A 288,358-nucleotide genomic window follows, 5' to 3' on the forward strand; every position below is an offset into this window, starting at 1 on the left:
TAATACTTTGCAGAAACCCATTTGCCAATGATCTACTGAGGCTTTGGACGACTCGGCAGCAGGAAGGCTCAGACTGAATTGTTATATTTAATTAAAATACAAGGAGGCCTGACATTCAGAGCAAACCAGCTAAACACGAGGATGCTGTTTAGGAAATGAACACAAAGACATAACACGAGTGATTATTTTATCAAATTTAAAAATAATTCAGATATTTTTTTTTGCAGTTTTCCAACCCAATTCATGGTACAATTTCCCTGCTAATTTCTCCAGATGCATCTTTCTGACATATATTACCTTCCCTTTTTGTTTTCCTCTTTCTAAATGGCTAGAATGGCATCATGCAACATCTTTCTTGCATCTTTCTCCATCCCCCCTTCTGATCTGGGATGTAAATAAACATCTAGCTCAAAGTATTTCTTCCTGTTCAGCTAGTTTTAACAGACAAAAAAGAAACACTACGCTATGAGATGTATTGAAAGTTGTGATCCAAACGAGAATTAATGTTCCACTTATTAGTCAAGGCAACTCTAAGCAATTTGGCTGTTAGCCTTGGTTTGAAGGAACTTTGTGTTTCAGACGATGAAAGGATAGACGGAGAAGAACCACTTCAGGACACTTTCAGAGATTTCAATCTGTCTGAGCTGGTCTGGTGGGATGATGTGGTCAAGGTCTACTAATACCTGTACTGAAGGTCTGTTCTGATCCATTTTACCTGAGGTTATTTGAAATCCTTAGCAGTGTAGTCTTTATGCAATGATTAGGAGTAAAACCAGACTTGTGTTTTTCTTGAAGCATGTCAGAGTTTAAATTAGAGTTTAGTTGATCAAGAACAAGATTCTGATAAACTATTACAAAAAAAAAAAGTCTAGAAACTGGGTTAAAATTTTTAGACCTGGGCACATCTGAAAAGAGAATAGTTTACAATCATTTTGAAAAAGACCAAATACATTTTTGAAATAGGATGTGAAAGTGCAGCTTTTGCTCTAAGTCAGTCTCTGATTAGTTCCCCATTCTAAGGGGTACAAGGACATTTCCTCACCCTTACCCTGCTCCAGAAAAACTGATGCGACACATTTCCCCTCAGAAACAGGGTTAAGATTGAAGAGTGAGGGGTAAGACATGCAGCATGTGACTCCTCAAAACATCCTAGTATGTAGAGTTTAGCAAATTTCACATGATTAAATACTTTAGGGTTGAACAAAATACTTTCCCATCCTCCTAAATGACAAGTTGGCATTTAGGCAGGATCTAAAGATTTGTTTGGGCACGTAGTAACCTCAAGATGCTGCTCTCCACCTCAGCTCTCTAATAGTGAAACCTGTTGCCATCCTCATTACTCACCTTTACCTTTTATTCTTATACTTTTATACCGCTTTGATGATTAAAATACATCAGTGTCTGAGCTTTGATGACATGTTCTCTTGTCTTTCTCATTATGAAAAGCGGCTAAAAGAAATTTGCCTGTGAGCAACAGAATATTTATGCAACAAAAAAAACAGAAAACAATGGTTCATTAAGTAGAAGTTAATTTATTCTCTTATCTATATGAAAATGCCAAGTAAAGTATAAGCGTAAAAAAGCCCCCATCATTTTAACTTCAGGATTACTAGTTTTGGAACTACTGATTTTTATAAAAACCATTACTTCATAAACTCATTGAATAAAGGTGTTCAAATTAGAGATTAGATTTTTGTTCTGTTTGAAATCTACTGCAATAAAAAAGGGCTTTTTACACATTTTCAACAAAAGCAACTATAAATCTGGAGGGTCCTGTAGGTCATCCCATGATGGAAATTTGGTCAGCAGATGTTTTGAAATGTGGTTTTGTAGTTAAAAAAAAAAAAGGTTGGAAGTGTTTGCATTCTTGTGCATTTTACTAGTCTCATAAATTCATTACAAAAGGCCCAAAGTATGAATGAGAGACGCGTCGGAGGTAAATGACACATTTTACAGTAAAATGTCTGAAGTGCCTGGATAAACTCTACGATTACATCGTTGCTGTTTCCCCCGAAGGAAAAACCTGTTCTCACCTGGTTACCTGGAAGCGACACCAGAAAGTTTGAAAAGGAGCGGAGTGAAGCAGATGACGATACTTTTCATGCTAAAAATTATACCCAAATCAAACAGAAAGCCTTTTTGTTAAATAAGGAATATCTGCAAAAAGAACACAAAAAGTTTGCCATTGGCTCAAAGCGGCAGATCAGTGCAGTGAGCCACTTTTAGCACAATGGAAATTCAACACGATTATTAAACAGTTTTCCACCAAATAGGCGTGGAGGCACATGTGTTGAAGCAGAGGATTTCTGGGTGCAGCTCCCCCGTGCAGGCTCATGCATTACTTTTCATCCATCCATCTAATTATTCCCTTAGAAACCTGAAATTTGAAGATACAAAAGACCGTCCCTATCTGTCACCGAGCTGCATTGATCTCGTCGAAAGAAAATGTGGGCGTAGAGGAAACTCAATATAACTCATGCCATTAAATTCCACACAGCATTATTCACATACAGAATTGACAGATTTCTGTGAGAAGTTTCTTTTAATCTTCAACTGTTGTTGGAGGAAAAACGGGAGTGGGAGGGTGGGGTGTACCACACTCCAGGCATCTCTCCCTTTTCCATATTTGCAGTAAGGTTAACAAAAACGGCTACTGAAGTGGGGAAGATAAAAAAAAGAAAGAAAACACAAGCTCGCATAACTTGTTGATTATTAACAACGGGGAATGAGAAGAAGAAAGAGGTGTTTCCGGTGTTTAGATTGTCACTCTGAAATCAGCATCTAAGCTTTTTTCAAAGCAAAAGGAGCCATTTGGAAACAGCTGCTGCACTTCCTGTCCATGCAAACAAACCTGAAAAAGCACTTCTGCCAAAAATGTGACTCTCAAAATCTCAAATTAGAAGCTGCACCTCATGCTCATCATGTGTGTCAAAACTATAAAATAAAACAGTTTTTATAATATGCCTCCTCTCTTGTAAACATGTTTTCTCCTCATATACAGTTTATGACGAAGGTTAGAATATAAAACTTTTCAGTTCAATTTAAAGAGACAGAAGAGGGTAGAAACCACACTGCCCATCTCTGTTGCACCGTATTAGATGTACCTGTCTCTCTGTTTTCAGCCAGGCTGCCCTCTTTGTGATTCTCAACAGTTTCATTTTCTCCTGGCAAGTAATCTTGTACGATTTCCATCCTCTTCTTTCCAAAAGGGTCATAAAATCAGGCTGCGTTTATCTGTCAATAGAGGAAAAGCTGTGAAAAATATTATCTAATTCAAGCGGTGAATTATATCCTGCAGATTATGGTAACAGCCTGAAGTTGTCTTCACTGCACAAAACATCAAATGTATGTTTGTTAAACTGCAGAAATCAAATCAAAGTAAATATGAACAGCATGCACCTCGAGCACACATTTAAGTTTGCCGCCAGACATGCAGCAAACACATCAGACATGTTGAAGAAGGTGCTATGTTCTGATGAGATCTAAATACAACTTTTGACTTTGTGCTAAATTGTGGATGTTGGAAAACTAAAACTGCACATCATCCTGATCAACACATTTCCACTGTGAGACATGGTGGTGGCAGCATGATGCTGTGGGATGCTTGGCTTCATCATGGATAGAGAAGCTGGTCATGGATGATGAGAACAGAAGGACATGCAGAACAATCCTGGAATAAAACGTTTTTGACCAGCAACAAACCTGAACATTCAGCCACAGCTACAGTAATATGGCTTAGATCAAAGCTGGTTTATGTGATAGACTGGACCAATAAAAGTTTAGGTTTTAATCTAATCATTTTCAGTGGAACTAAAAAATGTATGTTTGTTGATTTTTTTTTCTCCCAATCTGACTAAACCTGATCTGATTTACAAAGAATTAAATCCAATTCCAAAACACTCCACTGATCCCCAGGGAGAATAAAATGTTGTAGTATATTGTATAATTTTCTTCAAAACGTTGTTGGACAGCTCACTTTATGCAAGCCACACTTTTCAGATTTCTGCTTGTAAATGATTTTGAATGCAAACTATCCTTTTGCTTTAAAATTATACTTCTAGTTTGTGTTGGTCATGTAAAATACCATAAAATATTTTGAGGTTTGTATTTGTAAAGTGAAAAAATGTGAATGACTTAAATAATTGTAAAGGCTATTTCAAGTCATTGCATTAACATAGCAAAAGATTGTTTTTGTTTGTTTTATCTATTTATTTAGTTTTTATTCTGTGAAATGCTTTATTGTAAAGATGATATTATTTCATTGTAAACTTCATAATCAAATGGACATAAAATGATCTGATTTTGATTTGTTTGATTGTTGTAATAAAGTATTTCCAAACTATATGTTTCTTTTTGGGAATTTTTATTATGGTTTACTTCAACAAGAAAAACTTTAAGATCATCTTCTAGTATTTGGTCCAATCTCAAAATGAAATTCAGATTTGACAGTCTGGCAGTGGTGTCCAAACATTTCACCACATGAGCCAAAAAATGTTAAATCTTTTTTATTTAACCAGCACAGCTTAAAAATACACATGTAATATTATAATGAAATAAATAAAGTGGTATTTTTTAGGAAAAGGATCAATAAATTAAAGTGGACAAATCTTAAGTGGGTTAGATTTGTCTTCTTAAAAGAAACATTACAATTCCCACATATTTGTGGGGGTTGACTGCTTTTTATTTTCCAGTCTATTCTCAGCAGAAAAAAGCAAAATTTAAAAATAAATTTGGGTCCTATTTAATATGGAATAATAATAATAATAATAATAATAATAATAATAATAACAATAAAAATACATTGTTATTAAAAGATAAATACTTTGTGTTGAGCCAAACATTTTCCATTTTAAGATTTCAGTTAGTCAGTAAAAAAATAGCTCGAATTAAAAAAAAGAAAGAAAAAGTTTCCATCTGTATCAGCTGCCTATGCTGGCAGACCAGATGTGTACTATTCCTGAATTGTGTTTTGGAGGCACACAAAATAAGTCCATGGGCCGCAGAAGGCCCCCGGACCGCATTTTGGACACTCCCGAGTTAGAGTATCTGTGTTGAATCTCGCGGTATTTGACAGCTGCCTTGCGGGAATGCCGCGTTGTTTACATTAGCGGCTGACGGAGCAGCAGTGAGCTGATGAGGGGGGCCTTCTGGCTGAAAACACGTTTCCACTGACTCCACGGCACAGCCAGTCTCTGTGGGGGGAAGAAAAAACTTTTTGTAGGACAGACAAAGTGCCACGCAAGAACAGAGGCCCACCGAGTTCACTGGTTTGTTGCGACCTTGGACAGAAACGGGGAAAGTCACAACAAAGACGAGCGCCATAATAACCATCGGAGGAAACTTAACGTGAAGGAGGAATAGCTTAGCAACAGAGTCCCACTTCCTGGTGAGTACTGACACCGTCCACTTCTGGAGCGCAACCACCGCTATTTAACATGTTAGGAACTGTTGTCACTTGTTTAGCGGGGATGTTGGGGATCTTTAACAGTTACTAATATTAAACTACCCGTAGTTTGTTTGCTTTAACTCGAGTTTGAAGCTTGAGAAAAAAGTTCTACGAAGTTCGCTAGTTAGCTTTGCCTGTTAGCCAACTAGCATGCTACTTCGTAAACTTTCCCTGTTATTTACACAGCTGACACGCTCAGTGAAGGTTAACAACAACCCTATAAAGACACAAATTACAGTGTTATAGGTGACTTTTACAAAACTTTTGGTCTCTGCTCATCACAAGAAAGCAGTGTAGGCAAACATGTGATGTACGCATGACAGCGGCTGCTCCTTTGCCGTGCCTCACCGTTACTGTCATTTTACTATCAAGTAAAATGTGACAAAAACGACATAAAGTAGTTTTACTTTTTAAATACTATGTGGATTTGGATATATATTACCACATTTTACTTTCTTGAAAGCGTGACTGTGTTGTTTTTATTGTTTTTATAACTTCAAAGTAAAGTCACCATGCCTGGTTTAAGGTTTCTTAGCAATATTTTTGACAGTTATATTTCTAAACACATTGACATCAAGCTAATGTGTATTGTTCAAAACGAAAAAAAAAAAAAAATAGCGGCGCAGTTCCCCAATTTACATCGAAATTTGCGAGAAGTTGAGACTAATAATAATACTGATGATGATAATAATAGCGGCTGCACAGTTGCGTAGTTGGTACAACTGTTCCCTTGCAGCAAAAAGGTTCTGCATCCTGAAGTTTGCATGTTCTGTGTGTGTGTGTGTGTGTGTGTGTGTGCTTTCTCTGGGTGCTCTGACTGTCTGAACTGTCAGACTGGTTGTTTAAATGTTGGAACTGCTAGCTTGTTTTTTCTAGGTACCAATATGTGATCCCATATTAGGTGAGCAATAATTCAATTCAGAGCAGTAAAAGAAGAAAGGAGCAGAGTGAGGAAGAGTTGTCAGTGTGTTCTCTAGCAGCCTAAACCCATAACTACAGAGATAGCCCAAGATATAATAGAATAAGGCATGAGAGCGGTAGGAAGAGCAATAAAGTTTATTGCTCTCGAACAATCCCAACATTGTCCTTCTGTTTGATTGACCTTTCTTTCTTCATCATCTATGAAGTTGACAGAGAAACTGTAATTTTTCATAACTGCAAACTGTGACGATAAAGAGCAGCATCCTAATCTCTAGTTTGTCTTAAGTTTTGCACGCTCTTTGATTGTGGTGTTGCTTCATGTGCCTCTTTTCCAACGCTGCCTGGAAGAACATGGAGGTTTGCATTTAAGTTCTGGACCGGGAGGCTCATACAGAAAATATACACGCAGGTCAAACTCATGAGATGATAAATGTTTTGTTCCACAGCAGTTACGCTGACTAAGCGTTCACTTTACGTGTATCTATAAATATTTTATTAATAGAGTCGATAGATGATGTTAGAAAGTGTGAGATGTTATCCCCAGTTAACCAGCAAACCTGATATGTGAGCAAAACATAAAGTATGGCTTCTGTTGTTGAGACGTTTTACTACTGTAGTTTTACTGTAAGAATCTTTTCCCATATCTTTAAAGCCAGGCTGCATGTATACTTTGTAATAACTTATCGCTTAAATTAACTTAAGCTAACAAAAAACATCAGTTATTTTCCATCTTCCGGCTCTATCTCTATTAGGCCTAAAGTTTAGCTGAAAATTAACAGACGCCAATTAAATGTCGCTGTCGCTGCACATCACAGTAAAAAGATTGAAGGCGTCGCACGTTTTTCTGCAGCTACAGAAGGGATGATTCAAACGGGAGTTAGTGGGAGCTGACATACCTTGTTGACCCAATTATTACTCACTCCTCTGTTGCCACATTTGATCATCGTCAGAAACAACAGGCTGGAGTCTGCCGGCATCGTCAGGTGATTGAGATGAACGCCGGCTGCCTCTGTGAAGTCGGATCATCAAGGAATGTGTCATAAACCGGATGATCAGAAAAATGGCTGACAAATGTTTGCATCAGTCTCTGTGGTGAAAGGATTTCTGTCACCATGTCTCCCTTTGAGTTTTAGCTAATGGCAGGTGGATTACATCTGACAGGCTTTTGCAACACAAGATGATTATCCATGCTCTGCTGTTTGGATGTGTAAGCTGGATGTATGATAATAAATTAAGTCGGATCTGTTTGAATTAAAACAAAAATAAAATGAGTTACTTGGGGTACACTCTAAGTAACTTATTTTATTGATCTGCAGTTTTAATTATACAAGTTACCCATTTTCTCTGCAAAATAATACAAATTCTTGATAAGGTTTCACCTCTATTGTATATGATTAAATAAGATAAATGCATAAAGTCTCTTTTCTGGTGTAACATAAATAAAATGTAGCTGTTTTTATCTGTGTATTTACTCTAATTTTCATATCACCGATAATTTGGCAGTGAAGAGGAGTTTTGTTTTGAAACTCAATTTGAAGCTCAAATTAAATATATCAATGTTTATGGATTATTATAGTCATCATCTTAGATTATGTGGACAAGTCATGATATCAATCCCTTATGCAGACACTTAAATTCAGTTTAAGTATAGTTGATGATTCGTTTTAAACACATTGGAAGAATTTACTAAAATTGTCAAATAACGTCTGTTATGTTTTGGTGATTGTGTATTGAAAGACATATTTACAAATCTGAGTGTCCGAAACAGAAGGTTTGTGGTTGATTTTTGATTTGGTATCAAATTCTGAAATTTCTCTACTAAAATGTAAAACTCTATGCTTTCATGCATAGATATTGTATTTAGTCAGAGTAGTGATTTAGCACAGAGGAATTTACCAAATCACTCAGTCTTGTGAAAGTTTCCTGTTTTAGCCCTGAAGCTGGCCCTTTGACGGGATTAAAGATCAGATGAGACATTTGTCATCTGACCACATTTAACAGTCATCTTGCCTTTGGGTTTTCACGGAGCACAACAACAAAAAAATGTTGCTCTCTTTTTCTTTTTGCAAAGCGTATTTGAAGGAAGATGCTTCCTGAGGCCTTTTTTAGCTACATTAAACACTGTCGTTTGCATGATGTGAAAGACCTCGGTAAAGCTTTTTCATACCAGGAAAAAATGTAGTTGAGATCACTACTCGGATTGATTTAAGATGCAGGGTTTATGGTTGTTTGGTACATTTGAAGCAAGTGAATAATTGCAGACATATGAGAAAAGATGTGGACAAAATAAAACGGACACTAATAAGTGGGAAAAAAAAAATTCTTTCCATCACCAACTCTGTTTGGTTAGAGTTTACAGGAAGGTCTTTGGCAAAGAATGTGGGTTGTCTTAGCAGCTTCTTGCACTCCTTTCAAACAGCCAGCCTGTCAATATTTTTCATATCCATCTCCCTTTATTATATGCAGGGTCACTGATGGTTCAAGCATCCAAATATCCTAGGACGATGCCTCGGAGCTCCTCGTGTCACGTGAATGGTGCTAACTTAAGTCTGGCATTGCTGCTTCTTCTCATCAAGCCCTCAGGAAAACAAACTACAAAGACATGCAAACACAAAAATTACTGACCTCAAAGTCGAACGAAACGCTTTCAGTGCCCCTTGTTCTGCTTCTGTTATGACCGCACGGTGTCAGCGCTTTATTCTACAGCAAAGGACTTGGGTTTTGTTTGTTTTGTTCACACCTTTTTGACAAGATTGGCCTTGTTTTTGGCTCGTAAGTCCTACTTTTTTTAAAGTATCTATTTGTATTTGTAGAGTTACCTGCAAACTACAAAGTGAGAGATGCGTTAAGACGCAAATAGCACCTTTTAGTTTACAGGAAATGACAGATAAATAAATGGTTTCATTACTGATTTTTCCTGCGAATTAAAGAACAATAGTACTGCTAATTTCATTCCACAATTAGCATTTATAGTATTAAATGTGTTCCTCACTTCAGCAAGAGATAACGTGGCATATTTGATGAGAATTTAAAATTTTATTTATGTAAATAAAATATCGGCGTCAGTTGGTTTGATAATCTGTCAGAAATAATTTAACAATTTTACCCTTGCACCTTTCTGGGGAATGTTTCATTCACATTTAAATAAAAGTGGTTCTGGATTTTTATCAAATCATATTGCTCCATTTAGTACTGATTTATGGAAGCAAAAGCAGCCTGAAACAATTGGGCAAGGTTATAAACAGACACTATACTTGCTATTAAGACTTCCTAAGAACTTAAAAGTTCTATTATATTTTAAACTGAGCAAAGTTTTGCTCCTCTCCTCCTAGGGCTTTTTTCTGGATAGATGAGTTTCTCAGACCATAACACCAGCAGAAGAAGCAGAACCTTTTACTTTGAAGGCCAGAATGTTCTAGTTTTACATTTCAGTAAACCGTTCTGGACTTCTTCACCTGTGGTTTTCATTGTCCCATCTCCCAGCCTGTCTTATGAGGGAGTCTTAGCACAACAGCAGATGTCCTATTCTGAATGTTGAGAGTATTGGGAGCCACATCCGCCTGCAAATAGCTAAAATTTTGCAAATACTTGAGACTCTTTCTAAAAATGCTACTGTTTTAATAGTTTAAACACCAAATATGCATTAATTCACACAATATAATCCAGCTTGGCACTACCTCAGAAGCTAACATCCGTTGTCGTTCTTATTTCTCCTCTTCAGGCTGTAGCCAATCAGCACCATCTAAGCTGAATGGCTCTCCTGGATCCAGATCCCTGTTTTTTTTTTAACCCGCTATCTTTCTTTCCATCACTTTTCATTATACCCAATGCAAAATATCCAAATGCCTCAGGATCAGTTCACTTTCACTGAATAATTGCAAGATGCTATATGCCACTGTAAACACCACATCAGTGACGGCACACATTTGTCATGAAATGAGACAGAAGGCAAATGATTTTGCACTCGTGAGCAGAAAGAATCTGCTTTTCTGTGTCTGTGTTTCTTGCTGATTGTGCTATGGGCATTTGTTTCAGGCTCACCACAAATGAGACTAAATGTCTCACACAGGATTTATTGCAGAAGAACAAAAATTTGCATGTTTTGACAGATTGTCTGTTTTAGCTGCCCTGTTTTCAGTGTAAAACGCTGGGAACGTTTTTTTTCCCCCTTTCTATTCTTGTACTATTTATAATAAATAAAACCAAAGATGTCATGAATCATAAGGACAGAAAAATGTTTTAATATACAGCAAATTTTCTAAAGTAATATTAGTGTTACTGAAAACTTAGTTTTTATTATTTAAAAATAACATTTACTCTTGTATTTCCACATTAACATTCAGGATTTGATGCAACTGAATATCTTGAGGTTTCTCAATGTACTTTGGTTCAAAGCGGCAACAGGAAGAAACACAAAGTTGGACAAATCCAAGTTCCCTTTTTAATCAAGAGTTTCCTTATTCATTAAATTCTATGACGATCAAAGCAATTTCCTAAGTCTATGAGCGAGAAACATTTCCGGTAAGTGTTGTTTAACTGTAGCAACAAAATTAGCAGAAAAGTTAGAATTAACGCATCCAAACTGAGGAGCAGGATGCTACCTTTAGTCTTAGCATTGTGAAACGATTGTCAAAATATGTTGCATTCAAGTAAAAAAGCAACTGCAGTGTCCTGAAAAATTCTGTTTAGTGAACTAAATGGCAAACAGTCACAATGGTAACAAAGACCATGTAATATGAATGAAATGTAATATGTAATTTTGCTGCAATTTCTAGTATTTGCAGGGAAACATTTTAATTCCCTATAAAGTAATATTAGATTCGGATTTTACCTATAAATAACCAATTTTAAATGGTTTGGATCAGAATAGGGTGCAAAAGATTTGTACTAATGAATCCTAGTTATTCACATTGAAACATTTTGTGGATTTGTTTTATTAGCGTCTGCATTAGAAATAAATCCCTGAATTTGTTGATCAATGCCAGACCATGGACATTCAGACAAAGTTGTTTTTTCAAACTGTCTGTGGGGTTTCATCCATTTCATAGTGAAAGTCTGACTCTTTTGGCTTCTGCTGGTGCAGTTCTGATAATGTGACCCCCTCAACCAACAGGAAAGACCTGGTCACAGTGTTGTCTGCTGCTGTGACATTTGGACATAGTTATTATGACGTTAAAAGCAACATTAGTAGTTTGTAAAGCGGAAGAACGCTTCCTGTCTGCATTTCAGTTTACAGTTATTTGGAGCTGGCAGGAAAACTCAATGAGATTTACGATGAAAACTCAAACACAAATGTCAACAGGATTGATTTAGACATCGGTTATCAGCCCAGTTTTACTAAAAAAAAAAAAATCATCCAGCACTGATATTAATAATGATCTATTGTGTTTTCATTATACAACATGTTTCTTGGTTCAAGTCAGACGTTTGCCAATCAGATTTGGCTTTAATTTGTGGTTGCCATTAAACTCTGGATACAGCGATGCAGTGGCCGGCCACCCCATGATTCATCTCAGCAAAATTTCCACTCGCCCTTCTGAACTCTGTTAAATTTTAAAAAGTGTGTTTTTATACCATTATTGGATCTTAAATTGTGACATAGAAACACTTTATCAGTTTCAGCGACAGTTTTATGAATCTTAAATGGTGTTTTGGTGCTTATAAATCACTTTGAAATACATTTTTACGAAATCCACTCTGTCGTTTTCATTTTCGTTTCACTTGGTCTCGTTTATAACCAGGACATGCAAGATGTCCCTTTAGTCTTTCCTCTGCCTCCCTCGCTGTTTGTACCCTGACTCACAGCGGTTTCCCGTGGTCTCCCTGGTCTCTGAGTTTGGCCTAGGGCTTTGAGGTTGTGCTGAATGCTTGGGGGCATTAAAAAAAAGCAAAAAGAGTCATAACAAGACGCTTCTGTCATCTCCTGCTGCCCGGCTTGCCCTCAAGCCTCTTTGTCTCGCTCTCTCTCCATTTTCATGCCACTCATCTCTGCTTTTCCCTTCTTTACTGCTTTTTCATCTCTGGATCTTCCCTCTTGTTGCTTACCAGTCCCTGACCCCTCTCCACCACTTTCCCTCACTTCTTCTTCTTAAGTTTATCCTTGGTGTGTTGTAATGCTCAAAGTCTGTCTCCCCTGTTTCTTGGCTCCCCACTCTTGGAGGTCCTGCCTACCTGGGGCTTCCTCCCCAGCCTCCTGGCCCACTGTCAGGGAGGCAGGCAGCCCGACTCCCCCAGCGCAGCAGGAAGCTGCAGCAGCAGGGGTCAGGCCTGCATGGCGCTGCCGGCTGGCGCCGTCAGAAGTCCTGCCAAGCCAAGGATGAAGGACCTTTGCCAGTGTGGTATTGGCGCTCTAAAAAAAAAATAAAATACAGATGTGGATAGCAACAGAGATGGGTGACGTTAATGAATGTCTTATAAGTAGAATCAATGTATTGATTGGTATTTCTGTCAATTATTATTTAAATTTTGCTTAAAGTATGATTGGAAAACGCCCCAAACTGTTGCTGCTCTGGATTTGTTGCTTGAGGATGTAAGCTGGTTGGTCCGCCTCTGGACCGGCTGGGAAAAAAAAGAAAAAAAGATTGATTTATGGGTTTGTGTTTTCAGAGGGGGGAAATCCTGGCTGGGTTCCCAACTGGTCCTGGCTTGTCAGTTTAACGGTGAATATTCAACATTGCGCCACACTGCGAGGCTTGGCTGTAAACGGCAGTCGGCAAGAAGCTTAGCAGCTAAAGCTTGCACAATGCTGGGCTTTGCTTGTGAAGCCCACCTAAAAACAGCGCACAAGCAGGAAGGCACATCTTGAAGTTCAGATTTCTCCAAAGAGGCAGATGGCATGGGCTGGTGGTGTCATACTGTAGTAAAAAAATAAAAAACACAAAAAACACCAGGATCCCGTGATGAAAGAAGCTCCCGCCTGCTTTGAACAGCGAGTCTGTCATGGCTGGTGTCTGCTGTGTGGCTCCAGGTCAAACTGTGATACGCAACTCCTGGAATTTACGCTTTTCAAGTTTTTCATGTTCAAATCGTCTGAGGGAAAAACAGGGGGGGGGGGGTTGGGGACAGGAAGTCTCATAAATATTAATATTCTAATGTGTGAAAGTGGCAGGGAAGACCTCTCTGGTTTAGTCGCTTTCAAGCCCTGTTGGGGAGCTTTTCTCTCCTGTCTGTGGATCGTACTCGCATTCCTTGCTTCTGTATTTCTCTGCAATTTTGGTAACTGATGATTTTATTTTCTGAACTCCGTTCTGATATAAATAAACTCAACCTGAGTTCTCCGTAGGATAAATTAGATCAGAAAGTTGCGGGTGAGCTGTGGGATTGTGTTTATTATTGAAAATAGTCTGTTTGAACTAAATCTGCTGTCACCTTTTGGATTTTCAATTAGCAAGAACATTCTGCGTAAATGCTCAAACATGCCAAAAGAGTTTTTTGTTCCAAAGTTTTATTTCAGTGAAGCTGTGCTGAGTCAAAAAGGCATTTCATCAAGTTAAAACTGCAGTCAGAAGTGATTTTTACAGTCTGTATTTAAAAGCCCTTTGCAAAGCAAAAACTTGCTTTCTACCAACTACGTACTTTCCGTCCAGCGTAGATGTATTTTTGAGGAATCTCAAATGTAGTATTTTTGTAGTATTTCTTGTTTAATTTTTGAAATATGTGAAGGTGAGGTAATATGTTGGGTTATTTTCTGTTGAAGATTAACTAGTTTTGCAGTCAGTTTTGGTATATTCAGGTCACACCTTTCTGTGGCTCATACCGTTTATCTTTTATCGTGAAAAATTTCTAGTAAAACCAAAATGGGCAGTACGTTTGGAAATGTTATTTTTATATTTCCACGAAGCATCAATAAATACCTGTATATTCAAAGATCTGATTAAATGCAGCTAGTGGGCCGTAGTAGTGATATAAATAACACTTTTTAAGTATGCAGTGTCCTGACGAGATATGAATGCTGTGCCATGCAGTCACAGACATACAGTTACCTAAAAAATAAGACATAATTTTTTTTAATCATGATTTTTATTGTTATCGGGAAAGTACTACAAAATACTGCGGTAAAATTCTAAGTCCATTTTGCCCACATCTCTATCATTTCAGACGGCGGCATGAAAATTCCTCTGCAAGCGTTTCACTCATCACGTGTCTCTGTTTTTGGTCCAGATCGGTCAGAGGCATGTGATTTGTAAAATTACAGACTGAGAGGGAGCTTTCTCATCACCACATGCTTTAATTCATATTCTGATTTGGAAACTTTATTAAACGTTGAACTGAAATGAACCACAACTGTAGGTGAACTTTGAGTCCAACTGAACTTTACTGCTTTCTATTTGTGGTTGAGCAGCTAAAACACAGACCCCTGCGTGAAAGCCTTAACTTTATGCTCAGCTCTCCGCTGCTGACCAGGATAAAAATATTAATATTCAAGTTTAAGATATTTTGATCAGATGTTCCCCCACTAAACCCCACATGACCCTGACATCTTAAAATGAGGTTGATGCGGTGAGTTTCCCAGATGTTCAGTGAATGTAGGGCAGAGTCCGGCCTCTGCTAGGGATGGTGGAACAGGTCTGACATCTCTTCTGAACTGAAAAAGGAAATCCCTGCAGGCGCAGAGCAGAGAGGAGTGTATAAGGGAGGAGGGCAAGAACGGAGAGAGGTGCGACCCCTTAGGGGTAACGTTATTCTCTGATCGTCAGATACACACATACTCGCTCACACGCTGGCATGCTGTGACGGTGTGCCGGGTAATGCACTCATGCAAAGAGAGATGAGTGCCTGAGGAATAAAAATAAACACAGAACTTTTTATTTTTTTGTGTGTGTGTATATGCTGCGCTCACGTTGGTTTTTGTTTCCATTTTAATTTGGCTCCAATTTGTGCTTTTTTGTTTGAAATTCGACATAAGGTCCTGTGGTTTATTAGCATCATGGTAACAGATTTTTGGAAGTTTTTCTTTAAAGATACTGTGAAGTTCGTTGGTTTTCCATCGGTTTTATTGATGGGAGTCGTCTTTCTGGACTGCGTAACAAAATCCTGGATGTGTGTATGAAACAGTGCTGCCATGTTGGACATTTTCTCTGAGCTGGACTGCTTTAGATCTGGTTGGAAGGCTGTATGTGCAGCAGCCAGCAGAATCCTCCACAGAAGCCACAGCAGGCTGAAGCTGAGCAACAGCCAGCCCAAAGCTTGATTTTTTTTTATGTTTCATTTCTTTTTGGTTGAGCCTTGTTCCCATGGCTCCACGGTTAACATATGCACTCAATGTAGACGTCTCGTTTTACAATAACTTCGCCATTTAATGTTTGTGTGTCTTTTTCTCCTTGTTCAGTGGCTGGCTGTGGCCGAGGTTGTTTTGGGTTCAGGGTCTTAGATTTTGCCTGTGCTAACTGACTCTGAAGGAGATCGGGGGGTTGTGGTCCTTCTCCGTAACCCTCACAGACCTTACAGTAAGACGTGTTCCATGAAAAACCCAAACCATAGACCTTACTTTAGCAGCTAACTATGTAACGAGACATGCCTGGGAACTGCTGCTCTCACATTACTAATGATTTGGACATCTTGTGCTTGTCACTTCCTTTGAGACAAATTTTTGCGCTAACACAGTCTAACTGCATCAAGCAACTCGAGGAGAGGAGGAAAACCGTAGATCAAGAGAACGTAAGAAACATTTAAGTTTTCCTGTTTTTTTTTTTGTTGTTTTTTTTGAAAATGGGCTGAAAAGGAAACGGTTGCTTTTGTTGAAATTAATTTCATACGGGTGGAATATTAACGAAAAGCCTTTCTACCCAGAAACATGATGTGTTTAATCTACATTTTCCAAATGGCCTTCTTCAAAAATGACTTACAAACTTTTCCATTAATCTAAATAATAAATAGTCCTCTATAAAAGGCTATTGTATTAAATACATAAGCGACAGTATTCATGAAACAACAGATTTGTTTTGAGAATGTCACAATTTTTAGATTAAACTGGAACAAAATAAGGAAAATAACCTTTGGTTCAGTCATGAGCACTACTATATAACCTGTTTCTACTTAATCCTTTTTAATAATGTGTAAAAATAAAGACTGAAATATTATATTTTTATATCTGTGACCATTGAGTTTGTCTAGTTTAAATTTGATTCATGTAGATATCAGAGTTTATTTACTGTTAAATGAACATCGACACACAGGCTCAGCATTAATCAAACAAGAGCAAAACTTTCCTCCAACCTTTGTTTTGGATAAAATCGTAGACACTCATGAGCGTCTACTGAGTGTTTTCTGTCGGCTCATCAGTTGTGGCTGGGTGTTGTCAAATTCTTCTTTTACTGTCACATAACGTGAAGTACTCCTTTACTTTTCTCCACTTGGAGGACACTCATTTCACAATAAAACGGATTGTTTACCCTCCATGTTTATCTTAATCTTTAACCCAAGTGGAGCCAATTTCCTGGAAAAAATGTTAGGCTATAAAGATAAAGTCAACAAGTTTTCATTGTCAGTCATTTGTGTCTGTAGTTATCCATCAACTACCTGATTCAGATAAATAACTGACTTGTCTTTGGTTCTGTTATTTACAGTAAACAAAGATGCAATAAAACGCATCTTAATTGGAATTTTTAGATTTACAATTAATAATTTTAGTGAGCTAAAGACATGCCTCGCGATGCAGAACCTCCACATGTTGGGTTACTGAATAAATCCATCAGTAGGTGGACTCCATTAGTATTCCTCGCCATGCTGTCAGTGGCCCATGTGAGCAGAGCTCCCACATAATATCTGCAGCCTATCAGCTGCTGCATATATTACAACCATTGTTGCTTTTCAGCAATGCTGATGTAAGGCAAATTCAGCAACAACCACTGCTGATGCTGCTTATTATGCACTACTAACTATGTGGAAAGATCAAGTCTTTTGTATTTTTAACAAATTTGTGTAAATTTGACAGTGCACTGTTGCAGGACATGTTGAATAACTTGATAGAATTGAAGTTTTCTAAATATTGAGTTAATGAGTTTTAAAATGTGTGTTGCAGCTAAGCAGAGTGAGACAAACAAACTATTATTCTGTTTTGCCATAGGGAGCTGAAACATATTTATGTGCATAGTTGACAATATTGGTTCAGTAAAAGCCAATCATAACTACATTATTATTAAATGTAATTTTTTTATGTAACTACTGTTGAAATATTTCACAAATCACAAAGTTCATTCATTCTGTATAATACCAGAACATTATAATGCTCTAGGTATCCAGATTAATATTCAGTTGTTGTTGTTTTTTAAAGCTACACATGCCTTTGTAATTCTTTTTCCTCATTTGTTCCCTTTTTATTTAATAAATATTTTTTACATATTAGCCCTCTAGCCATGCAGAAAAACAGAGCCACAGCCCGCGGTACCGGATGTCACATCTAATATCCCGGTGCCAGAGGTGATGAAGCTAATTTGGTGGTCAGTCTGTGACATGGCTAACAAACAAAGCTCTGGTTGGTCCTGGAGGGCTGGCATCTCTGCTCTGCTGTGCTCTGCTTATGTTCTGCATTGTGAAAAACTGAGTTGTTGCCACAGGCCACAATGGCAGCCCAAAGCCCTGGGATCTTCATCATTCTGGGGTGCTTAACTCTGGGTTATTGTGGGTCTTTGATTCTAATATAAATTAATTTAGGTTTGCTCGACCCTAAATATTGAGAATATATGCTAGAAAACACTCTCAGGCAAAGACTGGTATGAAATTTCCATTAGTAAAAATGTCATTGTTTTACAGAATGACTGTATTTACACAAAGATGTTAAAACTGTTTAACAGGATCTTGTTTTTATTTCTAACAGAAGCCATTTATTTCTAGTTTTGCTAAAATAACACTGATTATTATTGCAATTATCATGATGTATAGAACATTTATTGTTTCTGATTTGGAGACATAGACTAGAACAAAAAAGTAAAAATTTTGCCTTTAGAGAAAAACTGCAACAATTGAGTTTGTAATAAAATGTTTGACATCAGCAATTTGGAAACTATCACCGTTTAAACTATAAATATAACTTCACACTAGTTCTCAGCTCATGCTTGCTAAATATATAGTTGTGACAGAGCAAGAAAACTACATACACAAAGACTTTTGCCACAGTTTTGTAAAAGTCGGTAAGTGAAAGAGCGTAAAACACCAAAAACCCCTTTAAACCATCAGAGCCGAACAGTTTTAGACCCTCCCACGTCAACATTAATCTAAACAGTTTAACGCCTGAATATTAAATAATGCAGATTAATAGCATTACCTATTTAAACTTAAAAGCCTTTCTCCAGTGGAGGGTTACTTGGTTCACAGCAGTGAGTTACGTGGTCTTGTACTGCGGTCAATGATGAATTATTACGCTGCAGCAAAAGGAATTCATAGTTAACATTTCTAAAATAACGTTTGAAACAAAAATTACTTCTTTTAAACCATCCTAAATATAAAATATGTTTGTATATTTGCACGTTTGTAAGCATCTTCTTTGCATGTTTTTGAAAACATTTCAAGCTTCAGAAGTTGAACATACTGAACAGTGGTAGTGATTAATAGGTTGACAGCATTACTTCAAACATAAAGAACTGATAGACTAACATCTTTGATTAATCAGTAAATGTTAAAAACTACCTGTCCCCCACTAGGAAAGCTGTACGTCTTGGCGTCCAATATTAAACCTCTGATTATAAATGTTCAAATTTATTATGTTTAGTAGTAACCTTTAAGGATTAAATCTACTTCAGTTCATGTGGCACGGTAAAAGTTGTAATCTTTAACTGTTTCTGTCCTCTGGTTATAAACAGTCATCGCGTATTCAGAGATGAAGAGGGACGGTTCTGAGTGCTCACTTGCTTAAAGTCATGCCTATTCAGTCAGTTTCCTCTGAGATCCTGAGAACTTGTGGCGTCTCTTACAGTTTGATAAACCAGCCTAAATTAGAAGCCACTGATTTGCTGTTTCCTCAACATATTATGCATTCAGCTTCTATTTTAACTGAGCAGTGTTGGTGATGTGGCATTTTGAAAGGCTGCGAAAGTAGCGAGGGTGTGCACGCACGGCATAAACCCCCAGGGTCCCTTCTCCTTAATGCCTGGGGGGGGCTCTCTGCTTCACACAGCCTGCTCATTGACACACTAAGCTTGTTCCTCAGGGATAACACAGCTGTCTTAAATGCAGCTCTATTTTTGCATACTTTGCCCACATAATTTTCTCTCCCCGTACACAGTCAGCAGTTTGTCGGTATACCTTGTTTATTCCCCGTGATTGACAGGATGGATTATTTTCACCTTGTAATCGAAGTGAGGAGAATAAAAAAGTCTGAAGTGGTGTGGCTGGCGGTCTTCTTTCCACTGGTACCATGGCTGCCTGTCACTCGGCTTTTATCATTGAAATTGGAGTTTATCTTTTACAAGCTTAAGTGGAATGTTTTTGTTTTTCAAGCGATTATTAGCATCCTCCTTAGCAGCCATCTCTGGCTGATGAAACGAGCACATCAAACGGCGTTTCACGCTAACGAAGCAGCGCAGGCTGCCTGGCTCCTGCCTTTACCGCGAGGCACCTGCTTAAGTGACAGAACGGCAACAAAGGGCCCCCCCGCCTCAAGGGGCCCGTCAGTACCCCGGTGGAGTGGGTAGCACAATGGAGCAGGGAAGTGGCCCGGGCTTTTAGCCACGTGCCAGCTTGTGTTGAATGACAGACAGGAGCAACAGAGCCCAGTGGAGCAGGAAGGGGAGGACATGGGAAGGACAAGAGAAGGGAGGAGCGGGGGGTCGTGGTTGACACCTGTTTGTGCTTGAGCTCTTTTCTCTATATTAGTCACCCTTTGCCGCTATAGACGTCAGGAGAGGATGTAAAGTGAAAACTGGCATGCATGGGACACAAACGTGCAGGTGTGCAGACACAGGGAGGGAGATGCAGATGAGGATTCAGGGTTTTTTTGTTTATGGGACTCGCCCAGGAAAGGTCAGCTGGAAATTGAGTTTTCTACTCGCTCCAGAAGGTGAAATGTACTCACACAGACTGTATTGGCTTAGTTGGTTGATGAGAATCAAACGAGCTCCTGATAGCTTATTGTGCTGGGATTGTATATAATTTATTCCTGCAATGAAAAACAAAACAAAAAAACAAAAAAAACAAAAAAAAAACCAAACAAAAAAACAAAACAAAACTGCCTATGAGGTTCTGAAAATTAAAAAGAGCAAAAAAAGTGTTTATAGCACAAAGCTGTTATGGGCAACATAGTTCTGTTGTCTTGAAAATGAATTAAATGTGATAAGAACTAGCCATCCTGCAAAAGAATAGTAAACTCATAAAAAAGGATATGCTTTATTTTTAGATACATTTATACTCCTGACGGCTGCTGAATCTTTACTTTTTACCATCTTTACATACCACAAAATATTGTTTCTTAAGGTAGATATTGCCATTTAAATGTGATATGATAGTTTAGGTTTTATTTCTAAGAGCTTTAAAAGGTATAAAACTATATACAGTGTATATTTTATTTTAACTGTTAAAGAAAATAAAGTGCTACAAATGTGTGTTGGGTATAGGTCTTTTGGCTCCAGTGGTAAATTTAAACAGTTACTGGTACTGTATTGTCTTTTTCAGAAGCAAAGCACCTCTGACTTCCATCCAATTTTTTTTTCTTTTGCTAAAGTCAGAACATATGTTTGAAAGAACAAGTTGTTTATGCAGATTTAAAAGCACCCAAAGAAAAAGTTAAAGAAAGTGACAAGGTTTCACTAAATGACTTAAGTTGTTTCTTCCAATTTTGCCTTTTTGCAGATTTTTTGGTAGAATGCATCTAAAGTATTAGAGATAACATATAATGCAGTTTGGAAAGCTGAAGTACCGAGATTCAATGCTGCTCGAGCCGCTATTGGCTGGTGTTTGTGAACCAGCCAATCATTCCTCTTGCAGAAAGTGAATGCTACCTTCTGTGGTGGTGCCACGACGGTTTCCACCATGGATACTACAGCCACAATCCACTAATACATGAGACCCCCTCAAGCAATTCTTATAACTGCCTATTTTAATAGTTCAAACACACAATATACCTCAATATGCATTAACATGTACAGAAGAAACCGCCTGAAGCTAACATCTACAGACTTCTGTATTTCTGCTCTTGGCGGTGCAGCCAATCAACGGTAAGGAAGATGAATGTTTCTGCTGCTTGACAAACTAGCCAATAGCACGTTAAGTTGCATTGCACTGAAATATCTCAACTTTCCAAGCTGCATTTTCTTTCACATATTTTAGATATGCTCTACGCAAAAAAAGTCCTCAAATATTGAACCACAAACAGGGGTGAGTGTATTGTACTGTTCAAAAGAAATCTTCTAAAATCGGCATCGGAGATTGAAAAAAGGTCACAAATTTCTGATCAGCAATCTCCTGTTTTCTAGTTGGGACTTGGATTACTTACTAATGTTGTGTGGATCCTTTGACTGTTTAAGATTCTTTAATACTTGTAAAAGTTTTGCAGATTTTAGGATTTAAAGGAGTGGTTGAACTTGGTTTTCAGTGCCTTTTTCAGAACTTCTTCTTTCATCACTCGCTGTTTTCTCTGTTTCCCCCACCCCCCCAGTCCTCATAGATTGAAAGACAGTGAAAAATATCCTGTCTTCATTTTCTATTCTGTCAATTCTTGGACCATCCTACTAAAAGACCTCAAAAAGTGCCTTGCATGCTGAGGTGTAATTGGTCCTCTCCCCCTCTCTGTCTCTCTCAGCTCATGGCCCAATGAACACGAGTGCTTGCACATTTGGGCTAATGATTTTGAATAGTGATTAAAATGAATTGAAAAGTGTGCCGCTTCTGTAGTATCCGGACCCCTCCATCATTAGAGGCTTTCTTCCTCTCTCTCCGTCTCTTTTTCTCTTTGTGTATCATCAGCGTTCGTCAGGCAGGGGTTTGAGAGGAGGCCTGGGGTAGGCTTTTATGAGCGCAGACTCAAAGGTTTCTCCATTTCTTGTAATCATGGACACCACACTTCCAGCACTTTCACTGTCGTCTTCTGGCTCCTCAAAGGTGGCTTTGATTCTTCCCCATCCTACACCCGGGCCAGATAGTGTCACATTGCATTTTTCCTCTCTCTTGTTCACCCCCGTACTTGCCCTTCACTCTTTCTCTTCCTCAAAGCCAGACTAGTTGGTTTATCTTCATATTGTCTCCCAGATTGCGAGCTGATTTAGCACTGTTCTCTTTAGAGCGTCCCGATGCCAGGACCCTGCTACTTCCCCACTCTCTCCCAGTTAGCCTCAATCCACCTATTTTATCATCATCACCCTCATTTTGTGTTTTTTCCTGTTCTCCAGTTTTAAATGAATAATGCAGGAGGCAGGAAATGGGGATTAAAACGGAGCTAAAGCCAGTGCCAACTTCTGTGGTGCACAGCTCCGCGCGCTCTCTCTCAGGACCACAAACTCATCAGGGTTACCAGTGAACCCTTTTCCCTCTTCCAGCATTTTTTCCTCAGTTGTGCATCTGTTGCACTCTGTCCTTCGTCATCCCTGCTGTGGCCTGCTCTTTTTTTGTTTTTTGTTTGTTCTCGTATTTAATTTTTCCATCACTCAATATGAAAAATCTTTTTATAGAAATAAGAGAAACTTTGGACACAGTGAAATGGCCAGGGCTGCAGTAATTATTCTAATGATTAATCGATTAATCGGATAAAAGAAATTGCACATTTTACAGATTTTTCATTTAACCACTTAAGCCATTTTTAAATTAAATACATTAAAATATGAAATTAAATAATTCAGTTCCTTTTTTAATAAGAAAATTCTGTTCATTTTTGTGTTAATTACTGCTCTGAATAAGTTTTCTTTCAGCAAATGACGTTCTTTTGAGTCTGCCTACTCCAGTTAACGATTACTCAAATAGTCAATGATTATTTCAATAATTGATTCCTCAATCCGATTAATCGTTCCAGCCCCGTTTCACTTCGAAATCTTTTTTACAGCATTTAATGTCTGGCCTGCATATTTTATTATTATGATATTGGTAATTGGGACAATATTGATTATAATTAACACACATTTTCTTCCTTCTTCTTTTTCTTTTTCCATCATTGCAACATTCTCAACACTTTCAATGAGATTTAGTTTCTCAGCCAGTGAAATATACATCAGATTTTGGCATTAGGGGCAGTAAAAGTCAACTGGCCAGATATTCTGCTAGCATGCAGCATGTGAAGTAACTGCACCTGAAATATAATTTCCTACCAAATATTACATTCAAGCCATGTCCAGTGCAGTTGCTACTTTGGACTGAATAAGGATGAGAAGTGAATCTGCAATCTTTACAGTCCAAAGAGACATTTTTACCCTCAGTCCAGCTAAATAAAACTTGTTTACAGACGCAAATGTAACACAACTTTTCAAAAGAACTTATAATTTTTGATAAATTCTATGACATTTATTTTTAAAGAACCACCATTTGTTTTGGTGCTCATGTTTTAGAATAAATAAAATCCTATGGGGGGAAAAAATGTTTTTCTGCATGAATTTGATGTTTGTGGAAAATGAGGAAAGAGAAATGGTCTTAAAAAATGTTCACTGCTTCTTTTAGTGTCACTTCCTTGTGAAAAATTCAAAAACTGCACTACTTTATATTTAAAAACATTAGTTGGTTCCTTATTAACCAACAAGCTGGTATTTGTTTCTTATTTAGTTTGTGTCGGGAGAGAGCCTGGAGTTTGTTTTAGTGGGTTTTGGTTTAAAATTTGTAATTGCTTTAGTAAGATGATGGGTCTTGCTTCTTTGGTTTCTACACCATGACTGTTTGTGTTTCTTGGTCTGAAATATTTTAAAGTAGGCATGTTTGTGCTCTCCCCCTCCCCCACCAGTTGCTGCACTATCCCAGTCACATTACCGCTGCCTTACTCTATAAATTCCAATCAATTTGCTGCTTTTGTGGTTTTGTAACCGTAAAAAAACCTTGGTATACCTTGATGCGGCGCTTGTTACAACTTGTCTACAACTGTAGTCGTGAGAGAAGCGTTTTAAAAGCGCCAATTATCTTTAATGGAGTGCACATTTTGAAACATTTTGTTTGTTGGGACATGAGGAAGTATGAAATAAAAAAATAGACACGATTTGAGAAAATGTTTAAGCAAAACCACGTCCTAAGAGTTAGAGAAGTTTGGGAAATGAAATGCAATGTGCATCAAAAAGGTGGATGAATTAAAATATATCTAGAAGGAGATAAATATGTGTTCTCAGTTTTTGCCTCATTCTGTTTCCTTGTTTTTGTCCTCTGCCATTTGCTTCCTAATTTGAATTTGGGACTAATGTGAGGAAACATAGCTTGAATCTTGCATTAGGTTATGTAACGTGAGAAAATAGTTAGTCTACAGGTGGCATGGAAAGAAATGCATTTTCCCTCCCTCTGCTCACTTCCTCAACCTGAATTTGTTTAGATAAAAATAAAAGTGTAACGGAAACCTCATCCATTTTTTTATTAAAGAAAGGATGCACTAAAGAAATGGATACCAGCTTATAGCTGTCAGTCTTTTAAGTTTTTGTTGATCCTGTTAAAAAAATCTTGACGTGATAAATAAAAAGGAAACAGGTCATGCTTATCACATATTATAACAGACTGAGTTTGTATTTCTTCTGCACACCAAACTATTTTTAACAAAGTTTTAAGGCCACAGTTGATCCTTTTGTATGAGTAATTGACGATAAAACCTTTATCATTTCTCACTATTTGCTACCCACATTGCTGAAATACCACTGAACTCACTTTACACTCTTGACACCAATGTTTTAGAAAGTATAGTTTATGTATGTCTCATTCTTTTTTATTGCTTTTTGGCAAAAGGAAAGCTGAATTTTAGGAATTTCGACAGTAGCTGCACCTTAAGCAGAATTTGCTCTGTTTTGGGTCAGATTCACTTGTAAATCAGTTGCTGATTTTCATGTTTTTTTTTTTCTTCCATTTGTTGACTGTAAATTGGGGTCCTCAGAACACAGCAGCTGTAATCGATCTCATTAACGTGAGATACAAAACTCACACTGCTTATTTTGTCACTCAGCCAGAAACAGAGAGAGGTTTGAGAAAAGAGTAATGATGCCAGTCTCAGCCTATCAAAACACAAAGCTTAGAAAAATTACAACAAGAGGCTTGAAGGTCAGTTGAGTTGTAAAATAACATGGCGTTTGTGTGTGTGTGTGTGTGTGTTTTATTCTACATTAATTATATCAGCAAACATCTTAAACTGATGTCAGTTGATATAATTGTGGACAGACACGTATTCTCTGTAATTACACTGAATTACTAAAACTAAGAAAATGTACTTTGTGAAATTTAGAACTACGTCAGATTACATGAATTTTCAAAGAAATTTATCAATGTCATAGAGCTGCACTATGCATTGCAAATTTATTGTCATCACAATATCACTGTGTGCAATATCCATATTGCAAAGGACTGTAGAGAGATTTGATCAGTCAGGTTAATTATCAGCAAGGTGGTAAGAGTGCAGCATAACTTAAACTGTGATGTTTCTGTTCCCATTTCTCTGTGTGTTTTGAGTGTGTGTGTGTGTGTGTGTGTGTGTGTGTGTGTGTGTGTTTCCTGGTTCTAATTGCTTCTATTGAAAACCAATAGACACAACACCTCATAGGTGTTTATTTGCAGGTGATGTGTAAGTGCTGCATCCTGTGTTTTTTTTATCTGTGTTAATTTTATTCTGTGTAATCGTTGCATTTATTACAGTGACTATGCTAGGATGTTAACTAAGTTAACATTTTCATGCTGTTTTTTTCTTTTTTTAAACCTGCCAGTTATTTAAAGTGTCATTTCAAGATGAGCGCTTTTCTTTCGCAGCTTGCTTCCTTATCGGTCACATGCCTAAACATGCACTTAAACAGAACAATGACATACACCTATGTGCTCTTAAGTCTCTGACCTGCATTTCCTCAGAACAAAAAACAAACAACAATTGCAGAATGTGCTTAAACCAGTTACTGATAAAACAAATCATTTCCAAAGAAGATATCTTCAAAGCAGGCTGAAAGCGGTGAAGCATTACGATGCTCCCTTCAGGTTGCTTTTACTGGCTGTTGCAGCTTGTCCATGTTGCAACTTGAGGAGAGTCGGGACAAAGAGTGTCAAATCAACGGCAGTGACGTGGGCTCCAGTTCCTCTGAAACCAAACCCCATGGCAGGAATCATTAACTAGCCTGCCTGTGATCGGCAGTGGAGATTGACTGGAATTGCTGTAGGAGTTTTGTGGCGTTTTTAAAGGAACTGTTTGTTTGTGTTTTCTTCCAGAGGTGTACAGGATCAAGCTCCTAACACCATGGATATGGATATGCACCCACAAGGACAGCAAGCAGGCGTGCCAGTATTTCAACCTCAGGTAACACTTCACACAGACTCGCACCAACACAAGCCAAGCTGCATAGTTATAAAGTGAGATGAGGAAAACACCAAGTTCTCAGATCATTTTTAATCCACCGCTGGCTCATTTGTTGGCCTGGATTGTTGCCATACATGATTCACACTATTATAAAGCGGAAAAGATTTTCAGCTTATACGCATATTGTTACAAGTTTTTTTACATTTCATATAAAGCCATACATTTTCTACATTTTTTTGTGGTTAGATATGAATGTTTGTGGCTCAGAAATCTAGGCCTAAGTTAGAGGCACTGTCCTCTTTCTCTGAGACCTGGGATTACATTCAAAGTTTTGAATTATTAAACAAGTTCTGGGGTTCAACAGGATCATGAGTTCATAGAAAACAACAGAATAGATACTTAAAGGTCTGAGCTGGAAGAAAACAACATGCTTCAGTTGCTAGTTAAAAGACGTTTAGTTGACTGCAACTACAAGAATAATAATAAGTGAATAATAAGTGGTGTGTCCATAAGAGATTACAGTCGTCTATTTTTGGTGTTTTGCACACCTGCAGTTTGTTTACTTTGGTCCGAATCAGTGGATTAGGTTAACTTGTAAGTTTTCTGTCTCATGCAACAAAGACGCCTCAATTTAGTCCAAGGTTTGATTGAACTGAATATATTTTGATTAATTTGAAATCTAAGCTTTTCGCCTTGTCATGTGACCGTCGGTACATGTGGCAAAACTAAAAACTCCTGACATTTTCAGGCTACGTCATTGTTAATAAACATGTAAAAAAATCAATCATAGCTTCTCCCTCAGTCAAAGAAGAAAACATACGTTTGTCCTTTAGAGGTCAAAGCTATAAGTGATGCAGATATTGGTTTTGTTGAGGGAAAAACAATTGATTGGTGCGTCTCTAATTTTAAGCTTTCTCCACTTGTAATGAGTCAGAATTATTTTTGCACAGTTTATCATTTCTTATTTTACACCGAGGTGCTTCTCCCTCCATTTGAAGAGTTTTTAAACGCTAAATAAGCCGGTTTCTTTTCCTGCGGATCAGTGAAGATGCACCCTTCAGTCTCATCTTGCCACGCACCACTGTAGCCTGCTTGTGAGACAGACGGCGGCGGATGAATGTTGAGTTGTTGGTATTGATCAGAGCTCAGGAGGTTGGCAGAGTCTGGCCTTCCTGCGTGCCTCTTTCTGTTCAATACAACTCAAGCTCGCTCTGTGCAGATGTGGTCATTGTTGGGTTTTAATACCGCCCTCGAACATCAGGCACATTGATTTCTTTACAGGAGGATGTTTTTGCCTCCATAAGTATTGAATAGACTTTAAACAAAGAGGTTCATCCATATGCCCCAGAGTAAACGCCGGCTCTTTTTGGGAAAACACAGCAGCTCACTAAAAATAGGCCAGTACTGGTTGTTGTTTTTCCTGCGTATGCAAGGGCATGGCAACATTAACACTCAAATTGCCAAAGGGGTTCATTTATTTTAAGATTTCTAATTGCAAAATTAAGGATAATTGGGCTGCACACAGAAGAACTGCAGATAAAAGCTCTAATAATTAATTTGACTTTGGCAACACTCCCCCTACGCAAACACAAAAACAGAGGATTTCTTTTTTCTTACTGATCTCCCAGCAGTTGATTATGGTTTATTGTTCTGGCTTAATGATTTCTCTCCCTGGTTTTCAATCTATTTCTAGCAGTTTACATCAGTGTTAATTCTAGGCTGACTTGTTTTTATGCTCTGGGTTGGAGATGCACAGTGAACTTTCTCTGTTGCATCATGGTTTTTTTTTTTTTTTCTCACTCACACAGAGCATGTTTGAACCGATTTCACATTTAATGGGAGATGGCGAGGGGGGAGAGAAAGGAAAAAGTTAGATTATGTAGATGATTGTCTAAGCAGCATCCAGATGGGTGCCTTTCAACAAGTCCTGTATCTGTTTCTCACTTTCCTAAGGTTCAGTTTTCTTGGCAGCCAGGGGGGAAAAAAAGGGAGGAAAAAAAAAAAATCCTGCCAGCCTCCTCCTGAAGAAATCTGAATTGTATATGTGATAAAGGATACTCTATATCGCTTGCAATATAATTTCTCTTGGTCCCGGAGGTATGATGCATATGCATTAGTTAAACGGGATGAGCCGCTAAGATGTGCATTTTTAATGGTGCATTTGCTCTTGAGTGAGTGGGAGGGTTTCTGAGAAGGCCCCCTCAGATCAGATTTCAGCCGTCACTGCACAGTTTGACAGGCGCAGATCTGACTGGAAGGAAGCGCCGAGACGAGGCGCTGTGGTTGTGGAAGCCGATTGGAGGGGAGAAGAATGAGAAGCACCTTTGGGGTGATTCCTGCTGGTTTCGCTGCCTGGCTCACTGGCTGACTGGCTGAGGATGAATATTGCATGGTGCCCGCTCAAGGGGGCTGGTGACTGGTGAGGGTGGGAGCCGTCCCCTCCCTTGCTGCCAGTTGCTGTACACATCTCTTCCTCTTTGCTCCCCCTCTTTGTCACTTGCATTAAATCCAAACTAGTTTGCTGGATGGTACGTTCTGTGAAGATGAATGCAATGTCTATTTTGAAATATTTGTTTTGTAGTTTGTAAATGCATCGTCCACAAGCATGGAGGTTTAAACATACAGTAGGCTGAAACACATCTAGTGATGCCATACGTTGTCTGTTAAATTCAAATTTGCTTCCTCTATAAAATAACCTGTAGCACATTTCTTTTTTTCAGCTTTACAGTCCCAAGAATGAAAATCTGATCCTCTACCCAAACCTGATATGAAAATCTTGATCTTACTTTTTGCTTTTGCTTCTCATCCAGCAGACAGAAATATTGGTTGATTATGAACTATTAATTAATAAAATGGTGAATATGAACTGTCCCTGTTTTGTCATAGTAAACTTCTCCAACAATTTATAGAGTCAGTAATGATATTAAAAAAACAACAAGTGAGCAAAACACTTGGCTGCCAAGTAAAATAAACTGGTGCTGCATAGTTAGGATGTGGGATTTTTTTTTTTTTTTTTTTTGCAATATAGCAATGTGGTAAACAAAGAATAAACATTTATTTATGTTTCCAAGAAAAGCATTTTAACGCCATTATTTGATTTCAATGTAAACCAGGGTTGGGAACTTTTTTTTTTAAATACATATGAAAGGATATTCAAGCTTTAATGTATTATAATAATTCTCTAACCACCCTGGAAATGTCGTCTCATGGGTGTATTTAGGATTGCTGTTATTTTTTTGACATAATCTTTAGAAAAGACGTCGCGGCACGAGATATATTACATAACGTCCTTTATCAAACTGAAGTAATTCTTAAAACTATTAGGAGCATCACTGAAAGGACTAAGTTTTCATTCCCACATGGTCTGTTGATCCAGTAATGAAAAAAAATAAATGTGAGGCCATTGAAAATAATGTACCAGGTCATAATGCAGCTGAACGCTGTGAATTACACACCAAGTGGTCAGTATACACACGATGAATGATGGTCGACAAGATCACCTCCATCTCCTCAGGTTTAGACCCACCCTCAGCATGTTTCTCAACAACAACCTGCACAAGTGATGCCATAAGCTGTCGATGAGGTTAAAGTTTATATCTGCTTTGTAGTTTTCTGCCGGCACCAAACTAAACAGCAACTTTAGCGTTTTTTGCGTCCCCCTTCTGCAGTGGTAGTAGTTCAAAGTAATAAATACTACTTGAGTGGTCAACCAAGCAGAGAGATTCGTTAAAGCAAGGTTTGAGATTTATGAAACCTTTCTTATTCTTTGTCAGAAATGCAGAACAGCACTGTTAGGTGTTAGGACAACCTTAGATCGAGACGAGCATGAGAGCCTGACTTTCTACCTGTTGAACCTAGATTAACGAATTCCACACACAGATTCTTTAAAAAGTAGATTGCAACCCATAAAAAGGTAAATAAATGATTTCTAGTTTTCCCAAACACATTGTAAAAATCTTGTCTCTTGAGCTGGAGTTTTTTCCTTTTATCTATAGTGTTACATTTACAGTATATTGTGAGTAAAAAAAGCCCACAAACAAACTTTGCTGATTCGACTGCTTCTCCGTCTGCCCATGCAAGGCGGCGCCTCTCTGCTGCTGCTGGACTTGGTGTGGCAGCTACTGGCACTGCTGGGCTGTCACATCAGACCCTCTCCCCTCTGGTGCTTGTCCCCCACCACACCCACCATATTTCAGTCTTGAGCATCCCCTCTTCCACTCTCCATGCGTCTTGTCAGTTGTGTTTGGCAATGGTGTCATTATTGGGCAGCTCGTATCGCACTTCAACAATGAGCTGTCTGTCTGCTCCCTCTCCGTCTCGCTCTCTCGCTGTGTTGTCCCCCGTCTCCGTCAGTTTCTCTGCCTCCGACTTACCCATGGCGGTTTTGTGTACTCTGTCCCTCACAGACGTTACCCACAATGCCTAGCCCGATCTGCCACTAACTCGTCATCCACGACTGTTTGTCCCCTTCTCAAAACAGAACAATGTGAGCAGACTGAGTACATCTCAAGGTACAAACCAGAGATTTAACAAAAAGTTTTAGAGAAATTGTAGTTCTACACATCTGGGGTCCTGCTCTGTCCTAAGCACCAGCTTCAAAAAACAACTTTTTTCTCCTTCAGTCCAAGTTTCATAAAGTCACTCCACCCTCTTGGCTGGACAGCACTGGTTTATATTAGAGTTACCACTAACGATTATTATTTCTGATTAAGTTGAGGACTAATTTTAGATTGACATTGATTATAAACAATTATTTTTTCCTCCAAATAAACTCTTATTTATTTTTTTGCAAAAATATATATTTTTTTGTGTCCTATTGATGGAGAATGACCAAAATTTTGCTTTTTGAAATATGAATTTTATGGATCAAATCTCACCTCCAGCATGACAGAATGAAATAAAATTAAATGTTTTTTATCCACGTGTTTACAAATGATAATGTTCAGAATATAAGATGTGATGCAAATGGACTAGAAATGAAAATAGATCTCAGTTCAATCACATCCAAAGTCAAATTTATTTGTATATCATATTTCAAAAGTGCTTTAAGTTCTTTACACCATACAAACATAATACAGTAATATCACTCGACCTACAAAGGAACAGTAATCTTTTTGTTATACAATTCAGTTAAAATGAAGACCAACAACTCCTCTGTTGAATACTCTTCTTCCTTTTCTCTTCTTTGGGCTTTCCTGCAGTGATGCATTTGGTTGCACCTGCTTGAAAGAAGCCCTTAACTTCAAATCTACCCTGTTTTCAACCGCTTATTCAAGATTAAGTCGTAATAACAGACATACTAAGTGTTTTTGAAGTGGTGTTTAATTCAGTGTTCAGTTCCTGAGGCGTCTCTGTGGTCGTTTTTTTATGAAACCACCACTAACATGCACAACTTTTTAAAGTAAATTTGGCAAGCTTCCCTGCACCTTTTCACAGGCTCACTGCACGTCCCTGGCATGGCTGTGGTCTGTGGCTTTCTGCTGCTTTATCTGCACACATGAATACGTGAGATAAGGATCGGTCATGTGACACGAGTCCCAGGCAAGAGTGCTTCAAGTTTTGAGTTTTTCTTTGTTTCCATCTCTGGTTGCCACTCATAAATTTTTAAGGAGTGAATTGTTACGAAAATGTCAGTAATTCTTTACTGTTGATGAATTTTTAGACTTTAAGTTAAATTTAATCCATAAATTCTGTTAATTATCCTCAAAAGTGTGGTTGGGTGTTCCTGCTTTCAAAATGCTGTAGCTTATCGTGCGTTAAGCTACAACATGTAACTTTATAAGTAGAAATATGCTTTTTTAAATTATTATTTAGCCAGGAGAAATGTCTTAATGCTGTCAATCACACTCGTGCATGAACTGCTCAGTGTGCTAATGGCTGAGAAACTTGCCGTTACCGGAAAGCTGTTTATCATGGCAAGCTCTACTGTCAGGTAGAAGCTGCAGTTTAGCAGAGAGCAAGGGGGAGAAAAGGAGTGACGCGTACACAGGCTTGATGGACAGCAGCAAGAACCTCATTCTAGCTCTGATTGGTTGTTTCTGACTGAGCGATGCATTTCTGCAGCTAGCATTGAGAGAAGGCAGAGAAGCTCGATTTTGATGTATTTATTTTTCCACAGATTATCTGTGAAACGTCCAAGACAAGGTGATGGTTTTCACAAACATGTAAAAAACATACTTTTTATGAAGGTTGTGCTTGTGCTCACGGTTACAAGCACACTTTACTCTTACAGTTTTCTGATTCCTAAAACACGACTCTTACTGTAAACTCTCATATCCAGTTCATGTGTTTGGTTTCACATGACTAAGTTCCACATGCATGACTTTTTTTGAGCAAATTGTACCAAGAAATGTCTGCAAAAACAGCTTGCAAACTTTGACTGTTGCCTTCAAAAACCCTCATTTGTGCTTGGTGGGTATTATTAGACCTGTACGCGACCATTCATCCTTTATCTCCACCAACACGTCAAACACACAGACTGAAATCCTTAAAAAGAACGCTCTGTGTGACCCTCTGCAACTGATTCATCCAGACTCTGACCCCTGCCTCGGTCAGGGTCATTACTGTGTTTCCCTTTTTGTATGTCTGTAAACGCGTGAGTGTGAGTGTGTGTGAGTGTGTGTGCGCTGTGGCCTTGTCTTTCAGCTCGAAGCTTCTGATTGTGCGACAGATGAGACGGCCCGTCACTCAGGCCCGGCCTGGCTGCCCTTTGAAGGCCAGGCCAGGGGGCGAAGAGGTGCCGTAAATGGCCTGTGAAGTTTACATACACTGCCCACTGCTAAACAGATTAGCTCTAATGAAGTGTCTAATGTCGGGGCCGCTGGCTGACATAATCCTGCCTGGCAGCTCGGCCCCTTGGCTGCCAGAAAAGCCGCCCTCCCTCCAGCCCTCTCTTCCGCCCTCGCATGGCCTCTGCTGCCACCCAGGGCGACTCCACGCGGGGAGGTGCCCACTGTTAATCAGGCTGGACAGTGTGCGATCTGACATGCAAATGTAGGTCATTGCATATGTAAATGTGTGATTACGAAGCTGGCATGCCAAGACACATTAGCGAGACTGTGCTCTCAGCAGGCGGTTGTCACAGCGCTTTAGAGGCTCATGCTAACATTTGTCAAGCTACCACGCAGCGAATGAAAGCAATGCCCTCTTGTCCTCTCTTTCCTGTTCTTGCCTTCTCCGTTCTTTCTTTGAACCTATAAATCTGGACTTCTGTCCTGTTTAAAGGCCTTTTTATACTATTGAAACTTCCTGTCGAGTAGGGCTGCTTTTTGTGAATATTATGAATCTATACGGATTTGTTTTCCATCTCTTGTACATCTGAATTTAAACTTTCTGAGTTTTTGTTGAGTAAAGGTGATGAATTGTTTTGTAGACGTAACGTTGAGTTCAGCAGAGACTTGTGAAGCGGCGTCTGATGGCGGCTGTCAGTGACTCTTACACAGCGTGGCATGATGGTGATGTCGTGCCGGAAAAGGCACACACCTCGGCGGTGTTAATTGGACACGGCATCTGATTGGTTCACGCCTCCTGATTTGGCTGTCAACTTAAGAAAAAACAGTAAAATGCTGAAATGATCACCCTCACCCCGCCCCTCCCCAGACTGTCTGCCAGCACATTACAAGATATCCTGTTTGGAGACGCACTTTCTCTCACATCCAGCATTTTCATGACAAATGTTATTACATTCGAAGCATTCATTTTAAGTTTTTCCTTTATGCCAAACATTAATTACTCTGCTTAATTGTTGCCTATGTGCTTTTATAAATTTCTGTTGTTGAATTCGAATTTTTAAAGAATTGCTTTTACAAAAATTAAGGCATTTTCTGTGTCGAGTGGCTTGAAATATATTTAAATTGTATATTTTGAACATTTGTAACTTTTAGGTGACTGTTTTTTTCCCCTTTTTCTGTTCATCTTGTTACCATTATGTCTGATGCTTTTGGACTATTTGTATTTACATGTTTGTATTGTTGCATCCCTAATCTGAATTCATGGTAAATTTGTCATAACCCCTAAACACCAGAAAATGATTGTAACGACTCTCATCTTGTTTGTTTGGGTTAAATTTTGACCTGGTTCCCCGTCTCCCCAGTCTGTTGCCCCTGAGCTGCTCCCACGGCCACGCTGGCAGAAGAGGTGGTGACATGTGGCATTCTGATATCTGTCACCTTGTGTTTGCTCCCGCCGACGCCTTTTTACGAGTTAACCAAAAGGCTGGAAAGGTCACACTGTGTACTCAGTGCGGTTTTCACACGTTTCATCTCGGGGCTTATTCTCGTTTATTTCTGAGTGTTTTTTTTTAATTGGGATAGGTGAGTGTCTTTCTAAACAGCAGCTCATGTTGTTAGAGCAAGATGAAGAGTTGTTTGGTGTGAGACTGTTGGGGATGTAATTAGTGGAATAGAAATCCTCAGAAATGAAAACCTGCTCTTTGAATTAGAGATGCATCTTATATCGGTATTAACTTTAATATCGGCCGATGTTACTCCCATGAGGAAAAGCTGTGCTGATATTAACAACTGATGTTTATTTCCATCTTGTTGCCAGTTGTGTGTCGTTTGGGAGGGGCTTGACCTTCTGGTGTTTGTTTGGTCATTTGACAGTAATGGCAATGCAGCGCAGGATTGAGGGGTGTTCACCTAAAGCACAGAAGTAATATTTACAGTGTAATCATTATTTATTTTAAATGTAATATCGGTAAGTGTATATGCCATCAGCCATAATGGCAATATTAATATTGGATATTGGATACCGGTTCAGATTTTCATATCAGCTCATCCTACAACCGAATGGTTAATAAATAAACGATTATTTTTCACACGTCTTTGAAACACGTGATTGTTGACAACAAACCCTGAGGTGTGACTCCAGTGTCTGGTCCAGTGAGTGACTGCAAAGTCCTGAATACAGAAAAGATAACAGAGAAATATTAGAGTTAAATTCAGCCTGTAACAAGTAAAAGCTGTTCTATTATGGCAGCTATGGCATCTGGTCATATGTAAACTGAATAGGCGACCAGGTGGTTTTACCGAAGGCCTGGAAATAAACCTTCCCATAATTCACCCGAGAACTCGGATCATGTGAATGTGGGAATAAAACCATGTCTGCCAATTCTGCTGCCTGTTTAAAGTTAGGGTTGGAGAGTGAAGCTGCTTTTGCACTTGATTTGTGCATCACCTGATTAAATATTAAGCTGCAGTTAAAGGTTTGCATGTTCCAGTGTAAACGTCTTCATCAAACAACCCAGAGAAACCAGGTTTCACCACAGTTTCACCCTCACCCCGCAGCCCTCATCTTCTCTTCTTCCAGAAACGCGAGCATAGCTGCGCTTTTAAGAGCAACACGTGGTTCTTTGCACGATATCTACGATGATTTGCTGTACATGTTGGTTGGAAAGTTCATGTAATGGTAATACATGAATCTGCATGTGCACTTAAAAGCTGAGAGTTCTTTCCTGTGTCACAGAAACCGCTGCAGCCAGATATGGGCTATAACTCATTGGCCAACTTCCAGATTGAGAAGAAGATCGGACGCGGTCAGTTCAGCGAGGTGTACCGAGCGAGGTACCTGTTGGACAACACGTCGGTGGCCTTAAAGAAAATCCAGGTAAGCTGCAATAAATATGATTTTCAGCATCAGGTGGAGAGAGAATATATTTAGCCAAAGTTCACTTTGTTTAAAGGTCACTATTCATTTGCTCTGTCAACACCTTATGAGACACTCTGGAGTTGTAGAAAATAACAAATCCACCTGCTGCAATTGTTTCTCCACACAGGAAGGGCTTCATATTGGCAATAGTAGTGAAATATGTGAAACTCTAACTTGCCAAGATTCAGTGAATGCATAGTCTTGTGCTGACAGCTCTGAGGAGGTTTTAACTGCAGTGACAGTTTACAGAAGTTGTTTTTTCTAAAAAAAAAAAAAAAAAAAAAGTTGCCGTAGATGAGAAATCTGGAGAGCTTTGCGTCATTCAAAGAGGGACAAAAACATATTCAATGTTTTCCTCCATTACAAAGGTAATTTGGAAGTCAGAAAATTGACCCGTCGCTGAACTAAAATATACATTTTAATGAACCTCTTTGGTCTTTTCTACCTCAATTAGGTGCAACTGCCATCTCTATGTAGACTGGCTTAAGTTATTTGTGAGAAAAGCAGTAGAACGTGAATCTGCAGTTAGATTCGTGCATGGCCTTGTAGTTTTCTTGTACACTCATACAAGCGCTAAGACACCATGTTGCTCTGATGGAGCACACATGCAGACAAACCCCTTACACAGGGATATGCGCATGTTACTCAGATGTGAAACACCTGTAGTCGCTCCAGTGCCGCCCTCCAGATAACAGCAACCATGTTCTGTTTTTATTTTTTACTTATTTATATATTTTAACCAGTTTATCTGCATCTCTCAATCTTACATTTTTTGAATACGTCAAAACACCCTTCTGTCCTCTCTCCCCTTTTGATCTCTTGATAGATATTCGAGTTGATGGATGCCAAAGCTCGGCAAGATTGCATCAAAGAGATAGATCTCCTTAAGGTAAAGAACCAGAGAAAAGGGAGACGGCACCATGCGCTGTGCTCTGTTCTCTTAAGGTGCCTCAGCTGAGACCCACCACCACAGGAAAACAATTGATCTGCTCCAGACGCCGTGGATTTGTGTGTGTGTGTTTGTGTGTGTGTGTGTGCGTGTACGTGTATGTTCTCCCTTGGATGGTTACAAATGCAGGGGGCTGTTGTGCACACAAATGGGAATATAAATGAGTATGCATGTGTGACTGTACAGTTTATTACTTTCTGTGTGTGTGTTTGTTAGTGTGTGTGTGTGTGTGGAAACAGAAGTATTACATCCCTCCAGGCTCCTATTGGCTCTTTTTTGAATGCCAGAACAATTGCCTTTTTTTCCTCAAATCTTTTTGAAATGTTTAAAGCCAAACAACAGCGCAGCAGCATGGAAATTTAACAGCGTCTCTCATGTGTCTCCCCCTTTCTTCCTCCTTGCTTTGCCTTTTCTTATTTTCCAGTGAAGTGGTTTTATTTGTTGAACTACTTTTAACACGTGTCAACTGGGCTGCTCTTAAATACTAATGAATAATCTAATGACAGTTTTAATATCTCTGCCTGTCTAAAAGATCCTACATGTCTGTCAGAAGTGCTGTTTTCCCCTAACAGCCTTTTAGTTGTGACACATGTTAGCGTTCACATTATAATTCCTAAACTAGCAATTCATTCTAATAGTTGTATTTATTAGAATGAATTGAATTGATTTAGTTGACCAGACTGTGCTTTTCCTATGACTTCCAGCTTGCAGGAAACAGCAAGTTTCCTGCAAACGGCAAACTTGAGAAAACTTGAGCTAACAAGTTTTGATTTTCCCCGAGAGGAAAGGGATTTTTTAAACCTTTAAAAGAACATGAACAATTAGAGGACAGTGAAGGACAGAAAGTATTTGTTGCTTCTATCTGACCTGCTAGAGCTGGGTTCCAGTGAAGTCACACAAAGTCTTAAACTATAAAATTAGCTTTTTTTTTTTAAATATATATTTTCTTGATAAACCAACAAACAATGCAACGTTCTGTAGCCCAACTTTAAAAAGTTTCACCAAAACGAAACAGAAATCACTCCCATCTCTCATTCATCATTATCATTCTATCTATCATTGCATCTAAAGTGTATTATTAATAAATCTGTCGACTTGAACTTCACACATCCTTAGAATTAAAAAATCTAAGGAAAAAAACAAAGCTATTAAAGAGCAATAAATACTCAGTAAGCACTCATGACAAAACCTCATTCGAATATTTACTAAAATAATAATTTTTCCAGAATCTGGCAGCACTACATTATGTGTAAAAGGCAAAAAGCAACACATTTGTGTCATTGAAACATTAGATTGACGCTCCAGGAGGTGATGTGGACCAGTAAAATGAGAAGCAGCAGACAGAACCCTTTTCAGAGCTTTAGTCTGAGCCACAGATAACTGAAATGATTCTACTGGACAGCAGATCCATATTTCTGACCTCATAATAGGGGTCAGGGTTAAATGTGGCCCTTCCAGATGGCATTTCTTCATAATACATCTGCTGCATTTCTGTTTATTCCTCCCCATTATAAGATTTCTCTTCCTCTGTGCTCTTCTATACAGTTTTCCTCCCTGCTTGTTCCTGCCTCCTCTGTCTCTGCTGTTTTGGCCAGTTGCTCTGTTTTTGTATCCATCTCTCTCCGCTGTCTTTTCCCCTTGCCTCATTTCCTCTATTCAGAGCTTTTCATTCGCCTTTTTCATCCTGCAAGCTGATTGCTAGTGAATGTGGAAGTTATGCCTGGCCCCGCGTGCTGCCTAGCCAGCCTGATAAAAAACGAGTGAATGTGAAAGAGACAGTCCTTCTGCCTTATCCTCCAGTAGACAGGCCAACAGCAGACACAGCTAAATCAGAATAATGAGAAGCGCACTGGCATGGGCCGACTGAATTGACACACACACAGTCGCCTGTGATCGCATACACACACTTACACAGACATACTCAGTCATGGCCATCCAACAGTATGCCTATTTGTTTGTTTGTCTGTCTGTGTTTATGTCTGCTCATTCATCTGTGTTTTCTTGCCTTGGCATGGGGATTTCAACTTGAGAATCTCACTTCTCACTTTTCTCCTTTTGTCTAAATTCTCTCTGAGAGGGATGTTGCTTGCAAAAAAAACAAAACAAAAAAAAACAGGGCTCCCCCTATTCAACACTGCTAATTTTTCTTACCCTGTTTGAAATCCCACAGCTGCACAGTCCTCTCTCACTTGTGATTATTGTGATGCCTGAATTGTCTCCTGACTAATGATCTCCACTAATCAGCAGTGGAAGATTTAATAATGTTACAGACTATAAGTATGTGTTTGTGAATGCGCATGCCTGGGGTTTGCATCTGATTAGATTATAGCAGGGGTTTACTGGAAAGACAGGAAACTGACATGAAGCAGCTACTTTAAGTCTTACTCAAACACAGCACTTTAGAAACCTCTTCCGTTTGCTTTTTATAGAATTATTCATCTTACTGACTTTTATTATATGTTGAACTACAACATATAATTCTTCTTTGTCATTTTTTATAAGGCACATATCAAATGTTAGGGCCATGGATCCCATAAATATTGATCATAAAGAAACATATTAATCAGAATCGGCCTTTACATTATTTCTGTCTCAACTGCTTTTCTAAAAACAGCAGGGGCTTTCCATTAATTTTCACACTGTCTGATGGGTAATTTGTATGTAGGACAGGACAGAGTTGCTAATTTAAATAAAAAACCAAACTTGTTTCAGCAGAAATGCAGAAAAGGAGAGTTTATTATGAAATATGTTTGCTGTAGGACAAATACCTTGAGGAGGGAGTGAATAGCTGCATCACTAAGACAACAGCAGCTATAGCTTGTAAGCGCACAGTGTGTGTTTTTAATTTTTTGTTTGGACAAAATGATCTGCTAACAGCCACACTACCTGCTCTCATTTCATTCAACTACTTAGCCTCTGCTGTGACACGTTCTTTCTTGGTGTCTGAGCCAAGTGACTTGGAGCAAATTTTTTAAAACTAAAACTGTGGTGAATTACAGGCACCATGGGTTGACCATATAGCACTTTTAAATCATTGAGTAGGGTCCCGTTTTGTTAGATCTCCAAACTTTTGCTCCTAGAGAACATCCTCCTCCTTAGGTAAATCACAGTTTAAAGTTATTATTTATGTAATTTCAACCTGAAGAATTATTTATTGTGTCTTTTGTCCTGAGTGGACTTTGTGTTCTGCTTCAATGCCCAGGTTTTGCGTTAAAATCATTGTCACCATCAGTCTTCTGCTGCTGTTCCCTGCTGCCCTCTGCATGCTGGTTTCCTTCACATTTTCTTCTGTTATTTTCATAGAAATTAATATTATTATTCTGAGCTACAAGCTTGGATTCACTTGAAATGGAATAGTTGTAAAATGTTACATACGGTTGTTGCATGCATTCATTGAATTAAATTCCTGCATTACATTTGTAATCCAACCTGTTTTTGCTTTACTTTATTGACCTCTTTTATCTCCAAATGCAACTGAAACCAGCGTGGTTCATATTTGCAACCATGTACCAATTACAGTACAATTGAATTTACTGGCACTTCTAGTTTTGTACCATCAGTTTGCATTAGTCTGTATTGTCTTCTTCTTTGAAACACATCACCAGCTCAACAAACGTATCACACAGTCTTGCATGATTAAGTAATTACACACGCTGTTGGGTCTCAGCCAGCATGTGTAATTACATAATCATGCAAGGCTCTATGTGATATTTCCCTATGAATGATTGTTGTATTGCAGTTGCGTCCCATCCATCATTTACATAAACATCTGCATGTTAACATATCTTTTCATTTCTCTGTATCTTTCTCCTGAGGTCTAAGTTGTGGAGGAGCAGTGGGTTGGGTGAGGAGGAGGAGGAGGAGGAGTGGGGTCGATGGGGGGGGGCTTGTCATCACTCTCTGGCTGTGCTACATTATGGAGCCGTGCAGAACTGCCACTCTGAGCCAAAAATACATCTGGCAAGAAAGGACAAGGGAGGGAGAAAGGGAAGATGGAGACGTGAGGAAGAGACAGAGAGCGAATGAGGAAGAGGGTTGCAGAATGATGCAGAGATGGAGTCTGAGAGTGTAGTGTAGCGTAGTGTACTCCACTGTGCTCTCCTTTTCCCCTCTTCTCGGCATCATCCAGAGCATGAACATTTCTTTAATCACAGCAGAGGAGGCTTAGCAGAGCCGAGCGGAGGACGCGTGTCACACCCCTCCGTCTGCTCACATCACGGCTCCAACTATCCACATATCAGCATCTCTCTGCTTTTCCCTTCCCCCTATCTCCAACTCAGCTTACCTTATCCCTCTCCCATTCTGTTTTCCATCCACGCCTTTGTTCTTCCTCCCTAGCTCTTCAACCTTGCCCTGTCTGCATTCCTTCTCCTCCTCCTTGTCACTGTGTCATTCGTGTCTTTTCCGTCAACGTTCCTCTTTTCCCCTCACGTGTCTCTTGCTCAGGATAGAAAGAAAGTTTTTGTTTACTACAGGGAATGCTGTTCCTGCCTTATTGACCAACCAGCAGGAAAGAATCTCCGCTAGAGATGAGCCAGGGACGCTAGCTTTTTCTTTTTCTTTTTTTTCTTTAAGACTGCCAGCCATGTCAGCCTGTCACGCTTGTGTGTGTTTTTGTGTGTCTATATGTCTCACACACATTGGTTGTTGTCATCATAGACAGGGGTTTGTTGTGACATGTCATCCAGCTTTGTCACACTTGAGGACAAAACCTTCTCATTAGGTCCCCATGTACCAAATGTATTTTGTTTGCATGGTTTCAGCCATTTTTATTTTAATTGGTGGTGAGAGTACAGCGAGTTGCACAAAACACACACCTTTGCTGTGCATAACCTTGTTTTGAAGATTTTGTACCAGCTGAAGGAAGCTGGTGAAAGTGACCATAGATGCCCACATGACAAATGTCACCATCATTTCTTCTGTCTGCTCTGACATGCTGACTTTTTTTCCCCTTTCCCCTCCAACAGCAATTGAATCATCCCAATGTGATAAAGTATCACGCATCTTTTATTGAGGACAATGAGCTGAACATAGTTCTGGAGCTAGCTGATGCCGGGGATCTCTCTCGTATGATCAAGGTAAGCAGCTCCAATAACAGTTTGAAACACTGTGAACTTCCATCCAGTATTTTATACTGTACTTTTGGAAAGGTTTTCTTAACCGTACAGTTTCTCTTTTTTACACCAACAAAGGTCAGTGTGTTAAATTTACAGATAAAACTTTGGAAATTGTGGCTTTCCTTTTTTTCAGTACCCCTTCCCTGACACCCCTAAATAAAATCAAGTGTTTACTGATCACCTTCAGAAATGGTCGAAGTAGTAAGATGAGTCAAACTGTGTGTATTTTAAATAGATCTGCCTTAGAGGTTTATTGGAGAACATTAGTGAGGAAATGGCATCTGGAAGAACAAGATACCCAGCAGACATTCAGAGGTGAAGTTGTGTGGATGTTTAGCACATATTCCAAGCTTTGGAAGTCTAACTATTCACTCCTTCATCTGAAAATCTAAACAATATGGCAGAACTGAAAACCTACAAAGACATGGTTGTCTTTGATCGGCATGCTGGGCAGGGAGATTATTTATCAGGGAAGCATCCAAGAGATCCCTGGTTACTCTGGAGGAGCTGCAGAGATTCACAGTTGAGCTGTGTGAGTTTATTGACAGGACAGATAATCGTTGTGCTAAATTTGGCCTCATGGTGGAGAGTTGAGAGTAAAACCATTGTTGAACCAGGAAAAGGCTGATTATTAGAAATTTAACAATGCATGGACTGTGCACATGCGTACCAAACAAAATGTGTTTTATGTTTTACTTGTAAAAGACAGTTGTTGAATCATTGACATTTTATTATTCATGTCAATTTGTAAAACTAGATTTTAATCATGTTTTGCTATGGAACCATGTTAGCTTTCCTTAATGAAGTGAACTGACTCTACTAAATAATTTTTGCTTGTGTAAATAACAAGTGGACACCCCAACCCAACTATGTTTAGCACAAACTGAGTTTGTGTTAAAACTTGGAATATTGATGTTCACAGGTTCTCTCCATCCGATCTTACTGAACTTGAGCGACATTGCATTGAATAAATTCTGCCTTTGAATAAGTGAAGCTGGTAGAAATGCATGTATAAAGACCTGGAGATGTAATTTTAATGAAAGGTACTTCTACAAAGTATTGAATTAAGGTGCTGAATGCAAATGCACTTCACAGATCTTTATTTTTTTTATAAAACTAAAACTGTGCAGTAGTTTCTCAATTTTCACTATTTTGCTCTACTTTGCGTTGGTCTATCACATAATAGCCCAACAAAATAATTAAAGCTGTGGTTGTAATTATGGGAAAATGTCAAAAGGTTTAAGGAGTTTAAATACTTTAGCAAGACACTGTATATTCATCACTGTTATTAATCTTGGCGCTACATTAAGACAGAGAGAAATCAAAACAATTACCACAATGAGTACAACTTGCAATGCTGCTACTGACCGCTTTCTTACACTGTTATGTATGTATATATAATTTTTTTCTTTAAATCTAAATTCTGAGGGTTGAGGCCCGATTTAAATTATACCCTGTTCGTCTCTTTATGACGCTCTTGTACAGCCTTGTGCACACACAAGCAGAAAGTGCCAGTGAATCGTTTGATAAATGAAGGCCTGACTGCAGAAGGCTTGTGGTTTGTGGTTATTTTATAGGGGTTTGACATCCTGGACACCTAGTCTTAATCATCCCTTCATACTGGAACAAACTAATATATAAGGCCTCCTGCAAGCTTCTTTCATCTCTCTAGAACGTGTTTACATCTGCCAAGACCGTGAAAGAGACATTGTTAGAAATCTTGAGCTGTTAGTGGTAATAAAATTCAAGCCTCAGAGTGTAGGGGGTACTTGGATGAATTTAAACTGAAATAATTGCTGTTAGGGCTGTATGTTGAAGTAGTAGCAATGTTTGTTTTAGTATCAAACCTTTAAAAAAACTCTTTTTTTTTATTTAGGCTGGAGCTTCTTCTAATTCTTATCTGTACAATCAGGTTTAAGTAAAATAAAATTTGACCCCAAATCTCAGTGTGCTTGTTTTTATTCAAGGAACTGTCTTAATTTTTTAAGCAGAAGAAAATCTCGGGGTTATCCAGCATTAAGTAGTGTTTTTTTTATTTTTTTTAAATCCACGGCTCATACTTTTCTTTTTCTTCTTCTTTTTTTTCTTTTTTGAGTACGAGTTAGACCGACACCCCAGTTATCATAAAAATCTGCCAGTAAAGCAAATTAGGAGTGCGTATGTAAAAAAGCCTGGTCTTCTGCTATGCATAAATGATGCTGCAGCGTTGTATCAGCACAGCTCGACAAGCTGTTTGCAGTCATACTCAGCAGATCCACATCTGCACAGTTCAACGTAGCAAATTAGGAGAGGCGAGGATTAGTGGTACAAGAGAGTGAACATGGCAGGCTTGGCACACACACACACCTTACACATACGTATAGTCTACTTTGTAAGCAGAGAAGATGCAGACACAAACATGGAGGCACACATTCAAGCAAATGTTCTGAGTTGCATTTTACAAAGATGTTACATGGCAGATAACATGGTGGTAGGATAACAAACCACTAAGTGTCACTGCTATCTTAGCTAAGCGTTCTCGGATGCTCAGAGCATTGGGGTTGTGTCATCAGCCTTATGTCTGCTGACAACACAAACTCTTAATATATATATATATGCTACTTCTCTGCACCATTTGTCTTCTGCACCATTTTAATTGATTGTTTATTCCAGTCCAACAGTGGCAGGCCAGATGTTTTTGCCAGATTTCAGTTTCCCATCCTTGGGCTGTGCAGTAAACACGTTCCTACAACATCCCATATTTAAAAAAAAAAAACAAAAAAAAAAAAAACATTGCAAAAATGTTTTTAATTATGATGATTCTTTTTGATGTATTTTCCTCCAGACTACTTTTCTGTTTCTCTCGGACCATCTCAGGATTCGAATGATATCAGATGGTCCCTGATTTGCATGCACTTACAGAATATTGCATGTGCAGTGTTTGCTGTTAAAGGCATAGAAAAGAGGGTGTTGGTGGGTGTCTATGTGCTCCCCCATTGACATCAAACGGTCCTCTGATATGGAAATGGGGGGCAAAGAAAGAATGGCTCCTTACTGAGGCTTTGTTTGGATGTAGGCCAAGGTCTATTCCTCCCTTTCTTTATCCATCCGTCTATCTCTATTCTTCTCTTTATCACACCTTTGTCCATTTTTAGTTATCTCTCACCTTTTTATATTTCTGCTACTTCAATTTTTGAAATCTTTGTTGCCTCTCTGTTCTCGTTATAAACAGCGTCCAGCAAATCATCACCCAAATAATCGGGTACTTGAGCCTCTCACTGGAAGAGTGCTGCAGTGACAAATATATATTTCCAGCTTGTGTTGGGTCCAGGAATATTGTAATATCTTAACGGATGCAGTGAGTTGCATCTCATCCCTTAAACATCCTCTTGCAGGGTTATTTAAGGAAACAAGTCACAGGAGGTGCCAATGCAAGGATTGTTTGGGCTCAAATGGTGAACAAGAGATTTGGGGAATATGTTACATATTTTTACCTCACAGTCCAAATTTAGCCACTCTGTTGCTTCTGGGTCCAAGTCCCCCATCAGCAGTACAAGATCATGACTAAAACATCTACTTTAGAGAGCAATAAAGGTTGCTGTATTTATTTTATCCCTTAGACATTTTTGTTTTCTTTTCTTACCTCTGCAGATTTGGATGTTTTATACCTGAAATAGCCTCAACGTTTCAAGCAGAAGTAGTTTTTTTGATCAGGGATCTTAATTTATATGAGTTACATCTAAAACGAGACAACTGGCTTAGTCGGGGATAAAAACACAAATAAATAGAATTTTAAATGGAATGGGGTGATAAAAATTTACCATTTTTGAGAGCTAATTTATGAATTCTTATGACTGTAATTCATGTGAATCCAGCAAAAATGAACTGTCACGGTTTACATACAAATAAAATGGTTTGTTTACAGCTATTAAATGAAGGATAACGTTTCAATTCCAGGGATGATTTGAAATCTGGAAATGAATGTTACGAGATTAAATACTAAAACTGAGCCTTGGTCTAAATTTATAGAAATTCCAAAAAAATGTAGTTGAGATGCATGACTTTCTTTTCACAAGAAATTAAAAGATTATTTTAAACCTAAACCTGTCAGGTGTATGAATAATTTTGGGCCTGACTATGTAGGTGGCTGGTCTGTTGCGTCATTTCAGTTTATTTATAGTCCAGGTGAGGCTAAAAACCTAAGGACACTATACCAGCTGTCAGGCATGGGGGTGGTAACATCATGCTGAGGGTCTGTTTCACTCGTGTTACTGGTCATTGCACAAAGTGCAGTAATGAAAAACCTTCCGGATCAGCAATAATTTGGTTGAAATTTAAAACCATGTGTGTGTCCCACAAAGATATTGACCGCAAACACACATTGAAAAACAGTTTTCAGCTCGTGGGACGGCTCTGACCCTCAGCCCTATTGAAACTACATGGGTTATGCTTTTAAACTGGGTCTGTTCCAGAAAAGCAGCCACTTTAAATGAACTCTACCGATTATTATGTGGAGAGGAATCAAGGCACTTGCTTGTCAGAAGCCAGAAGCTTGTGGTGGCTTCAAAACATGTGAACTTTTACGTGTACATTTTTAGTTTTATGCATCTTTGAATTAGATCCACAAATCGTTTTTGCACCAAATGTCTAATTTTTAATACTAATTGGTTGACATTCATTACACCCATAATTGGATATGTATAAAATATAATAAATTAAAAAAAAATTAAAATAAGCAGTAATTTGGCTCTTACCAGGACATGTTGGTCTTTTTCAGCTAATTCTGAAATCGATTCCTGCATTTGAACAGGTGTATACAGCTTTACTGATTTGCAATGTAAGCATAATGTGTATCAGAGAAACAAACTGAATGGCTCATAAATTACTTTAGGAATACATCTTCCTGTATTACCAAGACATAAAAAAAACACACAGAAGCAACTTTTCTGCCTGTGATTGATTATGCTGTGATCTATTCTTCTTGCATGCAGCTCCCTTATTTGGAGCCTTGATTTAGTGTGCCATGCAACTCTTCTCATTATAAATGCAAACGTTGCATTATTTATGATTTGGTGAGGTGGACATCATTGACCACTTGCAGACAAAAGCTGTGGTATATTTTTGCCTGTAAAGCAGTCCTGGGTAAACTCCCAGCTTGCCTCTGTTTCCCCCTCCGTCTCAGGTCGGATTTTTAGCAGCCACGCTTTTCAAAGTAGTTGCCTCTTTTTAACGTACCAAGGGTATTGATTGATCTCAGGGAAGGCTGCTTTTTCATTCTGTGCACCTTGAACATGGAATAATTTGCTCAGAGATCCCAAATTATGCACCTTTATGTGCTTTGAGAATTTTTTTGTATAAAAAGGACAGTTGTTAATGATAAAAGGAAATTTAATAAAGTATTTTTATAGCACATGGAAAATCCTGCCTTCGTTGCATTTTAATGTGCTTGGAGATTTAAGATTTTTTTGCTTTAGGTCTGCATTGTGCAACAAAATTCTTCATGCAAGTTGGACTTCCTGGTGAAATGTATCCTGTCCAGAGTTTTAAGACATTTTTTTTTTCTGTTTTGGTAAAAGTTAGCTAAATACTCCAAGTGCATTCCTCATGTGCACAGCTCTCATCTAACCTGGTCTACTTCCAGGCTTTTCTTTCCTGGAGCCTGAAGGACACCCCATTAAATTGTGATCATAGAACCTGATACATTTTTATGGCCTGCATTGCTGCACAGCTGCCCAAGTAGGAGTTCCAAGAACCAGTTAATTCATATAGTCATAGTTGATCAGTTTGCCTTCGTGTCATCACTTTTCTTTTGTTTTTCAGCTGAACCACAGTGTTGATAATCAAGAACAACTCCTAGCCTTCCAAATAGTAGTACGTGCATAAACTCTGAAAACAGGAGGAACCGTTCTGCCACTGTGGGCTGAGCACAACAAGAGTCCTGTGTGCCAGATGGTGGAGTTTAAGAAGGCACCACAAATTTCTTTTTCTTTGCTCCGGAGAATGCATGTGCTTTCCATTGTACGCTGCAGAGAAAATGAGACAGAACTTGGATATGCAAGGGACAGACGATAGCCTGGTCTGGCTTGCATTAGGAGTGGAGTCAGTGTGTGGGGAAGGATACTCTACAAACACATAAAATCTTACATGCCAACCTAGTAACTCTATCCTTTGTACTTTTTTCCGATTTGTAGTAAAATCTTTTGTTTGTCTGTTGCCCCTGCTACATTTTAATGTAACCTTGGCTCTTTGTTTTTGTTTTCCTGCTGCAGCACTTTAAGAAGCAGAGGAGGCTCATCCCAGAGAGAACGGTGTGGAAGTACTTCGTCCAGCTCTGCAGTGCGCTTGAACACATGCACTCCCGAAGAGTCATGCACAGAGGTAGCGTTCCTCTACACATACATGCTTCAGTTCTTCTTAATAGTGAATTTTCTGATGGGTCAGGGTGTTGTTCTGTACTTCCACCATGGTAATAAAACAGTTTGTGTTTGTCTTTTATAAATGCTACTCATTTGGCACCATCACCGTTTAATATTCTTACATATTTTCTTATTTCATAGTCAGTATATGTTTTGTACCATAAATTATACATGCGTCAAATGAATCTATATAGAATAATAATGCCTATATCGAATAATGTCAAAAAAAAAAAAAAAAGGAAACTGAGTGAAAACTTCCTGAGCGCAAGGCTAGCTGATTAATGCTGGCTCTGATTGGTTGATTCTGAATGAGCAGAGTAATTCTGCAGAACACAGAGAGGAGGCAGAGGAGATTGATTATCTGTCTTATGTCAGGACATAGCAAAGGTTTTTATACATATGTAAAATCGTGTGTTTAAGTTGCATGCTGCAGCTTTAAGCAGACATTTGGTGTGAGAGTTCACTGCTGGGTGGAGGTTGAACGGCGCTACATCTGTGACGTATTACTACCAGTAGTGGCGGCTCAACAACGAGAGCAGAACCAGTGTCTTCTACCACCAGCCCATTGACTTAAATTATTTTTCTGGTTATTTGTTTAGCTTTCTGGCCATCATGCTAATCTGGGTGAGTGTTGGTAGTTGTGCTCAGCTTTACCTGCTTTACCTGCTATCTGGACGCTCCGGATGTCCTTTAGTTCCTGCATTGAGCCTCGATGTAGCCAAACTCCGAAAAGTGCTTGTTTTTTAAATGCCATATTACATGCTGATGCATTTTGACGTTCTTTACCCCTGAAGTAATTTTTCATTGCAACATACAAACTTCCCCATTCACTCTGAGTGTTGAAGTTCTACATGGCATCGATTAGGATTTGTTGCTGCATGCTTGCGCAGTGTGAAGGAAAGAGATCATCAGCTGCACATGCAGGCTGCAAAGTGAGATACAGGTGATCGGTTTGGCAACAAGTAACAGTGATCGGCGATCACCGATCATACATTTTTTTGTGGTCATCGGCCAATTATGATCAGTTGCCGATCGATTGGCACACCTCTAATGTAAATCGTTATCTGACAGTCGGAGCTCCTCAGGGTCTGAAGTGGAAATGTGGTAACTGGACGGCAATAAATATCGGCAAGCTTGATCTCATTCAGAGGTATTATGGTTTTATCAGGCATCGTAATCTCCAGTTTCACATGCCGACTGGGTCAAGTGGAGTTAGGAGGCATTGTCAGTGAAAACAGAATGTTTTCTACACTTTGTTCCTCAACAGACAGAGGCTGAAATCTCCAAAAGATAAAGGAGAGGAATCTATTATTTTTCCATCCTTCCAAAGTTCATTTGTTTTTTTGAGTTTTCAACCAGTCGGTCATTGTTCAGGACCACTCAAGTTGATAATTATTCTGGTCACAGGTCGATTTTATTTTTTATCCTAATCTCCCCCCCGAGTACCATGATGATAAGAAAACCACTTAAGCAAACTGTTGCCAGAAAGTGAAACAATTGTTTACCCGATCTTTTAACTTGGCGAAAAGTGAATCTGAAAGTCAAACAATAATAATAATAAATCTCTGTTATCTGCTCCAGCACCTTGACAGGCCTAAAGTCTAGCTGTTAACAAGCACATCATCTAAAGAAAGTGCTCTGTTTATGAGGTCTCATTCTGGATTCATGTGCACAGATTGCTGCTCGTTCAGAGACCCTCTCAGTTACAGGTGATGTATTTCCATTAATGCTGACTTTGATTAGGACACAGGGACACAAATGAACCCTGAGCTCTGAGCTCTAACAGCCACTTAGCAGAGACGGCCTATTCAAAAGCTGCTTACAATTATACAGGAGCTGTAAATTTCAAAGGCTTCGGCAGGTCACATTACCATTACTTCAGAAAACAGCTTGCTAACGCCCACATTAACTGAAATGATATTTTAATGTCTCTTATTCAGGTGCCTGTTTTGTGTGCTGACCAAAAAATAAAAAATAAAAAAACGGTTGCCAAATTAAATTGGGCTATTTTTCTGAATTTATTTTCTTTGTGATTTCCTTTTCTCAGACATCAAGCCAGCCAATGTGTTCATCACAGCTACTGGTGTGGTTAAACTGGGAGACTTGGGACTGGGAAGATTCTTCAGCTCCAAAACAACTGCTGCTCACTCTCTTGGTAAGTCACAACAATCTACACATAAATATACATGCCGAGCTCCCAATCCACCAGCGTTTCATTAGGCGTGGTGCGTCTGGTGTCATGTAGTCGTCGAGCCTGCTCCGCCATAGGCTACTTAGCTGCTTCCTGTTGGCTTGACCTTTAACCCTGACGCCGTTAAGGACTGAGGCTGGAGTCACACAGGTCTTACTTAAACCGGGTGCAATAAAACAAGCTAGCCTGCTCTACAATCATGGCTATTGTTCATGTTGATGGACCGGTTAGTCACAGGTAGGAAATAACATCATGCAGCACCCTATTTTCCCTTCAAGGAAGTGAAAGTTGCTGCACAAAATCCCCAAATAAATTAGGGTGCGGACACAGTTAAAAGTGGGCAAAATATTTTACCATTTTCTCACATTTCGCTTTTAATCTGGGACTGAGAACTGGTTACAGTTAACAGATTTTGTAGACTATTTAATTTTGGTCTAGTTTTGTTTTTTCTTTGTGTGCTTGGTTTTAATACAGCTGCATTTCAGTTAATTAAACATATCAACAATTTATGAAGAAATAAAACTGTTTACAGGACGGCAATGTATTTCCTATGTTTGTTTTTGTTAATACTGATGACTGTGGATTGCAGCGAATAAAACCCCAAATTTTATTTCTCCAAAAATGTAAATTTTGCATCAGACCAATAGAAATGTTTTTGGTGAGTCAACGGCAGTCACTGAATTAGTTCCAGCTACGGCTGCAAAATAAAATCAGCATCTTCATAAAGTTTGTCAGCAGAAGGAAACAGGAATCGCTATAGAATTTTCTGGTAGATTTCTGCTCTGGATTTGGACTTAAGGTCATCCAAACTCAACCAAAATCACCTTCGTTAGTCAGCGTGCTTCATCAGGACGCGACAGTCCTTTGACCAGGTAAATAAGGAAGACCTAAGACAAAGACTGCAGAAGTTGCAGTCGTTGTCCTGAGGTCTCTGACTTACTGTTGGAGCTCGGACTCTTCTGCATTGAGTGTTGTATTGATCTACTAAAGTCCAGGGTCAAACCCAGTTATATTCGCTTTGTCTTGGATTTAAAAGCCAAAATCTGGGAACAACAGTACAACTCAATTGAACTCATTCTAGTTCCGAGGTGAAAAACCAGCGGGATTTACAGTATCCATCAACCATCCATCTATTGTCTTCACACATTTATCCTTGCAGGGTCATGGGAGTCCATCTCCAGTGGACTATCAATGTTTTTCTAATTACTAACGGCAGTACAAGCCACTGATGCCTAGGCAAGGTGGCAAACTGAACTGATCAAACAAAAGACTCTTAAATTTGAAGCTGCTAAAATTAGTTCCACAACCTGTAGATTTATGGTGTGTACTTGACTTTTTACACAGTGTTCAAGCCTTATGACTTGGCTTTCTTTACCAAATAAGAACGTGGAGTAACATGCCGTAAATTGTTTATCTCTGCCTGTATTAACCAGATTTTAACATCTGGAAGGAAGCAAATGTTTTGCTTGTGCAGAAAGAAACTCCATCCATCATTAAAATTCATTTGATATTTGTAGGACAGCATGATCTTAAATGGGACATGACGATGGCATGTATGGTTTTATAGGCTTGTGGTGCCAACGGTTGCAGAATGTGGTCTTGATGGTCTGGGCTTGTTCTTGTCTGTCTCAGAGATGTCCTGTTGGGATCTGGGAAGTCAGAGGTTGGCCCAAGTCAACACCTTAAGCTCTGTCATGTTTCTCCAGCTCATACTGAGGATGTTTTTTTTTTCCTCAGTGCTGTCAGAAACTTCTTTAACCATGACAAGGTGTGCTGGTTCTGCTGCACTGTTTAGTTAGAACAAAAAAGTCTTATGGATGTTAAAACCCAAGGTTCCCAGAAGAGCATTGCATTGCAAAAGTAGATGTTGTTGCCACATATTTGAACATAATGGTTTCTACAGTTTAAACTTGAAAATGCTTCCCTCAGAATACGGAAGTTGTGTGGTGAAATACGTACGTTTGCAAACATTACTTTCAGCAAATTCCAGTGTTAAAAATGTGACTGCCTCATGACAATCTTTCTAAGAATATAATGTATTTGTGATAACGACAAGACGTAAGAAATATTCTGTAATATACACTTTAATCATTGCTCCTGCAGAGTCGGGGAAGATATGAAGTATTTTCTAGATTTGGAGAAGCATCAAAGAGACAAAAAAAGAAGAACTACTATTCTCTACCTCTCTGTCTGAAATACCCACATCTTAAATTTAGTTGTGAAACCGATATTTACTGACATTATGTACATAAGTACTTTTTCGGTTCATCATACACACACCTGAAAAAGCAGATGATTATTGAGATTCACATATAATTTCCAGCCTCGGCTCCAAAGTGCCAGACTTCAGACTGTATTAAGATGTCAGAAAACAATGTAAAATCTGGTAGATATCAGTGTCGACACTTGGAGTTCTATCAGCTGTGCTGTTACCCAGCATCCCTCTGGACATTTCTGCAACTTCATACACTGGAAAACTCAGTAAAACAAATTCCACAGACAACTGGGATGCCATTCACACCATGTCTCCTCCCGTGTCGAACTGTTATTACCTCAAACTGTGTGCTATTCTCAGCCCCCAGTGCTACCGCAGCTCAGACTTTGAGAACGTGTTAGTCACATGACCAGCTAAAACAGAAGCTCCATCAACCAAACATCCTGCAGTGCCAGAAGAGAAGATTGAAAATGTGTGTGATTGCTCATTAAAAGCTGAGTCCACAGCACCCTCTTTAGGCTGATGGAGGACAGGCAGCCCCACCTGGTCAAGGTGATCGTTCAGTCTGACTCAGTCTAGATTGATTTCTTTTTTCGTGCAGGTTTTTGCACTCAACATAGTAAATGTTAATGCTTATGTATTATTTTTTTGTATAGAATCAAAAAAGCATTGCTTTTTAATACTTAAACCACCTAAAAATCAACAAACCGTCGATTTCCCCCCCTCCCCCCAGTAACAACAGTTTTGATACTGTTGGGTTCATTTGCATGTTGTTTCCCACAGACAATGCTTGAAGCATCAGGAGGAGCTTGTCAGTTTTTCCCGCTGATTTTCACTGTCTCTCTGTTTTAGACCAATACGCAAAAAAAAAATAAAAAAATACATTCAATTTATGTGCAAATGTATTTACCAAATCCAGATATCTGTGGACGTTCTTGGACTGGAAAAAGCTGATAATGTCTGTAGGTTACCATGACCTATCGACACAAGAGACTCAGGGAGCTTCATCCCCCCCCCACCTCCTCCTCCGCCTGGCTTTCCCCTTGACATTTCTCACTGTGTGTTTCAAACAGCAGATCTTCTCTGTCTCTTTCTGTCACCTCACCTTCTCTCCTGCTGCTGTTTCTGTGCCTTGCTTGTTGTCACTTCTCCTTCCCGCTGTCCCTCCCTCTGGTGCTTTGACTTTTAGTCAGGGAAAGATGACGGCGTAGGTGAAGGAGAGGGAGAGAGCGAGACAGAGAGAGAGGGAGAAGGTGTGAGAAAACTAGAATTGGGAGAATGGAAGCGAGTGAAAAGAGAGAGCAAAGCGAGGAAGAAAGGGAGAGAGGCAATATGGTACAAAAAAATGAAATGAGCGTAAGAAACACAGGAACGGGTGACAGAGAGAGAAAGTTGAAAAAATGTACAGTGTCTCAGGTAGGAGAAAAGAGTGTGACAAAGTGACAAAAAAAGGAGAAAAAAGAAGTTGGCAGAAACAGAGTAAAATGAGAGAATGGCAGGAAACATGGGAGGAAGAAAGGGTAGAAAAGCTGTGGGGTGGAGTGGTGAGAGATATGTATTTATATCTGTGTCTGACTGCTTTTGTGGGAACCAGATTCTAGTTTTTGATCATTCCAGTGTGCCCATTTTTAAAAAAGTGAGGACGTTCTGTCTCTTCCTCTTCCTGTGAAAAACATAAGGTGGCTGTTTGCAAATGAAGCCCTGGCTTTAGTGCGACGGGTGGAAGAAATGTCAGGATGAAGGTTGAAGTCATCTGCTGAAGTTGAGGGGAAAGGAGCAGGGGATTGCGTGATGTCTTTAAATGACCTCACAGAGATGGCCACAGAAGCGCAGTGTGTACGCAGGCCGTTGCGTGGGTTTGTAATGAGCCCAGCCACCCAGCCGAACAGAGGAGTTGGGTGGTGGAGCCGAGATGGAGGTCCAGGCTTACAGGCTGTCAGCTGCAAGGCTTTCAACTCAGCTGCTTCTCAGTACACACACCAACACACATGCACACTTCTTTTCCCCCTGTCTAAAACACTGCACACACTGAGAGAGACAGAGAAGATACCCTTTTTGTCTTCTGTACAGGTACGGACTTGTGCTGATGTACACCCTCAGTTCAGTTTGAACACACACCAGAGGACTTATGGTAGATTAAATCACAGTTTGCTAAATACGTTCGATGAGGGTACAGTAATTCACTGTCGAACATTATCATTGTTGATAAGAAAATGGAACAAAATAGAAGTTTAAATTGTGTGTCTTTAAATTCATAAGGCCTTCACCTAGTTGAGTATCTTCTTACAACGTGAAAGTACAAAGTAAACATATTAAATACTCAGTGTACCACAGTTTTAACATGGTGTAATTAATTTAGTGTCTAATCGTCCCTCGTGGGGAATTTAACTGTTTCTTAAAATGTATCAGTCCTGGCAAAGTGCTAATCTTAGTCTGAGATTAGCACTTTGCCAATGCTAATTTCTTACTTTTTGTAAAAGAAAAGTAAGAAATATTTTCTATCTTTTCCTAAAAGATAGAAATGTTACTTTTTAAGAATAAATGCACAACAAATTGCAAAAAGCTTGAATTGTGTACTATCCACAGCTCCCCTCTACAATGCTACCATATCACTGGAAACCTAAAGCCCTTCTGATTGAAAAACAAGCATGTGTGTCCTTTTGCATACATTTGGTGTGGAGTGCTTTAAGTTGTAGCAAACAAAATGCACTAAAAACACGCCCATGTCCTCTAATAAAAAAGCATGGTGATTGACTGACATATTCTTCATCTGACTGTATTTGTAGGTGACATCTATTCCAAGGTGCTTTGTTATAAACCTTATCTTACTTTGTAATATGCACATACATTCACTAATGGTTTTCAGCCAGTGCTGCAACAAATATTCTCTGTTATGAGACTGGCAAACGGCATAATTGTAAACCTTAATAGAAAAACACTTTCCTTTAAATTTATGTGGAGGATGCACAGATTTCACTCAAACTCAGTTCTGTGGGCTAAATTTGGTCGATAGTGTAATTATGTTTGATCTGCAAGGTATTTCCAGATATCTATAAGCCTTGGCTTAACTGTAGACAGTTGATGAAGTGCTAATATAAATCCTAGTGGGTTCTCTGAGCACCAGAGCTGCTCCAGTCACATCGGACCATTTCTCCCAAAAATGGCCAAATGAAATGTGGAAAACAGAAGCTTCCTGGACACGTATGAAGCAGAATATCTGATGGGAAAGTTCTGCGTATGGTTCCAACAAGAATATATTGTTGGAAGGTTTGATAACCTGAATAAGTACAAAATGTGATTTATAAATCATTTTAACAAGTTGGGGAAGAAATCTATCCAGACCAACCAAACTCTCTGAAAAAGTCCCCTAAACCAAACTGGTTGTTGCAAGAACTTCCCTCAAGTTTTGTGATAAGTGGCAATTAGTCTTTTGCATCATTGTGAAAGAGATTTGGTCACTTTTGCTTTCTAAACTTGTTTACATTAGATGGTTTTCAAGCATAAACTGCCTGGTTATGGTCATACCACAGCATTTCAGTCAGATTGAAGTCCAGACTTTAACTAGGCCACTTGCTTATTTTAGGCATTTAGTGGTGGAGTTGCTGGTCTGCTGAGGATCATTCTGCTAAATTCACAATCTGATGGTCGGATTACACCAACATTAACGTTTTGTGTAATGTCCTCTTTCTGAAATATATGGATTTTATATTATGTGTACTTTTTTTTTTATAACTCTAATTTACCCTGAGTTCATCTTGTATTTTAAAGTATGTGTTGTTGGAAGGTTTAGAGGCATGCAATCAAGAAAGAAGAGGTTGGTAGGGAGTTGATTTGGGGTGATGGCTCAGATAGATGTGTAGAAAGAATAAACAACAACAACAACAAAAGAGCTGCAGCCAGAAAACATCTCAAGATTTTTTTCTCCATTTCAGTCTGACTGTGTGTTGCTGCGCAAACAGAGAAGTCTGAATGGAAATTAATTCATCGCCTTCGACTGTGATTCAAAATTCTGCGAAGTGAAAGCTGTAATGGAGCGCAGATAAAAGCAGGTTTATTAATGGAAACTCCGTCTGGAACATTGAAGTAGTCTTGTTGGAGCTTTAGGTTTAAAGTTTATAAGGAAATGGCATCAAATCAATGAGTGCATGTCAGATGAGACAAGTTTTTGTTCATTTCACTGTACGCTCAGCAGGGGTTCAGAAGTGCTGTGTTCTTTATACTCGATGGCATCTCACCTCCCATTCAACAACACTTAAGCCGTTATGCAGAGAAAACAGTGTTGTCATTGCTATTCACTATAATGGAAATCAATCCCTACATGACTTTCAATTTATTTGCATGAATAAATAATGTGTCCTTAATTCGGCTCACTAAAGGAGCCGGAGCCCGACGCTGCAGCCCTTTTTATGCAACTATTAGCATAAGGGAGGCTGATTCTTTTAATCAACTAATAATGGATGTTAGGGGAGCCTGTTCAGACCGCACCGGGAGGCCTCACAGAGCTGGGTGTTAATACACACACACACACACACACGCACACACACACACACACACACACACACACACACACACACACACACACACACACACACACACACACACAGCCAGAGAGCCAATAATGTACCTAAACTACAATGAAAACCTGATAACCAATTAAAGCAGCAATCCCTGTATTCTTCCACTTTCCCCCTTTCTTCCTCTATATGCCGCTGTGGATACTGATTATTTTCAGAATGACATATAACGCTTTTTTTATTCAGATTCCCTCATCTAAGATTAAAGCTGATTTTCTCCACCCAATTAGATCTTCACCAAATTTAAAAGTGCTAGCTTTTGAGGTCAGTAGACGTCAAGTCTAATGCCTCTCCCTTTAACTTTTATTAATTACAGTTTATAATTTGACCTCCGTTAGACCATTTAATGTGCTGAATGGCCTGGAGAGTTTCTGTGCTTATACAAGTTTCAGTCCCGTTTTCGACCGTTTTTCTGTTAATATTTTTATCCAAGCTGACTTTTCTCTTGAGTTGCTTCAACATGAGGGATGCTCACACACACCCAGCTCTCTTCAGCTGTAAACTAAATGCACATTTATCTAAATCCAGATAAAACCAGTGAGACGAAATGTACAGAAATGTTCTTCTGGATTCTGAACATCTTTGAATCAAAAACATGTCACTCAGTAACTCATACCTTTTAATAAATACAGAAAAACAACATTTATTCCTAATGACACATTTTGGTGACCAGATCATGTCCTAATATTTATATGCAATAAACACCAGGTAAATTTCTACTGTTTGTTTTATAGATTAATATGATTTTATCAAGCTGATACCAGCTGGTTAATTGTTCAGCCTATTTATTTGTTTCATTGCTGCCTAGCATACGCACAGCTATGTAAATCATTGTAGATTTGAAACATGAAATGGGTTGTATACCTTTACCTTGTTTGAGTTGGGTTGACTGTTTTTTAATCTAGGTTTGTTTTTCTATTCTGAGCAACAAGATAAGGATATGGTTCACTCTGTGCCAAACTTTGCCGTGATAAAAGCAACATGTGTAGCTAATTAAGACAAAAACTTTGTGTCAATATAAAATTTTCCATTTTACACGGATATGAAATCTGGCCCCAAATTAAAAAGAAAAAAAAAAATCTTTCCATCCATATCAACTCTCTGTGGTTTTAGGCCCTGTTGTGCTACTTTTCAGTCTGAGGTCAGGAGCTGCACAAAATCATTCCAAGGGCTTAGGTGTCCCACAGACCGCACTTTGGCCATCACTAGTCTAAATGCTTCACCACGAGGAAAATATGGAAGAGAAATAATTTGTGTTCAACAGCATAAAAACATACATATACTGCCTTTATTGTCAGGATTGTTTTGTCTCTTTGGATACTCCGTCTGCACAGCGACTGTTTTACTATAATCTATAACAAACTTTATACAAAGTCTAAATTTTCCTAGTTTATCATCCCCTGACTTAAAGTATTTGGTATTTTATGGACCACTTTAGCTTTTGAGAAAAAATGTTACAGTAACACATCTCATTTAACATGGACTCAGATGCTTTTTCCACCATGTTTGTTTTGAAATTGCATCTCAAACACAGTTTAAGATGATTTCCTGCAGAGACACCTACACACACACACACACACACTCTTGCAGTCTACAGACAGGAGACACTGCTCACACACAGCAGAGGAGAGAAACTGCAACTTTTGTTAAGTTTAAATAAAAGATAAGTGCATGAGCATGATACGTCGAGTAAAAACATTGATTTAGACATTTTGCATATAACAGTCGTCATTGGTTACGTTGACTATGTGAGTGCTACAGATTAAGTTTATATTTTAGTGAGCCACCCTTCATGCTGCTGTTTGAGTGGATGTAAAAGAAGTCTAAGTGAAGTTTCCATCTTCTAACCATATGTGATCAATAAAATGCCCCCGCTGGATTTGCTTGATAGACTTTTACGTGGGAATTCACAGTAAACGGAAAGCAGATGATAAAAGCAGCCAGTCAAAGTCTGCTAAGAAAACAGCAAATTTCCAAAGCCTCCTGCAGTGCGTCATGGATGTGAAGCGGAGCTGTGCCTCCTCTTTGGGTCCAGTTGGGTGATGGTCTGATTTCCTGGAGCTTTGCCATCCGCCTTGGCAGTTGGGGATTCTTGAGTTTCAAAACCAGAACTGGAAACGGGCCAGCTTTGACTACTGTTTCAGATCATTATGGAGTCTCACTAATGGGAACTGATTTATGTGTACTTTCTGTGTGTGGGTATACTTTCTGTACATGTGCATGTATTTACACATATGTGTGTGTATATATGGCTTTATGTTTGGTTTGGGTCTGTGTAATTCCACTGAGGTATGCAATGGAACAAAAGTGATAAATTGTAAAGGCAAATGTTTTTATATAATCTTTTTTGTCTTGTTTGCTGCAACATATTAATACCATCTTCTTTTTTTTATCCCTCTGCCTGCTTCTTTCTGTTTGTCTTCGTCTCCTCTTCGCCCCATCCCTCCTCCCTCTCGCTGCCTTTGTGTTCCAGTGGGTACCCCTTACTACATGTCACCAGAGAGGATACATGAAAACGGCTACAACTTCAAATCTGACATCTGGTCGCTAGGATGCCTCCTCTACGAGGTAAGCTGTTGGAATATGTGCACACTCTGTCACCTTACAGTCGGAGGAGGGAGTGACAGAGGAACACACACATTCAAACATGCACATCAACAGACAGGCCATTTTAAACTCTGAATGCTTGGGGCATACACTATAATAAGAAAATCAGAACTTTCTTACATTATTATGACCAACTTCTATTAATTTTATTGGGGTTTCATTTGTATAAACCAACATAAAGTAGTGCATGAATTTTTTTTTTGTTGAATTTGTTGTATGTTTTAAATGACTGCAAGAGTGTTTTTAAAAACAGATGACACTGTTGTAGTCAGTCTGCTGCAGGATGGAGAGGTCCAGTATGGAACTGTTCTTTACTACTTTATGAAGTAGTGTGATGAGCGTTGCCTCAAGTTGAATATCAGTAAATCAAACGAGATGAGGAAAAAAAACATCCGACTGTACCAATAATATTCATGGAATCTCCTGTGGAAACTTTGGACAGTTTTAGGTACCTGGGAACAATTTTTAACATTTTTCTAAAGTTTGAACAGCACTCTGCAGAGATTTGCAAGAAAAGTCTGCACAGACAGTGTTTTCTAAGATGGTAGCATCTTTTTGGCTGATTAGTTATTTTGTCTATTGCTTATTTTAGCAACGTATTCTTAAAAGATAAGAACAAAATAACTGGCAGTGCTCTCTCTCTGATATCTAGAACAGACAAATTATGAAAAAATCTGCAAGCATCCCAGCCAGCAGAGACCATCCTCTTTTAGAGAAATGTGTTCTCTTCCCTTCAAGTCAAAGGTGCAGGTTGCCATCTATAGGATGCACTTGGCTGAAATATTCTTTTGTCCCAAGAGCTTTTAAAGCTCCTAATTAATTTTGACTAAGCTTGGCAGATTTTAGAACATTTTGGAACATTTCAGTTTTATTCCTTGTTATTTAGTGTGGTATTTGTGTTGACGTGTGTGGTTTATGCCTCGACTGTCTTTGACTGCTGCTGTGAACCAAATTTCCCCATGTGGGACAATAAAGAGCCAAGCTGCAGTGAAGCGCTAGTTTACCACCACATGTAGCGCTTTGCTCGTAGGCCAAAAACAATGCAATTTCAATCTCATCTGGCCAGAGCAACTTCCACCTGTTGGCTGTTCCCTATATGGCTTGTGGTAAACTGCAAACAGAGCTGCTGATGGATTTCTTCCAACAATGACTTTCTTCATGCCTCGCCTCCATAAATGCCAGATTTGCTGAGTGCATGAATAACAGTTGTCCTGCAGCTCCCCCAGAGTTACCATAATCTCTGGTTATTGTCTCCTTACCTTTTCTGTCATTTTGTTGGACGATGGATTGATGGTTTTCTGATAGATATTCAAAGCTTGGGATATTGTTTTATAGCCCAAACGTCTCATTTTAAAAAAATATCTCCTCTACTTCTTTCCTGATCTGTTTGCTGTGTTCTTTGGTCTTCATGATGCTGTTTGTTCACTTTGCAGCCTTCACAGAACAGCTGGATTTATACTGAGATTAAATTACACAAGTCAGAGGAAAGGGGGTATAGGCTTGTTTTTGTTTGTTCTATAACCAGAAATCCCAATAAAACAATAATTGTAGATTTTGAGGGGTATGCATACCTTCGTGTGACGCTGTACTTAACAGTCATGTATGTTCCTACACCATAGTATTCTTATTTACATTTGTTATCAACAGTAACGTTACAGATTTCTTCACTTGTGAGTGTATAAAATATTATTTTTGTATTTTTTTCTGTGCCGTCTCGGAGGCCCTGAAGCTGTGTTTACGTTTGTTTAAATCGTAGAACCTGCTGAACATTGAAAAGCTTTCGAATGAAGGGAACTGACATGGCCATGTGTTTTAGATAAGGCTGCACGGTGACACTGACTAGTTTGATTAGTCAGGAGCAAAACGCTGCGGGGCTTTTTTTCTGAACCACACGGAGTCGAGACAAGCAGAGCTGAAGACCACACAGCAGAGCGAACAAAGGGGGGAAGAGAAAGAGGCAGAATAATGTTGGACGTGGACGACAACAGTCAGTCCGACCTTGCTGTTTAACAACGTCTCTGTGCCCTCACTACTCACAGATGAGCCCAAATTCAGAGACAGATTGTTGACTTAGGACCTGCCCACATTTTCCTCTCCTCGTCTCCCAACTCCCATGAGTTTGTGATGGTTTGAGCTGCATCTCAACGCATCGCTCACTGCACCTTCTCCACAATGCCTCAGGCATAGAGGTGGAGAACGAGCGAGGAAGAAGTTTGAGCTCAGCTTGCAGGGCATAAGTTCACAGGTGCTTCATGGTGAAAATTGTGGTGTTGAAACATCAGCAGCCGAACAAAGCAGGAAGTCCAACAACTGCTCTCCTGGTTAAAAAATACAGACAGAAACAAGTGTTTTGGCTAGCCCATGTTTTAACTCAGAAAAATCAGATCACATTGAAATCAAACTTAAGTTTTATTTTACTCACAAACTAAAAATGTAATACTGGAAATTAGGAGTCTGCGCTATTATTTTGAGTCTTTGATATGAAGGTGAGAGCTTTTAACTTGACACTTAGAATAAGAAAGGAAGTGGTGCTTGACTATTAAAAACTGATCACTGACTGCTTTTTATTATCTGTAGCTCAAGATCTAAAATACTGGATTGGTCAGACTTGAACTGGAGAAATCTACACTGAACAGAGATTATCTTTTAGATTCGTGAAAACTGACCAAAATTTAAAAAAAAAAAAAGAAAAAAAAAATAGTTTTTTTTTTTTTTTGAATCACAAAAAACAAGACTTTTAAGTGCTATTTTTGGGCATTAGAACCACCTTACAACTAGACTTCCAACAAAAAGTCAGCATGTGGGCTGGTCAAACCTGGATTTAAATATTTTACATCAGTTACAGACCATTTAAAGCAAATTGTGTGAGTTGATAAATCCTTTTTTTAACAGGAACAAAAAATGGGAATTCTTAGTTATCTCACAAATGCATATTTAGTAATCAGGATGTTTCCCCATGTCCTTCTTGCATCAAGTTCCACCTTCCTGTTCCTCTGTGTTGGTTCATTCTGTCTCCTCCTCTATTCCATACTGTGCTTTTACTATTGAATAGAATAGAAATATTCTTTGTTGTCCCACAGTGGAGAAGTTCTGGTGCAATAGCAGCGAGTTAAATGCAACATGCACATTTAACTAGGATAAAAATATAAAGAATAAGAAACTGTACAGCAAGTACTCTCTTTTTCTTTATAGGAATAGGGTCTTGATGGGGAAATAGAAAGAAATGTACTAGATCTGAATATTTGTGCTGAAAAAAAGCCTCATCAGACATTTTACAAGAAATTGAAAATTCTTTAACATGGAATAATAGCAGGGATGTTATTTGAAATTAGGAAAAACTTCAAATAACAGCAGAGTTGTAAATGCTTGTTGACTTTTTTTTGACTGATTGTTATAGAGTCTTAATAGTTTGCTAGGAGGAAGGATCTGCGATCTTACGGTGCTTTGTGCGCCAAGGATGCAGCAGTCTGCCACTGAAGGAGCTTTCCATTTCACTAACATCTCTACTGGATAAACTGTCCAATTATTTTAACCAGATCTCTTCTGTCTCTCACCATCTGCGCTTGGTTGAGGGGGCATCCAAGGACCCAGCTGGCCTTTATCACTACCTTGTCTAACAGCTTCCTCTCAGCTGTGGAGAAGCTGCTGCTCCAACATAATACGCCGTACAAGGTGGCTGATGTCACCACAGGGTAGAAAAAAGCCTTCAGGGGCGCCTCTGCACTCCAAAAGACCCCTGTCTCCTCAGCAGATAGTTTGCTCTGACCCTTCCTGTAATTAGCATCAGGGTTGTGATGAGCATCTTCATTTTAACGTACGCTCAGTGGTCCAACATTATAATGTAGCAAAACCGAAACCCAGTCAATCGATTTCAGGGTTATATCAGTGCTGCATCTCTCTACAGCCGGGTTGAGATTATCGGTCGTCTTTGCAAAATCTTTTCCATGTAAAGGAGTCCTGAGAACGCGTTGGGCCTTTGAACTTTAAAGCCTTCCTGTAACTTTCAGTCAGGTCTAGTTTTTAGGCTGACATTGGTAAAAGAAACAAAACAAAAGTTTAAAAAGTTGCAGGTTTCAAACGACAACTTCTTATGTAATGTTTTGAGGTGGGATTTTTGTCCTGAAACAATATTTAGCCACTCTGAGATCATAGTGCTGCAATGAATAAAGGAAAAGCTTGGTTTCCCTTTACTGTATATTTTTGAAGTCTCACAATGCATATCTTAAGCGTAATTTCATAGCAAAATCAAATTATATAAAATTTTTTTTGATTATGCAATTGTAAACGTGATATAAGTAGTTTATTTTCAGTTTGGAGGTTTTCCTTTCAGAATCTGGAGTAAACCACGAGAAATGAGACCAAGAGATGAGAGGAAAAAAGAAAGAAGTGATCTGGAGAGCAGAATTGAAAAACTACTCGAGACTTGTTGCTCCCAGAGGAGGTTCAGAGACAAAAATGGAGATGTAGGGTGAAAAAGTATGGGAATCTATAAAGAAAAGTAGAAAAGGTTAAGGGCATTAAGGTAGAAAAAGTCATGAGAGTGAAACGAAACGAGACAGAAGAGTAGAAAAGTAGAAAGAGAGAATAACAAATGGCGAGAGTTGAGTTATGGATTGCTGTAGCAAAGAGAATGATGGGGCGGTTTCATTCAGAGAGAAATTGTTACAGGTACAAGAGCAGACACAGAACTCCCCCCATCAGGTCAAGGTGAGTCATGCACGAAGCCTGTGGAGATAAAGATTTTACAATCGTATTGTTACCAGAGCAGTACTCACCACACCATGCATATTCTCTTTGAAGAACAGGCTCGTGCTCCGCTCTTTTCTTAGGAAGACGGCTCCACAGTACGTAGTATCTCTTTCTCAGAACTTGAGCCTTCATTCCTCTCTGCTCTACTCTAACTTCTGCAAAGTTCCCTTCCACATGCCTTCTTTTCCTCACTTAACCTCCAGGCAATTCACATAGAAATCCACTTCTGATTCCTTTGTTCCTCATTGATTTCACTACGAAAGCACAGTTGGGAATGAAGATTGCGCTGTTTTTTTTTTTCGGTGCGTTTTCTCATCTATGAATGAGTGCAGGGATTTTCGTTCCTTGTGTGTGAAGCGGCTCCGTTTGAGGGAGCCTGCATTTTTCATTCCTGCGCCCGGGGGTTGAGTTGAGGTCCGAAGGGTCTGCCCGTCAATACCTCACCATTGTATCTGCGTCCATCTTCATCTTCCATTCTGTTTGATCCCTTTCTCTTCATGTCCAACCTTATTACATCCCCTGACCCTGCACTCTGCCCTTCACCCAAACCTACTATGGCGTGCTAAACAGGGGTGCTTGTTCGGATGTCTCCCATGGAGCGCCAGGAAGTAAATCACAAGGTTGGTCACATGGCACCGAGCAAAGCTGGAGACACCTGGTCCTGGTCAATACCTCCATGCAATTCGATCAGTCAGTCTTGAACGCTGAATGTGTTTTCTGTAAAGACAGATGCATTTTACGCTCCTGTTCGTAGAGATGCATTACGGTTTATAGCTGAATAATATCTTCAATAGATTTACGGGAATGTGTCTCCTTCCTGTATGAAACCAAAGCATCCATACCTCTGACTGTGCCCATGTCTCATACTTCCTGCACACCGCCTTTCCCTCCCGCCTTGTTTTTGGTGTTGGTTTTACGAGACCCCAAAATACTGGGTTCTCAGCATCTGGCGTTCGCATGTGATGAGCTGCCTCTGTGGTTTCCCTTTGTTTAGCTCTTATAACGTTTTTTTCTGTTCTCTAAAACATGTCAGTAGTCTGCTACATACAAGGCTTGAGGCCCTGTTTTTTTCACAGTCTTAGCATGTTTTTCCTCTAGTCTGGAGATTCTAATGTAATCTAATGTATGGTTAATCTTATAATTATTCAAATCCCTGCTAGGTTCAGATTTAAAATGATCAACTAAGAAGTTTAATTTTTATAGGATATGACACGTGGGCTGGCCCTTTATCATTTTGTTAATCACTTATTGTGATAAATGTCTTATAACATTTTTTATTTATTGCCGTCACAATAAATCCTAATTAATGATGTTTAATAAACTACCCTTATTGTCATAAACACCAATAAACTTGGAAATAAAGTTACTGTGTTCAGACTTCTAAATCTCCTAAAGAAGCAAATTACAAATGGGAATGTTTGTGTTAGTGGAACTATAATAGTTGCGACACACAGACTCGTATAATTACCTAAAGCAGATGTTATAAATAGTTCCCATCATTATGTTTATCTTTATTACTACAATACCACAAAAATATTGTAATAAAACTTTAGGTCCATATAGCTCACCCCTATCTGAGACAGGCATCTCTCAAAAAAGTGGAAAATTATTTTTGCTGTTTCTTTTTGGGTTTTTTACATTAGAAATTGGCTTGTCGAAAATTATCCCCTTCACGTTGGAAAACATAATCTTTAGCTTTTTGCACATCTTCACTTATGTCTTAAAGGTGGAGAGTCCTCCTTTCCATCACCCTAATCTTTAGGTCCACCACATATTCTACAAAGTCCACTTCAAATCCAACAGCGGTTCTTTTGCCTTAAAGAAAAAGAGTCGTCACGTGACCCTGATCGGCCAATCAGAAGAGGACTTCTGGGATATGAGTTGCTACATCATGTTAATCAGCAAATAAGAAAATATGTTTTACTTTTTTTTTCTACCAAATTAAACTAGAGAGAGACAAAAAAAAATGCCCTTGACGATAAAACTATCCCCAAGCTAAAATGTTTCATATTCAGGGTTACAATAAGTATTAGTTTGATTGAATAAAAGAGAGTTCCCTTTCAGACTTTAATCACTACTAAAGTTAACCCAAACTTGATTGTTTTAAAATAGTTTCAGGATTTTCAAATTTCCCTTCAGGGTCTAAAAAGCATTCATATGTTGAAGATTCAGAATGCCATCAGTGTGGGATAAAGTCATAGTTTTATGTTATCTAAGACGTCCATCAATGATATTTTCAAAGTGCTTGAGGAACGCAAGTCTTAGGGGTGAAAGGTTAGAGCTGGCGTTTTCCTAAAGGAACTGTAGTTTTGCTTTTAACATTTGCTACTTTCGTCTTAACAGAAGTTTTTTTTTTTTTTCCTTTTCTCAAAAGATGTTAAACTATGTTTAATTTTCAGAATTAAAATATTTCCACTCAATACGGCTGCAGTGAGTTTGGCTCTGGTGAACATATTCTTAAAAAGATTTTCTTCAAAGATTCAGTCCACTTTAACATTTCTATGCTTTCAACTCACTCATCCCTTTCTTCCTCCCTTTCTTCCCCTTTTTAGTGTGTTAAAGTAGGGCACTGATGGCTCCGCTGGGTGTAGGTATATGCCTAATGACTGTCCCAACATTGTAACTTGTTACTTTGATTAATATGTCATCATAAAGACTCATGAAGGACCAGCACCATCTAAGAAGTCATGGGTTTCACTTGTATAGTAGTATTTCACTTTTTAAGTGTCTAAAAAACATTCTGTATGCTGATATATGTTTGTCATGAAAGCATGTTAACATTTAGGTGTTTATTTTGCCATTACGGTAATGTGAGTGTTCATAAATGAGTGAAAAGTTGTGAGAAGCCCTTTAGTCCCAGGATGTGAAGACTCCGGGGATGATGGGGGCTGGGGAAGAGGAGGAAGATGGCTGCCTCTCGTAGCTCTTCCTAATTGGTGTACAGGGAGAGAAGCTGGAGCCTGAAACTCGGATCAATGTAATTAAAATGGAAAGCCCCCATCCAGGCATTTAAAACGCAGCCATGCCAGTTTTACATGCATGAGCTGCGGAGAGCACAACATGGCCAGTTAGCAGAAAAAGACAGATAGTTTTCTTGGTTCTCTCTTTGATTGTGTTTTTATGATTAACTTTATTAGAGTATTTTTGAGAGATAAATCAAATGTTCAAACCTCAGTTTAGAGATGTACTGTTTAAGGTATTAATAATAAAAGGTTAAACACTCTGTTCTGAAACTTGTGCCCTCTGGGTTTCAACCAGGTTTATGGTCATGTATATCTTAAAATAAAAAGACAAATGAGAATGGGAACATTTTTCTAACATATTTTCTATGCAGTATGAACAAATAAGGTCCATAGATTGGTTCAAGGATGGTGTATTATTTTCAACAGTTGCTTTCATTAAGTGGCTGCCCGTCAGTAATCGTACTTAACTCATTTCAACTAGTTAAGTACGATTTATAGATCCAGAACGTTGTTTCTACCACGAGTTGAGAGCAGCACCTCTTAAAATACAATGAAAGTAAATTTTGAAAATAAAAATTATTTTATAAATTTTTATTGAAAATCTTATTGGCATTCCAACAATCAAACTATTTCATATTTGCTGACCAGCTTTTTACCTCTTGAAATCCTTGAGATTGGAAGGTCTCATTGTCATCACCCTCATCTTTAGCTTCCTCATCAGATTATCTGTCTGATTTCCGTTAGTGTTCATACTGTTTCTGATCAGACGAAGTACGCTGGCAAATTTAAATCCAAACCTGCCAAATCTGAATAATTTATGCCTAACTGTATATTGCCTATTGATTCAATAAATCAATAACCCTTGTAACCATTGTTTTTTTTTTTTTTTTTTTTTTTTTTTTAATACACAGTGTTTGTAAAGGTTGAATAAAAATGAAATGTGTTGAAATCCTGTTGGCAATTGTTAATCTTAGAAAAAATATATATTTTGCATAAAATAAAACTGGAAGTTGGCATCAGTCAGTAAAAGCCTCATTGGTGCAAATCTAGTTTTTGTTGTGCTCTTTGAAAATAGTGATAGAAAATGTATACATTGTTTTTTTTGTTTGTTTGTTTGTTTTTTCGTCAGTTCCAACTGAGTAGAAATTGTTTAATAGAAAATAACTTTTTGTCATTATCTTTTTTACAATCCATTGAAGACAACACCATGTCAGTGGGGTCTAAACTCCAGCCTACATATTTGAAATTCTGCTCTTTATGAGCTTTGGACTTATGCTATCCTGACTTGTATGGAGAGATTTAGCATTTTATGTTTCCAGAAATAAAGGAGCGATTGTTCTTTCTTTTTATTGGCAATAATTGGCACACATTTAGGTCCATAATGAAATCATCTGGGTGTAATAATTTATTCTTTCTTTTGCTACCTGACCAACTTAGTAGTTTCTTTTGTTAAATTGGATACAAATGATTGCATTGGTAACATTAGGTAGAAAGAGCCCATAATAATAACTTATTATATTAATTCAAGGGGATCTTTGAGGATTAAGATTATTGTTCATTGGTTTTGTCTTGAGTAATGGTTATAGATTATTGTGACAGCTGAGGGAAACTAGTAATGCGCTGTGTCAGGGGGAGTTCTCTGAAATACAGCTGTGTGTGTGTGTGTGGTTTTTAAGATGCGTGTCTGTGTGTGTGTTCTGCCACCAGCAGCTCACTCCCCTTAGACAGACAGCAGGCATGCGTGTGCAGTGTGTCTTTCCCGAATATCAATGAACCGTGTACACACACATGCACAGAGGTGCGCACACGCAGGCTCACACTCACACACCAAGGCCTCAGAGGTCAGAGAGTGAGTCAATCATCTAAACCGTTGCGACGACACAGTCTGAAAAAGGAGCAAGTGTGTATTTTCCTGTTTTTGTGTGGGTATGTATCTTTATGCTCGTGTGTGTGTGTGTGTGTGTGTGTGTACTCACTCCGAGAGCAGGGGGCCGGCAGCTGTCAGGGGCTAGGAGCAGCAGGCACTAATGAAGCAGATGAATAGTGCAAAAACTCGCAAATACAAACAGGACAGTTGACATTTTTCATCTGTCAAAAGCAGAAGATGCATGAAAATACGAGGGGGTCTTGTTTAACCCTTTGCCTCCTGGTGTCTGCAGTTGCCTGCTTCCCCCCCTTCCTCCATGTTTCTGTCTCAGCCTTTTTTTTTCTCCATGCTTTCCGAGAAATTTGGGCATAAAGGCTCTTGGTTAATTTAAAAAATACACACAGGGTGTATTTTTTTTGCAAAGCAATTAGGAGTGCTTTCCACATGGACCGCTCTAAAACAACTGAAATTGACTTTTATAGCAAAATGTCTTTTGTTGAAGGATGCCAACTCGGTGAGGGATCATTTAGATCTCTTCTTTGATCTTAGACATTTTAAAGCTTCAACGTTAGTTGTTGGAAAGAGATGCAGTAGTAAACTAGTCATGAAAAATACCTTAGCTTTCTAGTCCTGCATCACATGTGACATGTTTATATCCTGCTGCAGCTGGAAGTTCTTATTAATGAGATAATATGTTCATTTAAACATGACATAACCACAACGCTCAGGATGTAACCTTTCACCCACATTTCACTCTTTGACTAGACTGACGTAAATTTAACTTTCATCCTACAAACAATGTTGGTCTCCAACAGTATGACTAGAGAACAGGGCCATATGGTATATCGTGAAAGTATCGTCATCGCATCATCAGTGAGTGCAACATTCATATCGCAAAGGACTGTTTGCAGTCCAGTAGTTGTTTACTAATATATTTCAGCCATTATAAACTTGCATTTTTCATGTTAATTTAACATTTAGACAGTTGGACAAAATCTCATGGCAGAAGATGCTCACACTAGACACCAATGACGACATTGTCCAAAACACCAAAGATCACAGAATGTAGGAAGTACAGATGAAAGGGCTTACAGGCCACAAATACTTGAGAATATCCTGTATGTGTTTATAGATAAAATGATTATTACTTTCTAAAAAAGTCACCTACTCTGCAGAGAATAAATCTGGTGTAGATTTTGAAGGGTTGCCTCACTATCATTATCAAACAGTACATTGTGCTCAGTTAGTCAGTCAGAGTAGATTAAAAAGTTTCTGTCTAAGGAAACCCAGCAGATTGACTTGCAGATATCGTAAACTGAAACCATAGAATCAGTTTGGAAACTTTAAGACATCGACTTTAGTGGAGTTTTTAAATCCTCACCTAACTTTCTGCTTCCTGCTGTGCCAGCCTCAGTAGGCTTTTCCTCATCCTGCTGCATATCTTTCTAAGGTTGTAGTTCAGATATGTGTGTTTGAGTAATTGTGTCCAGACGAGAGAAGGCCCACTGAGACTCTGTGGCTGTCTTCTTCACTTCCTGCTGGAAGCTTCAAGTCAAAAATCTGTCAGTCTGCTCAGTAGAACCCAGGTTGTTTTTGGTTTCTGTGGCATCAGTGTTGACATGTCAGCCACTGAAAACTGAAGTATCAAAGCTCCATTCAAGTTGGAGACAGAGGACTGTTTGAGCAGTGGCAATACATTACTTAAATAAAATAAAAAAGTATTTTTATTTGAGTTTTTCTTTTCTCTCCAAACTACAACCTTTACCTTTGAAGGAGTGCTAATGCAGATCGGTGCACCAAGTCTTTAGTGTAATGACAAAAACTGTTGTTCCCATAGAAAGTACTCCTTGTACAGTACAGTTTTTTACACATCTGTCAATGATAAATAAAACCTTCATTTAAGTTGGAGATATGATGTGTTCGTTGTGCTCTTTCTTTTCTTTTTATATATAAACTACACCGTCCCAATGTCTTTGTTTAGCTATGTTTTTCTTTTGACACACAAAATAGTCATATACTTTTTACATATTTTTGTTTTGAAATAGCAATCTAAAATATTACAGATACTTTAATCCATATATTATTTTATTAATGCACCATTTAAGTTTTCTTCTGTTTTCTCATAAAAAGTACTCCTGACTCAGTTCTTCTGGGGTTTAGTTACGAGTTTGTCATGGACACATCCATCAACGAATCCACCACAACCAAGTACATTTTAGTTCTCAGTTTTTCTTTTATACGAAAGTACTCCTGTGGTTAGTTGTCGGTTTTCTTGACCAAGCTCTTTGGCAGAGACACTGCCAACATTAGCTGTGTCACTAGTTTTATTTTTTATGGAAAGTTGACCTGGACAAGTCCTTCTGTGGTTGTTCTTGGTCTCTTCCTGTCCTTTCAGCTCTCTGGTCTCATCAAATGTCCAGTCATCCCGAGGTTGGTTATGCTGGAGCTTTCTTCCTGTTAAAAATGGAAAGTATATATCGCATCAGGTTGAAAGAAAATTTCATCTGATTATAGAAATGTATTTAGTGTGAATAAATGTAATTGATTTTAGACTTTGGACTGAATGCTATTTAACTTTTTTATTATGTATACTTGTGTTTAAAGTACATTTTTTGTGGTCTTGGGCTACAAAAATAAACTAAATTGAAAAGTTACAGATCTGTGTTGTGATTGTGGTTGGAAATCTTTACATTTATTACCCAGAATCTTTTTTTTTTATTTTGTCATCTATCCTGCAGCCACTTTTCTTCACTGGTCCAACTCACACAAATATTTTCTCTCCGTGGTGCCAAGCATTTTATAATATGGCACCTTCACACCGAGCTGATGTATTCTGTATGGAAGTACTCCTTTTTGATTCACATGTGAAAATTTCCTCTTTGTCAGCTTTCACACTCCAAATTAGCAGCCTGTCAAACACATACTTTTGTCTCCAAAACAATACACGGACAGCTGAAAAATAGTTGAGAAAATATTGTGTTAAAACTCCCTCTGCCCGCTGATGAACCTGTGAAGTTTATTCTGAAAATCTTTTCCTTTTTATAGCTCCTCTTTGCAGGTTTGGCTCTTCACAATGAGCTCATCCAAAGGTCAGAAGCAACCATCAAGATTGCTTTCAGAGGGAAATTTTATACTCAATTTGGATCTTGAGAATTGGGCGAAGCAGTAAGGCTTTAGATAGAAGCAGAAACATAAGACAAGCAGACAACTAGATAGAATAATGCTGGCCAAAAAGGAAGGCAGCATAATACACAATATTAATATGAAGCTGGGCGGTATGACGAAAATTTTATGTTGCTGTATTTTCAAAAATGATCATGCATACCTGTTTGTATCAGCCATATTATCTACTGAGAAGAGAATTACTCCAGTAAAGCAGGTCACATCCATACAAAATTTATATCACTATTTCCCAATACTGTCGCAGTGTACCATGATGTCTGCACTAAAGATTTGCTCATCTCAGCATGCTGGATGCTTAAAACTGAAAGTGAAACTGACAGCCATCCTCTTTGAAATCTTCACTATTGAAAATCTATAGATTTAAACCAGTAAACATGAATTTGGAGAATTGCTGTTGTGTATTTTTATATTTTTATGGCTTGCTGTTATAAAGTCAGCAAAGTGGAAATAATCAGAACATGAATTTCACAGTAATGCTGTACATACATCATTAGAATATATCAGATGATGAGATAAATTTAAGCAATGTCACAATCCCGGTTGGAAAAGCTTCTAAGAATCTACTGTAAACATAAGAATTTAATTTGAGTGCCTTTAAATAGTGAGTCAGTTGTAAGAGAAAATGTCATTTTGGGAGTACATTCTTGGAGGCAGAAAGGATTTTTGACCTGTTCCCATTTATTTCTGTTTTCCAACCCATCCTAGTTTTATCTGCTCTGAATATTGACATTCATTTGTCCAGAAGTTGCACATTTCGTGCTGCTCCTAAAAAGTGAAATATTCTTTGGTCTTGTGTCCATCCACCTCTACATTTAAAGCTACATCTCACATGTTCATCCACAGCCTTGTGATGTAGCGCCAAGGAAAAAGACCAGCAGGCGGGATGAAAAAATGCATCTGCTGGGAACAATTTTTAAGAGATTCTTCCTTTTTGATTCACATAAACATTGATGGTTCGCTCATCTGCCATGCACAAAAAAACTTTAGACTGATCAACTTGTTGTCTTTCACACTCCCACGGTCCTTTAAACCTCTCGCCCTGAGAGCAGTTAACTGTACAGAGACTGATTCCAACACCCGGTGCAGCCTGTGCCACCTGTTGAGAGTTTGAGTGTTTTACTTCCTTTTTGTCTTTGTAGTCTCACCAGCTCTCCTCTTGTCTCTGTCCCCTTTCTCTCTATACGTCTCCTCTCTATTTCTTTACATCTCTGTGCTTTAGATGGCAGCCTTACAGAGTCCTTTCTATGGGGATAAGATGAACCTCTACTCGCTTTGCAAGAAGATAGAACAGTGTGACTACCCGCCTCTTCCTGCAGATCACTACTCAGAAGAGGTAAGTACTTCTACTGTTATCTGTTGCCTTTTTCTGCTTTGTCATGAAATGTATGTGGACTTGTTCTGTGTTTTTACAAGACGACTCAACAATATTGGTTTCTTAGTGCTTGAAACAAGCACAACAAACACTTTACTGCCCTGTTTTTCATTTCTTTTTGCAACTTTTCTCTTCTGAAAATCCACCCGTCTGTCTGACCCAGTGAACAGTGTATAATTGATCAAAAGGCTGGCAGTGATTTTATCCATTTGGGAATTAAATTCACATATAAAAAACATATGGACATGCTTTAGAGGAGAGTCAGACTAAGTGGGCTAGAGTTTCCCAAAAATCATCGTTTAATCATGTACTTTACTTCTGTGAAGACTTCCTCGTGCATAAAAATGTAACATAGTCAGACTTCTGGTTGCATTTTGCCCTTTTGCTGATTACCAATGACAAGCATGAGAATCTGCGTGGCTTTTTGTTTGCATGTCGTCTTCATGTGGGTGGAAGTTCCTTTTCTTCTAAATGTATTCAGACAAATGCTTCAGAACACTGATGAGACATATCCACAGATGTATGGTAGGTGTTTACCATACATCCATTACAGATTTTTGTTATCAAATTTGCTTGATTGCTGAAATTTTAGTACAAAAGACTTCTTTGTTCCCAATTATAATCCATGTTTCTGCAGTACTACGCTAAGGATGGTGTTTTATGTCCAGTTTTTATCTCAGCAGGAATTATTTTTCTTCAAATTACATGGGTGAAAACATAGTGCGTTCACATTTTGAAGTGTTAAGAGTAAAAACACTTCAAGTGAACATTTGGTGAACTCATAGTTCAAAAATAAAATAAAAAAACAACAAAGTGTTTTTTTACAGTGAAAGTTTTGTTGATAATCCATCCTTAAAGAAAAAATATTTACTATTACTTGTTGATAGTTCATCTTTTAAAACAAGTCTTTAAAAATGTATGTGCTAGAGGTCGGTCTGCTAATAAATTTAAAAAATGTCACTAGTTCATTAGTAAAATAATAATTTTTTTTTTTTTTTTTGATAATTAGGTTCCAGAAATACTCTTTTGGATTGTTAGTCTGTCAATAAAAGCAAAAAACTGAACATGTTTTTGTGTTAAAAATTCACAATTAAATTATGTGTTATAATTTTCTCGGTTGTCACTTCACCTATAAAAAGAAAAACATGAAGAAAACAAAATAACTGTGTTTTTGGTTAATTCAATGCTAAATACACCAAAAAACATGTTTGTGTTCATAGTGGATCAGCAAATGGAAATCTGATATTCTTTTCAATCATTCGCTGAGACTCTTTCTGAGCTTCTCCAAAACATTCATCCCACATCAGTCAGAAGAATTTAAAGATCGCTTTAAACTTGAATTTGCCAGCAGTATGAATTATTTTGAACTGAAGCTGATGGAGGTAAAGAGAAGGATGTGCGGCGCTGTGTTAGCCTCTGACTGTTAATGTCCTGCAGGTTGGGCAAAGCAGTTCTTTCTGTCCCTTTTGAGGACCAGTAGCTCCTGCCTTGTGCAGTTTCCCATTTAGATGTTGATGCCCCCAAACAAGATGCTCTAATGACGTTTTTCTATTATTTGAACCTCGTGGATTCACTAAAGTTTACTGTCAGACTTTAAGTATTTAATGTTCTTAGTCACGTTTCTGTAGTCTAATAATAAATCCTGAAGAGAATAAGCTTCTATTATGCCTCAGTAATTACTTCATTAGGGGAATAAGAGCTATTACTGAGGTATTTTGAGCCTTTGTGGCATCTCCATGTGTGTTTTTGTTCTTGCCAAAAAAAAAAAAATGTGCAAGTGTATATTTGTAACAGCTACTCTCTCTGCGCACACACACACACTCACACACACACTCACACACACCACGCTGAGCTTAAGCGTTACCCCACATGTCACCCCCATCCTGGAGAAAGGAAGACAAAGCGAAAGAGAGCGGGAATGATAGAGCGGGAGACAGGGCGATGGAGAGATGGAGATGAGGGGGGTGCCTGCAGCGCCTGTCTGGATGTAAACAATGCTCCTGAAGGATCGGCAGCAAACTGTCAGCTGCTCATCTTTGTTGTGTCATTTAACCATCTCCGTCTCCGCTCCCCGCTCCACCACCACCACCTTCCTTCGCTCGCTCTCCCCCCTCCACTCTCCACCTGACACTCCTCCCACCCCCCCACCCCACTCGCCATGCAAAGAAGCGCATGAATATTTTACATATCTGCCTCTCTGCACGCCCTCCGTCTCCACTCCATGCGACTAATTCTCAGACCGTCTGAATTTGCATCTTCCTCTCACTTTTTTTTTTTTTTAACCCTCCCTTTTACGCGCACACACATGCACAACTACACGCAACGGCTGATGAAAAGCCGGTGCCACGCAACAGCAGCCAGGAAGTCGACAGACGGTTACCATAGCGACCTTGTATAGATGTGTTTTTTTTGTTGTTGTTTTTTTCCCATTGCATCTTTTATTACCTTTTTTTTTAATGATGCCATTGACGGTCCCAGCTGCAGTAGTCCTGTCTGTCTGCTCCAATCAGCTGCTGCGTTTTGCTTCGGGTGTAGCTGATGTCCCTGGGTGTCGGTGGAGCGGCACCGGGGTTTGTGTGTGTGTGTGTGTGTGTGTGTGTGTGTGTGTGTGTGTGTGTGTGTGTGTGTGTGTGTGTGTGTGTGTGAACTCGGGTTAACGTGGATTCATCTGACCAAAACCCGATTTCAGTTCCATTGCCTCCTGGTTTTGCTGCTGTGTTGGAACAACCTGCAGGATGTTTCTTCCTTTTAAAATCCACATGTTGGTAGTAAAGCGTCACTAACCGTTTCATCATTTCTCTCCTTACCTTCCCACCCTCTGTCCCCCGCCCCTTTCACCAGCTGAGGAACCTGGTAGATATGTGCATCAACCCCGACCCAGAGAAGAGGCCGGACATCGCTTACGTGTACGGCATCGCCAAACACATGCAGAGTGTCACACAGGGCTGCTAAGCCCGGAGTCGCACACTACACCCTGCAGAACTCCTCCACTCATCCACTCCTGCCTCTCATGTTGGACTCCTAACACCACTTTTGCCCTTTACAAAAACAAAAAAAAACTTTCCTCCAGAGTTTAGCTCCTGGTGATACCTGGTACATGAAGCAGATTTTTTTTACCGCCAGGGTAAAGTTTATGAAACAGACCAGAGTCAGTGATCTAGATGTTCTTCTCTCAGTAGGTAGATTTTCAATTTTAGGATTTGAATTTCAACTTTTCTTTTGTTAAGGTTGAACAATTGTCTCAGCTTGTGTTTGCTGGCATCCATCCTGCAGCTGTGACTATCATTTACCTCAGTCAGTGACATTAGTTGGTAGAAATAGTGACTTTTCAGACCCTTTCAACAACTTCTCATGTGTTTTCAGTGGTTTGCAATGTTCTGAACAGTATTGCATCGCGAAACAAAAATGATATTCTTCTATGCAGGCTGTACATATCGGTGCCCCCAGATCATAATTTGTGCCATGCACACGTTCCCAAACTCCTTTCCACTTGTCACATTATAACCACAAACTTTAGAGTATTTTACTGTAACTTTATGTGATAAAGAAACAAAACTAGAGTAAGGAAACAGATGAACAGTTAATTTAGCAATTATGTCTTTACGTTGGTCAGTTGCATAAAATCCCAATAAGATGCACGAAAGCAGGGGTGTCCAAGGCGACACAGAGTCATTTTGTGCGACCATAATACAAAAAATGGCACAAATTAGATTTTTCTACATGAGGTTGGACAAAATCGTAAAGTTTGCAATTATGTGATGCCGTTAAAAAACATTCAGATGAATTCAATATTTTTTTATGGAATGTATAACAACCATGTCTTTCTCTTTTATTTAAACTTTATAGTAAACAGCACAGCAGACATCCAGTGACTTTTACTTGAGCTAGTAAACTCGGATAAATAAAGCAGTTCGTTCTGAACCCGTATGTTGTTATTGTTGGTGCTCAACATAAATCCAAAGATATTAGAGATAAACATTAGTTTTATTAGTACCGATAAAAAGGAAACATTTAGCAAAAAAAAGGCCCTGAAGTAAAACAACAGACAAATTTTGTGGCCCTCAGTTACGTTTAAACTGACCGTTTGGACCCACAGTGAAACGTTTGGACACCTCTGCACTAAAGTTTGTATTTATAATACAAAGTTCAAATGAATGAATACTTTTGAAAGGCCCAATAAATATTATAAGCCCAGAAAGATGAGAGTTAGGACAGGCCCAACTAAAGGTCATTATGTTCTCTGCAAGAACAAGTATCAAGTAAAAGGTTCTGCCCAGCTGTCAAAAACATCCATCTGTTGTCTGTACACACCTTTCCGTGCAAAATGGTGGGACTCCGCTGCCTAGCTCCAGAGGTCACATCCTGGAAAGGATGCAGGGCAACACAGACACACACCGGACAAAAGACCACACACACACACACACACACACTCATCCCTAGGAACAATTTAGAGAGACCAATTAGCCTAACAGTGACGTTTCTGGACTGTGGGAGAATCCCAGAAAACCCTGAGAACCCAGACATGCCTGGGGAGAACAATTGATGCATAAAGACAGCAGACTGGGATTCAAACCCAGAACCTCCTTTCTGCAAGGTAGTGGAGCCACGTGTCCAAAAAACCCCCAAAAAGCTGCAAAAACTCCCAAACCATGTCTCTGTTCTTGCAGAGTGTGAGGCCTGAGCACCGAACCCTTTCTGCTCACAAATACAATTATGGAAAATATATTTATCTATTTTTTATTTTTTTATTTTTTAGAAAATTTGTTAAGTGGAGAAGGTCGACAGTTAGAAAATAGTTGGGAAAAAAAGCCATATTAGCTTTAAATATGTAAAAAAAAATTCAGACAACGCTTTCCTGCACGGTGTAAAAAGCTGAGAAACTCTTAAAATTCTGGTGGAGATTTGTTTTCACTGAGTGACAGCAGCAAATCTGAAACAAAGCAGAGCAACTGATGGTTGATATGTTGTTGTGTTGCACTTTTTTACCCTGGCAAAGCAAGGCTGGCAGGGTTATGTCAAATGAATGTATTAGAAAAGGAAGAATCATTTACAGGATAGACTAGAGACGCGCTTGGGGGAGAACACGGGCAAATGTCTCCACAACACTTTGAATGTTAGTCATTTTGACACCTTTGTGTTGTCTGAAAACTTCACAATGTCTCTTTTGACAGCCCCCATAGTCGCTGGAGCTGTAACAAAAGCAGTTTTATATCTGCTGTTTACCCTTCCCGTGACACCATGTTTTCTTCTTAGCTCAGCTCCAGCGAGGTACAAAGTGTCACGTTGCTCTGGGTCTGTAAAAGTCACAAAGAAAACATTCAGAACATGAAATAAAGCGTCGTCCTTCATCCAGGGTCCAGCAGACACATCTGACCCTCCGTACAGGTGGTCAAGTTCAAGGCAGCCTCCTTAGTATTGCAGCGTTTTTCTCTCTTATGCTACAAATAAGAGATGTCTGTCAAGCCGTCCGTGTTGGGAAGACACCGCAGCGTGCCTAAATTGAGTTCTCAGTCAGAGTATCAGAGGAAACGCAAACATTATCATCGATCTATGTGAAAGTATATTTTATTGACCATATATAGACCCCTGTTTAAAGGAAAAAGCCATTATGGGATGTTTACTCTTCATACCAAAGACGAACTGGGTTCTTGGGATGGATTACTGGTTAGTACGTGTCTTTTGTTCCAGTTTCATGGTTTACACCAGTGTTTCATAAAAAACTAGCACTGACTGTAACTGGTTTACATTTCAATAATGAAACCGTTCTGAAGGTAAATCTATAGTGATTAATAACACTATTGTAGTGTGTAATAAACCCCCCAGTAACACTGTTAATCCCCTGTTTCCTTAACATCTAATGCATCATATGTGTGTTATATACAGAATCGAAACTTACATGTGCAAGAAGAGAAAGGTTGGAAAACAAGTATGTTAATAATGTGTTTATAGTTACAGAAAGAGATTTACAGCAAATACAGTGTTTGCTAGTTGTGTTTTGAATATATATATATATATATATATATATATATATATATATATATATATATATATATATATATATATATATATATATATATATATATATATATATATATATATGGATTTAGGCTCTTTTCTATGACTTTTTTATTATAAAACCGTTTCTTCCCCTCAGCTACAGTCTTGATAATGTTCTATTAATGAGTATCCAGATAGCACCAAAATGTTTCAGTATTCTCTAGTATTTGTCTGGGACTTGTTGCTTTGATGTTCGTCTTTGACATTTTGGTTTTGGTGGGTTGTTTTGTTTTAATTTGGCAAATCAACATTGAAACTAAAGTCCTAAAGCTGACTCTGCAGCGCCTTCAGGAGGCAGGCTTTGATATTTCCTGGATGCATAATTAATTAAGGCCTTTTACTGTATGTAAATTCACATAAAGTGCATTTACTTTGAAATATGAAGCATTTTATATATAGGAAATTGAGCTCTATCTGTGCAGATTTTACCTACAAAGGTGGAGTTTTCTTTTGTGTTTCCAAAGAAGATGAAATTCTGAGTTGCTTTATGGATTTTGGTTTTTTTTTTGTAACTGTTGCCAGACTGTGCCTTTTTAGCTTTCGTCCGTTTTCTTCTGCATGCCCACTGAAGTTGTTTTTGAAGAGTCCAGAAAGTAAAAATAAAAACATTGGCGATATTTATTGTCTTGGTAGCTTTAGTTGCTTTGTCAGCATTTCATGACAAATGAAATTCACATATCACAAATGCAATGTATGCAAATTAAAAATGAATAAAGCTTTAACATTTTTGTGGACATTGGGCTGAGACTTGTTTTCTTTGTTGGTGTGATAATCCATAATGTGGCTGAATAAAGCAATAAAACAATGTTTAAGGACAGAACATGTCATATTTTCTATCAGCTGATGGATATTCAGGGTTACTGTCAGGTTCTGTTAAGTAGTGACTTTCATGATTCTACAAATCCAACTTTTCATTTGTCTGCTGTTCTGTGGAGACAGTTATGTTCCTGTATTAAAGTTCATCATATTATCTAGAAACGTTTAGATATATCAGCACTACTTCCTGTTTCCCTTCGGTGTAAATATGTTAGACGCTCATTTCACCCCAGCAGCTCAGATTTTAAAGTCACATGCTTGTAAATCACATCTAAAATGTTATGTCAACAGTTTAGCTTTGAATTTAGCATTTGTTTTGTTAAAGGACTGAGATGAATGTACACCTGCCTCTACTGTTCCCTCACCGAATCAACAGGAAGCTGTATTTCTACTCCATTTGTTGAAGAAACCACAGGTAGTTTAATTGTCTGTAGTTTTACATTCATTCCTTTGTTGGTGTTTTGTGTTTGTGCAGGTGCATAATGTGCTCAGTTAGACTGCACTGTGTATTTCACAAAGGTGGGATTACTGTTTAAATATTCACTGATGTTTTCATTTAAATACCTTTCTACATCATTTGTCATCCACCAAATGGTTTTAAACAACTATTGTACCATCCATCCATCCATCCATCCATCCAAACACTCTTCTCCCTAGTGGGGTCAGGAGGGTTGCTGGTGCCCATCTCCAGCGAACGTTTCGGGCGAGAGGCGAGGTCACCCTGGACAGGTCGCAGCAACTATAGTACATCGAATCTAATTCAAATGCTGTTGAGGCATCTTTGAATCAGCTTCAGTCCTATTGAGTTCATTCCTGCCATCAAATATAGTGAATCTGATAAACCAGAAATCAAATTCAGCTTTTGGTAGAACTTTCCTCGTTTACATCCTTTAGATCAGTGGTCCCCAACCCCCGGTCCGTGGACCGGTACCGGTCCGTGGACCAATTGGTACCGGGCCGCGCAAGAAATAATTAAATATTTCTGTTTTATGTATTATTTGAGTCTGGAAGATCTTTTATTTTGAAAATCCTTTAACCGGATTCTCTCAGTTACTTGCGCGCCAACACTGAGCCCACAAGTAGCAAAATGAGTGAGAAACAGATCAGATGTCTTTGGAAAGTTTCTTTGCAAAGGGGAAAAGGCCCAGAGAAGAGACAGGAGGATGGATTTATCCCGGACTGGTAGGTGAGTCAAACATTACAAGCCGCTCTGAGTAACATGCGGCGACCGGCTGCTAATGAGGCAATGAAGCTTCAAGCTGCTTCGCCACGTAGAGACCCAGCAGGCTGTGGATATAAGCAACACTTTGGGTGTCATTGTCTCCCATCACTCCCAGATGGGACCGTCTCGTTGCAGAGAAACAAGCTCAGGGCTCCGTTATTCTTTATCGTGAGTTAAAATTTTCACAAAAGTAAAATGTTCGTCTTTGTGGCGCATCTGTATCTTATTTTGAAGGGATATGTAAACGTTACCATAGCGACCAGAGTCAGAGCGTTTGGGCAGTGGTCGAGAGGAGATGAGTAGAGCTTGTGAGTCTTAAGTCTGGTTTAGACGGCAAGATTTAAGAACTGTCGGCCGATTCTCCAAACCTCTGTGATCACAGAGCTGATAAAAGTCCAACAGGTTCGATCGGTTCGTGTTCAGCCTCAAGGCAGGAGCAACAAACCACACGAACCAATTCCAGTCACGAACATCCCGATTGCAGAGGATAATCCAGAAAAAACCACAACATAGTGGGAATTTAAAATAACCAAACATGGATGACGATGTAGAAGCAATAGTGACAGTTTGTGGAGACAAGAGATAAAAGACTAAAAAAGAAAAGGCGGTGGATAAAAGACAGCGGGAGCAGCAGCTCTATCTGCTGCACTATGATTTGGAGGCGACTATGTTTTTTCATAGTTAACATTTTTAACTGAATAAACATAAACATATATAATAATGATCTTTACATATAATAATAAACATTTCCACATATCATCTCGATATCCACCGGACTCTCAGTTGCGCGATATATCAGCTGTTTGGGATTCCCCTCTGTTCTTACGTCACCGCGCTTTCTGATTGGCTACCTGTCACATTCAGCAGGTTGTATTCTCGTTCCCAGTCAGGGTAAACCCCACAGGCTGCGATAAAAGTGCCAAGACAACCAAATTGGGTATATTCAGGATTTAACGGAAAAACCAACATGCAGCAGCTTTATCTGACGGTTCACCACCCCTTCCTCCCCCCCCACCCCCGGTCTGCAGCAAAATTTTCCAAGTCTTGACCGGTCCGTGGTAATAAAAAGGTTGGGGACCACTGCTTTAGATATATCCAGCACTATAAAAAGGTATCAGTCAGAAGAAGAGTACAAAACAATTATCCTGGAGCATTAGATACAAAAACTGGATGTTTCTCCAAAACTGACTAGATATGAAACAGCAACTCTGAGGGATGGGCAAGAATTTCAGACTGTTTGTGTTCAACATGAAATCTTGTTTTCTCTAAATATCTGCACTAAGGAATAGGAGTGGGGTTTTTTGTTTATTGTTTTATAGAAAACATGAAGGTTTTGGTAAAATCCCCCAAAGCAGTGTGCCAGAATGTGTTCTGGTCAGATGAAGTTGAATGTTTGGGTCACAGAAAGCATCATATATCCACAGTAAAACATGGTAGAGGCAGGATCGTACTGTGGGGGAAACCTGAGAAGCACCGTGGATGAGAAACTTTTACAAGGTAGAGTTAGCAAACACACCCAAGTAACTCCTCACTGAAAGCTGAATTTTGATAACTCCTCATTGTAAAGTTTATTTGGCTAAAGATATGTAGGTTGCATGCAAAATGCGACCACTTAACAACAGGAAGCAGACGTGTTTTCTCGCTGTTCTGTTTCATACAGGAAATATTTTCGTAGCGTCTTCTGAAGTTTCTGATGAAGAATCTGCTGCCATGTTCTGTGGGTTATCACAATCAGTCAGTGAAGTTTACTGATAAGCAGGTGTTGCTGAGTTAAACATTTAATTAAAGCCGAATAAAGTTATGGATAAAGAAAAACATTTACAGGGCCAGATGTTCAGCATGTTGGTGTTATAATGATTGGGGCAGCTTCTAAACCACAGGAGCTGCTGCCCTCCATCCTGTAAACTTCTTTAGAATATTTTAAATGCATCCTTAAATAAATGAACAAATAGGTTAATTTTATGCAAAATATTATTAGATATGTTCCACCAAAATAATCTGCTTTTGTGCCAAAGTTTTTTTTGTTTTGTTTTTATTTCCTCATTATGATTGAAGTGGAATATTTACAGGTTGAAACAGTGAAAGAATTTGATTCAAAGAAAACCCACTAAATGAAGAGCACATTGTTTTATTTGATATTTTTAAGAAATAAAATTTGTACATATTCCTAAAGTCACACATGTAATATAAATCTGAAAACAAACGCCAAATGTAATGCATACATTGTTCTTAGATAAAGAGAATATAAAAGACACCCGAGGATTTGATTTTACACCTGCAGAAAGAGAGAAACAAAGAGAAACCACAGCGATAAGCAACATATGCATCTAACAGCAGATGGATGCATTTAGTAACAACCGCAGCTGTAGACACCTGTAAACATCTGAATAAAAAAAATACATGTATTACAAAACATTAAAATCAAAATCCAAGAAATTTTGCCGTGAATGTTTTGAATTTCTTCAAAATCGTCTCCAACTGAACTTGAGATTCAAGCTCAGACAGTAAACGATGCGTCGGTCTTCAGCGCCACGGTGTCTTCATATGTAAGCCTCTACATAATGTTTAGACAGATATGTATTTATTAACACAGAGCACAACAAACAGGAAATATGACACTACAGTATGAGAGAATTTCCTCAGTTAAAAATCTGGTTAATTAGAAAGTACCGTATCTGCATCACAACAGGAAATTATTAAAATTTAAAATTATTTCTTAGTAAAATCAAAACTCTACTTTTATTTTCTAATAAAATAAAATATAAATTATATTGCCCCAAGTCATAACAACTTGAGTGAAATACATTGTCATCGTTGTTTTGACGATGTAGTTATAAAATAAAATCTTTCTTTTTTTAGAGGATTTGTTGCTGAAGAAAACTTACTCGCTGTTGATGTGAGCTTAACTTCTTCTCTAGTAACACTGTGGAGAAAAACAGTTTAGATTATTTTTTGATAAATGATTAATATGTAACCATCAGTGTTATAATGTAAAATGTGCATAAGTAAATTGTTACTGTTTTGATTTCTTTTGCTTTTTGATGAAGACTGCCAGACGCAGCGCTACGAGTATGATGATGAGACTGATGAGGATGAAGATCAAAATGCCATTAAGAGCTTTGTTGTTGTCTGCATGAAGCAAATAAAACATGAGTTACGCTACGCAGTGATTTGTTTTTATCAGTGTGTGAAGATCTTCACACTTTGTTGTAGTTATAGAGCAACACGTACAGCGAGTGGAAACCTTTGCTGTTTCAGCTTCACTCTCAAACTCCCCATTGAAGGCAACCACCTATAAACAGAGAAATACTCTTCAAGGGTCAGATAGTTCAGAGAAAATGAGAATTATCCTGAGAATGTAAAAAGGTTGAACACAAACCTGGACTGTGTAGGACGTCAGGTAACTCAGATCCCCGATTTCAAAAAGACACTCATCAGTTTCCGCAACTTCTCTGTCGCCACTGAGACGAACGATGTAAACTTTCCTCGGTCCTTTAAATCCACCGACTGGCGGGGAGCAACTTACTCTGATCACATTATTCTTTATGAGACGGACTTTCAGTTGCTGAACTTTATCTGGTACTGATGCAAGAAAAAAGAGGAAACTTTTTTAAATCATGGATACATTTAAGACTTATTTTAAGAATCAGTAAAAGCATAGAAAAAATTCTGTCATTTTAAAAAAACTCAAGAATAATTTTAATAATTAATTTGACACTTGATTAAAAAATGTCTTTGCGTCTGTCAATATATTCCTAAATGTTTACCCTGCGTTTCAGAACAACCACAGAACCAAAATATAGTAAGAGAAATAAATGGTTAAATACATTAAAATCTATGAAAAAAATTTAATGTATATATATATATATATATATATATATATATATATATATATATATATATATATATATATATATATATATATATATATATATATATATATATATACATATATATATATATATATATATATATATATATATATATATATATATATATATATATATATAAACATCCAAGATCCATAAATACATCAAGGACAAAGCCTCAACGGACGATGTGCTCAACGAATGTCTCAGACAATGGGGAACAGAGGACAAGGTGCTGGAGGAACCATCATGGGAGGACAAGCCCCTACATGGGATGTACCACCGACAAATAACTGAAGTGGCTGATATCAGGAAATCCTACCAATGGCTGGAGAAAGCTGGACTCAAGGACAGCACAGAGGCCCTCATCCTGGCCGCCCAGGAACAGGCCCTAAACACCAGAGCAATAGAAGCTCAGATCTACCACACCAGACAAGACCCAAGGTGTAGGTTGTGCAAGGAGGCCTCTGAGACAGTCCAGCACATAACAGCAGGATGCAAGATGCTGGCAGGGAAAGCGTACATGGAACGACATAACCAAGTGGCGGGCATAGTGTACAGGAACATCTGTGCAGAATATGGACTGGAAGCCCCGAGATCAAAGTGGGGAACACCCCCAAAGGTGGTGGAGAATGACCGAGCTAAGATCCTGTGGGACTTCCAGATCCAGACAGACAAGATGGTAATGGAGAACCAACCGGACATTGTGGTGGTGGACAAAGAACAGAGGAAAGCCGTTGTGGTGGATGTAGCAATACCAAGTGACCACAACATCAGGAAAAAGGAGAAACTGGAGAAATACCAGGGCCTCAGAGAGGAACTGGAGAAGGCCTGGAAGGTGAAGACCACAGTGGTGCCTGTGGTCATCGGGGCCCTCGGGGCAGTCACCCCCAAACTGGAGCAGTGGCTCAAACAGATCCCAGGAACAACATCAGACATCTCAGTCCAGAAATGTGCAGTTCTAGGCACAGCCAAGATACTGGAGGAGAACCCTCAAGCTCCCAGGCCTCTGGTAGAGGACCCGAGCTCAGAGGATGAAAGAGAGAGAGAGAGAGAGAGAGAGAGAGAGAGAGAGAGAGAGAGACCACCCACGGAGGGTGAGAGGGGAATTTTTTTTATTGACAATGACATTAAATAAAGAATGGGCATTAAAACTGGAAGTCTATAAACACAGAAAATCCAAAGTTTAGATTTTTTAAATTCAATTAGATAAATTGTATTTTTGTTAGGGGATATCTGTACGATTATCCATTATTTTATTTTATTAAGCCAAATAAACTGAAATAAGAAAGTTTTAGTTGTAAAAACAATTTAACCATAATTACACAAAATGTTTTCTTAAGGGACGTGAAACAACAGAAAATGTCATTTATTTTTTGTTGAGCATTGAAGAAAGAAAAACTACTTTATTGATTTTATAGAAAGTCATAAACATCTTTATATACACATGGTAAATGTTCATCTGACGTCTTCAGTGAAGCTGAGATTTGTTTATCAAGACATAAATACTGTTTCTTTCGTTCTTACCTCCGACATTTGTTCGTGTTCTGTATGTTAGTCCTTGGGAAACTTTCTTGTTGTTATAGATGGGGTAGATTTCAATAGCATAGTTGGTGAATCTTTTAAGTTCATAAAATGCACATATTCCTCCACGAGGCAGTCGGACTGTCTGACCATGGATCTTTGCATCTGGTTGAGTAACAGCAGGTCAGAGAAAGACATTTTATTTGACTAAATACAAGTACATTTAAAAAAATATTAGGGTGCATACATACATTTGTCCTATGGAAAATTAAAACTAAATTGTTATTAGACGTTGGCTCAGTTGATTTGTCTTACAGAGAATGAAAGATCTAACTTAACTATTGACTACATTTTTATTTGTTTCTCCAAGTGTATAACAAAGAGTTAGCAGTAAAAATGTTTTTGAGAAACAAAATTATAAGAAAGTTTTACTCACATCTATCAATATCCTGAGTGCTGCAGGTGTAGGAAAGCTTCTCTAGATTAGGAAGAACGGCTCCACAGTTCTCACTGGTTGTTTTCCACCATTTGACAGAAAAGCTTTCATTGTCATATCCATTAGTGGGAATAATTTTAAAATCTGTTGGAAAACAGCAAAAACTGCTGTATCTGTTAATGTTCTTCAACCCAAAACTATGTTTGGATTAAAGTTATTTTATTTCAAAGACAGTAATCAGCAGCTCACCACAGGCGATGTTGACCTGAACAGCTGGAGTTTTCTTGTTGATGGACACGTTGTTGTTCTTGATCAGACCAGTGCAGCTGTAATCTGTAAACGGCTCCAAATTAGAGAGCAGAATGGAGTCTCCAACCTTTCCACTTTCTGAGGAAACAGAGAATTTAATATCAGCTATTAGTACATTTGCTTTTTGCTCCAAATTTAGAGACATTCAGAAGAGATTTACAGATAACATAAGTGCTATTATAATCATCTTTATGCACATATTTCTATGTTTCTAATCACATCTCTTCTTCTGGTTGTTTCACTCACCTGAGCAGGTGTACTCAATGCTGAGATTCTTACAGTTTGGAGGCAGTTTTGTTTCTATCTCTGCAGGAAGGTGGTTGTGTTGAGTCTGATTCATCTCATTTGGGTTTATGTAATCTAGAAAAAGAAATAAATATTTTAATCCAAGCATTTTGGTTTTAAGAAAGGGTTTCCAAACTGCAGTCCGGGGGCCATTTGTGGACTCTGGATTGCTTGTGTGCGGCCCTTGCCTGATACAAGTTTGGCCCGAAAGCAGAGATGATTGATGTAGATGCAGGATTCTGTTTAATTAAATTAGAATTTACTTATAATATCCTTATAAAGTATTCATCTTTGAAATTAAATGAAATGCTTTTTGCTTTTTATTTAATTTCAAAATAAATAAAACCACATTTTTCCACTGACCTTCACACACCGAAATCTGCTTTTTTATTTATTTGATTAAAATTCTTAAAATGTAAGATAACATTAGCCCAAACATTGTTTTTATTGCAGATCACAGGCTAATTTTTTAATTTATTTTATCAATTGATTGAAGAGTAATTTGCATGACCAAACACAGATCATGCAAAACAGTTTTTAAGTTTTGGATCTAATAATAATTGTTACAAAATATTAGATTTTTTTTTCTCCTTCCTACAAAAATACACATTTTCTTGGCTCATGTAACAACAAAGTTACCTAATTCTAAAGCTGGGTCTGATCTTTCGTACGTACCAGCAGGAATGTATCGGGTCAGGTTAAAGGAGGAGTCGTTGCAGTTATCTTGATAAAAACTGACAGTGAAGTTTGAGCAGATGTCGTCTTCAGCCAGTTTGAAACCAAAGGTCCCGTTTCTGAACTGTTGGGTTTGGTTTGGTGCAGAAACCGAGGAGTTGATGTTCCAGCCGCTGTGGTAGCAGACGTGTCCCGGGATGCAGGGGCTGTTTGTGACGTCTTGTTCATCTGAGGCACGTCAGTCATGTTTCTCAGAGTTGTGCACCAAATAAAGTAAAGTAACATTATAGGAGTTGCAGAAGTTTTTGTACTTACTCATGTTGAGTGTTTTTGCTTTTCCTCCAGAGCCGCTGCAGGATATTTCTGTACCGTTATTGTCAAGCATCGTGACCTTATGCTCATATTCAGTGCAGGGCTTCAGATGTTGGATTTCATGCGTTGGGTTTTTACTAGATGAAGAAACGTTGACGATCTTCTCAGTTGTTGGACTTCCTTCCTCACCAACGCTTATCGTGTAGCGACCAGTGGGGAAACTGGTCATTTTAAACTGGAAGCCAAACCGGATCGCCCTGACACTGTAGGAACCTGCTCAGCAAATCATAAAGAAATTCAGTTTAGTTTAAAGAGGAAGATACAAAAATGTCTCCTTCCTATTAGATGTATTTTAAAATTAATAGAGAAAAAATTGTAAAATTGGTTTAAAAACTCAACCTTTTTGGTGTTTTAGTCAAATACTCACACTGTGGAGACGCGGCGCTTGGCTCAGCTGTGAGAAGAGGAGGAAAAAATGTAACGGCATTAAAATGTTTTAAAATAACTTTGTCATATTTTCTTGGGTCATTTCTCTGTAACATTTATCACCTAAACTCAACACTAAGTTAATTTTTATTTGCCTGAACCTGAATATGTTAGTCACAATTTAAAATAAAAGAAGAATTTAATTTAATTAGATTTAATTGGAATATCCTGAAGATAAAACCTGTTTTTGAGGAGACCTGGTGCTCAATATATAGAACATTAACTAAATACAGACAATTAAAACAATATTAAATTCACCTACAAATTAAATAAAAACCTACTGGAATAGAGCATAAGATTAAGATTTAAGAAAGTAATTTAAGAGGGATTTAAGAAAAACTCCTGAACTTCATTTTAACAGTTTTAGAAAATAAAATCTGGTTCAAAATGAAAACCTTTTAATACAACAAGAAAATATATTTTAGAAAATTTTATAATTATTTTTAAATCATATGCTCTCAATTGATTATTTTGCTTATTGTGATACATTTATTTCTGATTTAAACAGATTTATTAAATGTAAAATAATAATTTACTGTTATTAGTAACTATTAGTATTATTAGAAAACGTTTTAGCGAAAATACATTTTAGTTTGTTTTTACAACTTTATCTGTTCAGTAGTAGAAAACTAAAACTTTGGTCGCCGTTATTGTGCCAGGTGTGTGCGGTTATACGGGTGTATTTAGAGAAAAAAAAATGTTAGAAAAAAAATTACATTTATTTTATATTCAAGTTATTTTTGCATGTATTCTAATAATATGGGAGCCTTTGCAAAAATTTGTTTTAATTTAAATTCCTTTAGTTATGATGGTCTTAAGTGTTATAATTAATTCAAGTTGTTAAATAATATAAATAATTCTGAATCACTTTGAGAAAAAGGATCATACTTACATTTGGCTAAACAGATAATCGTGGTTAAGACCAGCAGAAGGCGGGAAGCAGCGAAATCAGCCATGTCCAGAAACAACCTGCATATGAAACAATAAGAGGAGCTGCAGCTTCTTAATGCAGTAGAAGAGAAGAGACCTCCACCCCCATTGACAGGAAGAGATTGTTTTTTTTTTTTTTTGTTCTTTTCTTTGCAAGAAACTTCAAGTTGATGGAGACAAAAGCAGCTTTTAATCAGATCAGATAACGAATCAACAGATGAAGAAGGAAGATCTGATAGTTTCTCTACGCTTGGTTTTCTGATAAATCATTGTGTCTGTTCACCCTGTGAGGTTTACATCTGCAGACTCTGACGAGCCAAAAGTCAAAATGAGATGATTTTGAACAAGAATTATAATCTATCAATAATGATTTACAGTATTTACTTTTCTGCTCTCAGACACTGCAGAAAGATGAAGGAACAAAGAGTGATATCTGGTATCACAGAACTCAAAGGTCTTTACATTTCTCTAGAAAAAACCAGATGTAATTAATGAACGGTTGATCTGGTTCCAAAATTTAATTTTCACTTTGTTGAGCTTGTAGGTTTGTAACTTAACCTACATAATCTGGAAAAATAACCTGTCAGTATCAGAAAGTTTGTGTTAGATTATAGAAAGATTCAGTAAATCTGATCTGAATGAGTCACATTTTTTAGATCCCTAAAATGTGACTTAAAGCTGCAATTTGACTTGAAATTGAACCTTTTTAGATCTTACAAGTTAAATGAAAAGGTTTTCAGTCATGGTCAAATTAAAAGAAAAAAATTTTCCAAGACAAAAATTTATATTTTTCTAGTGCAGAGAGAAGTAACCTGCCAATACGCAACTTTGTGTTCATATCTCATTTAATATGTCATAAATGAATGAGACAAAGATTTGACCTCAGAAAATCCCCAAACTCTCAAAGATCTCTTATAAAAAGAAAAAGGCTGACTACTCGGTTTATTTTTGATCAGAGTAAAAATCCCATCTCTCAACAGCAGGATATTAAGACCTGCCTCATCCAGGGGATTATTATTATTATTATTATTATTATTAATTAACTCACAGCATAAATTACAGTGTTTTTCTCATTGGATGCTACATTAAAGTGCATGTCAGAGTTCCTGTCATCTAAACTGACAGGCTGGAGAAGGAAGAGTTAATCAGAGAAGCAGAAAGGATGTTTATGTTTATATTTAAATACTTTTATTTATTATGTCTTCATGCCTGGCTTTGTAATTGGTAAGAAGAAAATAGTATATATATATATATATATATATATATATATATATATATATAATAAAAAAATAAATTCCCCTCTCACCCTCCGTGGGTGGTCTCTTTCATCCTCTGAGCTCGGGTCCTCTACCAGAGGCCTGGGAGCTTGAGGGTTCTCCTCCAGTATCTTGGCTGTGCCTAGAACTGCACATTTCTGGACTGAGATGTCTGATGTTGTTCCTGGGATCTGTTTGAGCCACTGCTCCAGTTTGGGGGTGACTGCCCCGAGGGCCCCGATGACCACAGGCACCACTGTGGTCTTCACCTTCCAGGCCTTTTCCAGTTCCTCTCTGAGGCCCTGGTATTTCTCCAGTTTCTCATGCTCCTTTTTCCTGATGTTGTGGTCACTTGGTATTGCTACATCCACCACAACGGCTTTCCTCTGTTCTTTGTCCACCACCACAATGTCCGGTTGGTTCGCCATTACCATCTTGTCTGTCTGGATCTGGAAGTCCCACAGGATCTTAGCTCGGTCATTCTCCACCACCTTTGGGGGTGTCCCCCATTTTGACCTCGGGGCTTCCAGTCCATATTCGGCACAGATGTTCCTGTACACTATGCCCGCCACTTGGTTATGTCGTTCCATGTACGCTTTCCCTGCCAGCATCTTGCACCCTGCTGTTATGTGCTGGACTGTCTCAGAGGCCTCCTTGCACAACCTACACCTTGGGTCTTGTCTGGTGTGGTAGATCTGAGCTTCTATTGCTCTGGTGTTTAGGGCCTGTTCCTGGGCGGCCAGGATGAGGGCCTCTGTGCTGTCCTTGAGTCCAGCTTTCTCCAGCCATTGGTAGGATTTCCTGATATCAGCCACTTCAGTTATTTGTTGGTGGTACATCCTATGTAGGGGCTTGTCTTCCCATGATGGTTCCTCCAGCACCTTGTCCTCTGTTCCCCATTGCCTGAGACATTCGTTGAGCACATCGTCCGTTGAGGCTTTGTCCTTGATGTATTTATGGATATTTATGGACAGCTAGGTACTTGTAGCTGTGCTCTATGTCTGCTATTGTTCCTTCTGGGAGTGAGACCCCTTCTGTGTGGACGACCTTCCCTCTCTTTGTAACCATCCGGCCACATTTCTCTAGTCCGAATGACATCCCAATGTCAGTGCTGTAGATCCTGGTGGTGTGGATCAGTGAGTCGATGTCTCGCTCGCTCTTGGCATCTCTGTAGCCAGTCTTGTTGATGATTTGGCTGAGGGGGTTCAGGCCTATGCAGAACAGCAGTGGGGACAGTAGTAGGCTTTCTTGTAATCAATCCAAGCGGTGCACAGGTTGGTGTGTCGGGTTTTGCAGTCTCGGGCGACTGTGTGGTCTACAAGGAGTTGGTGTTTGGCTCCTCTACTATTTATGCCGATGCCCTTCTGTGCCGTGCTCATGTATTTATCCATGTGTTGTTCAGGGAGGTTGCTGTGGTCCTCTCGTACCTCTCGTAGAGAGGTTAGCCACTGTGCATTGCTGTTGTGGGACGCCTCCCTTTCCCATATGCCTTTCCAGTATTGTTCAGTCTCCAGCCTTGGTGGGTCTGTTGTTATTACCCTGCCATTGAGAGTACACTTTAGCTGGTTGGGTGGAGAAGAGCCGGTTAATCCTCCTGGCTTCATTCTCTCTTGTGTATCTCTTTAGGCGGCTGGCCAAGGCTTGGAGTCTTTGTTTGGCAGTTTCGAGTGCTTCAGGTATGGACATCTGGCTGTACTTCTTGGGTACTGATCTTTTCATTAGCTCCTTAGGAGCTCTATAGCCAAGCATTTCAAGGATCACTGATGCTGAGTTGTATATCAGCTCATTGGTTTCTGTTATGGTGTTGGTAGGGATTGTTCTCAATGCTGACTTTCTGATGGTACTTCACTCAGCCGTAGCATTTGTGTTGTACCTCGTCAATCTCAAGTTGTGATAGCAGTTGCCGTTTGCGGATGTTGGAGCACTGAGCTACTAGTTGTTTGGCAGTCATTGTAGACTGTGGGTGTCGAAGTAACCATTCCACCCTCAGTCTTTGCATGTAGCCCCTCTGACTAGGGTTACTTGAGTAGTAGCATTCCAACAGATCCATGTTTTCGTCTCTCGCCCATTTCCGTCTTGTTCCAGTAGCCCATTTTTCATCAAGGTGCTCTGGTTCCCCAGCACCTGACGCAGACCTTGTTTGGCCGGGCGACGTCTGAGCCGGCATGTTATGCATATCAATGTCTCTCATGGTATGAGGTAGGCTATATAGCTCCAAGGGTCTTGCCTAAGGACCCACACTGCATAGCTCAATTGCACTGTTGTAACTCGCCCCAGCCCGGATTCGAGCCCCGGTCTCCCGGGTGGTAGACTGGTGTCTACCCACTGAGCTATACAGTGGGTAGACACTGTATGTATATGTATATATGTATATGTATATGTATATGTATATATGTATATGTATATATATATATATAAATAATAACTGAAAATGGCATGAAGCTTTTTGTAAATTTCTTCATGAACTTGTTGATTAAGTGTCATTGAATATATTTATTTACTTTTGTTCAAAGCAAAGACTTTGGTCTGCAGCAGCAGGATAATAAAACTGTTCAGATCTCCAATATCCTCTTTGCTGTGTGTAATAAATACATCTGACACAAGCAGCTTTTAATCAGATCAGATAACGAATCAACAGATGAAGAAGGAAGATCTGATAGTTTCTCTACGCTTGGTTTTCTGATAAATCATTGTGTCTGTTCACCCTGTGAGGTTTACGTCTGCAGACTCTGACGAGCCAAAAGTCAAAATGAGATGATTTTGAACAAGAACTATAATCTATCAATAATGATTTACAGTATTTACTTTTCTGCTCTCAGACACTGCAGAAAGATGGAGGAACAAAGAGTGATATCTGGTATCACAGAACTCAAAGGTCTTTACATTTCTGTAGAAAAAACCAGATGTAATTAATGAACGGTTGATCTGGTTCCAAAATTTAAATTTTCACTTTGTTGAGCTTGTAGGTTTGTAACTTAACCTACATAATCTGGAAAAATAACCTGTCAGTATCAGAAAGTTTGCATTAGATTATAGAAAGATTCAGTAAATCTGATCTGAATGAGTCACATTTTTTAGATCCCTAAAATGTGACTTAAAGCTGCAATTTGACTTGAAATTGAACCTTTTTAGATCTTACAAGTTAAATGAAAAAGTTTTCAGTCATGGTCAAATTAAAAGAAAAACATTTTCTAAGACAAAAATTAATATTTTTCTAGTGCAGAGAGAAGTAACCTGCCAATACGCAACTTTGTGTTCATATCTCATTTAATATGTCATAAATGAATGAGACAAAGATTTGACCTCAGAAAATCCCCAAACTCTCAAAGATCTGTTATAAAAAGAAAAAGGGTGACTACTCGGTTTATTTTTGATCAGAGTAAAAATCCCATCTCTCAACAGCAGGATATTAAGACCTGCCTCATCCAGGGGATTATTATTATTATTATTATTATTATTATTATTATTATTATTATTATTATTATTATTATTATTATTATTATCATTATTATTATTATTATTATTATTATTATTAATTAACTCACAGCATAAATTACAGTGTTTTTCTCATTGAATTGCATGTCAGAGTTCCTGTCATCTAAACTGACAGGCTGGAGAAGGAAGAGTTAATCAGAGAAGCAGAAAGGATGTTTATGTTTATATTTAAATACTTTTATTTATTATACCGTCATGCCTGGCTTTGTAATTGGTAAGAAGAAAATTGTTTATACATATATATATATATATATAAAAAAAAAAAAATAAAAAAAAATTCCCTTCTCACCCTCCGCGGGTGGTCTGTTTCATCCTCTGAGCTCGGGTCCTCTACCAGAGGCCTGGGAGCTTGAGGGTTCTGCGCAGTATCTTGGCTGTGCCTAGAACTGCACATTTCTGGACTGAGATGTCTGATGTTGTTCCTGGGATCTGTTTGAGCCACTGCTCCAGTTTGGGGGTGACTGCCCCGAGGGCCCCGATGACCACAGGCACCACTGTGGTCTTCACCTTCCAGGCCTTCTCCAGTTCCTCTCTGAGGCCCTGGTATTTCTCCAGTTTCTCATGCTCCTTTTTCCTGATGTTGTGGTCACTTGGTATTGCTACATCCACCACAACGGCTTTCCTCTGTTCTTTATCCACCACCACAATGTCCGGTTGGTTCGCCATTACCATCTTGTCTGTCTGGATCTGGAAGTCCCACAGGATCTTAGCTCGGTCATTCTCCACCACCTTTGGGGGTGTTCCCCACTTTGACCTCGGGGCTTCCAGTCCATATTCGGCACAGATGTTCCTGTACACTATGCCCGCCACTTGGTTATGTCGTTCCATGTATGCTTTCCCTGCCAGCATCTTGCACCCTGCTGTTATGTGCTGGACTGTCTCAGAGGCCTCCTTGCACAACCTACACCTTGGGTCTTGTCTGGTGTGGTAGATCTGAGCCTCTATTGCTCTGGTGTTTAGTGCCTGTTCCTGGGCGGCCAGGATGAGGGCCTCTGTGCTGTCCTTGAGTCCAGCTTTCTCCAGCCATTGGTAGGATTTCCTGATATCAGCCACTTCAGTTATTTGTCGGTGGTACATCCCATGTAGGGGCTTGTCTTCCCATGATGGTTCCTCCAGCACCTCGTCCTCTGTTCCCCATTGTCTGAGACATTCGCTGAGCACATCGTCCATGGAGGCTTTGTCCTTGATGTATTTATGGATCTTGGATGTTTCATCCTGGACAGTGGCTCTCACACTCACTAGTCCTCTGCCTCCTTCCTTACGGCTTGTGTACAGTCTCAGGGTGCTGGATTTGGGGTGGAACCCTCCATGCATGGTTAGCAGCTTCCGAGTCTTAACGTCCGTGGCCTTTATCTCTTCCATTGGCCAGCTAATTATTCCGGCAGGGTATCTGATTACTGGTAAGGCATAGCTGTTTATTGCACGGATCTTGTTCTTGCCATTGAGCTGGCTTCTCAGGACTTGCCTTATTCGTTGGAGGTATTTGGCTGTGGCTCCTTTCCTTGTGACCTCATCGAGGTTGCCATTTGCTTGTGGTATTCCCAGGTACTTGTAGCTGTGCTCTATGTCTGCTATTGTTCCCTCTGGGAGTGAGACCCCTTCTGTGTGGATGACCTTCCCTCTCTTTGTAACCATCCGGCCACACTTCTCTAGTCCGAATGACATCCCAATGTCAGTGCTGTAGATCCTGGTGGTGTGGATCAGTGAGTCGATGTCTCGCTCGTTCTTGGCGTACAGCTTGATGTCATCCATGTAGAGGAGGTGACTGATTGTGGCCCCATTCTTGAGTCGGTATCCGTAGCCAGTCTTGTTGATGATTTGGCTAAGGGGGTTCAGGCCTATGCAGAACAGCAGTGGGGACAGAGCATCTCCTTGGTATATGCCACATTTGATGGACACTTGTGCAAGTGGTTTGCAGTTGGCTTCAAGGGTGGTTTTCCACAGCCCCATCGAGTTTGCAATGAAGGCTCTTAGAGTCCTATTGATGTTGTACATCTCTAAGCATTCAATGATCCAAGTGTGTGGCATCGAGTCATAGGCTTTCTTGTAATCAATCCAAGCGGTGCACAGGTTGGTGTGTCGGGTTTTGCAGTCTCGGGTGATTGTGTGGTCTACAAGGAGTTGGTGTTTGGCTCCTCTGCTATTTATGCCGATGCCCTTCTGTGCCGTGTTCATGTATTTATCCATGTGCCCGCTTATCTTAGCTGCTATGATGCCTGACATGAGCTTCCATGTTGTAGAGAGACAGGTTATCGGCCGATAGTTGGATGGGACTGAACCCTTTGAGGGATCCTTCTGGATCAGGATTGTGCGCCCTTCAGTTAGCCATTCAGGGTGAGTCCCATTCTGTAGCAGCTGGTTCAGTTGAACTGCCAGTATATATATATATATATATATATATATATATATATATATATATATATATATATATATATATATATATATATATATATATATACATAATATACATATCATAACTGAAAACGGCATGAAGCGTTTTGTAAATTTCTTCATGAACTTGTTGATTAAGTGTCATTGAATATATTTATTTACTTTTGTTCAAAGCAAAGACTTTGGTCTGCAGCAGCAGGATAATAAAACCGTTCAGATCTCCAATATCCTCTTTGCTGTGTGTAATAAATACATCTGACACAAGAGGGAACAACTCTCACCTAGTAAATGAGGAAGTTTCTCATGCAAAAGCTCCTTATAGCTGAATACTGCTATGCTGTGATGTTGCTAACAGGAAATCTTTTTTTTATGCCTGCCTGCCTGCCTGCCTGCCTAATTGATACAGCTAAACAGCACATAACTGAAGTGCAGTTAAAATTATACCAGGCACGTACTGGGGTAGACTTTGACTAAGCCATTCTAACCAAGGATTATGCTTGACTTTAAAATAAACAGGAAAAAGTAAATCATTTCAAACATCAAACTAATTTGATCAACATAATGACAAATTCTACTCAAAACATTTCACATAGATCCCACAGCATGTCAGGCTGAGAGTTCACCAGTCGGCCCAAACCGTCACAAATGCATAAATATGCCAAATAAATCCAGGATGTATCCTGATGTGACCCTGCAGGACAAGAGGGCTCTGCTCTGCCCAGGCTTCTCATTGAGAAAATTTGATCAATTGCATTGAGGGACCAGTTGACCAGATCCATAATTTGTAGATTCGATGGATGTACAAAGAGAGGCTCCAAAAAAAGCAGCTCAAAAACAGAGCAAGCAGGACGAAGGTGGAGAGGAAATGAGATGATTTTCATCACCTGACTGCGACAATGAGAACCAACCCAACCATACAGGTCGATTTAATCAGCAGAATGAATGTCTGCTAATAGAGGAACAAGACTTGAAGACCTAAAGAATGCAGAACAAGAAACATTTATAATCTCAATATGGAAAGCCAACAACAACAGCTTCAGTCCTTTTGAGTTCATTCCTGCCATCAAATATAGTGAATCTGATAAACCAGAAATCAAATTCAGCTTTTGGTAGAGCTTTCCTCGTTTACATCCTTTAGATATATCCAGCACTATAAAAAGGTATCAGTCAGAAGAAGAGTACAAAACAATTATCCTGGAGCATTAGATACAAAAACTGGGTGTTTCTCCAAAACTGACTAGATATGAAACGGCAACGCTGAGGGATGGGCAAGAATTTCAGACTGTTTGTGTTCAACATGAAATCTTGTTTTCTCTAAATATCTGCACTAAGGAATAGGAGTGGGGTTTTTTGTTTATTGTTCTTTAGAAAACATGAAGGTTTTGGTAAAATCCCCCAAAGCAGTGTGTCAGAATGTGTTCTAGTCAGATGAAGTTGAATGTTTGGGTCACAGAAAGCATCATATATCCACAGTAAAACATGGTAGTGGCAGGATCGTACTGTGGGGGAAACCTGAGAAGCACCGTGGATGAGAAACTTTTACAAGGTAGAGTTAGCAAACACACCCAAGTAACTCCTCATTGAAAGCTGAATTTTGATAACTCCTCATTGTAAAGTTTATTTGGCTAAAGATATGTAGGTTACATGCAAAATGCGACCACTTAACAACAGGAAGCAGACGTGTTTTCTCGCTGTTCTGTTTCATACAAGAAATATTTTCGTAGCGTCTTCTGAAGTTTCTGATGAAGAATCTGCTGCCATGTTCTGTGGGTTATCACAATCAGTCAGTGACGTTTACTGATAAGCAGGTGTTGCTGAGTTAACAAACATTTAATTAAAGCCGAATAAAGTTGTGGATAAAGAAAAACATTTACAAGGCCAGATGTTAAGCATGTTGGTGTTATAATGATTGGGGCAGCTTCTAAACCACAGGAGCTGCTGCCCTCCATCCTGTAAACTTCTTTAGAATATTTTAAATGCACCCTTAAAAAAATAAACAATTAGGTTAATTTTATGCAAAATATTATTAGATATGTTCCACCAAAATAATCTGCTTTTGTGCGAAAGTTTTTTTTTTGTTTTTATTTCCTCATTATGATTGAAGTGGAATATTTACAGGTTAAAACGGTGAAAGAATTTGATTCAAAGAAAACCCACTAAATGAAGAGCACATTGTTTTATTTGATATTTTAAGAAATAAAATTTGTACATATTCCAAAAGTCACACATGTAATATAAATCTGAAAACAAACGCCAAATGTAATGCATACATTGTTCTTAGATAAAGAGAATATAAAAGACGCCCGAGGATTTGATTTTACACCTGCAGAAAGAGAGAAACAAAGAGAAACCACAGCGATAAACAACATATGCATCTAACAGCAGATGGATGCATTTAGTAACAACCGCAGCTGTAGACACCTGTAAACATCTGAATAAAAAAATACATATATTACAAAACATTAAAATCAAAATCCAGGAAATTTCACCGTGAATGTTTTGAATTTCTTCAAAATTGTCTCCAACTGAACTTGAGATTCAAGCTCAGACAGTAAACGATGCGTCGGTCTTCAGCGCCACGGTGTCTTCATATGTAAGCCTCTACATAATGTTTAGAAAGATATTTATTTATTAACACAGAGCACAACAAACAGGAAATATGACAAAACGTTATAAGAGAATTTCCTCAGTTAAAAATCTGGTTAATTAGAAAGTACCGTATCTGCATCACAACAGGAAATTACTAAAATATAAAATTATTTCTTAGTAAAATCAAAACTCTACTTTTATTTTCTAATAAAATAAAATATAAATGACATTGCCCCAAGTCGTAACAACTTGAGTGAAATATATTGTCATCGTTGTTATGACGATGTAGTTATAAAATAAAATCTTTCTTTTTTTAGAGGATTTGTTGCTGAAGAAAACTTACTCGCTGTTGATGTGAGCTTAACTTCTTCTCTAGTAACACTGTGGAGAAAAACAGTTTAGATTATTTTTTGATAAATGATTAATATGTAACAGTCAGTGTTTTAATGTAAGATGTGCATAAGTAAATTGTCTTTTACCGTTTTGATTTCTTTTGCTTTTTGATGAAGACTGCCAGACGCAGCGCTACGAGTATGATGATGAGACTGATGAGGATGAAGATCAAAATGCCATTAAGAGCTTTGTTGTTGTCTGCATGAAGCAAATAAAACAGGAGTTACGCTACGCAGTGATTTGTTTTTATCAGTGTGTGAAGATCTTCACACTTTGTTGTAGTTATAGAGCAACACGTACAGCGAGTGGAAACCTTTGCTGTTTCAGCTTCACTCTCCAACATCCCATTGAAGGCAACCACCTATAAACAGAGAAATACTCTTCAAGGGTCAAATAGTTCAGAGAAAATGAGAATTATCCTGAGAATGTAAAAAGGTTGAACACAAACCTGGACTGTGTAGGACGTCAGGTAGTTCAGATCCCCGATTTCAAAAAGACACTCATCAGTTTCCTCAACTTCTCTGTCGCCACTGAGACGAACGATGTAAACTTTCCTCGGTCCTTTAAATCCACCGACTGGCGGGGAGCAACTTACTCTGATCGCATTATTCTTTATGAGACGGACTTTCAGTTGCTGAACTTTATCTGGTACTGATGCAAGAAAAAAGAAGAGACATTTTAAAATCATGGATACATTTAAGACTTATTTTAAGAATCAGTAAAAGCATAGAAAAAAATTCTGTCATTTTAAAAAAACTCAAGAATAATTTGAATAATTAATTTGACACTTGATTATAAAGTGTCTTTGCGTCTGTCAATATATTCCTAAATGTTTAATGTTTACCCTACGTGTCAGAACAACCACAGAACCAAAATATAGTAAGATAAATAAATGGTTAAATACATTAAAATCTATGAAAAAAATATATATTGACAATGAAATTAAATAAAGAAGGTACAGAAGAGGATTAGGGCCACTGGGGAAAAAAATAAAACAGTTCTGACTTTAATCTCAGAATCCTGAGATTAAAGTCAGAACTGTTTTATTCATTTATTTTTCCAGTGGCCCTAATCCTCTTCCATAAGAAGGGGCATTAAAACTGGATGTCTATAAACAAGGAAATTCAAAGTTTAGATTTTTTTAAATTTAATTAGATAAATTGTATTTTTTATAAGGGGATATCTGTAGGATTATCCATTATTTTATTTTATTAAGCCAAATAAACTGAAATAAGAAAACTCTGCCAGAAAGTTTTAGTTGTAAAAACAATTTAACTATAATTACACAAAATGTTTTCTTAAGGGAAGTGAAACAACAGAAAATATAATTTATTTTTTGTTAAGCATTGAAGAAAGAAAAACTACTTTATTGATTTTATTGAAAGTCATAAACATCTTTATATACACATGGTAAATGTTCATCTGACGTCTTCAGTGAAGCTGAGATTTGTTTATCAAGACATAAATACTTTTTCTTTCGTTCTTACCTCCGGGATCTGTTCGTGCTCTGACTGCTAGTCTTTGGGAAACTTTCTTGTTGTTATAGATGGGATAGACTTCGGTATCATAGTCGGTGAAACTTTTAAGTTCGTAAAATGTACATATTCCTCCACGAGGCTGTCGGACTGTCTTACCATGGATCTTTGCATCTGGTTGAGTAACAGCAGGTCAGAAGAAAGACATTTTATTTGACTAAATACAAGTAAATTTTTAAAAAAAATATTAGGGTGCATACATACATTTGTCCTACGTTGGCTCAGTTGATTTGTCTTACAGAGAATGAAAGATCTAACTTTACTATTGACTACATTTTTATTTGTTTCTCCAAGTGTATAACAAAGAGTTAGCAGTAAAAATGTTTTTGTGAAACAAAATTATAAGAAATTTTTACTCACCTCCATCAATTTCCTGAGTGCTGCAGGTGTAGGAAAGCTTCTCTAGATTAGGAAGAACGGCTCCACAGTTCTCACTGGTTGTTTGCCACCACCCCACACTTACACTTTTGTTTTCATATGCATTAGTGACAATCATTGTAAAATCTGTTGGAAAACAGCAAAAACTCATGTATTTATTGTTCTTCAACCCAAAACCATGTTTGGATTAAAGTTATTTCATTTCAAAGACAGTAATCAGCAGCTCACCACAGGCGATGTTGACCTGAACAGCTGGAGTTTTCTTGTTGATGGACACGTTGTTGTTCTTGATCAGACCAGTGCAGCTGTAATCTGTAAACGGCTCCAAATTAGAGAGCAGAATGGAGTCTCCAACCTTTCCACTTTCTGAGGAAACAGAGAATTTAATATCGGCTATTAGTACATTTGCTTTTTGCTCCAAATTTAGAGACATTCAGAAGAGATTTACAGAGAATACAAGTGCTATTATAATCATCATTATGCACATATTTCTATGTTTCTAATCACATCTCTTCTTCTGGTCGTTTCACTCACCTGAGCAGGTGTACTCAATGCTGAGACTCTTACAGTTTGGAGGCAGTTTTGTTTCTATCTCTGCAGGAAGGCGGTTGTGTTGAGTCTGATTCATCTCATTTGGGTTTATGTAATCTAGAAAAAGAAACAAATATTTTAATCCAACCATTTTGGTTTTAAGAAAGGGTTTCCAAACTGCAGTCCGGGGGCCATTTGTGGCCTCTGGATTGCTTGTGTGCGGCCCCGACTGCCTGATACAAATTTGGCCTGAAAGCAGAGGTGATTGATGTAGATGCAGAAGTAATTTAATTAAATTTAAATCTACGTTAATATACTCATAAAGTATCCATCTTTGAAATTAAATAAAATGCTTTTTGCTTTATATTTAATTTCAAAATAAATAAAACCACATCTTTCCACCGACCTTCACACACCAAAATCTGCTTTTTTATTTATTTGATTAAAATGATCAAAATGTAAGATAACGTAAGCACAAATATTGTTTTTATTGCAGATAACAGGCTAATTTTTACATTTATTTTATCAATTCATCGTAGAGTAATTTGCATGACCAAACACGGATCATGCAAAACTGTTTTTAAGTTTTGGATCTACAACAATTTACACATCTCCTAAAAGATATCTGTTTGTTTTCTGTGTTTTATTTTATTACAACTGCAAACTTTTAAAAAAATACAATATAACAATATAATTGTTACCACATAATTTTTGATTTTTGATAACACTAAAGTTACCTAATTCTAAAGCTGGGTCTGATCTTTCGTACGTACCAGCAGGAATGTATCGGGTCAGGTTAAATGAGGAGTCGTTGCAGTTATCTTGATAAAAACTGACAGTGAAGTTTGAGCAGATGTCGTCTTCAGCCAGTTTGAAACCAAAGGTCCCGTTTCTGAACTGTTGGGTTTGGTTTGGTGCAGAAACCGAGGAGTTGATGTTCCAGCCGCTGTGGTAGCAGACGTGTCCCGGGATGCAGGGGCTGTTTGTGACGTCTTGTTCATCTGAGGCACGTCAGTCATGTTTCTCAGAGTTGTGCACCAAATAAAGTAAAGTAACATTATAGGAGTTGCAGAAGTTTTTGTACTTACTCATGCTGAGTGTTTTTGCTTTTCCTCCAGAGCCGCTGCAGGATATTTCTGTACCGTTATTGTCAAGCATCGTGACCTTATGCTCATATTCAGTGCAGGGCTTCAGATGTTGGATTTCATGCGTTGGGTTTTTACTAGATGAAGAAACGTTGACGATCTTCTCAGTTGTTGGACTTCCTTCCTCACCAACGCTTATCGTGTAGCGACCAGTGGGGAAACTGGTCATTTTAAACTGGAAGCCAAACCGGATCACCCTGACACTGTAGGAACCTGCTCAGCAAATCATAAAGAAATTCAGTTTAGTTTAAAGAGGAAGATACAAAAATGTCTCCTTCCTATTAGATGTATTTTAAAATTAATAGAGAAAAAATTGTAAAATTGGTTTAAAAACTCAACCTTTTTGGTGTTTTAGTCAAATACTCACACTGTGGCGGCGCGGCGCTTGGCTCAGCTGTGAGAAGAGGAGGAAAAAATGTAACGGCATTAAAATGTTTTAAAATAACTTTGTCATATTTTCTTGGGTCATTTCTCTCTAACATTTATCACCTAAACTCAACACTAAGTTAATTTTTATTTGCCTGAATCTGAATATGTTAGTCCCAATTTAAAATAAAAGAAGAATTTAATTTAATTTAATTTAATTTAATTGGAATATCCTGAAGATAAAACCTGTTTTTGAGGAGACATGGTGCTCAATATGTAGAACATTAATTAAATACAGACAATTAAAACAATATTAAATTCACCTACAAATTAAATAAAAATCTACCAGAATAGAGTATAAGATTAAGATTTAAGAAAGTAATTTAAGAGGGATTTAAGAAAAACTCCTAAACTTCATTTTAACAGTTTTAAAAAATAAAATCTGGTTCAAAATTGACACCTTTTAATAAAGCAAGAAAATATATTTTAGAAAATTTTAAAATTATTTTAAAATCATATGCTCTCAATTGATTATTTTGCTTATTTTGATATATTTACTCCTGAGTTCAACAGATTTATTAAATATAAAAAAATAATAATTTACTGTTATTAGTAACTATTAGTATTATTAGAAAACGTTTTAGCGAAAAAATACATTTTAGTTTGTTTTTACAACTTTATCTGTTCAGTAGTAGAAAACTAAAACTTTGGTCGCCGTTATTGTGACAGGTGTGTGTGGTTATACGGGTGTATTTAGATAAAAAAACATGTTAGAAAAAAAATAACATTTATTTTATATTCAAGTTATTTTTGCATGCATTCTAATAATATGGGAGCCTTTCCAAAAATGTGTTTTAATTTAAATTTCTTTAGTTATGAAGGTCTTTACCATTTTAATTATAAAGCTATACATCGGAGCCGAGTTATAATTAACACTTTGCTATAATTCAAGTTGTTAAATAATATAAATAATTCTGAATCACTTTGAGAAAAAGGATCATACTTACATTTGGCTAAACAGATCATCGTGGTTAAGACCAGCAGAAGGCGGGAAGCAGCGAAATCAGCCATGTCCAGAAACAACCTGCATATGAAACAATAAGAGGAGCTGCAGCTTCTTAATGCAGTAGAAGAGAAGAGACCTCCACCCCCATTGACAGGAAGAGATTGTTTTTTTTTTTTTTTTGTTCTTTTCTTTGCAAGAAACTTCAAGTTGATGGAGACAAAAGCAGCTTTTAATCAGATCAGATAACGAATCAACAGATGAAGAAGGAAGATCTGATAGTTTCTCTGCTACGCTTGGTTTTCTGATAAATCATTGTGTCTGTTCACCCTGTGAGGTTTACATCTGCAGACTCTGACGAGCCAAAGGTCAAAATGAGATGATTTTGAACAAGAACTATAATCTATCAATAATGATTTACAGTATTTACTTTTCTGCTCTCAGACACTGCAGAAAGATGAAGGAACAAAGAGTGATATCTGGTATCACAGAACACAAAGGTCTTTACATTTCCGTAGAAAAAACCAGATGTAATTAATGAACGGTTGATCTGGTTCCAAAATTTAAATTTTCACTTTGCTCAGCTTGTAGGTTTGTAACTTAACCTATAATCTGGAAAAATAACCTGTCAGTATCAGAAAGTTTGCATTAGATTATAGAAAGATTCAGTAAATCTGATCTGAATGAGTCACATTTTTTAGGTGCCTAAAATGTGACTTTAAGCTGCAATTTGACTTGAAATTGAACCTTTTTATATCTTACAAGTTAAATGAAAAAGTTTTCAGTCATGGTCAAATTGAAAGAAAAAATTTTTCCAAGACAAAAATTTTAATTTTTCTAGTGCAGAGAGAAGTAACCTGCCAATACGCAACTTTGTGTTCATATCTCATTTAATATGTCATAAATGAATGAGACAAAGATTTGACCTCAGAAAATCCCCAAACTCTCAAAGATCTGTTATAAAAAGAAAAAGGCTGACTACTCGGTTTATTTTTGATCAGAGTAAAAATCCCATCTCTCAACAGCAGGATATTAAGACCTGCCTCATCCAGGGGATTATTATTATTATTATTATTATTATTAATTAACTCACAGCATAAATTACAGTGTTTTTCTCATTGGATGCTACATTAAAGTGCATGTCAGAGTTCCTGTCATCTAAACTGACAGGCTGGAGAAGGAAGAGTTAATCAGAGAAGCAGAAAGGATGTTTATGTTTATATTTAAGTACTTTTATTATCCACAATATCCAAGTTAACGTCAGTCTGCAGGACAATGCGTAACAGAGGTGTCCAAACGTTTTTGCCACAAATACCAGATCAAGTTGAAAGTACTTGGAGTTAAAAAAAAATAAAAATAAACAATTGTTTTAATTTGCTCAACATGAAATAATTTAATGAAACATAAATGAAAATGTAAATCATTGCTTTTAATTCTTTGGGATGATTTTCTTTTAAACCTCGAATAAACTTCCAGCTTATATTCAGCTGTAAAAACAGGATTAGGGTCACTATCTCTCTTATTTATTTATTTGTCGTTTGTTTTGTTTGTTTTTTGTTTAGAAAAACTCGTTGTGTTTATCCAGGTTTAATAAGCGAATAAATGTCAATGGATGTTTGTGATTCTGTTTACATTGAAATTAACATAGAAACAAAAAGTAAATGTTAAAAGTACAGACTTTTACAACACAGTATTAAGGTAATACACTTTACAGCAGATTCAAATACTTTTCAGTAGGTCAGTATTTCTGCAACAAAAAGCAGCCAATCCAGGACCGCCATTTATTCTCCTTGGTGCTGATTGGCTGAACCTCAAGGAGAAGAGACGATGGAGACTGTATCTGTTAGCTTCTGTGGTAGTGCTAAGACAGTTTCCTCTGTGTGAGTTAATAAATATTAAGTTATGTTTAGAGTTTGAACCAGGACCTTGTAGAGGAGTTTTCAGGTATTCACAGATTTCATCTATTTGTGGTTTTATGTAACTTGTTGCAAAATTTCTCAGCACCGAATATGAGCTAAACCATTTTATTACTTAGTTTTGAGTTATTTGTCTGCTAAGATGGATTCCTACACCTCTACAGAAAATAAGGACATTAAAATATCATCTAGTGAAACATGAGAGGATAATTAAATAATTAGAAAAAAACTATCACTCCTTTAAAACTAAATCATTAGAATAATCCTAAAATGTCTTCATGCCTGGCTTTGTAATTGGTAAGAAGAAAATTGTTTTTTTATATTTAATAACTGAAAATGGCATGAAGCTTTTTGTAAATTTCTTCATGAACTTGTTGATTGAGTGTCATTGAATATATTTATTTACTTTTGTTCAAAGCAAAGACTTTGGTATGCAGCAGCAGGATAATAAAACCGTTCAGATCTCCAATATCCTCTTTGCTGTGTGTAATAAATACATCTGACACAAGAGGGAACAACTCTCACCTAGTAAATGAGGAAGTTTCTCATGCAAAAGCTCCTTATAGCTGAATACTGCTATGCTGTGATGTTGTTAACAGGAAATCTTTTTTTTTAAACCTCAAGTAATAATTTCTGGTTGTTTGCTTGTTAATAACTTGTGTGACTGTAGTTTTAAGTAGGCCTGCCTGCCTGCCTGCCCGCCAATAAAACCAAATGTTTCTTCAGAAATTGATACAGCTAAACAGCACATAACTGAAGTGCAGTTAAAATTATACCAGGCACGTACTGGGGTAGACTTTGACTAAGCCATTCTAATTAAGGATTATGCTTGACTTTAAAATAAACAGGAAAAAGTAAATCATTTCAAACATCAAACTAATTTGATCAACATAATGACAAATTCTACTCAAAACATTTCACATAGATCCCACAGCATGTCAGGCTGAGAGTTCACCAGTCGGCCCAAACCGTCACAAATGCGTAAATATGCCAAATAAATCCAGGATGTATCCTGATGTGACCCTGCAGGACAAGAGGGCTCTGCTCTGCCCAGGCTTCTCATTGAGAAAATTTGATCAATTGCATTGAGGGACCAGTTGACCAGATCCATAATTTGTAGATTTGATGGATGTACAAAGAAAGGCTCCAAAAAAGCAGCTCAAAAACAGAGCAAGCAGGACGAAGGTGGGGAGGAAATGAGATGATTTTCATCACCTGACTGCGACAATGAGAACCAACCCAACCATACAGGTCGATTTAATCAGCAGAATGAATTATCTGCTTTGAGAGCTTGATCTGCTCACTATCAAAGCGGAAGCCTAAAAAAAGAAGCAATTAAGATATTAAATGACTTTTGTAGGTTTTAGACATTGTTAATCCACAGTACTCAGCCACGCCCCTAACTCCTCCCAAACTCCAGCGGACTGACTACTGACCAGCTCTCCATCTCACGGGTCCGAAAAGCCTCTAATTCCTGGGTATTACCGCAAATAAGAATGTAGAGAACTTTTGTTTAAACTGGGAGCGAGAAAGATTCGTCTAAGCTCTAGCTACCTTCATCCAGACGTTACGACCCGCTTCAGTCCATGATTCAGACATCGGAGTAACCCCGCCTGTGTCCGAGCTCATAAACCACGTCTGTTCACGGCAGCTCTTTCCCTGTCATTAACGTGCACTTGTTACCAGCTTAGATAATTTTAGAGACTAGGAATAAGTCCCAGGGTCATTATTTATCTGAACTAAAGAACGTACGAAGCCACCCTGATTTACTAGGACCATTAACATTGATTTCACATTAATCAGAAGAATTAACCTTTAGATGACTTAATTAATTTAACTGTCCACAACGTCAATTAGACTTTAGCATTTTATTAGCAAGCTTTAGCAGGGGAGAAAAGACATACAGCAATTAACAAAGGATTAAGTAATCAATAGATTTAAGAAAATTTAGAAATTCCACCTAATTCTAAACCCTACACTGTGTCTTACTCTAAATAGAGGCTTTGGGGGAGGCAGTTTTACTCGAACCCAGATGCAGAGACGATCTTTGGCAGCAGAAAACTTTAACGTTCATGGATGGAGTCCTGTCTTTGTCTTGGCAGAATCCTTTTAGAATAGATCCAAAGTTGAACTGGTGAGAATCCTCAATGAACTCAGTTCTTTATCCATATGCGATCTTTGTCCATTCCCCATGTCCACTGCAGCATCGTTGGAATCTTTTGGGTTGAGCGTGGGGCCGCAGTCGAATCAGAATCCCGGGTTGTGGGTAAACGGATCTTGTTCCTTCCTTGTGCAGCGAGCAGTCTCATCGTCCCGGGGTATCATCACGCAGCCCTCCGTTGATTCTGCATCTCCGTGTGCTCGACTCGAACGCTGAGGAACAAAGAACCCTGATTCTGCGTTTACATATATTTTCATATCCCATGTACACAGTTTTTCTCATTTTCTGCATGTCTGGTGCGTACTTTCCTTGACGTCAAGTGCCTTCAGTTAGCCTCAACCTTTCTTCCACTCAACTTTTAACATTCCTTTTTCTTTAAAACTGAAAGCTCAACAACTCAACACCTCATGCAGATATAGTCTCAAAATCTCACTTCCTCTTTCCTCCGTGCTGACTGTTCTTTCACCCCTGCGGTCTATATTTGTGACAGTATCAGACACTTTTTACTCTTTACTCTCCAACCTCATACAGTAGTTAAAGAAAGGATTACATGTATTTTACTCATATTTAAAACATAATAAATTCATATTGCATTTAAAAACAAAGATTACATGAGTTTCAATCAACATTAAGTCATAATACAAGATTACTAGTAGCTCCAGGCTTTTGTGACCTGTTTTCTGTGTGTTCTGGAAAGATCTCAACTAGTTCCAACCAGGTTTCAGGACAACACGAATTCAGTGGTTTTCTTAAAGCTACACAGCGGTTTTGTCCAAGTGTCATGAAATGCTCTCACTTTCTCCCCTGAACATATTCATGAGTTCAGCTGTGGGGTTACAATTTTATATCACGTTTAAGTCAACATTTATGAAGATGTTTTTTTTTCACACATTTTGATCTCCTCTGTCCTTCCAGGTTTTAATAATGAAAAATGAAGACAATTTTTGTCCATCTTCTGTACACCCTTGTCCCTCAGTGGGGTCCGGAGGTGCTGGTGCCTATCTCCAGCTAATGTTCCGGGCGAGAGGCAGGGTCACCCTGGACAGGTCGCCAGTCTGTCGCAGGACAACACAGAGAGACAGACAGGACAAACAACCATGCACACACACCTAGAGAGACCAATTAACCTGACAGTCATGTTTTTGGACTGTGGGAGGAAGCCAGAGTACCCGGAGAGAACCCACCATGCACAGGGAGAACATGCAGAAAGACCAGGGCTGGGAATCAAACCCAGAACCTTTTTGCTGCAAGGCAACAGCTCTACCAACTGCACCACTGTGCAGCCCGACAATTTTTGTATTTTCAGTAATTTTGATTTCGTAAAATCCAAGTGGTGATTTGCTTAATCTTTTTGACTTGGGGAATATACAACATAAGAATGAATAAAATAAAATACAAAGATCTGAAAAGTCCAACAAATCATGTCTGAGGTTCAGGGAGGACAGTTACTGTACCAAGTTGATCATCAGCTGCAGTTTTCAAGATTTAAATTTCTCAGATGTAAAATAAAAACATTAAATGTTTTCTTGATCTGCAGCTCCATCAGATCTTCATCAGTCGCCATTGAAGAGTTTAGGAGGTGGCATGTTAGAATAGACTGTAATGACAAACGGGGAAGAAAATACATGAAAACCTTGTCAAGAATTTTGTTAAAATAAAACAAACTAAAACATGCTATTCCAGGGAATCTAACAGACATCATGTGGTGATTTAGCTAAACTCTGATATTAAACATGCTGTTTATTATGTTCATGTGATTATACATGAAATTTACTCACTGACTGTTGAGAAGAGCTTCTGTTCTTCATCATCACTGTGGAGAAAATCAGTCGAGTCAGAAGATTAATTTCAGAAAACATGATCGAATTAACAATGAAAATCAACAAACAGAAATATGAAAGCTGAATAGATTTTACTTTCTAGATTTTCTCATCGTCCTGATGAAGAACGCCACACAGAGGATGATGAAGATAATGAGGAAGAGCAAACTGCCAATGAGGCCTTTGCTGTTGACTGTGTGAAACATTTATAACAGGTCAATCAACCGTTAATATTGAAGTTACTGTGAGCAAAAATGAGTTTATTTACACTGATTGTTACTTATATAAGCAACACGTACATCTAGTATCAGCCTGTCTTCTCACAGGTCCACTGGTAAAATCTTTGTTGGATGTAAACACCTATAATAAAATAATGATTCTTGTTAAGATTCAAAACATCCAAATTAAATTAAGTAATAAAATTTGAATTTGTTCATGAAGCTTTTTATTACAAACCTCCACTGTGTAGGATGTTAAGTAGTTCAGATCTTCAAATTCAAATCGACATGTTCTGTCAAACCTTCTGCTGCCAGGATCTCCTTGAAGTTGTGCAATGAATTTTCTGTCTGGTCCATTAAAATCAATGTCTTTTAATGAACATGTCACTTGGATCTTATTGTTCTCTGGAACTGTCACGACAACGTCATGAGGTAGTTCTGGTACTGAAAGAGGAAGAGAGACAAACACAATCATGGAGAGGAAAATCTTTTCTTTCTATGAGAGTCTTAGAAGCAAAACAAAATATGAAAATTATTTAAAAAGAAAAAAAACTTGGCTAGATTTGTAACTGACCAAATCTTGAACAGAAATTGAAAAAAATCTGACTTACAGATGCATATAGATAAATGTTAATAATTGTATCTGCAGTCAAGAAATAAAAAAAAATTAAGAGCACTCAATGTAATTGCTAAATTATTTTTTGCTGTTTATCAACCATATGTGATTTATAAACATTGATTTCTTTATTATTCAACACAAAGCTGGAGAATTACACCAGCTTTGTGTTGAAACTGCTGTGACTCTCCAGGATTAGACATAATAAAGATGAATTTCTGAGCTTAAATTAATTTATTATTTCTCTCTCCGCAGAACTTTACAATGATGGAATATGTTGAGATGCATTTTGTGTTTTGAAACCAAAATATCGTTTTTGCATGAATGGAAATCCAGATGAAAGAATGATTTTCAGAGTCATCAGAACTCAATTGGATTTCAATAAAACTCTCTTTTAAAAATGTTAACCTATGAAGGAGTGACTGTGTGTCCCTGAACCTAAAAACTGAATTTCTGACTTAATTTGTTACAGAAGAGTTGCATTTCCTAAGAGATAACATTTATATACCCTTAGCCAAACAAAGCATGAAAACAAACAAATCATTATCAAGTTTCTGTTAAATTAATTTAAAACAGATAGTGTTTGTAGATTATATTATTATTTCAATAAACATATTTTCTTGGTTACTTACTTCCAGACTCAGTTTTCCCTGTAACTCTTGTTTCCTTGAAACGCCCTTGTCCAGTGTAGACGTGATGAACGTAACAGCTGTAAACCCTGAATGGTTTAACTCCTCTGGTGATGGTACACATTCTTCCTTCATGATGATGAATCGTTTTTTCTTCAATTGTAACATATCTTCCATCACCTGTTTTGTTATTGGTTTGACAACAGCAGCTTGTTATAAAAGATCTTTATACTCATGAAAATGATTAATATGTTGAAACAGAGTTTGGTCTGTTTTTCATGTTAAACATTAAATAAAGAAACATTTTTATTAAAATCATCCTCAGGTCACTGATAGTTTAGAGTCACAGCTTCACTGATCACATCTGGTTATTTTACACATTTTTATCTCCTCTTGTGTAAAAGACATGAAGCTGATAAATTAATGAATTTACAATTAATCAGTTTATTTTAAATGGTTGCAATAATCCAGATGTATTAAACATTATTTAATGTAAATATAATATGGAAGAATAAATCTATTCATTTCTCTTACCTCGCTCATCTTGCTGACAGCTGCAGTGATAATGGAGCTCATCCAGTTTATTAAGAACATCTTGACATTTATCACTCATCGTTTCCCAGTTCAGCTTAATGGAAGTATTGGTTGAACTGTTCTTCAGGTTGTTTACTGTGAAATCTGTTGGAATAAAAAAGCAAAAACAATGAATAATGTCCCGATAATGTTTTTCTCTTCATGTTGTGTTAGTATAATAATTTTTTTTTCTTATTTCTACTGAGACGCAGTAACTACCAACTCACCACAGTCTATCTTGAACTGGACAGGAGGAAGTGTCTGGATTATGGAGACATCGTTCATCTTGATGTCACCAGTACAGCTGTAGCTTGTGAACGGCTTCATGTCAGAAAGTTCAACAGAGTCATTGTTGATTCCTGAAGAGACACAAACTTTTAGTCATTTATCCAGAATCTGCTGTTTATATATTAACACTGATCAGCTGCTTTATTCTTTATATTTTAACACAATTTATAAAGGGAAAATAATAAAACATTTTGACAAATATCTATAATGCTTCATTAAGGTAGAATCTGTGTCTGAAGTTTGGCTCCTAAATATTTTTAAATGTTTTTCACAGCTGTAGTTTTTACTCACCTGAACATTTATACTCAACACTGAGATCTTTACAGCTTGAAGGTAACTCTGGTTTTATCTCTGCAGGAAGTTTAGTAGGTCCAGTCTGTTTTATGTCCCGTGGATCATTAAAATCTGAAGAATAAAAAAGTACCAATTTAATATAACTAATATCACCTCTGTAAATTTAATAATCATATTAATTGTCATTAATATGTTTTTGTTCATACCCACACTAAACTTTTCAGTTATGGTAAAGGTGACATTATTGACTGAATCTCATTTCAGTCAATAATAAAGTAAAGATAAAATATGAAACATTTTACTCACTCATTCCAGTTGTTTTTGTTTTATCTTCAGTTTTGTTACAGGGTATTTCTGCACCATTGGAGTTGATAAATGTGACTTTTAGCTCATATTCGGTGCACGGCTTCAGAGGTTTGATGTTATGAGTTGAGTTTTTACTGGGGAAGGAAAAATTGCCTTTCCTTTCAAATGAACCTTCATTCTCAGCAACATATATGGTGTAGTAACCAGGAGTAGAATCTGTCATCTTTATCTTCAGACCAAATTTGATTTTCTCAACACTGTAGGAACCTGCAAAGCAACAGATTTACATTTGAGCTCAAATAAAACCAAACTTCAATATTTTTTCTCCAACTGTTAGAATGAAATGAAAACACAAAACAATTATTTTGTTATTCGACAATCTCAGGAAAAAGAGCACCTTTAATAAACATTTATTCATAACCTTAAATCTGATACTCACACGTTGGATCTGTGTTGGATTCAGCTGCAAGAGGGAAACATGAAAAAAGTTAAAAACTGAAACACATTCTCAAACCTGATCTCTGTTGACTGAATCTTGGCAGACCTACAGTCTGTAATCTAAAGTCTAATCCTTAAAAACTTGTTAAAGTCCCAAATTAAATATTTAAAGTTCCAACCTGTGGTGGCAGCCATGATTGTGTTTGGCTGAGGTGAGGTGGTTGTCTGAGAAGATGACTGGTAGGTGGTTGGAGTATCATTTGGAGTGATTGGATATGAGGTAGTGCCTGCAGGTTTGAGAGCATGCAGAGGTCACCATCAGGCTGAAGTTGTCCACTGCCAAGTTTCTTACCTTCTACAATTTTTAAATAACTAATTTTATCATTCATTTACCAGTTACCAGTTGTTTTGGTTGAAAAGCTTGGGGGATTTGAGGTGGTGGATAGAAAGGTGAGTGTAAGATTGTTAGTGGTGGGAGGTTTGAAGGGTTAGGGTTAGGTTGCAACAGCTGGTGCAACAGGTGTAGAAGAACCTGCACCAGTGCCTGGAGGAAAGGTGGCTAAAAATATAAAAATCAACATCAATAGCAGTTCTTCTTAAAGAATTTAATATTTAGCTAAAAGAACTGATCCTCTCCATCCTCTATGTTTTACAAGACATTTGCTGAAAGATATTTTAAAAAGTAAAATATCTTGTGAAAAAAGTTTAGTTATTTGAGTATTTATAATCTATCCAAGGTTTCCCCCAGTGTATTATAGGCCTGGCGGCCCGCTATGCTCTACTGGCGCCACCGCCAGGCTGGATTAAGTTAATCTCAGCGCGGATCCCGCGCGCCTCTTTTCACTCAAACTGGACACAGGCTGACCTGTATGGATATTTACATCAACCCCCTGTGAGGAATGATGATTTTTTTTTCTAGAGTTTTTGATTAGGGAAGGACTTTAAACCCCACTCTGTTTGGCTCTGGTTGCGCAGCTCTACATGAACTGCAAGAATAACTTGTAGTTGCTTTCAGAGGTGCGTTGAGCGAGTGGTGAGAATTATTTATATTTGTGAACAAAGAACTGTGTGTGGCTTTTCCATTTCAACACGCTGCCCAGCGCCCGGCTCTGTCTTCCCTGTAAAGTTTATGTCTGTGGTACCAAACCAGCGCTAACCTGATCATGCAGGTTCAGCCTGGTGAGGAGCTTTCGCGCTCTCTTGTCTGTAAGGCATCACGCTGATTTTATATTATTTTATTATTTTTAGTATTATTTTTCCGATTACACGATGCATCAAACCGTATCAAATGCTTTGTCCACTTAGTCAGACAGAGTTAATGCGCGCGACCGCGCGGAGATCTGAGAAACTCGTCCCATAATCTCGACCAACCAGAATAGTCTCTGTGACGCTTAAAAACTCAAGAGACACGAAATGAAAGAGCTACTGAAGCCACATTAGCAGCACTGAATTTTGAATTAAATCTCCCGTTTATTGCACGTCTCAGCTCAGTGCAGCGGGTTTAACTCATCATGCAGGGCCGGTCCGAGGCTTTATGAGGCCTGGAGCAGAATTTGACTTAGGGGCCCCTTTTGTTGCTAATAATATCAGCACCTCTAACAGTTGTGTTGAATATAATGTGAGAGAGGGGGAGTAGTTTAAATGGTCAACCTAAAAAGCAATCTGTTATAATTGCAGTTTACTAAATTGTATTTGTGAACAAACAGAGCTCAAACTTAAAGATTAAAACTCACAGCATCAGATTGTTGCTATGGTAACAAAACAATCTAACTATGAATGTTGTTCTTTGAACTTTTACAAAGCAAACTTCCCAGCTCCTTAAAATCATACATTTAAATGTTAAACAATTTAAATCGTTTAATTTATGTCTGCTGAAACCATTAAATCAAATTTAGCAGCATTGATCATGTCAATAAACAAATGTTACATTTATGTATCTGTGGTCTGTATTAAAATATTAGCATTTATGGGGTCCCTGAAGCCCTTGGGGGCCTGATGGAGCTGCTGACTTAATTTGGATTAAACAGAAGTGCAAATATTTGATATTCGTTTTAATTATATTTTTTGATTACTTGTTTTTAAGACTAGTTGTGGGTTTAAATAGCATTTCACTGGCGATGTTTTCCAGTAACATATAATTACCCAGTAATATTTTTACATTTCCTGTCTACTTAACATCTTTTAATACAAAAACACAGTGGACCATGTCAGCAGCCCGACCACCAGGCTTAGCAAGTTTTCTGGGGCAAACCCTGCTATCTATATAAAAGAAATAAGAGATGCTCATTTAGAAAAACATTATTGGATTTAAGTACTTACACAATGTCCACATTAATATACAGCGTTGCTGTTATGGAGTTAAACTTAAAGTTAATATCATGATGCAGATTCACTGAAAACAAGAAAACTCTTGAAACTATTAATGAACCAACCTAGCATCTGGATTAAAAACTCATTAAAAATAGGTTTCTAATTATCTCATCTCAAACTATATGTTGTAATGGTTAAACCTCTACATCTACATCACTATAGTGTAAAGCAGGTTTGTTTAACAGCATTGTTCATATACTAGTTAGTCCAAAGAGCTTAACAGGACACAAAGTGAGGCAAAAAATGGTAAAGCATGAGCAAAAAGAAAGAATGTTTCATTATTTTCATTAGGAAGATTCTTTGATCAAAAACTGCTGGGAACAAAAACATTTCTTTGAATTTAAAGAGCTGAAAAATCAAACATAAAAGTCAATTATAGAATCATGTTTATCTTAAGTTTCCTATATTTGTCACTTTTTTTGGCTTTTTGTTTTCAGACTTTCCCAAAGATATTTTAGCATAATCAGTACAACTTTTCAGACTTGCTGTGGTGACCTGGAGATTTTAATTTATGAAATCTGCTCTTTGCTTGTGTAGCAGTTGCACATATTAATAAAAAAATATAACCTCCCTCTCCTCTGGCAAACATTACAATGGTTGTACTTACTGTCATCTAGGTAGATCATCCCAGCACAGCAGAGGAGGAGAAGGGCAGAGTGGAGACCCGACATGGTCAGGGCTTGGTGGTGATGACTTGATATTTTGATATTAAAGCAGAAGATCCTTCCTCATATAGTAACAGGAAGTTAACGAGTTTTAGAATCAAAATGTAAAGATGAACCCAAACTTGTATGTAAGAACACTGTCGACTATATGACACTTTACCACAATCCTGCTCTGCAAAAGGTTTTTTCTCTTTTGTTTTCTCATCGCTCTCATCTAATCTAATCTAGCAGGTTGCAGAAAAACACTTGTTTTCTATTTAAATTACAGAAAAGAAAAAAATATATTTGACATCTTTGGTTTTGAGAAGAGAAAAATCCAGAGTAAAATCGTATCTTTTTATGATGGAAGACGTGGAGACTGAATTCATATAGAGCTTTTCTATATTCACTGACAGCTCAAAACACTTCATAATAGAGCTACAATCATCCATTCACTCACTAACACATCATACATCAATACCCTGATCAGTAGGGACGTTGCGGTTAAGTGCCTTGCCCTTAACTTAACAGAGGTAAACTGGAATCAAACCCACAACCTTCTGATTGCATGATGACCACCCACTGATCCACAGTTTCCTTCAGCTTAAAGAATAAAAATCATGGTGGTGTTAGCTTCCTTCACAAACATAGCACTGCCTGTACCATTCTCAGTGTAGATTGCGATAACTTAGAAGCCATAATTTTTAATATACAATCCCTTGACCACAATATGTTACTGATTTCCAATTGCATACTTGGTTTCATGAAGCAAAGGCAACACAGTCAAACAGTAACAACTCCAACAACATAAAACAAAACTTTCATTGGCCCCATTAATGTTAAATTGGGTTCAACTATTGTCAGTGCAAAAGTGAAGCCTATATTACAGCAACCACGATAGCATCTTGATGAAGGTCATTTAAACAGACATGAGCCAATATTTTCTCCATAATGTGGACAAGTCAAGCTTCATATTTTTATCAAATCGTTTGCATTCAGTTGTAGTTGTTGCATGCTCTAGTGGACCAACCCAGAGTAATGATAGACACATCTGGAATAAATATTGCTTCATTCATTCTGTTCAACACTTACAATCATTCTAGAAAACATTAAAGTTGAAGCAGTAAACATCATCTTATGTAATTAAGCTTTTTTTAAACAAGTTTTAGTTTTGTATGTTGAGAAGCATATGATTTTAAGTTTCATTACTGCAGCTGTCATGGTTCATAGAACTGGCAACTTGATGTGATGAGGAAGTTATAATTTGACCAGTTTTTATATTTAGTAAGATAAACTGATAAGAGAGAAGTTCCTTCTCAAAGTGCTCTAGAAAAACATGACATTAAAGCCCCATTTAGTCAAACATATCTGTTAAAACATGATGTGAATTTCCTCCCATCATTGCACATTAACTTTTGGTAGTAATTTTAAGTAATCATTTATTTTTCCATTTGTTGTCATAAAACTGTTCATATCTGTTTAATTTGTTATTGGTGCTTCCATAGGCGTAGGAAGCGGGGGGGACGGGGGGGACATGTCCCCCCCCAATATTGGAGAGAGCCACATTCGTCCCCCCCAATAATTTCACCGCAGTTGCGAAGAATTTTAAAATCTTCCACTCGCGTGCTTTTATTTTGAAGGCGCACAACAGCGCATTCAGCAGAGCGCTTCCTGCCCCTCCCCCCTCTGAACGGCTCAGCGTAAAGGCAGCAGCAGACGAAGTCAGAAACTCCGTTTGAAGGAGGTAAACTGTCTGTCAGGAATGTTGCCATGAATATCGCTCGGTTATAACATCTTGTTGTCAGTTTACTTTCATATATAGAACTAAATCTTTTAGGTTAAGCCGTTTTAATTCTGGGATAGTCACATGTCCAAAATTTTACTGCTAACTTTGTTTAACAGTTAGCTAGTCTAGTCACAATATTTAATCAGAATGAGACTGAAACAGCAGCGAAATTAGCCTTTTTATTATTTAAAATGAGCAACACCTGATCATACTCGACCACTTAACATGTATTTACATATTATATTATATTATATATTTAGGAGAACAGCAGTGCTAGAATGATGTTGAAGAAAGGTGAAGAAGCTCTGGTGAGATCTTCATTTAGTTTATTGAAATATGTATTAACTGTTTTTAATTTTTAAATAAACTATTTTATTATGAGAGGAGCAGGTCAGGGAAGACATAAGAGAGCCAGTTGGCGTTTCAGGGTGTGAAGATATAAACATTATATTAATTATAATAGAACCAGAAAGGAGAACAGGAGGAGACTGATGTCAGGTTGATTTCTTTCAACGTTTCAATATTTTTTTATTATTTCCACACCATAAGGTTAATGGTTAGGAGACAATAAGAAAAGTGCTTGAGGAGAGGTTTAAAAATAAATTAATGAAAATTTTTGCTACACAGTAAATATAGTTGAGATCAATAATAATGTATACATCTGAAAATTAAGTTGTGTAAATTCTCATTCTGTATGATAAAAACATACTTTTTATATTTAGTTCACATTCTGACACTGTACATTACTGTAGTGTCTGTTGTGAATCCATGCAGGAACATCAGGCTCCAGAGAGTCAGAGGGAGGCAGAGACAGAAACACATATCTGTAGATATTTTAGTTAAATGTTTGCAGGTGAAAATAACAGGGAAAAAAAACATTTAGGCTTTTTGCCTCAATGTTTTTCATGGCTCTTTGGTAAGTTACTGAATGCAGGGCTGAAAAGTGAGACTGAGTTAACAGTGAGGAGCTAAGGTGTCTGTTAGACGTGAAAAGTATAATTTCTATTTATTTTGTAGATCAAACTGTTGCACTGATGTAGAGAGATGTTCAAGAAGAACAAAACTTGTTTAGATTTTATTTTTGTTGGTCAAATTGCTGTATTGAGTTTAAAACTGCTGAGTCTTATTTTATGAGCTGTTTCTACTTTGGTTTTAGAAAGAGGTAGAACCAGTTCAATTGCCAGTCAATTTATATCAAATCTGTTAGCCTGTCTGTGCTACCAGAGTATTTAGCTTGCTAGTTGTGAGAGGCAAATGCTAAAGTGAGTGTTCATCCTGGAATGACGGTCATTATACTATGCATAACTTTAATCTGATTATTGGATTGTAAATAGTAACGTGTTAGAATACTTGTTACTGAAACAAGGGTCAGATTAGAGTAACGCATTACTGATGTGTTGATGGCATAAATAGTTTGACATTTCTGCTCAAGCTATTTACTGATCTGTCAGGTTTCCAATATGCGTCCCCCCCAATGACAGACTCGTTCCTACGCCCTTGGGTGCTTCATGTCAGTTCTACATGTTGTACAGGAATTAGAGTGGATAAGAAGTCCTATGGACTATACACTAACTTCCACTATAAAGGTGACATCATCCTGACTTCTTTATGAAAATTTCATATATTTATTACATTTAGGGTTCTTCTCTTTTTATGTGTGTATCTGAGTTTGATTTTTCTTGTTCATCTGAAGATAAATACACTATTAAGCCCAGAAGAAGCCTAAATGACAAACAGAGTTTCTCATGCTTTCTTGTGAGAAATGTAAATTATTTTGATTCGTATTTGTCTAACGGCTCCCACCTATTTGATCTGTTAAATCCAGGTGATGACTTATTTTATGTTTTGAAGAAACCATGAAAGTTTTGGAGAAAGAGTTTTGGAAGCACAGCCCCTATATCAAGATTTAAAGTTCTGACATGATAAAATAAAAAAATTAAATGATTTCTTGATCTGCAGCTCCAGGGGTGAAAGTAGGGGGGTACCTAAAAGATTTAGCGGGGGTACGCAGTACCTGCAAGAGAGGGAAGCTGCTGTCAGCTATAAAAAGTCAGTGGATTCACTGTGCAGACGTGAGAGCACTCACTAATTAGCCGTGACTGATTAGTTTTTCAAGAACAATCTAAAACACGACTTAATCAGTTAATAAATAACTTTTTTCCCCATTTCATATTGTTTCTGAACTGTTCACGCTTTGCAACGGGTGTGCTTAAATGACAAAGAGACAAAGAGTAAAAAGGTGCAAGTGGTATAGAGTTGATCACCTGTTGGGGTTGTTTTACCTTTGTTTACCTTTGCTGTGGCTCATCACAGCCGCTGTAGTTTCTGAACGTTCAATAAACAACAAACTTGGACTAATTATCTCGTTAGTCTGCTCGCGTTCTCACTAAAACCAGGAAGATAGAGCACATAACACCAGTTTTAAAGTCCCTACACTGGCTCCCTGTAGCTCAAAGAATAGACTTTAAAATACTGTTGTTAGTTTATAAATCACTGAACGGTTTAGCACCACAATACATTAAAGATCTGTTATTGCTGTACCAACCGTCTAGACCCCTCAGATCTTCTGGTTCTGGTCTGCTCTGCATCCCCAGAACCAGAACCAAACGAGGAGAAGCAGCATTCAGTTTCTTTGCACCACAAATCTGGAACAAACTTCCAGAAAACTGTGAAACAGCTGAAACACTGGGTGTCTTTAAATCTCAACTTAAAACCCACCTGGTTAGAGTTGCTTATGGCTAATTTAGGGTTAGAGTGCGGGTTTTTATGTCTTCGATGTTTTTTATGTTTTTATCTTTCGTTTTTATCTATTTATTACAAAAGCGCAACTCAAATTGAAAATATATGCTTTACTTTAACTTACTATGTTACTGTAATGCAGATAAAGTTATGCTAATATTTTTATCAATAGTCCGAAATAAAGAATCGTTGGGAGCACAATGTCTACTGTAATTACTATCTTATTTTTTGTTGTTCACCAACCATATTTGATTTATAAACATGAATTTATTTAATTAATTGTGCTAAAGCTGCTGTGACTTTCTAGGTTTAAAGGTTGTAAAAATAAATTTCTGGTCATAAACTTAATAGTTTTCTTTGTCCACAGCAATTTAAAATTAACAGAACGTGTAAAGTTGCTCTAAATCTAATAATTCTGTAATTTTAGATGGCCAGATTTGTAAAAAATAATAATAATAATTATCCATCAATGTTAACATTTGTTTTATTTTCATCCATTTTGAATTTTGAAGTCAGAGTAAATGTTTTGCATTAATGGAAAACCTGATCAAACAATAATGACTTTCAAAACTATAAATTCAATTGGATTGCAATAAAACTCGTTTAAAAATTTGAACCAATGAAGAATTTACTGTGTGTCCCTGAATCGAAAAACTAAATTTCTCACTGAAATTGTTAAAGAAGAGCTGGATTTCCTAACAGGTAATATTTATACCTCTGGACCAATGAAACTTAAAAACAAACCAATTCATATCAAGTTTATGTTAAATTAATTCAAAGCACTTGGTGTTTGTAGATTGTATTATTATTTAAAAATCTATATTTTCTTGGTTACTTACTTCCAGACTTAGTTTTCCCTGGAACTGTTGATTCTCTGAAAGGATCTTGTCCAGTGTAGATGCTATGAACGTCACAGCTGTAAACCCTGAATGGTTTAACTCCTCTGGTGATGGTACACATTCTTCCTTCAGGTCGATGAATCGTTTTTTCTTCAATTTCCTCATATCTTCTTTCATCATTCTTTGATAAATTTCCTGTCCTTGTTTGCAGTACAAATATTTATCACTTTACACCAAGGTCAAAGTTGAATTTTCCTTCATGAAAGTTTATTGACATGTTCACAAAAGGTACACATTTAAGATAAACATTATGTAGGACAACAACATTTTTACTATGCAGTATATTTTCCACTGTTTCTGACTTATTTTCCTCTTTTCTAGATCTTATTGTTTCAAGTCGCCTTCATTCAGCTGTTTGTGTTGACTTGTCATTTGGCCCAACTATGATCAGTTCATCATTTTGGAACAGAGTCAGTCTGGACTTATCAGATGATTTGACCTTCTTTTGTTGTTCAGTAAGATCTTTAAACTTCATGGTAAAATAAAGGCTATTTTCAAATTAAAATGTGAAAACTGGTTTACTTTTTCATTCACTCTTCTAGATGACAATAGATACAATATTTAAAATTTTCTCATGCATTGTCTAATACAAAGAGATGTGAACATTATGTTTTATATAATATATTGCCTTTTGTGCAAGGATAAAGAATAATCTACTTAGATTTTGATTTCGTAAAATCCAAGTGGTGATTGGCTTCATTTTTTGACTAGGAAAATATACAGCATAAGAATGAATAAAATAAAATACAAAGATCTGAAAAGTCCAACAAATCATCTCTGAGGTTCAGGGAGGACAGTTACTGTACCAAGATAAAAACATTAAATGTTTTCTTGATCTGCAGCTCCATCAGATCTTCATCAGTCGCCTTTGATGAGTTTAGGAGGTGGCATGTTAGAATAGACTGTAATGACAAACGGGGAAGAAAATTCATAAAAACCTCTTTTTGACTTTGGTTAAAATAAAATAAACTAATATTAGGATTTAGTTCCAGCAAGTCTAACAGACATCATGTGGTGATTTAGCTAAACTCTGATATTAAACATGCTGTTTATTATGTTCATGTGATCATACATGAAATTTACTCACTGACTGTTGAGAAGCGCTTCTGTTCTTCATCATCACTGTGGAGAAAATCAGTCGAGTCAGAAGATTAATTTCAGAAAACATGATCGAATTAACAATGAAAATCAACAAACAGAAATATGAAAGCTGAATAGATTTTACTTTCTAGATTTTCTCATCGTCCTGACGAAGAACGCCACACAGAGGATGATGAAGATAATGAGGAAGAGCAAACTGCCAATGAGGCCTTTGCTGTTGACTGTGTGAGACACTTTAAACAGAAGTCAATCAACCGTTAATATTGAAGTTACTGTGAGCAAAAGTGAGTTTATTTTACACTGATTGTTACTTATATAAGCAACACGTACATCTAGTATCAGCCTGTCTTCTCACAGGTCCACTGGTAAAATCTTTGTTGGATGTAAACACCTATAATAACAGAATGATTCTTGTTTGTATTCAAAACATCCATATTAAGTTGAGTAATAAAACCAGAATTTGTTCATGAAGCTTTTTATTACAAACCTCCACTGTGTAGGATGTTAAGTAGCTCAGATTTTCAAATTCAAATCGACATGTTTTGTCCTTCTTTCTGCTGCCAGCATCACCTTGAAGTTGTGCAATGAATTTTCTGTCTGGTCCATTAAAATCAATGTCTTTTAATGAACATGTCACTTGGATCTTATTGTTCTCTGGAACTGTCACGACAACGTCATGAGGTGGTTCTGGTTCTGAAAGAGGAAGAGAGAGGATAAATATCAGGACAAACACATGGAGAGGAAAATCTTTTCTTTCTATAAGAGTCTTAGAAATAACAAAAAAAGAAAAAAACATTAAAATGATTTAAAAATAAAACATGACCAGATTTGTTACTGACCAAATATTGAACAAAAATCTAAAAGTATCTGACTTACTCTGACACTATAATGCAGATATATTTATGTTGATATTTTATCTGCAGTTCAAAATAAAAAAATAAGAGAACTCAACATCTAGTGTAATTGCTACATTGTGTTTTGGTTTGTTTTGCCAACCATATTTGATTTGTAAACATGGATTTCTCTATTATCCAGCACAAAGTCACACCAGTTTTATGCAAAGCTGCTGTGACTCTCCAGGATTAGACATAATAAAGATGAATTTCTGAGCTTAAACTAACTTATAATTATTTCTCTCTCTGCAGAACTTTACAATGATGGAATATGTTGAGATGCATTTTGTGTTGTGAAAACAATATAACTTTTTTTGCATGAATGGAAAACCAGATGAAAGAATGATTTTCAAAACCATAAGAATTCAGTTTGGATTGCAATAAAACCTGTTTAAACCGATGAAGGATTGACTTTGTGTCCCTGAATCTAAAAACTAAATTTCTGACTTAATTTCTTAAAGAAGAGTTGCATTTTCTAACAGATAACATTTGTTGACCAAACGAAAGATAAAAACAAACAAATTCATATCAAATTAATTTAAAACAGACAGTGTTTGTAGATTGTATTATTATCTCAATAAACATATTTTCTTGGTTACTTACTTCCAGACTTAGTTTTCCCTGTAACTGTTGATTCTCCAAAAGGCCTTTGTCCAGTGTAGACGTGATGAACGTAACAGCTGTAAACCCTGAATGGTTTAACTCCTCTGGTGATGGTACACATTCTTCCTTCATGATGATGAATCGTTTTTTCTTCAATTGTAACATATCTTCCATCACCTGTTTTGTTATTGGTTTGACAACAGCAGCTTGTTATAAAAGATCCTTATAATCATGAAAATGATTAATATGTTCAAACAGAGTTTGGTCTGTTTTTCATGTTAAACATTAAATAAATAAACATTTTTATTAAAATCGTCCTCAGGTCACTGATAGTTTAGAGTCACAGCTTCACTGATCACATCTGGTTATTTTACACATTTTTATCTCCTCTTGTGTAAAAGACATGAAGCTGATAAATTAATGAATTTACAATTAATCAGTTTATTTTAAATGGTTGCAATAATCCAGATGTATTAAACATTATTTAATGTAAATATAATATGGAAGAATAAATCTATTCATTTCTCTTACCTTGCTCATCTTGCTGACAGCTGCAGTGATAATGGAGCTCATCCAGTTTATTAAGAACATCTTGACATTTATCACTCATCGTTTCCCAGTTCAGCTCAATGGAAGTATTGGTTGAACTGGTCTGCAGGTTGTTTACTGTGAAATCTGTTGGAATAAAAAAGCAAAAACAATGAATAATGTCCTGATAATGTTTTTCTCTTCATGTTAGTATAATAACTTTGTTCTTATTTCCAGTGAGATGCAGTAAATACCAACTCACCACAGTCTATTTTGAACTGGACAGGTTCAGTCATCTTATTTATGGAGCCATTGTTCATCTTGATGTCACCAGTACAGCTGTAGCTTGTGAACGGCTTCATGTCAGAAAGTTCAACAGAGTCATTGTTGATTCCTGAAGAGACACAAACATTTAGTCATTTCTGCAGTGACTGATGTCTATGTATTAACACCAATGAGCTGCTTTATTCTTTACATTTTGACACAATTTACAAAGAAAAAGTGTTAAAACATTTTGGAAAATATCTATCATGTATTGTTAAGGCAGAATCTGTAGTTTTCTCCTCTAAATATTTAAATATTTTTAGATGTTTTTCACAGCTGTAGTTTTTACTCACCTGAACATTTATACTCAACACTGAGATCTTTACAGCTTGAAGGTAACTCTGGTTTTATCTCTGCAGGAAGTTTAGTAGGTCCAGTCTGTTTTATGTCATTTGGATCAATAAAATCTAAAGAATGAAAAAAGAAAAAACAATTTAATGTAACTAATATTATATCCACAGATTTGATAATCATATTAATTATCATTAATATGTTTTTGTTCCTACCAACAGTGAACTTTTCAGACACGGTAAAGGTGACATTTGAGCAGTTTTCTGGAGGAAACTCCAAAACTAAATCTGAACACATTTCGTCATAAGCATGTTTGAAACGATACGATCCATTGTTGAAGTCTTCAATTGAAACCTTGTTGTTTTCTGATAATAAAGATCTGATGTTCCAACCACTTTGGTAACAGAAATATCCAGGAGGGCAGGAAATGTTTTTAATTTCTTGTTCAGCTGAAACACAGAAACAATATTTGTCTCAGTTCTACACAGAATCTCATTTCAGTCAATAATAAAGTAAAGATAAAATATGAATCATTTTACTCACTCATTCCAGTTGTTGTTTTATCTTCAGTTTTGTTACAGGGTATTTCTGCACCATTGGAGTCGATAAATGTGACTTTTAGCTCATATTCGGTGCACGGCTTCAGAGGTTTGATGTCATAATTTGAGTTTTTACTGGGGAAGGAAAAATTGCCTTTCGTTTCAAATGAACCTCCATTCTCAGCAGCATATATGGTGTAGTAACCAGGAGTAGAATCTGTCATCTGTATCTTTAGACCAAACTTGATCTTCTCAACACTGTAGGAACCTGCAAAGCAACAGATTTACATTTGAGCTCAAATAAAACCAAACTTCAAGTTTTTATCTCCAATTGTTAGAATGAAATTAAAATGAAAAAGCAATTTCTATATTAGACAATCTCAGAAAAAAGAGCACCTATAATAAACATGTGTTCATAACTTCAAATCTGATACTCACACGTTTGATTTGTGCTGGGTTCAGCTGAAATTGGTGCTGCCACGGTGCTTGGAGGTGAGGTGGCAACAGGTTTAGGAGGATCTGTGCCAGTGAGTGGAGGTAAGGTGGCAACAGGTTTAGGAGGATCTGCGCCAGAAGGTGGAGGTAAGGTGGCAACAGGTTTAGGAGGATCTGCGCCAGAAGGTGGAGGTAAGGTGGCAACAGGTTTAGGAGGATCTGCGCCAGAAGGTGGAGGTGAGGTGGCAACAGGTTTAGGAGGATCTGCGCCAGAAGGTGGAGGTAAGGTAGCAACAGGTGTAGAAGAACCTGCGCCAGTGCGTGGAGGTAAGGTGGCTAAAAATATAAAAATCAACATCAATAACAGTTCTTCTTAAAGAATTTAATATTTAGCTGAAAGAACTGATCCTCTCCATCCTCTATGTTTTACAAGACATTTGCACAAAAAATATTTTAAAAAGTAGATAAAATGTAAAAAAAAAAGTTGATTTATTGATTGGAGCATTTGTAATCTATCTATATAAAAACTTAAGTAATGTTTATTAAGAACAAATCTATTTCGTTTAAATACTTACACAATGTCCACATTAATATACAGCATTACTGTTATGGTCTTAAACCTAAAGTTAATGTCATGATGCAGATTCACTGAAAACAAGAAAACTCTTGAAACTGTTAATGAACCAACTGATTAAAAACTCATTAAAAACACGTTTCAAACTATCTAATTACAAGCTAAATGTTGTCATGGTTAAACCTCTACATCACCATAGAGTAAAGCAGGTTTATTTTAACAGCATCATTCATATACAAGTCAGTCCAAAGAGGTTAACAGGACACAAAAAGAGGCAAAAATGGTAAAGCATAAGCATGAAAGCATTGGAAAAGAGAAAGAAATGTTTCATTATTTTTTATTGGGAAGATTCTTTGATCAAAAGCTGCAAAAAGCGGCTCTGAATTTCACTTATTAATATTAAACCATTAAATACTGCCTTGTTTTTTTTTTTGTTGTTGTTGTTCTTTTGTTCCTCACCCCAGGAGAAAACACTGGGCCCCCTGGTAAGTTTGGTCTAGAACCGCCGCTGTCTCTGAGTCTGGTGGTTGTATATGAAGACAATGTAGGAAGACTGAGCAGCTTTAAAGGTTTGGGCAACATGAAGCAAAGCTGGTGGCTTTTAGGAACTAAACATTTACATTTAATGAATACATACATATTTAAGCAAAATTTTATTTTGGCTAAATATGAATCACTACTTACTCGTGTTTTTCTCTTGACCTGAAAATATAAAAAGAAAAGAAAATTACCTTATGTAAAGAAATCATACACACCATCACACTAAATAAACACATATTGTTTTAAACAAACAGTAGGATTTATTTTATGTTTCATTCATCTGGAATCATTTTCTTTTCTTAAAAACAACGTGAAAGCATTATCAGCCCAAAAGAGGAAGATGGCCGACTTATCTGGATGAGGCAGCTCTGCCAAACCTGGTTGCCCTGGCAACATGACAGAACCACACTTGCTATTTCATTAAGCAAACCACCACTTCCTGCCTTGCACTAACATGTAGATACTCAGTACTTACAATACTGCTGTCCAAACCACCAGTCAAGAATAAAAACTAAACAAAACACAAAAGTTTGAATAAAATTTTAATACTTTGTATGATGTATATTGGGTCCCTGCTTTTAGATCTTGTTGAGGTTTATTATTTTTTAAATGTGTTTGACTGAGTGATTGGAGGTGAAGTGATGTTCTTAGGTGATCGGTTGGTGGTTGAAGTTTCATTTGAGATGCTTACAGGTGAGATGGTTGTCTGAGAAAATGATTGGTTTCTGGCTGGAGTCTCATTTGAGATGCTTGGTGGTGAGGTTATGGCTGCAGCTTTACGAACGAACTGTAAAATAAATTTCATATCATCCCTGCCGCAACAAATGGGTCGCAGAGCGCATCGTGTTGGTGCATAGCTGGCAAATATGTCAATAATGTTTCTGTGTGTGAAGGAGCCAAAGATCCCGTCACTAACATGAACGTAAAAGCTACACATGGCTGGGCAAAGTGAGAATTTATCTGTTAAAGTCACTGAAGATGAACACAAACTAAAAACTGGAGTGTAGACATTTTTTAGAAGAGCTTGTTGCTTTATTATCAAATTTAATATAATTTCACATTTTTGTATAATTATTGTCCAGGTTAACTTAAAAAGTACTCTATTTTTGTCACAGGTTATTTTTTAAAACTACAGAAAAGTAATTGTTAGGGATGCACAAATATAAAAATTTGAGCCGATGTTGATGTTTAAAAATAATATTGCTGTTATGTCAGAATTTAGCAGTATTTTGTGGAGGTTTTTACTCATCAGAATAATTTATAGATTACTCAATTACTTAAACATTTTTCATAATAGCACAAGTTTTATATTTTGTTATTTGGTAAATTTGGCTTTTATCAATTTTCTTCTTCTGCCTATTCAGTGCACACTTTTGCATTTTATTTATTTATTTATTTATTTATTTATTTATTTATTTATTTATTTATTTATTTATCAACTTTTATCTTATCATGATAAAAACATTGAAACTAAAAACTTCTTTTTCAAGTTAGCAGCAAAAAAATATTAGTAATACTCGTTATCTATAGGTTACATATGCATTTTCAAATTGATGTTATTTTTCAGTATTGATAGATTAAGTCCACTCTATTTAGAGAGCTGGGTACTAAATAGTTACATTTACTCACATTTCATATTTACTTGAATAAGTTTAAATAATAATTCAAAGAGAAAGTTCACATTTCTGGCTACTCTAACACTTCTAGTTACTTCACTGAGTAAAAAACAAACGTGCTTTGACAAAAAATTTTAATTCACCAGTTAAAGACACACATTTACAGTTTAATTAAGACCTTTAGTTTTTAAATAAAGTCAATTTTTCTAATATTATTCTTGGGGCTTTTGCTTTAATACAATATTCGAAATGATTAAAATGGTCAAAAACCAAAAAATCAAACATAAAAGTCAATTATAGAATCATGTTTGTTTTCTATATTTGTCACTTTTTTTGGCTTTTTGTTTTCAGACTTTCCCAAAGATATTTTAACATAATCAGTACAACTTTTTAAATTTTCTGTGGTGGCCTGGACGTTTCTATCTGTAAAATCTGCTCTTTGCTTGTGTAGCAGTTGCAGATATTAAGAAAAAAGATAACCCCCCTCTCCTCTGGCAAACATTACAATGGTTGTACTTACTGTCAGCTCGGTAGATCATCCCAGCACAGCAGAGGAGGAGAAGGGCAGAGTGGAGACCCGACATGTTCAGGGCTTGGTGTTTGTATGTATAAATGAAGGTGATGAGTGGATATTAAAGCAGAAGAAACTGCCTCATATAGTAACAGGAAGGAGCTATACAGTCAGAAGGGTGACCTGTACAGATCAGATAATCAACCAACAACTATAGGAATCAAATCTATTTGTTTAAATTATACCTTAGAAAGACCAGCTTCCTCTGTGTGGTATCTACCTTCTCAGAGCCCTTCCTATCTACATTGTTCTTCATCACTCTTCAGAGCAAGGAAATATAAAGTTATTAATTATTGTTAATGTGTTTTGTTCATACCAACAGTGAAGTTTTTAGATACAATAAGAGTGACATTTGAACAGCTTTCTGGAGGAAATTTAGTCAAAACTAAATCTGTACACATGTCGTCATAAGTGCGTCTGAAACAATATGATCCATTGTTGACGTCTTCAATTGAAACCTTGTTTTGTTTTAAAGATCTGATGAAACAATATTTGTCTCAGTTCAACACAAAATCTAATTTCAGTCAATAATAAAGGTAAAGATAAAATATGAAACATTTTACTCACTCATTCCAGTTTTTTTATTTTCAGTTTTGTTACAGCGTATTTCTTTGCCGCTGGAGTCAATAAATGTGACATGTAGCTCATATTTGGTGCACGGCTTCAGAGGTTTGATTTCATAATTTGAGTTTTTACTGGTGGAGGATAAACTGCCTTTCCTTTCAAATGAACCTTCATTCTCAGCAACATATTTGGTGTAGTAACCAGGAGTAGAATCTGTCATCTTTATCTTTAGGCCAAACTTGATCTTCTCAACAGCAACAGATTTACATTTGAACTCAAATAAAACCAAACCTAAAGTTTTTAGCTAAAGCTGTTAGAATGAACTTAAAATGTAAACATTTCAATTTCTAATACACACAAAAAACACAGAAAAAGAGCATAATTAATAAACATATTCATCGCCTCAAATCTGGTACTCACACTTTGGATCCTTTTGGGGTTCAGGTATTGGAAAACAACACGAAACATTTAAAACGTTGAGAAGTGAAAAATTCTTCGACCATTTTAAACTGACAGTATCTGGTCTCTGTTACTTCAGCCAACCTGAAATCCAGCATCTAAAGTCCAATCCAAAATAAAACTTTACTGAAGTCCTTTAAAGTAAAAAATAAAACTTCAAGCTTCAAATCGCTCTTAGTGGCGTTCAGCTCATATCTGGAAGTGATGCATCACACTAGTACTACTAATAACAAGTAACAGCATTATTTTTAGCTGGCGTTCTCTGTGTGAAAAAAATCTTGCTCAAATGTAAGACTTTATTCATGAACAAAATATGGTTTTTATCATGTTGGAGTAATTCTATAAAAATAATATTTCTGAACTGCAACACTAAATTTAACTACATTTATTAACTTTTTTGTGCAAGCAAAGTTGTGTCTGATTCTGATGAAAGTATGTTTAAAACATGTCTCAGAGAAATTGTAGAAGAAGCTATTAAAGAGAACTAAGAGTAAAAATTAACAACGAACTGACAAAAATTGTACTATATTTTTCAAGAACTAATTATATTTTAAGGACAAATGTTGTTGCCTTACTCAAATTCATGTTATTTTTGTCTTGTAACACAAATTTTGTCATTACATTACAGTTAAATATTACTTACCCAGGACCAGGGCATTTACAGCCCATATCAGCAAGATAACTCCAGTCAGACCTGCCATATCCACGAGCATCAACTGTCTTATAAACACAACTAATGCAAAATACTTTATTCCATCAGCACCGGGGAGCCGGTCTGAGCTGGAGAATCAAACTTTTAGCTTTTCTGTTGCAAAGCATAGAGCAGAAAAAGTAGAAAACCACACGGCTAGACCACACAGCTCTAAAAATTTGTCCTAATAAATCTTAGTTTGTTCTGGGCTTGCAGATATTTGTGAATTTTTCCATTGTTGTATTTTTGCTTCATAGTTAAGAAAAAATAAATAAAACCAGGTGAATGACTTTATTATAACAGATGTTCTTGGACCGAACAGTGCAATTGACAGTTATTAGGACTGTTATTTTCTATTTATGTGTAAAAACATGTCATGTTTGTGTGAAATGACTTCATGTGCAGTGCTGTGGTTAGCCGACAAAGAGTGCAGACATCTCAGAAATGCATTCAGGATTCACTGAAACGACAGAGAATGCAGAGGTAGAGGTCTGTGGTGAAAGAAGAGCACAAAGATGCTGCAGCATTTTCTAGATGAAAGAGATCATTTAGAGGAAATCTGCAGCTTGTTTTACTTGCTACATGTAAAACAATGTATAAATATAGTGACGTTCAAGCATCAACTATAAATTCATCTAGAAATGTGCTTTATTTATGTATTTATTGGGATGTGTGAGCCAATAAATAAACAGGACAATATGTAATGCAGTCCTGTAGTGGAGGACAGGATATTTATATTAATTGCATTTAGTGTTATTCTCTTCTTTTGACATGTTTCATCAGAATTTTACTTTGCTTTTATAGGTGCACTATTAGATCTAGAAGAAGCCCAAATGACAAACATCCTATCCATCACACATTCCTGTGAGAAATGTTCCTTTAATTCATGAACTAGCCTTTGATTCGACTATATTAAGAACTGAAATTCATTTCAGTGATTTCAGGCATTTAAAGTTTCAAGGTTTTATGTCCTAATGCCCAAGTACCTCCTATAGTTACACACAGCTGGTAGATCCTCAGTTTGAGAAACAAAAGCTCATCATTCAGTGTCTCCTGCTGCAGCATGTAAATGTTATGACTTAAAAATAAAACTAATACAGAGTTTAGACAATTCATTTATTCACATGCAGTTGCATTCATCTTTATTTCACCTACATCTCTGTAGGACATGACTAGCAAATTAAAATATAGCATTATATTTAATCTTTTCTCGTATTTTCAGTATGTGTGTAACATCATAAAACAACAACGTTTTGATCTGCAGCTCCATCAGCTCTTCATCAGTTGTTATGATTTCTCTTGGGTGGTGGCACGTTAACATAGACTGTAACAACAAGAGGAAATATGTCATCACATTAAGACGACATCAATATACTTTCATTTTTACTTTTATGTAATATAAAAAACTAAAATCTGGAGTGAAATCCAGGAAATCTCAATGGATTATATAACTAAAAATTCACAATAAACATGCTGTTTATTATCTCCATGTGATTCCATCTGAGATGCACTCACTGACTGTTGAGAAGAGCTTCTGTTCTTCATTAACAGCACTGGAAAAACATCAAGTCAGGGGTTAACTTTAGAAGACAAAGGTTGATTTAACAGTTAAAATCAATAAGCAGATCAGCTGAATAGGTTTTACTTTCTGGATTTTCTCGTCTTCATGATGAACAACACCGCGCAGAGGATGCTGATGATAATGAGGAAGACCAGAAATCCAATAAGAGCTTTGTCATTATCTAAGAGATGATATTAAAAATTGAACCATTTAAAAAGAAATGCATTTGGAAAGTATGAAAATGTGGAAGGAAGCATAATTTAATGAAATAGTACATACATCTAGTATCAGCCTGTCTTCTCACAGGTTCACTGGTAAAATTTTTGTTGGATGTAAACACCTATAATAAAATAATGATTCTTGTTTGTATTCAAAACATCCATATTAAGTTGAGTAATAAAACCAGAATTTGTTCATGAAGCTTTTTATTACAAACCTCCACTGTGTAGGATGTTAAGTAGCTCAGATTTTCAAATTCAAATCGACATGTTCTGTCCTTCTTTCTGCTGCCAGCATCACCTTGAAGTTGTGCAATGAATTTTCTGTCTGGTCCATTAAAATCAATGTCTTTTAATGAACATGTCACTTGGATCTTATTGTTCTCTGGAACTGTCACGACAACGTCATGAGGTAGTTCTGGTTCTGAAAGAGGAAGAGAGAGGTTAAATATCAGGACAAACACATGGAGAGGAAAATCTTTTGTTCCCATAAGAATCTTAGAAATAACAAAAAAAGAAAAAACATTAAAATGATTTAAAAATAAAACATGACCAGATTTGTTACTGACCAAATATTGAACAAAAATCTAAAAATATCTGACTTACTCTGACACTATAATGCAGATATATTTATGTTGATATTTTATCTGCAGTTCAAAATAAAAAAATAAGAGAACTCAACATCTAGTGTAATTGCTACATTGTGTTTTGGTTTGTTTTGCCAACCATATTTGATTTGTAAACATGGATTTCTCTATTATCCAGCACAAAGTCACACCAGCTTTGTGTTGAAGCTGCTGTGACTCTCCAGGATTAGACATAATAAAGATGAATTTCTGGGCTTAAACTAACTTATAATTATTTCTCTCTCTGCAGAACTTTACAATGATGGAATATGTTGAGATGCATTTTGTGTTGCGAAAACAATATAACTTTTTTGCATGAATGGAAAACCAGATGAAAGAATGATTTTCAAAACCATAAGAATTCAGTTTGGATTGCAATAAAACCTGTTTAAACCGATGAAGGATTGACTTTGTGTCCCTGAATCTAAAAACTAAATTCATGATTTAATTTCTGAAAGAAGAGTTGCATTTCCTGACAGATAACATTTATATACCCTTGACCAAACAAAACATAAAAACAAACAAATTCATATCAAATTAATTTAAAACAGATAGTGTTTGTAGATTGTATTATTATTTCAATAAACATATTTTCTTGGTTACTTACTTCCAGACTTAGTTTTCCCTGTAACTGTTGTTTCCTTGAAACGCCCTTGTCCAGTGTAGACGTGATGAACGTAACAGCTGTAATCCCTGAATGGTTTAACTCCTCTGGTGATGGTACACATTCTTCCTTCATGATGATGAATCGTTTTTTCTTCAATTGTAACATATCTTCCATCACCTGTTTTGTTATTGGTTTGACAACAGCAGCTTGTTATAAAAGATCCTTATAATCATGAAAATGATTAATATGTTGAAACAGAGTTTGGTTTGTTTTTCATGTTAAACATTAAATAAATAAACATTTTTATTAAAATCATCCTCAGGTCACTGATAGTTTAGAGTCACAGCTTCACTGATCACATCTGGTTATTTTACACATTTTTATCTCCTCTTGTGTAAAAGACATGAAGCTGATAAATTAATGAATTTACAATTAATCAGTTTATTTTAAATGGTTGCAATAATCCAGATGTATTAAATTATTTAATGTAAATATAATATGGAAGAATAAATCTCTTCATTTCTCTTACCTCGCTCATCTTGCTGACAGCTGCAGTGATAATGGAGCTCATCCAGTTCATTAAGAACATCTTGACATTTATCACTCATCGTTTCCCAGTTCAGCTCAATGGAAGTATTGGTTGAACTGGTCTGCAGGTTGTTTACTGTGAAATCTGTTGGAATAAAAAAGCAAAAACAATGAATAATGTCCTGATAATGTTTTTCTCTTCATGTTAGTATAATAACTTTGTTCTTATTTCCAGTGAGATGCAGTAAATACCAACTCACCACAGTCTATTTTGAACTGGACAGGTTCAGTCGTCTTATTTATGGAGACACTGTTCATCTTGATGTCACCAGTACAGCTGTAGCTTGTGAACGGCTTCATGTCAGAAAGTTCAACAGAGTCATTGTTGATTCCTGAAGAGACACAAACATTTAGTCATTTCTGCTGTGACTGATGTCTATATGTTAACACCAATGAGCTGCTTTATTCTTTACATTTTGACACAATTTAAAAAGAAAAAGTGTTAAAACATTTTGGAAAATATCTATCATGTATTGTTAAGGCAGAATCTGTAGTTTTCTCCTCTAAATATTTAAATATTTTTAGATGTTTTTCACAGCTGTAGTTTTTACTCACCTGAACATTTATACTCAACACTGAGATCTTTACAGCTTGAAGGTAACTCTGGTTTTATCTCTGCAGGAAGTTTAGTAGGTCCAGTCTGTTTTATGTCATTTGGATCAATAAAATCTAAAGAATGAAAAAAGAAAAAACAATTTAATGTAACTAATATTATATCCACAGATTTGATAATCATATTAATTACTATTAATATGTTTTTGTTCCTACCAACAGTGAACTTTTCAGACACGGTAAAGGTGACATTTGAGCAGTTTTCTGGAGGAAACTCCAAAACTAAATCTGAACACATTTCGTCATAAGCATGTTTGAAACGATACGCTCCATTGTTGAAGTCTTCAATTGAAACCTTTTTGTTTTCTGATAATAAAGATCTGATGTTCCAACCACTTTGGTAACAGAAATATCCAGGAGGGCAGGAAATGTTTTCAATTTCTTGTTCAGCTGAAACACAGAAACAATATTTGTCTCAGTTCTACACAGAATCTCATTTCAGTCAATAATAAAGTAAAGATAAAATATGAATCATTTTACTCACTCATTCCAGTTGTTTTTGTTTTATCTTCAGCTTTGTTACAGGGTTTTTCTGCACCATTGGAGTCAATAAATGTGACATGTAGCTCATATTCGGTGCACGGCTTCAGAGATTTGATGTCATAATTTGAGTTTTTACTGGGGAAGGAAAAAATGCCTTTCCTTTCAAATGAACCTTCATTCTCAGCAACATATATGGTGTAGTAACCAGGAGTGGAATCTGTCATCTTTATCTTCAGACCAAACTTGATCTTCTCAACACTGTAGGAACCTGCAAAGCAACAGATTTACATTTGAGCTCAAATAAAACCAAACTTCAAGGTTTATTTCCAATTGTTAGAATGAAATTAATTTTTTTTTGTTATTAGACAATCTCACAAAAAAAGACCATCTTTAATAAACAATTTTTTATAACCTCAAATCTGATACTCACACTTTGGATCTGTGTTGGGTTCAGCTGCAAAAGGGAAACATGAAAAAGTTTAAAACATATACACAATTATGCTAACTAAATGCTGCTAAAATGTAATATTTTGTTCATGAACAAAATATGGTTTTGTTTCCAGTGAAAGTATTGTAGCTATCAGGCTGTAGTAATTCTACACAAAAGTATTTCTGAACTGCAATTTTAATTCGGCTCAGTTATGTAAACTTTTTAGTGCGAGTAAAGTTGTGTCTGATGAAATTATTATTTTTAAAGCCTCACAGAGAATGTAGAAAAAAGGTATCAAAGAGAACTGACAATAAAAAAATAACTAAATTAAAAAAAAAAACTGATAATACTCTAAAGACAGAAGTTGTTTTAAAACGTTTATTTTACATTTCCTAACATTGCAACATCCTTTAATTCTATAACTTCACTAGAATTCATGTTGTTTATTATTGCAACCTGCATTATTTGGTCCGAATCCTTTAACATTTTTTGTCATTACATTACAGTTAAATATTACTTACCCAGGACCAGGGCATTTACAGCCCATATCAGCAAGATAACTCCAGTCAGACCTGCCATATCCAGGAGCATCAACTGTCTTATAAACACAACTAATGCAAAATACTTTATTCCATCAGCACCGGGAAGCCGGTCTGAGCTGCAGAATCAAACGTTTAGCTTTTCTGTTGCAAAGCATAGAGCAGAAAAAGTAGAAAACCACACGGCTAGACCACACAGCTCTAAAAATGTGTCATAATAAATCTTAGTTTGTTCTGGGCTTGCAGATATTTGTGATTTTTGCATTGTTGTATTTCTGCTTCGGAAAAATAAATAAAACCAGGTGAATTACTTTATTATAACAGATGTTCTTGGACCGAACAGTGCAATTGACAGTTATTAGGACTATTATTTTCTATTTATGTGTAAAAACATGTCATGTTTGTGTGAAATGACTTCATGTGCAGTGCTGTGGTTAGCCGACAAAGAGTGCAGACATCTCAGAAATGCATTCAGGATTCACCGAAACGACAGAGAATGCAGAGGTAGAGGTCTGTGGTGAAAGAAGAGCACAAAGATGCTGCAGCATATTCTAGATGAAAGAGATCATTTAGAGGAAATCTGCAGTTTGTTTTACATCTTCATGTAATATATTAATACATAAATATAGTGACGTTCAAGCATCAACTGTAAATTGACCTAGAAATGTGCTTTATTTATGTATTTATTGGGATGTGTGAGCCAATAAATAAACAGGACAATATGTAATGCAGTCCTGCAGTAGAGGACAGGATATTTATATTAATTACATTTAGTGTTATTCTCTTCTTTTGACATGTTTTATCAGAATTTTACTTTGCTTTTATAGGTGCACTATTTGATCTAGAAGAAGCCCAAATGACAAACATCCTATCCATCACACATTCCTGTGAGAAATGTTCCTTTAATTCATGAACTAGCCTTTGATTCCACTACATTAAGAACTGAAATTCATTTCAGTGATTTCAGGCATTTAAAGTTTCAAGGTTTTATGTCCTAATGCCTAAGTACCTCCTATAGTTACACACAGCTGGTAGATCCTCAGTTTGAGAAACAAAAGCTCATCATTCAGTTCCTCCTGCTGCAGCATGTAAATGTTATGACTTAAAAATAAAACTAATACAGAGTTTAGACAATTCATTTATTCACATGCAGTTGCATTCATCTTTATTTCACCTACATCTCTGTAGGACATGACTAGCAAATTAAAATATAGCATTATATTTAATCTTTTCTCGTATTTTCAGTATGTGTGTAACATCATAAAACAACGTTTTGATCTGCAGCTCCATCAGCTCTTCATCAGTAGTTATGATTTCTCTTGGGTGGTGGCATGTTAACATAGACTGTAACAACAAGAGGAAATATGTCAGTACATTAAGACAACATCAATATACTTTCATTTTTACTTTTCTCTAATATAAAAAACTAAAATCTGGAGTGAAATCCAGGAAATCTCAAAGAATTATATAACTAAAAATTCACAATAAACATGCTGTTTATTATCTCCATGTGATTCCATCTGAGATGCACTCACTGACTGTTGAGAAGAGCTTCTGTTCTTCATTAACAACACTGGAAAAACATAAAGTCAGAGGGTTAACTTTAGAAGACAAAGGTTGATTTAACAGTTAAAATCAATAAGCAGATCAGCTGAATAGGTTTTACTTTCTGGATTTTCTCGTCTTAATGATGAACAACACCGCGCAGAGGATGCTGATGATAATGAGGAAGACCAGAAACCCAACGAGGGCTTTGTCGTTGTCTGAAACAGTTATAACAGTGAGGTAAATGCAGAGTTAATAATATTCAAGCTACAGTGAGAACAACTGAATTCATTGTTATTTTTCCTTGTTGTTACCAACAACACATACAGAGAGTAGCAGCTGAAATTTCCAAAGGTTTGCTCTCAAAGTATCCATTGAAAATAACGACCTATAACACAGAATGACATGTTAAGATTCACCCAAAGGAAGTTCAGCAACAAAACGGGGATCTAATCATGAAGCCAACTGAGGATTAAACAAACCTCCACTGTGTAAGATGTTAAATAGCTCAGGTCTGTAAATTCAAATTCACAGCTTGACGATTCCAGTTTCTTGTCAGGAAAACCATGAAGATTTGCGATGTATTTCCATTTTTCCTGTGGTCCGTTAAGTTCAATTATTTTAATGCTACATGACACTTTGATTGCGTTGTTCACTGGATTTTGAACCTCAATATCTCCTTTTAGTATTGGTACTGTAAGAAGAAGAGAGTGGACACATATTAAGACTCACAGACATGGAGAGGAAAACTTTTTTTACTATTTTATTGTGCTTGGAAGAACACTAAAGTATAAGAAAGATTTAAAAAGAAAACTTGATCATATTTGTAATAACTGATTTATTTCAACTTTTTAATGACACTAATACAGAATTATTAATATACATATTTCTCTTAATATTTTTAGTCTAAGATGTGCATGACCAGAAGGATGAATTACTGATTATCTATATAGGTAATATTTTTTCTTCACCAATGAAATGTAATTTATAAACATGGATTTCTCTAATAATTGTATTAAACCTGGTTTTTCTCTCCAGGGTTAAACATCATAAAGATGAACATCTGGACCTAAGATAGCTTATTATTATTTTCACAGTTTACAACAAAAGAATATGTATCAATGCTACGATCTGAATCTAACAATGCAGTAATTGTAGACAGCCTCATCTGTAACTCGTTAGTTTTAGCATTTCTTTAATTTTCATGGATTTTGTGTTTTAAAAACAATCACTAAAACAATGTAACTTATTTTTGCATAAATGAAGAAAACCTGGAGAAGGGATAATGATTTTCAAATCAATATTAGTTCAGCTTGTTAGCAATAAAACTTACATTGTTTGAAAATAAAAAATATATATTTAATATATATTTAAGTTGTTAAAGAAAAGTTTCCTAAAAGAAAGCAGCCATGTACCTGCAGCCAAAAAAAAAAAAGAAAACAAATAAATAAAATAAGCAAATATCAAGTTTTAGTTTATTTTAAAGCAGTTAGTGTTTGTAGATTGCATTGATGTTTTAAAATAAAAAAGATTCTTGGTTACTTACTTCCAGGCTCAGTTTTTACTTCAGCTGTAGCCTCATTTAATATTGTCTGGTTGTAGATGGTACGGACTTTACAGGTATAATCTTTGTACGGTTTAAGTCCGTCGATGTTACACATTCTGTTAAATTGGGGTCTTTTCCCGTCTTCACCTGTTATGTGATTGATTTCACAAAAACAGCTTGTGGTAAAATATCTTTACAACCATAACTTCAGGAAATGTTGAAGTAGAGTTTGATTCAGATGTTAAACATTCAATTAAGAAAATATTTCCATTAAAATCATCCACAGGTCAGTGATAGTTTAGAGTCACCTCTGGTTATTTTACAGATCTTTATTTCCTCACATTGTTGTTATAAAAACAGAAAGACTGATAGATTCACAAATCTTCCATTTATAAGTTAAAGTTAATTTAAAATGGTTGCACTAGTTAAGATGTATTAAACATTACTTAATGTAAATAAGTAATGTAAGTATATTTCACTTACGTTTCCAGTCTGGCTGACAGCTGCAGCTATAAGAGAGCTCCGTCAGTTTGTCAAGAATACCATGACATTTACGACTCGTTGGTTCCCAGTTCAGCTTAATGGAATTACTGGTTGGACTTTTCAGCAGGAAGTTTATTGAAAAATCTGTTGGAATAAAATAAGAAGCAACAAAATCCTGATAGTTGTGTTTCTTTCCAGGCTGTATCAGTATAATAATTTTATGCTTCTTATTTCCACTGAGATGCAGTAAATACCAACTCACCACAGCTAACGCTGAACTGGACAGGAGGAAGAGTCTGAATTATGGAGCCATGGTTGTTCTTGATGTCACCAGTACAGCTGTAGTTTGTGAACGGCTTCATGTCAGACGGTTCAACAGAGTCACTGTTCATTCCTGAAGAGACACAAACTTTTAATCATTTCTGCAGTGACTGATGTCTATTAACACAAATCAGCTGTTAAATATTCAGAACTAATTCACAGAGGAAACGTATTAAACAAATATTTATAATATTAAGGAAGAATCTGTGTCTGCAGTTTCTCCTGTAAATATTTAAAAATGTTTTTTCACACCTATAATTTTATTTACCTGAACATTTATACTCAACACTGAGATTCTGACAGTTTGGAGGTAATTCTGGTTCTATTCTGGTTCTATCTTGGCAGGAAGTTCAGTGGGTTTAGGCTGAATTACGTCGTTTACATCAATGAAGTCTGAAGGAGAAAAAATACCAAATTAATGTGATTTTAATGTGATTTTAAAATTAATATGCTTTTATACATACCAACAGGAACATTTTCAGTTATGGTAAAGGTGATGTCCGTGCATTTTCCTTGTGGGAACTCCAAAACTAATTCTGAGCAAATGCTCTCATAAGCAGGTTTGATCCGATACGATCCATTGATGAACTGCACATCTGAAACCTTGTTGTTTCCTGATAGTAAAGAGCTGATGTTCCAACCACTTTGGTAACAGAAATATCCAGAAGGGCAGGAGATGCTTTTAATGTCTCTTCCAGCTGAAACACATAACAAATATTCATCACAGTTCTACACAAAATTTCATTTCAGTAAAAAAAAAGTAAAAATGAAATATTAAGAATTTAACTCACTCATTCCAGTTGTTGTTTTTGTTGATATTGTGGTAACTATTTCATTTTCAGTTGTGTTACAGAATATTTTTGTAACATTGGAGTCAATAAATGTGACTCTTAGCTCATATTCAGTGCACGGCTTCAGATGGCTGATATCATGAGTTGAAGTTTCATTGTAGAAGAAAACAGTGGCTTTTCTTTCAGATGGTCTTTCCTTCTCAGCAACATATATGGTGTAGTAACCAGGAGTAAAATCTGTCATCTTTATCTGGAAACCAAACGGGATCACTTTTACACTGTAAGAACCTGTAAAGTACCGGTTTCACATTTTTAATTTGAACAAAACCAAACTTATAAGGACTTTTTATCTCAAACTGTTAAAAGTAAGATGTATTTCTTATCCTGGCAAGAACACCCAGAAACACAAGAACACATTTTAAACAACTATTCACAATCTCAAATCTGATACTCACATTTTGGAATGGGTTCAGCTGTTGGAAAACAAGAGGGAAACAATGGAAAAAGTAATAATTTAAATAAATTCTCAAAGCATCTTAAATTTTCAGTTACCTCTCTGTTGTTTGAATCTCATACTTAATGTCTGTTATCTAAAGTCTAATCATTAAACTTTTTTGAGTCCCAAACTAAAGATTTAAAGTTCCAACCTGTGGTGGCAGCCGTGGTTGTGTTTGGAGTGATTGGAGGTGAGGTGGTTGTCTGAGAAGATGATTGGTTGGTGGTTGGATTCTCATTTGAGATGCTTGCAGGTGAGGTGGGTGTCTTAGGAGGTGATTGGCTGCTGGTTGAGTCTCATCTGACTCAAGGTGTTTTGAGGCGAGTTATTAGCTACAGATTTGAGAGCATGCTGAGAAATAATCCACTACAAATTTTTTTAATTAGTAGTGGATTAATTACTAATTAATTTGTTATTTAGTGGATTAATTGCCAATTAATCCACTAAATAACAAATTTTATCATTTAAAAGTAAAACAAGTTTCGTAAAACCGTAAACTAAAGCTGAATACATTACCAGCTCTTCAATCAAAACAAGGCTGAAGAGCTTGGAGGATTTAAGGTGGTGGATAGAGAGGTGAGTGTGGGTTTGATAGAGGTGGGAGGTTAGGAGGTTGTAGCAGTTGGTGCTGCCACGGTGCGTGGAGGTGAGATAGCAACAGGTGTAGGAGAACCTGTGCCAGTGAGTGGAGGTGAGGTGCCTAAAAATATAAAAATCAACTCGACATCAATGCCAGCGCTTATTAAAGAGAATAATCAAACATGTAGCTGAAGAAACTGATCCTCTCCATCCTCTATACTTTACAACACATTTGCTCAAATGTGAATACAAAGATCAAAGGTGACAAATGAGATTTATTTATTGATTTATTGATTAACATCTAGATGATATATCTAGATATAATGATATCTAGATATAATCTAGATATCATTATATCTAGATAAATGCATTAAAGGATGTACACTGTGAAAAAAATGCTGAATTTAAATACTTACACAATGTCCACATTAATATACTCCATTAAAGAGTTAAACGTGAAGTCAGTATCATGACATAACCTCAATCTTAAATCTGGATAAAAACTCATTAAAAACAAGTTTCTAATTATTCTGCCTGAAACTTAATGGTCAAAGGGTTAAAGCATCTATATAGAGTGATGCAAGGTTATTTATAAAGCATCATTCATATAAAAGGTGGGCCATCATGCCATCATGCCCGGCAGAACACAAAACGGACAACAAAAAGAAAATATGGACTAAGCATGAAAGCATTGCGTTAAAAATAAAAAATAAAAATGTTTTATTATTTTAATTAGTCAGATTTTATAATCAGAAGCTGATGTGAACAAAAAAAATTTCAGCCCTGATTTAAAGGAGCCAACAGTTTCTCAGGTTTTCAGGGAGTGTCTTCTAGATCTAGAGAGCATAGAGACTAAATGTTGCCTCTACTGTTTTAGTTCTGGTCCTGCAGACACAGAGTGAGCAGATCTCTGAAAACCTGAGGAGTCTGCATGGTTTATACTTGATAAGCAACTCACAAAGACAATTTAGTACTTTATAGACAAATAGAGTTTTAAAATGTATTCTTTGACAAATTGGTGGGATATGATCTATTTTCAAAGAGCAAGGTCAATGGATGCATCATGTTTACGTGGACTTCGACTAATAACTTTATATCTGTTGTATATCCAACCTTATCAGAAAGAAAAATGTGTATTTTTGTTACCCTGTATTGACAAACCTGCCCCCTCATCCAACACCAACCTTTTTCAGATTAAAGTTCCAATAAATGATCTATAAAAGCACCTGTTTGTAAAAACTATAGGAAGAGACTTTATAGTTTTTTTTCCCTGAAAGCTTATAGATTGAATCTTAATCTCACACATAACTGAACAGAAACAACGTGTATCACATTTGCTAGTTCTCAATAAAGATACGTTTTAAAAAACTTAATCAATGCTTTTAATTGAAGAAATTAAAAAGCTGATCAGGTTAATTGGACACAATGTAAATGTGTATTTCTCAAATCAAAGCAATATTTAATAAAATGAGCTCAGGAGTGAGTTATTTATGCTTGCCATAATTATGGTTAAACTAAATATCTGGAGATACTGTAACATGTGAACATAATTAAAAAAATGTGTTGTTAACTTGGGTGATTTACTGTAATCTCTGCTTTCTTGTAGCAACCTGTTTATTCAACTGATAACTGATGTTGAATAGACAGTTTCACGATAAAAACTTATTTTCAGTGCTGCATATAAAGCAGGTTCAGGATGAGCTCATTTCAGAAAAATGTTCAGGTTTTGGTATTTGTTAGATGTAAATTAACACATTGTAGCCTGAAAGACGGAGAAGCTAAAAAAGTTTGCGCAACATGAAACAGGAATAAACAACAGGCTTTCAGAAATAAAAAAATGAATTGACTGAATAATTTTATTTTTGGCTAAATATGAATCTCTACTCACCTGGAGTGGTTTGACCTGGAAATATAAAAAAGAAGAGAAAATTAAGTAATGAAATCATATATCAGTTGGACTCAATATAAGGAAACTTAAAAACAAATCACACATAAATTTTTGTATTTCTTTCTTTGAGGATCATTTTATTTTTGTTAAAAACAACGTGAGAGCATTATCAGCCCAAAAGAGGAAGATGGCTGACTTATCTGGATGAGGCAGCTCTGCCAAACCTGGTTGCCCTGGCAACATGACAGAACCACACTTGCTATTTCATTAAGCAAACCACCACTTCCTGCTTTGCACTAACTTGTAGATACTCAGTACTTACTATACTGCTGTCCAAACCACCACTCATGAATAAAAACTAAACAAAAGTTTGAATAAAATTTTAATAATTTGTATATTGGGTCCCTGCTTTTAGATCTTGTTGAGGTTTATTATTTTTTAAATGTGTTTGGCTGAGTGATTGGAGGTGAAGTGATGTTCTCAGGTGATCGGTTGGTGGTTGAAGTCTCATTTGAGATGCTTACAGGTGAGATGGTTGTCTGAGAAAATGATTGGTTTCTGGCTGGAGTCTCATTTGAGATGCTTGGTGGTGAGGTTATGGCTGCAGGGTTGAGAGCATGCTGAGGTCACCATCAGGCTAAAATAATCCACTACCAAGTTTCATACCGTATAATTCTTAAATAACTAATTCTATAATCCAAAAAGCAACTAAAATTGTATATTAAATCTGAATGTATTGACATACATATTAGTTGAAGCGTTTGATTGGAATGGAGACACTAAGGCAGTGAATAGAGAGGTGAGTCCAGGTTTGTTAGAGGTGGGAGGTTGTGGCACCTGATGCTGCTGGGAGGCTTGGAGGTTAGATGGCAACAGGTGTCCAGAATATTTGCTTTGAGTTAAAATAAGGATATGCACAAATATGTGCAAGAACTATTGGTTAGAAAAAAATATTTAGAACGAAACCAGCATGCAGTTAGCAAGGGAATGCAACAGAAACTAGTTTAAAATTCTAGTTCCTTCATGATGAAAATTCATTTTCGAATGGGCCTGGCTCATGTGAGCTTCCACCTTTACTCACTAATAAAACTTTAATTTGATTCTCCAATCAGAACTCATGGTGGCTCCTGTTTATGGGCCATAAAGCCCGATCGAATGTTCACCATACCAACCCGGACAGTAGGTAGCAGCAGTCTGCAGTATTTCTCACATAAATGAGAAATACTGTCCCTTCACCTATGGTCACTAGACATAGATCATGATCAAAAGAACAAGATCCCTGATACAAGCTGCTGAAATGAGTGGTAAGAATGTAAAATACAAAGTTTGCTGAACATGCCGTTTTTGTGTGGTTTCATAACACTGATCTCACCAAATGAATCTCATGTTGCCACCCGCATCATTTGTTTCGACTCGATATAAAAGATAAAGCCCAGGTAGGATGTCTGGAGGAGGCTCAGAAAAGCATTTCTTATAGGTAAAATGTCAAATCTGAGGTGTTTATGTTGTATCTAAATTAAGTGAGTGTATGATGTGTGCAGCATAGGTATGATACTGACTGTTCAAAGGTACCCCACACAATTACACAACATCTTTAACTGCATAGACATAAAACTATCAATCTTTAACTCAGCCAATTTTCTTTTATTTCTGTCTTTCTCCTAATTATTGCTGAATTGTTAGTGTTTGTTTCAGGTCATTAGCTCCATGCTGCCGTCTCCCTCTCACCCTGCAGCCCATCCTGCATGTACTCTCCACCCCAAACTAACCCATCCCTCTGGATCCTCAAATTCCCTCTTGGCCAGCGAACAGTGGGGGTGGGCACTGGCTCTTCCACTGTAATGAACTCCACAGAGACTCCAGTTCAGATTCATCACGGAAAAAAATTGCTCCCATGGAGCCCTCAACTCAGTGAAAACAAACAAAAGTGAATATCTGGAATTAAACACAAGTTGTTTGGGTTTTCACAGCATCTGTGGGCTCTGCCCCTCCCACAGTTTATTGCTCTGCAGGATTTTTGTCTCTCCATTTCAACATTTATAACAAAGTTTGTTTCTGATCTATTTTTCTTTACCTTTTTGTTTGTCATCAGCTCCATGTCCATGCATCAGTAAGTCCCTCTTGTGGTGAGAATTCCTTACTGCACCAAGAGTGAGTGACATAAACATCCAGGTGACATAAAGGAAACTGAACAAATGAACATGATGTATTACAGATGTTACCTACATTTACACAACGAGCCACAGCTGACTGTTAGTTTGATGTTTATATTTTTTTAGGAAAACTGCAATTTAAAGGATTCTTTCCTGAAGAAAATCAGCTTTTATCTGCTTCAATATGGACCTATTAGACTGAAAAATGGCTCACCTGTCACTGAAAAACAGTCAGATGCCTTAAAGTATTAAGATGAGGTCACATTTCACAGCTATTAGGTGGCAGATACCACATGATGCCAGGTGGTTTGATGAGTCAGTCAACATGTTCTCAGGGCATTTATGTGAGAAATGCTGTGAGAAGATGATACCTCTAGACATGCAGCACATGTGGTGAACTGTGACTCAGTTTTCTTAGTATGGAGGTTTTCAGCCTTGCAAAAGTATTTAAACTCCTTAAACTTGTTTAGGGTTTGCTCTGTAATTTTGTCACTTTACAATGATATCCTTCTTTTTTATTAGTGTTTTAAGGTAGACCATCATGTAGTAGGGCTTAATCGGGAAGTTGAAGGAAAATAATACATGATATCAATGGGTTTTTCTAAGAAACAAATCTCATATTCATCCTCTTTACTCTGATACACCTAAATAAAATCCAGCCAAACTTCCACCTAATAAATTAGGTAATTAATGGAAAGATGGGCAAACAAGAAATAAAGCACAATCTGACTGAGCTGGAGCCATGTTGTATAAAAAAGTGAAATAAATGTAATCTATGTATGTGCACATCCGGTCGACACAGAGAGCAGAAGATTTGTAGCTTTTTTTGCAGTAAAAAAGACATTTTTCACACGTTGGTCTGTCACATAAAATGCTAAATTTTCACAGACTTCTAGAATCGATTTCAAGCTGAACTGAAACTGATCCAAGACCAAGACAATGTTTTCTTTAAACATTTTCACAATTGTGTATGAATTCACATGCATCTATTGTGTTATGGTCTCCTTTTAAATTTGAGGATGAATACAGAGAAAGAGGTACATTCCTATAAATAAATACTGTAATGCTACAAGCATTGTGTAAAAGTGGAGGTTTGGGGAAAAAGAAGTTTATCAGGTGTCTCAGGTGATTTCTGAGGAAGAATGAGGCCATTCCAAGGGACATCCTCTTAGATTTATTTATTTTACTCCCCTCTGCTTGTTTGTTTTGTTTTTAGAAGCCAGAAATATCAATATTTTTTTGCACATTTGAAATGGCTCGTGGGGTATGCCTGACGGTGGCAGCGCCGGCTTCAAACATATTAGTTTGCTGGGAGACAAGAATCACCAGGGACGGTCTCCAAACACGTGCAGAAACTCCTGCACATCATTTGAAGGCTGCTATTGTTTGAACTTCAGTAACTTTAAGCAGGTTAAAGTCATATTTAGAATGAAACACTTGTCTTGTAGGCCTGCTCGGTTTCCAGGTTAGAATATTTGTCAGTGGCGGCTCTCCGGGGACAACGTTGTGAGGTTCAGGTAGAGGAAGACGGTCCCTGCAGTCATTTATCAGTGGGAAGCTCCAACCAGCAGGCCACAACTGGCGTCACTCATCACAGCTGCTTCTTACACGCCAACACATATAAAGGCACGCACACGCAAACACACAGAGCAGCGGTGTAATGAGTGACTCCTGCTCTGCACGTCCTTAATCTGCAACCACCAGGCCGGCACGGAGGGGGCACGGTAAAGAACAAGAAGCCTGCAGTGAGCTGAGCCAAAATAAAAAGCCAAGTGGCTCACTAAACCCGTCAGGGGCTTTTAAAAGGCACAAACTGCCTCTCTCTTGTCCATCCAGCAGGGCTATGGGGGCTTTATAAAACTCAACCCCACAAAACTTAACTCTGAAGCATCAGCTCAGCCTTCCGGAGCGGGCCTTTCCAGAAACTATAAACTATTGGGAACAAATGTCATCTTCAACATGTTCAAAAGAAACCTGATCCTCACTGAGACACTCTTATTAGAGCAGCAGATGCACACACGCTTCAAGACACACTTCTGCTTATTCACTTCCTATGAGACTAAATGCCGCCATCTCTTCCCCCTCTGCGTTAACCAGTCAACACCAAATTGCTGTCAGAGGCTAGAAGCAAAGATTATCCGTATTTTTACCACAACTGACCTCAGGCTTAGTTATTTACAGTCGTTTAATATGCAAACACACTGACAGTTTTAGGTAAAGAGAAGTCAGTTTGGAAAGCACCGTTCACACATGAGGTAGTTCCAAATAATTATTAGAAAAGCTAAGAGATAAAGAAGAAATTAATTTAAATAAAAGAAAAAAATGGAAAATAAAAAAACGCTGTAGAAAAACCCCTGAAGGCAAACAACAAAAACAGAAACTCAATGTTGCCTCCCTGTGTTTGGTTCTGGTGGTGGGAACATTAAATGAAAAGCCCTCTTGGAGGCCGGTAGGCCACAAAAACCTGATTTTGAAATAAAAACATAAACTTTACATTGATTGAATGTTTTCCCTTTAGATGCTCAACAATAAACTAAAGATTGAATAAAAGCAGGATATCAGTCACTGTTTTTCCAGAACTGCTTGCTGTGTCGTATCACGTTCATTCTTTAATAACATTTAGGGGCCACAACGAACCACTCTGAGGGCAACAACTGGCCCCCAGACTCCATCTTCATGATTAAAACTTTATCACATGTCTTCTGTCAAAGTCCAACTTTTTAAAAATACATCAAGGAGATTTTAAAAGATCTTACATTGCATCCATATGCCAGAAGTTGAAAAAGTATTTCTCTTACTGTCCTCCACACATGTGCTGAGCGCCAATAAAATAAGCACTCTGGCCATAAACTCACCAAGAGCTGTCCCCAAATAACCACTTCTGTCTGCTGAACCTAAACAGGCCGTCAAGAGGAACTCCTAAAGATGGAGGGAAAAGATCTTACCTCTGCCATCAAATGCTTAGCTGGGACTAAATGCATGGAGATTATCCATCAATCCATCTGTTATCTACATCTGTTTATCTTTGCAAGGTCATATCTCCAATAGTCATTGGGTGAGAGGCAGGTACGCCCTGGACCAGTCACTAGTCCATCACAAGGCAACAAAGAGACAGAAAGAGCAACCAATCACACATACACTCATACCTAAGGACAACAGAGAGACTAATTAACCTGACAGTCATGTTTCTAGACTGTGGGAGGAAGCCGGAGTACCCAGAGAGAACCATCACATACGCTGGGAGAACATGCAGACACCATGCAGAAAGACCCCAGGTCAGGATTCAAACCCAGGACCTGCTTCATGCTAAGATAAAGATCATCTCTTTTTTAAATGTTTCTGACAGAAACATGCTAAAGTGTTCATACCTTAAACATTTTCACATTTTGCCACTTCTAACAATCCGTCACATATTTCACTGGTACTTTATGCTCCAACCCTTGATGCGTTCCTGCCTCAACACACCTGAACCAAATGAATGAATCAAATCAGGCCTATTCCAGACTCTGTGGTAATGTGAAGAGGAAATTCAATAATTTGATTCGGCTGTTGGAGCATCTTTAAGTTCAACTCAAAGATTAGAGTTGGAGTCCCCCACAAGTCAAGTCAAGTTTATTCATACAGCACCTTTAAGCAACAAGGCAGTTCAAAGATATTTCACACCATAAAAACATAATAGACCAAAATATGTTGTGCATAATTGGGAAATTGACTTTTTTTAATTATTTTAAACAAACAAATTTCTCAATAGTGTGGCATTAATTTGCATAGAACCAAATGTTCATTTCTTCATCATTACAGTCAGTAGAATAGCATCTGAAAACTAGAATTTAAATGTGTTGCAACTTGCACTTAAACTCAAGAGAAACTTTTGTATCTCACTTCATAAGTAGATTCTGACCCATTAAATTGGTTGCACTTACTAAATTTAAGCCATTTCAGGAGTCGAGCTGAACGTGCAGAGAAGGAAAGCTCCGTGGGATGGTCGCTGTGCAGAGTTTCCATGTTCCCACTGACCCTTTCCACCTGCAATCAAACCCTGCCAGCTGTACAGTCTCTAAGGGTATGGAAACAAAGTGTCCTCCTAAAAGTCTGATTTATTGAAAGGATTTTTAAAAGAGACACGGGGAGCTGGCTGAGTTTCTGTCAGCACATCCTAAATAAGTTTGGGATGTCAACTTTAAGAAGCAGTTAGAAAATGAGACTTAAGACAAGGCTTTGTCTGATAAAATAAAGGTAGTGAATGCTAAGAGCTGCACAAAAAGACAGGCAAGGAGCCAGACACACTTTTTCATAGTTCAAAAAAAAAAAAGAAAGAGGATAAAATAAAAACTTGGATCATCGTGAAATGCCGTCTGTTCTGGATATAATCAATAGCTAAAGAAGAATCCAGTTCAGGGCTGTCTCTCATATTTCAATCCCTGCTCTTCTGTGATCAATAAAAGTGAGCTGAAATCAAAGCGAGCCCTCTTTACTATTGTCTATTCAACGTTAGCAGACAAAGACTGAGGAGCCTTTGATCGCCCTGTCTGCAGGGCCCACAGCTAAACACAGACCCCATCCTCCCACTCCCACCCACCACCTCCAGGTGAGCGCCGTGTCTGGATGTCAGTGTGTGTTTGCAGGAGAGCCGAAATGTTTTTTGTACGCGTACATGAGCGCACACAAAACAACAAAAGGCGTTGCTTTTTTGGAGGAATCACACAGAGATGATGTGCATTGAGGTGCTGCTGTCAGATGAAGGGTCGTCACAGGACTTAGTGGACACTGTGTCCGGCTGTCATTCTCCTGTTGGGTCGTATTTATGTTTTCTGTGAATGATTATCTTATTTTGTTGTTTTTTTTTTTCTCTGTTTCTGTCTCTGTGTTTTTTTCTTATCCTGTTCTCATTTTCATTCTGTTTTGCCGTTTCTGACCTTTCTTTATCTTGTCCTTGTCTCTTCAGATTGTCCTCCTCGGATCATTGATTTTCTTAATTTTTTATATATGTCCCATTAGTTTAGCTCTTCTCTGGTCACTTTTTTGCTCCACGTAAGAGTTTTTTTTTTGTCTTCTTTCTTCCTCTGTTTCTTTTCATCTTTTCACAGCCTTCTTGTGTCTTTTTCAGTTTTAATTGTGTTCTTTTATCTTTTGGATTTAATGTTTTGTCTCTAGTCTCATCTTGCTCAGATTTGTCTTTTCCTGTTCTTTAAGTCGTGCTCTTTTCTTTCTGTTTGATCTTTCCTGTCCTTCCTTCTGAAGTTTGTGATCTTGTCTTTTTAATCTTTTCTTTCTTCACTGTTTGTTCTTTGCTTTTCTTTCTGTCTTTAATTTAGTTAAATTCAATTTTTAAAAAACCATCCCCATATGGAGGCATTTAAAGGAGGCACCTTGTAATCTCACGTTCTGATACTCCATTTGATTTTTGTTTTTTTCCTCCACTATTGAGGGAAATTTGATTCTTTACACCTCAGGTTGATCTTTCACGTCTTTTACAATCTGTTAGGTTATTCTTCCAACCCAAATGCTGGATTGATGCTGTTGGGACAGAAGCAAAATAAATTTTAACCAAACATTCAGTCAAAAATTAAGACCTATTTGATTTCTAAACGCAACTAGAACTCAGTTTTATTACTTTTCTGTCTTAAAACTCACCACACATGTCCATGGAAACTCATTTTTAACACACTTCTACATACATTTAGACACATATATGCTTTTCATCCCAGCCTCTACAGCTCTGTGAGGATTGGGCCCTCTATGATAGGCTGAACATTTGATATTAGTCCATTTAATCCATTGGGTTTGGTTGGAAACCTGAGCCACTGCTGCTTGAAGCTTCAGCCCAGTGCTCTCTAATAAACCCAAATTCATCCATTAATCTGTCTCCTTTTTTCTGTCCTCTCTTTCAGTGTTCATATCTTCAGTCTGTTTAATTCATCTGCTTCTCTCCAGTTTTCTGGAGACCCGGCTCACCTGGCTCAGCATGTTTGTCTTTCACCTTACGGACATTTACCAAGATTTTATTTTTTGACCAAAAGATATTTTTATCAATCATCCTTTCATCATTTACTCATCATTTGTCTGAAAATGTAACATTTCGGTTATTTTTGCTCCCTTGAAATCTTCCGCTTGTCATTCTGTCCTTTCCTGTTCCCTATTTGTCCTCCTCTGTCTTCTGTCTTTTTCTTCCCTGCTCTTCTGTTTTGTCTCCTGTTTTCCCTCCCTGTGTGTTCCTTTTCCTCACACGCCTGCCTCTGTCTTGTTGTCTTGTCCTCTTCCATCTTTCCTTGCCTTGTCCTCATCTTTTCTCTTCTCCGCTGCTCTTCTGCGTTGCTTGTTCTCTGACAGCAGACAGGAAACTCCAAAGCAGCAGGACCCCTCCGACTCTCAACATGCACCTTGTTTACGAGTCCTAAACGACAGACAGCCCCGCTGGAGCCTCCCAAGTTAGAGGAGGGGGGCCGAGGAGCCGTTTGCTTTCAACCAAGACACGATCTCCCGATGACAGCCCGTGCCAACATGCTGAAGACGGCTTATTATATCAAGGTGCTCCAAAGTGTGCAGGTGCAGATTACAGCTGATTCTCTCTCCATCGGCCCACATGAGTGCATGACTGTAGTGAGGAGGCAAAAAGTATGTGGAGACATAATCACGCTTAAGGATGAAATCCCTACTGAATGTTTTCAGTTAGAAGCTTTTTAACATGTAAATCTCATGCATCTTAGTTTTGAAAAAGAAACAGCAAAATGTAGTCAGAGAATGACGGCATTTGGTATCTTAATGTCTAAATTTGCAATGAATTCAAATCAGATTCAAATTGTTGTTCCACCGTTTTCACACAACTCTTTGCTCCTGGCTGGATCACCACTTTTTTAATGTGTGCAGCCCCTAAGTTAGGTTAGTTCAAATGCTCTTTATAGTTAGCAGGCAGTGATGCTACATGATGACACAATCAGGATTTTCGGGTTTCCGTCTGCTCACAACAGAAGCTTTCTAGAGTTAAATAATCATAAAGCTAATATTTTGAACAACATATTTTGCAGGACAATCGACTTTTCTCAGACCATACCAGCTATTGGTTGTTCAGGCCATCACCAAAATGAATGCTGACAGTGTATTGCAGATTTTATGGATTTTTAACACTGTTTACATAATATTTATTAACTTATATTTATTTTTTTATTTATTACTTGTTTAATCTCGTCATAGAATAAGATAAGAAATACATTTTTATTCATACCTACTTGTGTTTTAACACTAGGTTGCACTTATGTTTGTTTTTGTTATACTCTGTCTTGTGGTAAAATGCAGATAGGATCTTCTATGGTTTTCAATCCCACTTCAAAGATTCATTCAACAAGTCTTAACAGATTCCCCCAACTGAACTGTGAATCTGTGCAGCTCCTCCAGAGTTACCATTGGATAATCCTCTGATGATTGCTTGTTTTAAGTTTAGCAAAAGTAAGACAAACCCCAGGGATATATCATTTAATAGGTAGAAGATATTCAGCCATCTGTTCACAAAAGGGGCATAGAAACTAAAAGGATAAATCAACACTGACAAAAAGCAGAAATAATAGCTGCAATTTTGCTATAATTATTGTTTCTATCCCTACTAAACAGTTTGTTTGTTTGTTTGTTTGTTTGTTTGTTTGTTTTTTTTGCCATTTGTGGCTCTTGTTTTTTTTTTCTTTCTTTTTTTTTTTAGCAGCTTTTTAAAAAGGCCTCCATGTCACCTTTCTCAACATATTTTTCAGACTGCCCCCAGGTGGCAGTAAAAAATACAACAGCTTTCTGAAGCCCTGAATAGCGCAAGAGCAGTTCAGGCACAGACCCTCAGGTACAGCCTTCATCTTCCTGTAAAATATAGTTGAGTCTGTGCTGTGGATGTCTCTGTTCATTGTGGACAACAGCAGTTTTTTTAGACTCCACTAGAATTATGTTGTGCTTTGTGCAAAATGTTATGGAAAGAAAGAAGAATTGACAGTTAAAGGTGCAGGACTAAAATATGGAACAATATGAAATGTAAATAATCCCACAAAATGGGATTTGTTCAAGAATTTGAACCTGGCATCCTTTTAATTTGGAAAATTGAATTACATATGGTTCTTAAACCTGCAGATTTTTTTAATGCTGTGACTTTAGAGAAGTGTTGTCCAAACTTGTTGCTCTCATGGCAACAATTGTCAAACTAAGAGAAACAAAGGGCCACTTTTTTTTCTTAGTTAAAACTAAAAAAAAAATCTGAAGACATTTGTTGTTTTAATATTTTTAACAATAGACTAAATAGACAATATTTTAATAAAGCAGTCTACCTTCTGAGAACTCTGTAAATTATTGTTGAGCCAAAATATGCACAGTTGCTTTATAATACTTTGTCTCATTCCTTCAAATGTTTAAGAAGATTTTATTTATCTGTAAAAATGTCTCCCTATGTTTGCGAACCGAGATGCCAAACAAAATCCTCCAGAGGGCCACATATGGCCCCGGGCCACACTTTGGACATCCCTGCTTTAGAGAGTATTCAGACACTGGAGTGCTGGAATATGCAGCTTCATGTGCATCGTTGTAGACAGTTTTGCAGATCAGCAATTAACATTTGTCGTGAATGTTTAAATTAAGAACACATTTTACTTTTAACATAAAAAAACTTTTAAAAGATGTGTGTAAATGTAAATTTTAACACATCTTCTAAACTCCTAAATTCAGTAAAATTCAGTTTAAACCTGCTCTGTATTTCCTGCAGTTCCCTTTATGACTGTAACTGAATATATTCTGCACAGCTGCAGATGGGCTCAGTATATTTTTAAATGCACACCGCTGCTGATGCTGATGGTGATGACAGATCTGCCAGAGGCTGCTTTTGTGTCCCATTCCATCCCTGCATTTCCACAAAACTCTTAATTACTGCTCTTGTTTATGCTCTGTCTCAGAGACCAGAAAAAGGGTAACTCTCCCACTTTTCAATAGCGTTTTCTCACCAGTCATCCAGCTCGTTTGCTTCTTGGTTTCTGGCTTGCTAATGTGCCACATTTCGGTGCGAGCGCTTTCTTCCAGGCTGCTTGTTAAACGTTGCTGAGACGAGAACATGGACGGACAGAAAGCCAAATTGAGCGGAAAAGGTTGAACTGTGAAAAATTGCACCAAAAAAAGTCACAAACTATTTTTTTAGAAAGTTAACAAAGCACAAAGGAAGAATGATTTTATATTTATTTACATGGAGTGAAACTAATAAACACAGAGGTGTTATTCAGATGCTTCAAAATTAATAGACATTGTGAACTTTTTAACATTGTGGTGTCGTGTCGTTGTAGATGTTGGGCGCAGAATAAGAATCATATGCATTTATGCAAAGTGAACAAACACGAGGCTTGAAGTGTGTTTTGTGAATTTGCTTAAAGGCCAATATTAGCATACAGCGACAGGCAGAAAGAGTCCTGACTTCAATTCAAAATCCCCAGGCCGCAGCAGGCTCTCCGGAGCCAGTCAATCACCACACACCTCTGAAATGAACCGAGGCAGGCATGATTTGGACCTTTCAAGCCCAGGGGTGAAAGGTTGCAACCTTTCTGCTACAAACTCGCAGCGTTTTGTTGCAGTGAAGCTTTGTGAGCAAAAAAAACAACACAGAAAGAAGAAGATGAAAAGTTGGGAGTTTAGATGCAGAGCAAGTTTTCTTCTCTCTGTACGCCTAACCTTTAAGCCGGGTGTCCCCCCGTGACTCCTGGGTTCCTGATTAGTTTACAGTATACTCCCAAATCAGCATAATAAAGCGTGTGATGAGGCTGATAAGATCTAACAGGCTGCTCTTGTTTACCCTGCTGCAGCACCAGCTCCTTCCCTGCATGTGTGTGTGTCTGACCCTGAGGCACAGAGTCACTTGATGCGGATTGCACACACACCCACAGAAAGCCCCCCACTGGTAGAAATCCTGGTTGTGCTGCTGCATCTCAGCGGAGGCCGGGAATCCACATCCCCTTTAGGCTACTCCTGGGGTGCAGTTATTCCACGCACACCAAACACAAGCCCACATGCATGTGCAAATGCACACTCTATATCTTAATGAGAGAAGGAGATGGCACTAAGAAGGCGACAGCAGAATGAAACCTACTCACCAAGGACTGACCTGTGGTTCAGGGGCGGCAGCAGCTCAGCGGGGAGCTCATCTCCCAGCACTGATCAGAGGGCTGCACCGCCGAGGCTGCTCACGCTGACGGCGCTGCAAAAACCGACTGATTAAACGCCACCGTCGCCTCAGCTCTGCTGCTATATGGAAAGAAAAGCTTCCGCTCTTTTATATCTTTTTTTTTCACTCAGTGTTTGTTTGTCAGTCTCCTTTGTTTTCTTTGTCCTCTGCTGAGACAGCAGTGCCGGTGGATTGGAACAGTGAGCGTGAGGGATTTGTGCGTAATTAGCTGAAACGCTCACCCAAGCAAACACAAAAAGTTAGATTTTAAACTTTTTGAACTGTACGCCTTTTCGACGTTATTTCACTGACACTCTGCTTCACTTCCAAGATCAAAACCTTCCCTCGCTGAGGAAATATATTTTATATGAATCTTTGGAGTATGCGGACAGCAAAACAGCGCTGCCAACTTGCAAGTCCTATTAGCAAGTTGTGCAAAGTTCAAATTGAACCGTGTGTGCGCAGAAATAGTAATGCTTCTGTGAATAAATGAATATAGAGATGAAATGTTAATAGAGTGACAGACAGCACTGACCATTGTCTCCTGTTTCCATTTAGATGTGCAAAGACGAAACTTTTTGTTTGTTCTCTAACAAATTTCTGAAGCCTTCACATCACAGCTGAATTTATTCTCAGATTCAATTACAGACAGTGAATCTTATCTGAAATTATTTGTGGTGGTTTTTATTTAAGGGAATCAGAGTAAATACATATGCATGCCAAACCATTTTCAGATTTGAATAAATGAAGAAGAAAAAAAGAAAATTGTGTATAATTTATCTTTCACTTTCCAGTTATGAACCAGTTTGTGTTAATCTAACATATATGTGGTGCACCTAAAATGTCACCATATTATTTTGGTTGTTTTATAATTTTGAAATATTTTCATATATAATTGATCGATTTATTCTACCAAAAATAAACAAGTTATTTTTGTTTACGTTTTGGCATGTTACTCTGTCTGCATTTATAGTGTTGACCTGAGAAGGGAGCAGCAGTAGTGGTGAAGCGGAACCTTTGTTTGGAAGCATTGCTTCCGGGTTTATTTTGGGGCGGACTTCCTGTTTGCCTCAGGCAATCTGGATGCTAAAGGCGGAGTTTAGGTTGTCATTGCAGAATCTTGTTCTACTATTCTTCAGGTCAGTTCATGGTGAAGACACATCAGAACTACTTTTGTAAGATGTTTACGTCTTATTTGATCAGTTGATAGCATTGAGTTACGGTTTCTGTTCATTTTTCTGCTAATAGTTGTAAGTTTTATCAGCCGCAGTTTAGGTTGACAGAATGTCAGAATACCCGCGCTGGGAAAATGTCGCCTGGGTTTGGTGACTAGAAGTCTGTAATATGTTACTAACTCCGGGTTTTAAGAGTTTTATTTTTTGCTTGAATAATATTCAGTGCGTGTTGCTTAGTGACTCATAAAGTAGCTTAGAGCCTGAGAGTAAAGTGAATCTTGCTGAAGTTAAAGGTAGAGAAACTAATCTTTGTTCATGAAGTGTGGGAATTCAGAGGTCAAAGTTGGAACAGTGGCATGTTAAATTCTCTATATTATTTTGTAAGTTTTGTAATTCTATTTTTATCAGTATTAACTCAAAAAAGTGTACATTTTGATGTTTAGATTAGTTAATATGCAACTGAATGCAGTAAAGATTTTAAAAACAGTTGATTTATCCTGTTTAATACACTATGCCTTGGTTCCACACTGTAGAAGGTTTATTGGTTAACAAATAAATGAGACACCATCTGGATCCTAAAGGCAGCGCTTCAGATGTCATTGCTTAATCCTGGTTTGCGATTATAGATTGTGTGCATCACTGTAACGGCAGTCCTGGTACTTGGGATGTGTAACATGTACACCCAATTAAAATACACTGATGTTTGTGGTTAAAGCATCACTTTTGCATCTAAGTTAGTTAGAAATTAAATTTAGATTTAATTTGTACAGCATATTTGAACAACAGGACCGTTTAAAGTGCTTTGCATGTTTAAAAAAAAGAAAATAAAAAACAAGCAAAACATTACACTCAAGTGGCAAAAGAAATTAAAGAGGTTACAGGTTGAAAAACAGACTGATAATCAAATTCAGCTCTAAACAAATGTCTCATCATTAAATAAGACCTAATAAGAACATAAGTTGCATCCAGTCTCTGCCAGACTTCATGTTTTCTGGAAGTTTGTTTCAGATTAGAGAAACATACAAATTGCTGCTTAAAAATAAAAACAAGTATTACTAGTAATCCTTAGATTATCAGAAAGGTATTGACTTTATTAGAGCCGGACTTCATTTCGATGGGATAAACCAGTCATCTGAGGCGACAGTTGGTCCCGGAGACGATGAAACAGCTCTGGGTCAGAGATTTAGGACGGTGGGATCTGGCCTGCCTACCACAACCCTCCACCAGCAGCCAATTCACAGCTTTCTGGACCAAAGAGAAGTGACTCCCTGCCCATCTGACCTTATAAGGTGCGGATGTGAAGTACGCAGAGACATTTTGGCACGCAAGGAGGGTTATAAGGCTGTGCCCGTTATCAGCGCCCTCTGGCCTTGTTGGGCAAGTCATCCAAGGATGGGCCTTGGCTCTGCCAGACTTCAAATACTGCCAGCTCCTCTAATGCCTCATGGTTTCAGAAAACCTTTCCTGGTCCCAGTAACTGTTGAGCTTTTTTCTTGCAATGCATACTTAAAGTTGTGATATTATTTATTCACTAAAAGAAATATTTTTTAGATCATGCAACAGCGTAGTGGAGCTGAATAAGACTGCGTTCTGAGGGCAGAGTTCACTCAGCTGCCCTCCACCTAACTGCCGTACCTTTTGTCCTTGACTTCCAGGGTTTGGCCGGACGCTCTGGCCGAAGCGGACGGATCGGAAGGGCTGGAGGAGAGACAGGATGAGGGCAGACAAAGAAGTAAACTCTGTGCCATGCCCTTGAATGAAACAGAGATGCTGTAACAGACAATAGGCACCCTGCTAATAGAGCAAGTCCATTTTTTTATTTTTCATTTTGTCCTCCAGTTGTGTCTGGCCTTTTTTTTTTTTGTATAATTTATAGTTACACGTTCTCAATTTCTGGTCCCTGTCCACCCTTTGGCCACACAGTGACAACTAGAAGAGAAAAGAATAACTCCAGGCTGGAAAGAGACAGAAACTGAGCTTCGTCTTAGAAGGAAGGAGAGGAAGAAAAGATGGAGGAAAAGGCCAGGTAGGAAAAAGAGGGAAACCGGGCAGGGGCAGTTTCAGTGTCGTAAAAAAGGAAATGGCTGGCAGCACAAAGGATGGTTCTCCTTCTGTTTTCCTGCTCCATTAATATCTGAGCTCCAGCCTGCATATATCCTCATTCATTATTCATGAACCGGCCAGGAAAGAACGCAAGCGGGGAGGAAGGAGGCAAAGCAAAGGCCAGAGAAAGTTCCAATCAGTCCTGGTTTAAATGACACTGACTGACAGGGCCTGGGGTTTTATGGCTCGCTCTTCCAATGAGACGCTGCGGCGCAGTAAAAGGTCCACACTGGCCCGCCGTTAATGGCCAGCAGGACATATTAGAGGCTTCAGCACTCGTAAAAGCTCACCACCACACTGCGTTGCAAATTTCTCCAAACTAACTTATCTCGGTTCTACACAGAAGCGCTGTGTGAACACTGCACATATGGTAGTAACCTGCGACCGAACTGAGCCAAAAAGCAGCAGGAGATATTCCGAAGGCTCGCACAGAGCTCCAAATGTTTGTAGCGTTCACTTGGCAGACACTTCAGGTGATGAGAGTATAAAAACAAAATCTAGCTATGAAAATCACACAGATGTACCTTTAAAAATAGCCAAATAACACAAATCTTTATATACAAAATGGAACATCTTACAAGAGCTTGCTGTTTAAAGTAATGGACACAGATTATTGTTCTAAACTGTTGCTGATGGTGTCTCTAACACAGAAAAGATATTTTACAATCCAACTCTGCCTTACAGTAGGATTATAAGTCCTTGTCCTCTTTCGCAAAGAAGGGCATAATGAGGAAGTGGAAAAGAAAATTACACACAGTTTTTAAAAAGTCATTTCAGAAGCCACCTAATTAGTAAATTTAACACCTCTGTGTGTAATTGATTCTCAGTAAAAATCTCAGGTTTGTTAGAGAATATTAGTGAACAAACAGCATCATGAAGACCAAGGAACATGGCAGACTGGGGAAAAAAAAGTTGTGGAGAAGTTTAAAGCTGAGTTAGAGAGGAATCTACTAGTCATGCACTCAATAAATCTAGACATTACTGAAGAATGAAAGAAAGTCATAAGAAGTCCTGTTAATGGTCAAGTAGGAGACACCGCAAAAAGAAGAAGGTAAACTTTTCTGCTTGTATGCAAAAAGCTGAGTGAGGAAAACTAACCCTGGACACACTCTGGGGGTGTTTTTTTAACAGCTTATGAGAACTGGTCATAGGGGAGAGGAAGATGGATGAATGAAGTTCAGACCTGGAGAAAATGCAGTTTAGAAAGAAATGCTTGCAGACATTCTCCTGTTAGCCTGACTTGGCTTTTTTCTAGATGTTTGATGCTGATGGAAAAATATTCCAAAGATCTGTAGATGTAATTGTAGCAAAATGATGTTATACAAAATATTGAGTCATGGAGCTAGTTGGAAATGTATGCCACAATTTTCAGATGTTTTTTCAAACTGGATTTTATAGAATAGAAACGGTTTCTCTTGTAAAGTGTCTTGAGATGACATTTGTTGTGAATCATCACTATCAACCATGATTTGAACTTGATGTAGTTTAGGCAATAAAATACCAGTCATCCATCCATCCATTGCCTACACCTGCTTATCCTCACAGGGTTGTGTGTGGATGCACATGCACACTCACACCTAAGGACAATTTAGAAAGACCAGTTACCTAACAGTCACGTTTCTGGACTGTGAGAGGAAGCCGGAGTACCTGGAGAAAACACACACATGCATGGAGAGAACACGGCCCATCCACATACTGACCAGGTATGATCCTGATCAGCTTCTGTGATCTGAATGAAACACATTCTTTTCAATACTTCTGCCAAAAAACATAAGATGAAAGAGAAAGTTAACAGTTATAACTACCTTTGTTTATACAGGTCAAATCTGAAATTAATCCATGTTAATTTTTCAGACAAAACTAATATATTTTCAGTGAAATCAGTCTGTAAATCACATAGTAATTCATTTAATGATGAGACATTCTTTAATAATGTCTCATCATTAAATAAGACCTAATAAGATATAAGTTGCATCCGTTTGTTGGCTTGCAGCATCCTTTAAAACTTGGTTGAATTTTAAATATTCTAAAATCCGTGTGAGGGTTTTTTGTTAAAATTTTGACAAAATTTACAAAACCTAAAAAAACAAACAAACAGATATTCCATAAGGGTAGTCTGTACGTTATACAATTCCCATCTTTCTTTGTGTTTGAAGATTCTTGAGTCTTGATTCATAGTTACATCAGTAATAACCACTGTCCCTCAGGCACTGATGTCACTTTAAAAACGGCACATTCCCTCCATCATCATTGTTCTGACATTAGTGAACAAAACTGAAAACAAGCCTTCAATCACCGAGTTACGCTAAAACAGAATTTTTAAGCAGGATGTACAGTAAGCATTTTGCAAAGGACTCAAAAATATTTTAGCATCTCTTGGGGTGTCTGGCGAGTATTCCTTCACTATCTGTGTGTGTGTGCGTGTGAATGTGTGTGTTTTCCTGAAGTCTCAGAAATGGTAATGCCCCTAACCCCAATGCAGGGGAGACTTAACAGTTCGTATTGACTTTGTGAACATTTACCATCGAGAATTCAGACTATTCAATTCTATTTCAACTGAGGGCTGCAGACGGAGAGGGAGGAAGTCCCCAGGCTCCATGTTGCTCACGCACAAACACACACACATGTACACAACCTGTGCACACACTCAGACTGCACACCGTATGTGCTATTCTCCAGTGATATCGACTCAATCGGATTTAACCCCTCTCTGCCGTACAGAGACAAATGCTCTCAACATAACAAAGGCTGTGTGTGTGAGTGTGGTTCTGCACGCATTTCTGTGCTGTTTGGATGCTTTCTTAATATTTGTAGATCTTTGAACAATTACCACACCAGGGAAATCCAATGCCATTTCAATTTTCACAAATCAAAAGTCTTATTAGGCATGTTTTACTTCATTTACACAGCTTGAAGCCAGTTCCTCATTAAAGTAATTCTAATTTTTAGTGGGGAGAGGGACAATTATATAAGGTAATTAACATCACCAGCATTTTTGTAAATGTGTCAGTGTAAATGACACTCAGCACCTGATGGGCTAAATTAACTCTCACACTTTATCTGCATAGAAAAATATGATAGAAATTCAGAATAAACTACATAAATTAATGCTATAATAAATGCCCTCATATCAATCCAGTCATCCCTAAAAACATGTCTAGTAATTTTTAGACACGATGAAATTCCATAGGCTAGTTACCTTGCTGCTCTTCTATCTAGGCTAAGCTAACCACCTGGTGTGGGCCTCCTGCCAAAGATGCTTGGTGGGGGTAGCTGGTCCTGTCCTGGTGTTGGATCAAGGGGGTTTTGTGTGGTTGATGGCTTGATGGAGTCTGATCGGTTGCATTTGCATACAGGGCTGGGGTAGTGTCATGCAACCTTGGTATTGTGGCACATTGTGTGGGCAAGATACGGCAGAGGGTTACACAATGTGGGTGTGTTCTCATCAGCTTCCTGGGGTTGCAGCTTTCCTGCAGTGCCCCTTGTGGTTATGAGATTTGGGACGTCTGTGTGTGAGGTCGCAAGTTCGATTTTTGTGTGCTGGTTGAGGGTGGACCTGTCGAGGAACCCGTTTTGGGGCTTTGAGGAAAGTCCGCAGAGTTGAGATTGGGGCTCACTGAGGGATTGGGACTATTTCAACCTGGGGCTGCTCTGGTTGGCTGGCTCGTTCAGACTGCATGGACTCTTTCTCTCCCATCTCCGGATGGAGTCAGAACGAGTCCGTCCAGGCCCAGGTCTTTCGGGGGGTTCACGGCCCTTGTACTGGCTGGGCTGCTCTGATACTACGGAGGTTGGGCCTGTCTGCTCGTCTCCACCAAGGATTGAAGGGAACCATCTCCTGAGTCCAGCTGCCCACTCAGGGTGGCGTTATTGGGACCTGGGAGTAAAGGGTGTGTGCATACAGAGCAAATTGTTGTATGACATAAATTTTTGTGTGTGCTTACTTTGGGTGAGTGGGTGTGAATGTCTGTGTGTGGGAATGGGTGGTTGTGTCTATGCACTGGTGGCTCTTGGTGTCTGGGGCTTGATCATGTGTTGGCTTGCCTAGTAGCTGCTTGACGGGCCCACCCGGTCTCTGCTGGGGGGTGGTGTGATCTTGGGGCTGGGTTCCTATATCCTTGGACAGATCTGCTCCAGTGTAGTGGGTTACCGGTGTAGCCTGTGGACTTGTGGCTTTGTCTTATACATTGTCACAGCTGGTGTTTGTTGGCCTATTGGGTGTCTGCAGCTCTGGTCTTCCTGGGTTGTCCTCACGTCCTGGTGGGTGGACCTGTGGGTCCCCACACCCACATTAAACATTTTTATGGAGAAACCTTATAAACACAAGCACACTGACACACATAAACACGAACAGGTGTTTGTCAGATACACTCTGTTGGGCTGCAGTTGCCTCTAAATACCTCTTGTATTACTATGTATCATGTACTTTTCAAAAAGTTATAACTGTTATTATTATATAGTCATATGTTGTTTGTTGTTGTGGTTTCTCGGTTTTGTTTTTTCTCTTTCTGAAGGTTTAGTGGCCTCTTTCTCTCTTCTACTCCTATCTCCTTTCCTTTTAAACCTTTTCCCCACCTTTCTCCCTTTCTATTTTGTCTCTGTGTCCATTACATTTAATATAAACCCAAAGAAATTTCTAATTATGTTTTATGTAAATATGCTTGTGAAAATAAATCTGAGTAACTTTGACACTCAGATTGAGGGCCAAAGTGCCACAAATGTTGCAGAAAAAATAGTAAGAAGAAAAAGAACAACTGAAAAGAACTTTTTAAAAAACTGTCAATAAAATTGCCAATAGATGTTTGCTTTCCATCGAAATTTCAGATACAATTTTTTCTGAATGTGTTGCACATAGTTGTTTCCTTATAAGTTTATATTTCGTGCTTTGCATCTTTTTATAAAATTGGCCCTTGTTTGAAATGCCACCCATGCTGTCTGTATCATTTCCACAGAGACGTCCTACACCCCCTTCAGCCAACCACCCACATCATTTGTACATGTGAGCATTAGGCCTTGTCACAGTCTCTCAGTCAGGCCCTTTATCAGTCCGGGTCATAGATTCTCATTAAGCGAGTGGATCTCTGAGTCCCTGACACTTAGACCATCACATGCCCGCCTTGCCATCTCTCAACCACTGACCATTTATCCAATGTAACTTGACAGAGTGCAAGTGAAAAGTGTGCTGTTGTTTATACATCCTAATGGGAGCCTGGAATTTTGATGCCGGCATTTCCAATTGCGAAAAGGTAGCATCCATTTCACAGTTTAAAAATTCCCATGCGGAAAATGTTTCTCATTGTATTCCTGCTTACTGTAACTTGACTGGAAGGCAGGCTAATCAGCTTAAACAGTGGTCAAACTCGGTCAGCAGATAGCCAGCTCTGTGCATTCACTAGATAAGAGGCGATACTCCTCAAAGGCCCGGATCACTGCCTCGTTAGTGCTGGGTCAGTGAACTGCCGTGCAGATTTTTAAATGGCCACTCAAAGCCCCAAAAGAAGATCTGTATATGTATGTGTGTGAGAATACTGCTAATACTCCCGTCTCCCTGTACTTTCTGTTGCAATTGTCGAAATCCCTTAAGGATATTTTCGCAGGAGAGACGTTTAATAGAGATGTTTTTATGCCTAGAATGTTGCTGTCTTGTGATTGGAGTTGATTGTTTTCCACCTTCTGCTGCTGGGGGTGTGCACATGCATTCCTGACATACAGGTAAATATCAGCATCGTATTTAATGGGCCTGAATAGAGGAGTCCTCACACTTGTCCAGCTCCTTGACCCCATGTTTTTTTCTGTTCACAAATATTTCGAGCCCCTGACCCTTGCAATGTGGAAGCAGTGAGGTCTGCACTGAACTGCTGCTGGATTGACAGGCAGTTCATGTCTCCGCAGAGAGAAAAAGCCAGTCGGAGTGTGGAGAGTTTCTGTGTGTGCGTTCGTGCATGTGTGTGTGTGTGAGCACGCAGTTCAGGCCCGGTCTGGTAGCAGAAAGCAGAATCTCCTGGGAGGACCGGATGTTGGGTCAGCACGAGAGAAAAACAAGAGCGGAGAAGGAGAAAGTGGGGGGTGGAGGGAGTGATGCACATGGAAGACCTGAATCTGTTATTGTGTGTGTATGTGTGTTTGTAAGTGAAATGTAAAAAATAGATACATCCTCCACCTCCTGCTGTATCAGGTATTTGTCTGGCATGTGGGAATCTCTGCTTCAGCAACATACAAACAAATAGTATATGTATGTATGTGAGGGGAATCTGCAGCAGGTTTTTATCTTACACATTTATTCCCGGTGTGGTGTACATAATAATTTGATATTATACATCAACATTTAATGGCAGCAGTACAGGGTGGGAGCCTGCCCATTCTTCTCCTCCTCTTCAATGCACCAGATCTGTCACCTCACAGGGGGTAGAAGGAATGTCACCGAGGAGGTATGTCTTTCTTCATCGTATCCATCCACATAGTATTTTAATTGGGTTTTCTCTCCTGTTCAGAAAAAAGAGAGGTAATAAAGGTGAGAGGAGGGATGAATCACGAGTAGGAGGAAGGGGGGCTGTGCTGCTCTGGGTTTCCATCTAACCTCTCCGGCTATGCCAGCTCATCACTGTGGACCACAAGGACTTCAGCTTGGCCTTTGTCGCATTGTTTGGTTCTGTTTGTATTGAGCCTTTGTGAACGGTGCGGCTGGCATTTTTTCCATGTTGGTTGAGGTTGCCTCATAGAAACATAACAATGCTGGGCCACCTGATCGTCTCCCAGTGACAGTCAAACATTTCCTCAGCAATGGACTGAGTGATCAAGCCTGGAAGATGGGATGGTGAATGTTTGCAAAAAAAACAACAAAAAGTCAAAAACAAGGAGAGTGGATATGTGTGTGTTTGGATCATGAGTGTGTATGCACCTATAAATATGGGAGTGAGCGTGCATGTGTGTGAGTGCGTGCGTTGTATGTTGATGGTTGATGTACAGGCCTGGAGGGCAAACGCTCGAGGCTGCTCTCGTTAAGAACCTGTCAGTCATCTGCAGAGAGGAACCAAAAAGAGTCCAAATCGCAACACTGAGCGTGTGTGTGTGTGTGTGTAGAGTGTTTGTGTGTGTATGAAATGCATTCAGCTGCTTGGCTATTCCTAAAAAAAATAAAAAAAACAAGTCAGAGGAGAGATGTGTATGAAAAAGAGGAACAGCTGTTGTGCAACATGAGGCCACACTGCCCTCCAGTGGTTTTTTAGTTGCCTCACCAGCAGAAGACACAGATGGGTTGTGAAACTCAGAAGGTGGAAACTGACTTTGTTGGTTTAATCAACGCAACATGAGGCCCACTGGTGCTCTGTGCAGATTTGAGAACCAAAATTACAGTAAAATATTCTTTTCAAGTTTGATAGGCATAGCTTCGTGGGTGGTATACTCAGTCAGAGGGGTGTATAAAGAAAACTTGAGAGTGCCACAGTGTGCAAAGACGGAGTGAACTAAAGAGAGCAGACAGGAAGGAGAAAGGGGAAGTGTAAAAGAGGTTGTTCTGACAATGATCTGAAACGCTACGCACAGTCCCACTGAAGTCTCACTGTCATTTAACTCCTCTAGCGGCAATAATGTAGATAAGCCGAGTCAAAACTGTTTTCTGAGTTAACAATTTTATTCATCAAGTGTCTTTAACTCAAAGTAAAATTTGCTTTTAAGCTTCAAGTAATGCAAGCTCTTTTATGATTTGTTTCACTTGGGACATTGTATTTTTAGAGCCAGAAGCCACCTATGTCATATGTAACCTCAAATGCCGTCACCAGCCCATCAGTTTTATTTGACTGGGTGTTAACACGGCTCTTTTGAAGATATTCAACCCTGACTGCAAAGTACATGTCTGAGTAAAATTCAGAATCATTCAGGTTTGCTATAAATAGTGAGATAAAACTAGCAAAGCCAGGATTTAATCCAAATTCATCACTAAATTCTACTTTCAGTGATGACTGTAGTCTCAAAAGTTTTTCATCCTTAATCAAAGTACACATTTGCAAATGTGGTGTGTCACCTGATGCAACCATTCAACAGCTTTATTGACTGAATTGACTCTGCTATAGACAGAACCTGTGAAATACTTTGGACTGTTGAAACATTTGCACATTAGAAACATGTCAAAGTCAAGACAATGGAGCTCAAGGAGGGAGATCCTTACCATGGACAACAAGAAAATCATGCAAAAAGTCACTTAACATTCCTAGAGACGCAATGAGAGGCGTGGATGGGACAGTGGCTGCTCAACCCGGAGTGGCAGAAACGGGAAGCCATCAATGACTGCCCCCAGATTCCAGAGAAAGCAAGTGGTCAGATACTCTTAACTGTGACACCAAAAGAAGATGTACAGCAATACTTGGTGGCAGCAGCCACTGCAGTTTCAGAAATCGGCTCCAATTTGCTCTCAAATATATAAATAAGTCAAAGAGGGTTTGTGATTCTGTTATGCGGTGTGATTAGTTCGAAACTTTTGAGACCTTTGTCTCCCTCCTCCAGACAAATGGAGGAATGGAGAACTTTTAATAAAAACACCAGTCTTCTAGGAAGGCATGGTGATGCTGGGGATGCTCTGACGGCAATGGAAACTTCCCACAATGTGGAGGGTAAGGCTGGACGATATGGCTTAAAAGTAAAATCTCAGATTTCTTTACACTAGATCTGATTTTAGTTTTCTTTTTCTTCCTTTCTTTTCTTAAAGAAAATTACGAATGGCAGAAAATATTTTCCAAAACTTGCTATCATTTTAATCATCTCTTATGGGAGTTGACCTAAATTCAAAGTTCAAATAAACATAACATTTAAAATATGCTTTTTAAGCAAGATGATAGGCCCCGGGTGGGCTGACATCAGTCTGAACTACCAAACCCCAATGAGTGCACAGATAAAAATTAAATCTTTATAAACAGCTAATTTGATTAATAAATAAAATCAATTTATTGCAAAGCCCCAGTGGCGTGGCAAGGTGGATTCATTCAAGAATTAGAAAATCCCAGAAGAAAGTATCGTGCTGTGTGTAAGGAACCCAAAGCTTTGACCACTGAACCAGGACAGTGATCTCAAACCATACCTCAGAGTTTTGAATTTTTTGCCTTCTAGTCAACTCTTTTTTAAACCCATGCTGGCAGCACACGAACTGGAGGCCTTTTCTCATCAAGGCTCAACACACCAGAGGCGATGTTACTCCCTCTTTATTCATTTCCTACAGCACATTAAATATCATTACATCAGTACTTTCTGTAATATTCAAAGGAGCCCATCTTGCACTAACACCATGCCACGTTAAAAGGCTCTTAAATCTCCTTCCTTCCTCTTTCTAATGCTAGGTTGGAACTTCTGCAAGTCATTATCGACATCTTTTGACACCTACATGGTTTGAACAGCAGCCTTAGAAATGATTGATTCACTGTTTATCAATTGATAAACTTTGACTCACCTTTCTCCAAAACTCTGTTTTTGAGAAGTAGAATTCATCTTCCTGAATTGTAAGATTAACTCTTTCGTGCATGAATTATGATCCGTTGTGTCAGGATTTTTTATTTTTATTTTCTTAAGGCATAAAATAAGGTAGGAAAAATTTTTTTGTTAAAAAAAAAATATATTTTTTAGGTGATCAATTGTAATTTTTTCCAAATACAAAGTTATTTAAAAATACATCAGTAGTATTGTTCTTTAGGGGTTATCTGATGTCACAATATGTTTTTTTACTTGCAGAGTTGTCTACAGTAGGAGGAGGGACCGGGTCGGTCGGCATGCTTTTTTGTCTGTCGGCCATATTGGATTTAACAAAAATAATTTCTTGCATCAGCAGCTGATGGCCAGTATTTGACGGTGTATTTTATGATGCATTAGTGTCCACTTCAGTGGTCTGTGTGCATTTATAACATAAAAATCCACAAGAAGCACAAAATAATGTCTTTTAAATAGTTGTCCACTGTAATGACCTCTATGCATGAAAGGGTTAAAATCTTTACAAAAGCTTGATTTAACTGTTAATTTATTTGACCTTCTTATGAATCTGTTAGTCGATATCCAAACTCTAAAGAGGCTGACAAACACACATATGCAATACAAAACAATTCATTATGAGAAGTCTTCTTTCCTAACTTTAGCAGATAATCTTTTGCTGATCTTTTGCACAAATTTTAGAAGTGCATCATCTTTGTGCAGCATACCATATCCCCAACCAAATTATCTGCCAGTGACATTTCAAGTGCAAAAGTCACCAGGCAGCGCTAATTCTGACTTTGACTGAAAGTTTTAACCCACTTGCAAAGTGTGGGTGCACCTTGCAAAGACGGGAGGAAAAAAACTTAAGTGCATCAGGGTGTAGTGCACACACACACACACACACACACACACACACACATGCATTGCTTGCAATCCATTTTTATCTCACCACCCTGTGGTCGCAGCTGTGACTGCAGAGAGGAACTAACAGCACATTTCAATAGGTACTCTCTGGCCTTCTTCTTTAGCTGTTTTATGGAAATGAAAAAATATATGGTTCAGAAATGAGAATGAAAGAAAGAAGAGGAAAAAGGATTGTTGACGACACAATGAAGCTTTAAGGGAGAGGAAGTTCGATTAAAAAATAAACACTTTGGTCAGCCGTGCAAGATGTTAGAACCTGAAGTTAAAAAAACCTAAATTGGGGAAGCTGTGACACAGTTTCTCATCTAAACCACACCTTCCTTCTCCACCCCTACATAAACAGCAGGAGCTCAGAATAGAAAACGGAGGCAACTTTTACTGTTAACACAAGCAATTGTGTTAATTCCTACTCTGCTGTTTCTGGAAACTAGTAAAACCCTACAGGGTGTTGGTAATTTCACTTTACCGGCTGACCATAAAGAAAGCTGACCTCAAGACTTTGACGCTGATCCCTTTAAAAGAACGCTTAATGCCACAAGAATTGCATGTAATCTGGAGGTTAGATCCTGGAATCTCCTCAGACAGAGTGACTGTTGAGTGGGAGGTACGGCATCAAGTTTCCTTTCACCTTGCAGCTGTGCAGGTTTCCCTCTGATGTGCATGAGTTTTTCAGCTTATGCATTTCACTGAGCTTATCCAACGGTAGTAAATGAAAAGTAAGATTAAACATGCTGAGGGAAAACAAATATTTAGCCAAAAAAAAGTTATTCATTCATTATTTTTTTTAATAAATATAAAAATAAAACATTTTGCAGCTCGAGGTTAACATAATGCATACTCAGTAGTTAAACTACCTTCATCTTGGCAACACAAAACAACTCAAGGTGTTTGTTCAGTCTTAGTGCTGTGGGTCCACATGTACACAGGCTGAACATTTTAAGCAGCATTTGGTCAAAACTGTGTCCTAGTTTGTTGGGTTAGAGAAGAGAGTAAATTAAAGTCGCATCACTCTTAAATCTTCTCTTCTGAGGGACGTTCCCGCCACACTTAGTCCTCTGACTCCTTGTTGTTTTGCTGTTGGGTATCTGAGGTTTGTTTTTGAGAGCTCCTTCAAATTAGAGAAGCAGATAAATGCTTTCATATAATCTGTTTTACCAGTTGATAACATTACCAATGTGAAGTCAAATTTTATATTCCTATTAAGACAAGAAGTTATTAGTACTTTTATTTTGTGTCTTTTAGACTTTACACGTCTTTATCTTAGTCTAAATCAATGTTTTGCTTTTGTTGTGATCATGTTGCTTCAGTCTTGTCTCTCAGCTGGCTTCTTCTTCTGTCCTCTTCTGGATTCATTTAAATAGTTTTAATACGACAATTTAAAGCTTTAAATTGTCGAACCCCGTCATACGTAGCTGAATGTTTTAACATGAACACGCCGCGCGGAGCACTTCAATCGGCAAGTCAGTTTCTCTTCGATGTCACAGCACAAAATTAAAAAATAAAGGTTGCTGAGGTTTTTCAGTAGCTGCCACAAATCTTGTCAACACCCTTGACACAGACACAGCAGAGCAGACTACTGAGCCTCTGCTTAAGGCCCCCTTTAGATTCAAGCACAGTTGGAGGCATAAATAGAGTTAAGTTTCTGTATTGTGATTTTCTGTTTTATTATATTCTGCTCATTTATTGCGCTTTATGTTATCTGCCTTGGCAGTAAATCTTTTGGTGTCACATTTATTGCTTTTAAATGTGCTAAATAAGTAAAATAGTTATTAACAGTGATATGCTTCTCAGGCTGTAACAATTCATGATCAGACTTAAATCTAACAAGATAAAAAAGGAACCATCAAGATGGTAAAATGTTGAAGGAGTTGACTGATTAATTTATCTTACCTATGCAGTGTATTGGGCATAAGCTATTTTAAGTATATAATAAAGTTAGAATCAGTTTTACTGGCCAAGTTTGTGCACACATACAAAAATGACTTCCACTTTTGCTGCTGTGTGCAAAAAGGATTTTTTCTGTGACTCAAACAATGTTATCCCATGTCAATAATGACTTTTTAGAGAGAAAAAAACCTGTTACTCAATGTTTGTTACTGATGAGCTCAAACTAAAAAAAATAATAAAAAGACAAACACTTGTTAACAATTAAGACTACTTAAGTCAGAAAAGTAGCATTTTAATTGTTTACTTTGGATTTTTTGCATATTTTATTATATTAAAGGAGATTAACAAGACGGAAGACATGGAACAAGAGAAGATTTTGAAGCCGATAACAAAGATGATCAGTTACCTTTCGCTATGAGGCTGCTAAGCTAACCAGGTCAGCTTTAGCACTCAGCATTTTGGGCGTTCAGAGGGTCGGTCTTGCAGAGCTTTGCTTCAAAATTGACAGCATATGATAAAAACAAATAATTAATGCAACCACAGCCCACAAGAACTGTTCAGGCCTTGTTCTTGGGCCAGGTCTGCCATCGTTGATGGACAAAAGATTAGAGTCTGCAGAGGCTTCTGGGAGAGCAGTCATTGTTCAGCGAGTCAAACGGAGGTTTTGACTTAACCACAGCAACAGCTAGACTGATTTAGAAAAATGTATTAATATGTCAAACTGGTACCTACTGAACAGCATTATGCAGCATGGGTTGCAACACATTTCATGCAGTGCAAAGTGTCTAGATTATTACTGAAGTTCTAGAATGTCAGAAAAATAGTTTTGACCAGCTAATAATAGCTGTTATGGCTCCTAAAGAGCCATTGACGTTTTTGTTCAATGTGACACTGTTCTTTAGAGTATTGTGCATTGTTTATTCAGTTTAATTTCGAAAATCTGGAAACCAGAAGTCACAGAGTTAGTACTTCCTGGTTAGTGATGGATTATTTGCAACTTTTCTTTATGCGTAACACAGGCTGTATGTTTGTAAAAATGTTTGACACGCAGCAGGATACATCTAGTGTGTAAAACTACTTTTATTGGAAGAAATAATTTATGTTATGTAAAATGGAGAGGTTTGAGTTGTCTCCAAAAGCTTCTGGATGAGAGCAGATCTGTGTGGTGTGTTGAAGTTTGGAGTTTTCACCAGAGCATCCAAAAGCCAGAAGTGGGTTGACCACTGTGAGTCAGCATTATTTGAGCTGGGTACACTCTGTGACTTTGAGGTGTTGGAGAAAGTACCTGCAGTGGATCAGCTAATAGAGAAAAGGTCATCTAACCAAAGCCAGAGGTTTGCCAACTGAACTCCATCACTGCACACGTCGTCATAGACTGGAAAGCTTGCTTGGTGCTGGGGCCTTCCCAGTGTTGCCACGACGGAAAACGAGGACCAGTTCACCTCAGCGAAGTTCAGAGTTCCTCACACTACAGTCCAACTTCACTGTTTGCTCTTTGAAGATGGCTTTATTGCATAAATATATGAAGATTCATAAAGTATTATATTTATTAAGTGTTTTGGGATACCACTCTCGCTGTGCATTGGCCAGCATCAAACACCACTTTTGACTTTTTAACCTTTTCCCTCTTCCTCACCATAGCAACTTTAATTTCAGAAGAAAGATCAGATCTGTGTTTATGCAGCAGCCTGCTGATGCTATCCACGAACTGAGTCATCTCTGAGACCACGTGAATCCTGTTTTGGATTTTTGATTACTTTGTAAAAAGATGAAGAGAAACTCAATAGGACTACTGAACAATGTGTCAGTGGGTGGTCTGATTTAGGGATTTTTTTTTATATGCTAGCTATGTGTTTGAATGATGAGGAAGTCTTGTTTCACTGAAATCTATTTCTGTATTAAAACTTCCACAGAGTTATGATGAATTATTGTAGGATGGAGTTGTGGATGGAAGGACTTGATCTCATACACTTTTCATTTTATGTGCTTAAGTTAAAGCAACAAATTCTTCCTCTTAAACATAATGTAAGTGGAAATGAGAACATTCAGTCCACAGAGTGTCACGGGATGATGACCACTTTCTCTGGTTCTTAGTAGCATTTCTGCTCACATTAGGACAATATTTAAACCAGAGCAAGCCGACTCTGTTGGTGTTAACATATTTTACAATTGGCAAACTAAGATAACTGCAATATATGTTAACACCAACATATGTTACATGATTAGATTGACAATACAACAAAAAATCAAAAATATCACATTGCAGTGGCAAAGTAAGGAAAAATAACACCAAGTTGAAAAACAGACGACACTTTATGATGTTCCAGTTGTAATTCATTGAAGGCAGCTCTGAGCAAAAGGATTTTTAGTCTTGATTTAAAGGAACTTATTTTTTCATCATTTTCTTTTTCAGTTTTCTGGAAGTTGGTTCCAGATTAGTGGAGCATAAAAACTGAATGCTGTATCTCCGTGTTTGATTCCGATTTGCTTGATTGTTCTGTGATGTTTCATTTACATGATTTTGTTACTGAACAAAGTTTTATAATAAATAAAACGGTTTGATTATAAAAGTCAGGTAAATGTCTTAGTGCGACGCAGGAAATGTCACACAAAAAAACCTTTCAGTACGTCTTTATTCAGTCGCCCATTTTTTATAGCTGTAGACCTGCAACATGTGTATGAAAAAATCCTACATGATTAAACTTTCAAAATTACAATTGATTGATCCAAATGCTGTCATGCTTTTGTAAGAAGCCAAAATGCCACATATGTACATTTTCCTGTTTTATGTTCGTCATGTCACGTACACAACTAACTTCCTGTTTTACATTCAAAATGAACTATTTCACATTTAAATGCTTACCAGAAATGTGTGTTAATATTTAATTAAACAACAAAGTAATGTAGTTTCATATTCTAGCATTAAAAAAATATACATGAGGAATTAATGAACCTCTCACTCTCTCTAAGAGAAAGGATGATAAAAGAAGACTAATCCTTTCCTGTTTTATGTCAGAATCACCAAAACTGTTTCTATTTGCTAAGCTTTCTTCAAAGTTGGATGGTGGAGCATCTTTAGATATATTTTAAGGTGACATCTTCCAGCTTCCTTGCATGACATTAATATTAAGGAAAATTAAAACAAATCAGCCAAGATAAAAGAGAGAAACCCTCCACAGCTTTGATTCTTTACTGTACAGTTTCCAGATGCCTGAAGTGCTACATTTATTCTATTAATTTACTGCAAACAAATATTAACATCATGGGAATGTCCAGCAAGCAAATCTTTTTGGAAGTGGACAGAGATGTGAAATATGGGTATCAAGGCCACTGTGGTGTATGTTAGTGGTCGTCTTCTTTATGTCTGGATGGAAGGTTTTGTAAACAAGACTTCAGGTAAACAGCAAAAAAAATATTTCAACCTGCACCCCATATCAGAACAACTGAATCATGAGCAAATTTTGGCCCAATCATGGAAGTTCCTGTTGATATTTAGACACAATCTTTATTGAACAACACATATATGGCACCATTTTAGGCATTTCCCAACCTATAGGTCTGACAGCTTTTGTTTCATAGGCACACTTTCCATATCAAGTCCTCTTCAGCTCCTGGTTTCAAACATCGCCACATTGTGCTGGGATCCAAACTTTTCCTTACCTGATTAGTCCCAGTGTCAGACCATAGAGTGCCATCACAACTGTGGAGTCAAAGGGTGGCAGTGGGGCTTGTTTACTGCAGGAGGGACTGTTGCACTTACAAAATAAATGGCATAATGAGGAAAGAACATTATGTAGAAACAATTATGCAAGCTCTGAAAGAAAAACTAAGCATTTGGTCCAAATGAGTACAAATAGTTCCAAGTGGACGATAAGATGTCAGTAAATTTGTTATAGTCAGTGTTTTGAAGAAATTGTGGGGATTTGTGCAAAAGATACACAAAAGATTTGACTCAGGTCAGAAATTTTAAAGACAATTCTATCCAAAAAGTGTGTAAACATCTGACTGAGCAACATAATGTTCTCATTCTTGAGGCATTCAATCATGCAGGAAAGGCAGAGTATGTAAATATATGGTTTCAACTTACTGAACATATATGTCTGTTTGTAGGGTAAGTCTTAGAAATATAAATAGTAGCCCTGGAGGATGTTGCAAACCAAGCTGACTGTACAGAGATGGGATTTCATCATACAGTGACATGTTTGCATTGTGTCCACTGAGACACATTTTAACCAAAGGTGCAACAACACAGCTGTGGTTTTAACATGTATTTAAACTTGAGTTGTAATAATCAGGACGTACTGCAAGCCTTTCTGTTGGGCCGTGCTCTAATATTGAGAATAAATCGGTGAGGCTGATCTGTGGTAAAATATTTTGCATTCTGAAAAGAAGCAATTAACAGCAATGGGAGTCTTGTGACTTCTCAGAATCAACTTGTTAAACTAGAAAGCTGTGAATAGCTTCTTTTTGGTTGCTTAAACATGATGCTGCTTGCTTAAGAGCCACTTCCTGAATACAAGAGGCTGAAGTCTCAGAAGTGGAAATAGCCAAATATCATGTGCTTCAGAGATCTGAGAGGAAATCCATATTTAGACCTTCATACTAAAAATGTGATTTTTCTCTGGCACAAACGAGGTTTCTCTCTGTTCACTTTGACCTGAGAGTAATTTACACCGAATTGTAGCTGTAAAAGAAACTTTCTTCTTTAATATAAATAAAAAGAATATTAGATGTTTGACAGGATATGGTGTGGATTCATATCATCCTGCCACCATGCAGAGCCTGGTGTAAACCCACAGCAGGATCAAGTAAAACTCTGTCAGCTCAGCTCCAATTATCTAAGCTCTAAAAAGGAGTCCCGTGTATTATTGCATTAAAAACGTATGAAAAGCCGCATTTCATCTGGATTCACGTCAGCTCACCACCCGGTGTGAGAGCCTTGCTCCCCGGAGAGTTTTTACTCCTCTTCTTCCCCTTTTATCCCCCATTTTCTTGTGTATGTAAACAGAAGTAAAGCATTTTAAGCTTCGGGGCAAAGCGTGATGATCAAACAGCTTGCACAATCAATGACTTTGAAGAGATCTGAAAGCGCTCATAAATGTAGCTATTTCACACAAAATGAGCAGCAGAAATGAAGATATTCCCTCCTGCAGCCAGTGGCCACGTGTTTTCTTTTTTCGCCTGTCTCTTTGGAAGAAGAGCGGGAAATCAAAACATGGAGGAAAGTGTGCAAGCGGAAGGGCCGCAGCTTGCACGGCACGATGTCGGTGCATGAGCGAGCATCGATGGGCCTGTTAGCTGCTCTGTGAGGAGGAGTCAGTGAGAAGACACAAAAGGTCCTCTGAGAAGTTTCATTACTTCAGGCCCTTTTATTTAAAGGAGCACCTGACAAAAACCCAAAGTCGTCACTGTGTACAGGATTCTCTTCTAATTCTCCATCTGCCATTTTACAGAAAACCACCAAATGTTAGCTTTAAGATATGCAAATTAGTAGCTGCTCCTTGAGCATGTGTTTTTTTTTTTTTTTTCTGTAAGTTGAAGTGTTTTCACACTTAAGCAAACGCAAGCGAAGATCAGACAAGAGATGGCTTCCTGTTCTTGGTGGCGTAGCTGAAATGAAACTTCCTGCCACTGAGAGCCAAGGTGAAGGCAGGCTCTCAGTTCGCTGTGTGACATCACTCCCGTTTGCTTCACTTGAAACCAGAAGCAAGGTTTAGGGTTTGGGGAACAAGTCCAGGAAGCTGCGTCTTCTGATAAGACAGATAAAGCGAATGTAGTTTGAAACAGATCAGCGTTTAGGGGGTTTATATTAGAAATAGAGGTTAGGTTTGGCGTCCGATTTGTTCTTCGTCCTCTTTTGGACCCGACTCGGCTTGAATCGTGGGTGACCACACACACCCTTACGCCCCGGACATGGCGGGTCTCCGAGGTCTGATGATCTTGCTGGTCCTGATGGTTGGTTTGGCTCACTGTAAGTACTCCAAAAAAATATAATAAAAGTGAAGCTTTCTTTATGAGCTGGTTGTAAGGAGGGAAGTGATGCATTCAATGTCTTCTTGTGTCTTTCTTCTGACAGTTTGTCTAAAAATGGGTTTAATTTAAAAAAAAAAAAAAACGTTGATGCGATGTCTAACCTAAGTTAAGTTTCTGAACTTGCAGCAGATTGTTGTTTGGTGTGTGATGGTGTTTATGGTAAAAGGTGAATTATTTTTTGGGAGTGAGACATGAATCTGTCATCAGCTTTTCTTTCAAAAAAAGTGGAAAACATCAGCGAACAAAATGTAATCATTTAAACTGAGGGCAGAGATGACAAGCTACAGTATATCAAACCTTTGAGTTGCTTCTCTGCTTTTGTGCTGCTTCACCTCTCTTAAACTTTTCCAAACCCCGCGAACGGCAGACAGTAGAGCCGCACATCTGTGAGATGTGAGGAGCTGAAAAGTGACAGGTTTTATCAGCCGCCTTTGGCAAAAGAATAAACACTGATGTTCAATCAAAGGCTGCAGTTAATAAGACGATGCTGCTTAAAACACGCCGTAAAAGCGAAGGGAATTTTTGCAATCATGTTTCTGTTCTGCTTTGACATTGTGCATGTGTGTGATGGTGTGATCCTGCACTGTACGTGTGTGCGTGTGCGTGTGTGTGTGTGTGTGTGTGTGTGTGGGTGGAGGGTAAGCATGTCTATCAAAGACGGTAGATTTTTTTTTCTTATGGGGTGTGTCCCTGCGAGCTCTTCACTTCAACCTTTGTCATTGTCGGTGTTGGATTAAGATAAACATCTGTGTGTGTGTGTGTTTGTGTGTGTGTGTGTTTGCGTGTGCGTGCGTGGATGCATGCAGAAGGTGTGCAGGCTCACCTCATTGCCTGCAGCAGCACTCACAGTTCTGCTACCGTTCAACACATCAAACATCTTTTTTCCTATTTTAGGGAGACGTCTGTGCGCACGAGCTGAAATAAATGCTTCTTTTTTTGTTTCGCTCTCTTGTCTTTTTCTGCAGCCAGGGTCAGAGTTTGTCACTTGTTTTTTTTCTGCAAGCTGTACAGTATTTTCAGCAAGGCTGTGTTAGGTGTGTCTTTATGGAGCACCACCACAACAGACGTCTTTTATTTACGTAAATATTCCATTTTCTTGTTTTGTAACTATTTAGTAAGTTAAAGTAGTGACAGCTGTTCTAAAGTAGGAATAAAAAGTTTTCAGTTAACATTTAGTTTAGTTTTTTCTACTTTAGCCAAAGTTGGAACCTGAAATACGCCTAAATATAAATTCTGCTAAAAACCACCTTGTTCAGCCATTTTTCTACTTTCACTTGATCATTTTTTAAGGTTTTCCAACATTTTAATGAAGAGAGAAAAGGCCTTTCGTTTCCTTAAAGCTACCCGGCGTATGAGCGCGTCTTGACATGCATTTTGCAGTAGCTGCAGCGGGACGGAGCTGTGACCACTTCCTTGTTCCATTCTGGGCTGCCTTGACTTCCTGGCAGGGCCGGGCCGGGCCGAGTCGAGCGCTGCGAGCTTTAGTTTTCGTGACAAAGAAATAGGAACTGTCTGAAAATGAAGAAGTGAGGTCAGAACTGTTGAACATAATTAAAGGTCTTTTCTGCAAGGAGACAAAAAGGCGTAACAAGAAAAAATAAATGCACACACAGACGGACAGTAACCAGAGTTACAAAAACATTTAATTCAGGTTTTTGCAGAATGTCAAACGATTAAATGAAATCCAGACGTTTGGTCATTTAGCTTCTGTTACTTCAGACACTTCCACACTCTGACTTTGTTCTTCTTTTGTTTTCTTCATCTTCTAAATCTCACTTAAAACGAAAGTGTGGAAATCACACATTGTTTCACACTTTGCCCTACGGACAGTGGAACAGAGAGTACTCCAAGGGACGACAGAAACCTCGAGTTACGCTCTTGAAAACAGCTGAAATTAATTGATCCTAAAGAAAATCAGGAAAGTAATGTTAAAGGGAGCAAGTTTTGATTATTCTTTATATTTTCATAATGTTAGGCTTTACTGTACTGTCTTTATTGTAGCTTCCACCTTGCCTTTACTTTGTACACATTTGGGCCTTTATGTGAGCTGATAATGATGGAGAGACGCGTTACATTTAGAGAGAAAAAATATTTTACAATAACAACAAAATAAACAAACTATCCAAATTCTCTTAAACAACATTGAACGGTTAAACTAAAGTAAAGGTACAAACGTAATTTTGTTAGAGATGTAAAGATAAATGTGTAAATATTCAAAACTTACTCCATTATTAACACATTATTGGTATTTATGTTGCTTTTACTTTAGCTTGGAAGTGTATTATACATAAAGTATGAGTTATCAGACAATAAGGTGAAAGATTGGAACAAATAATCTGGTAATGAACAATTTATGAACACAAACTGTAAGTTTTCGTCATTTTTTTCTAGATTTGTTAAAAGTAGTAAAATGGCCAAAAAACATTATATTTTGGAATAAATTATATAAACTTTACATTTTTGGCTGCTCAAAAGATGATAATAATCCAGAATTATATCACTCGTTTCTTCTGTAAACGAGTGATATAAACATTTGCCAGTGTAAGGGAGGTGATGAATTCAGACTCAATCAGGGAATCTTCAGTTGGTAAATTTTAGGTTACGATAATTTACAGTCATAAAATTGGCTGTAAAGTGTTTTTGCAAATGCTGAATCTAAATTTAAGCTTGTAAATTAGAAATAATGGATTTTCAAAATATCAATAACCCACCGTTCCCACTTCCTTATCAGTTCCTCACAAACATTTTAAATTTAAAAATATGGGTTTAAATTCGACCAACACATTTCTTCTCACTGACAGAGTAATTAGCATATTGGATCTGTAGAGGGAAAAATATTAGGGTGATGGTCGTGAGGCCTTCCAACGTAAAAGCTCATCTCCAACAATAAATGATCAAAACAGTGAAAACATCTAAAAACCCAGTCAGTAATTATGAGGAGGGTTTTATTGCTGTATTGCCAATGAATAAAATATTTCCCATTAACTATTGAGAAGGGTATAAATATAAATAAATATAATTTTAAAATGAAACGTCAATAAATACAAATAAGGAATGTTTCTTCAAATTGACACTGCTCTTAAGTTGCTTTTGTCCAGTCAGAATCGAAAATGTTAGTTGGATGACAGACTTTCAAATCAAAGTCTGTCGGGGTTATTAATAATTTTGTGTTTAACTGTAAATAAGGAGCAGGACTGAATATGAAATTATGTTTTTGCTTTGTTTTACTTTGTGCTGTGGTGATTCCTTTTAGTGAATGAATTTAATTAATACTTTCAATCTTATTAATTTAAATCTCTGCTAATGGATTTTGTTATATTTTCTGTTTCTAAAACAATAATTCGTTAGTTATTATTTTAATAAAGCATGTATTATTCGGTTTGTTTTTAAGCCAAATTTAAATTTCTAGATATTTATTGTTTATTTATCAAAGGTAATAATGAGGGAAATGAGAGTCTCTAATAAACAGAATGGTGTAGAGTAATGAAAGTATTTTACAACCTTTGTGTTTTGGGCCACAGAAATGTAGAAGCTAATCTATACTTTTCATACATTTCATTGAGTTTTGTGCTGTTTACCTGTAGAATAATCTAATGGGTCAGGGAAGTAAAAAGTTATGTTGTATAATTCCCACAAACCTAAAGGTCTATTTTATGTTAACCAATTTTTATCGTTTTTATTTTATTCTTTACATAATCCAACACAGATTATAGGAAATGAGTTATAATCCAGTCATTTTAGATTAATGTCTCACTTGTTTTAAAAACTAATCAGAGAACTGTTTAAAGGCTGCATAACCCTCGGTTAGTCATTAACTGAAATTAACTATGAGATTAGATCCGTATTTGTTTCTGCTAAATATTCAGCATTTTTCCTCTAACTGTTTTAAATAATGAAGTTTTTGAATGTGAAACAAAGGCACAGATCGACCTCTTCCCTCAGTAACTGAATCATTTCTCACCGGTGCTCTAATAACTGACACAGTGAGTCTGAACGAGGCGGTGAAATGTCACTGCAGAGAGCGTGCATCTCTGCGCAGAGCTGTGAAACAACAACGCACCAAACCACATCCTGACTCTCTTTGTCTCACAAACCCTGATCACATTGTTCATCTTCTGTCAGGAGGAAAACTGAAGCACTTTGGGATGCTTAAAACAGACGTTAAAATATTAGTAAAAGTTATTATTCTTTTGAAATTGTGCTTAAATGAGCATTTAAAAAATAATAAACACATAAACCTCAACAAGAGCTAAAAACAGGGACCCAACATACATCATACAAAGTATTAAAATTAAAATTTTATTCAAACTTTTGTGTTTTGTTTAGTTTTTATTCATGAGTGGTGGTTTGGACAGCAGTATAGTAAGTACTGAGTATCTACATGCTAGTGCAAAGCAGGAAGTGGTGGTTTGCTTACTGAAATAGCAAGTGTGGTTCTGTCATGTTGCCAGGGCAACCAGGTTTGACAGAGCTGCCTCATCCAGATAAGTCGGCCATCTTCCCCTTTCAGGCTGATAATGCTTTCACGTTGTTTTTAACAAAAGAAAATGATCCTCAAAGAAAGAAATATAAAATAAAAACTTCAGTGTCATTTGTTTTTAAGTTTCTTTATATTCAGTGCAACTGATATTTGATTTCATTACTTAATTTTCTCTTCTTTTTTATATTTCCAGGTCAAACCCCTCCAGGTGAGTAGTGATTCATATTTAACCAAAAATAAAATTATTCATTCATTGAATTCTTTTATTTCTGAAAGCCTGTTTTTTTTTGTTTTTTTTTATGTTTCATGTTGCTCAAACTTTTTTAGCTGCTCCGTCTTTCAGGCTACAATCTTTTATACATCTAACAAATACCAAAACCTGAATGTTATTGAAATGAGCTCATCCTGAACCTGCTTTATATGCAGCACTGAAAATAAGTTTTTATCTTGAAACTGTCTATTCAACATCAGTTGAATAAACAGGTTGCTACAAGAAAGCAGAAATTACAGTAAATCACCCAAGTTAACAACACATATTTTTTTAATCATGTTCACTTATTACAATATCTCCAGATATTTATTTTAACCACAGTTATGACAAGCAGAAACAATTCATTGAGCTCATTTCATTAAATATTGCTTTGAGTTGAGAAATATGCATTTACATTGTGTGCTACTAATATGCTCAGCTTTTTAATTTTTGATTAAAAGCATTATTTAAGTTTTGTATTTGGTCTTTGTTGAGAACTGCTGAAACAAATGTGCTACATGTTTCTGTCCAACTATGTGAGCTTAAGATTCAATCTATAAGCTTGGGGGGGGAACTATAGAGCCTCTTTTCTTATAGCTTTTATAGGCAGGTGTATTTATAGATCATTTATTGGAACTTTAATCTGAAAAGGTTGGTGTTGGATGAGGGGGCAGGTTGTTAACCTATAACATAGGGTAACCATATTTTTCTTCTTGATAAAGTTGGATATATGGTTATTAGTCAATGTCCACGTAAACACATATCCATTGATCTTGCTCTTTGAAAATAGATCATATCCCACCAATTCTTACATCAATCCTCTGATTCCCAATTTGTAAAGAATAGATTTTAAAACTCTATATATAAAGTACTAAATTGTCTTTGTGAGTTGCTTATCAAGTATAAACCATGCAGACTCCTCAGGTTTTCAGAGATCTGCTCACTCTGTGTCTGCAGGACCAGAACTAAAACAGTAGAGGCAGCATTTAGTCTCTATGCTCTCTAGATCTAGAAGAAATTCCCTGAAAACCTGAGAAACTGTTGGCTCCTTTAAATCAGGGCTGAAAATTTTTTGTTCACATCAGCTTCTGATCATAGCATGAAAACAAAACTTTTTTTTCATGCTATGCTTTCATGCTAATGCTTTATCGTTTTCTTTTCGTCTTCTGTTTTGTGTCCTGCCAGGCATGTTGGCCTACCTTTACATGAATGATGCTTTATAAATAACCTTGCTTCACTCTATAAAGATGTAGATGCAGAACTTTAAGACAGGATGATTAGAAACTTTAGTTTTTTTTCCAGATTTAAGATTGAGGTTATGTCTTGATATTGACTTTGGGTTCAACTCTTTAATGAAGCATATTAATATGGACATTGTGCAAGTATTTTAATTCAGTAGTTTATTCTAATTAATCCATTTATCTAGATAGATTATAATGATTTAATCAATAAATCACATTTGTCATCTTTTGATATTTTTCCAGTGTACATTTTTGAGCAAATATCTTGTAAAGTATAGAGGATGGAGAGGATCAGTTTGTTCAGCTACATGTTTGATTATTCTCTGTAATAAGCGCTGACATTGATGCCGAGTTGATTTTTATATTTTTAGCCACCTCACTTCCACTCACTGGCACAAGTTCTGTGTCTTCTGTTGCCACCTCAACTCCACTCAATGGCACAGGTTCTCCAACACCTGTTGCTATCTCACCTCCACTCACTGGCACAGGTTCTGTGTCTTCTGTTGCCACCTCACCTCCAAGCACCGTGGCAGCATCAACTGCTACAACCTCCAAACCTCCCACCTCTACCAAACCCACACTCACCTCTCTATCCACCACCTCAAAACCTCCAAACCCGTCAAACAAAACAGCTGGTAATGTATTCAGCTTTAGTTTACAGTTTTAGGAAAGTTGTGTTAGTTTTTGAATGATATAATTAACTGTTATTTAATAAATATAGAAGGTAAGAAACTTAGTAGAATATTATTTCAGCCTGATGGTGACCTCAGCATGCTCTCAAATCTGTAGCTAATAACTCACCTCCAATCACTCCAAACACCTCAGATGAGTCTCAAGCCAGCAGCCAATCACCTCCTAAGACACCCACCTCACCTCCAAGCATCTCAAATGAGAATCCAACCACCAACCAATCATCTTCACCTCCAATCACTCCAAACACAACCACGGCTGCCACCACAGGTTGGAACTTTAAATCTTCTATTTGGGACTTTAACAAATTTGTTAAGGATTAGATTTTGACAGACATTAGGTATGTTGAGATTCAAGCAACAGAGACCAGGTAACTGTAATTTTAAGATGGCTTGAGAATGTATTTTAATTTTAATTTTCTAATGTTTCCCTCTTGCTTTTAAACAGCTAAACCCCCGACAGATCCAAAGTGTGAGTATCAGATTTGAGGTTATGAACAATTGTTTAAAACTGTGCTTTTGTTCTGGGTGTTCTTGCCAGGATAAGAAATACATTTTACTTTTTCATTTCTAACAGAGATAAAAAGTCCTTATAAGTTTGGTTTTGTTCAAATTAAAAATGTGAATCTGTTACTTTACAGGTTCTTACAGTGTAAAAGTGATCCAGTTTGGTTTCCAGATAAAGATGACAGATTTTACTCCTGGTTACTACACCATAAATGTTGCTGAGAAGGAAAGACCATCTGAAAGAAAAGCCACTGTTTTCTTCTACAATGAAACTTCAACTCATGATATCAGCCATCTGAAGCCTTGCACTGAATATGAGCTAAGAGTCACACTTAATGTCTCCAATGTTACAAAAATATTCTGTAACACAACTGAAAATGAAACTGTTACCACAATATCAACAAAAACAACAACTGAAATGAGTGAGTTAAATTCTTAATATTTCATTTTTACTTTTTTTTTACTGAAATAAAGTTTTGTGTAGAACTGTGATGAATATTTTTTATGTGTTTCAGCTGAAAGAGACATTAAAAGCATCTCCTGCCCTCATGGATATTTCTGTTACCAAAGTGGTTGGAACATCAGCTCTTTACTATCAGGAAGCAACAACGTTTCACATGTGCAGTTCATCAATGGATCGTATCGTATCAAACCTGCTTATGAGAGCATTTGCTCAGAATTAGTTTTGAAGTTTCCACAAGAAAAATGCACGAACATCACCTTTACCATAACTGAAAATGTTCCTTTTGGTATGTACAAAAGCATATTAATTTTAAAATCACATTAAAATCACATTAATTTGGTATTTTTTCTCCTTCAGACTTCATTGATCCAAACGATGTAATTCAGCCTAAACCCACTGAACTTCCTGCAAAGATAGAACCAGAATTACCTCCAAGCTGTCAGGATCTCAGTGTTGAGTATAAATGTTCAGGTAAATAAAATTATAGCTGTGAAAAAACATTTTTAAATATTTAGAGGAGAAACTGCAGACACAGATTCTTCCTTAATATTATATTATAAATATTTGTTTAATACGTTTCCTCTGTAAATTAGTTCTGAATATTTAACAGCTGATTTGTGTTAATAGACATCAGTCACTGCAGAAATGATTAAAAGTTTGTGTCTCTTCAGGAATGAACAATGACTCTGTTGAACCGTCTGACATGAAGCCGTTCACAAACTACAGCTGTACTGGTGACATCAAGAACAACAGTGGCTCCATAATTCAGACTCTTCCTCCTGTCCAGTTCAACGTTAGCTGTGGTGAGTTGGTATTTACTGCATCTCACTGGAAATAAGAAGCATAAAATTATTACACTGATACAGCCTGGAAAGAAACAAAATATCAGTCATTTGACTCATTGTTGCTTCTTATTTTATTCCAACAGATTTTTCAATAAACTTCCTGCAGAAACGTCCAACCAATACTTCCATTAAGCTGAACTGGAAACCAACGAGTCGTAAATGTCATGGTATTCTTGACAAACTGACGGAGCTCTCTTATAGCTGCAGCTGTCGGCAAGGCTGGAAACGTAAGTGAAATATACTTACATTACTTATTTACATTAAGTAATGTTTAATACATCTTAACTAGTGCAACCATTTTAAATTAACTTTAACTTATAAATGGAAGATTTGTGAATCTATCAGTCTTATTGTTTTTATAACAACAATGTGAGGAAATAAAGATCTGTAAAATAACCAGATGTGACTCTAAACTATCACTGACCTGTGGATGATTTTAATGGAAATATTTTTCTTAATTGAATGTTTAACATCTGAATCAAACTCTACTTCAACATTTCTTGAAGTTATGGTTGTAAAGATATTTTACCACAAGCTGTTTTTGTGAAATCAATCACATAACAGGTGAAGACGGGAACAGACCCCAATTTAACAGAATGTGTAACATCGACGGACTTAAACCGTACGAAGATTATATCTGTAAAGTCCGTACCATCTACAACCAGACAACATTAAATGAGGCTACAGCTGAAGTAAAAACTGAGCCTGGAAGTAAGTAACCAAGAATCTTTTTTATTTTAAAACATCACTGCAATCTACAAACACTAACTGCTTTAAATTAAACTAAAACTTGATATTTGCTTATTTTATTTATTTGTTTTCATTTTTTATTTTTTTTGGCTGCAGGTACATGGCTGCTTTCTTTTAGGAAACTTTTCTTTAACAATTTAAATATATTATATATATTATAAATATTTAAATATAAATATATTACATTGTTTTAGTGATTGTTTTTAAAACACAAAATCCACAAAAATTAAAGAAATGCTGAAACTAACGAGTTACAGATGAGGCTGTCTACAATTACTGCATTGTTAGATTCAGATCGTAGCATTGATACATATTCTTTTGTTGTAAACTGTGAAAATAATAATAAGTTATCTTAGGTCCAGATGTTCATCTTTATGATGTTTAACCCTGGAGAGAAAAACCAGGTTTAATACAATTATTAGAGAAATCCATGTTTATAAATTACATTTCATTGGTAAAGAAAAAATATTGCCTATATAGATAATCAGTAATTCCTCTTTCTGGTTATGTACATTTTAGACTAAAAATATTAAGAGAAATATGTATATTAATAATTCTGTATTAGTCATTAAAAAGTTGAAATAAATCAGTTATTATAAATATGAATAAGTTTTCTTTTGAAAATTGTCTTATATTTTAGTGTGCTTCTAAGATTTTCACTAAAAAAAGTTTTCCTCTCCATGTCTGTGAGTCTTAATATGTGTCCACTCTCTTCTTCTTACAGTACCAATACTAAAAGGAGATCTTGAGGTTCAATATCCAGTGAACAACGAAATCAAAGTGTCATGTAGAATTCAAACTCCTGAACTTAACGGACCAAGCGAAAAACTGAAATACATCGCAAATCTTCATGGTTTTCCTGCCAAGAAACTGAATCTGTCAAGCTGTGGATTTGAATTCAAAGACCTGAGTTATTTAACATCCTACACAGTGGAGGTTTGTTTAATCCTCAGTTGGCTTCATGATTAGATCCCCGTTTTGTTGCTGAACTTCCTTTGGGTGAATCCTAACATGTCATTCTGTTGTTATAGGTCGTTGTTTTCAATGGATACTTGGAGAGCAAACCTTTGAAAACTTCAGCTGCTACTCTCTGTATGTGCCATTACATTTATAACACCCTATTCTATATGTTCACAATCTCTAGATGCATTTCTACACATCTTATCTCAGTTGATAATTTTTTTTTGTCCTTGCTGCTTAGATAATGACAAAGCTCTTATTGGATTTCTGGTCTTCCTCATCATCATCACCTCTGTGGCTCTTCTCCTGGTCCTCTATAAGATCTATGTGTTGAAACACAGAAAATCCCAGTAAGTATTTTTTTAGATTAGGCCTTTGAGAGACATTTTTTGCTCCGTTTTTTATATCAATAGAAATTTCTTTGAAACCTATCTTCATTCCTTTCTTTGCAGTGATCTGACTGAAAACATGTCGCTAATTGCACAAGGGAGTGAGTATTACCTATATATTGTATTCATTATAATGTATACTTATTCATCTTTTTTTATTCATTTTAAATTGTGTTTAATGCTTTTATTGTATTTAGGTTATATTTTAATTCACTGAGACTTACCTACAGTTGACATATCTGTCATGTAACCTCCTAAAGCTGTTGCCACATTCTGCTTTTCTTACCATGGATGTTATAGCATAAAAAATCAACTTACTTTCATGTTAAAACATGAAGCATGTCTGGTGAAGCATTAAGTCCTGTTATGACTATGAAGTGTTTCCGCCGCTCATTAAAATGCTCTTGCATTTTATGTTGTGATGGATGGAAAATGTAGACGTCAATTCAGAGAAAGTTACTTTTGCCATGATGTCTCCATCTTGTTTTTATTTTTTTCTTTCTTTCTTCATACTTAATGTTTACCAAACCATCTGTGTAGGAACATTCAATGCTGTGCAAACAGTATGTTTGTCCCCTATAGTGGTTAATTTAGCTGAATTAATCAGAGAATAGGTTCAACTTCCCTGCCATGTTGGCAACTATAAGCATTTAGCATGGAGAGGTGAGTGAATCTTTATCAGAGTAGACAGAGCATCTGCATAATGTAGAATTACTTAAATTAACATTACTAATGGACCATTACTGCCAGATTTAGGTAGTACTGATTTAAATATCTGTTCAGTTTATTCTGAACATGTGATCAAAGTACAGAAAGTAATCTCAAATTTAAGAAGAAAAAGAAAGCAATTTAGTTTACATATTTGAAAGTGGATGGGTAGAAGCATAAATTGAATCATCCTCTGTAGATCAACAGATATATTAACAAGCAATGTAAAGTACAAAATCTGAGTGATGAAGTGGTAGCAACTACAGGACAAAAACTTTTACCTAATTTCAAACATTTTCTCTTCATATCTCATGAAGATCATGTGCCTCTGTTTCTCTTTTTAAATTGCATTATATGTTGGACATTACTTCATTCTAAAACTTTTCCACATGTTAGCACCACACAGAAATGCAAAACCTTTTTCCATTAGTGCGCACATGTACAGTTTGAAAGCTGTCAACACCCATTAAAGCTGTACAAAATTGTCACTTGATTTGCATTTTTAATAAGTGTGTTTGACATATTTTTATAGCTGATGCATCTATTATTAACCCAATGAATCAGATTTTGTATTTGCCCTTTTTGTATGAACCCCTTTTGTCTCAATTGTAGCTTATTTATTGTGGGACTTTTGTTCTCTAGTTCCAAAATTTTGTTATGTTTTTTAATTTTTATTCATATTTAAATGCAGGTTGTTAATATCAGGCCAAATCTCAAATTTACTCATTTCAATAGTTTTCTCATCCAATAAATGATCCAAATCATGACCAGTGCGGAAAACATTTGTATCATCAACATGAAGTATCAGCTACAAGTTTTTTAACATGTTCAAAAAATTATATTAAAATTATAATACTACTTCAATAATAGATGTTTACCTTTAGATAAAACATTATTTTTGATATGTTCCTGGTTAAATAGGACTTTCGGTCAGTAATGATAATCAGTCAATTTATCTAACATTAATCCTAATAATCCTTCCTGAGGTTTAAGAGTGTTATCCCCGACCAAAGCACTTTTTTGACCTGTGTGTCACACAGAAAGGCATTAAAAAAAACAACCTAAAAAATAAAGTGAAATCACAATATTTAAACTCAACCACCTTAGTTTCTTTGCTTTCCCCTAAACTATTTCTCTTTATTAGCTCATATTTTAAACTTTTTTTTTTTTTACCAAAGCAAACACACTGATTAATCTCTAATAACAGAAGTCATAGTACAGTTTATATCACTGATGAATCTAACCTTTTAAGTAGCTACAAATTTCACATAATGAGTTGCAGATATGAAGTTTCTTTATTTTCTGGTTTATGTTTACGTTGTCTCATTTTTCTGTTGTAGATGATGAAGATAGTTTGATGCCTGTTGAACCGATTCCAGCAGAACTCCTGCTAGAAACCTATAAAAGGAAACTAGCAGACGAAGGGAGGCTTTTCCTGGGAGAATTTCAGGTAATAACTAATTTCTTAGATAAATATAATATATCATTAATTTAATGAATGAAGGAACCAAAATAAGTGAAGTGAAGGAACATTCAACAATTTTATTTTTATTTATGACTACAATGTTGAAGGGTTGAGTAGGTCTTTAATGCATAAAACTTGTTTTTGTTTGCAGAGCATTCCCAGGATCTTCTCAAGATATGCAGTGAAAGAAGCTAAGAAGGCCTGCAACGCCCCCAAGAACCGCTATGTGGACATCCTGCCATGTGAGTGAGAGAAATGATGCAACACCTGAGAGCTAGTTTTATGCAAACTGTGCTGCTGCTTCACACATATCAGACATGCACTAACAATTTGGGCATTATATTTAAGCTCATTTAGAGATGCATTCATAACTCCATGCATTACTGAGCAGCATCATAAGGTGATGACATCAGAGCAGGGAGGCCAAACTCAAACCTACCGACTTGACTCATTCAGATGCATTTAAATACTTGCAGGAGTCGAATGCCTGTCATTTTTTTATTCTTATATTGACCAAAGTTTATTATTGTCTGCAGCAGATTACATCAAGACAAAATGTTTCTGCTATACATGAACCTCAACATTTACCTTAAAGATCACATGCATAAATATCAGACACTCCAGTTTAGTTATCTGTGGATGTTCAGAACTAAAATCTACTGGATGATGCATTTCATTTCTCTTTTCTGTGCTCGCATGTAGATGATTACAACCGCGTCCAACTGGCCACAGGAAACGGAGAAGCAGGATGCGACTATATTAACGCCAGCTTCATTGACGTAGGTTAAACCTCAGACACATCTAGGCTCAAATATATTTATAACCTTGGCAGATTTAGATTTAAACATAATGTTGCCAATATGTTTCTTCTGAATGAAACTAATACCAACAGTTTGGAGGGCCATAGACCTCTACTCAAATATTGGAAACACGCATGAAGCTATTGAGCAGTTATATGAAGGCTATAATTGCTGTAAAGGTTTTTATTTTTATTTTTTAAAAGGTTAATAAAAGAAAAAGATCAATGTGACATTTTTTTATAAATTGTTAATAAAAACAGGCATTTTCTCTAAATGAATATGTTATTTAAATCTAAATTTAGGTGTGCATCTCTTTTGGCTTAACTGTAACATCACTAACTTCTACAAGAGAAAGAAATTTACACCATTCAACAATTTTATTTTAATTTATGCAAACAATTTTCTTTTTCCTGCAGGGTTTCAAGGAGCCAAAAAAATACATTGCAGCTCAAGGTAAAGTCTTATTTTCTTCTGTTTTTTGCTACAAAATGCCCACAGAGTGCGACACGTCTTATTCTGTGTGTTTGTTTTAGGACCAAAGGACGAAACTGTGAGTGATTTCTGGAGGATGGTCTGGGAGCAGCAGTCCTCCATTATTGTCATGGTGACCCGCTGTGAAGAAGGGAACAGGGTGAGAACCTCAAACTGCAGAAAGTTGAACTAATTCTTAAAATTCTTCCTGAAATGTTTAATTTTGAAATAAATCCTTGACAATTGTGACACGTCTCGTCTCTTGCCAAATGAATAAACTTTATTTAACCTTCTAATGTTGGTTAATTGTTGCTTTGCAGATCAAGTGTGCCCAGTACTGGCCTTCTCTTGATCGAGAGACGGAGATCTACGAGGAGTTCATAGTGAAGCTGACCTCAGAGGAACACTGCCCAGATTACACCATCCGCCATCTGAGCCTGACTAACGTGAGTCTGTGTTCAGACGCTGAGAAATGAATAACGCTTCAGAATTTCACTGCAGAGATGAGTGGAGGTGTTTATACTGCTGTTTATGTTTATCTTTGCAGAAGAGAGAGAAGAACCTGGAGAGGGAAGTGACTCACATCCAGTTCATGAGCTGGCCCGACCACGGCGTCCCAGGAGAGCCGCACCTCCTCCTGAAGCTGAGGCGGCGCGTCAACGCTTTCAAGAACGTCTTCAGCGGCCCCATCGTTGTTCACTGCAGGCATGTAGAACTTCAGATGCTCATTTAAAATGTTTTCGTTCTTTTAATCCATTTCAGATTTATTCAGTTGTTCCTCAGTTTGTTGAATTTTGCTACTATCATATGTTTAGTCTGCAAAGGACTGGGACCAATGATCTCATCTAAGTCTGTCACAATGATCAATAAATCAATTAATTGCATGATAAATTTAAAATTAGTTCCCTAATTTCCAATCTGATATTTTTTGAAGGGAAATTTTATTTTGAGAGACTTCATAATTTATTTTATTGATGGTTTTCGTTTAGTGTATTTTTTTTTATTTCTTTCTTATTTATTGTTTTTGGTTTTTGTATTTAATTTTGGATATATATAATATCTTCGGATTCGAGTCTTCCTTACAAAATGAAAGTTTATTGGTCTTTGAAGATGGTCTCAAAAAAACAATATTATCATTTATCTCAATAATTACCGGGACAATTTATCGTCCAGAAAAATTTGTTATTGTGACAGGTCCAATCTCATCTCTCTTATTAACTTTTAATTCTCCATTGCACCTTTAGACAAAGTGGAGTATTTAAAATAAACACACAGTGTCACTTCCTGTTCTGTGCAGTGCTGGAGTCGGCAGAACCGGCACCTACATCGGCATCGATGCCATGATGGAGGGTCTGGAAGCCGAGGGCAGGATAGACATTTACGGATACGTTGTCCAGCTCCGGAGACAAAGATGCCTGATGGTCCAAGTGGAGGTAAGACCAGTCATCATAAAAAATATCTAAAAATGAACTGATCAAAGCAGAAAATAGAAGATAACAGCCATAAAATACAATTAAATTAAACACAAAGCAATTCAGAAAAAACATTTAATGTATCTGAAAACCAAGAAGAATATATTTAGTAAACAATAAATAAAAAAATACATTCAATCTAATGCATTTTATGGCATTTATTATACATGCAGGGACAGAACAAGGAATAATATTTTGCCTACGAATATCCAAATTAGAAAATAAAAATATGTTTGTTTACATGTAAAATGCTTTGAAACAGTACAAATAATACATTTCCACATTACAACCAAGTTATGTGTATTTTTATGGGAATTTTTGCAAATAAACAGCATGTCTATGTATTCATCCCCTTTTATTCTTATACCTCTGAATAAAAAATATAGATGTTTGGAGCTAATGTCAAATATTACTGTAATATTTATTTTTATTGGAAATGGAGACACAGCTGTTAAAATATTCTAACATTTGTGTTTAGAATAAAAATAAACAAATTGGAGCAAAAATAAAACATTTCTAAAAGGATTTATAACATTCTCAGTAATCAGTGGAAATCCTTTTATTGATAAGTGCAGAAGCCAAACCCTTCTCATAACTGCTAATAAATCTTTTTCCTCAAATACTCCATCAGATTTAAGCCTGAACTCTGTAAATATTAATATTTCTCTGTTAATCACTTTTAAAACGCTTTGCTGTTAGTTTCAGATTGTTATTGTGTGAAAATATCAGATTTTCATTGCACATTGTCTGATGTTTTGTCAGAACTCTTGATCTGGTATTTTTTTATGTCCATAACTTTGATCAGGTCTCATTTGCTGAAAAAAAAACTAAATTATTGAGTCACCACCATAATCGTTGGGGATTTTTCTTTGGTTTGAATGTTTCTGCTTTTTTATACCGAATGAAGAATACAGCATTGTGTCCAAACATTTCCCTTTTTGTATCGCCTGACCTCAAAACAGACCAGATACGACCTTATAAAAGATAAATCATCTTTTGTGTGCCTCACTCTCAGAAGTCTTTTCCTCCTCCGTCTGTAGTCTTGGAGTCCAGCAGCGTGCTGAGTCCGTTTGACTCTCTGTTTTGAGTTGTTGCTACTGGAATGGTTCGTTTTCTCCAGAATTGGTCTTGATGGTGATCCTTGTTGGTCTTTTCATGTCTCACACCATCAGTCTTAACAGTGTAACATTTGGTTTTCTCCAACATCCTCATAGATTTTTCATTGTGTGAACCATTTTGTATTTTTTTGGTTAGCTTTTCACTGTTGTCACCGGAACTTGAAGGCATTTAGAAATGGCTTTTCAGTGCTTCCTGAGTTGTGCAAAGCCACAGGGCCACACTGAGCGTGTTTTTAGCAATGACTTGCAGCAAGCCAACCACAGAGAGATGCTATTTTCCACCCTGTTGAGTTGGTGTAAGCAGCAGTTTATCTGGGTAGTTAACGTGCATTAGAGGAGCATGAACTAATCCGAATGAAGCAGGTCGTTGAATTCTCCCACAGACTCTCTGAGCTGGTGATGAATAATTATGGTCACTTCCCTTTATGAGAGATGTGTTAAATACAGAAATAGGTGATTTCTTGCTTTCTTTCTTTTTTTTTAGCTCAGTCAGAATAAACATATTGGTTAAAATCAAGATTACATAAAATCTAAATCTGCTTGGGTGTGTGAATATTTTTAACCATAAAAATGCAGTTCTGGTGGGAAAAAGCTGCAAAATATTTATGTTAAGCATACAGCCTACAATAGTTTAGATAAAAACATATTTGTGTATTAGAATGGTATAGTCAAAGGCCAGACATAAATCTGATTGAGAATCTGTGAGAAGTCTTGAAAATGGATGTTCCCTGATGCTCTTCTGATTAAGCTTGAGCTATTTTGTAAAGAACAATCCAAAAATGTTTGTGTCTAAATGTGTGATTGCAGCTAAAGGTTTAGTGTATGTGACACTTTTCAGCTTTTTATTTATGAAAGATGTTAAACAGCCTTCATCACTTGCCTTTTGCATTACATATTGTTGGTTCATCACATAAAACCACAGTAAAATGCTTAATAAATGCAAAAACACAAAGCCGTGTGGTATGAATTTTCAAGGCGCTGTATCTGCCATCTCTTCTTCCGTTATGTGACATATTTAAATTTTTCAAGAAAAAAAAATATTACTGCTATCACATGGCTGAGTCAGCCATTTTGATGTTCGATGGCGTGTTTCAAAGTGAAACTAGCAGCACACAAAAAAAAGAAAGAAAAACCTCAGATTAATAAAAGGAGTAAATCCGGTAAATGTTTTGGTTGTTCTCTGTTATTTGGGGGTTGATGTGGTTAATTGTGTCCTCATTCAGGCCCAGTACATCCTGATCCACCAGGCCTTACTGGAGCACAACCAGTTTGGAGAGACGGAGATCTCTCTGTCGGAGCTGCACAGCACACTGAGCACGCTCAAACAGAAAAACTCCGACAGCGAACCCACGCTCATGGAGGAAGAGTTTGAGGTATGCTTTATTCTTATTTCTGAAACATTTATTTATCTAAGCATCTTTTGTTATTATTAAAAACTCCACATTAGTCTCCTTACAGTCTGTTTTTAGGGCCTAAATCTGAAACATTTCAGTTTAAATTACTTTTTATTTTGAACCACTTAAAAAAATCTTTGTGTTGCATTTCAGCGACTCCCCTCCTTTAAAAACTGGAGGACCTGTAACACAGGGATCACAGAAGAAAACAAGAAGAAGAATCGCTCTTCAGCTGTTATCCCATGTAAGCATCTGCTACTGGAGCATCTTAATAAATATGAATATATGCAAACACTTTATTTGTTTCAGAAATGTCATTAAAAAAGGGAAACCCAGATGTTATTTAAATTCAAAACACACTTATTAACATATTTGAAGAGTTAATTTCTATAAAGCTTGGTGAATCCAGCTTACAGCTAATGAAAATACAAGCGTTTCTCTTAAAAGTTTTATTATGATATACTGTAGACTAAAACTGATTTTTAAACACAGAAATGTTATAATAAAGCTGACACAATCATTTGGAAGACTGCTGACTGGACAGTAGTCCAACAGACATTCACTGACATCTTCCACGCTGGTGGTAAGCCACAAAAAAACATTGCTAAAGAAGTTTGTTAACAGAGAGCTATATCCAGTTATGTCAATGAAAAGTTGAGTGGAAGGAAAAAGTGCGGATAAAGAAAGGATGGACCATCAACTGGGATAACTTCAGCATTCATAGGATAGTGAAGCAAAGTCCAGTAAAGAGTTTGTGAGAGCTTCATAAGGTGTGGACTGCAGCTGGAGTCAGAGCTGTACTGTGTTGGACTGGCCAGCAAACTGGTCTGACCTAAACCGATAAATGATAAATGATCCCAAAGTCAACAGATGAGCTGAAAGCCACTATTAAAGCAACCTGGGTTCAGAAGGAAGACAACCTAAGTTACTGACGTTCTGCTCTACTTCTGTCTTGGTTGTGTTTCTTCAAAATTATTTGTTTCTATCCGTTTCTCCTGTGTCTCAACGTTCTTCTCTAAACCTCCCATCTTCAGATGACTACAACCGAGTGTTACTGAGGACAGAGGAAGACAACAGTCAGGACAGCGAAGTTGATGATGAAGAGCCAGAGGACTCGTCAGATGAAGAAGACGAAGACTCCACTAGATACATCAATGCCTCCCACATTAATGTATGCTATTATTCTCACCTGTAAATATTGTTTTAGATAAAAAAAGGAGGGCTGATTCTCTTAGTTCCGGTTTGTTTGAACTGAACCATTGCTAATCTGTTTTCTTGCAGGGTTACTGGGGATCTCGTTCTCTCATCACGGCCCAGGATCCGCTGCCAGACACCTTCAACGACTTCTGGGCGATGGTTTACCAGAAGAAATTATCCACTATTGTCATGCTGTCAGAGCACAAAGAGGTAAAAGTTCCTCTTTTACTTCTTAACATCTTTACACACGTTTTAAAGAGTACTTAGAGTAAATGATCTTGTTTTCTTTGGTCTCCTCTTGTTGACAGGATGGCGAACCTCTGTACTGGAGAAAAGAAAAGCAGACATTTGGAGATTTTGAGGTAGAAGTTTCAAGTACAGAAATTACTCCAGTTTTCATCACCCGCACCATGCTGCTCCGACATGTCAAGGTAACACCAGAACCTTTATGACTGACACTTTTTCATGTTTACCAGTTCCATGCATTAATTTTTACTGATAGGTTTGGTTTCATGTGTTCGCTTAATGAAAACAACACTGTCAACAGCGAAAAGACAGTCGGCAGGTGAAACATTTCCAGTTCCTGAAGTGGGAGGGCACAGAGCTGCCAGACAAACCGCAGGAACTCGTAGATATGGCTAAGGAAGTAAAGCGCAGCTGCGTCGGCAGCAAATCCCACAGGATGCCGATTCTCGTCCACTGCAAGTAAGGCAGCCTCCCGTAAACTGGCTTCTGTTCAGTAATTAGATATCATTGATAAAAACATAAAGCTAATTTAAACATTTATCTATAAATGCTTTGATTTCTTTGTGAAGACAAATGTAAACAACATAAATCATAATTTTTACAACTTTTCTTTGTTGCAGTCTTAAAGCTCATGTTGTTAATTTAAATTTTAATTGTGAAATATATATATTTAAAAAATGAAATCAAAAAGAAAAATGCTAGTAGAAGGCATTAGTAAAATAAAAGTATAAATATGTCTCCTAGATAAATTTGAGTTCATGAAGTGATTATTTTCAGATTTGTTGAGTGAAGTTGATGTAGGCAGGTGAAATGTTGTAGAGATCAGTAGCATGGAGACTTAGCAAACCAGCAGCTTACAGAGTAATTTAAAAGCTTTTTTTTCTAGAGCTCAGTTTACATATAATTCACCACAAAGGGAACGATTGCAAGGTTCAGATGAGACATCATCATTTCTGCTTCAGTTTTGACAAACATTGTTTTTCATGATTCAAACAATACTTTATATGACCAAGTCATGCATTGGCTGTGCAAAGCTCTTATTTGGTAACACTGAGAAATTAAAAAATATAATGCAAAAACTGAGTAAAAGCATCCAAACAGACTTTTTTCATATATTTTCAGAATACCCAAAGAACTATAAGTCAACACCACTGTAACAGATTAAGAGATGGTCTTCTCAGAATGAAAGTATCAAGTTGTTGGGTGTGGTTTCATATAATTTCACAATACTTCACATTTAGCACATTCACAGAAGAGCAAGGAAGAGACCCTGGAACATTTTAAACTTTTAGCTTAGAGAGCCACAAAGAGCAACTCTGAATAGATCGACAACATAGAGAGACAAAGTTTAATGAGCTGCAGCTTTTTTAATTTGTGTTCTTCATCTCCGCAGTGACGGATCGACGCGTTCAGGAATTTTCTGTGGCCTGTGGAATCTGCTGGACAGCGCTGAGACTGAGAAGCTGGTTGATGTTTTCCAAGTGGTCAAAATTCTGCGGAAGGACAGGAAGGGGATGATCACCAGCCTGGTACAAACACATTTTCACTCCTATCGGCTGTAACGACATTAGAAGAGTTATTACTTTATCCATGCTGGTTATTTTTACATTAGTAATAATCAATAAATAAGCATTACATAAAACTATAAAATGCTATTGCCACTACTACCTATAATGGCAATAAATATATGAAATTTAACATTTAAAAAAATAAATTTTACTCCCTAATAAAACCATTCTAATATTTGTTTAAAAGCTTGCTAAAGCAGTGCGCGACTTGTTTGATTGCACAATAGTTTCTTAAAATTATCTTACAAATGATCTCGCTTTAGGAGATTCTAGCTACTACTTTCTGAATTAGCATTATTTTTTTTTAATCACGTCTCCAAACTAAACCTTTCTAATCAAAGGCATATATTTGCTTTGGATGTATTATTAAAACATACAGTTTTAAAAAAAATATCCTGCTAAACAATTGCAGCAGTAGAACCATCATCTAAATATAAACTACAATTAAAATATTCAGGGTAATATCAAATTAAATGGCAAGTTTAGACATTTTGATTCAATTTTTATAACACTAGAAATGCGTATAACATATAGATGACTTTTCTACTAATTGTTGACACTATTGACAAAATTTTAAATCTGTTTAAATGTCATAATTGCACCATTGTGACTCTTGATAAGTTTCTTCTCTGGTAAAAGTCTCAGCAGCATCAATACGTCTCTTTCTCTCCTGTAAAATTCGTCCCTATCACTTTCAGGAGCAGTACCAGTTCCTGTACAAGGCTCTAGAGGGCGCCTTCCCCGTTCAGAACGGGGAAGTGAAACCAGTAAAGAGTACAACCGTCGCCAGTGTTGAAATTGTTAACGAAACCAAAGCCGGAGAAGCAGAAGCGGATAAGCAGCCAGAAGAGAAGAAGGCTGAGGAGTCAGCCAGCACTACCAGCAGCAACCAGCAGGCGGAGGCAGAGAGCACTCCTCTGGTGGCTGAGAGTGAAAAGGAAAAGAAAGAAGAGGAACCAGCGAAGGAGACCAGCGCCCTCAAAGAGTCCACACCACAGGAGGAAACCAGCAACGGCCCCACAGTCACTGTGGAGGTCTGAGATGATGAGGGGACACATTTATTCCTAAGCCTTTAATACTTCAGTTTTATGCTTTTATAAAAAAAAAATACAAAAAAAATAATACATTATGAATGTATAAACTGTGTAAAGATTTAACTCAGTATGAGATAGTGAGTGAAAATTAGAAAGAATTAGATTAAATATTGATGTTTACTTCCATATTTTGAACTTCTATAAGTTATAAGATTTCTGAGTTAAAGGTTATTTTTCCTGCTGGCAAAGGTATGAGAACTGCTGTGCTCAAACTATGGATCAAGATGAAGTTTAAATACACAGTAGATGAGCGGTTTTGTTTGGTACTCTAAGTTTCTGTAAGGTTAAATTTAGTTTATATTTTAGTTTCTCGCTATTTCTACACGCCGCAGTCTACATTTACATATTGTACATCTCCCATATCGCAGTAATTTAGCTGTTAAGTTCAAATTTCATTATTTACTACTGTATTTCCTTTCTAAAATACAATGAAAAATGTTTTATTTATGCAGACTTGCTTATTATTATAGTGTTCATGACTTCCAAAACATATTTGTCACTTCTTCTCAAAGGGACATGTTTAATTATTTCTCATCTCTGTGCTATACTGAAAAAAATGTTATATCCTCTCTGCCAGCAGAAATAAACAATATTTTATTAAAATCCTTTGGGTGTTATGTAGTATACAAACATTTTTTGGAGTATGAGAAAACTTTGGTTGCCAACATCAACAATAAATCATGAAGTTGTACTTGGAAAAAATGACTGTTACAGTCCTGAAAACATCAGAACCGTTCTTTGGATTTTCACCTTTACTTTCCAGAGACTTTTTGAATTCTGACCTCATTATGATTGAAACATAATAAACTCTCAACTAGACTAATTCTAGTTGAGAGAATTAGTCTAGTTCTCTAGACTAATTCTCTAATCCATTTTATGTTCCATAAAATGGATTATTTTATGTTCACTAACATAGTTGAACACAATTTAATATCAGTAAATATGTGGAAAAACGTTCACTTCTGTTTGTGAATGATATTAATGTCATGGACAAATCCCACACAGACTTGATAAAAATTTATTTTACTGTCACAAGAAATTGTAAAAAACAAGAAAAAAAAATCCTAAAAAAAAAATCACATATTTACTTCCTTTGATAAATATTACTTTTTGTAATCAGTTTGTGACTGTTAAAGGCAAACAATTACAACATTTAAGACACAAGAGAAAATTGTTTCCTTCAATTTTGCACAAGAATCAAAACAGCTGCATATTTTTTCTGATTAAAGTTGCATTAAATGAAATATCAGCTCAAAAATTAAACCAAAGCTCTAAATAAACTTCAAAAATGGCAATTTCTATAACTAAGCACACCAAAAACTACATTTCAAAAATTATCAATTGTGTGTATTGCAAAAATACAAACAAATTACTGCAGCACAAATAAAAGGAATGCAATGATGTGAAAGGAGTTAAAACATCTAAACTTTTAGAAAAACTGATGCAGACCCTGTGTGGGTAAGATGTTGGTTTCAGATCAAATTTTGTCTAGAAGGATTTAGGTCTGTCAAAAAATACTGTTGTTTTGGCTTATAAGCATAAAAAACATCCAGCTGTGAACTTTAAATACAATAACAAGAGCATGTGTTAAGTTTTACCATAGTGAGGATTTTGGAAACAAACACAATAGATAAGAAGTAATTACCTAAATAAAAAAAATGCTTCCCAAAGCTTCAAATTTTTATCTTTAAATACACTCTTAATTATTTTGCATTGTTTTGTGAATATAAGAGCTGCTAAATCATACAGTGCTGAATTTGACGCAGCTTTCTCCACCATTACTGGCACCAGCTGTAAGATATGTACTGAAGTCTTAAAATATATTCTTTTTATGGAAACTTAGTGAACCCAAGAGGACACATTGTTGCAGGAAAGTGAACTTTCACTTGGGCTTGACCCACTCTCTTGCAGTCATTTCCTTTGTAAGTAACATCTGACTCATTTAATGCCATCTGTGTCTCAAATTTATTCTCCAGAGGAAAATGTAAATTATTTTAAGGCTTTGTACATCTCTACCAGGTGGTGCCAACAACCACAACACATTAAACTAATGGAGGAAACAACTATAACAGCTTTAATAAAATGATCCATATTTAACTGTAAACAATTATTTCCTGTCAAAAAAGTGCAAATATTAAAAAAAAAAACTACTCAATTGTATCATCACTATTGTATCAATTTTAAGTCTGTAGTTTGAAAAGTTTATCATGAAATTTGAAGTCATTTGGTGAAATACATAGTTTATAAACAGAACAATATGGTGACTTTGCCTTAAGGGTTGTAAAGAGAATATTTTTAATACTTTGAAGCTGTCTGGATTGAACTCAGTGAGAAAAGCAACACTTTAGTATTTTTCCCTGCTTTGTATCCAAAACATTCAGTTTTAATGAATCAGCAACAAATTTAATTTAACTTTCACTCCTGTCTTGAGCAGCATTCATTAAAAACATAACCGAAGGACCCTCTAGGACCTTTTTCTACAGTACCGTACATCAACACCTACTACAAACAAGCACTAACATGTCTGTTTTTATAAAACCCTGAAGCACGATGCAAAAATACTGAGAGGATGCTCAAATATACATCTAGATGAGGCTCAAAATCTACGAAGGAGTATTACGGCTATTACAATAAACCAAAATTTTTAGTAAATTTCTGCCAAAAAGTAAAAAAAAATTGACTTTAATATTTATATGAAAAATATTTCGATATTCTCTGAAATAAAGTTGACAATTTGCAAGAAAAAAATTAATTTCCTTGACTAAAAGCATAAATTTATTAACTTAAACCTGAGACATTTTCTGACATTATAGAGTTAGAAACCTTTAAGAAAAAAAACTCAAAAGTTTATTGATATTAGAAAGTCAGACAAAGTCAAAGTCAGACTCATAAGATGTCATTCTGATACAGTAAAAGAGCCCAGATCTGCCGCTTATGCTTTGAAAAATTTTTATTAAATTTACCCCTCAATCTTAGAGGACTTCTGCCAATTTTGCCACAAATCTCCCACTTAATAATCAAAAACTTCTGAGATTTTTCTGCTAAATTATTCTTTTCTTATAAATTCTGACTTTACAATGTTGTATATTTGTATCCCTGCCACGGTGTTAGAGCGACGCTCAGGAGGAGCTCAGCAGATGTCACGGTCAGACAGCGGGGAAGAAGAACGGATTTATTCCATCGGACTGTCTGTTCCTGAAACCATGCACACAAAAAATCTTGCACATGGGGTTATTGCGACCACGCTGAACCAGAGTAAAAAGTTCAGGGACCAAATTACCCAATATCTTAAGACCATGGAACAGTTAAACGTGAAAAATTAAAAACCAAAAAAAAAAAAATCTTGGAAATTTTCAACTTTTCAACATCAAAGAAAATCTGATTTTTTTTTTAAAATATGTTAAATTAATCTCAAAATGTCTGCAGTTTTTATAGAATTTTTTTTTTCTTTAATCTACAACGACTTTAATACTCCATTGTATAATCCAGCCAGAGCTCAAACAGTCAAGGACTCATTTTATTATACAAACAATTGTTTCTGATGGTCATGTTCTTCAGTATGGTTTAAAAATTTGTTATTTTACAATTTAACAAAAAAAAGACACACACAAAGAAAGATTTTCATCAAGTCTGAGCAATAGAAAAACTTAGCCTAAAAAATAAGATTCCAGCAGTTTGCATCATAATTTGATTCTAAAAGTGCAAACTTGGACTCTCATCTGGCAAAATCCTGTTCAGGATTTGGTCTGCCTCCAGCAGAGGAGTTCAAGTATCTCGGTGTCTTGTTCACGAATGATTGCAGGATGGAGAAGGGAATTAATAGATGAACTGGGGCCTCATCTGAAGTATTGCAGACTGCGTTCTGTTTTTCTTGTTGTGATGAAAGGTGATCCAAAAAGCAAGGCTCTCATTTGTCCAGTCTGTCTCTTCTATGGCCATGAGAAATAGATTCAGACATTCTCCAATGATTGAGATCATCTTCCTCTGCAGGGTGCCTGTACTCAGCTTAGAGATTAGATGGGTCACTCCATCATCCGGGGGGAATCATTGCCAACGTGCTTCTCCTCCACGTTGGAAGGAGTTAGCTGAGGTTATTTGGGCATCTGATCAACCTGCCTCCCTTTGGAGATTTTCTTGACTCGTCTAACTGGGAGGAGACCACAGGTTTGCATGGAAACACTTTGGGACCCCCAGTGAGATGGAAAGTGCTGCTGGTGAGAGGGTTAGCCCTGTGACCTGATCTCAGATAAAATAATAAATGGAAGGACAGGATCTGATTTGCTCTCCTGTCAGTTTCATATCATAGTTTATCTTGGTTGATTTTCACCACTGTTTTCTAGTTTTTCAAAGGCACAACCACATGATCCTCTGTTGAATGTTTGGGATAAACTCTTTAGTGCTGACATTCGAACAATCTCTGACCTGATTTGCTCTCTTCAAACTGCAACTGAAACCAAATCAGAACAGCAATGTCCCACCTCCACAAATCCAACTGTAATCCTGAGGAGCTCAGATAAATTGTCCACTTTGTCTCTCTGTCCCATTGAAACCTGTTCTGTTCTGCAGGAAGCGGATGAGCCACGGTTTACATTTACCCCTGCTTCCGTTGCGTTCTTTAGTCTGTTTCTGCTCAGTTTGATTAGGTTTGCCTGGCGGTTGCAGGCCGGACCGTGGCGGGCTCAGAAGCGTTGTCAGTTTGAGGTTTGGCAGTCTCTGGACGGGCTTTGGGCTCTTTCTTTGGCGGTGGAAGTGTGACTGGTTCCCAGAGGAAGAACTCATGCAGCAGTGTGTTGACAGCTTCAGGACACTCCAGCATCACCATGTGACTGCCATCCTCCAAGACCTTCAGGAACGCCATTAGAAGAATCTGACAAAAACAGTAAGAAAGCAAAGGTACAGTCAATGTTCTTCATGAAACATGAATGTTGTGAACTCAGGTAAAACCCTTAATAACAAAATCCTCCATTTAAAAATTGCATTTTTGTTTAGTTATGTTGTCTGACTAAAGGTGCGTTCACACCAAACACGTTTTGGGTGTCAGGGTCGTTCAAAATCTATGTGGCGGCGCCTTGAGGGCCATTGCAGCGCATCTCAAGCGTCTAGCGCAAAGCGATTTGAACCGTTTTGAGTGTTTGATGTGTTGAGCTCATCCAATGCATCCGAGACTCCACAGACTTTGAATGTAACCAGACGCTCAAAATGTGTTTGGTGTGAACGCACCATAATATTGAAATTGGTTTAATATTCTGAAACACTTAGATGTGGCAAACATGCAAAAACTAGGACATCAGGAAGGGAGCAAATACTTCTTTGCACCACTGTATGTGAGTAAAAAGGTGGTGTGTTAATACAAATTCAAACGACTCTTTCAGATTGTTACGGATGAGATTTTTTTTTAGGTCTATTTGCTTGTGTAGAACAATCCAGAGTTTATTTGTGTTTGAACTAGCAACAATGAAGCCTGTTGCAGTCATTACATGCTAAAATATTCAATGGTATGTTTACAAAAACCATAGGTTCTAGTTATTTTTGTAAACCCATTTAATAATGGATTGCCGTACAGTTTTGTAAAATGTGATATGTGTTTGCGATATTTTAAGTAGAAATCATGCAGTTCTTCTCAAACTAATTGGTTTGGAAACACTTTATCTTCCTCTTTGGTAGTTATATCAGTTTTACTGATTCAAACTTTTTCTCATCTTGTGCTTGTTTTTTTTTACCCAAACTAAAAACTCAACCTCAACAAGATTGACTGTTTGGTCTCTGCACCCAGAGTCTTGGCCAGTCCTCACCTCAGCCATGCGCTGGTCCTCTTCTACTGGGACAAACTTGTCATGCATGCCGTGAACCAGCAGGACGGGCACCGTGAGCTCGGCGTGATAAACCTCGTCCCCCTCAGGCCAGTACTGACCGCTCATCATGGCACGCAATACAAATGACGACACATTGAAGGCATTGTACTCTTTCAGCAACTGCTTCTCCCTGGACCCCTGCCGAGCGAAGCCCGCCCTGCAGAGAGGGAAGCAGAGATTTATCTAAGTTACGTACACAGAAGAAAACAAATGATACCAAACACTGCATCACCCACTTTCTGGCATTAAGTCTAAAGTCTAAAGCTTCCCAATGTGGACGGATTAACTGTGATAGATTTTATTTTTCCACCTTTGGCAGATTCTTTAGCTGCAGTTTGTTCTTCCCTCTTGTCACCACAGCTAAACCAACATTTTTCATACTCCTCGCAGAATTATTTTTGCTTGGAATTAAGAAGAAATTGATAGATTATTGTGTTTATGTTTTGAAAATGGCAGGAAAAGGACAATGACAATGTCACTGTACAGAATTTTCCTACAAACAGCTTTTTTCAGTCTGTCTTCTGTGCCAGCAGATGTCAGCTCAAACTAAGCCAGCTCCTGCTCAAAGTTTCCACCTGCTGAAAGTTAATCACACACCAGAATCCTGACAGAATCTCTCCTTTCCTCCTTCACCACATGTATGATCAGCCTAAACCACATTAATAGCTTTGATTGTGTCAACTTTATGGCACTTATGGGTTGTAGTCTGCAAAAATCCAGATATTGTGTTGAACCACAATGCCTGCAAATGATCTAAAGTAGCTCACTGAGGACAAAAACCCTGATCTGGACATCTATAATCAGAATAAAACGTGTCTTACTTTAGGAAGCTCCAGGCTAACAGTGGGGACAGGCAGTGAAGCACACAGGTGGGCAGGTTGAAGATGCTGCACAGGCTGGGCTCCAGCGCTGTGGGACCTCCACCATTGATCATCACCATTTTGTGAATCTGGTCTGGAAACTCATGAGCCAGGAACGTACAGAAAGACACGCTGGAAAGTAGAAACAGAATGAGGGTTATTATGTAAAACAGATCGTAATCTTGTGGTAAACTGTTAAATAGAATGAAGCTTTTATGATTTTTTTCCGTTAAGAGACGATATAAAGGTGTTAACATTAATAATACCCATATGAATGTCCTATGAGGATGTTCCTCTTCTTTGCATATCTCTTAAAGATTAGTCTCATATCCTCTGCCAGGGCATAGAAGGTGTACGCTGCAGCTATGTGTGGAGATGAGCTCGCTCCGTGGCCCGCCAGGTCCGGGGCGATCACCTCGTACCCAAGTCGGGAAAAGAAGTCCAGCTGACTCCCCCAGATATCCAGCGACCCCCCGACTCCGTGGATAAAGAACAGAGCAACATCTGAATGTGTTCCTTTACAGGCTGCTATCCTCCTTTCACAGTCAATCACCACGGTGCGCTTCGGCTTCCTCCTCCGTTTGCGGGGTTGCTGGGACTGCTCGGCCTGTCCGGCAGCAGGTGCCTCTCCTGCTGACCCGGTTTCCGATGCCCCGTTGTTTCCAGCTGTGACAGAGTCTGACCGAGCCTCGGGGATGCTGACCGGAGGTGAAGAGTTGCGACAGTCTGTCAGCTCAACCTCCACCGTGCTGTTGGGTTCAGTCTCTCCGTTCTGGCAGGTTTTCAGCTCCGCGCTCGCCCTCTCGCCCAAGTTCTCAATGAACAGCTGTCCGTTGCGGTAGACTGTGATCTTTCTTTTGCAGCTCACGATCCCACCCAGCGAGGGCTCCTCCACCGCCGGTCTGTCAGGGATGATGTGTCGAACCCGCAGGACACGGCCTGGTTTCACCTCCACGAACTCGTACCCATCTGCAGGCTCAGAGGTTTCCACGGGAACCACGGTGTTGGCCGGTTTGGAGGTGAGACAGCAGAGGAGGCCTTCAATAAAGCTGGTCAGCATGGCTGCCAGTCTGGATGGAAAACAGACACAGAAATACAATATGATGGCATACAATATGGGCTTAATTATCATAAAGATTATATATATATATATATATATATATATATATATATATATATATATATATATATATATATATATATATGTGTGTGTGTGTGTGTGTGTGTGTGTGTGTGTGCGTGTGTGTGTGTGTGTGTGTTTTTAAACTTAGCTAAACTTAAACTTGGCTAAGCTTTGAACTTTTACACTCAGGTATCTATTCACAACTGAATCCATTGTGATTTTCTACGCATTTCTTACGGCAGCATTTGGCGATATAAATAGCTGCCGACGGTTATAACTCAGCTCGCTGAGTTAAAGCTGTCCACCATGTGATCCCTCTGCAGCAGTGCAGGCTGCTGAAGGGCTGCAGGGAACCAACCAGCTACTTTTGAATTATATTAAAGAGAATTGGATCATTTCAGGAGTATCTGGACTCATAAAGTTCAAACAAAGAATGCAAATGAAACTAAATGGTAAATGTCCAGAAATTGCAATGACTCTATGTGCAGTGTTAGTAATCACATGGACCAAATGAGTTTTAATATTTAAAGAAATGCAGCTAGCCACAAGTTTAGTTTCAGTTGTTTACCAGCCACAGAAACTGCAGCAGCAGAAAGGTCTGCAAGTCTCTCTGCAGGTGGCATTATCTTACCTTCCCGTTGCTCCACTCCCCATTGGAGGGGATTAAACTCTTAGTACAAACAACAAATCTCTCCACTTCATCTTGATGAAAAACAGTCACGCCTGCTGCTGTTTCAGTTTCTGCATTTTTTTACACTCCCATTCCATTTGCTGCTGCTTTTGTTTCAGGCACAATGTGTTGCAGCCTCTGCTTTGATGGCTGATTCACACTGGCTATAGTTGGAGATCCCCAGGCTGCACAGGGGTGCTATGCAGAGCGGTGTGTGCTGTTTTACTCACAATAAGAGGTAAAAAAGACTTGAATTTATTACAGGAATTTATAGGTGTTTTATCCAGCTGTCCGTTTGTGGTCTGTAGGTTAACAAATTGTTGTCTTAGTGACAATTTTATATTAATAAATGATCAAATAATGTTGCAGCTGATACCATCAGCTGCGACTCTTATAAATACTTGATCCCATTAAGACTCAAGTGTTAATTTTTTTCTTTCTTAACGGTCCAGAATCTGGAGGTTGAAATCACAAAACAATATTATTTTCATGTGAATCTTTTCATTTTAAATCGCACAAACCATAAACAAACCCACAATGTGATCTGACTTTGAGGAGAAGGGATTTGTAACTAAAAGAGTTTTGCAAGCTTGATTCACAAGAAACAAATTACTTCCTTTAATTTTTTTGGTTGTTTCTTCTCTTTATGTGGTCCTTCTCTCTCTACATGAAGGCTGCAATCTTTAGAGAACAACCATTTTATTTCTATTTTTAGGTTTTAATATAAATGTTTTTACAAAAAAAGATGATAGATTCAATTTCTTTTATGGGATGTTGATATTTGCACATAGTTTATACACTAACAACAAGAGAAATACATTTAAATAAATACTACTGGTGCATTTAGTGACATTTGCTGTGAAAATTATTCAGTGGAAAAATATAAAAACTGCTAAAAACTTCATTTTATATGGGTTTAAAAACAATACTTGTTTTTATTTATCGTTTTATGCCAAAGTATTTAAGAGCCACTGTGGAAGGTCCAAAGAGTCACATGTTGCAGACCCCTGGGCTAAATAAGAATAACAGGATATGAATTGCTCCTACTTTGAAAACAGTCATTGAATATTTAATCAAAATGCAAAAAGAGGTGATTAATTAAAGACAAATACCTCACTTCCCACATTTTCCCAAAAGTTTTGGTTTTCCTCCCCATTAGCACCATGATCAGGAAAAGTTTTTTTTGTTTTGTTTTGTGGAGTCAGAGAGGTGAGGAAGTAAGGAACCATCCAGGGTAATCATAGAACTGAATCAGAAACAAAACATTTTCCAGCCCAACTGGCCTCTTTGTCCAGAACCACAGCTGGAGCAATGCAATGCAAGAGCAAAAATCCTTCCAGCTGCAGCAAAACAAAACCAGAGAATAACTTTCCAAACATCCAACACCTCAAACAACAAAAACAAAAACAGAAATCTACAAAAGAACAAATCAGAACCAACACAACAAACAGGTTTGTGTCTTTGTTTCTTTAGAAAATGGACATTAGTGTGATTTGTATGACATTAGTGTGATTTGTATTCATGATTAGATTAATTCTAAGACATATATGGAATTTCTTTCTTCCTTTAAATATATCATTTAGGAAATGAAAGACTTTAATCTTACAGAAAATCTAAGATTTTTGAAAAATTATGAGGATATATGATGTTACTGTATCAATATTAGCAACTGCTTACACTATTCCTAATGCATTTTAAGGATATGGATTGATGCAATCAACATATTACCATCTGTTCAATTAGTAATGCAATTTATAAACCTTAATAATAGAAAATATTGAAACATCTTTGGTTATTTTTTACTTTGGTGATTAACCTCCATCATAGTGACTGACCATATGGACCTCATTGAAAAATAATGTGGTGATCCTCATTTGTTTTACTGAGGTTTTAGTGCCTCTGTTGTCATTGGATGTAAAAGATTATGACATAACAACGCACATGTTACACACAACCACTGCATGGTGTCCAGAAAATTAGCACAGGCTGCAACCTGTGTGTGAAATAAATGTAGACCTGGTTTGTAAAAGCCTAACAGAGTTTTTATTAAATATCACTTGGACTAATATACCAAAATCTAAAATAAACAGTGGCCTGTTTACAACTGGTAATTGTTACCAGTTGCAGTAACGTGTTTATAGTAAACAAATTCTGCCTGCTTAAATTGGCTTAAACTTAAGTTAAAGTTCAGAAATGCATCTTTTTGTGTGTGTAAAAACTGGAATATAATGTCTAATATACTTTTAGCAAAACTTTGAACACATAACAGCTTATATTGACACAATGTGGGACTGAAAGCATGCTCTACACTGAGAAATAAATTAGTTTTTAAAACCGAGCTGCAGTGTTTTTGTTGCTTTGTTTGGCATTTTTCTACCTATTCGCCTTAAACAGTGAAGCTCATTTGAACAGAGCTCGCTGCTTTATGTTGCAGAAAATGAGGCAAGTTCCAGAACATTTTCACTCTAAAACATTTTTTTTTTTTGCCCAAATCAAATGCAATATTAAATTTAAATAATCCGCCTGTCTGAGGTAGCTTGCAGCTCTGCTTGGTTTGTATGCAGGAACGTTTCTCTTGAGTTCAAGCTAAATAATTAAACAACGAAAACTAAACATATTGATTTAAAAAATTACACCAAAGTGAAGGAGAAAGCTTACCTTTATCAAGGCTCTATCTCATAAAACCTCCTATGATCAAACTGGTGCCGCTTTCTTATGAAGCATCGAAGGAGAGCTATAATCTGTTGTAGCCAATCCAATAATCTAATTTATCTGGATTTCGCTGGCCTGTCGAGAGTAGCCACCACATGGCGGCCGGCCAGTGTGTGCCAGCAGACAACATGTCTTTCTAAGGGGCCAGAGATGCAGTCAAATATCAGAGAGGAGCTGCAGTCCTCCAGTTTCATACTGGGACATGAGTGAAGGCGGCTGGAGACGCTCCAGAGCTCTCCGTCTGTGTCAGAGGATTTTAAATCCATCTGCCTCTGGTCCTTGATGCGCGTGTGAAGAGCTGCCCCCTGCTGGCGAAAGAGGGGAAGACAGCATATCAAACTCATCCCTAGAGGAAGCTTGTGTTTTAATGTGGTTGCTCTGCCTTGCAGAAAGTAAGTTTTGGATTCAAATACCTTTTGAGCATCACTTGGCCTCCACTGACCTTCCTTCTCCCCGAAGAGCATCTCAATCTCTTTGTAAATGTGACATAATGTTTACTATGTTGTTTGGTGAATCACATGTTGTCCATCATGACTTTTATTCAACAAAATCAAATGTATAGAAAGTCTGATGTTGTAAAGCAACCAGACCCACCAGACTAAATACCTTGTTTCCCAGAATACAATGTCAAAGTATTTCAAATATTTTCTGTCAAATTCTGAAATATTTTTGCAAATATTCTTAATATTTAAAACTTTTAAAACCAATCTTCAAGTGGAATATAAATATGTAGAGCAAGGCTCGTGAAGTGAGACAAAGTCCCTAAGAATAAAATTTTAAGGAAAACATGTTATAAAGTAAATCACTGTTGTCAGTATAAGGCTTCATCTCAGTGACTGTTTCTAAATTTGTTAAATTCGTCACTATTCTTTTTTCTATAAATCATACTCTCAGAATACAACTGAATGACTTGATATTTCATATCCATCAAGTCAAAGGGTATTGATTTGTTATAAAACCCAGTTTAATATCAAACTGGGCTAATGGAAATGACAAGTTGAAAACTATATGCTCATTATCCGATTTTACTGAATTTCAGCTTCGTTGAAAAACGAAGTAGAGGCATACATAAAAACTATTTGCAATTGCAGCAAAGAAGTGGCTCTGCAAGATATAGTAGAGTCCCGGGGTGAGTACAAGAGTACACCACACTTTTCAGATTAAAAAAAAAATTAAATCCTTTCATTTAACAATTAGGTTACATTTTGTATTTTACAATAAAACACATTGATATTTGTGTTTATAATTTGTTAGAATGTGAAAATGAGGTTCAAGAGGTGCAAATACTTCTGCAATTTGAGAGTTGAACGCATGGGTCAGATCTTTTAAATGAGTGGAGCCAATTGATTCGGATCCTGCAAAGAAACGAAATTCCCATCACTACTCAACATGTCGAAGAGCGGGGCCCGTCAACAGGGCAAATTGTGATCTGGCTCCTGATTGGTTGTCTGGTCGAGCTTTTATGACGTGTTGAGCGAGTAAGCCAATAGCTGCTTCAAGGGTGTGGCCAAGTAAACATCCCTACCATTCAGCTATCATGTTAGCCGACGGAGTCATATGTAAATAGCTTTACGAGCTTATGGGATGTCAACTTGGATTTATTTGTTTTATGAGTGTTGTATAATTTTTAGTTGACACCTGGATATCTATCTAAATATAATGGACACCAGAAGTTGTATGTGAAGGTCGTTGCTGTGTTTTGCAGTAAAATTCGTCAGGTTAGCTGCCTCGGTGGACTAGCCTATTAGCTATCGCGGCCATAACGAGCAGCACAACAAACACCGAGTCGAGCCCACGAGTCGGCGAGTCGACGTTAGACATTTCTGCCATCGTCATCATGGAGAAGGTACTCCTTGTACAACACGTTTGGTCCTTTGGCTTTTGTCTGAAATATAGAGAATATGTGATGGCGATCTGACTAAGTGTAGCTAAATGTTAGCTTGCTGGTTGCCACACCTGCTCTTTCTTTTCAGGCCAAACCGGCATTTTTGTTCTCTGAAATGTTCATGGTCAACTCCGGCTCATATCGGTGCATTCAGCTTTCAGGTCACAGTTGATGTTTTAGGGACAGTAGCTGGATAAATGTACGTTTCTAGGTTTGTATAGAGGAGGTGACGCCCAGTCTTTGATCTAAAATATATGCTGATGTCCAGCTCTTAGACAATAATTGGGAATTATTCATTTACATATTTCAACGAAACGAAAGTAAAAGCGTCGATATTGCTCATAAAAATTATTGTTTTTATAATCATCTCTTATCTTTTCCCTCAGGCTGATTTCTTAAAAGGACTTCCAGTCTACAATAAGAGCAACTTCAGCAGATTCCACGCAGACTCAGTTTGTAAAGCATCAGTGAGTAATAGCTATTGCATGATTGTAAATGGATAACAATAGTACTCAGTTCTTTGATGTTTATGGTTCAATGTTAAATATAAAGTGTTCATTATAAAAACGCTAAGATTTTCCACCAGCAGCCTGAAGTTTACAGCTTTCACTCTGCATCATTAGAAATTTAATACTTTAAAATCCCTCAAATTATATTAAGTAACTCAGCACATCTTTTAAATCGTACACAAAACAAATTATAGCTCATTAATCTTTTTTTTGCATAACAATGTCATCTGCAAAATATTTGTCCTATGTTCTCTGATTAACATAAATAACAGCGATATCCAGCATAACATCAGAGAGGAGAAACATTTGATTTTCTGTTGTGTGTTTGGTTTTTAAACAACATATTCATTAAATGTATAACTAGGAGTCTTAAGAAACCTTTCCATTTTGGTCAGTTATTATTTATATCATGTTCAGGACAAAAGTTTGTCACACAGCTCTGTAGTTTTACTGGCTTTCACTGTTATTTCAAATGAAATGCAGAAATAAAAAAATGTATAAATCCCATTACAGCAGATGTTTTATTGGAACACTAGTCCCTGTGTTTAATGGCTAAACAGGATGATTACATTAGAGTGAATATTGGGAAATACAATCACCATCATGTCAATGCATGACATCACTGTGGTAATGGATAAACTAATCTGTTCCAGCTCCCATGCATTTAGATCGCTGGTCAGTGACTCATTTGGCCTCTTGAATGGGCTGTAAAACCTGACAAGTGTATATATATATATATATATATATATATATATATATATATATATATATATATATATATATATATATATAAACACAATCTACTTGAAGGTATTAATATATAATTCCTCTATACATAATTTCTAAAATTTGCATTGAAAATAAAATATTTCAATTTTAGTAATATGTTTAATTGCTAAACATATTTTTAGAAGGTGTACTAAAATACACGTCGAATCAAAGTAGATGTGTGAGAATAATCTTATGTACATCCTATTTCAGAAAAAATGCAGCCTTTTTTAGCAGATTTTTTATTTTATTTTTTCCTGGGCTCCCTTCCTTTTTTGGTCACATCTGTCAACCCGACTGACTACTTACTATCTGCAAATGAAAATATACAACATAAAACTCATGTGAAGGATGGACCGGCTTTTGTTTTATCTGCTGCGTTTATTTCCCCCCAGACGCCTTGTAAAGCTGCTCTGGGGCAACATTAGACTGTCATTGTGTACAACAGTTTGTTCATGCACTGTGTGAAATGACCATTATTAATGGCTGTTAATGTTCTAGTTGTATTGGAGAAAAAGAAATTGAGATTATTTTTCTCCTTAAACCCTTAACGTATAGTTATTCTGAGTAAATTTAAGGTTAAAGTTGAAGTTTTTGCGCATTTATCATACTACTTATGGTTAATGTACATTTATGTTGTAAATTAAGCTGATAGTTTTTTTTTTAAATAATTCAAAAACTGTTATTCACTGCTTTGAAACTGAATTGGGAATTTGTTTTTTAAGTAAATGAGAATAACTGTTGACTGTTGTCTCTTTCTTTCTTTCGTCTTTGTGTTTTGTTGTGCAGAACCGAAGGCCGTCTGTTTACCTCCCAACCCGGGAATACCCTTCTGAACAGAGTGAGTCACAGGGAGCGGCTTCAGACTGGCTGCATTAGCAGATTTATTATAACACCCTGCACTACGGTCACAAAAACACTTGAATAATCAGTTAAATTTTAAAGAGTAGTACCTGGCTGCAGGGGGGGATCGAGGACAGGTTGAGGTTTTGTTGACTGAGGGAGGAAAGAAAAGAAGTCAGAGTGATAATGATAAAAAGTTTGTGGAGTTGTTAATCTGTGCATTTATTACATGTGATGATATTATGTTAATTTCCTTTAAGAACTACTAACCTGATCTTCCTTATTTGACGTTGCAGTTATTGTAACAGAGAAAACTAACATCCTCCTGCGTTACCTGCATCAGCAGTGGGACAAAAAGGTGAGCACGTGTTTTCATTAATACCTTCTTCTAAAACCTAAGTTTATATTAATATTTAAAAACTTGTCTTGTTATGACTGGATTATCGCTAATGTGTTTGTGGTTTTGTTTTAAGCAGAATGCAGCGAAGAAAAGGGAACAGGAACAAGGCGAGGTGGACAGCCCGGCACCGCCGAGGAAAATCGCCAGGACAGACAGCCAAGAGATGAATGACGACTCATAAAGTGTGTGTGTGTTTGTGTTTGTGTGTGAGAGGATCAAATGGCATGTGCACATACAGGGTGTAGCCTATGTGAACTGATGAACACAGAAAGTTAGGCGAACCTGAATAAAAATACGTGGTAGTTTTGAAAAGAGGTGCACTGATCAGGATTTTCCTGGCTGACTGTGTTTAAGATCGAGTCAAAATCCATCATAATGTTTTTGTTTTGGCTCTTATTGACATGTCGACTCCTCCCCGTGTGAGACTGTACACCTGTGAGCGTTTGTATGCGTGTGGCGCTGTGGATGCGTGTCGTTCTGTTTGCGTGAAGCGTGTGAGTGTTAAAGTGTGTAGAGTTGAGATGGAGACACACTGGACTGAAAAAGCTACTTTTAAAAACTAAACCTGTGTAGATCCGCTCTGATCCACGTGAATGTTTTGTTACTCTTAATTTTATTACAACTCGTCGTTGTTGAGCTTCCTGCCAGCCGCAGTACCCACTGTTTCACTGCCCACTTTTAACCACACGGGGGCGCTCCAGCATCTCTGAAAACTCCACAGAACCAAGAAAGCACTGTGACAAAGAGCACAAAGTAGAGCCATTTCCTCCAAAATTCCCCATAAGATGCGACTATATTCATATCTGTGTTTTAATCTGGGACTTGTGCTCGTAGGATTTAGGTTGATTTGTCTGAGATGCATTTTTACACCTAGCATCCTGTTGATTATGGCTATAAAAATGTGATTTTCTTAAAGGAAGGAATTCAGACCCGTAAAGCACAGATGGTAAAAAAAAAAATTTAAAAATCTAATTACATGAAAGGAAAGCTGTTTTTTTGTGTGTGTAAATAGTTACCATCAGAATTATCCAATTAAGTAAGTTTGTGTTTTCCTAAATAAATAAAAACACACCCATGGATGCAATAGGAAAGGAAGCACCCTGATGCCCAGTGGACGTTCTCTGGCTTGCATGTTGTTGTTTTCACTGCTGGATGTTTTGTTACAGAACCGAAGGTATCAGCCTAGAGGCCTTACAGCTCGTCATCGTGGTCCGATTCCCTTTAGATGCCCCGGCTTGGCCGCGTTCCGCATCTTCCAGTCTAGGAAGGTTTTTTTTTTTCAGTTTGAGATCTGGCATGAATTATCACAGAGTGGGATTCAAAAGGGATATTTTAGCGTTTTCAGCCACAGAATGCACATGGAGCATGGGAAGCAGCGTTCTTACTTTCAGTTCATTCTGACGTCATAAACCGCTACACTGCGATGAAGCTTCTTGTTATCACTGCCCAGCAGAGTCACGTCGAAGCCTCCTGATGTTTTATCAGCAGATGCAGCAGTGTAGATATCCATTTTTTTTAAATCATAAAAACATGATATGCTTCTGCTCTGATAGACTGTTCAGCTCCACATTAGGCCTTGCTCCCATACTGTGTGTTTGATCAGATGTTCCTTTAAACTTTGCTCAAATAAAGCTTCACTGAAACTAGATTTTGTCACGTGGTTCTTAAAATGTGAATCTGAATCTCTGAAAAAAGATAATTAAATTAGATGTGAAACTGGGCAGACAGATAGGCAATGATAAAATATATCTTATATTTAACAATTCACTGTGATTTATTTTGCAATTTTGAATGGTTACATAGTCACGTCAATAAATCAGAATAATCAAAAGTTTTACTTATTACAATTAAAACTCATTACATACCGAATAGACGCAGGATGTATTTCATGTGTTGCTCAGTATTTAAATTAATCTTCCCATGCTGAAGAAAAGAAACCCCATAGTATCATGCTGCCACTACCGTGCTTCGTTGGGATGGTTTTGGTGTTTGTTGTCCACCACATTAGCATTCGATTTTATTCTTTGAAGGAATTTTTTTTTCAAGTGAAATTTTTGATAGTGACTTTAAAGTAAAAAAAAAAAAAAATCAATTATCTTTTTAAATCAATTATAAAAGATAAATTCAACACCAGATTTTCGAATAAAACTATATTTCTTCCATATTTACTAATCACCCCGGCTTTCCCAGGTTGTCTAAAACCCCCACCCAAAATTTTAGAATTTCCAGATATTGAACAAATAGAAATAATTTTGGTGATCAAAAGTGAAGTGGAAGAAAAGTTCAAGTATTTTTAATACTTTTGCCAGACACTCTTATCTACTACCAGTAAGATGTTTTCTAATTGTAACCTCTCTACAGAACCCTAAGTGTTTATTTTTGATCATCATTGAATCAGTAAGTAATATATTTCATTAAACTGGAATATGTGTTCACTTCTTCCTACTCCTTTCAAACAGAACAGTAGTGGTAAACAAAAGAAAAACGCCGACACATCATTTTAGTACCGACAACATTATGTACTGTAACTGTTTCAGCTAAACAAACTCCCAACTCATGAAATGCATTTGAAAAGAGTTTTATTAACTATTCTTTTCAGATTTTACAAAAATATGACAAAATAAATTAACAGAAATAAATAATCCCATTTCCCAGTATTTTTCTTTAAAAGACTGTTTTGTTGTTTTTCTCTTTTGTACATTGGAAGAGCGTTTGATGTCGTGTCAGTGAGGCTGCGATGAAACATCTGATTTTTGAGGTTAGGGTTGGGTTTTAATGAAGCTGCGTTGAGAACCTGACCCGTTCACATCCGACTCAAATCCCAGAACGTGACGCATTTGATAAATCCACTCGGCCCAATCGCACTGATTTCCTGTTAAAGAGGAAGAGGCTTCCTGTGAGGGACGTCAGAGCTCGACCCGATCAAAGCCAGCTTCTGCGACTCAGGCTTATCAAAATCCCTCATCTGTTCTAAATTTCCAGCTGCCTTTAATTTATGATGAAGAGAAATTATTTTGATATTTGTTGCTTGAACGGGAAAAGGTGGAACTGTACATAAAAACTTGACAGCTTCAGCAAACAGCCCGATCTCAGCCTTCTGCCAAAACACGTGTACAGATGATGATGACGAAGGGACTCGAATGCATCGTGATGTTCTTCATCCCTGAAATCCAAATGCAGCAAACTGGGAGGATTTTTTAAATAAGACTGAGCTCAGCTACATTGTAACATCTACGTCTTGTTTATGTTGTTGCACCGACTCCCTTTAATAATTCACATCCCAGCCTTTTAACGACACACACAAAGACAGAATATGTTCCTCTCATCCCGGGAATTCCTATTTTACATTTATAATGAACAGCTTCCAGAGAAGTTAAAGAACACGCTTATAGTACTGATGCTGCAACATGGTTTACCCTCTTGTGTGTTTTTTTTTTCTGTATTGCATTAAATCTTTTTTTATTTACTCATTTCAAACTGGTCTGACAAGGCAGAGGCAACAATAAAACACATTAATTCAACAGATTCAGTGAAGATTCTCCATAAATAAAGAAAAGAGAAGTGAAGAAAGGCGGAGATAGATGTGCTGCTCCATGTCGATCTACAGTATCTGCTTCCACTCAGTGTTATTGCCAAAGTCCTTGTTGGAGGTGAAAGTGTGTAAATGCATAGTTAATGTTTCCATCTGTTAACCCACAGGACAGTTCAGTGGCCTCTGAAACATGTGAAACGTGTGTTTTACAGTGTAATGACTCCACCAAGCTTTTCCATCTAAACCTGTGCTGCTGCTGCATCCTGATGCCCACAGAATGGTTTTATGGGTAAATTATTTTTATAAGCTTGCACCACCTTCTGGAAACCATGAAATAATGACTTACTGTTTGCATGATGATGAGTTTACATAAAGTTAACTGAGCAGGTTAAATGATAATAGAGCACTGTGCAAAAGCTTTCTTAAAAGCCTCCTTTCAAATTTTAGGGTTCTGTAAACAAAATAAAATACCAACTAAACCAACTGAGGCATAACACTCCAACAAGTTCAGGGAATACATCTTTACTTTTTTGTTTTAACAATTTTCTTCTTTCTCTCGTTAGCGTCTAAATCTGCTGTAGAATACTGTACATCTCAAATTAAAAACCATAAATTGAAAAATATTACATGTAGTTGGAAAAGTCAATGGAAAAAACTGGTACTGTACTGTAAAAACAAAATTCATGGTCAGTGTTTAACAATCAGAACTGCTAAGAGCAGAGATAAAACATCTCCCTCCACACTTATTGGCACTGCGTTAAAAAAAGCCTTGAAATACATACATTTATCTTTTATTGCAGTAATTTACTGAGAAAAATACTAAAATCTAACTTATAGACATTAGTAATAAAATATTAATGAGTTCCACTTTGTAGTTTTTAATGTTTTTGGTTTTGGACTTTTGTTTCCCTGGGGTATTAATATGGTGTGACACAGGTCCTTTTCTCTTAGCCAAAGGGGCAGGTGGAGGATCCAAGTTAATCTTGCCACTGTTCAAAGTGAGGACAAAGGTAATGAAGGCAAAAATAATAATAAAAAATCTCTAGAGCTCATTTAAAAAACTGCATCTTACGATCGTCAAGTCTAAGAACAGAAATTATGGAGGAAAAGGAAATACCTTTCTTGTCTTTTTAGCCTTTTTAGCAGCAAACATTCTAGTTCTTGAAACAAAGAATGAATACTGTTTGGTACAGTGGAGGACCTGTGATGCTGGGGGTCCGTCTTACATCTAATAGCCTTGTGAACTTTGCTAAATTGTATCATGAACATTAAAATACAACAAACATTTTGTGATTTCTGCAGGGAACTGAATGTGTCAGTCAGAGGACGAGGTAAGAGCTACTGAAAGCCTGCAGGGGGCGCTGAGGAGATGAAAACGTTTTCTTAATAGGGGATATCTAAGATTTGGGTTTTTTCTATAACTTTTACTGAGGGATTATTCAGCTTTAGGAAACGATTCATTCATTTCAAAGCTTCATCACAGCAGGAGAGAACAAGTGTGGAGGGAGCAGTAGATACTAAAAAGAGAAACGTTTTTGTGTAACATACTGTAGTGAATCACGCTGGAATCAAGCTTCTTGTTGGGGTTTAGTGCAACTTTCTCCTCTTTACCTCTGGACTCATTTTGCCTCGTCTGGAGTGTGTGGAACGGAGTGCCATCTGTGTTTACCCGGTTCGCTACAGGCATCATCCATGCTCCACTTTCCCAAACATCACCTTCAGCCACTGCCTCTAAATTTCTCCTGGGAAAAATGTCGGTACGGGTAATTTGACTTACAAAGCTCTTTACTTTGTGATTTTTTAAAATCTGTTACAGAAAGGGAAGGGAACTAAACGCTCAGACGTCACATCTGCTTTCAAAATAAAGCTGGTGATTTATGCTGCGACTGCTGAGAATCATTAAAACACTGACTGATATTGCTTTTCCATTTATCCGCTTCGTTACAAAAGAGAAGGGCCCAAAAAATTCATTACAATAAAAAAAAGAAAGATAAAATATTTACTTGTGTTGGGAAGGATGAAGTCTGGAAATCGTTCCATGTTTGTTTTTAACCCCTATCCTTTCACAACTGGCTTTTTTATTTGTTCATTTTTTTCACGTGAGGCCACCAAGATGCTTACAATTTCTGACTAAAGGAAATCAGGAAACATAGCTTTCTGTTTTAAAGGCTTAAAATAGTCGAAACGCAGCTCATGCATTTCTTTACGTATTGCAGACAAGGAAGAATTTGAGTGAGTGTGTTTTAGTCGGTCATGACAGAAGGGCTTGCGTCTGTCGTACAAAGCCAGATTATTTTTGTCTCTCTGCAAGAAAGCAGACCGGAACAACAGTCATCTTCCATCCGATTCATCTTTTCCTGTTTGCTTCCCTCCACACAAACAGGAACTTTTCGGGCCTTTTCTCACAGTAAAGCACATCAACTCCGGCTGATATGTAGTTTTCCTCCTCCGGAGCTGCTAGATTTTCGAACTGGCCAGGTCCAAGTCTGCAGCATGTCCGTTCTCGGATCCCTCCCCCGGAGGAGAAGGGATCTCGTCGGGAACACCGTTCAAGTCGGAGCGGGAGGTTTGTCTTTCTGATGACGACCCGTCTCCGGGTCTGGGCGGCGGAGCCCCGTTCACACACGCTCCCCCTTCGGATTTTCCAAAGTTAAACAGTTTTCCAGGGTTGAAGGCCTTACTGGGTGACTGAGAACGCTCCTGAGAGCTGCTACCTGATGATGATGAGGATGATGAGGATGATGATGCTGCGGCTGTGTTGGTGCTGGCTGCAGCAGAGGCGGCGGCGGCGGCTCCCTCCTTCTTGTTCTCGGGTGACTTGAGGAACTTGAAGCTGAGGAACCCGGGGAGTTTGGGCTCGCTGCCGGTGGGCGACTGCGGGGAGCGCGCGCCGCTGGAGGAGAACTTACTCTGCAGCGGGATGATCTGCTTCAGCTTCATCACATTGTTGTTGGCCAGCAGGGAGCTGGGCCTCTTGGGTTTGTCAGAACCGCTGGGCCCTCCTCCTCCGCCGCCGCCGGAGCGAGATTTGCTCCCGTGATTTTTGTCGTGGTGGTGATCCCCAGACGAGTCACCTTTGCTGTCATCCCGCTCCCTCTCCCTGCGAGCCATATGCTCCGCCTGCCTCTGCCGTTCCTCTTCCTCCCTCTTCCTCCTCTGCAGCTGCTGGTAATGCTGCTGCGCCTGCCGCTCATGCTTCTGCAATGAAGAGAAAAATAAAAATCACATTAGGTGTTTACTAGGATCAGCACTAACGCTCTGCTCATATTACAAATCCCCTCACTGCAGGAAGATGTCTGCAGTGCAGTTTTCCATTTTATGTTAGGCTGTAAACCTTTTCACTTCCAAAATTTAAAATAAATCAGGTGTAAAATAAACATTTTCCCTCCACATAATGCTGAAGGTGCCAGCTGGACCTCAACAACTCCAATCACTGCCAACAAATTGCTTCCCCCTTTACCTTAAAAGCCTCCCTTCGCTGGTAGTCCAGTTTCGCCATCTCCTCCTTGACCCATGTAGGAATGTCAGGAATGGCCACATGGATGACATACTTCAAGAGAATCGCAAAGTGCTGAAAGAAACACATTTAGAAGAAGATTCCTGCAGTTAATGTACCATGTTTGAATTAGACACCAGAAAGGATGATAAAGCCTCAACATAACATTTACTTCAGGTAATTTCTGCACCAAAACCTGTGGACTGTGAAAGTGTCCTCCTGGTCACGCCTGACTTCCTAATCAGGCCAGGTCGGAGCTGCAAGCTGTTCTTGTCTTTCAGATACAAGCAGCCGCAGCGTGCAGAGCTGACCGAGCTAAAACTAAAGAATCCTGACTGGAGCAGCAGCTTAGAGATATACAGAACTTATGAGAGCAATTTCATTATATTATGTCTGAAAAGTAATGAGATTTTACTAATCTTTTCATTTTATTATATATAAAAACATCAAATAAGGTGTAATATTGACATTTAGGAAGATATATTGGTAGAATTATTATATTAGGGTATAACACTGTAGAGCATTGATTAGTCCTTACTTACAATCACTGTCAACAGGGATCAATAGCATCTTTAAAGTGGGAGTGTGATTTGCTATACTACAGCTGAAGAAACATGAAGAAACATCCAGGAAAATGCATTAAAAATAGTTTTGTACAAAAATTATTCTTAGTTATTTTAGCAATTTTTTAATATATATAATTATTAGAATCCTTTCAAGTCTTGACTTTTCTCTACCCACAATCAGGTTTCAACCACACCTTTGGAACAACTGCATAAAATAATTAAAACATGTTCACATTTTAAAGTCTTAATTAGGAATGTGTAAATGTTCTGTGCACTTATAAAAAGTAGTATTAAACTGTGTTTGCTCTTTGGTACCTCCAGGATGACAATAGAGATGATGGCCATCTCCGGACTGAGCCACGGGAAGAGCCGCTGCAGCTGACCGCACTGACCAATCAGGTAACAGTTCACTATGATGGCAATCAGGCCCATGGCTTCCATCGCCGTCTGAGAAGAAGTAATAAAAAACTCTGTCATGTTGTTTCTGCTTGCAAAAATTGAAACTTTTATTACATTTTTTATGCAATTTGCAAGTTAAATAAATATTGTCATACTTTAGCTCTGGACTGAATGAGCCTCACCTGCCACTGGCCAATGCTCTCCACTCGGAGTCCGAACGGCCTCTGCAGCCCGGTGCACAGCTTAAAGGCATCGCTGCGGATCTCGATGATGTTGTTGATGAGTGCACACATGGCAGCCAGAGGAAAGGCAGAGGAGAAGAGAACCACGTAGCCAAACTGGACAAACATCTCCTGGTAATCCTGGAAGGTGTCCTAAAAAACAGGTGAAACATTCATCTCTTTATTTACTATATAGATAAAGTTCTTGGCGACAAAGTTCTGAATATTTTGCATTGTTGATGAACTGTCTGTGCAGCTAAAATATGATTGTATAATATATGAATGCATAATGAGTGAAAGTGTAAAAGTGTTGTTTTAGGAACCAAGCAAGAAAAATACACACATTTTTCTGTTGTAAGCTTTGTATTCTTCTCTGTTTTCAAATAATTTGTCAGTATTTTGATAAATTAACAATCATTTAACGGTTTTTCTCTTGTTCAATGCCTTCTGTCTGACCAGGACTTCAGGCGAAACTGAACCTAGACGACTAAATCGGACATAATTGCATTACCAACTGAATGTAGTTTAATGCGCACTGTCCCTTTAAGACAGGTAAAATAAATAACAAACCAGAGTAAAAACTGCATTATTAACACATTGCTCTCCCACAAAAGAAATCTAGCATGTTGCACTAATATTTTGAGAACCGTACTTTTCTCAGCCAGAAGGGGGCGTGCCAGTTCATAAAGAGGTTTTCACATCCGACGCTAACACACCTGACTCAAATGAATAGTTAATTACCAGGTTTTTGCAAAACTTGCTGACATGCCGAGAGAGTAGCTGACCCGATTCAGGTGTGTTAGAGCAAAAGTTACAGGACAAGTGAAACTCGAGGCTGGAGTTACTGAGATCAAATGTTTAATGAAGCTATAATATATTTTTAATATCTTTACCTAATTTGACTTTTAGAATGCTTTCTCTATATTAAAGCTGCAGTATGTAACTTTTGGCTCTGATTGGTTGCTTGATGTATTTCTTCAGATATTAGCGCTGGGAGGAGGTGGAGGAGCTGAAACTTTTCAGATGATCTTTCTCTTATTAAACTGTCAGGACAAGCTGACAGTTTTAACAAATATGTTAAAAAAACATTTTTTTGTAAAAGTTACAAACTGCACCATTAAAGATCCCTTTAATACATCATTACTTATGGGTTTGTTTGCTAACCAAGCTTGACATGAATAATGATAAATTTCCCTTTGTTGCTGTTGAATTTTTGAAAACCTAATTAATTCACACTGCATCTAAATTCTGACCCCCATTCAGTTAATCTTATAATGATAGAAGATGAGCTGCAGTAAACAAATAATAACAGTAGCGTAACATAACGGTGTTGCTGGCAGGCTGCCTTAAACTCTGACAGATTTCTGGTTTTTATTGCAGGACCTGAACCTCTACAGCAAAGATGTCAAACTCAAGGCCTGGGGGCCAAATCTGGCCCGCCATAACATTTTATGTGGCCAGATGCATAAATAGAACTGTCAAGATAACAGGACTTAAATATTATTTTATCAATCAAATCAAAATATCTTTTACCTGTATTGTGTGAAAAAATGGTTGAAAGCAGAGACAGCTATTTATTAATATTTTAATAGTTTGTTAATAGATTTTATGAATACTTTCTGCCACAACCGGCCCTTTGAAGAGACTTATAATCTCATATGGACCAAAATGAAGCTGAGTTTGACAGCTGTGCGTTCTTACAGCGTAGGTCTGCATGCAGCTCTCCATCTCAGCCTGAGTCAGCGTTGTGCTCGCTCTCTCCTCCGGAGGATCCATCCATGACTCCCGTTTGGTTTTAGGCTCTGTCCTCTCCACACTCTGGCCTCTTCTTCTGTGACGCAGCGACGCGGCGCCATCTGAGGCAGACGGCAGCGGGGCGGTGCTGCCTGCAGTGGCTGCAGCGGCAGCACTGAGCCCCTCGGCGCTTCCCCCTCCCGGGTCCTTCACATCATGGATTCCATTATCGTCGTCGTCATCACACATTTCAAACACAGAGGCTGGGTCCATTCCTTTCTCCACCATGGTGGGGCTCCCTTCCTCCAGGAAGCTGTTTTCCATGGGGGCTCCTCCACAGGCCGGCCTTCTGTCCACCTTCAACACAGCAGCTGTTGTTATTTTTACTCTCACAAAAAGTTAAAGTTCATCTGACGCTCCGCTCTGTACCTTCTCTATAAAGCTGACTTTCCTCAGCTTCAGGCCACAGTCTATCACGTTCTCCTCCTCTGTCTCTCCTTCACTGAACCTCCCGCTGTCAGCCTCGTCCCGCTCTCCTCCCTCCTCCTCGTCAGGCACTCCACAGCCGCCGTTCAAACACTTCTTCTCCCTGCGAGGAGTTAAATGAGCGGTTATGTGTCGGGCAAGCTGAGAGTGTAAGCAGCTCACTGGAGCTATTCTCTAAACGTCTGACAGGAATGAATCATAACAGCAAGCGGCACAATGGCGGAGGAAGATGGAGTGAATCCGAGCAGATGTGAGAGTAAATGATTAGTGTCAGTTACTCATCTGCACGCTATAGTTTCATTTAAAACATGGGGGTCCAACGTGTGGTATGAGGGCCATTTACGGCCCATGGCTGCAATTCAGGAATAATACAAATTTAAAAACATGTTCATTTACACTCACATGTGAAAATGGCTGCAAATAGATGCACAATTGTACAACTGGACATCTTTAAAAAGCAGAAGTAGAGCCTCCTGCACAACCAACAAGAATGTAGCAAGTGGTTTCAGGATGGTAAGTCAACAACAAAACAATTGTCTTTTCTAGCAGCCATTGCATAGCGCATAAGGCGGAAAATCTGCTGACTAAATGTGCTGGAGCTACATTTGGGTTGCTAGGTAATGGGCTGGGCTTCACTGGGGTTGCTAGGTGATTTGTGATGTTACATTCTGGAGATTTTTGAAACAGCTGACTTTCCAGACACCAGAAAATATTCATGTATTGCCAAAAATAGGTTGGATGTTTCTTTTAGCACTTGGGCTGTTTTTAGAAGCAGCTGAGACACTAATGGAAATACAAAAACTTGCAAAATGTGAATTTCGCCTAATACATCCATTTAAAATATAAAATATTCATCTTTATACTTTTAGCATTCTTTTGTAAGGCTGAAATCGTTTCAGCTCCATTCACAAAGTTATCTAAATCCTGCTTTTATTCCTCTGAAGTTACTACGATTTTGCTATTTATTTTTCAATAAACACCTGACATATTTATTTTAACAAGACAAATCTGCAAAACCCTTCTTAAGTTTTGACTCTACAGTAGTTTACAAATATCTTGCCCACAAAAGAAAATCTGACTCCTTAATTTATTCAATTAAGATATTACAGTTTTTATTAGAAAATATGACAATGTTTTGGCCCTTGATAACTTTAACCCATATGACAAACGGTTTTGACACGCCTGATCTAAAAGCGAATTTTGATGGAGCTGACCTTCGTTCTGGATTCCCCACTCCAGGTCGTGTGCCCCTCAGTCCGGGTCCAGGCACGGTCGGGTCCGTTGGTGAGGCCTGGACCTTCCCGGCCGCCAGCCGGGCGTATTTGAGCAAGACTGAGAGCAGCAGGTCCCACACGGCTCTCAGCGACAGCTCCCCCAGCTTGTGGCGCTCGTACAGGTAAGGCTGCAGAACCTCCTTCACGTTCTGAAGGAACTGGCGGATGATGAGCAGAGTGGCCAACATCTGGCAAGAAGAGGGATAAAGTTTGTTTTTTTACCAAGAGAGCAAAGCAGAAAACAAAAGGAGTTTTCAAGGTGTCAGATAAAGGCAAGAGCTTTAGAAGAAAGAGCAGGATACCACCATGAGGGAAATTCACCAAATCTAAAATCAACCAAAAGGCAAACCATAGCAAGAAGAGAACATTTACAGCATCAAAAAGAGGTTTACATACACCTATCAGCTTGAACTTGATAAATTTTTTGTGTTTAATTAAGCACTTAATCTGGTCATAAAACAAGAAACGTGTTTGATGTTTTCATTTTTGCAAAACAAAACCTTTGTAGTTGCAACTTATTTGCTACAGATAACGTTTCTTTGTTTCATAATCTCAGCAATAAAACCTCAAAAAGTAAAAAAAAATTTATCCAAGATGAAGAATCATTAACATGGAGGACCACAACGGGGCCCACCTGGGTCAGAGGGGTGGGAGATATGGACTTAGAATATTATCACAATATTTTGTGGCACAATTGTGATAATGATTTTAAAAAATGATGATAAATTATTACTTACAATATACCTGTGAATGTATTTGCTTGATTTATTTCACTAAATTGAAGACATGGTGAATGCATTTAATCATATTTTAAAATATAATGATATTTGTTGATAACGTTACAATTTTCTCCAGACGATGGAGGAAATTTTTAAAATAATATTTCAGATAATGCTGTCGTTTTGAGGAGGTTTTGTTCAACATTAATTTGAATTTATGAAGAAAGTCAGAATTGAAAACTATGATAATTTCTTTTACAACAATTGATAAATGATATGATAAATGATCATTCCTACTCGGAAGTTGTCTGAAAAACAGATGATCCACAAATTACAAAAGGTTTTGTATTAAATGTGTATAAAAATCTAAATTGCATTAAATCTCTGGGAAGGAAACAGGATCCATTGGTCATATGAACCACAAGGGATCCACATACAAATATTAGTAGGAGACCGGTAAATCTTGCAAAAACATTACTAAAACTGCTCTAAACTACCCAGTAATAATTGTTTTACTCATTCCGGAAAATATATGTAAACAGAAATGCTTACATAGACAAAGGCTCACACTGTATGTATGGTAACATTTTTAAGGCTGGTGCAAAGGACAGGAGACTAAAACAAACTAAGCCTCAATAAATTCCTGACAGAACTTGGATACAATGTCACATCCAGTTTCTAGGAAACTGAGGAAAGGAGCTTTGTCCTTTTGTTGATACCAGCTGAAACAGCCAGCGCAAACACCAGCGAGTCACAAACAGAGTTTAACAAAAGAGCTGACTAAAGATTTTCAGATATATTGTTTTTACTAAGAAGCTTTCTGTTTAATTTTAGAGTCACGATAAATTATATTTTCAGCTTATTTCACTTTCTGCTTACTGAGTGATGGGCATGAACTTCTTAAGTGAGTTTAGCTCAACAAATATTGAAATGAAGTTGATTGTAGAGGCAGGAACAAGGAAAACTATGCCAATCCAGTTAAGAAAGCAACAGTATCTGCAGACTATAAGGGGTTGCAATAGTAAAAGAAGCAAAAATGCAAATGAAAATGACAGAAACGAAAGACCAAATGTCCCAGAGGCCGTCACAAATATGGAAACAAAGTGGAAAACATCTTCATACAATGACCTCAAAGAAGAAAATCAAAAAGGTGTAATGCTACAAGATGCAAGAAATGATCATGGCAAGTTTGTAGACTTTTGTTCCTAAAGCTACAAAGAAACAGAAGCTTAAAGTACAAGAATACAAGAAAATGTCCAAAACATAAAGCAACGCTGAGATATTGGCTGGAGCTGACCAACCAATCAGAAATCCTATCATATTTCTGACTAGTGAGCACATCTCTGCTGTGTGGCACAAACAGCAAAATGTCTTTAGTGTGGACACTGTTACTGAGTAGAGAAGCTACAGTTAACCCAAAATTATTCATCCCTCTAGAAGGTTTAGATTTAGAAGGAAATGAGACAGGCCTTGTCCTAAAAAATAAAATACTGCAAAAGGAGTATAAAGTTTGGAAAACATTATTTATTTTGTTATATTTCGATGAGAAAGTGTAAATTATCAACACACTTCTCAATAATGAAAGGAAAAAACTTTTTTTTTAGCCTTTATAATGCCTGAACAGCTTTTTGCTCTTGTGCTCATGAAGATTTATCTTTAGTAATGACCTTCTTGAATGATATCAAGTCATGATTATGGCAGTGCTTTTCTAAAATCTAAAAACTACTTTCAGTCAAAACACATATGTTAAAATATTATTGTAAGCCTTGATCTGTCAGGAGTATGAATAATTTTGGGTTTAGCTGAAGCAATTTTCAGATGCTTTAAGATGTTTAAAATAAATTCAGTGGAAGAAAGAAGCTATTTAAAAGGAAACTGTATTTCCTCAGACATCCTCAATGTCTCAGTTCATTGAGGCTGCAAGAGAGCAAGACTTTAATCAGATAACAGGAAGGGTGAATGGATTATCGATAGGTTTAAGGGGTCTCAGCGATATGTATCTACCATCTTCAGTAAAAAGATACAAAAACTGTAGTTTGCCAACCAGGCACATATTTGCAACCGTTGCATCTTTAGCAATAAAGTTTCCCAGCACCAACAGACAAACCAGAACAAAGCAGAGGTGACAGAGTGAGACAAAGTGGACCTTCAGTCCCTCCAGGAGTCAACAGGAGTCATACTTTAGACTTGAGCAAAGCCCTGAAGAACCAGGGCACTGAGACCACAATCATCTGGATCTTGAAGAGGATGTAAGGCAGCAGATTTTCCCGGACCTGCCGCTGCAGACTTCGCAACAGAGACAACACCAGCAGCATCTTCCGCACACAGACAAACATGGATGGATGGATGGATGGATGGATGGATGTATGGATGAATGGGCGTGGATATCAATGCGAGGAGACAGACACAGCAAAGCATTTAGAGGATAAAATGATGCTAGTGCACACTGTGTAAGCCTGTGTAATGCTTGAAGCAAATATGGGGTTGTTTCCTACCTCCTTCAGACGCTCCATGTCTTTGAGGTAGAATCCAATGTAAAAAAGGCTGAGATAAGAATTTACAAACTGAAACTGCAAAAAAAACAAAAGAAAGGTGAGAACAACTGATTAAATATTACATGGAAAAATTAGACAGATAATTACTCACAAGAACCATTTTGATGATGAGATTTTTCTCATAGGCACTCTGGAGTCTGTAGTTTTCTACAGAATGGAGGAGCAGAATGTGTTAAGCTCAGGAAACATCAATAAAGCTGATTGTATTGTGTTGACCAGAAGCTGGACTCTCACCCATGTCGTTGAGCCAGCAGGCGATTTTCCTGTACACCTCGTCACATGCACTCACAGTGATAGCAAGCATGATTTTAGGGATAAAGCGAGCCAGCCGTGGCATTTCCTTGATCCCCATCACAAACTCCTGCAGCAAAAGACATAATTGTTTGATAAATAACTAAGCATATGTGTCAGACTAAACTAGTAGGGCTAGCTTAGTTTCGGTCAAGACGATAAGAGGTGCATGTACAAATGCATCACAAAAAATTATAATATCAATGAATTTATTTTATTAATTTAATTTAAAAAGGGAAATTCATAGATTCACTACAAATAGTCAGTAATTCCAGCAATTATTAATTTTACTTATGAGGAGATACAGCTTATGATGAACCAAACTCGCTTCCTCAGAAAATCAAAATAAAACAATCAATAAAAATTAGTTTAATTAGAGAAACATTGTCATAATTAGAATTATGTTTGTGAATTATATAATGTATCATGTTTTAAACTGGATTCATTCATTCACATTACAATTCATTGAGCTGTTCTTGTATTTTGCAGGATTTTAGATTTTTGATAAGGGGAAATTAACCATGAAATAATAAAGTATTAGTTTAACGTATATCAACTTATAATTTTATTCAATGAACATCACTGACAATTATGTGATTAATTAAATATTTAAATAGCTATAGATTAATTATTTTCTCCTCTTTCTACATTTTTAGTTAATGCTTACTTTATATCTAAAACATTGGCATGTTTGACGTTTAATACACGTCAAACGATTGAATTTGAAGATTGAACACCAATCTTCAAATTCAGCTACAAAGCTACAGCTTGGTGAGCTGAGACCAAACATTTTCAATTCTTAGCACGCACCTGCTACATTTAAAATAGCAGGAAAGTAAAGAAAACCTGACCTGCAGCTCAAAGCAAATAAGCATGACGAGGAAGACGAAGCAGAGGCAGAGGATGCAGATGGGCAGGCTGACCAGCCACCTGAACACCCGCCTGCGCCACGGCGGGTAGTAAAACTCCTCACATCCCGTTATGGGGCTGCAGCGCTTCACTCCCTGCACACAGAGAGCATTAAACAACTAAAAACAGCAGGAAGCCGTGGTGGAAACGGGGAGGAATAAAATCCAGCTCCCCTCACCCGAAACTGAGGCCGCGGCTCCTCCAGTGATTTGGAGGGCGTGTCCAGCGTTCCCCATTTGTACGCCAGCTCGGCTCCCCTCCTCTTCCACCGCTCCAGGAACAGAGTGGCCCACACCACATTGAACAGCGCAAACACCACGCAGCAGATGTCACGGCTCGTCTGGGAAACACAAACAGATGCATGTTTGTGGCAGCAAGCAGGCGGCAGTGTCTTCCCGTTAATAATTCAGGCCACCAAATGTTGTGTTCTCACCTGATCCGACTCTGTGAGCATCCACAGCACAAAGCCGATCACAGCAGGATACAACATGGAGGTGGTGTAGAAACCCAGCCAGGCGAAATACATCGCAATCTTCACCCCAAAGTAGTCACAGATGTCATCTGTAAATAATATGGAAAGAACAAGCTGAAAAACGAACTTAAAGGTTCATAATTCTGTTTATCCTGAACAGAATTATGCAAGCATGATTTTAGGGATAAAGCGAGCCAGCCGCAGCATTTCCTTGATCCCCATCATAAACTCCTGCTTTTTCTATTTCTATTTAAAATTGAAAGATTTTAAGCAAAAATCTTTTTTCATGGAGCGACTGATGGATGGACGGATGGAGGAATATTTATTTAGATAGCTGGATGGATGAATGAATAATTCTATGAATCTATGGATGGATGGAGATAGATGATGGAAGGATGGATGGACGGACAGACGGAAGGATGGATAATTGCATACATCCACGGATGGATGGATGAACAGATGGACACAAAAAATTTATATAAGGATGTATGGAAGGAAGGAAGGAAGGAAGGAAGGAAGGAAGGAAGGAAGGAAGGAAGGAAGGAAGGAAGGAAGGAAGGAAGGAAGGAAGGAAGGAAGGAAGGAAGGAAGGAAGGAAGGAAGGAAGGAAGGAAGGAAGGAAGGAAGGAAGGAAGGAAGGAAGGAAGGAAGGAAGTCTGTGTCTGTCTGTCTGTCTGTCTGTCTGTCTGTCTGTCTGTCTGTCTGTCTGTCTGTCTGTCTGGGTGGATGGGTGGATGGATGGATGGATGGATGAACAGATGGACACAAAAAATTGATATAAGGATGTATGGAAGGAAGGAAGGAAGGAAGGAAGTCTGTGTCTGTCTGTCTGTCTGTCTGTCTGTCTGTCTGTCTGTCTGTCTGTCTGTCTGTCTGTCTGTCTGTCTGTCTGTCTGTCTGTCTGTCTGTCTGGGTGGATGGATGGATGGATGGATGAACAGATGGACACAAAAAATTGATATAAGGATGTATGGAAGGAAGGAAGGAAGGAAGGAAGGAAGGAAGGAAGTCTGTGTCTGTCTGTCTGTGTCTGTCTGTCTGGATGGATGGGTGGATGGATGGATGGATGGATGCATAGTTGAATGTGTGGTTGGATGGATGTATGGATGCATAGTTGAATGTGTGGTTGGATGTATAGATGTATGGATGGATCCATGATTGTATAGCTGGTTGGATGGATGGATGGATGGATGGATGGATGGATGGATGGATGGATGGATGGATGGATGGATGGATGGATGGATGGATGGATGGATGGATGGATGGATGGATGGATGGATGGATCTATGGTTGGATGTGTGGTTGGATGGTTGGATGGGTGGACCTGCTGACCTAGCGGCTGCTTCTCGCAGACCGCCTGGACCCAGGACTTCATCAGCTGGTTGAGGATCCTCTGCTCATGGAGAGGAAAGATCTGCTGGATCACTCCTCTGGCTCTCAGCTCTGGGACTGCAGAGAGGCGATTACAGACCGTTAAAGACAGCAGCAAACGCAAACCAAACAAAAAAAAACAACAACCAAATAACCCTAAACCCACTAACAGCTTCAGCTTACTGATTGGCTGGCCCTCCAGGAAGATGATATTATGAAGGACCTCGCCCTGCTTGGCACGTAGATTGTCCATCCAGTATTTGATGATGGTTTGTCTTTCCTGCAACAAGAGAGATACACATGAATGCATGAAGTCCCTTCACACATGTGTATAACAGAACTTAAAAGTTAATTTTATATTGGGTTTTTGCTTTTTCAAAAAACCAGAAACAGAAGTCCCCTCTTGTAGGTTAGGCTGATAGTACCCTGTTGGTAACATTGTGTGTGTGTGTGTGTGTGTGTGTGTGTGTGTGTGTGTGTGTGTGTGTGTGTGTGTGTGTGTGTGTGTGTGTGTGTGTGTGTGTGTGTGTGTGTGCACGTTTGTTTGTAATACCTTTAGGGGACCATTTTCCTGACATATACTACAATGTGGGGACCCATTACTCATTGTGGGGACCGAAGGGGAAATGCTGTTTTTGGGTCAGGGGTTAGATTTAGGACTAATCAAATATTTTCAAATAAATTGGAAATAATCTGAATTAAGTGAAAAAGTGAAAAACCATCAAGCTATTTATACAGAGCAACAACAAAAGCTGCAGTTCATTATTAAACAAGGATTCTATGCAATTTATACAGTTCTTTTAAGACTTGACATAACATCTGTATTTCAGTGACATGCATCACAAAGAAAGAGACTGAAAAAGTTAGATCAGCGTGTTGTTTTCACCACTTCTCATGATTTAGGATTAAGGTGTGAATTGAGTTTTGGGTAGGTTTAGGGTTAGGTATGTAATGGTTAGGGTTAAGGGTAAGGTTTAGACTGTAGAAATGAATGAAAGTCAACGGAAAGTCCCCACAAAGATAGCCACACAAACGTGCGTGCGTGCGTGCGTGTGCGCGTGCGTGCGAAAAAGAGTGAGACAAAGAAAGAAAGAGAGGGGTGCAGACTGACCTGTGAAGTGAAGAAACACAGCTCACTCTCAATGTTCTCGTAGATGTAATCCTCTTCACAGGAGAAGCTCCGTGCTCCTCCACCAAACTCTGGCTTCACCCCCTTCCTCAGGCCCATCTCCTCTGCACCTCGCAGCAAACTGCAACAACATGAAGGCAGTTTTATTCCCTCACTTTTTGTTTCATGCAAGATGAGTGGTGTGACTCATCTTTCTCATTTCAATCTGCTCTGGTTAAATCTCCTTTTGTTACTGATTGCCTGCACATCCCAGAACTCACGCTGAAATGACCCTCAAGCTTTTGCATTCTGCTGCAACAAAACATGTAGGCGGAGGGAGCAGTACTACAAGTGATCTCATAGTAACAGCAAAGCAGGAGTGTTTCCTTCCCTTCTGAAAAAAGAAACTATTATTTCAGCTATTTTAGGTCAAATTTGACCAACAAAATACTGTCAGAAAATGGATTGTTTTCACCAAGAACCCCTTAATACTACACTAAGACTCTATCCATAACATCAAATATCATCTTGAACTAGGACTGGGCAATATGGATTTAGGATTTTATCACATTATATTGTAGTATTATTGTGAAAGCAATAACAATTATGATGATTAATTACTTCTTTTTTAGGTGCATTCATAGCGCCACAAACATAAATACTGCTCTTGAAAAACATTCCTGCTTAAAGTAAGCTTCTTCAGGATACCACGTATTTAAAGAAATGTGATTTGTATCACTAATCTCCACATGGCGACTTTATTTAAACTTTATTTTTGAATTTGTTGATTTTTTTTATGCTCTCATTGGAAAAAAATGGGGGGAAATAGTAAGAATAACATTTTAGTCAGTTTTTTTTACTTTGAAATGTATCATGACAATAAATCAAAATTCTTATCATGACTAGAAACGTTTCATAGTAAATGATAAATTAATGCCCACCCCTATCCTGAACCAAACATCACACAGATTGAGTTTCCCAGATGTTTCGAACATTTGCAAAGGTTCTGAGGTAAAATTGTGTTGCTTTCAGACAGCTTGTTTTAAGTCATTTAATCCATAATGATGAAAATGTCAGATGGTTTCACTTATAGCAATACATTTTTCCCATGTTATAAGTGAAACTATCTGCCAGTATAACTAGCACTTTTTAAAATTGATATTAAGGAATTACCAACTTAAAACAAGCACATATAGCTCTTTGAAAAGTTATTTGTAAGCTTGTTCTGTCTTATTTCAAAAGTACTAATATGTTTGCACTAGAAATTAGACCAAAACTACTTGGTAAGGACCAGATATGCAGACTCTCTGCCAACAAGCCACCATATTCTCACCACAATTAAACAGAGATTAAAAAATGACAGAAAACTGCATTCTTTATTAGCCTGGAAGATCTTTAGACAAGATATTCTGCAGAGATTATCCTTGTTCTGGCAGTCAACATTTTGCTCTGACTGTCGGCTGACAGTCAGAGCAAAATAATTGAGATAGCTGAATTCTGTTGTCATCAAACATGAGTAAATTTTTTGCACATTCCTGTATTTATTCAGATTTATATGTAAATTTTAATTATATTATTAAATCCTTTCAATAAGTCAAGTGAAAACAGTGACAATAGGGACAATGTAAAACCAACAGAGATTACTTCTTTCTCTAAGCCCCTTGATCTAAACCCCAGATCCTCATTTTTTCTATTCATGCACATTTTGTCTGCTTTCCTCTCAGTCGAGTTTTCAAACTTCTATCAGAGTCTTAACCTCTTGTTTGCCTTCCATGCTTCTTGCATCCCTTCTTTATGTCCTTGCTAAAGGCGTTAAGATGAAATTGCACTGCTAATAGATCATGACTCTCCCTCCTTTCCCCTGGAGGTTTTCAGCTTCCATTGCTCTCCTCTGTATATTTATACATTATATATATTCTTTATGCAAGCAAGTGGGAGTACAGCTTAGGTGGGCTTGTAACATCCATCTATCATGCAACTGCATGTAGTTGCAGGGGCGGTACAATAAAGTACAGTCAGCACCATGATGGATGGCAATGAAAATGTAAGGTGCAAGCTGCTGTATCACTGCAGAATGCTGTGAACTGAGCTTATCTATCGCAATAAAAAGGCTCTATCTGCTTAAACTAAATGTTTAGTACACTTTAAGTTTCATTCAGAACTTAAAGCACCAGTCATAGCCAGGAAACTAAATTAGATGCTCTCTTATCATTTCATCTAGACGTTTTACCCTCCGTCCTCTGGTGCAGATAGACCTGGATTGAGTTAAAGGCAAATTGTGCACAAAGGTAACCTTGTGAAGGAGCAGAACTCTGCTGAGAAAGGCCGTTGCTGCTAAAGCGCATGCTAATTAAACAAATGCCTATCAGACATAAAATGTGTAGTAATAAATCTCAGCAGAACTGGGCAGCTTGCTGTAAAATGCACCATCAGAACAGAGGAATGGGTAATAAATGCTGTGTCAGGGAAGAGTAACAGGATATTTCTGTTGTACAAAGTCACAGAGCAGGAGGAAAAAGACGTGTTTTAAATTAATGTTAATGTTTTAAATTAAAGGATTATTTTGTAAAACGTAAAAGAATAAAAACTCTGAAGAGCAACATTAGCAACAATTTAAATCCTGATAAGTTCAACATTATTCATACCTCTATACTGTACCATCCATCCATCTGTCTATAAAACCATCCATCCATCCATCCATCCATCAACAGTCTGTATTTATATCTTTGGATGTTCCTAAGTATTGCTATTTGAAAAGTAAAATGACCTTTGCGGGATGTTTGACCTCCTGACCCAATTTATCTAAGAGTGCATTAGTTAAATTTAAAAGCAAGGCTGGCTAGTAAATTAGTAGCTTATTTTTGCTGCAAATCTCTGTTGACCGCTAAAACCGGGGTTTTCATCCTGATGAAGTGCAAACACTGAACCAATCAGAAGTTGCATTTCCTGCCACAGTTTAACCCACTCAAAGCATATGTCAGCATAATCCTCAACCAAGGCAGTTTTCCACTCTTACATTATATTTAAATTCAAACCCTGAGCTATCAAGAGAGGAGAGGCCTCAAAGAGCTGCCATCTAAACAAATTAAGTCTAGAATGAAAGTGACTCTGAATTCTTCTACAACTTTCCTGGAAACAGGAACGAGACTCTGCAGTATAAAGCACAGTCAGTGTAAATACAGTTCAAACCACTTTACAGGACTTGAATTAAAGCTGCAGCCAGAAGCAGTTGAATGCACCAAACATCTTGGCAGTTTCACTAATGATTCATGACCTCTAAATGCTGCTGTGCCAACTGTAGCATCAGCTCAATGTGAAGCCATTAAAAAAAGTTTCCATTCCCCACCCGCACAGAGCAGCAAAGATAGTTTTACATTTTAGCATCCCTAAATCATCAGGAATCGTCTACAATAATTGTATCTAGAGCTTCTGCAGACAGACGTCATATGTATAAGCCATTTGTGCATGGTTTGGTTTGATATTAATTTTGTTATGGAGGAAAGTTAGATGAGTAGTTTCTTGTGTAAGTTCTGCAGAAGGTGAATTAGTGATTAATTCATAGTCACAGTTGAACAGCCGTTAGAGCACGAGGTTGGAGCAGTCAATCTGATAACATCTACAGAAAATTTGCGTCGTCATTCTGCATGGAAAGGAAACATTTTAACTAAAAACTTTCAAAGAAATCCACAAATCTATTGTTTTGATTTGAGCAAAACCTGAAATGTCCAGCACTGATTTCAACAAATCCAAATAAAATGTCATATTCGTTTTGTTTATTTTGCAAAACCACCAATGAGATGTAGATTCATACATTCATTACTGTGTAAGGCTTCATTTTGTTAAATTATCAGGAATTATTAGCTGGGTTAGCTAGAAACTAGCTGAACTACTTTAGCATCAGAAAACAAAACTAAGCTGTCTTTTGTTACAGTCAAGGATATACAATATCAGATGTAAAGAACCAATAAAATGTATTTCTTGCAGACAAATCAAACACCTCTAACATGTTTTTAGCCAAATAACATAACGTCATTGGCTAATACTCAAAAAATAAAAATTACTATAAATGCTTTAAAAAAATACTGTTTCATACTAAGACCTCCAAAGCTCTGTTCCTGTCAGGTTTCTTACTTTTCATACGTAGCGGTGATGAAGAATGCGTAGACTCTGGTGTGCTTATGATGCCGGATTTGGATGATGAGCTCTGGGATTCCTAGCCGGATGTGGTTCAGTAGCCATAGCAACGTGTGGTCATCTATAGTGTCTGCACAAAAAAAAGAAACACAAATGAATTTTTCCTGCATAAACAAGCAAGATCAACATTATTCATCCACAGTTAACATGTATCCCTTTGTCTGCTTATCCCTTTGTCTGTTTGTATGGATATATATATATATATATATATAATCTTATTTTATTTGCATTTAGTCAGGCAGTAGTTATTGTTTGATCATGAACATAAAATTAATTAAAAAGCTTTTACTGGGAAGCAAATTTGTTCCTGTAAACCCCTGACTATTAATCTCATCTCAGCAATATGACTAAATATAAATGTCTTAAATTGAAGGTAAATTACAGTTATATTGTCATTTTTAACTTCTTAAAGTTGATTTTAAAAAAACAGCAAGTTAGGTTTACACAGAGAAAGATGGAGGCAGAAAAAGGAACAGGAAAATATTTCATTGTGATAAAGTTCCTGAAAATGTGATGAGAATATTGATTATTAGTTTATTTTTTCCTTACACTTTCCTTTGTTTACCCTGATATGTTTATTTTGAGTTTAGAAAACTTCAGATAAAGTTTAGTGAAGCAATCCATTATTTTCAGAAATGCTGAACTATTTTCTTTAGTCAGCTATTACATTTAGCAGCTGAATTTAAAAATGATAGAGTTCAAAATCAGCAGGTCACTCTTTGGGGAAAACCTGATCAGTTTTCTTATAAAGCAGATAAATGTTTTTATTGTTGGCTTCTTTAAAACCCCAAACTTTAGACGTTGTGACATCTGTGTGGGCGTCTTTAAGCGTCTGACCTGCAAATGTCATGAGGACATCACAGTTCTCCGTGGGCACCGTTTTCATCCAAGACTTATGAGACAGGATGTGTCTCCCAGCCTGCAGCAGACGCTTCCCAAACAACTTATCTGGAAGACAAAAAGAGACAGAGAGCAGAGGGGAGGGGGAGAGAGAAGGAGACAGTCACCATTTCAAAGTCAACATGTGTAAAGATCACTGACATTTGGAACATTTTTTTTCAAAACCTTGTAAAAAAAAACAGCATACTGAGACAAAGAGACACATAAACACAAATAAAACCATCCTTCTCATCAGGACAGATTTAAATGTCACGCTGCTTTGCTTCACAACACGACACTGACAGAAATAATCCTGGCCTGCCAAGACCACAGGCTGTAAATTGTCTGCACTGTTTGAACTGTTGCACACACACACACACACACACACACACACACACACACACACACACACACACACACACACACACACACACACACACATTTTAATACTACCCATGTGAGGACTTTGTATTGACATCCATTCATTTCACTGCCTAAGTGTGACCTTAACATCACCATTCCTCTAACTCTAACCCCTGACCCTAGAAATGGGTATCTGCCACATCACGACCACATTCTTTTGTTCCCATAAGACCGATTGGTCTTCAAAAGGTTGGTAAATATCCCAGAAAATGTCCTAAATAGGCAACAAAAACAAGTACACACACACAAAAACACACAAACACAAATAGATTCAGCTCGATCAAAGAGACCAACTGCTGTGATTTGTCAGGGCTGTTTTATGCCCAGAGCCTCCAGGAAATTTGTATAAAAAATCTGAATAATGAATTAAATTTTGAGGTTTGGAGAAAGATTTGATGGTTTGTATTTTTACTAATTATTACAAAATCATACATTCAGTTCATTTGTACAGAACCTTGCAAAAGTATCCACACCCCTTCAACGTTTTTACATTTGGGAAAACGTTCCCAAATGTATTTCATTTATTTGCTAGACAAAAGCAAAGTACTTTTGTGAAATAGAGTGAAAATGATACAAATCTGTTTTCACCCCCTCCTTTATTATGATACCCTAAAATAAAATCACCTTCACATATAACAAAATAAGTAATTATTTTTCCACTTATGTGTAATTTAATCTCAGTATAAATCCAGATGTGCTGAGAGGTTTTATGCTCAACAAGGAATATGACTTTGCATTCAGAGCATACAAATTGTACAATCACGTAAAATTTGGAGGAAATAAAGTTCCTCTGAAGTTTAGCAAATACAATATGGATGTATTTGCAGTCAGTTTTTAAAGTTAAATACAAGGTAACCATCTAAAAGACTGGGACACAGGTTAAAGGTTTACCTTCCAGCAGACCAGTCTCCTTTAACATACAGCCAGAGCTACAATAATATGAATCTAATCAAATAATAGTCATGGACCAGTCAAAGTCCAGACCTAAATCCAAGAGATCCTGAGGTTGGAACTAAAAATAGACGTTTACTGATGCTTTATGTCCAGTCTGACTGAAGTTGAGCTAGAAAGGGCAAATCATATTTTCAAGATTTTCATTTGTTAAAATGTGCAGGAAAAATGTTGCACCCGTTTCACAATTCTGCATTACCTGGTGTAAATTTATTACATAAAATACACTCTTGTGGTTGTAACCTGACAAGCAATGGAAAAATCTCACAGTGTATGAATAATTTTGTTAATTTTGCAATTAATTTTAAACTGACTTTTATTTGGCCAGAAACAAACTTTCATATCTTTACTGTGACACAACCCAACAAGTTAACGCACTCATCTGACATTTCTTTGATGTGGATACGGTAACTCTTCACTGGAAATATATTTTAAGGTTCTTTCTTCACTCTGACATCTCCTTCCAGAGTTCACATTTACACTGATGCACCAATGCAAACAGTTTCAAACAGATCTGTGAGCACAGTGAAGCTGTCAGCGGACGGTTCGTAAAAACTGCTTCCTGACTCCTGAACAATAATGACAGCAGCCTGGAGTAAATTTCCATCCCTCAACAGCTCACAAAAAACTGAGACGAAGGCTCTAAGATGAGCCAAAACATTGGTCTGTTTCCAAAGATCAGACTGAGGGCTGTTTAACATCACAGTCCCCAAATTATAATGATATACTACTTGTTTATCTTGGTTTATTTAAAGCACATGTGTCAAACTCAAGGCCCGCGGGCCACATGTGGCCCGCCATGTCATTTTATATGGCCCGCCCAGCATTTTATAGGCCGATGATTAACTTAAAATAGGTTTTGAGCACGTATTGACTACAAACTACATCTCCCACAATGCATTCCGATTATTACCAGCCAAACATTACGGCTTCTCGCCACTAGAGAGCAGCAGAGTCACCTCAAGCTGCTTATTGATTTTCCCAGCGAATAAAACTGAGACATCGACAAGCTAACATCAAAACGTCCAAGAAAAGTAAAAACGATTTACAAGTAAGACTGTGAATGAAGATGTGTGTGAGTTGGTGTTAGGGCGGCAGGTGGCGCTAGACTTTTTTTTGTTATCCATTATCTTGACCGACAACATAAAAAAAAAACCTCGGTCATGTACTATTTTTATCCATGAAATTACAATCATATTAACATCGGCTATTTAGTAGCATTTTATGCGGTTTAGATAATATTAACCGTGAATCCAGATCCCTTCACAGATTAAGCAGATACATGTATCTACATTTTTCTTGTAGTGACAAAAACCACTGACTGAGGCCCCAATAACTTTTAATAAATTAAATTATGCGACTTCACTTAAATTAGCATCACTTCACCCGCTGGGGTCTGAACGCACTTCCTCCTGGTTCCCATCTGCAGAAAAATCTGCACTAATTCATCAGTCAGTTGGATCTGTCTGATCCAAACAGATCAACTGAACTCTGTGAGTGTTTTACCCTGCGCGGTCCGGTGTGCGCTTTTACCAGGATTTTTTTTTTTTTTTTTTCCGCTGGATGAGTTACTCCCAGCGGTTTTTAAGTCTTCGCAGTCCGCAGTGGTTGAGCAGCGGACTGCGCATGTTGCAGTCTAATTAACGTTTGCATCGTCATTTATTTCCTCAAGATAAACTGCCGGCTCCTCAAATGGATTAACACAACGTTGATTTCTCTTTAGTTTTCTCTGGTCTGTAATGGAGACTTGAATTTAACGCTTGTAATGCGCTTAAAAAAATAAAAAATGATTTTATTTTTTTAGCCATGTCTCTGTAGAACCATTTTGAAACGTTGATTTTATTTTTGATACCTTATTTATTGTATTTTTGAACCCTTATTTATTTTGAAGTGTTGATTTTATTTTGAAGTGTTGATTGTCTGAAAGACCTTAGACATGAATTGCCTCATACGGGGTTTGAACCGATGACCTCAGCATTACCAGCACGGTGCTCTAACCTGCTGAGCTAACTCACCTACCTTACAAACTGTTGACTTTCCATGGATTTAAGAATAACTTACATGATCTTGCCACAATGAAGATTCGATAAAAGTGCTTATATTCTAATGTTTTTCAAAACAACATACATAATATTTTATTCTCCATAGATTTTGTATTTTGAAGTGTTGATATTATTTTTGAACCATTATTTATTTTTGAAGTGTTGATTGTATTTCACAGATATTTTTAATTTTAATGTGTTAATTTTATTTTTGAACCATTTTTTATTTGTAAGTATTGGTTTTATTTTTTAGCCATTTAGCCAAGTCTCTGCAGAACCATTTGTCTCTGCTAATGACATCTTTAATACAATTTTTTGATCCCAGGCTTAGTTTATTGACTGTAATGTGAAATTGGACACAAGTATAAGTCTGACAGTTTGTTCACCAAGTTACTGTGCTCTCTGAGAGGATCTGTAAGTATTTGACATTGTTCCATGCCCATCGTTGACATTAGTCTCTTAACAAAATTTGGCTCATCTACCAGGAACACTGCAAAGAGCATGAGTTTCTGTAGTGTAGTGGTTATCACGTTGGCTTCACACGCAAAAGGTCTCTGGTTCGAAACCAGACAAAAACAGATTTTGCATGTTCTATTCATCACAAGTGTTTACTAAAGGTCAACAAGGGTTCTGTTTTGTCATGGTCTGTACTCTGAATCCAGGCAACTGAGTGCAAGCCTCAGTTGAAATTTTCATGCTTTGCATCTCACATCTTCAACTTTGGAACCTCAAACTGAAACAAAGCAGAGGCGTTCAGATCCTGTAGTGTAGAGGTTATCATGTTTGCTTTACATGCAAAAGGTCTCTGGTTCAAAACCAGACAGAAACAGTTTTTGTAGGTTATGCATCTCTTGGGGTGCAGTGAGACAACAAGAGCCTTGCTCTTTGGTGATGGTTCATTTGCCAATCGACTTCAATGTCGGCTTCTTTGAAATCGAAGCTACTTTACTTCAATTACCAATTGGCAGTTCAATGGCGTAATGCATGTGTCAAACTCACCCTCGGTGAAATTGAGTTTGACACCCCTGATTTAAAGTATGCAGACTAAACTGAAATCCAAGAGGTTTGTAATAACTGAATAAGGTCTCTGCCTCTTTGTCACTGTAGTAATGGTTTACACTGTTGATGTGCACACAACACAAAAAGGTCAAGGCCAGGAGAGATATAAATATTAGCAGGATATCACTGCTGTCAGAATGATGCTGTGGCTCTCAGGAAACACCTGTCACAAAAATCTGTCCCTCCCCTTCCAAGAAGTGGGAGGCTTCAGAGGAAACACACAGCACACGCTTCTAGCAACACTTATATTTGCATTGTGACCATGCAAAACACGTGCAACATGATGCGGCTGCAAAGGACAAACCCGTCATATGGCTTCTGGCAGCGAACTATGGTTTATTTCAGGGAAATTAGGTCTGCTGTCTTAATCCCAGTTCTATCCCTTTATGATTTGCTGTTTGATTTTCTGCACTGGAAATAATCTTCAACCTCGTTTTCATCTGTATTCACCCAGAGTTCAAGCTTTTACAGCAAGACAAACTAATATAGTGAAGTAATTAGCATTTTAAACACTTTCTAAAGCGATTTTGGAGGCTAAATCAGAGCTAGACAGAGAATTATAGCATTAGGACAGTAAATTAAACTTAATTTCTTCCTTAGCTATGATTGATGCTCCTGGTAGAGATAAAAAGTCTTAAGAAATAATAAATATTGATGCACTGGAAATGAGCAAAGCTGAGGATGTTTATTAAGTGGGAATAACTGCTGCAGGGCAGTTTCATTGCATTTTAACCAATATATTTTAAGACACAAATTCTAAAGCTTGGTTTTTTTTATAAAAGAAATTAGCAAAATATTACTTTCAATGCATTGTTTGGCTTTCTAAAAGAACCTCCCTTAAACCGGTTGTTACCATTTCATCTGGACAGATGTTTCCATCTCACTTTTACCAACTGCAAAACCTTTGCAAGATATTTTGTGGACTGACAAAAGCAGGAGGTTTTTGAAAACTGATTTTCGCATTTATCAGGTTACTTTTGGCTGAAACAAAAGCAAAAGGAAGAAATCTGTAAAAACGTTTTTCAGGCATTGTAAGTTTAAATTACTTCCAATGTTCCCCATCTTTACAACATTTCCCATCTATTTTTGACCTGCAAAAAAATAGATGTGAAGCACAGTGAGGTGGGTTGTTTTTTTTCTGCTTTTTCATCCTGAGTGGTTTTCCCAGAGCAGAAACATGACTGGTCACTCAGCTGTGATTTAGATGAAATGCTGCAGGCTCTGCTGTGACATGACAGCCATTCTAATGAGTCCTGTATTCACCGCTGAGAGCAGCTCACACAAACACACTCCAGGAGCAGCCAGCGAATAGGCCTCAACACTTCTGCAAGGCTTCAATTTATGAATCCCAGCAGAGAGCGGCTCAGACACTTTGCATGCTTTTATGGATTTGTTGCTCGGTGTGGTTGGACCCAGGATAGATTGGAAATTTTAAGCATGATGCAGGTTTGTGTCTGTGTTTGCATAAAATAAAACTAAGACCCCAAATAAAGGCTGCTGTCAATCAGTGCAAAGAAACCAGAGAGCATTGTCCTCCATGGTGGGTATAGATCACCATGAGGGACAAGTTGCAATACTTCAATTGCGTTGAGGTAATGCAATTTTTACAGTATAATAAGTGATTACTATGAAGGAGTATTAGGGCCACAGTAAGAAAATGAAAAAAATAAAATGACATCATGATATTATGAGAATAAAGTCAAAATGATGTGAGAATAAAATCAAAAATATTATGAGTGTAGTCTTGTAATATAATTTACAAGATATCATTTTGTGTTCATGCAGCCACTCCAGTAATTGAGTTTTCCAAAAAAATATTCACAGTCAACCGTGAAGCCGTTGGTCTGACGGTGGAGGCTCAGCAGAAATTAGGTCAGCCAAAAGGATAATTATCACAAAGCTCAATGGGAGATCTACAAAAAATTGGGAAAAAAGAAAGAAATCCACAATTTTCTTTCAACCAGTCAAAGTTCTGACCTTAACCTCCTTGAAATGCTGTCAAGAGAAAACTATTTAGCCGAGATTTGTCTAAAGTGTGATGTAGGGGCCAATTAATACTTGGAATGATTCTGTTTGGCTGCAGACAATATTTTAGCACAAATGGTTGATATAGGTTTTTGAAGATTTCCAATTTTATAATAGAATGTTAGAGGCAAGGCAAAATAGATTCAATAAATTTAGCCATGTTTTTTTTGTCCTCATTGTAATTTCATATTTCACTCAGAAACAGACTTTGAATCAATCATTCATTAATGTTTGCAAAATACTGCATGTATTTTCTAAGAAAGAGTGACTCATCCTGTCTTCTCGCTGCAGAAAGACTAAATGTAAAATTCTTGACAGTAAAAAAAAATACATAAACTTTGTGTTTCAATAAGGCAAACATGGAAGATTAATTTTTGATTTTTGGATCTGTAATGCATATCTCTGTGCATTTCTTGGTTGGTAGTTTGTTTCAGGGAACTGCAGCTTCCTCTCCCAGTCCAAAAACATGACTAAAAGGTTCATTGTTCTCTCTAAATTGCACGTGAGTGTGTGTGCATGGTTGTTGAAAATAAATATCTTTTAAAATGCTTAGTTTACTGCAAAACATACAAATTAAAAACAACGATTTGACTTGGGAACTTTAGGTCATGCTGTAAAAAGTGTGGATGCCGTTTATTTAGATAAACTGTGATTGTCTAAAGTTGCAGTGCAAAGATTTTCTTACAACAATCTAAGTAGGTCAAGGTGAAAACAGTTTAGATAACTGCTCTTAAAACCATGAATGATGACATGGGTCGTTCTTAATATCAACTAGACACATGATAGACACTTTATAAGTTTTACAAAGAATGTATGTTTTGATCGACTAGTCATCGACATATTTATTTGAGAAAGAGAAAAGTTTAAAAGTGTTTTTAGCTGTGCAACAGAATCCAGGTCGCTGCGGAGTGGCTTATATGAGGACCAGCGGTGGAAACAGATAAAGCCTGTATTACTCACGGCCTTCACAGCAAGATGATGGTTGCAGGGCTAATGCTTATCAGACTGCAGCCAGGCAGGAGCATCACACAGGAAGTCTGTCTGTGATCTAAGCCGCTCCATGAAGCATTTCTCTGGGATGTTTGTGTGTGTGAGAGGCTGTGATCTGAAATACCAGATCAATCGAGTGTTAAGTCGCCTTTTAACCACAGCGCAAAAATGAAGGTCACATTAACAATGAGTTAATGATGCTTTTTAATGTCTGCAGTGAGCTGCGTTGATAACAAGGAGGGACTTTATGCTCCACTGACGTCCTGATTCAAGTTTTAATATTCATCAGTGTCATTATAATCAGTTTTCACTCTGCAGGTAAAGTTTAATTCTTCTAAATATGCACATCCTTAAGTGTTTTAGTGCAACACTTTTGCAGAAATGCTGGTAATTCTAGTCAATGTGTAAAAAAAATTTTATTTATTCCAACTTTTGCAAAACAAAATATATTAAAATGTATTGTTATAAAAGAAAAGGGCTTATTTGTTTACATAAGGAAATTACTCATATCATCAATGAAAAACATCATCAACCTGTGTGGCAACATTTCTCAACTGGACCTGTTTGCATAAGTGTTTTCTTAAGCACTGATTGAGACTTTGGCAATAAATATCTAGATGCTTTATTATTTTTATTTATTTATCTCTTATGGAACCAGTGCAATTTTATTGTGTTGTAGAAACAAAATGACAAATAAAAAAATATTTTAAGGTGGATAAAGTCATGGGAACCCTGTGTGGCTCAGTGGGTGTAGATATAAATGTATACAATTAAACATTATTACTCTATCTGTAACATCAGATGCGTTATTTTATCAAAAGTTGAAGTAATTGTCTTTTTTTGTAGAATTAAAACAATTAGATCATGTTTGTAGCTTAGCATTGTCCAGGACTCCCTCGAAAGTTAGGTTTTTAATCTCAATAGTTTTTTTTTCATCCTAGTAAAATAAAAAAGTAAGATAATGGGAATGCTACAGTGGCTCTTACCAACTTGTATATGAAGATTGAATAGACCAGGAACATCTTAGAGAAAAACGTAACTTTAGTTCACCTTTTTCTCCCTCCTGTTGTTCTCTATAAAACTCTGACTCACTTTATTCTATACTGCAACATTTTCTCTACTTTCCTGCACTGCATCCTGACTGCATAGTCGGCAAACATTTACAGAAATAATCTTACCACAAACAGATTGAACTCTGCGTTTTTACTAGCAGCTGTCAATAAATGAGTGAACATTCTCACTCCTCTCCTCTCTTTCTTACATGTTCCTCTCTTTCCTCTTAGCTTGTTTTTCCCAACATCACTCCTGCCTCTTTCTTTCCTCCAAATCCTCTCTTTGCTCCCTCCAGGCCAGATCTATCAGCCCCTCTTTCTTTCTCTTTCTCTCTCTCTCTGTATTTCTTTAATGTCTGTCTCAGCTCTGCAGCCTTCACACAGTCAGGCTGTCTCAAGAGGTATTTGTCATCATTGCCCTTAAGAGCTTATCTGGATGCAGCCTTCCAGCGAGCGGAGAAGAGCAGCAATGCTTGATACTGATATTACAAATAAACCTGGTCTAAAACACTCAGGTGTTCCAGTGAGCTGAACCTTTTACAGTTTCACTTCACTGAAGAGCAGAGATGCACCGATCAGGCTTTTCTCTTGGAGGTCTGACCAACTGACTCCAATTTTGAAGGATTCTGATTTTTTTTCTGAGGATTAAAAGACTTAAAATGAAATATTTTGCTGCCCTTTCTTTGAAAGAAAACACACAAGATTTAGCTTGGCAGCTGATTGAAGTTTTGAGTAATCACTGCACTATAGGGAAAAGCTTAATCAAGTCCATTAAGTTTTTACTATTTGCATCAAAGAGCATTGTTCTGTGGTTTGTAGTAACATAAAGAAGGAAGACCACTGCAAAATAAAGCATGTTATGGTGGGCAGAGCATCTAATGCAAGGTAACAGCTAATTTAGGCTTAGCATGAACAGCTATCTCTGATGGGATCAACAGCTAACAGCTACCAATTAGACAATCTATGTAATTTTATTTAAATTCAGAAAAAGTTTTATTTTAAAAAAGCAGTTTGTTGGTATAGGTTTTCTGTTTTAATTCATGCTATAAACTAAGAATTATAATTTTGAGAACAGATTAAAGGAAAGCTTTCTTTCTAGATCTCTTTGGTTGTCATACTTATTTGTGGAACCAGTTTTGTGGCAAAGTTAGGAGGGTTTCCCCTTCTTATAAGTTATGCTAAAGACTTCCTCCTGTGGCTTTCCTCATTCCATCTCTGCTTTTTCCAAAGAAGGTGAAGACAAAAGAATAAATATGTTTCTCTTTGGCATGTGTTCAACTGCTGGCACTGAGATTTATTGATTACTTTTGTAGTTTTTTTCTGTAATCTTCCCAAGATTATTAAAGGGGTTGTGTTTAAAGCATTGCCTTGGCAAAGGAATAATTGGCAATTCTGGCAAATTAACTGCATTTCCCTTGATACTTTCAACAGATAAAAGATTGTGCATTTTTCTTAGAGATTTAGTAAAGTCAAGAGAACTGCATATCCCAGAAGCCTTTTTTGTGTTTTGTGCCTTTTTTTAGTTAAAGTTTTTTGTTTTGATTATTGTAGTAAATGCCTCTATAAACACAGATGAACTATTCCTGTTGCCACATCTTTTCAAACAAAACTGCAGAAAACAAAGTGATCTAAAAAGTATCTAGGCTGGACGACACGGTTGAAAAACATCACGATATAAGTTTTTTATATCAGTCGAAATCAATAAATATTGTTTTCTGTCTTAAATATCTGAGATACTGCCAGACTGGTGGTGTGACCTTTCCTCTTTTAATCACAGTTTTCACTCCACAACCTTGTTTTTTTAATTATTATTATTTTTAAGCAGTTATTAGGTTCAGTGGGGAAACATTAAACTGCTGCTGTACAAGTTACTCAACAGGTTGCTAGGTAACCAAAGAATGAGTGAGTTGCTAGGTAACCAAAGAGTGAGTGAGTTAGTTGATGCCACCAACCTTGCTTAGCTCACTCGCTCTAAAGCCTTTCCTCTGCCTACATCTCCCAGAATTCTGTGGGGTTCTTGATTGGACTAAAGTGAATATTCTATGTATAATATTGACTATCCTGCCAGATGTATTACAATAATATTTATTGTTACTGATTTATTGTCCAGCCCTAATGGGGAGAAGATCAAATAAAAGTTAAGTGCTTTGTCTAAAGACTAAATGAGGAAGGAAATGGAAGCCATGCAGGAGCAGGAGTCATTTCACCAGGAGTGGGATGGGACAGCCTCCACATCACTGAATCTTTATATCTTCCTCTAACAATCTTATGAAAGGTTAAACAATAGCCAAATGCCCAAAAAAAATCTGTAAAACTACCTTTTCTATAATAACACATCCTGTAGTTTAGATAAGGATTTTCTTTCTCTGGCAGGAAGACAAAGGTATCTGTTCCACCCCTGTGACAAATGGGATAAAGATGTCAACCTTCGTGGATGTCAGGACTCTGGTTTCCTCATTATCGGTGGCAGGGAGGATAATGGGGACCTGTCCTTGGCTTCAAAATACCAATGACTGTATGTGACACTGGAGGCACCCATGGCTGAGTGCCAGGAGGAAGAGGACATGGTGAGACGATGTAGGGGGAGAGGAGTTATAACGCTCACACAGCAGAATAGTTGAAGTATCACTTTCCCCTATACCATCTTATTTCTCTCTTTTGCATCACTTTCCTCACTCAGACTCAATAAATCTCCCTCCTTCATTTCCCACTGTGTCTTTCCTCCTGCCAAGTGGGCTAATTGGCAGCTCATTCAGGGTCAGCTGGTATATTTCAGTGTTACCTCGGCCGCATTATCACTCTGAGGTTAAATGAGGAAAATAAGTTGTGTGCCTTTCATTCAGGTAACCAAGGTGAAAGGCAGACCTTTTCATGCCCCATTAGTGCAAAGTACTATTTCACTGCTTATCTAACCAGCTGAATTGAACATTGTCAAGCAGGAGGATTGGGAATTATGAATGGCCAAGTGCTGATGATAAATATAAAGTAATGAATAGAGGCCTTTGTGGAGCAAAGAGACGTCCTTGTTGAGCTGGGAACAACCGCTAGTGTGGAAGAAGGATTTTCAGAAGAACAGAAAACAAAAGAACATGGATTAGACTCCTAAGCAATGTTAATACATGAAAGCAGTCTTTCTATGTTGTACTGAACAGGCCTAAGAGTCACTGCAGTACAGGACATTTCTCACTGAATAAAAGATTTGGTTGCAGGATACTTTAAAAAAAACACATGTTGAGAAAACATCTAATTCATTTCTGACAGAACTAGATCCTCCATACAGGTGGTTCCTTCATAACGTAAGGCTGGGTAACATAGCTGAAAAACGTATCACGATATAAGTGTTTCATATCTGTAGATATCAATAATTATTGATTCGTTTTGGTTTCAAATATCTGAAATACAGCCAAACTTGTAGCATGACCATTCCTGTTTTATCCAGTTTTCACTCCACAACAGTGTTTTTTATTTTTAAGCAGTTATGAGGAATGGAGGCAAAACATTAAATATTAAACTGCTGCTGCGCTAGTTACTTAACAGGTTGTTGCTAAGCAACTACATGTTGCTCAACAGGTTGTTGCTCGGTGACCACATGTTACTCAACAGGTTGTTGCTAAGTAACCAAATAATGACTTAGTTGATCTCACCAACCTAACTTAGGTCGCTGAGAGGCAAAGTAGCTAAAGGCTTTTCTCTGCCTACATCCCCCAGAATGCTGTGCAGTTCTGGATTGAACATTTGAATATTCGATTAGACATATTTTCTATTGATAGTGATCACATGCCTTTTACAATATTGTTTGTTATTGATTTGTTGATTTATGTTGATAAAACCGATATTGTGGTGATGATGATTGCTATTTTATATATTGTGCATCTCAATCGAAGAATGAAAAGGTACAAAATCTGAAAAAAAATATAAACAGATACAAAAGAACACAAATTCTGAGAACTCTCTCCCAGTCCAAAACCAGACCTCAGTTTTTAATAATCTAATCACTTCTACATTTTGAATCCTTCCTTTCCTTTCCATTCATCTCCAGTTATCCTTTGTTTTAAACAATACCGAAGGAGGGTTCAGGAAAACTGCTGAACCTTTAACTCAGAGCTTAATGTTGCTGCCTGATGTCTTCCTGTGTCTCAATAGTGACGTTACATAACAAGCCATTTTATGAAGGTTAACTGACTTACTAAGAGTAATGGACGACTTTGGTCGGCATCAAAATAAAGGAAATTCAGTTTGTGTTTCATCTTAGGAAGTCGTTCTAATTATGATGACAATAAGATAATCTGAACTTCCAGTGCAACCCAGTAATCACTGAGTAAAGTGTTGTTTTATATCCAACATCTATTAGAAAATATCCTGAATTTTACAAGACCGGCAGCAGTGAGTCAGACGGACGACTTGAATAGCTGATCTGTGTGATCTATTTCTGGACAATAGAGACGCAGAAGCCTCAGAGTCCGATCAATATCCCCGAGGAACCAGCGATTATTGTAGATTACTACAACACCCCTCCCATTTCCTTTCCTACTCAGCGAGAAGCAGACGAAGATATTACTAATAACTTAGTCAGCGCTGATTCCCTAAGCCTTTGATAACTGAAAATATATGCAACAGTACATCTCGATTTATTCAGCTCTTTGTAAGCATTTAGACAAATGAAAATGAGCATTAGAGGCTTTTGCTGTTCCACAAAAGGGCATTACTAGATCTTGGTTTGAGTCCTATTTAGATTCTACTGAATGTCTCTCAAACTCCCAGCATTTCTGATCTCATAAAGTCACTTCAGCACTTAACCTGCACCTGTGCTGCTGGGTCATCAGAGAATTTATCGTCACACTGGAGTCACACCAATAAGAGCCTCACTGGTCTGGCAGCACTTCAAGTAAGTTCTAGTAATTTATTTATTGGTGCCATGCGGCAATCCTGCCTCGTTGCCTCACCATGAAACGTACAACCTACAATCTCCAGGCCAATAAACTAAATGCTGCAATCAAAAAGCCCTTAAACACGGAGATTATTTTATATTCTTTACAATGGATTTCTGATTGTTTTAGAATTTATTGACATTAATCTGAACTTACAAGTATTTACAGGTCCTTTGGGTTTTTCATTTTTTCCAAGGGCTAAGTTTGAACGCTGGGATGACCGAGAACCAAACATTGTTTGACTTAATTAATAAAAAAGTTAACACAACTTACAACTAAGCTTATCTTTCACAAACTCACATTTAGGTTCAAAATCTAAAACTCACTAAATTTATTTGACTTAAAGAGTATAATAGAGTAGACACAACTAAATGCAGCTCAAATGTTTTACCTCTGAACGAGCTACTTAAAAAAGCAAGTCAAGTCAAATTTACTTGTACAGCAGATTTCAGCAACAAGGCGATTCAAAATGAAGGTTTTGGAGTGACTAGTCAAAGCCTGGATTTAAATCCAATTAAGAGGCGGTGGCATAACACCTGATCAATAATGCTTGAAGACCCTATAACTCATAAAATTTAGCTAAAAAAAAAAAAAAAGAGCAAGCCAGGTTTTCTTCACAGTGATTGTGCAAGACTGAAGGTACAGAGGAAGACTCCAGTTTTTCGTTTAAGGGGAAATTAAGTGACTCAAGTGATCAATCTAAGTGAAATTACTTTAACATAAGGCCAGCTTAGAAAGGAGAGCTTAGATTACTTAAAAGATCATTTAAAAACTTCATTTAGTGCTTATTCTGGTCGTTCTGTTGTAATGTATGACAGACAAAATGCAGAAAGGAAGGTATAAGTTACATAACAACCAATTTAATAAAGAGTTTAAAAATACACTTTTAAAAAGACTGAGCGGCGCAGAACAGAAGAATAACATGAGGAAGACAAAGACAATGGGGAGCAGAAGAGTACATAAGCAGGTGTAATCAAGGGAATGAGGAACAGCCGGAGGGAAAGCAAAACAGAAGAGGAATGAGGAGATAGAAAACCTCATTCCTCTTCGTCACATTGTGTTTCGCTGTGGTGAGAAACACGCTGAGGGAAGGAGGAAGAGAGAGGATACAATCAAATGAAGGGGGAAACCCAGACACTATCAAACAGTAGCAAAACGAAATATTAACATAAACAATTACTAAAAGAAACACTAATAAAAGAAACAAAACTCTAAAAGCATAAGCCAAGAAGTAAACAAACAGAGGAATGAATTAAGGCAAGATCTAAGTAAAGCAATAAAGAAAAGATCAAAACAGAAACAAAAGAAGGTAAACATTAACTACGGATTATGACACCTATGTGACAAATAAGCAAAATCAAAATACATGTACATCCTGCTGTCAGGATGTAAATAGGATGTACACAGAGTTATGTTTTCAAAATACTGTATAATGATTAAATTAAATTAAAAGACTGCTACATTTTATTTAACTCCATGTATTCCGCTAAAATTAACACAAAACATTTAGCTTATTATGTGAAGTCCTTCACAACACCAACACAGCTACATAAAACACAGAATATAAACGGATTCAGGTGATTTTTGTCAGCATTTTTATATTTTAGCTTCTTTGTTTTCTGATCCAATCAGTGTATGTGCTTTCTTTCCACAGAGCTGCGGTCGACCCTCGGCTCGGTGGATGGGTTTTGAAGGTTAAATGTATCAGCATCGTGAAGACACACAAGGATAGAGCCATTAAATTAATTCAGCGCCCCAGTGACTGAGGATGGATTCAGGAAAGATAATAAATAAATACCGTAAGAGACGCCACAGACTGCAATTTATTCAAATTTAAAAGCTTTACTGTCCTCAGCTGCCAGCTTCTGAGACTGACAACAAAGGAGAAAATGATTTGTTGCCATCAAAGATGAAAAATGTACTCTCTGACAAGATAGCAATAAATTCTTATTCCATCGCAAAACCTGCAGTAAACTTCATACACCTCTCATTCATTACGTAAAAAAACTGGAAGAGAAAAAAGCAATAAAACAATCCTAAGATATGCAGCAGGACGTCTGCAAACAGATAATTCTGCCTTATGCTGAGGTTTAACTCTGAAATTTAGCCTCTTGAAGAGGCTAATAAGGAGGTGAGGATGAGGATTGATTGCACCTCTACCAAACAAATCAAAAAGAGTGGCCAAACCAAATGAGTCACAGGAGGGTGTTATCAGATAAACGAGAACGGCAGAGGAACAAGATGTGCAATAAAGTGGCTTAAAACTCCCCAGCTTCACATTGAGCGCCTCTGTGCAGACGCAGACACGGATAATACGTCCATTTATGAGCTGTGGAAGACAGAACAATCCTCTTTGCACTTTCCCAGCCCTCCAGTTGTTGAGGATGGGGAACGGAACGAATGTGGAGCAATTCTCTGCCACCAAGCCTAAAAGCAGCATTCTTTACCACGGTCATTGTTTGTCTGCAGGGTGTGCTCAGCAGCTAAGAAAAAGGCAAATCAAACCAAAGCTTAGTGAAGTTAGAGAAAATGAAGGGCAGGATCGCCAAGCCCCCTTTAATCCCACTTCTTCTTCTTCTTCTTCTGGTCACACACTGCTTTGATCACAGCCTAAACTCAGCGGCAAAATCTCTGCTACACATCTTAGAAAGCACAGAATGGGCAACACCAGGAGCTGTTCTATCTGTACTTTAAAGTATTTTAAGCTCTCGGGTGTGCATTATCATTTTTCTGCACAAGGTTTGATAATCTTCATGGCTATAAATGGAAAAGTGTGAACATCAAGACAGCATAAATAGGGACTCAGAAGTTGGTGGTGCGTCTCTGGAGGCAAAGATGCATTATGTACGAACAGATAAAGACATTAAAACATGAGAATTAAGGGCGAGTAAATCATTACTTGCAAGGCAAATTGTTTATCACAACTTAGGAAAATTGTCTGTAGCTTCCTGAAACATCTCTGTATGTCCAATAGCTCCAGGTTTGGCCATCTACAGAGCTGCAGAAACAAAAAGAAAGTGGTTTTTCAAAAGTCCCTCATAGAACAGGCGAGTGGGAAAACCAAACATCTACACCTGCCTGTTGAACCAGTTTCAAAAAAGATAGTATTTCCTTAAAGGCTTTTCACAGTATGAGGAAGTTTAGAGTCAAAGATATATGAAACCCTTTGAAGGGACTGAATGATAAGTCATCAAAAACAAGACAATTAAATGTGATGACTTGTAAACAATAAACTCAGAATTAACACGAGCTCTCATGCCGCAGTCTGATGTTCTTTACGCTAATACTCTATCATCTAAATTTAACAACTTTCAAAATGTTGTATTAAAGCATGGACCAGATATTAAGGCACTGTTTATTTATTTTTAAATAAAGTGAGGCAGCGTCCTGGAATTTCAGTTATTCTGCACTGCTGGGCAGCTTCCTGAAAGAATCATGCTTGACTTTTCCCTCACTTACAAGTACCATATCTGTCTTCAGTGGTGCAGAGAAATATGCAACTTTAAAAATGTTTCCCTCCTATGTATTTGCCCTGCAACATCCACAGTTTTGTTACCAGCTACTCCCTCCTGCCACAGACTTTTTTCCACAGGTCAAACATTTCCAGCTGTCAGAGGCCACATATGTCATGTTTCATACATAAGCACGGTGGAGGGTCTATGGTGCTTTGGGCCTGTTTCTCTTCTCTACTTTGTTAGAAAGAATAGCATCAGAAACTCTTTGCAATACCATAAATGCTACTATGAAAGCTCCACAGCAACAATTCATTGTACACATTTACCATTTTTGACAATAAAAGTTTAAGGGTCCTGTACTTATAAAAATAAATTTTTATTTCTTATTATGTACATCAACTTTTACAGCAAAACAGAATCAAAATATTTTAATATTTTTAACTGTAACATTTTCAGGCAATAATGTTCATGTATCACTTTAATAAGAGCATAATGAGTAAAACTACATAATTGTCAGAAGTTACTGAAGTGACATGGATTCAGCCGACTCATTTCCTCCAACGAAACTTTACTCCATCTGAACAAGTCAAGATTTTTGTGGCACAAAAAATTAAAGTGACACAGCTGAGACAGTACAAATGTAAATTATAAAAGAAACATTATATTTTGACAGGCAGCAATTAATGTGAAGCCAGAACACGATACGCCTAATAAGGTCAGATTAGCATCAATAGCAATTAGACGAATCACTGTTGCTCTGAGGAACATATGAGCTTATAGTTTATATTTGCAGCAACATAAAACGTCTGTTTTAAAAGGACAGAGCCAGGGGAGCCCTGGTTGCTGCTATAGCATCACTGTGGCACTGTGATTTTATTATGATGAGTACTTTGTTGTTTCTTTCCTAAAGTAATACCCCAGTTGTGTGCTTGACCCTTCAGCTGAGGTTAATAAAGACAAAATCTCAGCAGCAGCAAGGTCATCCAAAGTGCAGCTCATATGCAGCTCAGCACATACTCCACCACAGAAGAAGAGCAGGAAAACAGAAAACGCATCGAATAACCAATGTAGGCTCAGAAGCGGATGCAGCAGAGAAACGCATTAAGCTGGGAGTCATTAGGCGAACGTACTGCTGGTATTTTATCATACAGAACAGCATTCCTCAGCCCCTTCACTTATGAAGCTGTGGGAGGGCCAAAGCCAGCGGCTCATACTGTCTGCTGCTGAGAAAACAGCTTTTCCTTTCCACACTTCAGAGGGTGCTTTTCTCCCTTTCAGTGCTGTTGAATTCGGAGAAACCCGTGTGACACAGAACCTGTCAGAGGTAAAGCTGAAGTATTCAACTTTATTTAAGTGGCTGGGCCACAGCCAAAGTGCAGATTCCCACTTAAGACCTTCTCTCCATGCGCTTTCCAGATTATAAAGAGCGGTTATTAATGGCAAGCATCAAGTGTGGAGTTAATAAATAAGTTTACAAGGAAGCAAACAGATCATGACATAAATACAAAACCTTCTTCAACATTTTATGAAGCTTTATATAAACCAGAACCAAAGCAAAATATAAGAATTGGTCCAGAACGCAGATGGAAACATGAACGCAAAATGTGACTGCATTGTGGTTAAGACAGTGTTGGCATGCTACATCTAAAACTACAGCTGTAACTTGGCTGAGGGTTTTATTTAATTAGCAATAAACAAGTGAATTTGAATTAAATCTCATCCCACAGTAACACATTTGCAACACGATCAGGAAAAACTCTGATTTCTGTAATTGCTTCACTAGGATGTATTTATTTGTATATTCTGTGGGAAACTTAAAAAATTTTTCACTTTTAGATAATAGATAAAGAAAGTTTGAAAACAAAATTGTTTTCCTTCTTAAAGAAATTTGAATTCTCATTCCTGCATATGACAAACAAAAGAGAGCCCTTAGTATTGACTCTGCAGAAAGCCGGTGACCTCTGGTCACTTTGCGCCTCAACATCTGCTGACCCCACTCTGTGAATTTACTCTTGGCTGAGTTGCTGTTGTTCCCATTGTGCTGATAGTGGGAATATTTAGTCGCAAGTAAATTGCATGACTCCATCTATTGCACAGGCAGCAAACTATCTTGGTACCAAGCTGAAACTCACTGAAGTGCTGAGAAAAAAAGAGTCTGAACGCCTGACAGTGCTGGATTTTATACACTTAATGACTTGCAGGGGTGACCAGATGCTATGTATGTCATAGAACCTGGAAAACACTGTTTTCACTTACATTCAGCTCATTATTACAATAAAGTTTGTGAGAATTAATTTATATCTGTCAAAATGTCAGCAAAGTCTTCAAATTTCTACCTCAAACCGGTGGACATCACATCTTTTTCCTCAGCGAGATTGAATATAAGCATATGTTTCACATATCCCTGGCAGCTGATTGGACAGCCAGAAAATACATGACCCAATTTCCACAACACAGAACCTTATCAGCGTCAGCCTCACAGGGAACACGGTCTAATTGCTGTGACTTTTATGTTGCGTTTTCTAATGACGAGAGATTAATTAATCCTTGAAACGAGTGTTTGAGCTACAAAGGATGGTGGCATCAAGGATCAAAGTCATCGAGGTCTACTGTGGCAGGATTAGGAAAACACGGAAGACGGATGGAGACAATCTGAGACTCCAGAGAAGAAAATCCTTCCAAGCTGCCACCAAAGTCTCCACTGAATGAAGAAGTCGGCGCTCCTGCCACTGCGTAAGCTGACTGACAGCCACACATGTGAGGGTGGTCATGTGATATCGTGGTATTTCAGCCCCATACCTTGATTAAGAAAGACAAACCACATTTAGCATGCATTCCAGCAACAAAGCTCCCTCCAGGCAAAACCTGGACTGATAGATTCAGTCACAGTGAAAAGAAAGTACACCTCCTTTCAGCTCTAGGGTTTTACAAATCAAGCCATGATTTTTTTTAATGAGTTCTGTTATTTAACTGTAACATCAAATGTAGAAAAACACACAGCAACGCCCCTAATTCTTCTTTTCTTCAAGAAAAATCAAGCCAAAAATAAAAATACTGTTTGTGAAAACTCTCTATAGTGTATGATCAGAGAGAACCAATAACCAGCAACACCTCCCTCAATTCATCTCTATGAAACTGAATTCAATTCAGTTCAACTCAAAGTTCTTTAAAGGGAAATTAGGTTTTGTTGTAACTAATATAATCTTATAATCGTTGTTGTGGATGGTGATGCTGTGGACAGGACGGTTCTCCGGTAGCAGTCACTCTTGCAACAAATTTGAAAAAGCCTCTGACGAAAGGCTGCTGTTGCCAAGCACTGCTAATCCACCTCATTTGCTTTTACCACCCCCCTTTAAATCTTTGTCTGGCCATACGGTTAGAAAGCTGAGACGTTGGAGTTGGGGATATGATCCTTGAATGTTATGATCAGTGGAAGAGATGAACTTCCTCCCTCTCTCTGCTTTGCATCCAGGAAGCTTCCTTTTTAATCCCTCAGGGATTTTGGTTCATAGTTCAGCTATAATAATCAGTTGCTCCCAGTTATGAAAATAATATGTTGTCGTCATCATAATAACTGTCAGAAAGTAAAAAGGTGAAAACAAAAATCCTTCCAGTTGCACTGCATCCAAAACCAGAGGCAATAACTGTCCACACATGCAACCTAAAAAACTGTGAGCAGGAACAAACAGAGAATAAATCAGAAACAAACTCACTCCAACATGCAGCCACCTTGAGTTCTAGAAACAGTTTTTCATGTTGTGGAAGGACTTTCGACCTCTACTCTTCCTTCAAATTAGCTTTCATTCAGTGAGGTTTGCTGGTATTCTCCTCATTTCCCCATTAAGCTCATCAGCCAGACTGATGTCTGGACTTTAACAGGGCCACTGCACAATCTTAATTTTGTTCTTTTTCACTCATTTTGTTGTAAATGTGCTGCTGTATTTTGGATAATTGTCCCGTTGATGACCCAGTTTGGTTAGGATGATTTTATGAAGGACTCTTTATTATTCAAACACTGTTGTTGTTCCAGAAGTGGTTTATTGAGTTCCTACTCTACAAATCAATGTTTTGCTGCTATACTGTTTTTAAAAAGAAGAAGTTTTCTCACAGCAAAGCTCCCAAACAAGACAAGCCTGTTCAGATATTTCCTTACTCTCCTTTTACACAGTTTAAATCTGATATGATCACTAAGACTAATGTCCTGTAAGATAAATACCTGGAATGTGTGAAGAGTGTGTGTTTTTGTATAAAACATGTTTAAATCAAGAAAGAATACATTTTAAATGTCTTGATTTCATTGGTTATTTTGTATAATCACTGTGACTTTACCTGAAAGATTAAACTGATTGAGAGTGAGTACCTCTGCCTCTCTATGAGTGTTTGACTCTCAATAAAAAAAAATCACAGCGTTGGAACAAGTTTTGATCAAAACAGCACAAAATAGATAATTCGTCTCCCTTTGAGAAAAAAATGGATTTGTTGCTTTTCTCTAGATCCACATGTTTCTGTTCCCTCATTTTTGTACGATTAATGTAAAATATTTAAGGCTTTACAGTAGAGCTGCGTAATATGTCATCATCGCAATGTTTGGAGTGCAATAACTGTTGGCTAATATATTCCAGCATTATGAACTTGCATTATTCATGCTAATGTCATATTTAGCCAGCTGGACAGTCTCACGCCGGATGCTAATGACATTACCAAAAATGCTGAAGGTCACAGAGAGATGGAAGCACAGATGAGAAAGAGAGGAATGAATAAAACAGAAAACTGATAAAATATTATCAACCATCGCAAAAATTTCAAATATTTTGCAGTCCAACAAGCATAAATATCAAATAGAGACAAAAGTCATACTGGTAGGTTTCACAGTAAGAGATAAGATCAGTGCAAACTGTCAACAAAATGGAAGGAGTGCAGCATAACGTAAGGTGCTGTTCAGGTCATCTGTTTTTATGTTGCAATATCACAGGCTTAGAAAAAAACACTATCAGTTTTTATCCAACATCATGCAGCCCTATTTTAACACCTAGTAGTTGGTTTGATATTAACTCAATACAATGGTATTTAAGAAACATCTACACATTATCTCAAAAGTTACGATTCATTCATTGTATTCTTTCTTAAATGTTTCAAACTCCGTGTCCTTTCCTTTGTTCATCTACCGCCTCCAACAAATGAAGCCATTCAATTAATCTGTGCTCCACTGACCCTCCAGAGTGTTCGTGACCCATTCAAACACCCGGTGGTGCCACCCTCTTAGGAGGATGACATCAGCGTGCTCGTCCAGTCAGCTGCTGCCTGCTCAGGTTACCTCCACCGACAGTGGAAAGGAGCGCTCATGTGCTGCTGACAGCTCCACTGCATCACTCTGCAGCAGTGCTGGCATCGAGCACGGAGGCCGTCTCTGCACCCTGCATGCAGGAAAACAGTCCAGCCAAGGCTTCTCCTAACGATGAGGTCTGATCCAGAAATATCAAAACCATAACACTCCACCCAGGCAGCTGAATCGCACAAAAATGTGATCATCATCACGTTAGGAGAATCTAAAGAATGAACAACACCACAAACAAAACACAATAAGTAGTCCAACCTCTCGTGCTGAGCAACAAGCTGGTATTTATGGCCAGACGGTGAAAAATCCACTTGAAATCTACAGTAATAGTAAATCATACTACTTAAACCTTTTCACATTTTGTCACATTACAACCAAAAACTTCTATTTTCTTTTTAGGATTTTATGTGATAATTGAGAAATACAAAAAACTTTTTGGGGAAAGTTTCTACCAACTTTATCTAAAAACAGAAATTTGTTTCAACAAGTTGAGTCACACCAGCTGCGTTTACATTGACCATAAAACTGCACAAATTTGCTTAATGGAAACACGGCAATTTTGAAAAAACTCATGTTTTTCTATAAAAAGTTTTTGCACTAGAATGAGGTGTTTGTTTGTTTGTTTTTTGGCTGCATTGAAGTTAGCGTATTTTGCAAAATTGCAATGTAAACACTTTTTATTGCGTCGCACAAGTCGTGATAAAAACTGAACGTTACTACTGGCAGAAAAGACAACAGGAAGTGGCAGGAGAATGATGGCGCAGCTTTTTTTTTAATTTGTTAACAAACTTATTCATGTGTGATTTTAATTAGAAACACCACAACTGCGAAATTTTATTTTTTCGAAACTAGCAGAATATTGACAAAGTTCTGCAGACATTAGTAATGGAAATGCAGCTCGTGTCTGTGAAAAGCAATTTTTAAGTCTTTCCAAACATTCTCATTATTTTTAGGTCTGAACTTTGACTGAGCCCTCCAAACACGACAAAGCTTGGTTCTAAATAACACCATTAAAACACTGTTTGGGCCTTTGAGAACCTCTAACCGGGTTTTGTCCTGACAAGTTTTCCTGTCTTTTCTAAAGAAAAAAACATCCTACAAGGTTTCTACTAAAGTGCATATGAGGCTTCTTGTAGCTCTCTATCAACAATGTCTTACTTCTTGCCCTCATACATACTATTGATCATGTTTCAATTGCAATATATATTGTTATTGATTTATTGTTCAGCCCTATTTTAAAATATACTTCTAGATGATGACATTTAGGACCTTTCAATTTTGTCTATCCTCTGTCTTTTGTTGTTTTAGCATAGTATACATCAGCAATTTTAGTCTTTTCAATTTAAACTACTTCTGTTACTTTCTAAAGCGCTGTGAGTCGTGCTTTCAGTTGACAGATTCTCCCACCTGAGCTGTGAATCTCTGCAGCTCCTCCAGAGTTAACACCAGCCTGCTATTTTTATCATTTCCAATATCCTGCAAATTAAGGTGGACGGCCCTGTTTTGGTAGGTTGCCGTACTCTAAACTGAACTGAACCTGATGTTTTTTAATAATTATTGGATTTTGTATTAAATTACACACAGTTTCCCCATAGGGGGACACCATATTTAGTTGTGCTAGGTTTTACTTAGGGGTAATAGAGTGGAAAGGGGCCTGAATGCATGTGCTCTCCTCAGATTTCTGGTTGTAATGTGAAAATAAAAGTGAAATACTTTTGCAGGGCATCATCTGCAATAGTTCAGAAAATCCCTGGGTGACGAAAATATTTGTTTACAAAGAAGAGTGAACAACTGCAGGCCTAACAGACATTATGCAGCAAAAAAGCAGCTCAGAGGAACGGTGTGGTAATAATGCTGGGACAGGAGGTGGTAATAAGCTACTCATTACTCAACAATAAGGTCAAACTAGCTCTAGATGTGCATAATGAAGCCATCTCTCTAAGCAGAGGCAAAAACAGACATATTCCGGGCAAGAAGTGCAGGTAACACCATGAATTACAGGCCTGGAGTGACACGATGTGATCGTTTTGGGGAGACAAAGGAGGAGGAGGAGGAATGGTGCTGCTGTTTCACCTGTCCTCTCCTCCGACTCCAAGCCTCACCGTCCGAAGCGACGCGACTCACCCAGGACTCCCGAGGAGCTCTGTTGCGGGGCAGAACCCGGCTCCGGCCTCTCCGAGTCCCCCTGCTGCGCTCGGTGTCGGTGGCGGGAGCTCTCGGAGCCGTCGCCGGAGGTGGTCGCACCCCCGGCGGCCGCAGCGCCTCCCGTCCCCGCGTCGGGCATGCTCTCTATCAGCGAGGAGCGACGCAAGATGAAGGTATCGTCCGGGAAATGAGGCAGCGGTATCGCATCTCAGGAGGGAGGCAGCGCATGGGTGAAGGAAGAGGCTCTGTTAAAGGAGAGGAGTGAAAGTGAAGTGAAGGTTGTCGGTGCGGCGGCGGATCATCCTGGCGAGGCTCTGGAGCTGGATGCGCGGCTAGATGGAGAGATCTGCTCTGATGAGGACTGGAGGAGGGACAAAGACAGGGAGGGCGGGGGGAGGGGGCTGGATGACACACTCATTTCACCTTACAGCGGTTCACCCTGTTAATTGACTATTGTCCTAGATTATTACAGCGGAGCTGCAGGTGTTACTCAAAAGTCATCTCATGCTGAATTAGACTGCATGGAAGCTGCAAACTAACTCCTAATAGTCATTTTAAAACATGCATGACCTTGATTTTCCATCTCCCACAGGCATATCACCCTACAGCGAACTGTGTAAGTAAGCCAGAAATAGAAATAGTTTGTTTGCTGCATGGCTCACATTGTTAACTGAGCAAAAATGTGCATTGTTCCTTCTACCTGGCTGCAAGAGGTCAGAGAAATGCGCATTTTGCTGTTTACTGCAGGCAGACTTACCATTTGGTCATAAAACAACTACAAGCTTTATTTTATCTCATTAGTATTTGATATAATTGACAACGACGAAAAGTAGTTAAATTTACTTCAACGCAATTCAAAAATACTTTATTGATAACAAAGGGAAGCTATAAGTCATATCCAAGTTTTCTTAAGGGTTTTTGTAGATGCTGATTGCTGTGAGCAAGAAGGATCTCCTATAGCAGTCTTGTTTACTGCGAGTCTGAAGGAGCCTCTGACTGAAGACACTCAACTGTTTTTGTATGACCATCATGAACAAGATGGTCCATGATTTTCTTGATTTTACGAAAAAATCTTCTTTGCAACATAATCTCCAGATTCCACAGTTGTTCAAGTAGTTGTGAATAGGAACAAAAATTATGTTTTTCTACAAAAAAAGTATGTTAGGAAAAAGTTGTTTTAAGTCACCCAGAGTTCATTGAAGTTATTGTTACAAAGGTTTTCTTAAAATAGAAAATGTGCAGCACAAAGTTGTCATCATATATCGACCACTTTCAATTTAATTTGATATTTTTGTTTTCAGGGAACCTATAACATAAATAGAAATATTCCTGTCTTGGATTTGATCAGTATCGTATTCTGGACCATTCCTGCATTTGTCTAAAAAATATTAATAGAATAGATGTTGTGTTTTACGGAACCATATATTAAATTAAAACATAAAACAATAAAATGTCCAATATTATCACCAAAAGAAAAAAAAACAATTGCATCTACGTAGATTTAATTTTAAATTTAGAGAATAAAAATAGTCATATTTAGCAGAGTAGTGGAGTCTTCTAGTCTCTATCACTTTAACTATCTCACCCTTTCCTGGAAAACCAAATAGGCTATATGATTTATTTATTAATGCAGAAATATAGCTGTGTATTAAATATTCATCAGTGTCCAGGTAAAGGTACAAGTACGTCACCTTCCAGTTCACCAAGAATGACAGTGTGCAGATTGTTTTTAAACTGCTATAATGTGTCTCATTAAACATGTCTGAGGACAAATATAAATTGTATTATTGCAGAAAAGTGTGTCACGTTTGCTCAGATATAACTGAATTTGTAGTCTGTGGTCTGTCATAAGACAATATGGTTTATGCATTAAATACATATACATCAAAACAAATACTTATGGTACAGATCATATTATTTATGTATGGATCTGTAAAACCACTGATGGAGTTGGTAAACTGCATCTCAGGTGTGGATAAACAAACAAATATATATAATTATTCTTTACAAGGAGAATTTTGTCATTACTAATGACACCCAAGGTGTCATTTCAAAGTGTTGATACAGAACTCAGCAGCTGTGAGGTAGCAGCTGCTTTATGCCTTTTGCTCACATAGAGCATGCTATAAATTATAAATTAAGGTTAAAAAATTCTCCCAAGCCTCATGCTGTACCTGTTCTGTGTGGACACAATGAGGAACCTCTTCCATTGTGGTTCTCCTTGCAGCCACTCCATCAGGTTGACGGCCCTCCCCTTGGTATCATGGTTCACAACTCAGAGGCAAGTCCAGTTGGAGCATAATTTCTGCTTACTCACCAGCTCAGAGGGTTGACAGCTGCAAGGCTCTGCAGTGGGCCACAAACACACATCAGTGCACATGAAGTCGGGACTCTCTGACTTTATTCTGCGGCATGCACGATTGTTGTGTGTTTAAGAACTGATGATTAAAACACTGTGAATTACAGAGACAGACTGATGCAAGCCAAAACCATAAGTACACAAAACAAAGGATTCCGCTTAAAATGATTTTTGATTAAATTGAAGTCTAAGAAAACAGACTAGAAACACATTCACTGCTTTCAATTGCAGATTTGGAAATGTTCACCACTCTTAGCTCTGTGTCTGTTGATTTCCATTTGGTATAGTGACTGACTTATGTGAATGATGTTTCATTCATGAGGTCATATGCTTTTTGATGGCTGCAGACATGAGGAACTCCTTGCAAACTGAATCTTCTACTTAGTCATGTGTACCTCTTACATATTTCATTTTTTCATGGTTCCTGTGTTGAACTGCACCATCAATCTATCACTGAGGCTAATTAAAGAAAATCTAGCCTTATCTTTTTGATTGTTTATTGTATAATTTCTGATACAATAAACAAAGCTCAACTCTCAAAAGAGTTGAATGTCAAAACAAACTATTTAATATAGGTAGACAAAATAATCAAATTACATTCAGATCAGTTTTATAGGCTAAACACACAAGGCAGCAACAAAAGAAGAAATTTGGGAAGGTTGTTTTTGTCATTGAAAATATCTTAAAATCTAAAATATATATTTTTTTAAAAAAGTTGGGATCCAACATAATAAAAATGCTTACTATCACTTTCGTTTAAAGATATTTCATATCATGATGTTAATAATTTGTTTTTGCCTGATCAGTAAAAACCAAACTAAATTAAAGGTTCCTTTTACCATATTGGCAATACATTATTAACTTGTCCTGTTGACATAAGATTTTGACATCATAAATTGAGCAGAAAAGAGAAAAAAGAATTTAAAAAAAGAATAGCTCCTCCCTCTCCACTTCTGTTGTCTTAAATGTCTCGGCGAACTCGCAAGGAATGGGGCGGAACGTTTGAGGAGAACAGTATTTACGGACCTGATTTTCCGATGCACAAAGGGCGGGACTCTGTTGATTAGGTGAATAGAAATAGAGAACACGTCTGCGTAAGAAAAGTGTTGACCAATCGCAGGCATTCTAGAGACAATAACACAAAAACAGGAAGAACACGCCGACAGCATGGGTCTGCTAGTTACTGAAGGTCCCAGATTGTCACCTGTCCGGATGTTAGCAAACATTTTGCTCTCAATATCACCTGTTTGCAGTTAACAGGTTAAAATGTACCGATGATGTAGTAAATCTCAGATTACTTATTAAAATGCCAATAAATTAAATTTTAAATGTATTATTCTGCAATAATGCTGCCAGTTTCAGCTGTCTGTGGAGGAATATACAGAGCTACGATCCGCACACTTAGGACAAGGTTTGTTAAATGTTTATGCTTTATTTGTATAACTCAAACTAAATGTAAACAGGGGCGTTGTGCTGTTTAAAATGATAGAAAATCATTCACGAAGGGACAATGCTGCTTAACAACCGTAAGCTGTTTATTTCCCCCGCTTTTCAGTTATTTCAAGCCACTGTGACAATTTTTAGAGTTAATAAGACGTTAAAATTCAAGAGATGATTCAATGTTGTGTCTGCACATCACAAACTATTAAAAATAACCTACAGACTGGCGCAGAGATTTAATATGTTCCAATTTCTTTGGCTTATTCCTTTTAAAACTCCAGGGACACAGCACAATGATAAAATAGGGTTTTAGCACTATTTCCAAAGAGGTATTTACGTAATTTAATTACATTTTCAAAAGAGTTGAATGTCAAAACAAACTATTTAATATAGTTTGACAAAATAATCAAAATTACATTCAGATCACTTTTATAGGCTAAACACATAAGGCAGCAACAAAAGAAGATATATACATATTAAAGTTGGGATCCAATAAAAATCTTTACTGACACTTTTGTTTAAAGATATTTCATATTATAATGTTAAGAATTAGTTTTTGCTCTAATCACTATTGAAACAGTAAAAAATATTCTGTAAAATTAATCTTAATTTATACTTTAGGTTTCAAGTCCATCACACCGTAATAAATAATCAGTAATTTAACAGTAAAATGTACTGTATGTTTGCTAACATCTTGTACCCAGACATGACTAAAGAGTCCAAATAAAAAAGCAGGTTACATTTACCTTTCCTCCTGCAGAAACATCCCTCTGAATCACCGTCTGTCCTCTGGAGGCAGAGTTCTGGCTGGACTAGCGGATGCTGACACCATCTTCGCTTTGTCATCAGGTCATGGCAGATGTGGGGTGGCAGTGGTCCGCATCAGTGGTTCTGCTGCAGCCACAGCATTAAGATGTATGGTTGGGCTCGGAAATCAGCTGCCTCCTCCACGAACTGCGCTGTTACGTAGTATCACAGACCCCCACTCTAAAGAAGTACTGGACCGCGGATTGGTTCTCTGGTTCCCAGGTTAGACTCTTCAAACTCTTCAGATCTTGTTTGCTTGGTAACATTCTGGCTGTGACATAATACTTCAGATTTAATTATGTAAAACCGTTTTCTCAGATGACAAAGGAAATGGTTTCAAATTATGGAGAAGTTGTTCGGATACAAATGTGAAAAAGCCTTAAAATAAATTGAAAGTTTATTGCAGTAGCATAAACTCAAGTGAAATGTGTACTTTTACTTAGAAGGTAAAGAAATTCCACATTAAGGAATCTGAATAGATTTTACAACCTTCTTTTGGTGGCACTTAGTTTTTTTTGTAACATGTTTTTTAAGGTTGGATCGCACACAGAGAAAGATCTATCTTGATCATTCTTTCTCTTATGCCTTCCTCTCTTCAGGTTTTCTGCAGGATTACATGTTTTTGTTATTTTATAGCTTTTCAATAAAACATTTATTTGGAATTTGTTGGAAGTTTTGTTATTTTGTTTTTCTGTTTCCAGCTCCTCATAGTTTCACTGGGGAAGACAGTGTGGAGTTCCACATCCACGGCGGTCCTGCTGTCATCACTGCTGTCTTACAAGCTCTGGGTAAACACACTTGCTCCTGCATCTCTATGTATCACAACATGACCCAGGATTATAAACTGTACAGTAGCGCTCGGTTTCAGAGTGCCAGTGGCTCCGTCTGCGGGTATTTATAGCCTCACTTTCTCAAGTGCTGAGCCTTTAGCGTGATTATAAACTCTCTACGCTTCAGAGTCATTTCTTGGACTTAAAAAGGAAAACTGACACCAGCATCAACGTTTCTTAGGTACTTAAAATATATGCCCTGGCAGGCATGACGGGTCCTTTGTGATTTTCAGAGAATGTTTCTCAGCAGTTCCTCTGTGAACTCCATAGAGGGCAGTGTTGTTCAAGGCAAAGTGGAGGGCTGCTAGTTCATGAGCTGTGGGATTTTTATAATTCAGGAATATTTATATGGTATGATCCATACTGTGATATTTATCCATCCTTCCCTTGTCTATACGCACTTATCCTTGTGGGAGGAGGGAAGCTGGTGCTTTTCTCCAGCAGTCATTGGGTGAGAAGCAGGTTACACTCTGGAAAGGTCGCTAGTCCATCACAGGGCAACATAAACCATGACTGCACTCAGTGACAGCTAAGAGCCTTTTAAATTAAACTAAATTAACAGTCATGATTTTGTACTGTGGAAAGAATCTAATAACTCTTTCCTGTATAATAATCTAACATATGTTCTCTGCTGTGTATTTGTCATGCATAGTTTTGTCTTCCCTTTGGTCCCCTAAAGCAATTTGGAAAACAGCTGAATGAACAATGCATACGCAACCTTAGTTAACCTGCCTGTCATGATGCCCTGCTGACCTTTGATTGTCCTGTGGTTGTGTGTGTACGTGTTTTGTGTGCATGATGCATGCATACATCATGCCGTTTCTTCATTTTTGTTAGCGTGTCTGTGTGTGTATGTGTGTTTTTCAGGAAGCGTGCCTGGCATGAGGCCTGCTGACGCTGGGGAGTTCACTCGGAGGGCTTTCCACGCAGGGAAGCTCGATTTAACGGAGGTAAGTCAAAGGAGAGCATAAAAGCACTCTGACCCTGTGTGTTTAGGTTTTGTTAGTCTGTAGGGTGAAGAGTCAAATCTAATGAAGCTGATCCCAATGTATGAAATGTACCAGAAAATTTACCCTCTGGTGTTTATTTCACCGGGTTCTGATAGACTCATGCATAAATGCAGCTATTGGGCCTTTATAGATTAAAGGTGATGCACTAAATTCGCAGCTTTGTGTGTTTATGAAGCTTTACTTTCCTTTGAAAATAAACGACTAAGTACTTTCATATTGTCTAATTCAATCTTATATTCTAATCCAGTTATTAGTAGGACTTTCTATAACAATATCTACTTAACTTACGTATATACTATCATAAATATTTATATTTTTATTGCATTACCTGCAGATAGGCGCATGCAGTTGCTAAGGTACCACATATTATATTAACTGCAAAAAGGTTTTATTGCTATAATTCAAGTTAAGATTTTTTTTTCATAAATTTAGTTGCGTCTAAATAGAGAACTCATGAGGCACATTAAGAGAGGACATTTTATAAATCTTGTTAATGTGGATTATACTGCATAAACAAATGTAGATAAATGCAGATGTTTCGTAATAAAAACATACAGATCTGTAATTCTGGGTAACTCTGCTTGAAGGTGGAGGGACTCGGGGATCTGATCCATGCAGAGACGGAGGCTCAGCGGAGACAAGCTCTCAGACAGATGTCAGGAGAACTGGGACGCCTCTACCAGAACTGGAGCCACAGGCTGAAGCGGGTGAGTCAGGAAGCCAGACGGGCAAATTTAAACTACTGATGGGCCACAGAATTCATTCATTTACAAATGCAAAAATATGTTTTTTTTCTTTAGTTTTATCTCCTCAACAATAAACAATTTTTTATGAAAGAAATTTGTAAATCATTAAACATACAAGACATAAAAAGGACTTTCAACTGTTGCTTTATTAGAAGAAAAACACACAATTTCCGAATATTTTGGGTCAGTTGTTTTCTATTTTGTTGGCCAAATGTTTTACTTTTCTTCACTTGTGGTAAGGGGCCGAACAAAACAATTTCAAGAGCCACAAATGGCCCCCGAGCCACACTTTGGACTCTCCTGAGCTAAACCTTCTGATAAGAGTCGAGAAAGGATTTGTGAAAATTAGGATCCGGTTCCTCTTTAATAAATGTTTATGTAAATGTGCCAGAATCACCAAATTAGCTATTTTTTCTCTTTTTTTTGCTGAAAAATTTGTCCTGCTAAAAACAAACAAAAGGTTGAATTTAGTACAAATTCTGTCAATAAATACAGTAAATTCAAAATGATAAATACAAAACAAAGAAAACCACCATTGAGTTCTTATAAAAAGTATAAGAAATCATTAAATCTAATTTATTAAAATTACAAAACACAAGTGGTCACATGGTGGGATTAGGTATAGGTGATTAATATTGTCTTGCTTGGCCACTTTGATTGGTGTTGCATTCAAAACTTTGTGGAATCCAAACCCAACATATCAAAATTTAGAGCAATATTAGATTTAAATATGGCTGGATTTAAGATGCTGTATGTGTTGCACTAAAACATGAAGCATCTTTCAATAAAACAACCTGAGCCTTTCCCTGTAGGAGCCATCTATAAAAACACTTTCATGACAAAATTGTTGCATAAAAATGGAGATTATTGAAGTTATTTAAGTGTCTGGAATAAAAAGCGAGCTGAACTCTTTGCTTTTGTTATTGTTCTGAAGAGAGTTTGGGAAGAAGCGGTCCGTGTCAAGCTGCAGGTCAGACCTCAGTGGTTTCACTCCCACACAAAGCTTTTGTTGTTTTTGTTTTTATCTCTACAGCTGCTCTTAAAGGAATCACAGACTTCCTGTTTTTATGTCGCTGTAGGACATGTAGTACGTGCGTTTCTAATGCCAACAGTCAAAAAACTAATCGATAAATACGCAATTATTTTGCCACTTCTTACCCTGTTACTTTATGCTGAAAATAACCACAGATAGTAAGAGATTTCTGATTCTGTATAAAAACTGACTTTCTACCTGTGACTGTTAAGTTATCAAGGAAACCTGCAGTTAAAGTGCAACATTTAATTACTTCTATGCAGCATTGAATTTTACCTTCACTGAAAAAACTAAAATGTTATTTTCTGTTGCATAACATCTGACTGTGCCTTGCAGCTGCTTTCATTCCCTTTGTGCTGCCCTGTCAACAGATTCGCTCACCTGAGCTGTAAATCTCTGCATCTCCTCCAGAGTTACCAAGAGTGTCTTTACTGACTCGGTGACTAAACCTCTCCTTCCCTCAGTAATAAGATAAAGCTTTTTAATTTCTCATAATTACAAAACTTTCTCCAAGATCAGTGGGTTTTATACTGACATTCAATTAAATCACTCTATTTGCTGATTACGCGACCATCATATTACGCTATTATGTAATTTGTAAAAATTGTATAGAACTTAAAATTTGTCCTTTAACGTCTCGGTTATGTACTACTTTGTATTTGTCAATCACGTAAAGTCTCAATAATTGCTTTAGCGTTTACAAAAAATTTAAAGGTTTAAAACTTTTGCAAGGCTCTCTATTCTATGAAGTATCATATTTTTTATTCTGACACAAATATTAGTATGAGAAAGTAATAAAATTATGAGAAAAAAGCAGCTTTAATAAGAGCAAAGCTTCGATATTTATCAGGATTTGATGTGACCATGACCAGATTGGCATCTCTGTGTGATTATTTCTCAATAATAGACTCAGTTATTTGCACAGTCTGCTACTGGTAATAATTTTAGGTTGATGTATTGAAAGTTAAAATACTTCCATTTTTGTAAAACCAATACCAAAGTATAACTTCTCATCATTTCTCATTTTAATGCAGTGATTTGACGTTTTGTGTAGGAGTTCTCATAAAATTTCCATGTTATTCTTCTGATATTTCTGCCTTATGATGATATTATTGTGACTTTTTCTGGCATTATCACAACTTTATTGACCCAAGTTTTCATTACACCTTTATTCTTGTAGTATTATGACTTTATTGTCAGACAGTTTTATTCTCGGCTTGATTCTCACAATTTGAAAACAGTTAATTTTCTTAGTGTGCCCCTTATACTCTGTCATAATATTTAAGGTCAACTAGAAACAATAAATATGGATCTATAATTTACATTTCTGTAACAAGACCATGCACGGGTCCAAATGCACGAGTGAGTACTGATGATGACTGAACATCCTCCGTATTTTCTTCCTCCTCATTTTTTTAAGGAGTCGTCGGATGTATGCGTTTCTCATTTAGATTTAATAGTTACAAAAGTTGAGTTTCTCTCACATATCCTGTGAAAGCAGCTTAGCACAGAAGGTCAGTGACCGCAGGTGAATGGTTTCATCCCAGTGGAAGTTGGCCAGAACTTCTTCCACTGTGAATGGTTTTGGCAGCGGACCCCACCAGCCGATCCAGGTGTTCTCCCCTGAGAAGCTTTGTTTCATCTGCTTGTCAGCAGCTTTGGTTCCTTGAAGCTTAAAGGACCGTTCGGTCTGTTATCCTGATTTCTGAGAACACAGCTAATCAGCAGTATACAATCTGTATGATGACAGGGGTCAAATCTTTATCTGACACCTAAACAATGCCACATTTTTAATGGCTTTCCATGTAACTCAACGGGGCAAAGTGCTGGAGTCTGATGCTTCCTGTTTTTCTGCAGCTACTCTACTATTGTGTGTATGTTCCTTAATGTTTATCAAGATGCCGATCTGGTTGGGGTGGAAATATCGAAGCATTTTTCCTTATGTACTTTAGATTAAGATTAGAAAGAACCATGTAGCACCGAGGGAAAAATTCATCAAGGATTTGAGTAGAAATGGAGAGAGATGAGGCCTGAATCACTGCCAACGTTCCTCTCTAAAAATACATTTCAATTTTGACTTTTTTACGCCAGTAAATGCATTTTTAGTGAGGAATCATTTGCTTTAATAGTTTGGGTTTTAAAAGGTGTGACAGGCAGCACTGGAATAAAACTCCTTAAATCAGTCGTGATTTAAGGAGTAAATCATGACTCAAAGCAAAGAGTCAAAACTCTTTGCTTTGAGTTTTGACTCCTCCTTATTTCACTTCTTTCGTTGTTTTGTTCCTGTCTGGCAGTGAGACATGTTTGAGTTGGCATATGTGATTTTATGTCCTTCTCTGCCATCCTTTTTATGGGGTACCACAAAGTACAATAATAGGCCCTCTCCCATTTCTTTTTCTCTTTCTTCCTTTGTGTGACATTTTGAGGAAACACTGGATGTTTTTCACCACTTGTTGATGATTTTCAGTCAAAGAAACATTTTAAAGCTGAATTTTTTTTAAAATTTATTCTGTTTATTTTTGGTCTGATTTTTTTAAACCAAACTCTTTATAAGTCTGCAAGGGAGCGAATACTTTTATACAGATCTTTATTTTCTTATTTTCTGAACATTATTTTGTGCTTAGAGATAATTTAAAGACCCATTTAACAGCTGATTAAAGACATAAAACACTTTAAGACAGTTTAATTAAATATCCTGTTCAAAGCCACACACAGTCATATAGTCGACCATGAAGTCCTCTGCCTGCCAAAATATTTAAGGTTCAAATGTTATCTTGTCTAAAACTTGTTAATTATGTCGAACAATAACTAAAAAAACAGAGCGGTTGACAAAGAAGAGAAACAAGGCGTTTAGCTTAGCTGATTAAAATCTTTTGGCTGGACATAAATGAATTAACTGGAACAACATTGATGGCCACATTTCCTCCACAGAAACATGTCAGACAATAAGGCTACAGTAAGGATAATTACTTCAAGTTATTACATGTGCACGTGTTTCTGCAAGCGACTGAAATTGGGGTTGGACTTTGTTTTTAACACATTGCATCTTGAACTTCAGCTCGTTTTGGTGAATTACACTCAGTGTATTAAGTAAAGTATAAGTTATAAGTTGTGTGTTTCTCATTTAGACCTGGAAGAAACCAGGTGTGTTTTTTTGTCTCCAGTTAGAAAGACAAGTGTTTTAACTTTCAAATGATTTAATGACAAGTCAATTAAAACATTACATGCTAAATAAGAAACAATTCATTTGATTCCATTTATTAGTTAAATAATTTGTGCTTCTAAACCTCATTTATGTATTTTTGTACATTGCAGGTTTTGATATTAAAATGGATCCCCGGCGAGAACATGCAGAAGTATTCATACACCTTAAACCTTTGTAACATTACAAGCACATATTTTAATGTATTTCATTGGGATTTAATTAAGTAAACTGACAGAAATTAGTAAATTACGGTATTGCAACTCTTTTACAAATAAAACATAATGAAACAGGTAATTTGCATTTGATTTCTACCCCTTTTACTCTGATACCTCTAAATGCAGTGCAACCCATTGTCTTCTAATTTAAATGTATTGAAGTAGGTGATTAAAGTACAAGAACAAATGAAAAGAGGTTTGAATAATTTTGTCATTATTGCACTTTATAATCCAGATCAATTTTGCTCTTTTGTGTTTTTCTCACATCTTTTCTCTGTTTCCTGACATTAACGACGTATAATTAGGCAGATGACTGTTTGTGGGACTATCAGGATGTCTTTTTTTGTCCATGTATCTAAAACAGCCTCTTCTTAATGCTTTACTCAGACTGTTTCTGCCTCGTTTCAGACTTTAGCCCATGTCGAAGCCTTTATAGACTTCAGCGAGGATGAACTCATCGAGGAAGGAGTTTTAGACCAAGGTGTGTATGAATGACAGCTGATAACTGCCTGGTGTGGATCCTGCAGGAGATTCACTTTGAGCCCCATAACTCAGACTCTTTTTAACTTACTTTAGATTTTGAAGAACAATTAATTCAGTTCAGCCCAGCTCAGTGAATATTTTGCAGGAAAACTTTTCACCACACTTTCAGTCCAGCATCAAATTTTAAGTCTTGTTGGTGATTATTGATTGAATTTAGGTGTGAGATAACTAAGCTATTTTAACTTTTATGTCTATTGCTGCTATCCTGTCAACCTCTGTCCTGGTCTGAAGAGGTTTTGTCAGGCTTTATTCCAGGATTCAACTAAATTCACAACTGTTGCCTCAAGAAACTTTGCAAGATCCAATTTATATATTCCCCGGATAAATTCAGTTGCATACATTCTAATTCAATAAACAGGTACGTTTCCTTTGTGAATTTGTAAAAGATTTTATCTAAGGAAACGTCCTTCGATTTTTTTTTCTAATATTCTTTCAACAGGATTTATCCTGATGTTAAATCACACACTGGCAGCTTTATCCACTGGATTTTATTTATCTGTTCCCGAGTGAAGAAGGTTTAATATACAAGTTAGAAGAATGTGCTGCGAGTAAATTGTATAACTGCCCGAATCAATTGTATAGCTTTCTGTTTTTATAAGAGTCTGTGCAACTCAAAGCTTAACAGGCTCTGGAGAACAACAACTTTAAAGCCCTGAAGTGATTCTAAACCCTCCATCGTTGGCTGCTCTGCTCAGTGACTTTTTCCTCCTCCATTAGTGGACATATCGGTGTGTGACCTGCAAACAGAGATCGAGCAGCATCTGAAGGATGAGCGGCGAGGTGAGAGGCTTCGCAGCGGGGTCCATGTGGTGATCGCTGGTGCCACCAACGCAGGGAAGAGCAGCCTCCTCAACACACTCTGTAAGAGCCAAGAAAAGCAGGACGCATGAGCACACATGATGGATCAGCTTAAAATGAGTCTGCTGAAACACAAACACAGACTTATTGTTAAATCACACTTGATTTATTAGGGGAAAAAAAGCAAAATCTGTCAACCTAGCATGGACTCTGAGATGTTTGAGTCATCCACAGGGGTCCGTATATGAAACAAACAAACATGCTTCCTTTACAGATTAAATAAAATGTCTGAGTCTGAAGTATCACTCTGTGGAAGTAGACACAAGAATCTGTGCTACTCTGATAAAACCGTCTCCTGTTATTGTTCACTAATTAGCTCTCAGAAGTACAAGACGTGTTAAAATGCTTGTTTATGGTCACATATACATTTAAGTTAAACTAAAATATATTTGAGTTTATGGCTTATTGTGTCAATCATCATTATTTGTTGTGCAGCAGATGGTCAGCTTATCTTCCACTGAATCGCCCTTACTCCTGCTTCCACTTGTGTAAACAACATGGTGTCAACATGAGACATTTGTTTTAATATTGCGTTAGTTTCCTGGAGTCATTTAGGAATGGTTTATATAAACCAATCCAGAACAAGAACTTGGCAGAGATTCGCTATTAGAATAATAATCCGGTTATCCTGTCCGGTTCTGATTCGTTGACTCTTTGGTTTCACATCCAACGTGCAGACATTAGTTTTGTAATAAAGATTACATAACAGAGAAAAACTTAAAAGAATAGTTTACATAGTGTTGCTCATTTTGATTTAATATATAATCGACAAAAGTGAGTTTTCTTTTTCTGTTGGCTGGAAAGGCTCAAATTACAAATCCATTTTTCTATCTGTCAAGTAGAAAAATGCCACAGTTCAATAAAAATATGAAATATACAGATAATTAAATAAAAACTGCTAGATAAAATGTGTAAAAAGCAAATCTAGTTATATCAGTGTGTGATTATTCCCTATGCCTCCTTTGCAGTTTGTGACTGAATAAGAAATGTCACAATGGTTTCTGAAATACATTGAAACCAGAAGTTTACATACACTTTATAAAAAGATACATATGCATTTTTCAATAAAACCTATCAGGAGCTTACAGAGAATGTCCCAAACTTTGGAATTTAAACTTTTGCCTTTAAAAAAATCTTGCTCTCATTATTCTGGCATTTATCAAGTAAAAAAAATGTTAGTAATTCTCATTGACTAAAACAGGAAAAATGTTTTCTGATTACATGTCTGACACTTTTTACAGTTTATGTAAACTTCTGCTGATTTGTGACTTTACATTCAGAAGGTTTCAAAACTACTAACTTTCCAGACACCAAGAAAAAAACATTAACTTGGCAGACAAATGGAAGCACAAAAAATGGAAAAATGTGAATTTTGCATAATAAATCCCCTTTTACAGCAGCTGACTGAGGGATATTTAATAGGAAGTAAATTTCTTGGTTGGAGTTATTGGACAGATGGCATCTTATAGTGGCAGCACACTGAGACTTATTGTCTTTAGTTTTAGTAGAAGTGATTGAAAGACCAGACTTTGTATTTTAAAACTGTTCCATGTCCAGTTTAGGTGGACAAAATTATGTCATACAGCTCTGGAAAAAATAACCATTAAAATGATCAGTTTCTCTGATTTTACTTTTTATAGGTTTATGTTTGAGTAAAATGAACATTATTATTTTATTCTTAGAACTAATGACAACATGTCTGTGAAATTCCAAGCAAAGATTTAGTATTTATTCGCAGAAAATGAGAAATTATCAGTATAACGAAAAGATGCAATGTTTTCAGATGTCAAACAATGCAAAGAAAACAAGTTCATATTCATTTGGAAACAGCAATACTAAAGTTTTAACTCAGGAAGAGATCAGAAATCAATATTTGGTGTAACAATGAGGTTTTCAATGGGGTTCAGTCCACTGGGCTCATAGTTTTTTGTTATGGCTGTATATACAGTTGTTTGACGTCTTTACGTTGAGTTTTGTATTAAAAGCAAACATAATCTGAAAACCATGAATTGTCCCCATTCATGCCACATAAACAGCTCTGGCTCGTTCTGCCCTAAACCCTTCAGGACCTCTGGAAGGTATTTTGTGTTATCAGGCTCCAGGCTGTTTCCAGGAGATTCTTCAGGTCAGGACAGTTTAAAAGGGGGTCACACTTGTGTTTCCTGCTCATCCCTCAGAAAAACAATGAGCTGAAAGTTTGAGAATTTGGGGGTCAGGATGATGTGTCGTTCTGTTCGTCATGTTGTTCGAGTCGTTTGTGTGTCAGTTTAGGTGTGTTGACAAGTTTTGATATGTTTGCTCGTTTTATTGTTTGACCTGCTTGTAGAGGAAATATGTAAAATTGACTTTTCTTTTACTTTATATAATGTTATAATGTCATTCCCTCATCAGAAAAATACCTGGAGCGTTGAAATGATTCTTTAATCTCCCATGGCAACCATTTGAGGTGCATAAACGCTTGCTCTCGCAAAGCCTTCCCCACTCAGCTCCTCCAGACCAGTGGCAGCAGCAATTAACAGACACCTGGTGGAACTGCACATCTCATCACTGCTCATAAAACTTCTTCTGTAACTTTCCTCTAATTCAGAAGTTTAGATTTATTTGGTCTGGATTAACTGTGTTTTAAACTGCCTCGCCAGGTTTTCTGGCATTTAGCAAATATAAATAATTTTGATCATTCTAACTAAGCAAAAACAAGAAAAGTTTGGTCTGATTTAACTTCAGACAGTGAGGAAAAAATTATTTGTGTTTTTTATTCAGTGTATTTTTGTAAATATCTGGTTTCAGCTGTATGTTGTAAACGGCTTAATGGAGAAACATTGACGTGCTGAAAGCAAAGTGTCTGGAAGAACAGGAGCTTCTGAAAGAGACAGACGCCCAATTTGAAGATGTTAAATTGCAACGCCAAATTTATTTTAGCTCATATTTGTTACATACCGCGTCTTTATATCAACTGAAGGAAACTTGATTGTGCTATAAGATGGCAACATGTGTCTGGAAAATACATGATACTGCTCCTTTTAATCTTAATTTTGTAATAATGGTTGGGTTGAAAAAGTGCAATTAAATATTTACATACACTGCATAAAAAAACACATTAGCAAGAACTAACTAACTGTCCCTCAAATCAAAGATTTACTTGGTCAGTATCTGGAATAGCTCTCTTTTAAAGTGAGTCTTGCCAAGTTTTCTGGAAAATAGAAATAATTTTGCTAATTTTAACTAAGCAAAATCAAGAAAATTTTGGTCTGATTTAACTTCAGACAGTGAGAAAAAATGTATTTGTGTTTGTTTTCAACTGTATTTTAACTGTTTTTATTATTATTTATCCCAGGCCAGAGACCTGCAGCCATTGTTTCCCCCATTGCTGGGACCACCAGAGACGTCGTGGAGTCGGCCCTGGACATCGGCGGCTTCCCCGTCATGCTGAGCGACACGGCGGGCCTCAGAGACAGCCCAGACCTGGTGGAGCAGGAGGGGGTTCGTCGGGCCAGGGAGAGGTACGGAGAGGGAGCAAACCGAAACAGCTTCTTAACAAGTTAATTTCTGTTCAATTTAAATCCACACAACCAGAAAGAAATTCGATGCTAACAGGATAGCTCTACGTCACGATGTGTGTTGAATGCTGCCTCAGCAAGTGTATAATTTAGCAGAACAAATGAGTTTGGAGACCAAAGAAGTATGTTCTGGAAAACAAAGAAAGGAAGAAATAAGTCTTTTCTGTAATGTCTGTGTAGCTGCCACAGTTTATGTTACTGCTGAGCCACGGTTATAAATACATGGGACAAACACACCCAGGAGGTTATGCAATGAAGAGCCACCGTCCCTCATTGTGAGTTTTTCAAGTGTTATGATATATGTTCATAATAGTTCATTCTTAGAGGCATCCAGTATTTACATCAGCGAAGAATACTTGGTGCATTTGTCATCACTGCTTTACAGAACGGACACTCAAGTGAAAAAATATACACAAGTTAAAACAATTAGTTGGACTGTGACATAAATATTCAAGAAAATAAGCTGAACTAGTGGCTCTATTTTTATAATATGATTGATATATAGAACTTTACATGTCAAATCTTTTCAACGTATTCTGTTTAAATCATTATTTTCTTCCCTTTGAAAATGAATGTCAAGTGTTTCCCAAACTACTTGTGTTTTTGGCAGGCAGTCTGCATCGCTGCGAAGAAAGCAATAACAAAAGATTTAGAGCGTGCTGCAGGGCTTAGCCTTCTGTTTTGGTGATAAAGGATGGCTTTTGATGCCAGATATATTTTAACGGCTCTTATAAAACAAAATGTTAGTGATTGCAGTGTTTTTACAAATAAAATGTAATAAAAAGAAACTAAAAGATTAAGAATAAAAACTTTATAATGTTTCTTTCTGTGAAAGTGTGTGTTGTTGGTTTAAAATGGGATTTGTGAGGCAATGAAAGCACAACTTAAAAAGAAGATATAAAAGAAGAATATTTGTTGCAATTTTTTCCACTTTTTTCCTACCTCTTTTACAAGGAAGCAGCAGGTTTTGCTAAAACCTTAGAAATAAATTGTAACTTCTTAAGTTTGTTTATTATTATTTTCAGGATTTGAAACACTGATATACAACTCTAGAAAAAATTAAGAGACCACTTAAAATGATCAGTTTTTCTGATTTTATATGTTTGAGTAAAATAAACATGGAAAATACATAATGTTTTTTTATTCTATAACCTGCTGACAACATGTCCCTGAAATTCAAAGCAAAAATTTTGTTTTTATTTCCAGAAAATGAGAAATGATCAAAATAACCAAAAAGATTCAGTGCTTGCAGACCTCAAATAATGCAAAGAAAACAAGTTTATATTCATATAGAAACAACAATACTAATGTTTTAACTTAAGAAGAGTTCAGAAATCAACATTTGGTGGATAACCAGGATGTTTTCAATGGGGTTCACTGCAGTGGGCTTTTCATTTTTTCCAGAGCTGAATTTACATAGTTCATAATGGTTGGCTCTTTTTTTAACCACAAAACCCAAAACATTGCCAGGGCAGGAATATACCCTAAAAAGTCTGCTATGAATATACTGGTTTTACATAAGTGAGACAGTAAAAGTTTTCAGCTATTGTTTGTGGAAAAAACCAAGAATCCCAGTTTTTTGATGCGCAAACGGAGCAAAGACTTTAAAATCCTCAAAACAAAATGGAAAATATTCTTCTTGTATTTAAACTAATATAATGGTTTTAAAAACATTACTTTGTAGAACCATGACTGGATAAGTTATTGCTATCTTACTATCTTTATTATCACTACTTTATTTTTTTCTCTGTGTGTTTTGTTTTACATTTAATTTATTGTTTTATAACATGATTAAGAAGAATTCACAGGTATACATTGGCAAGAGGTTGGTAATTATTCTGATGCTGTAGGTCCAGTTGTTATTTATTACTATTATTATCTGTAGATTTTCTTGTCTTGTTATGAGTTAGTTTGTAACCATTTCATCTATGTAATATAATTTATTTATTAGATCTTTAGCTGATAAAATATTTAGTATATTGAACAGGAACATGAATATTATGACATGGTTTTAATTACAAGTTTTTGATAACTATTGAGTCAGTAAGTAATTCATTAAGTTGAGATAAGGCGTAGGATTATTAAATAAGTGTTCACTTCTTCCTACTCCTTTTCAAACTGAAATGTAGTGATAAACAAATTATTTAGTTCTTGGTTATGGGTGCATGTTTTCTCTGTCTTACTGTTTGCTTTATTCCTTGTTTTTAAAAACCTGTTTGAAATAAATACATTCAGAAGTAAGTTATCTTTAACTATCCAGTTACAGTTTGATCAAATAGTTTTATATCCTGATCTATCAAGCTGGTATTGGTAGGAAACAGCAAATGCTAACTTTAGCGTCATTAGTGGCTAAGTAGCTAATTTGTATGTTTTCTTGCTCTCTGTTACATGTTGCTAAATAATCGATTTTAAAGTGCTGGGAGCTTCATCAAGGTTTTTCAATCAAATTTTGTCCATCAGCTCAACCAATCATGTCTGAAAATTTTAGTCAAAATTTTAGTTCTAAGTAAAATTTTGGAGGATTTGACATAAGTTAAATGACTTGGTGTAAGACAGTTATGAGGTGAATGACTGAATCACATAACTAAACTAACAACTTCGGAAGGAGCTCATTTAAATAAGAAAGAAAAACTTATGTGTGGAGTATGACATTTTAATTAACAAAACATCATTTTAAAAAGCAAATTTCTCTGTTTCTTGCATTTTCTTTGTTCGTAGTGATGAACAAATTTTGATCAAAGATCTGATAAAAACACAGAAATGTCAGACTAATTTTGCTCCAGTTAGGTGACTCTATAGGAAGGGTGGGGACTTTGTGTTCTGTAGGAAGCCGGTTTGCAGGGAGCAGGACTGGAGCTCGTGACCCAGGTCACTACAGGAAGGACGTGGTGAATACAAGCATCCGCTGCCACTCCTGCTGCTACCTTACGCTTGGATGGATGCAACGCAGCGGCTTTTCACGCTGATTCCTTTCACAGTGATAAATAATAATGTATGCTCTCCCAGGCTTAAAATGCCAGATCTTTTCAGAAAATCTCTGCAGAAATGACTGGCAGATTCAATGAGAAGCTTCTCTAAATTAAACAAAACAATTAAGATGACAGCTGTAACTACTGAAACTGAGTTGAAAATTTGTTGACCATCTTTTTAGATGAATAGAAACAAAAAGGAAACAAATTACAAGAAATCATACAAATGGACCTGCGTAATATAAAGACAACCTATTATATCTGAGGCTCTGAGATGATGCAAAACTTTAATTATTTCATATTTACAGTCACACTTTGTGCCTGCAGCAATGTCGGTTTTCAGGCTCCTTCAACTGATAAGAGATTCAGGGACAGAAATTATAACAAATTATTGTAAATTAAACAACCAAAGAAAGTAAAAAATAATATGCTAGAATTAAAAGAACATAATTAGGAATGGGAGTATAAATCATCAGTGTTTATTATTATTATTATTATTATTATTATTATTATTATTATTATTATTATCAATCACTGTGGGTTCTAATTCCTTCCCAGATCATAAATACTGCTGTGACAGTTGGCTAAAGCAGTTCTGTGAGATAAAATGTTTTATTTACAGGGATTTAGCCATTACTGAGAATTTTAAAAGAAAATGTCTCCATCGATAACAAAAGCGCCATAAATGTTCTCCAGGATAAAACTGGATTTGTGTTTTCTGCAGGGTGCAGCAGGCTGATCTGACTCTGCTGGTCGTTGACTCCACCATCCTCCCCTCGGAGGAGCAGGAAGCTGCAGCGCTCCTGCTGGAGCACCTGAGGAGCGTCCTGTCCTCCCAGGACCAGTCTGGAGCAGGTACGTCATGATGACATCATCAAGGCGTTTGTGTATCTTTAGTAAAAGGTTGAATGTTGAACCATGAGTTCATTTGTGTTTGTGAGAAAAGCAAAAATCCTTTCCTAAAGTCTATCATTTAAATTCTCAATACACTACTGATACATTTGTGTTGGTTCTGCAGGCAGGTGTCTCCTGGTGCTGAATAAAACCGATCTGCTACCTGAGGCTCAAAGAGAGAAGCTGAACCTGGGGCTGAGAAGAGTCTCTGGACTCCCACCTGTCTGCCTGATTTCCTGTCAAACCAACGAAGGACTGAAGGATTTCCTCACTGTGCTGCAAAGCAGCGTCAAAACGATGTACGTTTTTTATTTCATCACCACAAAATCAGTATTTAAAAAGTAAAGATGCA

At 37.5% G+C, this 288,358-nt stretch overlaps 13 protein-coding genes and 3 long non-coding RNA genes across 21 annotated transcripts in view; 5 read left to right on the plus strand and 11 right to left on the minus strand.

Moving 5' to 3' along the window:
- Nucleotides 1-5,091: 5,091 nt before the first annotated feature.
- Nucleotides 5,092-81,356, plus strand: nek7 (NIMA-related kinase 7). The gene is made up of 10 exons (XM_088005088.1): nucleotides 5,092-5,386; nucleotides 26,648-26,735; nucleotides 36,201-36,341; nucleotides 37,210-37,272; nucleotides 42,300-42,410; nucleotides 48,698-48,806; nucleotides 50,892-50,999; nucleotides 60,298-60,392; nucleotides 74,413-74,526; nucleotides 77,407-81,356. The coding sequence occupies exons 2-10, from the start codon at nucleotides 26,676-26,678 to the stop codon at nucleotides 77,515-77,517; spliced, it is 912 nt and encodes a 303-aa protein (XP_087861214.1). The 5' UTR covers nucleotides 5,092-5,386; nucleotides 26,648-26,675; the 3' UTR covers nucleotides 77,518-81,356.
- A 3,416-nt stretch (nucleotides 81,357-84,772) lies between these two features.
- LOC148159986 (uncharacterized) lies at nucleotides 84,773-88,212 on the minus strand. Its single transcript, XR_015762706.1, has 6 exons — nucleotides 88,057-88,212; nucleotides 86,040-86,242; nucleotides 85,892-85,952; nucleotides 85,678-85,789; nucleotides 85,546-85,583; nucleotides 84,773-85,214 (listed from the first exon to the last, which is right to left on the minus strand). It is a non-coding gene; the product is annotated as an uncharacterized LOC148159986 (long non-coding RNA).
- A 269-nt stretch (nucleotides 88,213-88,481) lies between these two features.
- On the minus strand, nucleotides 88,482-91,537 carry LOC148159987 (uncharacterized). The gene is made up of 7 exons (XM_088005271.1): nucleotides 91,449-91,537; nucleotides 90,498-90,524; nucleotides 90,074-90,343; nucleotides 89,759-89,986; nucleotides 89,045-89,158; nucleotides 88,739-88,876; nucleotides 88,482-88,633 (listed from the first exon to the last, which is right to left on the minus strand). Exons 1-7 carry the CDS (start codon nucleotides 91,510-91,512, stop codon nucleotides 88,482-88,484), a joined length of 993 nt encoding a protein of 330 aa, XP_087861397.1. The 5' UTR covers nucleotides 91,513-91,537.
- Nucleotides 91,538-100,340: 8,803 nt separating this feature from the next.
- On the minus strand, nucleotides 100,341-110,590 carry LOC106907192 (receptor-type tyrosine-protein phosphatase C-like). The gene is made up of 14 exons (XM_088005272.1): nucleotides 110,474-110,590; nucleotides 106,573-106,649; nucleotides 105,567-105,593; nucleotides 105,143-105,412; nucleotides 104,828-105,055; nucleotides 104,058-104,171; nucleotides 103,752-103,889; nucleotides 103,506-103,649; nucleotides 103,098-103,259; nucleotides 102,059-102,261; nucleotides 101,911-101,971; nucleotides 101,697-101,808; nucleotides 101,561-101,598; nucleotides 100,341-101,229 (listed from the first exon to the last, which is right to left on the minus strand). Exons 2-14 carry the CDS (start codon nucleotides 106,634-106,636, stop codon nucleotides 101,216-101,218), a joined length of 1,575 nt encoding a protein of 524 aa, XP_087861398.1. The 5' UTR covers nucleotides 106,637-106,649; nucleotides 110,474-110,590; the 3' UTR covers nucleotides 100,341-101,215.
- Nucleotides 110,338-115,189, minus strand: LOC106911569 (receptor-type tyrosine-protein phosphatase C-like). The gene is made up of 9 exons (XM_088005089.1): nucleotides 115,081-115,189; nucleotides 114,729-114,860; nucleotides 114,463-114,606; nucleotides 113,932-114,108; nucleotides 112,922-113,127; nucleotides 112,765-112,825; nucleotides 112,562-112,658; nucleotides 112,424-112,458; nucleotides 110,338-112,242 (listed from the first exon to the last, which is right to left on the minus strand). The coding sequence occupies exons 2-9, from the start codon at nucleotides 114,826-114,828 to the stop codon at nucleotides 112,199-112,201; spliced, it is 864 nt and encodes a 287-aa protein (XP_087861215.1). The 5' UTR covers nucleotides 114,829-114,860; nucleotides 115,081-115,189; the 3' UTR covers nucleotides 110,338-112,198.
- Nucleotides 115,190-124,444: 9,255 nt separating this feature from the next.
- LOC148159988 (uncharacterized) lies at nucleotides 124,445-125,631 on the minus strand. Its single transcript, XR_015762707.1, has 3 exons — nucleotides 125,491-125,631; nucleotides 125,353-125,387; nucleotides 124,445-125,167 (listed from the first exon to the last, which is right to left on the minus strand). It is a non-coding gene; the product is annotated as an uncharacterized LOC148159988 (long non-coding RNA).
- Nucleotides 125,632-125,673: 42 nt separating this feature from the next.
- LOC106912809 (receptor-type tyrosine-protein phosphatase C-like) lies at nucleotides 125,674-130,250 on the minus strand. The gene is made up of 10 exons (XM_088005273.1): nucleotides 130,238-130,250; nucleotides 128,983-129,006; nucleotides 128,549-128,812; nucleotides 128,221-128,454; nucleotides 128,008-128,121; nucleotides 127,653-127,784; nucleotides 127,394-127,537; nucleotides 126,863-127,039; nucleotides 125,854-126,059; nucleotides 125,674-125,757 (listed from the first exon to the last, which is right to left on the minus strand). Exons 3-10 carry the CDS (start codon nucleotides 128,766-128,768, stop codon nucleotides 125,674-125,676), a joined length of 1,311 nt encoding a protein of 436 aa, XP_087861399.1. The 5' UTR covers nucleotides 128,769-128,812; nucleotides 128,983-129,006; nucleotides 130,238-130,250.
- A 4,841-nt stretch (nucleotides 130,251-135,091) lies between these two features.
- LOC106911570 (receptor-type tyrosine-protein phosphatase C-like) lies at nucleotides 135,092-139,748 on the minus strand. Its single transcript, XM_088005090.1, has 13 exons — nucleotides 139,641-139,748; nucleotides 139,120-139,143; nucleotides 138,691-138,957; nucleotides 138,363-138,596; nucleotides 138,150-138,263; nucleotides 137,795-137,926; nucleotides 137,536-137,679; nucleotides 137,007-137,183; nucleotides 135,992-136,197; nucleotides 135,835-135,895; nucleotides 135,640-135,736; nucleotides 135,510-135,547; nucleotides 135,092-135,318 (listed from the first exon to the last, which is right to left on the minus strand). Exons 1-13 carry the CDS (start codon nucleotides 139,708-139,710, stop codon nucleotides 135,275-135,277), a joined length of 1,608 nt encoding a protein of 535 aa, XP_087861216.1. The 5' UTR covers nucleotides 139,711-139,748; the 3' UTR covers nucleotides 135,092-135,274.
- A 1,036-nt stretch (nucleotides 139,749-140,784) lies between these two features.
- Nucleotides 140,785-143,878, minus strand: LOC148159989 (receptor-type tyrosine-protein phosphatase C-like). The gene is made up of 9 exons (XM_088005274.1): nucleotides 143,822-143,878; nucleotides 143,495-143,626; nucleotides 143,233-143,376; nucleotides 142,750-142,896; nucleotides 141,686-141,897; nucleotides 141,531-141,591; nucleotides 141,325-141,421; nucleotides 141,194-141,231; nucleotides 140,785-141,002 (listed from the first exon to the last, which is right to left on the minus strand). Exons 2-9 carry the CDS (start codon nucleotides 143,622-143,624, stop codon nucleotides 140,959-140,961), a joined length of 873 nt encoding a protein of 290 aa, XP_087861400.1. The 5' UTR covers nucleotides 143,625-143,626; nucleotides 143,822-143,878; the 3' UTR covers nucleotides 140,785-140,958.
- A 32-nt stretch (nucleotides 143,879-143,910) lies between these two features.
- On the minus strand, nucleotides 143,911-149,181 carry LOC148159990 (uncharacterized). Its single transcript, XM_088005275.1, has 6 exons — nucleotides 149,036-149,181; nucleotides 147,308-147,322; nucleotides 145,357-145,540; nucleotides 144,992-145,043; nucleotides 144,345-144,632; nucleotides 143,911-144,251 (listed from the first exon to the last, which is right to left on the minus strand). The coding sequence occupies exons 1-6, from the start codon at nucleotides 149,179-149,181 to the stop codon at nucleotides 143,980-143,982; spliced, it is 957 nt and encodes a 318-aa protein (XP_087861401.1). The 3' UTR covers nucleotides 143,911-143,979.
- Nucleotides 149,182-160,688: 11,507 nt separating this feature from the next.
- LOC148159991 (uncharacterized) lies at nucleotides 160,689-162,811 on the plus strand. Its single transcript, XR_015762769.1, has 2 exons — nucleotides 160,689-160,767; nucleotides 162,459-162,811. It is a non-coding gene; the product is annotated as an uncharacterized LOC148159991 (long non-coding RNA).
- A 17,980-nt stretch (nucleotides 162,812-180,791) lies between these two features.
- Nucleotides 180,792-203,910, plus strand: LOC106929327 (protein tyrosine phosphatase receptor type C). Of its 4 annotated transcripts, none has more exons than XM_088005092.1 (31): nucleotides 180,792-181,138; nucleotides 185,874-185,888; nucleotides 187,543-187,806; nucleotides 187,961-188,131; nucleotides 188,309-188,332; nucleotides 188,502-188,789; nucleotides 188,883-189,116; nucleotides 189,188-189,301; nucleotides 189,502-189,633; nucleotides 189,759-189,902; nucleotides 190,240-190,386; nucleotides 191,150-191,361; nucleotides 191,457-191,517; nucleotides 191,627-191,735; nucleotides 191,838-191,875; nucleotides 193,823-193,932; nucleotides 194,099-194,189; nucleotides 194,650-194,726; nucleotides 195,164-195,200; nucleotides 195,281-195,378; nucleotides 195,539-195,664; nucleotides 195,766-195,923; nucleotides 196,516-196,651; nucleotides 199,032-199,181; nucleotides 199,356-199,446; nucleotides 200,237-200,373; nucleotides 200,484-200,609; nucleotides 200,708-200,830; nucleotides 200,947-201,104; nucleotides 202,039-202,174; nucleotides 202,912-203,910. In XM_088005092.1, the coding sequence occupies exons 1-31, from the start codon at nucleotides 181,081-181,083 to the stop codon at nucleotides 203,251-203,253; spliced, it is 4,107 nt and encodes a 1,368-aa protein (XP_087861218.1). In that variant the 5' UTR covers nucleotides 180,792-181,080; the 3' UTR covers nucleotides 203,254-203,910. The 4 variants fall into 4 exon arrangements, with proteins under 4 accessions (XP_087861218.1, XP_087861219.1, XP_087861220.1 ...); XM_088005093.1 differs by having other exon boundaries at nucleotides 187,997-188,131; XM_088005094.1 differs by lacking the exon at nucleotides 187,543-187,806 and having other exon boundaries at nucleotides 180,797-181,138; nucleotides 187,997-188,131.
- A 3,519-nt stretch (nucleotides 203,911-207,429) lies between these two features.
- Nucleotides 207,430-211,079, minus strand: abhd8b (abhydrolase domain containing 8b). The gene is made up of 4 exons (XM_015006188.2): nucleotides 210,286-211,079; nucleotides 209,981-210,151; nucleotides 209,100-209,316; nucleotides 207,430-208,174 (listed from the first exon to the last, which is right to left on the minus strand). The coding sequence occupies exons 1-4, from the start codon at nucleotides 211,077-211,079 to the stop codon at nucleotides 207,947-207,949; spliced, it is 1,410 nt and encodes a 469-aa protein (XP_014861674.2). The 3' UTR covers nucleotides 207,430-207,946.
- Nucleotides 211,080-216,027: 4,948 nt separating this feature from the next.
- dda1 (DET1 and DDB1 associated 1) lies at nucleotides 216,028-220,575 on the plus strand. Of its 2 annotated transcripts, none has more exons than XM_015006184.2 (5): nucleotides 216,028-216,370; nucleotides 216,796-216,876; nucleotides 218,476-218,527; nucleotides 218,826-218,887; nucleotides 219,003-220,575. In XM_015006184.2, exons 1-5 carry the CDS (start codon nucleotides 216,362-216,364, stop codon nucleotides 219,108-219,110), a joined length of 312 nt encoding a protein of 103 aa, XP_014861670.1. In that variant the 5' UTR covers nucleotides 216,028-216,361; the 3' UTR covers nucleotides 219,111-220,575. The 2 variants fall into 2 exon arrangements, with proteins under 2 accessions (XP_014861670.1, XP_014861671.1); XM_015006185.2 differs by having other exon boundaries at nucleotides 216,033-216,370; nucleotides 219,006-220,575.
- A 916-nt stretch (nucleotides 220,576-221,491) lies between these two features.
- ano8b (anoctamin 8b) lies at nucleotides 221,492-267,884 on the minus strand. 2 transcript variants are annotated; one of them, XM_088005096.1, is made up of 20 exons: nucleotides 267,520-267,884; nucleotides 243,094-243,204; nucleotides 242,194-242,326; nucleotides 238,066-238,204; nucleotides 237,138-237,234; nucleotides 236,916-237,032; nucleotides 235,545-235,672; nucleotides 235,290-235,451; nucleotides 235,054-235,206; nucleotides 234,146-234,272; nucleotides 234,003-234,058; nucleotides 233,852-233,926; nucleotides 233,537-233,671; nucleotides 230,578-230,825; nucleotides 229,307-229,466; nucleotides 228,845-229,234; nucleotides 227,105-227,296; nucleotides 226,839-226,970; nucleotides 225,922-226,032; nucleotides 221,492-225,659 (listed from the first exon to the last, which is right to left on the minus strand). In XM_088005096.1, the coding sequence occupies exons 1-20, from the start codon at nucleotides 267,677-267,679 to the stop codon at nucleotides 224,919-224,921; spliced, it is 3,567 nt and encodes a 1,188-aa protein (XP_087861222.1). In that variant the 5' UTR covers nucleotides 267,680-267,884; the 3' UTR covers nucleotides 221,492-224,918. The 2 variants fall into 2 exon arrangements, with proteins under 2 accessions (XP_087861222.1, XP_087861223.1); XM_088005097.1 differs by lacking the exon at nucleotides 233,537-233,671.
- A 2,704-nt stretch (nucleotides 267,885-270,588) lies between these two features.
- The window catches only part of gtpbp3 (GTP binding protein 3, mitochondrial), a 19,536-nt gene continuing 1,766 nt past the window's right edge, over nucleotides 270,589-288,358 (plus strand). Inside the window, exons 1-10 of the mRNA XM_015006195.2 lie at nucleotides 270,589-271,310; nucleotides 272,100-272,368; nucleotides 272,848-272,934; nucleotides 273,844-273,926; nucleotides 274,574-274,693; nucleotides 279,594-279,666; nucleotides 280,446-280,589; nucleotides 283,921-284,086; nucleotides 287,837-287,967; nucleotides 288,131-288,305. Coding sequence (XP_014861681.2) covers nucleotides 271,228-271,310; nucleotides 272,100-272,368; nucleotides 272,848-272,934; nucleotides 273,844-273,926; nucleotides 274,574-274,693; nucleotides 279,594-279,666; nucleotides 280,446-280,589; nucleotides 283,921-284,086; nucleotides 287,837-287,967; nucleotides 288,131-288,305 — 1,331 coding nt within the window. The 5' untranslated portion in view covers nucleotides 270,589-271,227. The remainder of the gene's footprint in view (nucleotides 271,311-272,099; nucleotides 272,369-272,847; nucleotides 272,935-273,843; nucleotides 273,927-274,573; nucleotides 274,694-279,593; nucleotides 279,667-280,445; nucleotides 280,590-283,920; nucleotides 284,087-287,836; nucleotides 287,968-288,130; nucleotides 288,306-288,358) is intronic.

This window comes from Poecilia mexicana, unplaced genomic scaffold (assembly GCF_051168715.1).
Source record: "Poecilia mexicana isolate PSO_F unplaced genomic scaffold, ASM5116871v1 scaffold_4, whole genome shotgun sequence".
NCBI lineage: Eukaryota > Metazoa > Chordata > Actinopteri > Cyprinodontiformes > Poeciliidae > Poecilia > Poecilia mexicana.

Bases quoted from the DNA above. Each gene is read 5' to 3' on its own strand.
- LOC106907192 (XM_088005272.1), bottom strand. From the start codon at position 106,636: ATGGCTGATTTCGCTGCTTCCCGCCTTCTGCTGGTCTTAACCACGATG. The intron at 105,056-105,142 runs GTAAGTACAAAA...GACGTGCCTCAG, and splicing joins AGCAAAAACACTCAGCATGA to ATGAACAAGACGTCACAAAC. The intron at 101,972-102,058 runs GTTTGTGTTCAA...CTCTGTTTATAG, and splicing joins TGACGTCCTACACAGTCCAG to GTGGTTGCCTTCAATGGGAT.
- LOC148159990 (XM_088005275.1), bottom strand. From the start codon at position 149,181: ATGAATCTGAACTGGAGTCTCTGTGGAGTTCATTACAGTGGAAGAGCC. The intron at 145,044-145,356 runs GTAATGTATTCA...TCATCTTCTCAG, and splicing joins TTGTTTTGATTGAAGAGCTG to ACAACCACCTCACCTCCAAT. The intron at 144,252-144,344 runs GTGAGTTAAATT...TATGTGTTTCAG, and splicing joins AAAAACAACAACTGGAATGA to CTGGAAGAGACATTAAAAGC.
- LOC148159987 (XM_088005271.1), bottom strand. From the start codon at position 91,512: ATGGCTGATTTCGCTGCTTCCCGCCTTCTGCTGGTCTTAACCACGATT. The intron at 89,987-90,073 runs GTAAGTACAAAA...GACGTGCCTCAG, and splicing joins AGCAAAAACACTCAACATGA to ATGAACAAGACGTCACAAAC. The intron at 88,877-89,044 runs GTGAGTGAAACA...CTGTTTCCTCAG, and splicing joins CATTGAGTACACCTGCTCAG to AAAGTGGAAAGGTTGGAGAC.
- LOC106911570 (XM_088005090.1), bottom strand. From the start codon at position 139,710: ATGCTCCTGGATATGGCAGGTCTGACTGGAGTTATCTTGCTGATATGG. The intron at 137,927-138,149 runs GTGAGTAAAAAC...GTGTCTCTTCAG, and splicing joins TGTTGAGTATAAATGTTCAG to GAATCAACAATGACTCTGTT. The intron at 135,737-135,834 runs GTATGTACTATT...ATCATCTCTTAG, and splicing joins AAGACAGGCTGATACTAGAT to ATAATGACAAAGCTCTTATT.
- LOC106929327 (XM_088005092.1), top strand. From the start codon at position 181,081: ATGGCGGGTCTCCGAGGTCTGATGATCTTGCTGGTCCTGATGGTTGGT. The intron at 189,117-189,187 runs GTATGTACAAAA...TTTCTCCTTCAG, and splicing joins AACTGAAAATGTTCCTTTTG to ACTTCATTGATCCAAACGAT. The intron at 190,387-191,149 runs GTAAGTAACCAA...TTCTTCTTACAG, and splicing joins AGTAAAAACTGAGCCTGGAA to TACCAATACTAAAAGGAGAT.
- dda1 (XM_015006184.2), top strand. The intron at 216,877-218,475 runs GTGAGTAATAGC...TTTGTTGTGCAG, and splicing joins ACTCAGTTTGTAAAGCATCA to AACCGAAGGCCGTCTGTTTA. The intron at 218,888-219,002 runs GTGAGCACGTGT...TTTTGTTTTAAG, and splicing joins ATCAGCAGTGGGACAAAAAG to CAGAATGCAGCGAAGAAAAG.
- abhd8b (XM_015006188.2), bottom strand. From the start codon at position 211,079: ATGCTGACCAGCTTTATTGAAGGCCTCCTCTGCTGTCTCACCTCCAAA. The intron at 210,152-210,285 runs GTATTATTAATG...TCTACTTTCCAG, and splicing joins CTCATAGGACATTCATATGG to CGTGTCTTTCTGTACGTTCC. The intron at 209,317-209,980 runs GTAAGACACGTT...CCCTCTCTGCAG, and splicing joins TTAGCCTGGAGCTTCCTAAA to GGCGGGCTTCGCTCGGCAGG.
- LOC148159989 (XM_088005274.1), bottom strand. From the start codon at position 143,624: ATGAACAGTGACTCTGTTGAACCGTCTGACATGAAGCCGTTCACAAAC. The intron at 142,897-143,232 runs GTAAGTGAAATA...ATCACATAACAG, and splicing joins CTGTCAGCCAGACTGGAAAC to GTGAAGACGGGAAAAGACCC. The intron at 141,592-141,685 runs GTTTGTTTAATC...TCTGTGTTATAG, and splicing joins TAACATCTTACACAGTGGAG to GTCGTTATTTTCAATGGATA.
- LOC106912809 (XM_088005273.1), bottom strand. From the start codon at position 128,768: ATGACAGATTCTACTCCTGGTTACTACACCATATATGCTGCTGAGAAT. The intron at 128,455-128,548 runs GTGAGTAAAATG...TCTGTGTTTCAG, and splicing joins TAAAACAACAACTGGAATGA to CTGAACAAGAAATTAAAAAC. The intron at 127,785-128,007 runs GTGAGTAAAAAC...GTGTCTCTTCAG, and splicing joins TGTTGAGTATAAATGTTCAG to GAATCAACAATGACTCTGTT.
- ano8b (XM_088005096.1), bottom strand. From the start codon at position 267,679: ATGCCCGACGCGGGGACGGGAGGCGCTGCGGCCGCCGGGGGTGCGACC. The intron at 233,927-234,002 runs GTGAGTAATTAT...TTTTTTTTGCAG, and splicing joins TCATCATCAAAATGGTTCTT to TTTCAGTTTGTAAATTCTTA. The intron at 229,235-229,306 runs GTACAGAGCGGA...GCTGTGTTGAAG, and splicing joins AAGTCAGCTTTATAGAGAAG to GTGGACAGAAGGCCGGCCTG.
- LOC106911569 (XM_088005089.1), bottom strand. From the start codon at position 114,828: ATGAAGCCGTTCACAAGCTACAGCTGTACTGGTGACATCAAGATGAAC. The intron at 112,826-112,921 runs GTTTGTAATAAA...ATTTTATTATAG, and splicing joins TAACATCCTACACAGTGGAG to GTGTTTACATCCAACAAAGA. The intron at 112,243-112,423 runs GTGAGTAAATTT...TTGTCATTACAG, and splicing joins GAAGCTCTTCTCAACAGTCA to TCTATTCTAACATGCCACCT.
- nek7 (XM_088005088.1), top strand. From the start codon at position 26,676: ATGGATATGGATATGCACCCACAAGGACAGCAAGCAGGCGTGCCAGTA. The intron at 42,411-48,697 runs GTAAGCAGCTCC...TTCCTGCTGCAG, and splicing joins ATCTCTCTCGTATGATCAAG to CACTTTAAGAAGCAGAGGAG. The intron at 51,000-60,297 runs GTAAGTCACAAC...TTTGTGTTCCAG, and splicing joins AACTGCTGCTCACTCTCTTG to TGGGTACCCCTTACTACATG.